Source organism: Centroberyx affinis, unplaced genomic scaffold (genome assembly GCF_046629955.1).
Source record: "Centroberyx affinis isolate AG114_WGS23_722 - 3 ecotype Tasmania unplaced genomic scaffold, CSIRO-AGI_Caff_v1 ptg000718l_1, whole genome shotgun sequence".
NCBI classification, from domain to species: Eukaryota; Metazoa; Chordata; class Actinopteri; order Beryciformes; family Berycidae; genus Centroberyx; species Centroberyx affinis.
This window is the reverse complement of record NW_027279335.1, coordinates 120,810-409,167: the sequence shown is the minus strand read 5'-3', so window position 1 is coordinate 409,167 and position 288,358 is coordinate 120,810. Positions and strand designations below refer to the sequence as shown.

The 288,358-nt window shown below is 43.8% G+C and overlaps 6 protein-coding genes across 7 annotated transcripts in view; 3 read left to right on the top strand and 3 right to left on the bottom strand.

The window, feature by feature from the left end:
* Positions 1 to 7,471: 7,471 nt before the first annotated feature.
* Positions 7,472 to 47,465, bottom strand: plpp4 (phospholipid phosphatase 4). The gene is made up of 7 exons (XM_071519642.1): positions 47,377 to 47,465; positions 26,619 to 26,727; positions 21,651 to 21,741; positions 18,799 to 18,862; positions 18,424 to 18,548; positions 9,316 to 9,486; positions 7,472 to 7,680 (listed from the first exon to the last, which is right to left on the bottom strand). Exons 1-7 carry the CDS (start codon positions 47,463 to 47,465, stop codon positions 7,472 to 7,474), a joined length of 858 nt encoding a protein of 285 aa, XP_071375743.1.
* Positions 47,466 to 66,417: 18,952 nt separating this feature from the next.
* On the top strand, positions 66,418 to 231,413 carry cdh23 (cadherin-related 23). The gene is made up of 68 exons (XM_071519622.1): positions 66,418 to 66,504; positions 76,484 to 76,577; positions 79,575 to 79,649; positions 103,532 to 103,674; positions 103,994 to 104,041; positions 104,488 to 104,580; positions 129,767 to 129,961; positions 130,162 to 130,290; positions 134,076 to 134,154; positions 148,405 to 148,517; positions 150,260 to 150,448; positions 155,086 to 155,235; positions 156,381 to 156,539; positions 168,896 to 168,960; positions 169,572 to 169,809; positions 172,111 to 172,216; positions 172,789 to 172,916; positions 174,854 to 174,926; positions 175,982 to 176,098; positions 176,511 to 176,623; positions 176,811 to 176,918; positions 178,968 to 179,157; positions 179,444 to 179,589; positions 180,056 to 180,275; positions 181,023 to 181,175; positions 181,360 to 181,473; positions 182,391 to 182,539; positions 187,035 to 187,095; positions 187,639 to 187,787; positions 188,572 to 188,707; positions 189,662 to 190,050; positions 190,179 to 190,277; positions 190,790 to 190,939; positions 191,702 to 191,830; positions 192,046 to 192,174; positions 192,592 to 192,819; positions 208,592 to 208,813; positions 208,937 to 209,056; positions 209,239 to 209,419; positions 209,573 to 209,706; positions 210,421 to 210,630; positions 211,243 to 211,350; positions 212,093 to 212,195; positions 213,201 to 213,326; positions 213,427 to 213,630; positions 214,045 to 214,503; positions 214,686 to 214,802; positions 214,921 to 215,145; positions 215,677 to 215,846; positions 216,165 to 216,302; positions 217,445 to 217,564; positions 218,055 to 218,232; positions 218,557 to 218,771; positions 219,676 to 219,870; positions 219,981 to 220,094; positions 220,485 to 220,614; positions 221,037 to 221,300; positions 221,382 to 221,543; positions 222,043 to 222,299; positions 222,478 to 222,575; positions 223,102 to 223,222; positions 223,344 to 223,423; positions 223,614 to 223,654; positions 223,788 to 223,848; positions 227,826 to 227,955; positions 228,259 to 228,378; positions 228,761 to 228,871; positions 229,510 to 231,413. The coding sequence occupies exons 2-68, from the start codon at positions 76,493 to 76,495 to the stop codon at positions 229,849 to 229,851; spliced, it is 10,104 nt and encodes a 3,367-aa protein (XP_071375723.1). The 5' UTR covers positions 66,418 to 66,504; positions 76,484 to 76,492; the 3' UTR covers positions 229,852 to 231,413.
* Positions 194,615 to 207,085, bottom strand: vsir (V-set immunoregulatory receptor). Its single transcript, XM_071519618.1, has 7 exons — positions 206,812 to 207,085; positions 200,092 to 200,508; positions 199,707 to 199,757; positions 199,497 to 199,607; positions 199,220 to 199,247; positions 198,760 to 198,935; positions 194,615 to 196,832 (listed from the first exon to the last, which is right to left on the bottom strand). The coding sequence occupies exons 1-7, from the start codon at positions 206,897 to 206,899 to the stop codon at positions 196,795 to 196,797; spliced, it is 909 nt and encodes a 302-aa protein (XP_071375719.1). The 5' UTR covers positions 206,900 to 207,085; the 3' UTR covers positions 194,615 to 196,794.
* A 635-nt stretch (positions 231,414 to 232,048) lies between the features above and the next one.
* eif3s6ip (eukaryotic translation initiation factor 3, subunit 6 interacting protein) lies at positions 232,049 to 238,063 on the bottom strand. The gene is made up of 15 exons (XM_071519624.1): positions 237,926 to 238,063; positions 237,491 to 237,533; positions 237,170 to 237,380; positions 236,973 to 237,052; positions 236,584 to 236,645; positions 236,407 to 236,476; positions 236,189 to 236,262; positions 235,624 to 235,795; positions 234,985 to 235,139; positions 234,620 to 234,790; positions 234,034 to 234,167; positions 233,506 to 233,679; positions 233,206 to 233,395; positions 232,649 to 232,729; positions 232,049 to 232,259 (listed from the first exon to the last, which is right to left on the bottom strand). Exons 1-15 carry the CDS (start codon positions 237,965 to 237,967, stop codon positions 232,188 to 232,190), a joined length of 1,731 nt encoding a protein of 576 aa, XP_071375725.1. The 5' UTR covers positions 237,968 to 238,063; the 3' UTR covers positions 232,049 to 232,187.
* A 1,492-nt stretch (positions 238,064 to 239,555) lies between these two features.
* On the top strand, positions 239,556 to 262,496 carry smoc2 (SPARC related modular calcium binding 2). Of its 2 annotated transcripts, none has more exons than XM_071519626.1 (13): positions 239,556 to 240,143; positions 245,905 to 246,067; positions 248,396 to 248,502; positions 248,798 to 248,897; positions 250,307 to 250,351; positions 252,741 to 252,791; positions 253,550 to 253,624; positions 255,308 to 255,494; positions 256,660 to 256,742; positions 260,668 to 260,767; positions 261,054 to 261,301; positions 261,602 to 261,639; positions 261,875 to 262,496. In XM_071519626.1, the coding sequence occupies exons 1-13, from the start codon at positions 240,069 to 240,071 to the stop codon at positions 261,896 to 261,898; spliced, it is 1,296 nt and encodes a 431-aa protein (XP_071375727.1). In that variant the 5' UTR covers positions 239,556 to 240,068; the 3' UTR covers positions 261,899 to 262,496. The 2 variants fall into 2 exon arrangements, with proteins under 2 accessions (XP_071375727.1, XP_071375726.1); XM_071519625.1 differs by having other exon boundaries at positions 252,708 to 252,791.
* Positions 262,497 to 287,725: 25,229 nt separating this feature from the next.
* The window catches only part of dact2 (dishevelled-binding antagonist of beta-catenin 2), a 5,025-nt gene continuing 4,392 nt past the window's right edge, over positions 287,726 to 288,358 (top strand). The window contains exon 1 of the mRNA XM_071519637.1: positions 287,726 to 288,067. Coding sequence (XP_071375738.1) covers positions 287,795 to 288,067 — 273 coding nt within the window. The 5' untranslated portion in view covers positions 287,726 to 287,794. The remainder of the gene's footprint in view (positions 288,068 to 288,358) is intronic.

Sequence of the window (288,358 nt, the reverse complement as noted above, 5' to 3'; positions counted from 1 at the left end):
TTTGTGCCTTAAAGCAATTCCATTTGTGCCATAAAGCAATCCAGCAGATTCCCTGCAAAATGATCTCACACAATGTAAAATGCAGTGTAGAGGCTTCCAATCTATTTGTCTTGTTTGTTTCTGGAAATGAATGTCCTAAAATGAATGTGTTAATGATTTATTGATCTTAATGCTACATGCAGCAGCTTTAAGAAAAAGCCCTCTACTTCTGCACACAAAAATTGCATGCGTAGGAGGGCCTCCACCCCCAAAAAGGTCTGCACTGTCCTGGGTGGCCTTCAGGTGGATAAGGCATATTTCTTCTGCTTTATTTTGTACTTAATTTCTCCAAATAATATCCACAGTTTGAAATCATCTTTACAGATTATTAGCACTGAATCAGTGAATTAAGCACATACAAGTCAAAGCACCCAGGAAGAATAGGAAGACTCATAGCTGAATATATGAAGTAGAGGGAGAAAGATCCAATTCAGTGCTTCATAAAGTGAGTTAAAGTTGATCTGGTACCAGAAAAGTAAAGTTGATAAAGTTTCTCAATTCCCTTCTGATGATTAATTGAAAAGGCTCCCTTGTGAGAAAGCCTCCATTCTTCCAATCAAATAGTTTTGTCCTTTGCTAACTTTTGACTATGCCATGCCTCGGATTGATGTGGATCAATTTTCCCCTCTGAGCAAGCTGAACGAGAGCGCAATCAGTATTCAGCATTTAAAAAAAACGAGAGAGCGAGCCCGCCGTTCACGTTGCCAACAAATCCCTAGACCCGTCCTCAAGGGCTGACGCTCCAGCACCGACTGAACTCTGACAGAACTGCGGTTTGTGTATTGATGAAGCAGACATGACAGAAATCACTGAGTTCTGCTATATAGCACAGAACCCTGGAGGAATTTCCTGGAGCATGAAAGGTACATCTACACAAGTCTGCTCCGTGTTATTGATCTATTATGAATGTCAGTTTCCGCTTTAGCTGTAAGTCATGCTGAGCTGGAGGTTTATTGTGCATGGCTATCTCACACATACAGTATTTATAATGTATAATATTTGTCAGGCAATACATAGAGATTTTAGTTATTCAACTCACAACCCAGTCACACAGCAAATGATTGAATTAATGTACAGTGTCTATGATACATGATATTGTATTCCATGCATACACATTGGGCCCATAATGCCACCTGTATATATGAACAGATTAGCTCACACACCTTTACAGACGCTCCTGCAGGAATGAGGTTTCCACAACAGGTTCAGGGAGAATTTGAATAGGATTTTCATATTATCACACAGTGAGTCCTGTAGTTATCTATAATGAAGTCTGACCAACTCATCAACCCGTGCCCGACATTTACACAGGAGGAAAATGAATTAGACTTGCAAAGTTGCAATTACACTCCTTTGCCCGGAAGCCACAATTAAGAAAGAGGCATTAAGGCGCCCCGAGTGATGGAAATGTAAATATGTAAATAATATACCCATTTCACAAAAGCTTTTCATTTTGATTATGTCTTCTGGCTTCTGGGGAACCCAGGTGAACTGAGCAGAAAACTTGTTTTTCCTGTCTTCCCTTTTGTCTTTCCAATGTCTCTTCCAACTCCACAAAAGAGAGCTCTAATAAAAGAGTCTCATATTCCTAGGCTGATCCATTAATTATAAGCCAATCTGATGACTCCTTTATTTGCCACTTGCTTCAGACTTCAGACTCATCAATTATTCAGAAATGTCGCAGTTAGTCAAAAAAGATACCAAATAAGAAGAGTAGGAGAGGAAAACCTATTTATTATTCAAAGCTTATGTTGTAATGAATTAAAAACAAGTCCTGAACAACGGCTTTGTGCATTATCGCTTCTGGTTGAGTTAGCGATGAGGGGTCAAGGTTGGGATATCTTTACTGAAAGAAACATAAATTAGATAGACGACGTGAGCTACAACAGGCTGCATGCTTTTAGGGAAGACCTGTCAAATGCTCCAGCAGAGAAAAACTGATCCCATGTCCATAATTGTTTTTGTGCACCACTTTGGCAGCATCTATCCAACTGGCACGTTAATGAGCCCCGTGCCCTAATGGTGGACACTAATGTTACTGCAGGCTTATGAGATCTCCATTTAAATTCCATTGGAAACAGAAAACGGTTCGAAAACACTGAGGGTGATGGACTGTTATGCTCGGCGTCTTCAAGGGTGTCGCAATGTTAAGCGATATTAGATGCCTGCTGACTGTTGATGCATTAGATCTAGGTTGATTTGACTGCCATAATGACACTGCTCATCCATACTTGGGGAGCTGCCCTTGAAGGGGAAAACAATATGGATGTTCTGAGGTATGACACACATGCCGATGATAGAGCGCTGTAGTCATTCACATGCTGAAAGGAAAGCCTGCCTTTCATTTCCAAGGTAAACAAACACGTAGCTGACAGGGCTCTTAGCTCTTAGCTCCAATTGTTGGTCTTCAGCAGCGCTACTAGGTAAATAACAGTGCGTTGTGTGCATAATTTACCTCTATGGTATTAACATACACACGCACACAGCACCATTCCTTTTTAGGATTAAGTGTAAGAGGAGCTGCGGAGCAAGTTTTAATGCGTAAACAGCAGAATGCCTCGCTGCATAATCAATGATGTGTGGGTGTATTACTGCTATGTACAAAAAGTACCGACTGTATTGTGATTGCTCAGTGTCTCTTTTGACACTACAGTGTTTAGCAGTAACAGTGTCTCTCAGGAAATAATGGGCCTTTTTACGGATTCTCCATCAGCTCCAAACAGAGTAGAGAGCCATGTTTCCCTGGCTCTGGAAGACTTTTGGCAATTTATTTGAAGCATAGACTTCATTACGGGCTGGGTTCTAGTCCAAGGTACAAGACTGAATCAAGACTCATGAATTCTAAAACAAAATTCAGAATGCAATTATCTGCTATTTGATTATTTATATCGCATAATCGATCAAATGTGTGGAACCACGCAGTACCCAGCCTAAGGTGAAGCCTGTATCTTTCAAATAACTGAAAATTCTCTTTACACCGGGGCAATCGTGACGCGTCTCCACTCCACACACACACTCCAGGGGCTGTTAGCAGACAAAGCTCACAAATCACTCATGAGTTGTGTGTAAGGACTTTTCTTTCTTTTACCCTCACCCCTCCACTTAACGGGTTTGTGCTCTTTACCAATGTCATTGGTCTCTAATAAGCTTTGAAAAAGACACATAATGTCAGTGGCTTATCGCTGCACCAAAGAGGGCAGATGTCTGGGAGCTAGAACCATATTGATTTGTGGTGTCTTTGTCTTGTTATTCAGTACGACTCATTTTCATTACTAGCTAGGCCATGAGCCTTAATAGCCTGCATGAAAATGTTCAGGGATTCAATTTTCAGCCCTTCAGAATAACTAACTGAATTAATTAATTATAATCAAACCATATTAGTTGCAGTGTCTTGGGGGTAACGTGTTGAGAGTACTGGGATACTTTTGGCAACTGCAGTAAATTATCGCGTAATTAGTAACCATTATAAGTTACTTTTAAAAAAAATGTCAACATTTTAAAATGTTGTTACTTTTATATTTCTTTCATATTATTTCATATTTTATTAGCACAATTTTTTTGAAGTATAAAAAAAGTTAAATTCCTGTGGCATCTCATGCAGACATGCTGATAATTGGGGAAAAAACAAACAAAATAAAAACATATTCTAAGTGCGTTTGATATTAATAGGACTATTTTACTGTTAAAACCAGAGCAATAGTCTTGCATTGCATTTTAAAAGTAGAAGGCACTTGGAGAGCACCAACCCTGAACAATTGTCTAACTAAAGTAAAGTAATGCAAATAAAAAATAACTAATTTTAAAAGTAACTTCACAACACTGATTAATTGCCCTTTGATAACAGTCCTATGCAATGCTATTAATATGAAAAGCAACAGGCAGTCTTCAGCATATACACGTTTATTGAAAACACCCTAAACAAGAGTGCAGCACAACTGATGCAGAACAGCACAACACACACCTCCACTTAGAACAGAGAGTAACACACACACACACACACATACCCAACTGCTTCGGTAGCACTGTCCAAACTGACAGCAAGTCCGTTGAAGCATAAATTCATTGAACTGAACTCGGGATATATTTTGTCGTTCAAACGCCTGCTGCTGCATAATGTAGGATTGTTCATTTGCATATAATAAGGAATAATGTAATAATATCTATCTTCTGATCACAAGGTATATCTATTTAATATGAATATCCTCAAACCTTGATGTGCTGAGAATGGCGGATGGCTTGCACTTGTGGTCTGGAGTTTCCTTCACAGCCACAAACACAGGCTCCAATGATCAAACTTTCATAAGATACATTGGGCTCCTTTGTTGTCTTCATTGACAAATTTCACACAGCTGCAGTCCTTTATTGTACATAAAGTATATAAACAGCAAAACACGATTCAAAGAGTTCTCAAGGCCAGACATGCTTATCCATAGAAAATAGTCTTTTCTCACAAATGGAACTGGCATGCCATAGACAATGATAAGTAAGCTTCTCTTTTTTTTTTCTCCAAAGACAACTACTCATTACATATTTATTTGTTTTTGTTTGCCTTCAATCCTTGGAATGGTAAAATGACTGAAAAAACATACTTCAAAGAGTAAAAAGCACTGGGTTGCCCTTGAGCATTTGATTTGAAAAACAAAAAAAAAATATGCATCAGTAACAATTTTATACAGTTGAATCATTTTTTTAAACTTCTGATACCCTTTTTTTTCTGTAGAAAATGATCGAAGAGTTTCATTTCAAAATGAGACATCCACCATTTGAAAAAAAGTGTCACCTACTCCTACAAATTTATAGCACCAAATGACAAAAAAATGGAACAATTTCAAGAAACAGTGGGTAACTTAAGTTGGTTGATAACATGGCAATACTTTTACAGACAGGATACTCCATAATTTTTTTTTCCTCTAGAAATGGATCAATAGTGTTCTGGAAATGAACTCTTCAAATGTTTGCCATCTAACATGAGAAAAACAAATGGCAAAGTAGAAACATCTGGTGGCTCAGTGAGGCAACCGTAGGTCTATAGAACATAATGTGTGTGACAATCATTTCATGCCAAATCTGCCTCTAGATCACAAAATGGTAGAGTTACAGATTTCCAGTCCCATGTCGAAAGACTAGTCTCCTCTGGAACCAGGTAACAGGTTACAAGTTACTCTCCAGTCAGAGTCCCGTCGAGTCCCGTCAGTCTGATGCCCAGAGTCCAGCACCTATTCAAGGGCCTTCCATTGAAGATGACAGGAAGTTCACTCCTCATGCAGTTTTGTGTTGTATTGCACCAGTGTGGAATAGACCTTACCATACTGGAGGCTCAAATACACTGAACACACATATACATGCACACACACACACATCTCACACACACACACAGACACACTTTTAAGAAGCTGCCAATGAGTTGCGCTAGTGATAGAGGCTTGATTGGGACTGATTTGAATAAATGATGTTGAAAAGAGTTTTAAACAAAGAGACACTTTCCTGTCCTTCGTAACAGCCATGAGCCTAATTGTGCTCAGAATTACAGGAAGGCCAGCTGAGCGCTTGCAGGGTACGGCTGACTTCTCTCTCCTGATGCTTGTTAGCATTACAAAGTCATTACTTCTTACCATTCTGAAGTCTGTTGACAGTGGAGACAGACAAATGTAAAAGTTGGCATGACTAACGTCATGACAAGATAATGAAACTACAAAACAGAATTTTAGATTTGGCTTACTGGTGATTTCAAAACATGCCGTTTAGATGTGCATCTTAATTTATCTCCCCCGCTTTTCAGTGTGTATTATCTATAGTCTTTGTCTCCCTATGCTGTAGCTTGGTTGGGTCAGAGGTGAGCTGAGGTTGCACTTCATCCCATTAATGTCACAGCAATGATACAAAAAAAAACAGTAACCAAGGATACAAAATTATATATCAGTTCCAACAGAACTGAAAAGAGGCTACAAATTGCTTGCTTGATAGAGAAGCTGTTATTTGGATATGTGTCTTGTCTCCCATAATAGAATATAATAGTGTGCATACAATCTGAGCAGAAGAAAGCTACAAATCTTTGGTGTCTGCTACATTTCAATATGGTCTCCCTATATTAAGGCTTGGAATACGAAGAAATAATGAAACATAAATGGATTAATATTTCAAAAACACCCTCCCGGTTCAGGCCCTCTCCTGAATACTAGATTGTCTATTTGTGAGGCTACAGTGCGCTGAAAGCCATTTGCAATGCTTGAGCTGGCTGTGGGTCACCTCATATGGTCCTAATGTCCTCACAAGCAGCACTGGCTAACCTCCCATAATGAGGATTAATGCAGGATCAGATTGGAGTTTATGCCTGCTCAGACACACTTCCACCATGCCAATTCCACCTGCCTGTTATTGATTGCACTCATTGAGCTACAATTTGGGCCCAAATCCCTGGTACAACCTCTGGGCACATATGTTAAATACAGAGATTATGAAAAATAAAGTTTAATAGTGATAGAGAGGGGGAGAGATAGAGCCGGTAGAGGGGCGAGACAATATGCAGCGAGGCAGGACTACACTGGAAAACTACACAGGCCCCAGAGAAGGGAATAATAAAAAATGGTGGAATGGAGAAGAGTAAGAACCAGGTTGGGGAACACTGAACATTGTCCTTGTCATGGACCAGCGCTTCTCTCCAAGAATGTATTGGTTCTATATTCATCATTATGTAGCCATGGACAACCAGGAATTCTGAAAAGCAAGAGGAGGGGACAATAATGTGCCATATGTCCTTGAGTCTTACACCAAGTGTCAGACCTCCACTGGAAATGCAGCTTACAACTAAACATCTAAAAGAAAAACTTGCAGAATGGCATTGGATTTCTGCCGCCACTTTCTATTGAATCCCATTAATTATTTAGAACTGTGACATCTGACACACTGTAATGTATTTAATAGTTCAATTGCTGTGACATTTCATGGGATTTTATTGGGTCTGCCCACCTCCCTTTCCGAACCCCCTTGAGAGCCCAACATCAAACGCACTGCAGCATCAAAATACTGGCTAACCCCATTTCCCACTAAGCAGAGGAGAAAACTCACCAAATCTTCCTTCACTTCATTTCACAGCCATTAAGACTTTCCTTAAACAAAGACCTTTTTTCCTCAAGTTTTCAACATGTTTTCGCCTCTTCCCTCTCAGCAGTGGTGTCCCATATTCTTAGACTCCTCTCATACATCAAATCTAAATATAGACTAGCACGGCTGCTGATTCAAATAAACGGAAGAGGATGTAGGTGGTAGAGAGAGAGAGGGAGAGAGAGAGAGAGAGAGACAGTAGAGAGATGGGTGAGGTGCATTACTGTCCACTGGAATGTATACAAGTGCTAGTCAGTCAGTCATTGGGAATGGGTAGGGGGGCTTGGCGGCTGGGCGAGGGTGGCGGGGAGGGGGTCTGGGTGGGCACTAGTCATACGGGCCCCTCGGTCAGACCCTCCAGGGGGAGGGTGGTGGCGTTGTCGGTGGGCTGGGGATCATCCTGGGGATGCGAGGGGATGTGGGTGGCGGCGGCCAGACTGGCATAAGGCAGGTGGCAGTCCATGTGCAGGAACGGCGGGTAGTGCTGCCGGTAGCAGACGTAGGCAAACAGCAACCCAATTACTCCCCCGGCAAAGGCGTCTGTAAAGTACAAATGCATATGCGTATTTTAGGGTATGCATCCGTGGGTAATTTTAGCTCATGTGGAGGAAGTGGAACCAACACCTGCTCTTACAAATGGATTTGGCATTATTTACTGTAGTGTATTCCTGGTAAGCATTCTTTGTGCTTGGCTAGTTGAGAGGGTGATGAAAGCAAACTGAAAGCCAGTGCTATAATCTGTTCTGCTGAGCATCGGGCTAACATCTCTGCTCTGACAGTTTGGACAGACCGTCTCTGTCACTTTGTCAACAGTCCCACAGTATACCTGCCCCCTTTCAGCTATAATACGTCACATAGTATCACACTGCCTTGGTGAATATTAAGGCTATATTGCTGGGTGTAGATCAAAATGACATGAACAAGAGGTTTCCATTATACCAAAATCATATTTTTCCATATGTCATACCGTACTATCCATACTGTCTCCTTCTGGGAGCATTGGAATACAATATAACATCGATTTCTACCAGTCTGAAACTCCACAATGCATGGGCTTGCTTTGTGAATTTTTCATTGACTTCTGTCAACTGAATTTAACAGTGTGTGACTTGATGCAATATATTTGTAGGGTGGCCTCAGCAAGACAGAGATTGGAAGCCCAGCCTCTCCTCCCTGAGGACAGAGCGCTCCTCCAAAGTGCATAGGGAGCGTGAGTATATTAGTATCCATCAAGCATGCCTCAGCAGCCAGGCTAATGGGGGCTCCCAGCTTGTGTTTACTCTGAGTGCAGATTGGGGCCCCTCAAGTTTAATGGGCTGCACTGCTGCTGCTTACTTACAGTCTGTCTGCTGCTGGAGAGGAGGAGGAGGAGGGGACTATGTGTAGACTAAGAGGGACCCAGAAGGTGGTCATTTTTGTGTTTGAAATTGTGTGTTGTGCTTTTGATGTAAATGAATCCTGATGGTTAGGGAGGTGTCTGTTGTGTACTCGCCCTGCTCCCCAGGAACATATGGTTCTCCAGAAGTAATTAACAGTATGACAGAATTGTCATCATATTACCACATCTTCTCTCCCCCACCCACATATCTGCCACCCTCCATCCCTCCAAGCCTCCCTCCAAGCCTCCCTCCAGTTCCTTCTGATTCAATATGAGAAACAGAAGGTTGTAATTATTCTTTTCTTCCCAGGCTGCTATCTCTTATGCTACCTCACTGTCATCTGAGGCAGCTTTCAGGAAATCAAATCCACTCATCACCCTTTCGCTCACAGAAACAGCCTTATTAGCAAGACCTTCCACACTGCCACCATGAAACTTGGATAGACAAGCTAGACCTACTGTACTTTCTTGTACTTTTTGGGCCATTCCTTAGTTTGTTGTTGATTACATTGCAAATTTGTGTGATTAAAACAACATGGCTTGTAATGATGTGTGCATCACCCAGAGTTCACATTATAAACTATAATAGCATAGTAACGACAAAAGTGTGTATCGAACCTGGTGTGATTCAAACAGACTTCTGTACAGCAATCCTTCAAAGGCTGACATAAGCAGATTTAACACTCTATGTATGTTGAGTAGGCTTATGATTCATTTCAAAGTAGCTTTGCCTAAGCTTGCAAAATAAAATCCAGTCTAGACTCCATCTCCTGTTGTGTTTGAGTTGTGAGACTGACCTTGCCAGTGGTGTTTGTAGTCACAGGTCCGGGACAGTGCAATCATCATTGCACTGTAGAGGGGCAAAACCATGGCACAGAGGCGCCAGCTACGCCCCCGGCCCTGCTCCGTAAAACACTGCAGCTTCCCCGCCAGGTAGAAGGAGGTGAAGCCAAGGCCAGAGAATGCAACTGACAGGGAGGGAAAGTGGCAGAGAAAGACAAAGAAAGGAAGAGTAAGAGAGGGAGAATAATAGATCACAGACTTGAATGCTTCATGCAGCATTCCCATTAAAAACGCTCGTCCTTTTAAGTCACTGCAAAATGTCCTCTTGCATATCAGCAGGGATCAAAACCGGGACTTGTACGGTATACACTCCAACATAAGAGATGTATAGAGTCTAAGGCAATGATATGTATTTGATGCACAGTCTTCAGTCTGCCATGCAGCTCCTCTCTGCACAGTTCTTCCAATGGCTGCTGCCTACATACAAGAGCAAGTGGAAGCAGCCACCGTAACACAAAGCAGCAAGCACAGGTTGCTACCGGAAAGCCTGAGGCCACACTGAAAACTAAAGTCCTGTGTGAAAAAACAATGGCAATTCAGCCGCTGGCCCAGCTGCGCTCAAGGGGGTCTGTCTCTTAGTTGATGGTGGTGAGTATAAAAGCAGCAGCGGCGGTCTAATTGTATGAATTAAAGGCGCTGTGATGGAGCTGTAGAGGGTGGTGCTGAGACAGGGTCATTAGTTTACTGCCGCAGCAGGCCAAACAGCACCCATCAGCACCCATCAGCTGCCCATTTGTCACTCGACCCCGAAACTGGCCACGAATACTAAGGAAGCCGAGACACGTGTGCAGCCTGTAGAGAGAGGAAGAAAGGAAGGATGGTGGGAAGACAGGGCAGAGAGAGAAAGTAAAGCCGTCCTGATGGCTGTCCTGCTGATAGACAACAGGAGTTGGCTCCATTAACAATTTAACATTTCCATTAGGAAATATAGACCATGTAGTGGTGGTAGGTACTGATGGTGTCTGATATCAATATAATTTAGAATTAGCTTCAGTGAGAATTAAGAACGGGCACCAGGTAACAGACAGCATCAACAGGTCTCATCTGAAGGAGTGAGTTCTCAGCATGTTTGAATTTAAACCCACACAATGAGCACAGGAGGTGACTTTATGCAAAATAATATATTTATTACTAAACTAAAGCACACTCAATAATCAGGTAAATACAAGTGAATATAGTACAGTATGTACAAGAGGTATACCTATGAATTGTGATGAATCAATGGCAATAGGAGTAGATGATCATGTGAATATGCAATACTGATAATTAAACCAACATTTCAGCAGACACAATCATGGAAGATGAGCAGTGGAAGACATGATTCAGCAACAATGGCAATAAAGGGGCAACAGTATAACTATCTGGAAAACCTAAATGAATCCCTGAATAACTGAATGGTTACAATAACTATAGGGAGCCGTAATAAAGTGTTGGATATGTGTGTGAAAGTGGAATAGCTATGTGTGATGTATGATATGATGCCCAGCGGACAATGATCAGTACATACGACACCAGCGGAGGTCCGGAGGGAGATGAAGCACGCTGAGGCCGGGAGGCTGTGAGGAGTCTCGGCTCGACGAGGTGCTGAAGGTTGAAGATCCGACGTCTGTTCAGTTGATCTCAGCAGGCCGCAACAGAGTGAAGCACGCAGGCTGGAGCACGCAGGCTGCTGGACAGGGCTGTGGGTCTCTCAAGGCTAACGCCGACCCACTCTGGAGGTTCCGATGATTCTTCAGAGTTAAACTCAGCAGGATAGCTGATAGCGAGGGTGTAGCAGGCAGGACACACAGACACACGTGCTGGTGTGTGTGTGTATTTGTCAGGCAGATAGGCAGGCAGCAAGGCTCTCTTCACTGTTTCGGATGAAACAGGCTTTCTATTTGGCTTGTGGTGATGATGCAGTTGAGTCTGTCTTTGGAGACAAACTTTGGAACAAAGTTGTTGTCAGACTCGTGTCGCGACCACGTAAAGTGCATGAAATACGCATTGGAAATGTGTGTGTTTGGTTTTTTTGTAATCAGTTGAGGGGTGTGTGTGTGGGCTGGCATGTCTAGTGTTACGACTCATTACATATGCATGAAACCCTAATTTTGGTTCCCAGATCTATCCAATATAATTGACCGTCATAACATTAACATTATTAAACTCTGCACAAATTCCTGAACACTTTAATATCAAACATGGCTATCTAAGCCCCATGTAAAGATAAAGAAATTGAATAATGCAAATAACTATTACATAAAACATCCCAATTACACATAAAATTAGACATATACATTAGAGTCCACCACAATGTGATACCCAAGGTTTCATGAGTCTGTATCAAAGATTTCTCCTGATTTTGGATACATTCCAATGTGTCTCCTTTAGACTCTCTGTCTCTTTGGGGATTAACAAAGACAGGGCTGAGTGTTGGAGTTGTATGGTTATTTACCAGGACTGTTCCTTGATGCCAGCTTTTAGGGGTAGAAATGAGGTAATTTACGTTGAGGTCAGTGCCCTTTCCTTTCGATCTCACAGTCTTCCCCCACCATACTGATCTGTTATCAGGGAGGAGGCTCACACAAAATGCACAGGGCCTTTCCAGATGTGAGATGACAATGATGGTGTGGGTGCAGTTACTACAACCAATATACTGGACAGCTGGTATATCAGGCAGATATTGGCATTTTATTAAAAATTGGACAGTCAGTGTCATTTACCTCTGATATGATGGATATGATGTAGTTTGTTTGATGGCATTTTCATTATGAAATTCATCAGTGCTACACTGGTTGTCTATGTGAAGCCCTTAACCTGAACTGATTCCAATGCAACAAAACCATGCTTGAATGTGTTTCCTTGTTGCTGTTGTTACTAACCATTCTTCTTCGTCTTCTTCTTAATATTGTCCTGGGTTTTGATAGAGAGTTTTAATGTCCCATGATGGAATAAATGTTGTTTCAGAGGCATTTATATCCTGCCAAGAATTACATTTTGGGGGTACCACTGAATATTATTATTAATATTCATATTTGTTGGCATGAAAATAGGTAAATTTAAAGATACTGAATATCAGCACAAAATATTGACTATCCACTGCTTCAGTCCAGAAGTATCAGTGTTGGTTTCAGCCTCTAAAAAGCCATATTGGTCGAACCCTGTTTTCCATTACTTGTTTTGATTCCATAGCACTTTCACAGTAGCACCTTGGGAGGAGTAGAGAAAGCTTTGCTTATAAAAAATGAATAATACTGCAGGTACTCTGTTTGTTTTGCTTTTAAGAATATAGTCCTTAAGCGACACCTTACATGCTACTCAAGCAGTGTGCATCGCCTCTTGCTGATTTAATCCAATGGATAATGGATAATATGATATGACACCATGCCATATGACATTACACAATATCATAAAATAGCATATGATACCACACAGTAGCATAGCATATCAAGCCATACCGTATCATGCCCTACCCTATCCTTTGGGGCAATTCATTTTAGGGAAATTCAATTTTGCACACACCATAGTTATACACAATGAACATAATCAAAAGATAGCAGGACAAAATTAGCAGTGTACAGTGCAAAGCCAGAGAGAATGAAAAATTGAAGAATGGTATGTTAAAAAATGGAGCATAATTCTACACTCCAAAATGTCTTCATTAAATATCACAATATCATCTTAGTAAAATTAGCACTTTTACAGGACTGATTTTACAGTTCAATGACTTGGGACAAAAAGCTGTTCCTGCTCCTTCTGTTTGTGGAACTTGTCGGACGATGCAGGCGGTGACCAAGACAGAGAATTGTGAATGATCTGTGACTAGAGAGTGTGTATAGTCATCTTTGATGCTGTAGACTTTGGCTTATGGCCTGTTGGTTACAGAATGGCATCACAGATGTGAAGGAATGTGCCAATTAAACTTACATCAAAACAAAGTAGCACATAAACCTCTGCATGTTTCATAGGGGAAAAGGGTTCAATGTAGAGGAGCAATAAACTTCCATGAGTTATTCCCTTAATGTTCTACATACACATCCAATATGTTATGTTTGCATTGACAAAGTGAGTCAACAGCTTGAGAACTGCACTAAAGGCGATGGTGATATGCATAATACATGAGCCGGGACATATGTGTCTCTGTCACTACCCACACACACTTTTATGTGTAACATTAACATAATGAATTAACCCACTATATTTGCATCAGTAGGGTTATGCAAAGGATGACAATACTAGGTTTACATAGTAACCACTGAAGGATGCTCCTCAGGAGGCAGCAGACGTCCCACACAGGTCACAGGACAGAGAGGAGGCCAAGGAAGGGAGAAACATCACGGTAATGATTCCACTTTATGCATTTTAAAAGCTTTGAAAAGTAATTCCTTCGAGACAAACAGAGATGCCTAATGATAGTGGGGGGCAACGAGTACAGTGCGGTTGCTTATTTAATCTTCAAACAAGCACAAGGTTTGTTCAAAAGTTTCTAGAGAATAAAAACAGACTAAAGTGCTCAAAAATGTCACAAACTTAGTAAAGTACTACAATTAAATGAGGAAACTGATTTCAGACCGTTTTTGTGAATTTAACTTTTTGTGAAGTTGATATAATGTAATTGAATGTGTACATGTAATACTAATACCCCCATATTTATGCTGTATGTTTAACTGATGGGAGTGTAATTGAGCATGATTTGTGTGTCTAAAGTAGATGCACTCAGGCTCACATCCTCTCTCCAGCCACGCCCTGAAGAAGACCCTGTGCGGTCGAAACCAGTCTGTTTTTATGTCCTAATTTGAAATAAATGCTTTTTAACTTTATCCTCCTTCTCTGCACAAGAGTGCTTGAAGAAAGCCTTGTATACCTCTTTTGTTAAAAAAAAAATCCCTGGAGCCAAGTGCAGTAATTCTGACTGTACTAAAAAGAAGCAAATGGGTAATCTGATTTCTGTAAAGATGGCAGAATGCAGACAAAAAGCAGAAAACGAAGGAAGATGGATTTCATGATTTCATCACAACGATATCTGATAAATACTAAAACAGTCATTCCACTGAAGGCATATTATAAAGGCGTACCAAAGCCAAGAGTGAAGAAAATAACAATCATCCATCTGTCAGATGCAACTCTATGAATTCATATGAAATGTGCTGCCATGTTGAGTATCTTAAAACCCCCATGTAACTGAAATAGCGATCTGTACATTTAGATTGAGGTGCAGAGGTTAATGTGACATTTATCATTGCTCCTGCAGGGCAATCTTGTTTCGTGATTAGACGACTTACTGGCCGTAACACTAATGTGGCTGCCGCAGAACCGGAGTGGATTACTGCACGGCTCATCACCGGCCGCAAAGACATGAATATAGAAACGAGTTTGACTAATCACATGTAGTTATACACACAAGAGAAAAGATAAGACAAAAAACAGAGAGAGTTAAATTTGTATGATTTTATTTTCGCACATGTGCATGTGTGTGTGAGAGAGAGGGGCTGATTCCCTGACATGGGGAGGGAAGAGGAGTCCTTGCATTTTAGTAAAGACAACTGTCAAGCGTGCTGATATGTAAATGTTTTTATACTGAATTTCAGTTTAATGAAGATTTTATAGTGTTTCATAAACAACCTATTGCATGTTTATTACCTGTGAAAAGCTATATTGGTAGCTGTTCAGTTGAAACTGCAATGGCTTTAACAAATGAATCAGTGAAGGAGACATTTTAAACTGGAGATTTATTATTTCAAAGTACAGGTGTTATAACTGTGCACTTCACAGGATGGGCTTGGGATAAATACATGGCCTCTGCAGACACTAGGCTAATCATTTTGATAACAGCAGACCCTTCAACTTAATTTCTGTTAGAAAAAGTCTGCCTACCTTTGAATTATCTGACTACACATTGACACCAATTACCTAAGCACACACTGACAGTAGAGGTTGTGTGTTCTGTCTCCCAGAATTATCCTCCATCCGAACATTATCTCCTCTCTCTCTTACTCTTGTTGTGACCTCTGACCCCTGTAGGCACCAGTGGGAGACCCCCTTGACTCCTGGCAGGAGCGTTGCATATTAACCAGCCACTTGGGTACTGAGGCTTTTCCTCTATTAACATGCAACTGCCTCTCAGGAACTCATTATTCGCAAGGTGCTCCCCAACCTCTTTGAGTACTCAACTGACTGAAGCATGGCCAGCTGAGATCTCTGTAATAGAAAGCAACTGAGAGCACGCTTTGTCGAGGTGCAAATCTCTCTAGGTACTGAACTAATATGATGAACATGCCAAACTACGCTAAATGCAATATGAATATGTATTGTATAAATGAAAAATAGTGTGCCGACAGACACAGAGCTGCGATTAGTGCTGTCTCACAGGATTCAAATTGGGTATTGAAAAAGAGAACGAAAATGGCAAGTTGGCAGATCGTTTTAAAAGTGCATATTAATTGATCATTTCTAATGGCTTAATATGCACAGGGAATGTGCAACGTGAGGTGAATATAAATAAGAAGGAGACGATTTCATATATTCCAGCTAATGCTTGGGACCTGCTTGCTTTATTCTTGTCTTTATTGGTGCACTGGGTCTAGGTGGGTTTCTATTCATCTGTTTGTTTTTCTCTTTCTGGGGCCTGTCTCTTCCAATTTCCGTTACTCACACTTACCTACGAGGAGAAAAAAAATAAATCTAATCTCAGAAAATCTGAGCAGCTTTGAAATGCAATAATATTTCATGTGGTTTAAAAAGGCTGTCATCAAACACAGTAGCTTAGATTCACAATTTTGCCCTGGATGATTCTGGAGGCTTGGTTTGGGTGATATTTTCAGCATGCAGATCATGCGATCTCGTCCTTTTGGGAGAGTTAAGTGGTCTGTAAATGCGTAGCAGTTTCTTTTAACTATTGTCAGTGTCACAGGCTTCATACAAGCCAGAAGCAATGCAAAAGGGACAGTCGCATTATGTCCAGATGTCATTCTGAACGAGACTAAGTCCACTCTAACCATGCTGTATTCATCTGGGTAGACGCTCTGCGACATGCGGGGTCCAACAGGAGTTGTACTGGTGAAAGGGGACGCAGACAGGAAATTGGATTTCTTTTCCTCTCTAGACGTGGTGGCATATGGGTGCTCCCCGTGTCCCCGTCATACGGCTCTCTCAATCACAGTCTGACTCACAGCGCAACACCATAAGGCCATTAGAGCTGGCTCACAGATGAATGCAATGCATAGACAGCGGTGCAGTGAATTACAGAGCAATCTCCCTCTCTTCCATTTCTAATGGGATACGGCTAGCACTTCAAAGAGCCACTTTCTTAAAGCAGGTGTCTGAGAAGCTGTAAGTATGCAACTTTAATGTTATGCTCAAACATCAATTTTAAATGAGACTGGGCCATGAAATTGTGTCCTTCTTGAACGTCAATAAACATTTCCACTACACCGTCTCCTACCCAAAATTGCATATGGACCACACGTTCACCCATCCAATGTCCATAATAATCCATCCAATATACCCAATATCCAATATGCTATAATATTTTCAGAAAGTCCAAGTAATCCCATGTCTGATTTGATGCCTTGTCAGTGAGTTCAAGCTGATCACACTCTGGGTGGGATTACAAGTAAACACACCCATGCATACACCATGGACAAGCTGAAAAAAAAAGACAGAAAAAGTTTCTTCACTTGTTCTCTCTCTCTCCCTCTCTCTGTCTCCCTCCCTCTCTCTCTCTCTCACACACACACAAAGAAGGAAGAAGGAGATCATTCTTCCTGATACTGCAGGCTCAATGTGAGGTGCAATGCTTTGATCCTACTCAAATGCACCTTCTACATGGATTACAAAACATATTATCAGTTTAATTAGAATATAAAAAATGAATGGAATTTCAAAATGAGTTTAGGGTGTTTATAGCACCAAGGATTGTCACTTTTTGGGAAATCTTTCCAATTAAATGTTTCACTTGGATGCAATCATTTCCTTATTTACTCATTTCTCCAGCGCTTTCTGTTCTCATGAATTCTGCATAATTATCTTGTTTACTGTCAGTGCGTCTGGTGTGGAAACGTAATGGGAATATTGAACAAAAGGAAACAATAGTGCAACATAAATCCTGAAGCAGCAGAAACAATACGGAATATCAAATAGCATGCACACAGTTGAAGCACTATTTAGTCAGTGCAGAGCTTATTGCAGAATATATAGACTTATATTTTCTAATTTTCCTTAAAATAGAGCAGGAAGCCCACCTTTACTCCACTGTAAGCATTTTAGTGTTATTAGATTGTGTAATAGTATACAGTGATTAGAGACAGGAAAGTAGGGAGAAAAGCAACTTCAAAGCATAAGCCAGCATATGAGCCCATGCAGTTAAGGGCATGTATTATGTACAATGACAGAAAGCCCATTAACTCTTACGTTTTCTCAAAAATATCTCTTCTTAAATGCAGTCTTTGCATTCCTGTTTGACTCCCCATATTTAATTCACCACCACTAACATCTTTGTGGCCCACAATACACCCCACGCACACTACCCAACACTAATCTGTTGGACAACAGAAAAACGTGTGAATTATTTAAGACAGCGCTGGGCTCAAAACAGCTTGGAAAGCAATATGGTCTAAAAGAAGTCCTGCATTGGTTCACACAGCTGAACACTCAGGATGAAGTTAGATGAGGCTGAAACAGTGGGAGTGCATCCAACACTGCTAAACCAAGTGAACAGGATCGAATATACTTGACTCAATAAACCCAACTCATAAGCTACTCTAAACACTGCCTCAGGATGTGTAAATTGAATGATAACTCCTCGCGACATACTGTAATTAGTGGATACCTTTGAAGAGAGGCAGCAACAAGATTATCACTTCGAATTGTGAAATTGTCCAATTAACACCTTGTACATGCTCCAAGGCGCGCAGAGTGGATTATTTCCTAGTTGGTGGAATGTTCTGCAAAACTTCCAGATCAAGCTCAGTAAATAGCTACAGTTGTATGCAGTTTTAATGAGTTAGCGTGCAAGTTCTGATATCTGTTGGCATTGTGTTGTCAGTGCTGGCAGCAGTCTACTTGGACTGGTGACTGTTACTCACAGGAGGAATGGCTGCTGGGGAAGCTCTTGCGTCCCTCGGAGACCAGATCTGGCTCTCCAGTGCACAACATCTTAGCATTCATCTGGCCGTCTGGGAAACAGCGCTGGAAATAATCCGGCCTGGGCCTGGAAAACAAATAAAACACAAAAGATGGTTCCTTTGTCCTCGGTGAGAAGACTTCCATATACTTGACAAAAAATGCTTTTCCTCCTGGGTATATTCATGAATACAACATGAGATGGTGTTTTCGACTGCTTGGCCATAAATTTCGTGCGTCTAAGCTGGAAAATGTGAAATGGAGTCTGCGGAGCCAGCAACGGAACATTTAGCATCAGTGATAGAGCCAGTTTAACTGCTTGAGTTTGTTTATCGTACCTGCCAACAATCAACTTGATAGTATTTGTGAAGACTCCATTCAGGGCCAGAGCCAGCGACACCGCTGCAGGAGAAGGATTGACAAACAGACAAATTTGCATCTTACAAAGATGTCAGTGGCATCAGCATTATTGTTGAGGTGGAACAGACAAGGTTGACACAGCATTTACAACCCATTCAATTCACAAATAAAGTAAGATTTATGGGAGAAATGCTGCCTGCCAAGTGTTCAACTCTATTATACCATCCATGCAATAAAAGTTCTGGTATGTTGCCCACTCTTCTGACATAATGTACAACTAAAACAGCCAATTACAGGATCCGTGGACTTTGGGAATCTCTGAGGCAACAGGATGGATAGGAGTCTTGTCAGGATTCATGTATGAAACTGCCTCTCATCATTTCTCAATAGCTACAGTAGCAAGATAGCAGATACCCCAGGGTTCGCAGAGTCGCACACACAGAGACAAACACACACGCTCATACACACAGGAAGTTCCCCAGTAGACCCTTTCATCTATAGCTGGATTGCATCCCTGCTGCAGCCAAACACACTGGAGCTCTGATTTGCTCTACTGCTCCTGTGGTGCCTCACATTCCGTATTCGTAACTCTGTTCCGTCCCTACAGTAGATCCAGCTGAGTGTGAGCGGTAATTCAAAAAGGAGTAACCAGAATGAGGCAAAAGTTGTCCTCATTAGCCTGCAAACATCTATCAAATGTGTTTAATAGGGAGGGAAAAGTCTGTGAAATGTCCTTTCAGTGGAGATGGCAAAGAGACAGCAACTAGTTAGAGCCTATCCTCACTGTGCCTAAATGTTGCTTCATTAAAGCATAAATCCTCAGTTAAACTTCGTTAATAGTGAGAATCTGGTCTACAGTTGGTTGACAGGTAGGTGTAACTATACATCCATTTAATTAGTTATATAGCAAACCGCTGGGGCTCATCATTAGTCGGAGTGCCTGCCCCCATGGGCTAATCCCAGTAGTCTGTGGGCCAATTGAATTCACCCCACGCTCCCAGCACTCTGCTGTATTATCTTGCTGGCCTGCTGAGAGGAGCACAGCGTCAACGTTATTTAACAGCTTGTTAATTTGGGCAAACTCCACACAGATCAGATGAAAGCCCAGAATGAGACATGTTCCGTTTCACCAGTTCAATTAGCTTGTAAACTGAAGCAAAAATTGGACGCCAATTTGCAATGTGTTCCCTTTCTCAGACCCCTCTCTCTAAGAGGAGGCTGAGCACTATAGGCTCCATCATGACGGATTGAAAAGTAAATTGCATTATTATTATGGTCTGAGAAGGTAAATTGCACCCTCAGTGCTCTATAGAGTATAAAAAAAAAATATAGAAGTCCACTCTCAGGCACCGGTCACATTCCCTGTCTGCTACAGATGGGGCAGCAGCCCAAGTGCTCTACCTGCATGTGGAGGGAGGATGCTGTAGACTCAGTCTCTGCCCACAGCAAACAATGGCGCAGTTGTGTGCCATGAAATCTTGTGCTCAGTAGATGAATAATATTCTTTATGCTATGTAGCCACAATAAAAAATAATCACTGTAGAATAATCTACATGTCATTCTTTCAGAGCAGTCTGCTAGCAAAGATAATAAAACTTTCAAAATAGCTTCATTGTATCCCTGCTGATAGGAATCATGCAATTAAACTGCAGGAGTTGGGGACTGATAAAGGGTTATTAGACAACTGTACTAATGGAACGCTATGTTCCCTTAACTCCAAAGGAAACGAAGAGGTGGGGAGATGGAAGAATGTACTGTATCAAAAGTTAAATGCACTATATTAGCAAAACTAAGTCCCTTTGATATTACACAGGCATACATCTAACTCAGTAGCCTTAATTTATGCCAGCTCAGTTATATCTGTATGAAAGTTTGTTTCATGTATTTAAAATTATAGGACCCTGGGGACAACTTTGAACTTACTCAATCAGTGGGAGATGGGGACAGCCACTTATCACTGATGTGATTTGTAGCTTGAGAAAATTGAGAATTTGATGAAAACAGTCTATAGGTAGCTTGGGAGCCATGCAATGTTCAAATTTATGATCATGCAGAAACTTGTTGGAATAATAAGCTCCTTTCTCTGGTGTTTTTGTTGTTGTTGTTGTTCTTCTTCTTCTGACTGATGATGTTTTCCTGTACAGCAATAAAGCCTTGTAGCACTGCTGCTCTGCGGGCTGTAATGGGCTTGTTAAGTGCTATGCAGGACTGTAATCTCTACACTGATGCACTGAGCCACCCTCTCTCCACCCTCTTCATCTCTCTGTGTCTCTTTAATTGGATTTGTGTTAAACTTTCTTAATGCTCTCTGATGTGCCTCAGCCTCTGCAGGCCTCCCAACCCAAGGGAGATGGCAAATGGGAAAAATCAACATGAAAGCAACGCTCAGATTGCTGGTTGAGACTTAAACAAATAGCATGAAATTTTAACTGGATGTAAATACTCATAGCTGCTGCAATTAAGATTAGTTTGTGCCGTGCCGTATTGACTATAACAACAGAAACAGATAATTGAATGATCTGCACCATTAAACACAAATTCACCAATAAAGTGGAACTGGATGAACAATTATACCTGGCTTCCAGGCATAATGGGGGAAAGATGGGAGATATTTAAGAGCTGTTGGTAGTTATACCAATTGGTAGTTATTTAAAAAATAATTATTATACACCAGCAGCATCTAGGCGCATTAATCACCATAATAATCATAGTAATCATGTAGATGTCATCATCTACTGACCCCTTATTTACTTTTCAAAAGCAGGTTCAAAGATTGTGACCAACAGCAAAAAGGCATCACTAAACATTTCAAGTAACTGGCTACACATACCTAAACATGCCTCCTTGATCTCCGTCTTGTCCGTCCTCCGAATTATCTTCACCACAAATATCACTGCCAAAGGGGTAAGGAAGGAAATTGCCTGAGAGGAAATAAAGACAAGACAAATTTACAGTTATTACACTGATATTAGCTAGAGCATTCCATGGGGTCTGTTTTCCAGGTTTGTCGTAAAATGACTTCTCCTGCCTCGGGGAATGACATGGAGCTATCCATTATGTTAATTTTAACAAGGCAAACTAAGATGCCAAACAAGGCTCTTTATTGTTCTCTGGGGGTTCCTGTGCAGGAAAGACTTTTGCCCCTCACTTGATAGGAGATTTGGGCCTCCTCACCACCTAGGTAATTATTCATGGCCCAGAAAGTATTAATTACTTTCTGGCCAAATTCAATATTTTTTCTTTGCCTTAAGCAACAGTGATAGTGAAAATAAAGGGGGGCTTTCCATTCTATCATTATGCCACACATATTGAATTTCCCAGGACTGCCATGCATCAGTTCAGCTGTCTGCACATCAGTATATCTCTGCCAATTATAAACTCATTCTGCACCTCACTATCCCAATCTATCCTCACTATCCACTTTGAAGTAGCTGGACTCATATTTGTAATCACACTCTGATTCACACTCATGCTTACACTCTTAGTTGCTGCCTGAATCAGAATCAACCACAATTTATTCAGTAAGGACAGGAGTTTGTCTAGGTGGCATTAGATGGATTAATGGATACATGGGTTAAGTAGCAGTTGACAGTTGATTACAGTCAAATGGTCAGCTTACAACTAGACTTCCATAGCACACACTGTAGCTACTGGCACACATAGTGCAAGAACAGGACCTCACAAACAGGGCAAAGGGACAGTGCAAGACATGACAGACAGTAAACTTCTGGGCAGTGCAGGGTTGTGTGTTCAATACGGTTGTATTGGTATGGTTGCAATTGGACTGATACTTGGATCCACACAAGTTCCTCACACTTACAGTATATGTGACAATATGTGACATTTGGACTATTTGCACTCACTGTCAGACTCCAACCAAGAGTGGTGGATACTCTGAGCAACGCAGAAACAGGCAACTTAGAGAGACAGGGTCAAATTAAAAATGTTTCCTGGCAACAATGTGATTAAAGCAACAATGCAGAGGCAACTCAACAGTTGCCAAAAAGTTAGCCTGTGTATCACTGCCCTTAAGACACCTCAGTCACAGAAGTTCAGATCAGTTCATCACTGAAGTTGGGAGGGAGTGTGCAATGGGTCCATTCCTCCACACAGGCTCAGAATTCATGCAGGTGGCAACAACTAGCCTGAGTAGGAAGTAGGAAGACATCGTTGGCTCAACGTTGGTGGGGTTGTCGGTATTTGGCCACTGTTGGCTTACCTGGGAGCTTTCTTTTATCATCTCCTGACAGCATTTTCACTTCGCCCTTCAAACAGCTAAAATTACACATTGACATCCTCAGAGTATAATACAGTTGTCAAGAGATGTGAAGAGTCACATTTAGATGAGGAAACCGGTAGTTATTGGATTTGAGTTGCCATGGAAACACATTTCAGTCTCCAAAAAGATCTTTAAGGATTGATGTAAATGGTCACACGTATAGTATTATGGCACAACTTTACCCACTATAGCGTATATGTACATGGAATGGGCAAAAGATACTTGCAGTACTGACAACAATAATATATTAGTAAAACCAACACATTTTGTCACATGGCCTTCATCAGGGTTCGTAAAACAACTCAAAAGAATATATGAATTAAAAAAAACAACAACCAATAGAGGATTTTCATGCAAATATACCATACAGGGTACAGGACATAAGAGTGATACCTATCAACTGGAACTGAACCATTCTTATCTAATCTATTAATTCCATTCTTATTCTATTAGCTAATCTTAGTATGTTTTTTGCATATGCTTTTGTATGATTGTTTTACAAACTTTTTTACGACTATCTAATTGTTCTCAGTACTGCAAGTGTTACTGGTATCTCTTCTTTTCCAAAGGTCACGTCTCTAAGGGTGTTAAAATGTTTAACGGAGGTGAGTACACATCTCTACCTGCCTAAATCTCATTAAACAATTGATGCCTCTCACAAAGCGCCAGTCTGGAAGATGGACTAAGCTCACATGTGCGGCTCTTAGGGAGATTCTCACTGCCGATGCTGTGTCAACCAGTTAAGTAAATTCTCAACAATCATATTCAATACAACCAGTTTCAGTTATTTTCTGAATGATTAGTTACATTCTGAATCCAGCTTCCTGAGTTGCTCATTTTCCTTTTCATTTACTAATTACATGACATTTGAACTTGCTGATGTATGCGAACAGCCAGGGTTTCCTCTGAGGATGCAGCTTTCATTTTCAGGCACCGAGGTCTCTGATTTGACTTGCTAATTTGTGGGCTGTATGCTGTTAGCCTGTGTTTACACACACCCAAGTGAGTAATGTAACCTTTCACTGCTGTTATTGATCACGAAGTTTAGGATTGTAAGATTATTGGTCCAGACAACAATGGATTCAGGATAGCAGACCCAAGACAGCCTTACCAGTCCCGTGCATCACAACATTCACAGATAATGAGCGAATTCAAGTCAAAATGAACAGGAGTGACTCTTGAGGCTGGATCCAAGCTAATATATCTTAATGAAGGTCACAGTGAGTCATCATGTAGCTTCATGGAAATGCTCTCCATGGCCTATTTTTAATGCCCAGATAAATTTCCCACACCTCAGGGCCATTGCTAGACAGATGACATTGAAGGAGAGTGACTGCTGGATGTCAGCACCGCCAGCACTTTCCCCAAGAGGCATATGGGCAGGAGGCCTTTATCTTCCACTGATATTTTAGTGGCCTGTCATCATCGAAGATCCATGGGCAATGAAGTTAATGACATCTGTCAACATTTTTTATGAAGCACATAGTAAAAAGGAAATGGAAATAATGGACTGCAGTTGATAGCCCATGAGCTTATCTATTGCTGTTGGCTGGCACCTCAGCACTTCAGGTGATTGGCACAGGAACTTTAATTGTATAGGCGTTGTATAGGCGTGTGTGTGTGTGTGTGTGTGGGTGGGTGGGTGTGTGTGTGTGTGTGCGTTTACTGGCTGGCAAGTGGCGTTTGAAGTCCACTGGAAGGATGTTTAGCCGACTGATGCACTTTCAAATTCTTAAACCTCACAAATTGTTTGTTGTTGAGCAATTCAAAGCTCACATTTCATTTGTGAGCAAATCCGGTTCTTTTCATGTTTTAAACCTGTTATGTTTATCCATGTATAAAGGATGAAGGATTTTCAAACTGGGCCTTATTTTCTTAGTTTTTGCCATCATGACAATTGACTGTGTTCAAAATTTCATCACTTATTTCACTGTAGAGCTTTCCACTTGTAGAGCTGCTGAATACACACTGAAAGGGCCAAAGCTTTTTGAACCCAAAAATCGATTAAAACACGTTCTTTCAACACAATAACTCTCACACTGCAGTTAAACATGTATTTAAATAGCTGCGATTGAACAATTCTCACAACATTTCAGTTATAATAGTCCATTTGATACTTTTTTAGCATTTCTCACACACTTGCTTGTTTACTCTGCTGGCCGCTGGTCTTCTGCCACGCTTTTCATATCAGAAGAAGTGCTGGAACGGCATTTTGTTGCTTCAGCTTGAAAGCGTTATTTACATGTTTTACCCACGCACACATCTAAAATCATCACAAATAGTAAAATCTTATATCTAATAACTAAATATCTAAAACTGCAGTATATGCAAGTTTCAGGTAATGAATAATCAGAAATTGGATGTTATTGTGATGAAAGGACATATTTTAAGTGCTTCTTTCTATTCAGCCCATGGTGAGTAATGGCTTAATGACAGCTTGATGTGGTGGACAAAGACTTTATTAGATATCCATAGTATAGTGTTCTACCAATCGCCAATGCCATCATCAGCATCATCATCCCATTTCTTCCCTGGACAAGCATAATGGTAAACACATTAAGAAGGCATCCACATTATAGCTGTTTAAAAAAGTCATTGTGCTTGATAGGGCAGCACATTCTGCTGAGCCTGCCAGCCTCTACAGTTTTAGTTGGTTCATATCACATTTTATACATTCAGCAACAGGGCAGTTGCAACTGTCAAACATATTGGGAACTCACAAAATTATCATATTAAAATTGTTTCCCAAATAGATGATGTCATAAGAAGTTCTAATTTTGTTGTTCTTGTTAAAAGAACAGCTGACTTTTGAACACGTGGAAATCTGTGGTGGCAGACAGCACAATTTGAAATATATATCTATATCTATATCTAGATATAGATATATATCTTTACAACAGCTGTTTTTGCTGTTGGTGTTGTCATAGTATATCATCATCTCTCCTTGAAAATGAGACCATCTACTGTCTGCCATCTAAGTCTGAAAGCAGCATATGACTCAAAACAATATTACATTTAAAATGAACACTGGGAAGCCTAGTATATTGTAACTGTATTTCTGCCAATGACTGTTGCTCATTTTTGCAGAGAATTGCATTGAGAATGAAATCAGTACAGATGCTCCAATATGTGGTGGATCCAAGTGTCTGCAGAGAGATTTTTTGGGGTTATTTGCTTGTTGTTTACAGCATGTGTCGTTGGCAGAAATATCATCAGCCCATGTTGTATTGGTGAGAACTGAATCACAACCCTGCGCTGCCCAGCTCTGTCCATGAGGAGAGGATATTTACATCCAAAACTACTAATCATCCCAGTCCCATAATGCACTTCACCTCAGCAGTGGAAACAAGAGGCTTTACAGTATTGATCATCCTAAATTTCTGCATTACACAGATTACTAAGAATTAAGTAGAGGATGTGTGCCCCTTTTGACCAATAAGCTACACCTCAATAGTGATCAAGTCTTTAGTGGTGATCAAGGGTGTGATATGAGGAATGGGTAATTAGACAGGTACTTACGAACATGACCCTTTTGGGGATGTGGTCTGACTCCACCAGAGGATTCTTGTAGAGCCAAAGCTCCTCTGGTTGAATCACTCTCTCAAAGGGCTCCAGGAACTCTGTAAATCTGCGGCAGAACAGAACAAACATACAATGTCTAGTAACTCATTTTGCATTTACATTTAGGCATTTGGCAGATGCATTTATCCAGTGCAATTTACACTGTGTGACCAGGTGTTTGATTGGATTTTCTGTCGTGGGCACTGAACTTCTGCCATAACTCTCCATTTACCTTGTTTTTGTATCCAAACTTTCATTTCACCATAATGTCAGCATTCAAATATTTAAATCAAAACTCATCAACAGCAGTGTGTGCAATGTGTATTTGATTATGCTTGCATGGAGTTTTGGAAAGACTAAATGTGTTTTTTCACAGTCACAAAGGACCAATGTTCTTCAACAAGGATAAACAATGCCGAGGCAGGCAGCCATGTGGGCCGGGCGGCTTCACCCTACATCACCTACCCTAAAGAGCCCTGCTGCCTCACACTCAAATTGAATAGGAACAAATTAGCATGCCCCTGCTTCCTCCAGTCTCTCCCTGGCCACCCAGAGATCTGTCAGGCACGACCTTGTTCTCTGTCGTCCGAACAAAGACTTTTTGTCACCCCACTCTCAAACAATTCAATAGCCTCCTCTATTCTACAGCAGGGTTACAAGCTACTTCATAAAACCATAGCGAGCTCCAAATATTTAAAAAGCTAGACTCACAGCATAAGTGGATCATTTGAAACTACAGTACAGTATAGCTGGCAAATTGTCTGCTGGCAACAGAATGCAAAAGCAATCACACAAATTTTGTTTTGGGGGAAATTTAGAATTGGAATTACAGAATAAGTGACTGAATGAGGAAATTCCCCATGCAGGATCCAAAAAAACAAGTACAGATTCTGGCACATTTTTTGCCAGGCCATATAGACCTACTTAATTATCAGTTTATTTGACTATGATTTCAGCTCTCTGGCTCGCTAGTTAATCAGATACCTTCATCTCTTTTATGGAGAATAAAGTAACTTTAGGCTACCTGGCTTGCTAGTTAATGTTAGTGACTGAACCTAAGGTTATAGTATGTTACGTACATGCACAGAAGCACTGCTTAAACCGCAATGTGCTTTATTATAAAATGCTGGTGTGTTGTTTTACAATCATAAAAAGATGGCTCTTGAAAATAAATAAATAATAATACTTCTAAGAGGTGAAGCAGTTGCCTAAAGGTTCGAGAAGCATTCTTGGGACCAGAACGACTCCAGTTCAAGTCCCCAGACTAGCTGGCTAGATCTCAGCAGAGAAAGTGACTGAGTAGCCCAATGCTCTCCCCACATTGAACAACTATGTGCCCTTCAGAAAGGCATTTATCCCCCATCTGCTCCAGTGGAGCTGCTCATTGGCCAACAGCAGAAGAGTGAGGATGAGCTGGGCAGCTACCAGGTGTGAATGTGTTTAACTGTTGAAGTGTGAAGTTGGCCATTGCCTAAAAGGCATGTGCATGTTCAGAAAACTTTTCCTGGATTAACATGGATTGCTTTTAATTTTAACTATGTTTCATGAAAAATCTCTTCAAGCTTCCATTTTTTTTAAGACATGCAGCCCAGTACACACTGTGGAGAGTCTATTTGTTGGTCTGCTGATTACTATATGTCATGATTTTTTTTTGCAGAGAGCAGACTAATCAGTGCTAGCTCATTTTACACCTTGCTGAGCCTCTGTGCATGATTCCTCTACTGCATTGCATTTACGGTATGCGGTGCACAACAAATTACACTGTGCTAATGACACACAATATGCTTCATGAATTACTCAATTTTCCCAGCTGCTCATCTCTTAAGCTCCCTTGTTCAGACTTCTCTGACAGAGAATCTAGTCCCGAGGGATTAAAAGCACACTGATGCATGTAGAGACAGAGTCTGTCAAGCCACATCCACGCCCCCCACCCTCACCCAACACACACACACAGGCCGCCCCACCTCCCAGATCACCGACTACTGCAGCAGTCTACCTGTCACTCTGCAAGGCTCATCGTGCATCCAGCCCCCTAACATCTTCATGGGTTTCAGGCACACACTCACCGAAGATAACCCCGCAGATAAAGAATGATCTGCAGAATAGTTGCTGTGGTGGGTTCATGTTAGGATAGACATGCACACAATTACAAAAACATAAGGAAATACGTCCTGTCAAAGGGCATGCATTTCAGTAAAGGCTGTGGGGAAACAAAACGTGTTGACATGCATTAAATGGGCAATTGTATCATTGGATGTAATGGCCTTACATTCAAATTGAAGTTGACCCAGCAAGCATTTGACAGCCAAGTTCAACATCCATACAAAAAAGCACAAGATTTTGACAATATTCTATTATGGCACAGTAAGAATTCTTAATAAAACAGGTTTGGAAATTGTTTTGAATTGATATCAGAAAGATATTTAAGTCCTTTTTCATGAAACGATGCAGGTAGCAGCTATGGACGAGAATAGACATTTCAGCTTTCATTTTGGCACTGTATTTATATGGGTTTTCAATGTTGGTGCAAGCAGTCGTATCAGCATCTATTCAACATCAAAATGTTTGCTGGGGATGATCTTTTTCATAAGCTCAAAGTAAAAATGCCTTTTGGACATGCAATAATATTCCTGTTTCTTTTGGAGAATTAGTATCAAATCTCCTCTAACAAATCAATACAACCCACAAAGATTTCCCTCAGCTCGAGATTCAGATTGAGTTTTTGCCTCACCTTCTTCTTTCAAACTATAAACTTTATTAAAAAAGACTCCAATAGGCTTTTGACATACTTTAAGGGCTCCAAGGCTCCCAGCGTCAAACAGAGTTAGAATTAATGAGGCCTTTATCTTTTACTCCAACCACATGGATAGAGGCGGCTGTCCTTTTGTGGAAATGAATGTTACTTCTATTGTAATTTACAGGCAGAGATCAAAGCAATAAGATGAGCATCCTTTACAGGTTGAGACAGTGGGCGCATTTGTCAGTGTGAAGAAGGAAGGACCGCGTTGATCACAGCCACATTAGCAGAGCTAATGTCAGAGCTCGAGAGGTAATGACATACACAGCATGAACCCCAATCTATCCTGCTGGGGAATAATTGTAATCACATTGGTCCCAAGCCCTCCTGTCTGTGTGTGTGTGTGTGTGTGTGTACATCAAAGAGAGAGAAAGAGAGAAAAACAGAGAGCGAGAGAGAAAGAGAAAGACATGAGATCCAATCAGCACTGGGCCAGGTTAAACTCAAAATGGGAGAGAAGGAGGTGAAGTTGCAAAGGAGCAGAGGAAGAGTGTTTGATCTTGTTTGATCATGCCCGCTCACAGTGCCGGGGCAGACCATTGTTTGTCCGCAGAGGCACACTCTCATCGGTGCTACAATGAGACCCCAGGCCCTCTGACAAACTCTGGCCAGAATAGATGAGCTTACTAAGTGCCCATAAATACAAGGCACACAAAAGGCCCTGAACTCAGCACCGCCTGCTGGCCGCCTGGGGAGCACCTCATTCTGTTTTATTTGTCTGTATTAGCTCTAGTGACGTTATTGAGCACAGGCACAATGCCTTCTATAGGGGCCAAAACCTTATTGAGTGACCGCTCGCCTCAAGACAGCCTAGTCAGTCTTATGGAGAATGTGTGAAGTTCTTAATGATAATCGATGTTGCCATCAGACTTGGTGAAAACTTTAGGGAGGTATAGTGCTGAGAAGCCTCATTTCCTGCTAATGGTTTCCTAATTGTAGGAGCCGTTAATGTTCTATGGACAAAGGGTATGCCACATACATTCACATTAATTTCCATACAGAACAGATTATAATTACCCTTTGGTCTTGGCTTTAAAACTTTAAGTCTGACCTTTTCCATCAGAACAACTTTTTAGCACTTTGCATCTTCCTCTGTTGCTCTCCATAAAAGATCCTCAATTGGGCCAATTTATCATCACCAATCCCTATCCATCTGCTAGATGCATATTCTGAAATTGGCAAGCATAACCGCAGGCAAGGAGATAAAGCTGAGTTATTTTTCAAGATCTCTTCTCTCCCCAGCTGGAACACTTAAAGAGAGATATAGCACATGGCAGCAAGAACAATAGGAGCAGCTAATTCGAAAGGTCTTGATTTACAATGCATTGTGAGGAGAATATACAGATATGGCCTTGGGAATATACTGTATGTCTTAAGCTGTGCCGCCATGAAAGAATGTAAAAAAGTTGAGAAATTCCTCCTTGATTAGCTAGATATGCTGCAAAGCAATCAGGCATACAGTAGTTTAGAATAGCTCAGTTCGGATTAAACTATTTACTTTAGGCAAGCTTCCATTTTCGCAAACCCAAGTCTGAAAGTAATCTTTTGGCTCGATCCCCGTGTGTGTGTGTCTGTGTGAGCATTCGTGCATCAACCTAACACAGATATATATCCAAACAGAAGCAGAGCCATTTCATCAATATTGATCGTATTATACCTGCTTGCAGGGGTTGGCCAAGCGAGAGCCAAAAGCCTGAAGCTCTTATTAAACTACAGTCAGACAGCATTTATCTACAGGTGCAGGACGCCACCGAGCAGCTGTTACACCGCATAGCTCACTTAGCAGTCGGGGTGTGTGACCTTCACCTCTCAAGGGGAGTGGGAGATACCAGGCACTATAGCTTTACAATGCACCACACATAGCAGGAGATCTGTGTTAGAGTTAACTCTGAGCTTGTCTTGCCCTCCTCTGGGGTAAGTTCAGCTGTAGTCTTACATCGCACAGCCTTTCTTCTCACTTCGTTTCACTGTGTGTTAGCGCTGTGCCGGTGAAGGGCAAAAGTATGACTGCTGCCATTATCGAGTTTGTATTTCTTAAACCAATCATGATCCAAGGCGGTATTCAAAATTAAAAAGTTTAGATCTGTTGATGGGCTAGGACCAAGTTCTCCTGTGTAGTGAAGGGACAGGGGAAAAACCAACTGGTGCTGACCATCTGCCAAGTCTGGGACATAAGTTGAAATCGCTTCAACACACCAGTTCAGAGGTATGTTGCCGCCTTTCTCTCTGAGCCTGATGGCTCCCTACTGTCACCCCCACTCATTACTTCAGCTATTCAGTCATACAGCGGGGAGCAAGTGAAAAGTGGCTGTGTGAGACTTACAGGCTATGAGGATCGGAGGTTGTGTTGAGCCCCGAGGGAAATTCCACTTCCTTTTTCTCTTCAGTGCATCTCTTGGTTCATTTGCCACTAGTAACTTCCCATTCGGCCTCTTAAAGGCCATCAAATCCAATTGGTGAACTTTGCCGCTCAATAGAGCTAAATGGTCAGCAGTGGATGATGAGAGCCTATGGGCCTTAATACATTTCATGTCTGAAAACATGTATTAGTGTGTAGAAAATTAGAGCGTGGAGGAGAGACTCAGGGATGGAAATGAGAGATAAGAAGAGATGGGAAGAGAGAGAATGGTAGAGAGTGTAAAATAGAGGAAACTATTCCATGACATACAGGCAGGCAGTCATACAGAACATACAGGCAGGCAGTCATGGATTGGCCGAATCACCAACGTACTGACAAAACACACTGAGCATGCCTGCGCCCTCTGACCAGGGGCTCTTGGCTGTGCCACAGTCCAGGCTCATATTAAAGGCTGACCATGCTTGGACTGTAGAACAAGCTTCCCAAAAATGTTAGGTCAGCAGAACCCTCTGGCATTTTAAAAAACATTTAAAGACCCACTTTTTCTCTGTGGCCTTTCGCTGACTGATGTGTTTTATCTACTTTTTTGGAATATAATAAGTACTTTTTTGTCTGTTCACATTGCTTTCTGTTATATTATCTTTTTATTATCTTTTAAACTTGTGAAGCGCTCTGTAACAAAAGTTGACATACACACCACATACTGTATGTGTCAAGTAAGTGAGTAAACTTTCTGGCACGCACTGTGTTGTGCAATGTGGCAAACCCACCCACATGTAGACTAAAACAAATCATAAAAAGTATTTGTGAACACTCTTTGACTCAGGTTTGATAGATATACAGTAAACTAATGTATTTTCACAATGGGAGGTTGTCAGGAGCTTGTACGTCCGTAAAATGTGCTGTCATGATGTTTCAACCTGTGTACAATTTAAAAAGCAACATTTCCATGATTGACGGATGTGAGTCACAGCAGGGGAGCCTCAGTTTACTCCAAATCCACAGCTAACACACTAAACATTACTGTCATGAAATAGAACAGAATAGGTATTTTCTATCACTTAAAATACCATTTCTCACTCTGTGCAGTAAAAACCTGAGTTTGCTATTCCGGAAAAGCCAAATCTAGCTCGTCTGGTATGGCTGGATTAAAATAAAGACAGCTGGGTGTCCCTGATTTAATAAAGCACCTCTGCTGCAATTCGATTAGGGGTGGGTCACAGTGGAGAAAGAGGAGAGCGGATTGAGGATACATCTCTGATTTAATTATGCTGCTTTATTTCTTTCTTTATTGGACCGGTAGCCCAGAGCTCGGTGCTGCCGTCTTGACAATCAATGTGTGTTTATAGTTGGTGTTGATTGTAAGGGGCCGGTTTCTGTGCTTTTTGTGACAGGGAGATTCAAGAAGACTTTAGTATCAATCCACCCAGCTGTTTCCCATGGGCCTCCTCGGCTCCAGAAACATAAAGTAATAGAGATGTGAGGCTGCACGTTTTGGCTGTAAAGGGGCCAGACGGCACAGAGATGCTTGGAAACAGTGGGTACTGAAGCTGGATGTGAGGTTGTGGAGGAGTGCGTGGCTGGCAGTGGAGATGGGCTTAAAGACTGGGCGTCGGAGACAGGACTGAGGCTGGGGGACTGGAGCTTTAGGCTAAGGAAATAGTACGCCTGGGAGGATAAATGGAGAAGCACATCAATTCTCACACCGACATCACAGCCACAGCCAGAGGAGAAAAAAGCGGAAACAAGTGGGATATATTATATTTTTAGCCAAGGATCACAGTCAAACAACCTGCTCAGGGGAATGCCCCTTACACCAAACGCCCAAGCCGTTTCCAAGCCATAATTAATCGATGCAGTTGCTTTTAGATGAGTTGAAAACAGACAGCCTAGACATTATGTATTTTCCCAGTGGCTTCCACATATTGTAGTCTGCAACTCAAGAGTTTTGCAGGTGTGATTTTCCCTCTCTGTCTCTCCGTTTGTGTTAGTGGTTACAGTCAGGGCCTTGGCCAAACGTGTCAAGAATACTCAGCAGCAGCTCCGTGACAAGCAGGGGAGCGAGGAGGGGAAAGGGATAGATGCTGAGTGACACTCGGCTAGCTCTGGCTTCCCCAGAGATTTCCTTTCACAAGTTGGCTAAAGGGAATAGGAAAAGTGAAAACACCATCCTCTCCCTGTCACTCAAAACCCCGGTGGAGGATGCGGGGGAAAATGCAGGATCAATTTCTATCACATTGCGTAATTACCCTTTCGCACTGGCCAATTCAAGAAGGCGTATTAAAGAAGAAACAATATAATGAAGAGAGAAATGAGGGCCGACTCGGGCCGACTACAGGTGTCTCGTCGTGATGAAAGCTCCAGGGACACTTTCAGAAAGGTCAGGGGCCCGGCTTTGTGGCAGGCATTAGGAAATGCAATGGCCTGAAGATGGCAAGACATGGCCAAGGGACGCCGAGGGATTGGGGGATCAAGGAAGCATGGCGGGGGGGTTCCCGACTCGCAGCAGGAAAGAGAGGAGCAAGGCCGCTGTGCTCAGATGATTTCCCAGCAGGCTTTGCAAATGCTCAATAGGTCCAAGCCACATATTCATGGGGCATGCTGGGTAAATACATCGACTTTACCAGTCCATTAGCATCGGTTCGTCAGATTTGTTGAGTTTTTCACTTTCAGTTCTACACTTTGCATTTTTATGCTTCGAAAAACAGTTTTTCGGCTATTGCGCCATATAGAGTTAAAGGAAACGGTCACGCTGGGACACTCTTAGACTGTTACATATAAACAATTTGTGATGTTCAATGCATTCCAGGAGTTATTTTGTGATTTACTATTTTGGTATACCAACTTTCCCTCAGATACCCAGAGACCAGGCATGTACTTATTGCAATCAACTGTGGGTTATAGATATAGGGGAGAAAAAGTGAGTCTTGACCCACACTCAGAACATACAGTGTGTCTGGTGTCTTGTGTCATTCTGGTCTATTGAGCTGTCAGTGGATAAATTGGTCTCTCTGCCTCTTCTACGATGCATTTCTCTCTGTAGGATTGTTGAACGTCGGTGCAAAATGGTGAGTGTAGAAAGAAGCCCTCACTCTTTATTCTGAGGGGCTGACACCAAAATCGCTTACTGTTAATGTTTTAGATCGCTGAAAAATTCTCTGCTATCAAACGGCTAATGGTTGTAGCTGCGTTGGAAATATCTTGATGTGACGTGATGTGACATCGTCTGCGTTTGGCAGGTTATCCACGAGAATAAGAAACATACGCCACCAAACAACAATGGACCCAGAAATGCGAGGTACATTGCCAGTGTGTAAGATGGATTTTTCCTTTAATAACTGGTATGAAACAGAACCGTTTGCACTACATGCAGGTGAAGAATTTATTCCACTCATGCTCACTTAATAGTCACACTTACCCCAGCGCTATGTAATCATCCCGTGAACTCTGATTAAACCACACTCTTTGAAGGGTGACGACTCGCGGGAATTATATGACAGTATACCTCTAAGTTCTTTACTCATCCAAGGTTAAATCTGGGTGACGCTACATGTCCCCGCTTTGAAACAGATTCTTATCATAAAAAAACAGCCCCGCTGAGGCACAGAAAATTAAATCGGCAGGCAAAGCAACTGACATCTACGGTCAGCTCGGAGGTTAGGGAATATGTGTGTTTGAGCTAACCGCACACACAATGTTGCAGCTCTCAGCAGTATGTATGTAGAGGCTTGTGTGTATATACAGTGTGTGCATTTGTATGTGTGCTTTTGCTTGTGTGCATTGGCTGGGTGTTCGGCATGAGGGTAAACATGCGGGGAGAGAACGAGAGAGGGAGGGAGGGAAGGACGGAGGTGGAAAGAATTAGACCAAGACACCACGATCACTCGCACTGGCTGTGATCTTCGGCACAGATATGGGACTGGGCCACCAAACTGACATTTATCAGTGTTGACATGCTCATTATTCATCCCAGCAAATGTCAAAGACGACAGCATCAGAAGAGAAAGTCCAGCTCGGCAGTCTTGGCTCATTCATGGCACGCAGCGGAGAGGGGAAAACATACACACACCCCTCCCCACACCCACAGAGCATCAAACCAGGTCATTAGCAGCATCAGAAGCCAAGACGCACTAAGGAAGAGCACACACACACACACACACACACAGAGAGTAGATGCACACAGACAGATACTGTACATATTCTCATGCATGCACGCAGACACTCTTTCTCTCTCACACACACACCCAGACCCACACACACACACAAAGTGATGCTATACTTTATGGATCTATAACCACTTAGATGTGTACTGATCTGTAAACTGTATATGTTCTCGCATTTCTACATTCTTTCCCTGCCTTCGGGGTGATTTAAGTTTCAGGGCTATTTGAATTTATTTCATTTCTTTTACTGGTTATTTATGTGTTTTCTTGTCTGTGTACCACTCTTCTCCATGGTGAATTTTGATAACATTTGGATTCCGTCTTCCAATTCACCCGTGTCTCTCTTTGTCATCTTGATTTTTTTTCTTTTTCTTGAAGGAGGAGGTGTTTTTTTTTTATAAGCCCTGAAGGATTTCTTCTGTCTCACCTGCAAAGACAGAAGATTACATTTCTTCTCTCATTCAGCTTCCGTGATTTGCATGTGCAAATAAGCAAACCTGAAAACTAAACCTTTTAGCTTTGACAAGAGCTGAATTTCCATTTGGGGATAATGAGGATAATAAAGATTTGTTCTACTGTACATGCAAACCTGCACACATGCAGAGACACACAGGGATGTAGAGGAGGGTAAACCCACCTAAACTCAGTTTCACCTCCTTTTTATTTGCAGAAGAGTTTATCCAACTTTTTAGGCTGATATAAATCTTTGTAGATTTAGATTTATTTATATGTATATTTAATATAGATCACAGTATAAAGCTCATCTAGGTTATATGAGGACAGGGTCTTTTAAGGGGGAAATAAAGCATAAATTTATGTTTATCTGAAAATAATAGAGATTTTTGATAATAATTGTTTAATTGTTTGCGCCTTATGGTGATCACTGAGTGGCGGTTTATTAATTTAAAGTTTATTAATTACTAAACCACAGAATATACCCGTGTAATCATTCCTGTTATAGAAAATTAGAAAAATCAGAAAGTTGTAAAACTGTCAGAGATGTTCCTCTAACTCTTAACTTCCTCAGACTGTGAGGTAGTATATTGTATACATATATATCCACTGATTCACCTAGCAGTGGCAGAAAGTTTTGGGAGAGTGAGCTATCAGTCTGCACTGCATTGTCTGAAGAAGGGAGCCACAAAGGGGCCATCAAGGAAAGTGTTCGGTCTGACAGCAAAACCCAGGGGTCTGATGGATGACATCCATACACACACACCCACACACACACACACACGTGCACGCATGCACACAGATGACGAAGAGTGCTCCAGGCGGGGAGGGGCATGCTTGTTGTATATTTTGAGATTTGAGCCAGGAGACTGCAGTCTTTCATCTCTTTGCCCCCTCATCTGCCTTCCTACAGATAAGAGTGCGGGCTGGAAATGACAGGAAATGGAATGGATCCAAGAAAACACCTGAGAGAGGGGCGAGGGAGGGAAAAAAGGAGTGACAGAAAGAGAGAGAGAGAGAGAGAGAAAGAGAGAGAGAGAGAGAGTGGGGAATGAAGGGAGAGAGGACGGAGAGTACAGGAATAGAATGAGCATGATGGGAGGAAGGGTGAAACAGTGCAGGGATCTTCTTCTGTGCTCCGTGCCGACAGGAACTGTCACTTCACACTCCGTCCACACCGCTGTCTACCCAGCATCCCCCACTGCTCTTCCTGCCTGCTACTGGTTCAAAATTTCATCATCTACTTCTAGACTCGCGGGCATAACATCAGTCTTACAGAAAAATACTCAACATACAGTATGGAGTAGCTACAGTACATACAGTACTTGTAAAATCATTACCTTAAATTCATCATTCAGTACCTCCTGAGCTTGGAATTATAAGGTTCCAACTGTTTTTTTTAAATCTAAATTGTGTGGTGTTACTTGTATTTTTAAAAAGAGCATTTGGTAAGTTCTATCTCAGAAACTGCATTTCAGCTTGGCACTATAAGCTTCTATTTCTCAACCAATCCCAAACTTAAATGTTTCAGTAAAACAGTTTGACATCGAAACATAGAAAAGATCACTCTACTTCTTCATGATAATAACGATGGAAAAGTGAGGATTTTAGGTTTAATCAAGGCTCATTGCTGGTTCACCAACTAAATTGCTAGCTTTCTGATATGCTAGCAATAGCTAGCCATAAGTCTAGCTACCAAGCCTAACATCAGATGGCCTAGAAATAATCATTATTGTTTGCCAACAGGTTATTTATCTTCTCCTGATGAATCTATAGTATGTGGACGTAATATCAAATAACTCCTCTTACCATCCCAATTAATGTTCCAAAACTCCTGTGACACACTGAGTCAATTTGATGTTGAATGAATTTTCCTATCAGAAACAGTGCAGCTCCAAAGATGTTTTTTTCTGTGACATGTAGCTTATATATTGAATTAGTATTTTAGGCTCAGAGCAGCAGAAACACAGACAGCAGAGAAGAGTGACACAGTTGAACAGAGAACAGAGACACTGAGTGAGACAGATGAACAGGGGAGAGTAGCAGCCACATCAATAGAAAATAAAGAAAAAGACAATGAGCGTTGGGGATTGAGGGGGAAAAAAGGCCAGGAAGAAGTCCAATCCATCCTCATTGAATTCTGTGAGATACAAACAACAGTGTGCTAAGAGTACTACAAAAATATGTGCAGAAAATGAGATTATTTTACTTTGGGGCAAGCATGAGCCAAACATACACTGACATGCTGGTCAGTATATCACTGGATTGATACAGATGTTGTTTAATATTGTTTTAATATTTTACTCAGAAAGTTGTTACGATGAAATTAGTTTTTAAAGTGGAATCCGGGGTGAGGGTTTTAAGGAGTGTAAATAAATATAATACTATACCAACATTCATGTAATTTGATGCATTCCAGTTTCCCACTGAAACTGAGGTTACCTCATAATAAACAGTCTGACAGAACCTTAGAGAACTCAGATTGACTTTATAGAATTATAAGGTTCTATCTCTGTTTGGGTTCTCTTATTATCCATTTGAAAATGTCCTTTATTGATTTAAATCCTCACCAGCATAAGCACAAAATTTAATGGTACACCTAATCTCCAGTGACTGGAATTTGATTAAATGCACCCCCCGTAAACACAGTGGCATCTGATTAATTTTCTTAATTTCATTTTATAATGAGTGCCATGGGGGTGGGCTGGGAGGGCAGATTTTGGAGGAAGACTTGCAACTGTTCAAAATGTGACAAATGATCTTTTTTAATTAAACTTTAGTCATGATATCCAAAAGGAGCAACATCAGGGGGTAAGGCATTTCTCGCACCATGAAGTTAAGGAAAAGTGGTTATGACTTTGCCCAAAAATACTTACATCAACTGCAGGCTGTGAGCAACATAAACATATTTTTCACCTAATACCTAAGACATGGTGTAATGAATCCCAGGCGACACTATGCAAATACATCTGCCTCGATGAATATGAATTTCATGTTGAGGAGGAGGACCAGAATACTTAGCACTTGATGTGTGTGAGTGAGACTGTGGGTCTGGTCTGAATAAGCTGTTAAGGAATACATCACGTTTTTAGGAGATCGCTTTCTTTACGTTTATTAAACCTTTCAGTTTGAACAAGTGTAACAGCAAAATTCTTCTGACCTGATTTCAGCAGAATGACTAGTTTTTTTTATATATTGTCAGAATCTCCTTTGTTCGCATTGTTTGCATTTGTTTATGTGCTCGAAGTGTGATTTTCAGACCGGTTTCGCGATACAATGGCAGTGAATGGAGAGAAAAAAACGCAATTCTCCAGTCGCCTCTACCAGAGCACCAGATAACAGGGAATCACTGATTTTGGGGTTGTATCATGGCCAAGAAGCTACACAACCCAATGTACCATGCACCCAATGTGTAAGTTCAACATCACTTTAATGGTAAGGTGACCAACAGGCCAGTCTCCCAAAAAACGTGGTGTACTGCTTTAAGAGGAAACAGTGAGAAGGACACACAGAGAGGATGTGAGTGATCTGAGGCCCATGGAGGGATAAAGAGGATGGGGTTGGATAGATGACAGCAGGGACAGAGAGATGTAATGAGCTGATCAATGATTGTGGAGAATGAAACGCCAGAGTGGCTTAGAGCGGTGACAGAGCGGGCTGTCAGGGAATCCCTGGTCTTTATGTGGTAGCCGGCCTCCTGTACTGTCACTGGAATCACACTCGTCTCTGCCGCAGCACCTGTGGAGTTTGCTGATCCATGCTTTTCTCCCTCTTTCTCTCGCTCTCCCTCCCTCACACACATGCTACTCCGTCCATTTCATTCTCCGCCCATTCAATCTTTTCCCATCTCTCTGTCTCGCTCTCTTTTCTCCTCTCTTTATACAAATGTCCCCCTCTCTCTCTGCTTCCATTTCTATCTCAACTTCCATCTCCATGAGGGATGTAACGATATATTTTCATTGTTCGATTATTGTCACGGTTTGACAATATACCACGATATTACCTTTTTTTTACCTCCGTCAACAGAGTTGGAGGGGCGTTTGGTCCGTCTGTTTGTAGCAGGATATCTCAAAATGGATTTCTGAATGGATTTGGTGAATGGATTTGGTGTGAACGTCTCTCCCTCTCCTCCTCCATGCTATTCACTACATTCTTTCCACTGATCAAGTGAGTGCCATCTAAACTCCTCACACATATGACCACTCACATACCTGGGCTACTGGGCACGAAACGTGGGATTTGTCTGTGGATAAACTGAAACCATTCATTGCACTACTGTATTTCTGTGCAATATATGTGGTAAAAACATGGATATCGACAGCTACGGGTCAGAAACGTTTGAACAGACTTTTTTCAGACAAACCGTGCCAAGGAAGAGCTTCAGAGAGAGTGTGTGCTGACTGAGTGTCGGAGGAATAAGAGGAGAAGAGACGAGAGATGAGTGTGTGTGTGTGTAAAAGCCTTTTCCAAGAAGTATTTCATGGACAGAGCTCATTTTATATTTGAGATTTAGCAAATCTCATCTGTACTGGATAGTTCCTATTATTTTATACTATATAATACTACAAGAGGAAATGTGTGATGAGTGCCTTCCACGAATTCTTGGAATGTGCTTTTTCAAATTCCTGTCATGTTTTCTTTTTAATTCCTTATACTTGCTGTTTATCATTTAACTGCTTATTGCTTTTTGGCATCTGGCTGAAGTGCTTTTGGTGAAGTGCTTGTAATATGTTATATAATCAAGTAATGGCTATGCCTCCATTTCCCCCCTGTGTACTGTACATAGTTACAGTTTAGATAGAAAAATGCACGCATTGATTTGGTTGTGTTGTTTTTGTTTGATAAATAAAGTTTGACAGCATGACGTTTTATTTTCTTTGTGCATTAGGTTATTAGATTGCTGTGGATGCAGACATCAGCTCTAATGCTGCGCGGTCTATTGGCGTCTTTACTCGTCCAGCGGAGGGGGTTCAAAGGTCTGGTCTTTTTAGTGGTTAACTGACAACAGCATGTGGAAGATAGCTGTACGAGACATATAATCTTCATGCACAAGTTATGTGAGTGATTTTATTAGGCAAAACATGCAAAAAACAGTATTTAAACCATGGACACAGTGGACACAGTTTGTAATCATCTCAGCGCTGTTATATTGTTATATCTCTAATCTCCACACATATACCCCCCCCCCCCCAACTCCTTTGGCCTTTTCTGTCTGTCTGTCTATCTATGTAATATATTACTCATGAATAATAGAGAGGAAGACTCTGCTTGGTCGTGGCTTTGTTTAAAGGGAAAATTTGTTTCCATTTTTATCCAGTGCTTGTGGTTTTGTTATCAATGAATTTGATACATAGCTATAGAAATATATATATATATACATATATATATATAAAATAATATACTGTATATATTTCTCTCTCCCATGTAATGCAATCACAGGCCAAGTTTGATAAATCCAAATTTTAACATAACGTGTTGGTAAACATGCCATTACATCCCTGTTGTTCATCAGAGTCTTCAAGCTGAGAAGCTATAAAGGCTTCATCAACTCTATCTGGTGTAATGAGAACACTTCCGGCAAGACGTCTTGACTGGAAATTATTTTCATTCATTTTTACCTTGCTCAATTAATTTACCCAAACGGTTTGTATATTAACTTGAATTCACTTATCGAAGTAGCGTTGCAGCTAAGATAACGATGCAAACAAACAAGACGTGATTTGGGATTGGATGACCTGTGATTCACTGCCTCAGTCGTTGGCTGTCAAACTGAGTAAAAGACAGCAGATTACACCAACTATAGATGTCTCACATTCTCTTACAGTCTGGGACCTAGCTAGGAAATATGGACCATATGCAGAGGAAGTAACTCTGGGCCCACCGCCCCTTTCCTCTTGTTCCCACACCACTATTACTGCATCTATGACAAACATCTACCCATACACAACCCAAACACTCATTTACTGATCAATTATGGGACACATCTCTAATTGAAATTATGGGTTTTGGGCACTATACTGATAGTGCTAACTGGCTGTCATAAACATACCAAAATCTGTCTGGGGAGGACAATTTTGTTTTAATCTGCCAAATTTTATTCTTGCTTGTTCCAATTGTCTCGGATCACGCAAATGTTGCTGTATAATATATGAGTTCGCAGTTTTGTTGATTTCAACCAAACCCCATTTCAAAACCACAGCAGTGCGAAATAAAAGTATAAATTATTTATGCATATATACTTGAGGACCACAAAAAGCATTTTTGATCAGACACCTTAGGGGCATTCCATCAGCTCGGGGCCCTGGGGAGTCAGTACCCCAATTCCCCCTATTATGGCGCCCAAGCTTACAGTAGCAGTTACCGCAGCAGCCTGCGGCAAGAAAAAAAATGTCAGCAACTCTTGTTTAACTTTTTAGTGCATCCAATGATAAAATGGTTGGACCTTTTTCAAAACATGGAGTTTGAGATAATGAAGACTTTTTTAGTAGTGACACGTGTTGCCACAAAATGTGCTTTTAGAAGCAGAGAGAAGAGATTTTTTCCCCCACATATCAACTACTGTATAAAGAAACAGGCGATGTGTCTTGATGACGCTGTAACCAACCCTCTACAAAGAGATTTTCTCCTCAAAACCACAGCGCAAGAGACCTCATCCTCGACGTGCAAGCTAAACAATCCGCTTATTCTTAAACACTCTAAGGCCTGACATTCTATTCTTCCTCAACATCTCACAAGGCTTTCTGAGACTTGCCAGGGCTCTGGGCTGTATCCTGGGGCTGTTCCTAAGCCCTCCTCTGAGAGGAGAGGATGTTATGCAGTGAGCCGCGCTCTGTTTTGAGGGATGAAGGCTGCCTGTTCTTTCTTACCAGCGTAGCCTCCTCTGTTCACCTCATTTGACAACTGTCTCTATCAAAATGTCATTTCATCCTTAAGCTCAGCTCCGATCAAAACATTACATGGGGGTATTTAGATAAACTCTTGGGCACATCATCTCGTGTACCGGTGTTGGACATGCTGCCATGCCAGTCTATGGGATAGACGATGTCCCTGCTCTATCGTCACAGTATCCAAGGGTCGATTCTGCCTTGCCCAAATTGGTACCCTCGGCACAAACAAAGCCATTCTGTTTTGCAGCGTACATCAGTCCTTAAAGCAACTGCCTTCTTTTCTGGACAAATACTCCATCAAGAAGCTTTTAGATTGCTCTGATAACTTAAGGAGTTCCTCGAGTGGTTTAGGTGCTATGTTATTTGATGAAAATGCCTCTCCATCTGCTGTTGCTCTGCCTCTGGTCTCAATCGGTCAAATCTTAAAACAATCTGGACCTCCCTCACTCCATGTCCTCTCTCTTTCTCTGTCTCTCGCTCTCTCTCTGTCTCTTTCTTTCTTCCTTGCTCTGTCTCCCTTCTCTCTTTTTCTCATTTTCTCCTTTGAGCAAATATTTTGCTAGATTGGGATTTATCTGCTTATCCAAGTATTGGGCCATCTATCATAAGCTGAGGAACAAAAAGGTAGCAACTTCAACTCAGAGTGTGTTGATTGATTGAGAACATGAGCTCTGCCTCACAACCATTCAAGGAAGAAATGACTTCTTGGTATTTGTCTAAGCTCTTGCTTGTTTTGCTCTGGATTACATGGAAAGGAAAATAGCACCAACCTCATTATCCTCCCTTTCTATGTTGAGTAGCTGAAACAGAAAAAGGAAAAAACAGCAGAAAAAAAATCTTTATATTTTTTCTCTGTTTCTGTTTTCAGCTTTTGTTTTTCCACTTTGTTAAATGTCAAAGATCCATTTCCATTTAGATTGAACTTTTGTTTGACTCCAGGGAGCCGTGAGACTCCTGGGATGCTTACCATGCTATGACGACTGCATGGCATTAGCACTGTGATAGCACAGGGTCAAGCTAACGTCACATACTTAGCCCATCGCTAAGGTCAGTGCATCTCCTGGGGCCTGGAGCAGACAGGCAGCTTGGTAAGCAAGGGCAGACAAAAAAGTAATATTCCCTCAAAGGTAGGTCATCTTTGACAGAATTTGGATGTGAATAATGCATGGAATTCAGCACTGTTACTTTTGATTTTCTCCCCCCCATACAAACAGAGGCAGTCCTCAGAGGGTAGAGAGATGTGGTTTTCTGTGAGAAAAAAAACCATTTGGTGTGGATGACCAGTCAAGCACTGTAGGTGCAAATTACTGGCAATACATCAAAAATATCAGAAAACAACATAGACCACCACATTACCAAACCACATTTAAAACAACAGAGAATAAGTTCCTTGTGTTGTGGTGTTGCAATCGATATTGTTTAAATAGATAAGAGAATGAAAGAGCTTGCATCCCCTTTAGAATAATGTGTGATCTCTGATTAAAGATACCTCTGTGATGCATCCACTCGGGTTATAAGCCCAAAAGACTCATTAATTCATTTTCACCATCCCTTGGTGCATGTTCACAATTACAAAGGCATATGAACAGCAAAATGAGCATACCAGCTATTTCTTTCTCATAGTTGGTAAAATTTAATACTGTACAGCAGAGTAAAGAGAGTGAAGTAATAAAATGGAATCCTAATGGGAAAAGCAATGTTTTAACTAAGCAAGGAAGCAAGGAAATACATGACTGCAAAATCTTATTGGTAAACACATACAAGCACAGATAAGGCTGCAATCTTATTTCCAAGATAAAACTACAGTATCACAACTGGCACTGAGCAGGAACAGCAGTTTTTCCAAGAGCTGAACAATACCTGTCCCTTATAACTTCGGTAAACACCAAAACAAAGATTACATCAGCCCAATTATGCTGACTTCGCCTCAGGTTTCAAGGTGAGACAGGAACAAAGAACTGTTGCCCTTCAGGGCCAGAGGGCCACTGTGTCTTATCTGCTGAGCAAAAGGCTTGTTCTATATAACAATTACTGCTAGACTCAAGGAAATGCATTAGACCACAGCTTAAGATAGATTAAAATTATATTACACAACATGCTGGCTCTGTCAAAACACATGCTGTGTCTCATTCTTTCCTGGGGATTGAAGCTGTAAACTCTTTTGCTTTCAGACTGTGATGCTGTCTCTAAATCAGTGTTGTCATAACGTACTGTATGTAACATAATGCCAGTAATGTTTATGTCTGCTATCCTTGTCTTGAACAAAATAAAAAAATAACTGAATAATAGAATTTTCCGGCTTGCATGACTCATCTTTACATTGGAATCCAATCTCCATTGCCCTGATAGTCTATCTGTGACAGACTCTCCACATGCTGACATCCTGCCCATAATGATCTATAATAGGCAGGGCAATATGCAGAAATTGAGGTGTGTGTGTGCATGTGCGCACTGTATGGAGGCACTTGTGTTGCATGTCTGTGTGTGTGTATGCTCATGTATGAGAGTCAAACTAGAATCTATAATCTTATGCAAGTTGTTTATTTCATTTTATGAGCATCCAGGAGATGCTTTCATCATTCATTTAATGTGATGTACTTCAAACAGTGAAGGGACACTGCTGTAAGCACAGAGCAGATGAAGATTACTGATGGGGCTCCATAACAAACAGAGTTTATTAGGCTTAGCCTGCTGTGTACTGAGGGGGGAATATGGGCAGTAAAATTCAATTCATTACTGTGATCAAGGCCCCTGTGCCTGGAGAGGCTACTGTGGTAGAATGCAGCAGTCAGCTGATGTGAAATTGTATGAAATTGTTTTTAGCATGTTGCCTCAAGCACATACACACAGACACAGAAACACATACATGGCACACACAAACTGACACCTGCATGCACATGTCCATGCACACACACACACACGCATACATGCCCATGCACATATGTGCACCCCTCAGACCCACACACACACAAAGGACTGCATTATCAGGGTGCTTCAGTGTCATGATAGATGGGTCAAAACCTTCTCTCTGACACATTTCATTCTTTTCTTTGATCAAATCCCTCCAGTTGACTCTGTCTATGTGAATCACTGCAAATGTGCTGTATCAGGCTCTTCTACATGGCTGTATAATCTGTTAAGGGTGACAGCACACATGCAGCCAGGCCACTTAGCCCAAGGACAGATATTAACGATAATGTACACAGGCTAGGCAGGCAGGGCAGCTATACACTCCAAGTCAGGGGAGCTGATTTTGTTGGAGATGGAATGAAAGCTGCAGCAAGGTGAGTCATTTCAGATAACAGAACCCGGGGCTTGACAGATCACATCAAGCAGAAAATCAATAAATGAGAGTCATGATGCAAACGAGTTGTGATAGCTGCAGGTCAGACAAACAATTAATAATTCAGATTCATGTTAGTTTTTGAGTTAATTTCATGCTTCACAAGCACAACCTTCCCGAAAGTGTCACGTTCCAAAAAAGGGATTGAGCATGTCCGTCACTGTGCCGCTTGGGCAATAAGTCCCTTATCTGATAGTCTGATTCATATGGAGAAAACTGGTCCTAGCTGCTGTCAGATCTTTCTCTTTCATTTCTCATCGTACCCCGACCCCCCTACACACGCACACGCACGCGCGTGCGCGCGCACACACACGCACAATATCAGTAACCATCACTCTTCTCCAAACAGGCAAACGGCTGCTAGGACATTTCCCCAGTGTCACCATAAAATATCGAAGTAGTTTCAATGAATAATAAGTGAAAGTTGCCCATTAATAAACTTGTTAATGCAACCTGTTACCGCGGCGTCTGCGGCTCTACTGTACCAGTCGTTTGGCTGGGATCTGTCCGTGGTGCTGGACTGCGGGCTGACAGTAGGAGCTGTTCGTTCAGCACCACACCGCGGCAAATGAACCTGGATACAGCAGTTCACTATCATGTAAAGGGCGCACGGATAGCTTCGGTCATGAAACTGAATGAGCTCGTTTTCCCACACCGGGGGAGATAATGCCAGAATAGGTCTGTCAAATAATATAAAACTGGGCATATACTCACACAAAAACTCCGAAGAGCAGAACTCGGATGCCAATCTCCAAAGCCAGCGCTCGCATGTTTTTCCTGCGGTCTGGGGGCGACATATTCATGATTCTGAAGAAAATCCGTCAAGTGAAATAAACAAAAGGGGGGGCCGGTCAGCTCGGAGGCTTGTTCACTTTGTAATCCACCTTAGCAAAGTGAGCGCTTTCTCGGTGCCGGGCGCTTTCAGAAGCGGTGCTCCCTAATCACACATGCCGTGCGCCTCCACCGCGGCTCGGTCACCTGAAGAAGTCTTCCTTCCTCGCCCTCGCCTGTCTCCGCTTGTCTCCGTCTGTCTCAATCCCCTCCGGCGATTTTCTTTATTGCAACTCTGCTGCTGACAGCTGCTCCTCTATCGTACGAAAGTCTCCTTCCTCCGCTCCATCAATTACTTAAACTGGGTTGGAGTTTGGGGGGAGCGGTATGAAGACATCTCAGACGACATCCCACGAAATGGAAAAAAAACATTAGAGAAAGAAGGTGTGGGTTAGAGCTGAGGGGGAAAGTTAAAAAAAAAAAAAGAGAAAGCAAAGTGGAGAGACTGACTGAGCGTCACCGAGTGAGTGTATAGAGTCATACAGTGGGCCTAAATGTGCGAAATCTCTCTCTCTCTCCCTCTCTCCTACTTTCTCTCTCTCTTTCCTGCCACAGCTCCACCTTGAAGAATCAGACTAGAAATTTCTGGGAAACCATTTCTGGAAAACCACAGTCGGCATACTGCACAGGAGAGTGAACGCAAGAGGTTATTTATCTAGATCTACCAACATTTTTATGCCCATGTCCAGTACTGCAATAAGAACTGAATTTCTTCTCTCAACTCCCCATGTCCCTTGAGCCTATGAGAAATTACTCTTCAACAGACTTTCCTTCATTTAATTGTTGAATGATGAAGTAAATGTGACAGGAAAAAAGAGAGCCATGCCAAAGGAACAGTCTGGGTAGGTGTTCATTACCCAGAACATGTTCACCATATTCGAATGGCTTGTGAGACTAATGCATCAGTACAGGCATTAGGCTCAACGCTCAGCCTGACACGTGATATTAAATTACTGTGCCACAGCAGGCCAGGTTGGGGGAGTCCTGCTCTCTGTTGGCTCTTCCCCACTGTCCAATCACACCAGTATGAAGGAACCAGCACCTGAGGGCCTACGGGTGCAGCCAGACAGTGATAAAGGAGCGCGGGCAGGAGCGTACCTGCAGGCTCAGGAACCTGGCCAGCACTTCACAGACACACATGAATATTTCATGCCCTCTAAAACTGGCCTCTCTGCATTACCTGTCTGTCCAAGGTGTGTGTGAGTGTGTGCATGTATATGTACTGTATATGTGTGTGTAGGCTGTGTGTGTGAGTGTGAGAGAGAGAGAGAGAGAGAGAGAGAGAGAGAGAGAGAGAGAGAGAGAGAGAGAGAGAGAGAGAGAGAGAGACCACCATGAAAAAGCCTCTGACCCAAAAACTTTTCTGGGGCCTTTCTAGGTCACAAGCTTGACAGGCTGAAAATGGGCTCTGTACATTCAATTTAAAAATTGTGCTCACTGACTGGTTTACAAGATGTCCTGTTAGATACGTGTGACTGAGAGACATGAAGACACACACACGGACAGAGGCACAGACAGACACAGACACACACAGTTAGTATAGGTTTTGATCTGTCCCCGTGTTTTGTAGATTTCTCCATGATATGCCGCTACTCTTTGCCAGCTCACTAATGAGAACAAAACAAAACAACAGTGGAGAGAAACATCAAATGGTGGTAGAGGAGGAGGGGAGAACTAACTTCAAAGCTTCCTGGCAGCCATCACATTTTTCAGCTTTTAGAGAGTGTTGCATGTTTATTACAAGCCATCAGTGTGGTTTTACCTCAGTCCGGGTTCAGATGACTCACTCTGGTCAGAGAGACGACCTTTCCCAACATCAGCACAGGATTGCATGAACACTGAATCATAGAGCAGAAGAGGTAGAATTCAAAACATTACTTTGCTCTCTCCAAATAATGCTGACCCATGTTCTGGAGTCACTCTTTGTTGTAGAGAAGCTTATGCAAAAGTCTGTGTGTTAGAGGCATCTTTCTCTTTTATTTCATTCCTACTGCAATCCACTATTTTGATTCTTGATTCTTCTCTAAAATCTTCTATCTCGCAGACCCATCTCCTCAGCTCCTTTTCTTCTTCTGCAGTGTAGCCTGTGACTCACATTCCCAGAGGATGTGTTTACAATGCTAGGTTAGACATATAACATGCTCTAAAATAGGTCGTACTTCAATATATCAAAGTTGAATATAGCTTTACAAAGTGCTCCTAATTACCTCCATGGGTCTGGGTACATACACTTTCCAGTGTCAGTGTCATCCTCTGCGACAGAGTGACTCATCATGTTATAGAGGGGTGGTCCATTACTCTCCGAGTTCTAGGCTTTATTGGACAACTCTCCTCATTACACTCTAGGCTAGGTTTTATTGGAAAACATCCCTCATTCATGGTGTACACTAGTTGGGCAGCATTTTTTATATGGTGACCTATCTAGGGAGGTGTATGGTTTACTACTGGGATATCATCCTACATAGCTGAGCAGCAATTTCTACATTTGAAGACTTCCATCCCAAAATGAGATACCTGTTTGAAAAAAAAGTGACATGTTACCAAATGGTTTATATAGCAAAATTAAAACCAATTATAGTACTGTTTTAAAAATGATAATGGGTAACTTAAATCCTTGGTTGAGACTTGAAGACACTTTTACAGACTGGGTACTATTTATTTTAAAGATGTTGTACAATTAGGATATTGGAATTGAACTCTTTATTTGTTCTTAGACACACAGGTAGTATGTGGTTTGAAATAGGGTATGATGTTCCTCACAAATTCACACATTACTGTCTGTGTGGAAAGTAATGTATCCAGGCCTGGACTAGCCAAATGCAAATTCTGACAAATGAAAGAAGGACCAGTTTATTTTTTGGCCCGTCTAGGCATCAATTGCAGGAATTCCATTCTTGACAAACATCTCTAAATGAAAAGGAATGCAGCTGCGGCTGCTGCTGCTGCATCATTCTCATCTCTTCTGTCTGACCAAAACAGTGATGGCCTGTAAAGAGGCAATGTAGACTGATACAAGACGAGAAGCAGCTTCAGCAGACCAGATCACGTTGAGTTTAAAATGCCAGCTGCCAAAACTCAAACAGAACTCTCATAAATTGTGAAGTGTGCTGCAGGGCCCAGATTTTTCTCCACGTCTACCACTGAAGGTTATTGATTGACAACAGTAAACATAAACTTGTTGAAGGTGTGGTTATATAAGTCATGGGAAAACATTCTTCCCTGAACATTAACTATACAGTGTACATCAAAGTAAAAGTATGATAGTACTGTTTAAGGGCAAATATAAAATTCATCAAAGCAAAAGATCACACACAAGGAAATCCTTGAACACACAGTACAATTATCTATTCATGGTTGTATATAATGTAATGTAACACTTTCTACAGTTTTTCTCTGCACTGCATTAGCAGTTGAGAAACCACATTAACATTAGATATAAGGGCATTTATCTTTTTGATTAACTCCGTTTTTTCTTTAGCATAAAGAAATGCCCAGCAATGATCACTGAAGGTGAAGAAACCATATAATTGGTATGCAATGAGAAAAATAAATGAAATAAAACAAACAGCACACACAAACACAATCTGTTCTCCTTTCACCACCCACACTCCTTTCTCTAAAACTATTCAAGTTCAGCCTTTATGGTGCTAATGTTCTCTAAAAAGTATGAGTCACAGAGCATCTAAGATTTTTACTCAAAGTTGAGAGAATTGACCGATTTTGGACATTTAATTAAACAATTAAACAAGAAAAGTCATTAAATAAAAGTGTATTATTTTAATTAATTATCTAATAATTATATCAATTAATTAATAATTTACAAAAATCTCTTAATAGAATTACATACTTGAGGTGTGCCTGTTTCCAACATTTGCCAAAGCATGTGATTTGTACTCTACTGTAAAGAGCATCTTACTTTAGTTCATAGAACATCCTTTGCACCGGGACGAGTCTATATAGACCAATAAAAGAGCCACTGTGAAATTAGGAACCATTATTGACTTAAGTTAATTTTATTGGGTTAAATATATTTTGGGGTCTCAAATTCAGTGGCACGGCTCTTGAGAAAAGGACTGACAGTATGTGACAGTCTGCAAAATGTGAGTTTTAAAGAGTTTAAAAAGTGAGTTTTACATTTGTACTGAATTAAAAAATTTAGCTGTATAGTAATAATGGGATATTGTGAAATGTTTTTACATCAAAAAGTCCTATCCTTCAAGAGTCCATACACATGTACTCCAATTTGATATAGTCAGGATCTTGGTTTGTGTCTTTAAGCATAATACAGCTTGACTAATCCGATAACCATCATTCTTATCAGTGCTAATGCTATCAGTGAAATTAGTAATTATTGTCAGCAATTAGTTCTGCCTTTGAAAATGACACACAGTGATGAAATGTTAAACCGCTACAAGAATAGGAATACAGACTCAGTGGTTCTCTCTGTGATGGGCCTACTGTGGTTCTGTTTTTCCTTTCAACTCTATCACAATGGTCCCTTTGCCTTACTGTGGGGCCGGATCCCGGACTGCCATGGCAGAGAGTTCTCTACTTCTGGGTGGATGAATAGCTGCTATTACGAGGGAAAGAGAGAAAATGAATTAGAGCTGAAATTATTGTGCCTTTCAGAGAGTCAGTGTGTATGTGAGCGAGAGAGAGAGAGAGAGAGTGAGTGAGTGACAGAGTGAAATTGCTCTCACACACAGGTACGAGATGTGTGTGAAAGATGCGTATAATGTGATATAATGTCACAGCGTTGTTTGCAGTTATTCACGACCTACATTTATATATTCAAAGCATGACTCTGAACTACTGCATTTTATCTGCTTATAATTGGATCTGATACCGCAGCCTCACAGATAAGCCTAGAATTGTCTGGTGTGAGAATCTTGTCATTGATCAGCCTCCTAAAAATCACCTAAAGCGAAAAATCATTAGGATTTTAAACTGGATCCAAACTTCTTTCTTAAAACAAGGGCAAAGGAAAATACATTGATTTCCTCAGGGATGTACTTTGTTGTTGAGTACACAGCCTCTCATTTGCTGGCGATTCCACACCTGTCCTCCACAACTCCACGGCTATTTCACACAGCTGCTGCTCTCTACGGGGCTGGTCACATGAGACCAGAATGCAGAAAAACAGACACGGTGCATGCGTCTGGTATACAGTATGCACAAACTTTCATTTCAAAATCAGTGCCACACAAGAGGATAACAAGGATGTGCCTTATTGTCACATAAAATTCCCTTACTTGTTGCTTTTTTTTTTTCACTTGAAATGCAACAATTGACAACATTTGCTCGAAACAAACCCAAAGATGCATTGTTCAAAGAAATACAATAAATCGATTGAAGTCAAGTATTTACTAGTTATCCAGTAGTGTGTTCTCTCTTTAGGGCATGTTCCCAAGTGCTACGTCATGGACTTCACTACTGCGCATCAATTCATTCTATGTCTGTAGACCAAAATTTAAATTTTAAAATTTAAATATATGCAAAATACACACATTATATACCTCAGGTCCAGAACCGCAGTTGTACCCAAACTGAGCAAAATGCTACCATGTACAGTAGTCAAGGCAAATGATTTTATGAGTTGATTTGAATTTTTCACTCATCAATACACATCAATACAGTTCTTGACTGGAGGTCCCTCAGAGCAGCCCTCTGGCTACAAACAGTAATGGAAACTGAGCTTGTCTTGGCTAATGGTGAGCAAATTGCGGCATGAGTATTCAGGACCTCTCATCCTTTTGATCAACTGTCATTCACTTTCTCCTCTATTGGTGCAGCCTTTTGCCTCATCTATCATGGGAAAAAGGGAGATAAATTCCCAAGCCCAATAAGAAAAGATTTGTGAGGAGAAAAAAACTTTGAAAAAAAGCTTTGGGGGATAGGAAAGAGAGAAGCATAGAATAAGGACACTCAGTGACGTGGTTTGAGAAATGAATGATTACAATCAACACAGCTGGTACATTGTCTCCTGTGCTCACATTGGGCTCAGCTTATTCACAGCAAAATTCATTAGGGAGGAGCTGTTTTGCAGAGCAGGCAGAGAGAGATATGATTCCCTAATTAACTGAACAACATGAGTCCTAAATCCTATCTCAGTTCAGTGATACAGTACAGCTCTTTGGTAAAGGTCAGCATTGACACTATTATTACCTTCAGCCTGTCACCAGAGCCTAATTGCTCCTTTTTAAGCCCTGAGAATTCATCTACACGCAGGAATGTCTGATACTTTCTGTATTAGGTGTTAAAATGCTATGGTTAACGACATGGATCTATGTACTTTATCACATTATACATCTGCTATAGGCTAACTGACATAAACAAGTTAATGAAGACAGAGTGAGGAAAATGTGAAACATCAACACATCACATACTGTTAGGATCAAACAGAAAGTGCTCTTATGACTTGAGGAGAATAACAGTGCGCTATGTTTGTAGAGATGGCCAATTAAACTTATTACAGAAAACTGTCTGTGTTTCTAATTTTAACTCCCTGGTGACAGTGAGACTCCATTAAGGAGGAAACGCCTGGGCATGTGTAATTAAGTAAGAGAGAGAGAGAGAGAAAGAGAGGGTGGGAGAATCAAAGAGAGAGAGAGACATTCTGCCTTTGCTTCCTCTCTCCTCTGAGCAAATTACACTCCTTCCTTTCATGCCAAACGGCTCCTAGTAATTTCATTTTAATATGATTCTAAGAGAAACAAGCCAAGGTCTACTGTGCTCCTTGTTATTCAGGAGAACTCAAACTGCCATCTGTTATCAAAACACAGTCTGTCAAAAACCAGCCTCAATGTATTACTCTCCCCACTGCTTGGCATGACGCACTTGTTTCACAACATTTCGGGACACAATAGATGTAAACAGTATCGTGTTTGTCACTGCCACTTTTGTGCTTTTCATAAGAATGATCTGTTCCATGCCCAAACATGCCTTATCAGTCACACACAGATTCAAAATATAGACACTTAAAAACCCACTGAAATGGTTTACAGGATGCATAACATAAGACAAAGTACAGTGAAATCTGGAGGGAAGGTATTTCCATCGTTTCCATCTCTATTATATGCCCTTTAATGTCAGAGAGAGATATGACAAAGGATAAGCAGAGTTGTTTGTCCACACTGATATAGATATGGCATTCCTCCAATATCCTTGTACCATAAAAGTTGAGGGAGGATACCAAAGTGCATCCATGCTTTATGCTCCAGCAACAATTTTTAAAATTGCTTGCCAAAAAGTTGTTCATTGGAGTCAAGGGTAAAGTCTGTTTGAAAGATGTTTCATCATTAAGGCAGCTTTGGCAAAAACATGCAAGGTAGTCATAGCAATAAAGGGGTTTTGAATTTTGCTCATAAAAGAGTGCTTTGGTTTTCTTTGCCTTTGGTTAAATTCCTGTGCAATATCTAAAATGCCATTCACATATTTTAGCACTTTAACAAGAGGTTCTAATTTTAGGGTAGTAACATACTGTACAACAGAAGAAAATATAATTGGGATGGTTAAATATCAGATATTAATGATACCCATCACAATTAAAATAAAAATACAAACAAATAGCAAGAACTAAAATCACATGGACTAAGTTACAGCAGAAAGATGAAGGCAGATTTTTTTGAATAAAAACAGAGGTAGGGGAATTGGGAATGGCAATTCACAGTGAGAGTTGGTGGTTTGGTGGTGATGTGATCATGAGACTATAAACATTTGGCCAAGGCTATATGTTTCTGAATCTCAATTTCCCCAGCCTCAGTGACACTATATGATACACTGCGGTCTGTATGCTGTGCATGTTTGCAAGGGTCATTCTCATGTTTCACTGCTGAAGCCAGCTCTGAGCTCATGTCCCCCAGCTTTATCCCACTGTGATACCCAGAGGCACCATCTCTCATCCTCTTCTCTCCTCTTCTGACAGTCACTCCATCAGACAGTCAACCTCCCCCACCACCACCCCACCACCCTCTTCCCTCTCTCCACTGAACTTTAGACCATTTTTATCACAAGAGTGTTATTATTGATTTCAGCATTTGCGTAAGAACATGGAAAAATCTACTACCCACAAAGTAGAACAATTGTATCATTACAATATGGGTAGTATATGCAAATGAACAATGTTGAACTTCCCTCCATGTTGCCTGCACCCAGAGCTCCCCGCTCATTTGCCGGCAAAAGTCCGCCAGGTGACGCAAAACGCGTCATCCGGCGGACTTTGGAGATCGGCCTTAGACTACAAACTATGTTTCCGCATTTTCTGTAGTGGTGCCTTCAAGGACGGTAAAATGTGGGTCTCCCAAAACACTCCCGTCCCATGCTACACTAGCGATAGGGAAAAACAGACACTAAAATATCATACTACTAAATACTTTAAAATATCAGTATATTTGGAAGAAAACTAGTTTCATGATACAAAGCAGAATATCGCGCTGTTGAATCAGACACAACAGAGTCTGGAAGAGGAAGCGACCACCGGACCGGAGCAACGTTTCAGCTGCAGCTAAGCTAAGCTAAGCTTAGCTAAGCTGCTAAGTTTCTCCGTGATTCATCCAGAAGAGCTGAATCTAACACAAAAAAACAACTAGCTTTACAATATAATGTCGGAGCAGAGATGTGGCGCCACTATTACAACTTATGAAGCTGAATATAGTGCTGTGGAATCAGACAAAACAGAGTGTGGAGGAGAGGGCGACCATGGGAGCTGTAACAGCGTCAGAGAGACACCGAGAGAGACGCGCCTGCAGCAGAGAGAGACACGCCTGCAGCCGGGGGAGGCTGTACACCTGTGAACGCCCGGTGATGATCGTCAGGGGGACAGACAGAAAACTCCGCTGCAACAAACTTCACGGTGCTTTGGTGAACCTGACTTTGTTTTCTGACAGAATATTATATCAGACTTTGCCAACTCTGAATACAGAACAACAGCGAACAGCGACTGTGTTAACTTTACCTGTAACTTGCAGCTACTGTAGCCACAAGTTACAGGCAAGTTACAGAGTGCTGAACGGTGCCGCTGGATGTAGCCGGGCTACATCCAGCGGCACCGTTCAGCACTTGGTGAGGTGATCCACATAACGTAACTGACTCCAGCGCACTGGTTTGTTTTATGATCCTTTTAAAACGGGTGCGATTTATCCAGACTCGATGAGGAAAAATATTTTGTAAATGAAAATAAGCCTCAGTAAAGAGATATAATGCTGCTTTGTCTCTGCTAACTTTGTCTTTGGTGCTACACTGACCGTGAACACAACGTAAGAGTCAGTGACGCGCGCAATGCATTCTGGTTGTTGTAGGATTCCCCTTTAAGAGCGATATGGGGAATCTACAGCCGTTTTCTCAGTTTTCTCTGGTCATAGGGCTCCAATTTAAAAAAATAATTGCACATTTCTACTACATGGGTGACCTAGTTTTAATAAATCATCATATTCACAGCAGTGAAATAGGCCTTTAATGTGGTGACGTAAATAATCTTATCAACCATGCAAACAACAACTATATAATGTTATTATAAATTGAACCTCACTATGGCTCATATGTAATAAAAATATCAAACTTTTCAACCAATTACTGATTTTTGAAGGCTGATATTTTGGAAAGAAAAACAATGTAATAATTTAGCAGCTGATTCCAGTTTATTGTTGTTATATTGTTGTTATTTTATAATGATAGGTTTACATTATATACAGTGCGGTTTATCCTACCAACCAAAAGCAGTACAGGATCATTTTGTCCTCAAAGGTGAAATAGGGACATCATTCATGTGTTATACTAACTGTGAAAAATGTGAAAATTACTAACACTCTACACATTAGCAACATTTTTTTCCTGTCAAAAATAAGAGGATGCAAAGTCCTTTGTTTGTATGGAAACTGAACTATTTCCTCTATGTGCTCTATGTACCTTCTTGTGCATCTTGGCAAACAATTGTTCGTAATCCACAATTATTAACTAAAAGCTCTAATCGTCCCCAATTCCCCAAACCAACTAATCGGCCTACCTCCAGAATGCAGTTTTGTTAGCACGCAGTCTGAAATCAGCATGCTAACCATGCAGATATAGTTCTGGGACACAGCCACTCTCTCTCCCCCTCTCTCTCTTCCCATCATGGAGTTGATCCCAGTCCCCCACTAGGTGTCTGATTAAACCATGACACAGGCAGCACCTCTCTCTATCAGTACGGCAAGTCATCCCGCGGTTCGTTCCTGCTGTTTTTTCCTTCCCTCTCATCCTCTATATCATCTCTTCCCATAACAAATCATTTTCATGGTCTCTCACCACCAACCTACTTTCTCCCCTGTCTACAGCAGTGGGCTAGAAGAAGCACAGCAGAGCCTAACGTGTGCATGAGCAGCTTTGTCAACCAGAGAGAAGACACACCTTCAGTGCAGGAGAATGATGGGACACTGGGATGGATACTGGAAGCCCAATGCCACTTGGCACCGTGCTACGGTGCATCCTTCCAAAGGTGTTAGGTGTCCGTCACTAATAGGGGTTCACATTAACCTGGGCCAGTAATTGTCTATGCTTTCATGACTGCCAAAGGAAGCTAGTGTGGCAGTGCCAGTTTAATAGGCCGAGCTTTCTTCACCCTCCTGCCCATTTTGGCACCGGCTTCTTCCAGATGACAGCTGGGAAGTCATTAGCAAAACGCCACATCGCTCAAAAAGGAGAAGCGCCTCTCTCACGCACTGTGCAAAGAGGCTTACTGCTAGATGTGGGAACGGGGTTTGGGGGACAGCTACTTGCCTCTCAGCAATATGAAAAATGATGAGTAATTTCTGCATGTCTACTCTAAGTCCTCTAATCTTAAAGGGGAATACTTATCAGTTTAAAGGGGAATGGCCCTCAATTCAAGTTACTCCTGTGATTTGGCACAGTGCAACAAATATTTGCAAACATGCGCAACTCTCTCCCAAAGCCAGAAAGCAGAAAACTAAGTTCAAAAACTTGTCATGACATCAGGTACAAAGTCTGAAGCTGCTTAATAGAGAATGAAAGGGAAAAGATGGTAAAGATGGTATAGGGGACTAGGGAACCTGAGTAATGGTGCTCAACCTTGCCGCCAGGTGGTGTAGTCGTTAACGCCACAACACATGAACAACTGTCTCCCAAAGCCAGAGAGTAGAAAATAGAGCTTAACAAGCACAAGCACATCATTTGTGATAAGCTGTAATCACATTGGTACAGGATACCTCATTGAGGCCTACACTTGTTTAGATTGTGCAGTCACTAATAAGGATGCTCCTGAACAGGCTAATCAGAGATCTGTTATTTAGGCATATTTTTGACTGTGTGCAACATCAATCAATGCTATGAAACTAAATAATTCATTTTGGTGTGGGACTTAACTTTTTTCTTAGTATACTGGTGGAAATATACTATCTTTTAAATTGACCATGTCAAATAGCATAATTTAAACATTCTGTGCTTACTGGGTTCAAGAGTCAAACTCTGTTTGAATCATTTGCCAACCCCTGGGATTAAAACCCATCTGTGCATGAAAGTCTGCTGCTCGACCAAGTGAGCTAAAGCACCAGAGTGCCTGTCCCAGAAACTCATAGATATACCTCTCTATCCTCCATATTTGTAGCAGGTTGTTTTTTTCTTTTAGGGACTGACAGACCAAACCTACCAACAGAGTGATTTATACTGACTGCTGTTTGTATCTAAAAAAACTCTGCAGGATCAGGCATTAAGTGGAGTTGAATCCATATAAAATGAAAGTGAAAAGATGGCAAAGATGGTACTGTAAAAGGGGGTTGGGAGAGCCCTCTGGGAAATTTTCTGGGGATAAGAGTATTATTTTCGGATCCACAAATGGCAATACTACCATAAAATAAATCACATTTGGGTAGGGGTGGGTACCGAATGGTACCGAAAACTGACTGTTTTAATTAAACCAAACTGTGATTTTATTGTAAAATTGCACTTTGAACAAATGAATACTATGTTCAAAAGGGCTTGTTTTATACTGTTAAAGTCAAGAAGAAATGGAGCTGGCATTTTGGAGATACAAGGACATAAGAACATAATTTATTCTCATGGTCAGAGGCAGTCAAAGAAGCATCAGTGTAAATCAATATCACATAAAGGGGTGGATCAAATTGCTCGTTTGATTCTAGAAATGGGAGACAGCAGCAAATGTTCACAAATATAGACCACATTGTGCTGGGGCACAGGAATAAGAAAATTCAAATTTCATAGCTTAAGTCCAGTGATGTTCCCCTAAAATTGTTGTTTGTTCAACCTGCTTTTATTTCACATTATTTGGAGATAGTTGTTGTGATCAAAAACAGGATAACTGATCCATGCCCTCTATCAGTGTGTGTGTGTGTGTGTGTGTGTGTGTATGCAACTCGTGCACTGTAATAACGTGAACAGATTCTCACTACCTGTGCAGGAGAATGGAGGAAGGAGTGTTTATTTGATTGAACTCATCTCATGTGGCTGCAGCAGACTGTCCAGAATAATGATGTTTTTATTAACACACCACCTTCAATGGCCACATGTCTACTTCATGCCAGACTTTTTGGTTAATTGGGTGAATGGCTATTGAGATGTTAATGAAAGCATCTTTTCATCCCCCGCTATATTTAGTTTAGCAATGGAGTTATTCACATAACTGTCCCTAATGTAGGAAACTTGTGCTAATTGGGGCTGCATGAGTATATCCTTCCTGTCATCAAAACACAGGAACCACAGGATTTCCCTGAGGCAGTTTCATGGTGTGGTGTCTGTGAAAGAATTCAATCCAAACTGTTCCATCAGAGGATATCCCCATCCAGTCCCCCCACCTCCTCCCTAAACTCCGGATATACAGAAGTTATGATGGCAAGGACAAAGCCTCTTGGTTTTTGTTTGCACCATGCCCTTGTGTTGCCCTGCCAGCGGCACCCCACGCCAAGTCCCACACACAGACAGAGTTGTCCAGGTGACTGCCGATTTTAGTTTTTGTATTAAGTGGTAGTCCTGCTGTGTCTGTGAGCAGGGGAATGTGGTCCCAACCATCGTGCTCATTTGCATAATATCAAACTTCAACTTTTCTCATCGTCACAGGCCTGGTTCGTGGTGCCAAATATTCTGTCATGCCATGCACACACTGTTATTTGCTTCTCATAGACATGGAGGAAAACTATTCCCCTTGTATGGTGTGCAATGCCTTAATGCACTTCCTGTTGGTTCAGTCTGACCTTTGCCATGCCATGCCGTCCACAGTCTCCAGATGGTCACCGAAGGAGCTGGATCAGACTAGGAATTAGATGAAGACCCCTCGCCACCAGCATCATCTGCTTCCATTTCAAGTTCAGTGTCCGACCCTCCATCACAGTCCATCTCTTCCAACATCTGTTGCATAGAAAAAGCTATCTGCTCATCCATTTGCATGCTTGGCTTCGTTAAACTGTGTGCTGTACTAGTGTACTTGCAAAGTGTGTATGAGGCTATATCTGGAGTGAAGTTTAAGGCCTGTCATTCCAACTGAAATAATTACACCTACAATTATTCATCATCCCCAGTCCGCCCTTCAATCTATAGTCTTCTCCATCTACATCACATTATTGATGAGAAATCAATAGTGTGATTCTAGATTACAATTGAGGGATTATATGTGTGAAATTGGTTTCAGTATAGTTTTATTGGCGTATTGTCACCTGTGGTAATGGCGCCATTCAAAAGCCATTACTTTAATACTGACATAGCACTAGGGGAGGGCGACGGGACAAGCACTTTTTATGTCTAGAGGGTAGTACTGAGCTGGAAGCAGAGCTGGCCCTTGGAGGTATGCACATTTTTTTCCAAATTTAGTTTTTAGTGGTCTAGTATTGCAGACATACACAGCCCAAGCAAGTATTTCTGATGATAAATGGGAAGAGGATTATGCATTTAACATATTGGGGAGTAAATTATTATTTATTTTTAATGTCAACTGCATGTCTAGAGAGGAGTATGGAGCTGGTTTGCTTGTTATTCCGGCTACCTTCTTCCACCAAAAATACAACGTGGTGGGCGGCGGTGAGCAATGTGAACACTTATTAAAGCTGAAATTGCAATCCAATGCAATTTATTGCAATAAGTGTTGCTTGGTGCATTATATGTATGTCGAATTGAAGAGGGGCTTCTAGCGACTCAGTATAGGTTTTGAATCATATTATATGCACCTTTGCCGACAAGGAAGGAAGGAAGGAAGGAAGGGGGGAAGGAAGGAAGGAAACATTAAACTGCCAGATATTTGAATGGTTTAACGTTACGTTTTCTCCATGCCAGGGTAAAAAGTCACGTGTGGGGGCTTCTCGCAGGGCAACCGCACTGGGACAGCAACACATCGACTGATAAAAGATATGCCAACATTACAACAAATTGTACAAAACTTGAAATAAAACATGTACCTGGTGATAACAGGATATATGAGCACCCTCGAAGCCACACAGGAAAGCCAAACACCTCACTGGAGACTGGAGTAGGAAAAAGAGCAAACCATAAGCTAGTTTAACACAAGGAGGTTCTATATTAGCTAACGTGAAGTGATGAGTAGCGCAATGTTAACAATGTTAGCTTACAATGATGTCAAGCTAGCCAAAATGCTCAAGGTGGTTGGATCCAACTAACATTTATCCCACCAGTTTTAACAGGGTAAGTAATGTATAACAAATAGGCTTAAGATATACGTTACATAAAACAATTACATCGAAGTTTTGGTAAAACTTTAACCTACCACTGGGACAGCAACACACTTATGGATTGTAGGTGGTGGGTCATTGTAAGGTAGACATTTTCTTTGAAAAAACAGGTAAACGACGTTTAGGTGCAGTTGCTAGTTACTTCACTAGTCTGGTAGAGCAAAACGTAGGTAATGTGTTTTTGAATATAGTTGAGTAAAAGTAGAAAGTTCCCTAAATTGGAAAACATACTGTTGAACACCTCTGTTTTATAGTGTTTGTCAACCCAGTCCTCAGAGCCCACTTGTCTTGCTCCAGCTCCAGCTCCACTCTTGCACACCTGATCCAATTAAGGGTATGCAAGAACAGGGTTAGGGAAAGCACTTGCAGGACAGGTGGGCCTTGAGGACTACACTGTATCAGCATCAGTTTAGTTAGTTTAGTAGGATGTAATGTGGACAATATGTTGGGTCTCTTAAAATGGCAAGAAGTAAGATACTGCCCCATAGCACAATATGACCATTATATACTGTATCTGTGGGGGGTTTGGTGAGGTTGTTGATCAGTAATGACTCAGTGATTACTATGTGCTGATATTTCTGGCTTTCAAAACTCATTTTCAGACCCTACTCTGTTTTGGAACAATCCCCAGAGACTTGTGTAGGAGGAAATAAATCAATGATGTTGTTGCAATTCCTACCTGAGCTTGACAAAGGTCGTAATGCCCCTTTAAGAATGGCATTGAAGTCTACTTCATGTGGTTTCAAAGAAAAAATATTAATATCACTCTCCCATCTACACTATAAAATACATAAGGTAGGCTTCCACAAATGATTCAAACGTGTGCGAAGTTTCAGGGGAAAAGTGATCAAGTCAGATAGTGTAGGCCTATATTTTACTTCATATCAAGTTGTTCTTGAAATAATAATTGAGATTCAGGCATTTGTGCCACTCCTCTTAGGGGCAAAAACAAAACAGCTTGGAAATCTAATGGTGAGGGGCACCTCAATAGGAAACATTTCTAAACTGTAGCTGTGTTAAATATCCAGCAGAGAGCAGCATCATACATTGAGTAATGAAATGCAAGAAGAAGAGGGTGTTAAGTGAGCCAAGGAGGTCTTGACATGCAGCTCAAAGTAGGAGCTTTATTTTTTTTTTTTTTTAAATCCCAAACAACTTAAGATGAGTGAAAGTTAGTGAATGATCAAATAATGTAAGAATTGGATACATATAATAAAACAGAATAGCACCTATAGAGTACATAGATTTATTGCAGTGAATTATTCTCTTAGTTAGCTTAGTTATTCTCTTACTCTTACTTCTTATCAGAACTTCAGTTCATGTGCTACAGTGGTGCAAAACTACATACATTTGTGATCACATGTCAGTATGTAATGTAGCCTATCCTGTAAGCATGACATGCTGTATCCTTTTGTGTGTGCTTTTAGGTGGGATCCAGCTGTAACACTTCACCCTGGTAGGAAAAGTCCTGAGCCTATACTGAAAAAATAGAACAGCAGCAGTCATTGTGAGTAAAATACTTTTAGGTTTTACCTGTAAACAGTAAAGGAAGGCGGGGCCCTGGGATAGACCATCAAAGCGGTGGTTCAGATTTGGTTTTTGCTTGACAAAATATGGATGTAAGTGATGCTGTAAAGTCAAAGTGCATTCATGCTGATATGAAAAATGAACTGGTTTTGGGTGCAGAGACATTTTCAGACCAGACATCAGGTAGCATTGAAACAGCATGTCTGCTACCACATTCCACTCTTGGACAACAGCAAACCCCTATAGTGATAAAGGAAGATAACAGCAAGCCTACTGAGGAATGTGAGGACTTTTTGAAAGACTTCCTCAAGCAGAGAACCAATCGGGACACATTAATTCAAGACAGAGTAGATGCATTGGTGAGGTCTTAGTGTTAACTGAATTTAAGAAGAATACATTTCTGTCACAGTTTGAATAACAGATGGGCCAAGATGGCAGCTGGCCTATATCATTTCTCAAGGTTGGGCCAGAGAAATGACACTGCGCTGCTGAATTAAGTACTTGCTATGCTGAAAAATAATATCAGAAGCATGTGTCATGATGACCCAGTCACCCTGGGCCGAATAGTTTACAGCCCTAGACAAATATCTGTTATAGTCAACGGGATGGGACTGAGAGGAATGGGACTGATAATTTAGTGTCACGCTCAACACTAACTCCACATATTTTAAAAGCTGAGTTGACATTTTGAAATGCTGGCATGAAACCACTTTTCATGCATATATTAAATGAGAAGAAAAGACTGGGGGAATTCAGATTGTACTCAAACTGTGCACTGCTGTCACAACATCCTCACCACACTGTGTGAGGGTAGACAGAGTTAATAAGACTCTGAAAAGGTGTGTCACATAATATCGTGGAGAAACCTCTGAGAGACTTTGGAGTTTACTTCTCTTATGCATGAGAGTGCAATAAAACTGATGAACCTGTCGCCATTTGTCCAGACTACAAAGCTCATAAATTCCATTGCCTCAATCCTCAATCCACTTTTTTATTTGTGGCCTCCTTAACTCTACACAGTCGCCCACTGAGTAACCATTACAAAGCAATACGGACAGGACAGTGACTTGCATAATTAGCATAATTCCAAATAAAAATGGTGAGAAGTGAACATGCATAGATGGTAGACAGAGGGATGCATTCTGTGACAAACTGAAAATAGAGTTGCAATTCATGACAGGAATAGACACAAGAAGTGGTTTTGTCCAATTTACCCAAAGGAAAACTCTTGAGTCAGTGAGTTATGTGTTCAGATTACAAGGACAAGGACAAGGACAAAATAAACTCGAAGAACCATGACCAAAGAGGCAAAAAATTTGTTATCACCCGACTGACATAGATCACATCAGCATACTGTCAGCATACCGTCAGATTTTGCATTCAGGAGAACGGTCACATAGCTGCACCACATGTGAGAAGGCCATATCTTACCCAAAGGCCCTCAAATTACAAAACACATTTAAACATCATGAGAAAAAACTAGTCAAGAATGTAGTAAGGGCCTGGGCCAGAAGGGGGCTCTCAAAGACCACCAAATGAGTCACACAGGTGAACAGCCCATGTTTTAGCCTTCTCAAGGGGTTTTATCTATGTTTTCATCTACTATACATTACACTGCAGTATGACAACCATAGACCGTAAAAAATAACTGACAACTGACCAGAGAGCCCGGTCTCAAGTAATGTCCTGAACAATGACAGAGAATTTGAGAACTCTGAAAATTTGTGTTAAATCTTCTCTTGGATAATTTCTTAAGTCTGATGCAAGTAATCACAAAGAGTTAAACTGAAATAATATGATGCTCTCTCATTTGTTTGTTTTTTTGTCTAATGTGTTATGCTGCTTAAAGGTGCTGCCTTGTATTTGCAATCTGAGCTATTGGTGCATAATTGGTAGCCACTATACTGCAGTTATAATTCTGTAAATTATAATGCATAAAGTGTGTTAATTTACCATTTGATACTACAAAGTGGTCTAATTTGGACAACATTGTGTTCTGCTGATTTTGTAGTCTTTATTTAATACACTAGATGGGGCTATCACACTGGCAAATCATTTTCAGAGCCATGACCTCTGTGGTTAATAATGGACTTGAAAATTAATCCATGTAAAATATTAGCTCATAAGATTATTCAGGAGGCTCATAAATAGATCTCTTTAATCTCTCCACAAACATATGTGAGATCAACCCTCTTACATGAAGCTGGGAAATGATTTGTCAACAGATCTAAGCTTAATTATGTTACATTTTTCACTGACATAAACTCACCAGGACCACACCATGTTTACTTTCTGATAAAAAAAAAAGGCCACAATAAATTAAACCTTCATCAAATACAAGATATGGAAACCAATTTAAAATTGCATGCGTGGACAGAAGTGTTCTTTAAAAACAGTGGAGCAAAACAGAAGCATGTTGCTTCATAGCCTGCCTATGGAACAACATACTGTATATCTAGGCTGGGGCTGCACCTGTCAGTGTAGGAATTGCAGGAATGCAACCCAGGTTGAGGAGGAGTGGGGAAATAATACTATACATTATGCAGGAGCTCCAAACAGGTGTAGGTTTTCGATGGGCTTGCTGCATTTTGCAGTAGTAAGTTCTGAACACTGGGAAGTGAAAATTGTAATGGCCAGGGCGTTGGTGGTGATAGAGTAAAAGCAACTAGAGAGAGAGGGAGAAAGAGAGCGAGGGGGGAGAGAGAGAGGGAGAGGGAGAGAGAGTAGCAGACACTTGGTAACATCACAGCAGGACAGTCAATCGAATCTAAAGGCGCTGAGCCACCGGCGGACACGGACGAGGCAGGTAGGACAATATGATAATGACATGATTATCCTGAAATGAGTTGATGGAAACGAAGCAGCGCTAGAGCAATAACTGCGTCAGAGAAGATGTTTTCACGTAAAGGCTACTGTTTATCCATTATTTTGGAGTTGACTATTACCCACTGGAATTGTGCGTAATTCAGTAATTCATCACTTTTACGCGCAATAACACGCAATAACAGACCAATTTGTTTGGTTTAGCGCATGGTTATGCAGTAGCAATTTGTTTTGAACTCATTAAAATGTTTTAGAGTTTTAGAACTTGTTTTTAATAGCCTGGAGAATATCTTCATGAGCGAACATTTCAGTGGGAAGACAGTGAGGTTATTAAGGCAAAATAAAATAGTATCCGAGACTATTTCACTCCACTTATGTTTTATTTTTTAATGGTCCAGTCGCTACTATGCTACTGGTGCAGTTGTGTCATCATAGGTTACATTGGTTAAGCAGTCAGTAAAGGTGGTGTAGTGTGCATGCTTGCATAGAGGTGTCAGGTGTTCTGTATTATCTCAGGTAGCCCTGGCGACTCCGGTGCCAGCGCCTGCTGTGAAGCGCCGCGGTGCGCACTTATTTATTCATGTGTCACCTGAACGCAGCGGCGACGCTGCGCCAGGTTAAAGGGGAATACCACTCAATTTAAGAATTCAACTGTCATTCCAATGGCCTGGGACAGCCTAGTCGTAGTTTCCCGACATGGACACCCTCCAGAAGCTATAGATACAAGAGCACCAAAACTCTTAAATTTGTGATGCCAAGCCGGTGTAGTCTGCAGCCAGGAATTGCTCCACAGACACCTGATAGGAGCTTGACTTTGTGGACTCATATAATGCAGATTTTTTTTATTTTGTTGAAGTTAATTTAACTTAGTAGGATGATCTCAGCTCCAGTCAATATCCACCCAGGTGGGTGCTACACTTCGGTGGTGGATGAGTTGAGTCCCCCCCCCCCCCATATGTGAAGCGCTTTGAGTACCTAGAAAAGCGCTATATAAATGTAATCAATTATTATTATTATTATTATTAATTTTATAGAGACAGTTGCAGTTCCAAAATTATCTTAATTAAATGCTCATATTATGATTAAAGGACTGATTAATTGTAATCATTGTCCCAATTTGTATACTTTTTAATGTCCATCAATAAGTCTGGATGATGCTTTTTTATTGTATTTTTCATATTTTTCATATAGCATGTGCAGGCACATTTTTTTTGATTGATTGTAGGTGAAAAACTGCAATGTTTAGCTAAACTTTTACATTGAAGCAAACTTTAAATCTTTGTAGTTCTGCCATCCCTAAATCAGAAAATGCTGTGGGACACTGTCACAGTAACAATCCCCTTTTTCTATGTTAACATATATGACATCACAGATTAGTGGATGGTGGGGTAAGCTCTTATTTCTGAGGGAACATGCATTCCCTTGAAGCTGGACCTCCACGTGCGACATGGCAGTTGAGTTGACTTGAACGGTACAAGCGAAGGCTATCAACTATCTCCGTGTTATCATGGTGTCCAACCTATCAGATCATACAATGACGTGCTTTAAACCTCTAAACCCAGCTGAATATGAATTTCCTTTGAATACATTCTTGGGTTCCTGGTTTGATACAGATAAGTTCTTTGTCACCAAGGTCTTTGTTATGCCTATTTTTGGATACATGTTGAATGAATGATTTTGCATTGAACTTTTGGCCTCAATACTCCCATGTTGCAGGTTCACTGCCGTCCCCACTGTGGTCAACCAGTGTATGAGTAGAACTCTGTGGCGGTGGATGGAGAGATGGAGCAGATGCTGCAGAACTACTTTGAAATGATTGTTTATACGCCATTTCGAAGTTGAAGGAATCAGATTTTTTATATTATATATGTGATAAGCTTAAGAGAAATATTGCATTGCTACTCTTCATTTCTCTTTTTTTTTCCTGTTTTTCATGCATTATGTGTGGAAAGCACGCCTCTGACAGTTGCCCTTTCTGAGTGTCTGTCACTCTCACTGAATCCATTCAGAATACGAGAGGGAAGAAAAAAAGATGGTGAAATGGAGGCTCCATATCTGACAGGCACCTTGACTGACAGGCTCAAATGAAACCCAATATGAGGGATAGAGGAATGAATTGCAGATACAGTGACTCTACTGGACTATCCTATGAGGTCTCAGAGACGGAGCAGAGCGGTGTATGAGAACAAGAAGGGATGGAAGTATTGTAAAATTGGAAGAATGGTAAAGTAGTGCAAGAGGGAGGGAGGGAGGGTAATCGAGGGTATGGAAAAGTGGTAGATATTGAAATGAAGCTTCCCTTTTTGTCCCGCGGTGTTGTAAATAATTCTCGCAGCCTAGCCCATCTGTCAAAACTGTAATATAAGTTGATCCATTGGGAAAGGCTTGGCATTGAGGTGTGAAAGCGTCTGAATTGTCTATAAGCCTGCTTTGAAGAAACCATAACTCAGGGATGTGATTTTTCAAGTTTGTACTTTTGATTTTTTTTCAAATGATATCAGTTTCTTTGGACACAGAATCCCCATTCTCTTTCTGATGTCAGCTTGCTGTTTTCCTGCCCGTTTCCAGCTGTTTCTTGGTCTCCATGATCACATTCCTGATACCTATGATTATGAGTATTGTACGTTTCCTACCTTTCCTTTTTCTCCCTCCTTCTCTCTCCTGGTCTTGCTGTGTGTGGTCATTAAATCAACCAAGGCAGCCAGGCAGAACTGAAGAAAACAGGGTGGAGAGGAGAGGAGGGCTGAGAAGATGATTCTGCCCAGCCAGTTGTATTACAGGTGGACCATCAATTCTCGCATGCCTCCGTTGCTTATGGATGGAATTTGGTGGAGTAGGCTCACATTAGATCAGATCAGATCATTGACAGTGGTAGTTGTAACCTCAATAGCCCGGTCTTGTCCAATTGCTAGCTATGTGTTCACTTCTGTCCAATTGTAACAAAAAATACGAAGTGAAGGAATTTGAAATTTGCTGAAGGAAAGGAAAGGGGGTTTTTAATTCTCGCTATTTAAATATTGGGGATTCATATCTAAGCCTGTAGTATTTATCATGCTGAATCCTGGTCTCCCCTGGAAATACCCGTGCCATGTACGACAAACAAAACAGCAATTTAATGGCAGCTTTGTTGTGTGACAAATCCTTGTTGTTGGTATTTACGCATGGAACGCTGCCCTGGAGTGGGGCTGAAGCGGCGGGGGGAGAGGAAGGAGGGGCGGGGAGACGTGAGATAGGAGGCGGGATTGTACGAGGAGAGAGGTGAAGTGTTGAGAGGCAAAGGTCCTCCGTGCTGGAGAGGAGCTACTAAATGGTGTGTTTTGATCTGTCAACTGGGATAGAAACAGACTACAGCGGCTGTTGCTGGGGTGGAATGACTGGGCCCTAACAAAGAGAGAGACAAAGGAGATGAATGAGTCTCCGCAGGCTATCGGGTGCCCTCTGACACAGCTGTCTGTGTTTATGTTGTCTGATATACACACGGGCCTCCGCCGGGACAGCTTCGCCAAGCTCATTGCAGCGGATAATGGCCAAGTGAAAAGAAAGCTCGGCCAAGAAACAGGCATTTTAAGACCGACACCAGAATTTGAGGAGAAGACCTCAGATCAGTTCACATTATAGAGGCTGTAAATGTGTTCATTGGCATAACATTTGAGTGAAGAGGAAAGACAAATCACTGACCATTGTAGAGATGAGGCAAAAAGGCATTGAGAGGAATAGCCTGCTGGTGCCATACTTATAAAATATCCCTTGGGGGAATTGATTAACATTACGTCTCTTTGTTTCCTAATGGTTGTTATAGGCTTTCTAGATTGTGAAAGAGGAATGTAGCCCAAAATATTGTGATTTAGTAGCATGAAAGTAGAGGGTTGGACACAAAGGGGTTGTGAGGCATGACAGCATATTGATCTGTGCTTTTTTATCAGTAGAAGGACAAGGGGGAAAAGTCATGGAGTGTATCATTATGTTTTCACCACAGTTTCTCCACAGAAACACTAAAAGCCTAAAATCAGAGAGCTAAGATTGTTTTGTCAGTCTGCACTCAGGCACAATGGAGGTGGCAGCAGCAGGCAAGGTTGGTTGCTCACTAGACCCCTTTATATTCCTCGATTTCTTTTGTGTTTTGAATGTTAAATCTCATTTATTGTGAGACAAGTTGGCTCTCCACTGTGCTTACATGGAAATCCATTTGTGAGGCAATCGTCTTTTCAGTCCAAGTAGTATTATAGTTTTATATAGTAAATATAGTAAATAGCCTATGGTAAATCGATTATATCTGGTCTTTTAGCACATGATTATAAAACGCATTATGGCCTTTTCACATCATCACTGTCTTAATCTGTTTGAATAGGAATTAACCAGCTTAATTTATGGCATCTGCCGTTTACCAACATGTATGTGAAAAATGAGCTTGTTACCTGAGCAGTATGCGCAGAGTATTGAAGCCCTGAGAGTACAGTAGCTGACTTTTCTGCAGGAACACCCCAGTTGAGGATCAGCCGTTTGTCTCCACCACTGCACCATCAGTCTCTTTCTATTGTTCTTATTATTACAGAAGCTCACCAGCATTCACTTGACAAATTCTGTTGACTGTTTCACCCAGCTGTGTCTCAGTGTGTGGCACAGGGGGGGTTAGCAGAGGGCTTCTCTCCCACTATTTGTTCCAGTTGAAGCTACACTGATCACCCCCCCCCCCCCCCCCCCCCCCCAATCCCTCACACACACACACACACACACACACACACATTACGGTGGACGGAGTGTGTATGTGTGTATTTGGGGGAGGGAGGTGGGGGGGGTGTGCTTGCTCAAGCGTTTGTGACAGGGTGCTGGGAATACGGCGCCTCGCAGCACTCCCATCCTGTTCCTGATAATTACCGTCTCCCCAGGTCCTGTGTAAGCTGCCCTCTCTCTTCCAAAGTGTTTTGTGGAGCTTTTTCAGTCTGTCCATATAGGATCAAAGAAGTTGCAGGCAGCGGCTCCAGTGGAAGAACCGAGTTTGTCTTGGCATGTGTCCTATAGCCGCCTATCTTCTGTTTGCCTGGCGGGGAGTCAGTTAGTGATCTTTTATTGAGAGGAGGCTTCAGTCCAACTACGCTCCGAAGAAGCAAAGCAAGCGGGAGCCTGCTTCAGTTCCGTCGAAATGGATGCCGCTCGTGTCATGTTTGTCAATTCATTAACGTTTGACTGATTTAGTGGTTTTGGGTAGGTTCGCCCAAGCTTTGTGTTAAAGATGAGGAAGCACTTCTGATTGGCCGTGAATGTGGAATACTATGCGGCACCACCGATTTCATACATCACCTGACCAAATTGAGCAAGTTACTCAGAGCTTCAACGTGCCATGCCAGTTTGATTACCACTTCTTCTTGTGAAGGGCTACCTGCAGTGCAGTCCAGATGCCATCCCGTTTACATTGCGCTCTCGTCATGTGCGTGAGGATTGCTGAGTAAGGCTTTCTCGGAGAGCAGCGTGTGTCATGTTGGAGATGAAGAGATCGGGAGGGCAGGAAGGAAGACATTACTCAGCTCATCAGAGCAGCGCTCTCCCTCCCTCCTCCCTGACAAAGCCAAATGTCTCCTAATCTGTCTCTGATCTCTCTGCTAATGAGTGATGGCTTTTTCATGAGGACAGAGGGCGGGCAGAAATCTGCCATTGATTTGCTGTGATAATCCAGATTTGGCTGCCAGCTGAGGCCCGCCGCTCCCTCTGAGAAGGGTGTCTTTGAGGTTAAGGCAAGTCAGACACAATTGCCATGTAATCAATAATATCGAGTGCTGTAGGCCGGGAGATACAGCCGTGTGGGCAGGCTGGCCTCTCCGGAGAGAGCCCAGCGGGTCCAGATATTACTCTTCACTTTACACTGCCTTAATCACATATTACTGTCAGATAAGCTATAGGACGGCAGCTCTCAATAAACAGACCTGGATCTCAGCCGGGCTAAGCTTTGCCCGGTGGGAGCTGTGTGCGTTCCTAATAGGCATTCTGGGAGGCTTGAAATAGCCTGCCTTTAAATCTGGGTCCAGGGCAGGATCTCGGGCCTGTTGGCAAAGGGTGTAAAAAAATAGACTTGATTTAATGGACTTGAAATAGATTCGATTTTCTAATGCGTGATACATAAATGTGAGAAACGAAACTAAAATTGTTTGCAAGGACTGCAGCATACATACACAAGTGGACAAGCCGAGGATGTTTCGTTGTAAATCCAAAAAGGAAGAGACAAGAGCCGACATGAATAGGACCTCGAACAGACAGGGCGGAGAGAGAGAGGGAGCGAGAGAGAGAGAGAAAGAGAGAGAGAGAGAGAGAAAAACAAATACTTGCAAAAAAAGAGTAAAAAAAACAGAAAGGAATGCAGAGAGAAAGAGACAAGCCTGGAGAGAGCGAGAGATGGGTACGAGATGTTGTCGTGGCGGGTGGGGGGTAAGCGGGAGACAAGCAATGACTTTGACAGAGGGAAGGAGGGAGTGAAGGAAGTGAGGGAGAGATGGATAGTGACAATGTAGATGAGGGAGAGGGACGGTGCTGCAGTGGGGGGGGGGGTGGGTGGGGGGGGCACCATCGAGGGCCACCTCACCGCTCAGCCCTGTCCTCTGCGGGTAATTGCCCCGGGCATGACTGATTGCTTCGCCAACCTCTCAGTCTGTCTCATAGGCGCTCAGCTAAATCTAAAGCTAGATCCTGCCTATAGACTAATTACTAACTCACCTCCACCACTAGGTGCCCCTGCTTTTTTTATTATCTTACCTCGGCTGCTCTGTGCACGATGTTATCCCTTCGCCGTTGCTTAACCTGAATATTCTGAGAAAATAGCTGCAGCCAAAGTGCAGTGCATAGTAAGTCAAAAGTCAGGAATCAGTCAAGAATTGGTGCAATTTCTGGGAAGTTTTCCAGAATCCAGGTTACATATACAACAGATAACTAGGTCAGTGTGAGCCCTCAGTGCAGTCATACTAGTACAGTGTAACTGTAGCCTTGTGGGGGTGCAATGTGAGAATGTTTAATATTGTATCCCCCTGCATCCTGGACAGGGCAGAGAGCAGGATGCTGCTGCAGGACGGCTGGTTGTATCCTCGGCCGTAGCCTCAGCGCTCTGAAACTCAACGCGTCTGTCTCAGCCAGTATCCATCACTCACACTCATCCAGCCGTCATCTCAGAAATGTCCTTTAGCATTTGGTGGAAGGATTAGTGAAGACGCTGGATAAGGTTTGCGCGAGTATATGTAGAGTAAGTTGGTGTGGGTTTGCATCTGTGTGATGTGTGTGTGTGTGTGAGAGAGAGAGAGTGAAAGAGAGAGAGAGAGAGAGATAGAGATCAGCTGGCTCTATGGCAGGGGAGAGCATACAGCCAAAGTAAAGACCATGGGTAAATCACAAACCACCACCCAGCATATACTACTGAATAATAGAACAGGGAAATGAAAAATGATACATATCAGTATTGTACAGATTTTTGGTGCCACTATCAATTTTGAGGCATCAGATTGTATCAAAATGCTTCAAAATGATGGATTCTTTCAATGGCATCTCAAATATCCAATTAGTCTGTGGGCATTTCTATTTCTATTTCTGAGAAAATCAATAGCGCATGGTCTGATTCTATTTAGAAAAGCAGATAGTATAAATGATACATAGAAAAAGGAAAAAGGCTTAATGAAATATATTTTCATTGAACAACAGAAGGGATAAAAAAAAAAAAAAAAAACATTTTGGGAATGGCATCAAATTTGACATCTCAAAACCAGTGTATTGAATATTTGAACCAGTGTTGAATAATAACCAGTATGACAGCCATAACCAGATACTCTGAACAATCTGAAAGTCTGAAAACACATCGACTAATAGCTCAATAAGTATTCAAACCCAAGCAGACCTTACCACGCTCCCGATGTTTTTATTTGTTATCAGACTGGAGAGCCAAGAATGTGTTTATATTGATTGTCCTTGTCCTAGCTGGTCAGCCCTACCCTAGCATTACTGGAGAACACAGGGAGCACTTTGAGACTTTGCCCTGAGGTCTTTTAGCGCGCTGTGTTTTAGTTACGGGGCCTGATAAAAAGTGTGTATCCAAAGAATATATTTGGCGGCTTTGAAAGTGCTCCAGGCTATCCCAGTAATACCAACTTTATGATACTGACGGTAGGAGACGAGATTAGAGGGAGTGAGTGTTCCTCCAGGTGAGGACGAGCTGTGGTCGTCTGTAGTCTGTCGCCGCCGCCGTTGTCGCGTGGACAGTTTCAAGTTCTGCCATTATCGGTGGATTTACTCTGAAGTTTCTGTCAGAGTTACCGACTGAGCGGTTATGATGGTCCTCATTATGAGGACCACAGCTATATGGGGAAGAGCAGGGAGGGAGGGAGGGGAGCGAGGGGGGAGAGGCAAAGAGAAAAGGGAGACAAGGTCTTCAGGGCCCAGCAGGAGAGATGAATGGGTAGATACAAGGAAGGAAGGAAGGAAGGAAGGAAGGGAGTAAAAAGAAGAAGCAGAAAAGAGCCGTGCAGGCAGCATTGTTAGAGGAAGTGAATAATGCTGAGGAAACAAGAATCCAAATGAAAACAAATGTGCCTATTTAAACTGACACACATGCACAGCTTATACAAGCACACACGCGCGCACACACACACACACACACACACACACTGTATATATATATATATATATACAGTAAGAAATGACAGAGGCCATTCTTTACCATGCTTCTCTTTCTCTTCACCTGTAAATTTTAGCTGCTTTGTCTGCATTGAATTCACTACACACCGTATATCTCTAGCAGCACCGCAGTGACGGGACAGCAAGCAGCAACACAAAGCGCCATGTTTATTGTATTTTACTGCTTCTCGCACAGGGTTTCTGTAGTTTATTTTCTCTTTTTTTTCTGCTGTTTGGCTGTCGGATGCCTGACGGACAAGCAGCACTATGTCTCCGCACGTGCCAGGGGGAGTGTTACTGTGAGCCAAAAACATAGTGGCTTTTGGAGAGAGGGAGAATTTAGACAGATAACGCCTCAAAATGAAATTGTCAACGAATGAGTTTAGCCGGTGAGGCCTCGCCGGGGCAGGTGATGATAGTGGAAAGGGAGGGAACGGATAGAGAAATAGACTAAGAGGGAGAGGGAGACATGAGAGATGTAATGAATTATGAAAGGGCTGATCTCAGGGAAGACAGCGAGGGTTTTCTACAATTGGCTGAGCTACCCGTTGACAGGAGCCCTCATGCGGCAGCAGACCAATACACACCCGCCAACATGTCACCTAGGTACAGGCTTACCAAAGCAAACATCACTGTAAGCCTGCCTTCCTTGCTGCATGTTTGTCTGTATACAGTATATGTGTAGAGTCAGTGACAAAGCATGGCAGCCATTTACAGTCGATTGGAGGTGTGCGCAGAAGCTTCGTCCCCCTCCACCCAGTGACATTGACAGTAAATACCAGTAAACAAACATCCACAGCCATCAAAACGCTATAATTAGCTTAATTATGTCCTCCCCGTATTAAGTGTGATTATGCGTCATTAATTTCGACCTTACAGTTGGCTCAGTGAAGCTGCGCCAGACGAGCGCCTCGCAAATACCACTTACACTTTGCTTTTCCTTTTTGCATTGCACCAGACACTGAATTTTCATCAGACAATTAACACTCGACGTCTTGATTATGGCTATTAAACAGTGTGTAAATGAGCTGTTGCTGCGAATTCGCCTTCATCAAACCCCCCACACCTGCTTTAAGCATACAGAGTATCCTTTTTCCCTGCCGTGTAATTATACTGATCACATCTCCCACTCGCTTAAATGGTAATCACCTAACATAAACGAGCTGAATTCTCTTAGGACATTACATGACAGACAGCGACTGGAGATTAAAACTGTAACGTGGGTAATCAACTAACCAAACACTTGTGACTGTATCCTCTCTCTCTCTCTGGGTGTGTGTGTGTGTGTGTGTGTGTGTGTGTGTGTGTTCTTTGTGCAGGTGCAGGTGATGTCGTGGAGCGTGGGTTTAGGCGGCAGGATGACATTGGCCAAGCTCCTCCTTCCCTTCCTCATTCTCCACCCTTTCTGTGAAGGTGAGTACCTACTATCAAGAATAAATATGGGAAAACCTAGACCAACAAACAAAGACCAGGCGTTTTTGTTTGTGACAGGCCATTATAAGAGAAAGGCCTTTATGCTGAATAATGTATACAGTGAACATAAACGGTACAGTGCTTATATTTCAGTTTATATTCCAATTATTCCTGTGTAGCTGCTCAGTGGACGGCTATGGTTGTACTGGGCATTGTGTGCAACTGTGTGAATGTGAAGCAGGGTGTTGCTGAAACAGAGCATGCATCAGTCTGTCAACTTTCCCTGAATAAATAAAGGCTTCAAAAATATCAGTGTGGCATCAGCATTCATCATTAAAAACTACCTTTGTCAACCAAATGCATGGGTGAGTTGGGTGAAATATTGATATAATATTAATATCGTGATATACAGTAAGACTAGAGATTCTCTGGGATTTTGGTTATCGTAATATCGTGATATAGCGTAAATTTAGTCTTTTCCTGGTCTTAAAAGCTGCGTTATAGTTATCTTTTACAGTTATACAATTTTCTGAACTTATTTGACTGTTCTAGCATTCTAGAGTGAAATGAACAATGAATGCCTCTACCTGCTTCGCCATAATATCCACATTAGTCTACTAATGGTTGTTTCTCAAATTTTTCTCATGTGTAAATATCTTCTGAAAGCACGAATAGTCGTTCTCAAAATATCGTCACATTATCGATATCGAGGTATTGAGTCAAAAATATTGTGATATTTGATTTTGTCAGTATCCCCCAGACCTACAACTACAGCAGTAAGGAAAAAAAAGAAAACCTTCCAAAATGTGAAGACCTCCCAGGCTACTGTAAGAGATTTGATAGCAGGTTTTTAATAGGAGTTTTACAATACCTGTACAACCTCCTCTTCATCCTTGATAATCAAAACCCTAAAAGACTTTTTCATCTTTCTGTCTCTTACCTTCTACACCTCGCGCTTTCCCTCACTATTTCTTGACTTCCACGCCTTTTCCTTTCAGCCCCTATTCATGTGCTATTTCTTTTTTTTTTCTTTCCCTACAGTTTTATCCTGTCATTCCTTCATCCTTGCACTCCCTTTTTTGTCTTCCCCCTTTTGTCTGTCTGGCATTATTCTCCAGCCAAAGAACCACTTTAAAAGATTTGTCTGCTTGCTGAGTGTGTCTTTGTGAGTGTTGGAAAGACACAGAGAGACGGACAGACAGACAGACAGAGAGTGAGAGTGCTTCGATGCTGTGGAAAGTCACGGTAACAGTCTCGCTGTGACAGGCAGGAGACACCTCCAATCACACACAGTGCCGAAGCGGCGGGGAAAGTTATTAAGTGAATGCCACAACCTCTTTCCATCACCCACAATGAGTTTATCAAGGGCTTTTCTCTCCGGAGGCCTCCACCCTCTTGCCCCTCGCCCCTCGTTCTCCCCTCGCACCTTGTTTGCCTTCTCTGTCTATTACCACATCTTTCTGGCCTGAACCTCTGTCCCTCCCTCCCTCCCTCCCTCTCTCTCTCTCTCTCTGTCTCCCTCCCCCTTGCTTTCTCTAACTAACCCATTAGCACACTGACCCTGCGCTCCTCTTGAGCATTACCTCCCTGCTCCAGCAAATGGGAGGGATGATCACTACTGTGATTATTTTCAGGGTGTAATCTATCCTCATTCCGCCGGCCGGGCTTCAACGCGATGCCTCACGGTAATTAAGCTGCAGGTATGGATGGGAGCTTGTTAACTACACCCCCTCCCTCCCTCCCTCCCTCCCTCCCTCCCCCCACCACCCCTCCTCTGCGAAGCACGCTCCGTGTTCCTGGCACCCGCTAAGAGCCACGTTGGCAAGACGGCGACGAGCATCTTCTGCCGAGGACCGTGCGAACGAGAGGCTCCCGCGTTCAAAGGACCGATTCACTCTATCAAACGCTCGCACTTCAAACAGGCCGGCCTCCCCCTTTCTCTCTCTCCGGTGTCTCCGTGTCCCTCCTCCCCGCTCGGCTGATCAAAGAGCATCAGCTTTGTTCCTGATCTGCCCCAACAAAACAGCTTGTATCCCGCTGCCCTCTGACACGGCAGACACAGGCCCAGACACAGCGGAGGCGTGCGCACGTGCCACTAATTTCCAGCTATTAACCCTTAATGGGGATTCAATTGTGTGGTATTCTGTTAATCAGCAGGAACATCTTCCCTATACCGCACGAAGAAATCAATATGGCCGTGCTCGTAATTTCTTCCCTGGAAATACAGAAGTACATATACTCTGTACATGCTGAATATGACTGGACATGCAACAGCTGCAGGGAATGCATCTCTTTTTAAAACTGGCTTTATTACTGCTGTCAGATGTCAAAATCTTGTATCTTCAAAAAGTCAGCTTTACAAGAATTTATTATTTTCAGATCTACATCCATGCACTTTTGAAAATTGATCATGGATGTTGAATGGGTTTTGTTGACAGCAGAGGCATACAACTCGCTCTACCTAAAACAGGACATGTGAACCGAATAATTCATGTTAAAGAAACCTGGAGTTAGAAGCTTTTTCTCATGACAGCAGCATTATCTTCCTTGTTTAATTGATGCTTTCTATTAACAGTGTTTTTATCCTGACTGCAAAGTGCTTCTTAATGTGGTAATCTGTGAAACACTTGCATTTTTAATTTTAAAAGGGCAATTATAAGATTTTTACTGTTCCATTGCACAAAATGACCATAATGTATATGCGGGGGGGGTTAATTGTTGTTGATTTGATCAATACCAACAATGACTCAACAATTACTTGGGCAGGTGCTGAGATTTCTCTCTGTCAAAACTCACTTTCCTGCAGTGTTGCCAACTCTCCTCCAAAGGAAAGTGGCTATCGGCTGCTCAAAAAGTCGCTAGAAGACGTCAGATGATGACATTTAGAAATGTCAGCGATTATTACCTTAACAATATTTTTTTAAAATCACAGAGACCGTAATAGATAGTATGGGGACCTAATGTGATCCACCTCTCTTCCTCTTCTCTCCATCACAGCCACCAACCAGCCTCCGCGCTTCGAGAACTACTTCTTCCAGTCCTACCTTCTCATCTATGAGAATGCGGCTGTCGGTGAGTCTCCGCAGAGTGTGTCGGCATGCTCTGTTTGATGTATTTAGATGGTTTGAAGAAAGTTAAGCTGTCTTTGTTGATGGCTGTGTCAACTTGTTTACTGCTCAGCAATAGTCTGTCCTCTGTATTACTCAAATATAAACAGAGAGAGAGAAAAGAGCAAGTAAAGAAAAACGTCATAAAAGGAGATAGCAATGGATGCCCTCTATCAGGGCGTGTGTGTGTGTGTTTGTATATATATCCGTTTGTGTGTGCGTGTGCGTGTGCGCGTGTGTGTGTGTGTGTGTGTGTGTGTGATGAGAAGGAATCCCTGAAGCCTGGTCGTCTGAGCGATTCTGGGAGTCTGTCTGATGTATAGCTGACGCAAAAGCCACAGAAACCCTGGATGCTTTGGATATCTCACGTCCTGGTGCTGATGTCTGGATGAAAGAGTTCCTCTAGATGTGATATCTCAATGTTATTTCAGGCTTGCCTGGACGTCATGCCCCACAGCTGTTGGGGGACTTTGGGGTTTACGGTATGAAAGCCAGATATGGTTGAATCCGTTTCCTCCTGGGTCTATTATTCCCCCTCTTATTTATTTTTTGTCATTTTTGTTGGTTGCAGTGATTGACAGGGCAATTTGGAGATGTCTGGCTTTTCATCATCTTCTGAGGTTGTCTGTGGCTCGGAATTAAAATCCTTTATATTGGATTGATTTCCTAGGAGTTTGTTTTTTTATCACGTGACCTTTACCCTCTGCCAGTCTGTCTGCACTCGTAGTCTGAGTCTTGGAGCGCTCACTTATCCATGTCTACACCCTCAGAATGAAAGCTGTGTGTTGTGTGTCTGTGTCTGTTGGTGTGTGTGTGGGTGTGGGTCAGGGGTTACATTGCGCTGGTACACACAACCTATAATGTGTTGTTTTCTTGTTTTTTTACACTTTCTATTGGAGTCAGGAAAAGCAAAGGTCATAATACGCCACCAAGCTTCCATCACTAATCACCGTCATCCTCCTCCACATCATCATCGTCTTTGTTGTCTGTTTTGCTTTACTACACTTTGTATTGGAGTCAGGAAAAGTAAAGGTCACAGTAACCCGCTGAGCCTACAGTACATCATCATCCCATCACAACACCATCCTCCTCCTCCTTAACCTCATTGATCTCATCGTTGTCTGCTTTGGCCTCTCCGTCCGACAGTACCAAGCTGTTTCTGGCCGTAAGCCATCCTTCAGTCAGTCAGCTGGTCTTCTAACCAGCCAAGGGCATGGATGTGTTTGTGGGTGGTGCTGCTCATTTCCCTAACCAATCTCTCCAGGTTGCCCTCTGGCCATGAATCACTGTGTCCTCTCCTCAGGCAGCTGGGCTTCAGTCCAGCAACCCCCCTCCATTGGTCCAGAGAGCCGTCAGTCATGTCCCCGACCCGGCCTGTGATGGCTTATTCAGTGGTGTGATGATGAGGGCGGGCTGAGTGATTGGACAGTGACAATTTGTCAAGATTATTGTTTATTAGCTCAGCAGATGTCCTCGTCCGGGAGGCCCTCCAGTACATACACACAGGCACACTGAATCAAGCTATGGAGACAGGGTTTGTTAAGTATGTGTATGTGTGTGTGTGTATGTGTGTCATGTGAGTAGAGGATTTCAGGTGCCATAGGGTAGCACAATGTCCTTTTCACCCCCAAAAGTCACATCTACTTGATATCCAACGCACCGGCTCAGGAGACTAGCCCAACAGTGGTTTCAATGCCGACAACGCTCTTACTGTTGATTTGAATAAAGGGCATATTAAAAATACATATTTTCTCATCTCAAGGTTCAGCGAAAAGATTGTGCAGTGAATAAAGAGTTGTTAAATTGGGCTTTTAGGGAACAAAAGAGGCAACTTAATCATATTCAAAACGCCATACCTCGCCCCATACTTCATTTGGCCATTATTTCACCATAGCTTTGATGAACAGCCTAAATGAGCCGCTGTCTGATTCTCTGAAAGCCAAACTGCATGACTTCAACCCGGTGATCAGGTTTCCACAGTAACTGAGTGATTGGTCATATTCAGTTACCATGGCGGTTGCAGGGCTAAATCCCGGTGATGATGTAACAGCATGGGGTACATGTGAGCTGGACGTGTGAAGTGAAACCCAGGAACCAGTTTGTTATATAGCCGCATGTGTGACGCATGCACAGGAGGACATTTATGGGAAGCATGGGCGGAGCAGGTATCCTAGTTTGAAATGGTCTGCACAAACGCACACACACACACACACCCATACCCACATCGACGCCCACACCCACCTTGTCTGGGCAGCAGATCAGTGACTGCAGTTGGAAGGCTGATGTAGGCCTCAGAGCCCGTAGCCATGGCCCTGTGTGGCTGGCAGAGCACATGATTATTTATCAGAGAGATGAGGGAACACATCCAACCACAGCATGGATATTTGATCTGAGGCTTCATCCCCTCCTCTCCCCTTCTCACCAGCAAGGGGTCCGGCTCAGGAGTCGGGACATGGTGTAGGAGAGATGCTGCACACATACAGTGTATGTGTATTGCAGAGTCATGTGTAACACAGTAGGAGAAGTCCCCCATTCACTCAGAATTCACACCTCTGGTGTAAATACTATCCTTCACCCCTGAGTCAAGTGCAGTTTTGATTTGGCTCAATTGACAGTGAAGCTGTCTATCATGCTGGCAAGCACAAGAGATGCGGATGAGGCTGAACCCAAGAGGAAGCTATAGTCCTTGTTGGCATGTATGACACTTGCAATGTGTAATTAAGCTATTTTAGTGTGCTATGCACCACAAAGGTATGATAAAGCCTCAGATCATCTCATTTTAGATTTACAAAAAGAATATTTCATATGGTGTTAAGAATAAATTCCTCTCTCTGTTCATCTCAGTTCACAGAGTGTTTGTGTGTCTGTGTGTGTACGTGTGCGCCCCTGCATGTGTTTGTGTGGGTGTGTGCGCACATACGTGTGGGTGTGTGTGTACGCCTTGGTGTATACTGTGCCAGTGCACATGTGTGTTTGGTGTGGGCACGCCTGCGTGTGTTTATATTTCATGCATTTTTGTCACTCCCGAGCACTGGGATCATGCCCTCATTGGGGTTTGGCTAAACGGAGGAGCTGATGTCTAAATGCAGTGGCAGATAACAGTGTGTTGTGTCAGGAAATGGGATGTGTAATTAGAGTGAGAGAACACTTTGATTAAACGCTCTCATCTCCTAATCCACTTTGCCCTGATTCGGCAGATTAAGCTCTCTACTGACTAATTAACTTGTGGAGAGAACACAACATTTGTTCAAAATAAGAAACTTCCGCACTCTGCTGGGATGATTTGTGCATGTCTTGTAGTTTATGCCAATTGAGCATAAGGCTTCGGTGTCTGATTAAATTTAAAAGTTTGGCCTAGGCTAACATCATAAAAAAAAATCGCAAGGTATGAATTATTGTATACAGCCAGATTCACTCCCCTTAGTGTTGTTTTCTTTGTTGAGACAGTGAGAAGGCTGAAGGGGCTTAGAGCAGCACAGGAGAAAAGGCTCTGGCAGGATCCAGTCTAAGACCAGCAGGGTCACATGTGCTTCCAGAGGCTGGGCTCTTCAAACACCGTTCTCCCTTTTGTTTTATTAATAACCACAACAAGTTTCTTCATCTTTACAAACTTTTTAAACCATTCTGAGCAAAAACCTGTAGAAGTGCCTATCTACAAATACCAAGACGCTCAGTTTATGTCGATATATATATACAGTATATATGTCAATAAAAAATATCCACTAGACATCTCGCTCTTTCCCTCTCTTCCTGTCTCTCTTTCGCTCTCTCACTCTCCTCCTCTTAACTTCCTCGCTCGCTCTCTCTCTCTCCCTTTCTCTTCCACCCCTCTCTTCTGCTCCCTCACATTCTTCTACTGCCACAGTAAATACCTTGCACTTTTAATTAGCTCCATGGCTTTCCTAATTCAATAATAATTAAGGAGCAGGAAGTAGCCGAAGGGAACGACTTATTAAAGCCTTCCCCCTAAACGTGTTGATAATGTCTGTGTACACTCTCACCAGCCAATTCCCTTCTGTCGGCTGCCTAGCCCACTCTGCATTAACTATGGCTGTTACATTGTGGCTCTCAGTCCCCCCCCCCCTCTCCACACGCGCACACACACACACACACACACACACAAATACGATAGTCTGTCTCTCTTACTCTGCCTCTGCGTTTCTATTTCACTATTGTATTGACAGTATTGGCTTGCCTACGCTCAAATAAATAAATGTATTCATAGCTATTGGCAGTGATAGTAGAACGATGGTGCGCTAATGTGAGTGCCTCTTTATCTCCTTGTGTACTGGAGGTTGATTAGGGCAATGGCTTCCTAATGTGGAAGCCTATATGCAAAAGGAGACAGACCTTTTAAACCGTACCGACATTCACATCCAGTATGTTATTGCTTTGATCATGGACAGCGCTGTATTGATTTTTAAACGTCTTTTACAAAGAGCCCACAGAGCTAAGATCCTCTCAGTGATGTTATTCACCGACAAATCCCGAAGTTGCTCCATTCACTGTGAACAGAGACTGAATTGTGGATACAGTGGCAATATTCAGGTTTGATTTGCTAACATAATTGTTGGCAAGACAATGCAGTAACAATCATTTGGATATAAAACATCCTATGAGTCCAAAGTCAGTCTCTTTTCCACCCTCTTTCCTCTTGCTGACATCACAGGTTCATGCCTTGGTTCACTGGTTTCAGAATCTGAGGAGAGTTGCACTCTTAATTAGCTCATGGGCTTCCCATGGCAATCAGTGAAGGAACATACAGTATATGTGTAATGGTGAAGACTACAGGTTTTCCTCCTAGTCTAGTGGTTTGTGTGTTTGGTGTTGGGAAATCCAGATTTGACTCCCCGTCAGTGACACTTGGCTGGAGATAAAGGCACTCCAGCGCTGCTTCTGCTGCTGCTGCTCAAATGATTGGTCAGGCCATTACTGGACCGGAGAGTGATGCCTCCCTTCCTGGCCCGCTCTCCCGGTGCAAATCACTGACCGACCAGCTGATTTACACAGCACTCTGGAGGAGTATACCCAAGCATGTGCATGGTCTCCTTCTTCCTTTGGCTCTGGGCTGCTGTGTCAGTGGAGTCTCCACAGTACATGCTGAGATGTGACTCATTCACACAAACCCCTTTCCCCTTTCTCTGTCTCAACTGCACTCTGCTGCATCGGATCTCTTGTTGATTCTCTTTTAACTCTGACACATTTTCACCACCGTGCTGATCCCCTTCCAAACTGCCCTGTGTTTTTGTCTGCCAGACATACGCAGCGGCTAATGGTCAACGCTGTAGTTTTTAGTATTGATTTATTTATGTACAGCCGCAGACAGCTCTTATAGTTTTTTGACAGCATGTCCGCTGGCGAGTCCAACTTCTCAAAGCACACAATTTACACTTTACATGCTTTTTTTCCTTGTCTTGGTGAGAGAAGTGCAGGCTGGCAATGGACACTCACCTCAGTGGGCTTTACTCGACTTGACTTTGCAAGCAAACATGTCTACTCCACACACACACACACACACACACACACATGCACAGAGACTGCACTTACACACATGTGCACACACTGCAAATATACATAGGCACACATACACTGATCTACTAGTATCAAAATAATGTCACTTTATGGAGAAAATTCTTGAAACAAGTCGATTTGCATGCGAAACATCTGAAATGGTCTCACCCCACTGGCAGATTGTTTAAGACTTATAAGACTTCCAAGACTCGATACTAGACTAAATGAGTTGTTACGATGGATATTTTTCCCAGTGTACACTTGTCCTGCCCTCTGCCTCTACAGACCAGATAATCCAGAGCAGGAACAGAGGCAGAAAAAGAGGAATGAAGAAAGATGAGCAGTGATAAAATGAAAGGGTAATCAGGGTATTGTCAGGAGAAGAAGAAGGGGGCAGAGCGGGGCAGCTCCTCGGAGAGTTGAATCAGTGTTTTTGGGATGCTGGCCGGTATCCAGGCCTGCCTGTTCTGCGGGGCACACTCTGCAGATATTTGCCACTGTCTGACTGTCAGCAGGGCAGCGCAGAGGTCTGTTTACGCTCCCACATTCAGTCCTCATTTAGCCAAATTGGAATGCAATGTGTGTGTCCTTTCTGCCTCTCTGGCAAGCGCCGTGGTATCTGTCACTGTTTGTGAGTTTGAGTTGGCGGATATGCACGGCGTGCGTGAGCGAGAGCGACTGCGTTCGCGAGTGTGTGTGTGTCTCGGTTCTATAAATCCTATCTCCCAGACGCAGAAGTGAAGCATTCCCCTCTGTTGAGGTTAGAACCACCTGATCTCAGCGGGAGATCATTCCCGACGCTTCCGGAGAGATATTCTTAATGACTGGAAGTTTTTTGGAAGAGTCCTCGCCTACCTCACTCTGGGAAGGGGATACACTTGATCTCCTTACTTTTCCCGACAGCTCTCTGCTGTCACTGAGCTGCAGCATTGACTGCCACCATGGCTTCCCAATAATGCCAGCAGACTGCCATCCATGAGGGACCTCTGTTTTGGTTTAGTCAATCATCCCTTATCTCTCCCCTGTGGTGTCTTGCTCTCCCCTTCCTCCTCCTCTCCTCTCCCATCTCCCCCCCCTAACACCCCCCGCCCCCCCACCTCCCCCCTCTCTCTCCCAGGAAATAATGGGTTCCACGGTTCAGCGGCGTCTGCAAACACACCATCCATCATGACGCTGTGCTGCGCTATATTGTCTGCACTTACCCTGCACGTGACGTGTTAGTGTTAGTATGGCCCATGCAAACGCTCGCAACAGCCCGGCCCCTCGCTGCAACATTGCCTCAGACTCTTTAACAAATGCTAAGCGTTCCTCGCGTCCGTCTTCCGCTTTCCACGGCTCTATTTTTCTTCCCGGCTCTCTGACTTTCACTCTTGCTTTTCTGCCTGCACTGCAAAAAAATGTTCATCTTAACAAGTAATTTAGTCCCCTGTTCAGTCTTAAAATATATATATATATATTTTTTCTTAAAACAAGTGAAAAATTCTGGCAGCGGTGTGAGACAATTCCACTTATTTTCCAACGCAGTTTCACTTGTTTCAGGAAATTTCTAGGAAACAAGGCAGAATAAGGCTAGTATCAGGAAAATCCGATTCAAAACAATTCATGATGTTGATTTGCATTGGAAACAAGTGGAATTATCTCATCCCAGTGGCAGATTATTTCACTTGTTTCAAGAAAAATACAATTTTAAGACTCAATACTAAGTTAAATGAATTGTTAAGATGGATATTTTTACATGAGACTCTTAACAAGAATTGTTTTAGGTTGCCTCAGAACTTAGGGCTGTTACACTCCGCATTTTAGGATGCCAGTGTAGTCCAGCTCTAAAACAAGCACTCAAACACGTGAGAGATAGATGGATAGACACGCTCTCCTGTTGAGCCCGGTCTTCAGTTTCAGCTGCACAGTCCAACATGTTATGCAAGAGCCGTATAGGTTTTCTGTAGAGATGCTATCTCATGCCTCAGCCTTGTCCTCACACCCTGCTGATGTCTCTCACTGTTCCTGGAAAAGACAGAAACTTTCTCCATTGTCCTGTGTCCCGTGCTTTTCAAATTTCCCTGTGTGCGACAGAGATGTGGCCTGATAGAGAGCGAGAAAGAGAGACAGAGACAGTGAGGGGGGAAGCGTGTTGTCTAGCTGCTGGCTGTGTGTGATATTTCTCTGGGTTGTAAAAGTTAATTGAAAGTGTCTGTGGGAGTGTGGCGCGACACCAGGTGAGCAGCGCTGCCAAGGCGCCCAGCGCTGAGCTGACAGGCGTCACTGTGATGGAGGCAGCGGTTAGATTACCTGACCGCTAGAGGCTGGCTTCTCACACACTGATACACATATAGGCAGCACACTGTCGGGTCACAAGTGAAGCTGGGGTTCAAATAAAAACAGGAATGCCCAGTCAGTGTACATATATATATATATATATATATATATATATATATATATATATATGCATGTGACACTGACTGGGCATTCCGTCTGTGTCCGTGTATGTGTATGTGAGGCAGTGTAGGTTGGTGGTTAAAGAGACCGCCCCGTTATCAGAAGGTGAAGTGTCACTGAGCAAGACACTGAACCCATTACCTGCTCACTCATTCATAATTGCTCTGGATAATAGTGTCAGCTAAATAACTAAAATGTGTGTCAGGGATGTAATTTTCTAGCACTTACCAGGAGAAAGTCAGGATTTTCAAAAACAACACCAGCAATTTCAAATGCCGATTCTTGTTTTCCTGTTTATTTTTTTTCCACCATTTCCATTATTTTTTAGCATCATTCCTGTTTGTTTATTTATATGTGTGTGTGTGTGTGTGTTGTGTGCATGTGTGCATGCATGTGTATATCAGGCATGTCATATTCTAGCACTTATCAGGAGAAATTCAGGATTTTCAAACACAACACCATGCATTTAATATCAGTTAATAACAATAAATATATGATTGCTGTATTCCTTTTTCCCCATTTCCCCCTTTTTATGCATTGTCCCAGGGTTCACTGTTTGTTTGTTTGTGTGTGTGAGTGTGTGTATGTATGTGTGTGCCCGCGCTACCCCATTCTCCAGTAGTGAGGGGTGCATTGCTGGGTGGCAGATCAGCCTCCTCCAGCTGCTTATCTGGCCCAGGTGGGTCACGGCTGATACCTACCTGAGCCACGCAGAGCAGCTAACCTGGAAATTGATGTTTCACATCAGCGACCACCTCTCTCTGCTCCACTGCAGGGAAGCTGTAGGAGCGGGGTGGGGTGGGGTGGCGGAATGTGTGTGTGTGCGTGTGTGTGTGTGTGTGTGTGTGTGTGTTGCTTGCATGCCTGTGTGCGCGTGTCAGTTGGATTTTGTTTGTGTGTCCGTTTGAAGATATGCACACGTGCGCCCGATGGTCTTGTGACTCAAGTGCGAATGTGTCGCCGCTGTTTGTTTGCTACACAGCACCTGTGAATTTCTTGGAATGTGTAAAGGTATTTATGCACATGAAAGGATTTCCACACAATCTGCAAAACCTAGAAATTTAAGAACTATTTTTCCAATCCCATAGAATATGTGTAAAATGAGAAAATGAAAAATGAAATGTCATGGAAAACTCTAAATGGTCCTGGAACATCAGAAGGTTACAGGTCTCAAAGGCCCCTAGAAATGAGCATTTAGAAGCTATATTTCAAAAAATCTCATACTGGGGAGCGTGTAATGTCGTGAAAACGACTTGGAAAATGATTTCCTACTGAGAGTGGGAACCCATATTTGGAGCACTTCAATCACCATATTCCTCACAGTGCTAGTGTTGTGATGAATTTATTTCTTTGCATGTGACTCATTGACTCCTGGACATTGACCTTTGACATGCAACTTGTTTTCTGACTGGTGCAAGTCCACAAAGACTTTCTGCCAGAATGCGTGGGGTTTTGTGTACAGCATCCATTGTTGTCCAAGACTACAGTAGCTGAATTTGTTCTCCCTCTTGCTTCATTTATGCACCTTGGTTGTAAGGTGAGGTAGTGACAGTTTTGTTGTTCTTGTGCATATTCCTCTGAAATGCACATACGTGTACACATTTGATGAGAGGGCATCCTGAGCATTTGCTCAGGATTCAGCCAATGTATTAAAGTCCAAATGGCATCCTGGATCAGTTTAGTTATATTAGGAGCATGCAGTGTAATATCAGCTTTAGTCGTCTGAGGCTGCTGTGCATTCTATGAAGAAAGGTTATCTCGTCCTTGTCTTGAAAGCTGACATTTGTTCTCATAAAGGCCAGCATGCTGGTGCCAGATAGGATTAATTGACAAGTGGGGTGCCTGCACTCACTGTCCCCTACTTACAGACCGGTCTGTGGCTCAAATCTGCTTGCTTTTGTTTACCGGTGCCTCCCTCGCACTTGCACTCCCTCTCTCTGTTGGTCTAGAACAATCTCACTCACTTACACAGGTGAGTAGGAGAGCTGGAAGAGGCAATGACAGCTGGTCTGGTTGATCAGCTCTGAAATCTCTCTCTCTCTCTCCCTCTCTCTCTCTCTCTCTCTCTCTCTCTCTCTCCCTGGATACTTTCTTACTGTGCTCTCGGTATGTCACCTTTCATTGCCAGCTAATTTAAGTGTGGCCTATTCAGCACAGATAATGATTTTGTCAAGTCGGTATCTGCAATTACTATCTCTTTATACATTCAGTTTACTGAGTAGGCTATGTATCAGTCTTCTGTATCTGTGCATGTTTTCTGTAGGCACAGTGATATGTTGCTGGGAAGGCATGTGTGTCTCTGTATCTTGTGTGTGTGTGTGTGTGTGTGGTTTTGCATACCAGCAGAATGGTGAGCTGGAGAGAGCAAAGCATAATTGAACTCCTCTCTCTTATCTCACAGCCGAGAAGGTGTTTGACATTTAACAGGCCTCCTTAGAAGCACGGCTCATTTTTTTCAGCAGTAAGCCAGGCTGTCTGTCCTCTCTCCTCTCCCTCACACATATTCTTGTTCTTTATCTCTTTCTCTCTTCTATTTGTTTCCCCGTGCAGTAGTTTGTCTCCAGTGAGAAGCTCCAATTGCTGACAAATCCCAGGCTTTTCTCCTGTCAGCCATTGTGTGTGTGAGATACTGTGGTTTCTCTAACTGTTCTTCGTCTGCCGATTCCTGCGCGCTGTTTATCCGCGCCGATACACACGGCACACACGCACGCACACACACACACACACACACTCTTACACACAGAATACGGAGTTGCCAGTATATACCCTGTTCGTCTCTGACCCAACCGCGTCATGGTTCTTCGATGATGGGTGATGGGAATGCAGTCGGTCTGCTCGAGGAGCTGGTCTTTGGGGGAGAGAGAGAGAGAGAGTGTGTGTGTGTGTGTGTGCGAGACAGAAAAAGAGAGAGGGGTAGAGAGAGAGAGAGAGAGAGGGAGAGAGAGAGAGATATGAGTCCAGAGCTGATCAACCAGACCAGCTGTCATTGCCTCTTCCAGCTCTCCTACTCACCTCCCTTCCCCCCCCCCCCCCTTTCCCTCCCCGCCCCCCCTTCGCTCCGTCCCTCTCTCCAGATTGGCCAAGAAGGTCAATTGCCAATTTGCCACTGCCAATGTCTTTATCAGGAAACAATATTCATTTTGGCTAATTAGGACCTGAAGCTAATGAGCGCTGCAGATAATGAGTTCATTTATAATCCATAAAACAAGTGTGGCGTGTTAGGGGATCAAAAACACCGCAGTGGAGGCGGCCGGACATCAGAGTTAGGCGGCAGAGGAGCAAACAATCTGGACACACATATTTACTACCCTTCACCCCCCCACTCCACTCTTTCCCTCCCTCCCTCTCTCTCTCTCTCTCTTTCTCTCTTCTCTCTCTTTCTCTCTCTGTCTATCTCTCACACACACACTATACACTCTAGCATGTCTGCATTGCAGTCTTCCACTGGTCAGCTAGAGCACATTTTCGGGCTACATCAGCCTCACTCTTCGGAGACTGACCATCCCACCCTTGCTGCCCTTCTTCATCTATCTCTGTCTGTCCTCTCTCTCTCTCTCTCTCTCTCTCTTTCTCTCCCTTTCCCTCTCCCTCCCATCTATCCTTCTGTCTCTCGGGAAACAGAGGGTCACTTCTGATAACAGCAGAAGAAAGAGACAGCGCTCCGAAGGGAAACAAAACAGAGAACAGAGGGCGGGAGGAAAGGAGGGATGGAGGAGATAGAGGGACGGAGGGAGGGAGGGAAGGGGGAGAAGAGAAGTTGGAATGAAGGGAGGGAGGGAAGGAGGAGAGAGGGGGAGGGAGGGAAGAGTGAGGAGGAGGAGGAGGGATGAAAGGAGGGGGCAGAAGGAAAGATGAACAAAAGGAGGGATGAATGGGGGAAGAGGGGAGGTAGGGGAAAGGAGAGAGAGGGAAGGAGGAGAGATAGAAAGGGAAAGCAAGAGAAGGAGGAAGGGGGGGAAGGAGGGAGGGAGAGAGGGTTGAAGGGAAGGTGGAAGGGAGAGAGTGAGGGAGGATGGGAGATATAAAGGTAGGGGAGGAGGGAGGATAGAGAGGGTAGCTGGAAGGAAGGAGGAGATGAGAGAAGGAGAGAGGAAAGAAAAGAGTGAGGGAAGGAAGGATGAAGGGAAGAAGTGAGGGAAGGAAAAAGTGGGATGGAAAGGGAGGGTTGAAGGGAATGAAGAAGGACTGAAGTGAAGGAGGAGAGAGAGAGAGAGAGAGAGAGAGAGAGGAGGGACAAAGGAAGGAGGGAAAGGAAGCCGGCAGAAAAAGTGTCTGTCGAGACAGAGGGAAGGCGGGGGAATAAATAGAGGGAAACTGAAAGTGGAACTGATAGACTATAAAGATATGGAAACAGATATTGGCAGAGGAGGGAGAGAAGGCCTTCACAGCAGATGGACGGCAGCAGAAAGAGAGGGAGAGAGAGTTGGGGAGGATAGAGATGCGTTTGAGTCTGTCCACATAGATAAACTCCAGCTGGCCTGTGTGTAGTGTGTCCGTTGGCTGGCCTGGTCACTCAGTCAGCTATACTGAGCTGATCTGGACCAGACCAGGATGAACCACACTACTGTAGCACTGGGAGTACAGTGTGCCATATGGACTGGTGAGAAAACCCCATTACAGACATATTACAATGGCCATCACTAAGTTTGAACACCACAACTAAGGAGACTTTCGAAATACATATTAACAATTAGGGATGGGACGATTCACTTACCTCACGATGCAAGTCGATACGCGATATGGGGTTCACGATTCATGTTTATTTCTGAGCCACAAATCTTGCAATGGCATTGGCTTATTGCAATGTAAACAATAATTTAAAAATGTCATTACAGATTCTAAGTAATATAATTTCGATGGAGAGCTTGTGAAATTGTGATGGGCAGGCCATCTCGTTTGTATTACTTATTACAGAATAAAAAGGAGCTAATATCACAATTCATTTCAATTCGCATTTGTATTATGATATATTGAATTTCTATATATCGTCCCATCCCTATAGCAGTATTACACAAACTGCCTTTTTTCATCTGTCGAATTTAGCTAAAATGCAACCTATTCTTCCCATGCAAAATGCTGAGACACTCATCCATTCCTTTGTCTCTTCTAGACTTGATTGCTGCAATGCCCTCTTCTCTGGCCTATCCAAATGTAGTATTGGTAAATTGCAGTGTGTTCAAAACTACTAACCCAGACCAGAAAATATGATCACATAACCCTCATCCTGGCCTCCTTGCACCGGCTGCCAGTCCAAGCAAGAGCTGATTTCAAAGTACTTCTATTAACATATAAAATGCTTCATGGGCTTGCGCCACCCTACTTGTCAGCTCTTGTTACCCCATGTCTACCACTGAAGTCTCTGTGATCCCGGGATGCAGATCCCTTGTCTGTTCCAAGGATAAAAGAAGCAGCAAGCAGGAGGGCTTTCTCTTACCAATCACTGTCTCTCTGGAGCAGTCTCCTAGTATCGATCAGAGATGCTGACTCTGTGGAATCTTTTAAAAAGCAGGCTTAAAACATATCTGTTCCCTCTAACTTATGACCGAGTCTAGCTGGTCATGTGAAAATGACCCACTGATATGATGCTACTGCCTTTTGTATTCCCTTATTTTATTGGACTGTAAATATATTTTATTGTTTCATTTTTTTACATTTAATTTATTGTGCATTTTACGATATTTGTAGTTACTGGTCTACATGACCATTGTTTTTATTTTGTGAAGCCCTTTGAGGCATGCTTTGCGATATTGGGCTGTAAACGAATAAAACTTGAAAGGTAGGTCACTGTTGGAAGCATGACGGTACATGGGAGCCAAACTGAAAAGCTTTTGGCGCAGTTAGCATCAGTGTTGGGCTCACTACTCAACAAGTGAAAACTAGCTAAGGGCAAGTTATGTGCTTGCCAGCTGTGAGTGGCATCTTGCAAATGAAAATACAATAATGAAAAATCAAATCACAAATCCTCACTACTACAAGTTAACTAATGTTACTGTTAACATACACTTCAAGGTCTGTTATATGGATGAGACTTGTGACACAACTGAATTTGAATTATACACTGTATTATTGTATGTGATCAGTGAAACTGAGTGAATTTGCATTTACAGTTCCTCAATATTCAGTTTCAATTTAGTTGAAAAACAGAATGACTTTTATGTATTTTTAATTATGTTTATGTAATTGAAATTTGCAAACTCTACTCAACTCAAATTCAGGGCTTTGGAAGCCCTGAGAGACAAAAGAGAAAAAAAAGTTTTTTGTGTTTATCTAAATATTACTACTTTTTTCGACAAGAGGTTATGGTCTCAGTAGCAAATTTCACTTCTTCTAATGTGTGCCTTATGGTGACTTTCAAAATAATTGTGTCAGTAACGGATGTAATGGAAATAAAATGGGGTTGTTTTCCTAGTAATTGACAGGTCGCCTGCCCAGTGATTGACAGGTCGCCAATTCTGGACCAATAGTAGGTGGTGGACAACCCCTGGCTTCGCTCTGGCTGCTCTGGCTCCAAAAAATGTCAACATGGCGTAAACCCAATATTCTGGCTTCAAAACAGCCTTTCAGAAACCTATGGATAATGTCACACACACTACGTCTTTTTTTACAGTCTATGATTAAACTGTATCTGGAATGGCCCACTGGCTGTCCCCCATGGTCGATAAAGTCAAAGTGGAGGGACTATCTGTCTATGGATAGTTCAAATTCCATCTGGTATTTAGAGAGGGAGATAACATTTATAACATGCAGTATTATGACTGAAAATGAGATTGTAAATTCTTTACACTACTCATTGATGGAAAAAGTAATACTATCACTGTAATGCATTTTTATCTAACTACAGTCAGCTTGGGCAGACCTCTTCTTCATCCTTTCAGTTTTACAGACAATTTGAGTCAATTTGTGGCTAATGTTTTGTATATTTTCTGTAAGCACATGTCATTTGATGGCTTTGCCAGTTTTCAAATTTATTTTGATGTAACCTCATTGCTAGCTGACAAAAGATGTGTCTGCCGCCTTTGCAGTAACATTAAAAATGCATATAGCCCCTAGGCCTAAAAGAAATATGGAAAAATAAATGAACTCTATTTAGCCAATGAACTGTACCAAAACTGGGTACAGTGATAGCAATTTGATGAACAGTGGAACAGAATATAAATCGGAAGGCACGGTCGCCGTTAAATTGCCCTGTGCCTTTTAGTTACATCCCTGCCCCTTTCCTCTTTATAGACTCCTCCAAAACAAGGAAACCACTTCCATGTTACTTACACCTTTCACATATTCATTATAGATGCACTTGTCAAGAAAAGGAGCCGTCCCTCTCTGAGGCAATACTCCTTACAAGGCCAGCCAATGACAGCCGGGGTCAGAGGTGAAGTCTGACTTGCCACAGCCTCATTCCTGACCCCTGCGCCTGCCATTCCCCAACATCCCCATCCACAACCCCAGGGCTGACAGAAACAACATCAGCCCTGTATTTCAATAACACACGGGCCAAATGATAAGCATGTAAACGGGAGAGAAAAGGGAAAAGGCCAAGAGGGAGAAGGTTTTGTTTCAGGGTGTGAGTGTGTGAGGGTGTGTGTGTGTGTGTGTGTGTCTCCACAGTGAAGGTGGCATGTTCCATTACCCGGCCATGATTTAGCTCACTCTGAGGTAATAGTCGGCCCTGGAGAGGTCAGCAGAGGGCCAGTGCAGGAGAGAGGGAGAGAAAGAGAAAAAAGAGAGACAGGGAGAGAGAGAGAGAGAGAGAGAGAGAGCGAGAGAGAGAGAGAGGAGCAAATAAGAGAATAAGAGAGGGGAAAGGCAAGAGAGGCAAGCACCGGAATTGGGTGAAAAGAGCAAGACAAAAAAGAAAGAAAGAAGGAGAGAAAAAGTTGGGCAGGCATTATGCGTTGGCAGTGTTGATGGACATGTTGGCACGTTGGCAGGAACAGAGCGGTGCGTGTGTGTGTGTGTGTGTGTGTGTGTATGTGTATGTGTTTGGGGAGGGAGGTTTGCTTTTGTGACAGCGACAGGCCAGGCTGGCTCAGCCGTCACTCCAGGACCCTGAGTAGCGCACAGCCACCTGTCCACTCCTATCAGCACTGCCTCTGTCCCTCTGTCTGGCCTCCACAAACAGGAGGGAGCGTGACGAGAGGATGAGGGGAAAAAAGAGAGAGAGAAAGAGAGATACAGAGAGAAGGGGAGCGGCGAGAATGTGACGGGACGGAATAGAAAATAGCGAGAGCAAAGAGCTTTCCTCAGTGATCGGAAAAAGGGAACGGAGCGGCGTGTGAATTTGCAGTGACAGGTCTGCGTCTCTGTCACCAACGCGTGGGACGACTGTCCACTAACGTCCTTCACCGTCCTCCGACTGCCGCGATGTGATTGGTTAGTCACAGCCTTGTCGCCGAGTGTTTTCATCATTGGCCCATTTGGGTGGATTAGAAACCCGACCCCGGGTCCTAACATCCAATCGTACACCGCGTCCTCCTCGGTTCGCTTTACACTGGACTGTATCGCTCTCGTTCTGATTGATGATTCATATCTGGACAGCAGCCAACTTCAAATATACTCTGATAACATAAATGCCTCAAAACTAAACATGGCTATTGGTCTGTTATACTTGCATACTGCCTAATAGCCTCCTTATTTTGAATTCTTATACTTTGAAGAAAGCCTCTACTTAAGGCATTAGTAGTTAGTCACTACTTCTATTGAGATACATCAATCTACAGCTTCTTAGAAATCCCTTGATGCCTCCTTCCTGCAAACGTAAGAGAACAAAACAAAACGGGCTCCGGTCTTTGCTTTGTTCTTTCACAACCTTAAACCTCAGTCAGGTTTTGTGATTTTAAGCCACAGATAGAAAAAACCCTTTTTTTCCCACATTTTGATCCTCCCATTTTGGACCTTTTAAATCACACGATGAGCCACTACATAGTTTGTATTACAGATACAGTGCCATACACACACACACATATATATATATATATATATATATAAAGCACACGTGCCCACATACTGTACACACACACAGACAACAACAAAGGAGGTTATGGAGTGAAAGATTTGCTTGCCCTTTCACTTTTCTCCAAGACATTTTCACTTATCACTTACACCAGATGACCTTCAGGCCATGTTTATGTATACACTCATGTGAGTGTATCCAAGTGTTTGTCTTGCCTCTATGCATCAGTGTGTTTTTCACCTCATGAATGTGTATATGTTACGATTCTGTGGGTATACACTGTAACTTATGAGCACTGTGCCTGCCCCTGTAGGGTGCATGCACAGGCGAGTGTGTATTTCCCCCAGCGATGGCTAAGAGAAAGGCAGAGGGTGTTCTCCTCCCATCCGTGACAGATTTAGTCATAAATCTGCTGGATTAATACACATCCTCCCAAGGACTATCGTGGTGTGTGTTGTTGAAACACAGGAGTCACTTAAAGCCAGACTCCCGGCACTATTTGTCTTCGTCTCTCTTCCCCATCACTGTTATTAATGTCACAAACACACGTACACGTATGCACACACACACAGAGGAGAGGGGCTGTGGAGAAGAGAGAGAGGGTAAAAGAGAGGAAAATGAGAAAGAATAAGGTAAATGCCTTGTTTAAAAGGAACTGTTAATTTAAGGATTTGTGTGTTATGGATTAACAAATCTAATCTCCTTTGAAGAACGCAAATTGTCCATCATCTAAAGTCGTATCGATTTGAGAATGTGTGACATTTGTTTGTTCATAGCACAAAGGCTTTTTTTAAGATGCCTACTTTATCGCCGGCTGTCTAATTGACCTCCCTGGGGAAGTGGCTTTACTGCCTGTCTCTATGGCTGTCTTCATCCCACAGGGAAATAAATTGTCTGCATGCTTCCTCTTTTCTATTAAAGATGCCCCCTGAACACATGCACCTCTCTTTGTATGGAAATACAAGTCCAAGCATTTAGTTTCTGGCCACCACACTATTGTCATTCCAGGTGGATCTGCTTGGTTTATTCCCACGTTCCTGGCCTACCTGAGGGAATGTGAGTCTCTAGACATTAACGCAGCACACAGCCCCGCGGGCAGGGGGAGAGCTGATGAGTTGATCTCAACTCATTTCCATCGCATTTCTAATGAAAGGGAAGACAGTTTAATTTATTGGGTGTTTGGGCTTGGAGGGAGGGGGGTTACAAGTTAATGTGTGTTCCCCCAAGGGATTCTCTTAAAAAGATAAGCCTGAAATAGTGACTTAAATCCCCTGATGGAATCTGACTTGTAAATTGCCCCAATAGTGATTCTCAGGAGACGGTCTAAATGAAACAGCTGGGGCCGTTCACTAGTATGACCATTTGGCTGAGAAGTTTAGGTGCACTCTGCCTGATCAATACATACTGTACATACAGTGATAAAACAGATAGTTCCAGTCCTCAGTTGTTATTGGCTCAGGAACGTTCACAGCTGTTGTAAAATACCTGACAAATGCACACTTGTGGCCGCATAAGTTATTTTAAATATAAATGTGCTAACCAAAAATCACTACTCATACACAAGTGTTGCATAGCAACCACATTTAATTATTATACTTATGCAATTAAAAATAAAAGATTATTGAACATTTGTGTTATTTGTTTTTTCATAAAATGGTGTTTTGTAAAAGCTATAAGCCATTAGACAATGCTTTGTATCTTGCCTGAAACCTCATCACTATAAAGTACAGCCTCTTGTGGCATATACTTGAATAAAGTTAAATACAACAGTCAAATTCAGGAAAGCTCAATACAGCATCGAAATTCAACAAGGTGGTGGTGTTTGCACTCTAATCTCTGTCGTTAACAAAGGACGTACATTTTTTTTAATATTCTCATTCAAACAAAAGGGATTCACTTCCTACTAACCCACCTTCTACAGTGTAGTGGTGCTTTGGCATAGATGTGTGTTTCAGCCCATGAGTGTTTATCATTCCCTTCCATTGTATAACTGTATGGGCACTATCAGCGTAGTGATTCAAACACACGCACATACACACATAATAGTGGTGTGCGCGAAACAGCCTCATTTTGTTATTATGGCACACAGCCAATTAGAGGGACGCGGTTTTGCGTGCTTCCTCTTTAGCAGCACTCTGCCTGTTATCCCAGGCCTGATGGATCTGAGGCTGGAACACATACAGCGTTGTAGCTTACAGTCACACTCTCATAATCACAACTTATCTATGTGACAGATGTGAAGCCTCTCTACTACTGCTCCTCTCCGCAGAGTACACTATTCAATTACTATTCACATGGTAATTCATAAAGTGATGAATGCTGTACTGTGAAATAGGGCGCAAAATACAGACGGCGTGCCGAATGAGCTCATACTGCCAGGAAGGTAAGCGTGATTCCTCCAAGACAGTTTCTCGCCGAGTGAATTTTTGATGCGAGTGATTGATGTGGGACAACGTGGCTTCAGTTTGGCGTCGCTGATGTGTTTGAAGGCTCCCTTTGTCAGTGGATAGATAGTGCGGTAACATGAGTGGCACGGTACTGACTCATCAAGTCACTGATTGTATGACTTCACTGGCCCTGCCTCAAGACAATTCATTAAGTATTTACAAGGACCGGGTCAAGATCAACGTTCTCTCTGCCCTGTCCTCCGCAGCTGTCAGTCGTCCACTTTATCCTCGGCCGGCTTCGCCTCTTCCTTTGTTTGCAGCTACTTTGGTAAACAGCGTACTGGACATTGCCCATCTAGCCTTTTAGCCTCTGAGCGTCGTAAAAACTCATAGCTATAATTCACAACATGCCCCAAATTGCGGTCCTGACAGAGCCTGTCCCACTGAATCAGCGCTTAGATGGACGAGAGGTTCTAGAGATGTCACTGACATAATAAACAGAGGCTGTGGCCTATAGCCCCTTCTTTTTCTCCTGCCTGGGGCCCGGGGCAGGGCCGACCCCGGTCCCAGTCTAACACACACGGCTCCTATTGATCCGGCAGGGATTGATGTTCTCCAGCGGTTGATTTAGCGCCCCCACTGGCCCCCTTGCCACCCTCGGACAAGGCTGGGCTGAATAAAACATATGGCTGCCGTGTATCGGCTAGCCAGTCCTCCTCCTCTCCTCCTCTTCTTCACCTCCATTCCTCTGCCTCTCCAGCCCTTGTCATTTTGCCTGTTTTATGGCGGTGCATTTTTCAGCCCTGCCACGGTGAAACAACTGCGCTTCGTCTTAATGCTGAGCTCCTTCGCCAACTTGTCCCCTCATTTTTGAGAAGAGCTTATGGTAATGAAGTGTATTTGTCACTATCTTCAACAAATCTCACTCCTGTGCACTTTTCTCTTCCCCTGTTTTTTTTTTTTTTATTTACTCTCATTCTGCTCTGACTTCTTTATTGTGCCCAGCTTCCTCTCATACTTCTGGCTCGCTCATTCTCCTTTCTTCCACTCTTAAAATAAACTGTGCACGTATCCCGGCGTCCTTATTTATCACAGTGTGAGTCCTCTAGACTTTCTCTTCCCTTTGTACTTACCCACAGGGATGCCCACTTTGCTCCAAATCGACTACAGGTCAGATATATTGGGTGTGCATTCTGGTTGGGACCCCCGTGTGTCTTTGTGTGCGCTGACCTTAGTTTGGCCCAGTTTGCTCTCCTTTGGTCACTCTGGTTTGACCTCACTGCCTGAACACAGTGGCAGAAGTGGGGATCCAGTGGGACTGTTTGAGTTGCTGAAGAGAGTAAGAGGTTTGGGGAGGGTGAGAGAGAGAGAAAGGTGAGGGAGAGAGATGATTCCTCCAGCCCATCGCTCTTGTCAGAGCAGCGGTGTTCGAGAGTGGAGGAGAAGGGGAGGGGCGCTGTTAATGTGCACTGTATCATTCATAACAGTAATACTGGCATCACTTGCTGCTAAATAGCATCATTTGTCAGGGGAAAGGGCTGGGTGCCACGGTGTTACAGATAAGCACCAGGAGGCTGCCCACACTGCACCACTTACACACACACACACACAAATATGCACACCTTTGTCTTGCTATACTTGTGAGGGCCTTCATTGACTACTGTAATTTCCAAGGTCTAACCCAAAACTAACATTAAACATAACCCTTACTCTAACATAAACCTAACCCTAATTTTAATCTTAACCCTAAACCTAAACCCTAACCCAAAAATAGCCCTTTAAAGAAGTATGGATCAACAAAATGTTGGATTTCCCTCATATTCCTATCCTTGTGAGGACATTTGATCCTTGTAAGTATAGTAATGCAACACACACACACACATACACACACTTGTATATATATATATACGGTATGTTTACTTACTTCTTCATACATACAGTGCCGTAGCCAAAGCTCCATATCTACTAATCTTTAATACAACTGCACATGTATTCAGTAGGCATGGGCACATTCTGTGATGAATACGCCTCCAGTCCTGCATGTGAGCCTTCCTTACTGCCTCCTTACTCCTAATCTGAGTAGAGAACCCAACCTGTATAGTTAATGTGCTGTTCTCAGTTCGCCTCTCTCTTCCAGAGTAGGAGTTAATCTTCCACAAGACTGTGGCTCGCAGACAGGGTTAGTCTCAAATGACCATTTGTTATTCTTCACTTGAGTACATGTCTACCCACATGGAGCAGGCGATTCTTCCTTAGTTGAGAAGGCTGGAAGGAAGAGGAGAGAAAAAAAAGTCAGTTATTATTGATGACTATGTGGTAAAATGCTTAATTTGAACCGTCTTCAACCAAATTATAACTCATATTGAAAGCAGCCGAATTTGCATAAATCTCATTAGACGCAATGAGAGGGGTTCATAAATCGTTATATTAATTAGTCATTTTTGCCACCCTTTCATGGGAAAATGGGGTGTATTAATAAAACGAGAGGGGTGTGTGATTGTGGAGCCTAATTGGTCGTTGTGTTAAGCAGTTTGGGCCACGAGTGACAGGCTTGATTTAGTTTGGCTTCACCTCTATTGTCTGATGAAGTACCTGCAGGGAGGGAGAGGGAGCGTGCGTGTGTGTGTATATGTATGTGTGCTCATTGTGTGTGTGTGATCTATGTATTTACTCATGTGGGATCCCTTGTCAATTGTGAGGTACGTTTTCTGGATCTCAGTGGGAAGGGTTGTTTTTGAGATTAGGGGTTATAGGGTGAGAATGAATGAATTAAAGGAATAGTTCACCCAAAAATGAAAATTCTGTCATCATCTCCTCACCCTCATGCCAGTTGAAACACAGGTGAAGTTTGTCCCTATAACACACAGGGAGGTTGCCAGCACAACTCCATAGCAGCCTTCTCCACAACAACTGAAGTCAGTGGGGACCAGTTCTTCAGAGTTCCAAAAAGACCTACAGTATATTTACAACATCATTTAGTGCAAATCTTAACTACAGCTGATTGATTTGCAACAAATCATGGTGTATAGGTCTTTCTATTCACAGTGTGAGTGTTTGGCTTTTTTTTTTTGGAACTCTAAAAAACAGGTCCCCATTGACTTCAGTTGTTTTGGAGAAGGCTGCCACGAAGTTGTGCTGGCAACCTCCCTGTGTGTTATATGGACTAACAAATTTCACCTGTGTTTCATTTGGCATGAGGGTGAGTAGATGATTTCATTTTTGGGTGAACTATTCCTTTACGCCTTCATACCATCTGTGTCCAGCCATTGTTTGTGACTTATCACAGCGAAGCCTCCCCTGAAGCCTATTACGGGACATAGCCTGCCCATGCGGTTTTACTCTGACCGGTAATGAGCCTTGTCCCCCTGGGTCGCTGGGTCTCGATGCCGTCCTTGATGCCGCTCCTTGCCTCAGCCCTGCCCTCCTTGACACATCTGTCCAGCATGGTGGATTAGCCGGCCTGGCTGCGCTCCACCTCTGGGTTTGATTAGCCAGGCTGTCTGGGCTCCATGTCTGTGATGAATGAAGCCTGTGAACCGCTGTAGCTCCAATTAAAATCACTCTGCTACTCTAACCTCACATGTGCTTGTGTAAATGTGAGTGTGTGTGTGTGTTGTCTGTATCCTTAACATGAAAATACAGCTTACTATATGCATGTCAGTTTTGTTCTTTTTAGACTATTATGGAAAAAGTCTTCTAAAGCGTCAATCAAGGTTTCATGGCTGAGAAGATATGTCACTCACAAAATGATTTTTTTTTTTTTTTTTTTTTTTTACCCTCAGGTGGTTGTATTTGACAGTGGTATCATTATCTTCTTGCGTGTTGCTTGTAGCTCTTTTTCTCCCAGTGGTCTCTCTTTCTCATTAGTTTCCCTGCATTATCTGCATTGACAAGAATCCCCTGCAACAAGGTTTATGAAAAGTAACCGACTATGGAAATCTTCAAATGAATAATAGCTAGTCCTCTTGGGCTGTGTTGGAAAAATGTAGCAATGGAACTGTGTATTGAAAGTTGCCTAAAAACAGTTAAAAATTAAAACTTCAACGACAATATGAGCACTATGCTATGTAAATATATGAGCACATTTTTTCTCTACCATGAGGTACAGGGCAAGTCATTTTCACTGTTCTTTGGGTCTATTTAATGGGTACACTTTGCTGAGGAGAGATTCTTTTTATGGTGGTTAAATAACTACTGGCAACTACAGTAGGCTACCAACCATTGGGAAAAGCAATCTTTCAGTGACATTCAGATGGATAACAATATTTTTTCTATCCGATACAAACACCTCAAGGTAAGAAACACAATGAAATGTTTTTATATGAGTGACATATACCTTTAAGTGGCCCAGTAGAGCGAATGCGAAAGCTCGGGAAATTATTGCATTTGAGTGTATGTGCAATGATTCCTTAATACTGCTGGCGATAAAAATATATTAGGTCTCACAATCTCTTTCTCTCTTTATAATAGCAACTACGAGGTCACAAAACCAATCAGGAAAGCTCTTATTCCCTGTCCTTTGACCCCTTTGTGACCTCTGACCTTTGACCCCCTCTCTGGCAGGTTCATCGGTGGCCCAGCTGAGGGCATCCGACCCCGAGAGGCAACCTCTTTTATACGGGGTGGCGGGAGAAGAGGCCTCAAAGTATTTTTCTGTGAATAAAGAAACCGGCGTGATCTGGCTTCGACAGCCCCTCGACCGCGAGGTAAGGAACGCCACACCTTTTTTCGAAAAAAAACACACACGCATCGACTCACAGGCACACACACACGCTCACAATTTCCAAAGCAAATGTGCTTTATACAACAAAAAAACATACAGGGCAATTTTGAAAATAGGAAATGGAAGGGAAATTATGGAATGATGAAAGAGCAGGGAAAAGTGAAAATGCTCTCCGGTGGGCAGAGATGAAGAAGAAAGGGTTTCAGGCTCAGAGTGCAGTTTCTATGCTCTGCTTTTCTGCGTGTTCCTGCGCCGTATGTCCATGCGAAGTTTGTGCTGATGGGTGTCTCTGTCTCCGCCAGACCAAGTCAGAGATGCAGGTCGAGTTCTTCGTGAGTGACATGTACGAGGTAAGAGACAGATTTGCAGTGCGATTACAGTTGTGACACCTCCCATCACACACTGACACCTGGATACAGCCCGACCACATAGCACATACAGGGCTTCTCTTCCTCTCTCTCTCTATCTGTCTCTCTTTCACTCCGTCTCTTTCATTCTCACCCTCATTTTTCTCTCTCTCACAGGTAATCATTCTGACACCTGTCTCACTCACGCACTTTAGCTGCTGAAACATACTGACATTCAACCTACACTGCCCCAAGGGTAATCTACCATACACTTATCCTCTTTTCTTTCACATTGAATGGTTAATCTTGGCTCGCTATGGCTAATACAGATTCCCAGCGACTACAATAGATGTTTTTACCAGTCCTCTGTCACATTGAGTAGCTGTGTAGACGTGTGGAGGTGGCTCTGGCTCTGTGGCAGGGTTTTACTGAGGTGCCTCCTCCCTCAGGTGGTCAAAGACACGGTGAACATCCAGATCGGAGACGTGAACGATAATGCTCCAATCTTCCACGGCCAGCCTTACACCGTCCATATCCCAGAGGTAAGGCTGACACAAAGTAACACCTAACTGCATCCAAGACAGCAGGAGTCTTGGATCATGGTGTGCTTTACCCAATCTTTCCTGTAAATTTATTAAACAGCCCCAACACTGAGGGAGAAAATATAAATCCAATGAAAATTCATCATCTGTCTTTATTGCTGATCCCAAAAGTATAGGAGAAATACAGTGTACTTTATACTTCATATCAAAATAAAAATGCAAGCAGAAAAAACTTTTACAGTCCAGGTCTGTAAACAGAATTTCAGTCACCCCTAACTACTACAAAACGCCCTGGGGAAAAAAGGCTTGCCATTACTGGAATTTGAGAAAAAGGCAAGAAAACATGTTTGAAATTCATCTTCATGATGTGACTATTGTAATGGTAAAAGTGCGGTAGGCACCACTGATGGTGATCAGCTTCTATTCATAGCACTTTCTGTCTCAGCTGCCCTGCAAATGGCTGCATTTTTCCCTACCTGTATGATCTGCCCACGATTTAGGGAATTCTATTCTAGCTCATGTTTAGAGAGAGTGTGCTTGCCTTTTGATATAGGGAAGAAAAACACTCCCCGCAGTGCAGACCTCAATCTCTTTTCTCCTCTCTGCTTCTCTCACTTCTCTGTCCTCTCTCTGAATCTGCTACCTCCCTTCTCAGCTTCCCCTTTTTTCCATCTTCCTCTCTCCTCTTTGCCCTCTCCCCCAACTAATCCTTGATATGAAGTAATTGCCAGAGTGGAGTGGAGGACTTCAAACAGGGGCTGAAATCTATCTCAGACGCGCACACACACACATATATTGTTGTGTTTATATTGAGCACATACCCCTCTCCCAGTCTTCACCAAATCTTCAAAGCCACTGGCTTTTTCTCTCCCCAATCCATAAAGTCAGGCAAATAAATGGGAGAAAGAAGGACTGTTTAGACTAGGCTGTTTAGACCGCCCACCAGAGAAGGTTCTCTCAGGCCAATGCAACCACTGCTAAGTTGTGTGGGACTCACTTAAAGTCTACATACAGAGACTTTCCACGCTCTGCAAACAATGGACTTTGGTTCAGCCTCCAGAAAGCCATTAAATGGAGCTGTGTTTGACCCTCATTCGCTCACATTTTGTTAGTTCCCTTGCATCACTCACTGAATTACTGCTTATGTCAGTCCTGCCCCCATAGTGCCTACAAAATTTAAGCTTTCTTTTATTTGAGGCAACGTGGTAATAACTAAGTACACTTGAAACACTGAGACATACCAGTGGGTCTTATTCACCGATATTCCTTTATATTTGAAATGGTGGACGCCTGGAACAATGACACAGAACTTAAACTTTATACTTTTTTTAAACTTAAAATATGCATTCCTTGTGTGTGTGGGCACAATGTGAGTCTAATTTGCAGGTGGTATGATTTGATTGAATATCTCAACATTGCCTTCTGAACATATTTGTTTGTGCCTTGCTTGATAACTTAGGCTCAACTGATCTTTATTCATTCATATTTTTATGTTGCAAAATAGCAGAGCAACACACAGTGAGCTGTTCAATGAAGCCTTCCGCCGAAGCCTCAAGGAGTTCTGGGAAAGGCAGGAGTGATCATTTGGGAGTCAGTTTCTTCCTCGTTGTATCCTGTTTCCTCTTCCCCTAGCCTTTCCTCTCTCGCTCCTCCTTTCTCCACAACTTTCTGTACCTGCATTTTCATGGCCTCATTACCTCCGCGACCCCAGTTGACCTCTCGCGGGCAAAGCAAACACGCTGCGACATCACTCCATCAAGCTGTCACTCACTGGACATGCCGCAATAACTGGCCAATCAGGGGTTACAGCGCCATCAGCGCTATGAGGCACTTCTGCTGAACTTTGCTACAGTAAAAAAACACAGTGGAAAACACTGCCAGAAAGAGAGAGAGAGAGAGAGAGAGAAGGGAGAGAAAGATAGGAGAGGGTGATTGATGTGACGGGTGACAGAGTAGTAGAAGTGAACAAGCAGTGATGAAAGAAAGGCAAGGTTTCCCATGATGAGATTTAACACTGGCCCACTGACACAGAACAAGAAACACAACGACCGCAAGTCAAAAGAAAACGACGCAAACTAGTTAAGGTTCGTTGAAACAGAAGAATAGTTGGGCGAGGAGGGATATTGGTACAACTCAGTAGTGAGCAGATGAAGCGGCAGTGTGAGTGGCAAGGTGAGGTGTGCAGCGGGGAGAGTGTGTGTAATTGTGGTTTTAATTTGTGGGATCATAAAGAGGGTGAAGGGGAGCAGGTGGGCTGCTAGCATTCCCTCTGTCAGTGCTAATGAGCTGGCCAGATTTACAGCATCCACGCACTCAGGCAGCCAGCAGCAGAGGTCGGATACAAAGAGCTACGACTATCACCAAAAATAATGTTTCGCTAAAACAGCAGATGGGCCACAACCCAAATCCATTATTGGATGGGACGACGGAGGGGGACTGCAATATATTGAGAGGTGTTTTTCACATTTCCTAAGCACGGCAGGTAGTCCTCTATACAGCAAGCCCTCTATATTGACAAACTGATTGTTTGTCACTAGCTTCTACTTGGGCAATATCTTCCGTAGCTATAAATGTGTCCTGAGGGAGACGTCCAAACAAAATGCATCAGACACAGTCCCAGATTGTGACATTAGAAAAAAACTGTTATGCCAAGTGTGCATCTGCAATATGCCGTACGGTGCAGGTGTTTGAGCAACTGCAAGACTGTCCGTGGCTAAAAGACACAGACACACACACACACACGGCTGCCTGACCCTCACGCTCTCCCACTGGGAGTCAGTCTCCCTGTCAGTGACCCTCTGCCAATATCAAATGCCAACGCTAATGACTTCTCTGACTGCGCTCAGTGTGTGCCACCTCCCGCTGTTTGATACACCGCCTCTGACCATAAAAAACACACTTTTCTCTTTTTCTTACTCTGACTCTCACTCTCTTTTTCATTCTTCTGCTTCTGTTTCTCTGCAGTCCTCGCCGCCTTCCACAGAAACAGAATACCTGGGAACCAAATGACTCTCTCTCTCTATCACTCTCTCTTTCATGCATACACACACAGGGAACACACACATTTTCTCTCCCTCATTACCTCATCATACACTAATAATTTGCATTCATCTCTCATGTATTTATTTATAACCGCTGCCCATACTGAACTCCCCCGTGACCTTTGTTGCAGTGTGTGTTTTTTTGGTGGAACTGCTCCAGTAATTCAAATTTCATCTCTTTTTCACCCTCTTGCCAATACTGGTATTCATCCCCACCTTGATATGCAATGCAGTGGAATCCTTACTTCGATAAGGAGTAGATTGTATACCCGACTTCAGACCGGCCCTGTAATGCAACATATAGATGGATTAAATATATTGGCAAACAGGCAGACAGACAAGCAGACTCCAGGTGATAGATAGCCAAACTTTCTGCTTATCTGTTGACTGTCTCCCCATTCTGTCAGGCAGACGGGCAAATCCCTCCTCAGCCTCTATTTTCTATCAGCCATATCTCAATGTCTTTCTCTAACCTAAGCTCTGATGAACTACTGCTGATGTTATAGAACAGGTCTGCCCAAGGAGGGACCCGCAGGTGATTTTTGGCTCTCCAAAGGGAAAAACAAGGCTCTTCAGTCTTTTCTGATGTGTAAAACTTTCTGCATTTGATTCATTTTGATGATTCTTTTTCAAGAGAAGTTATTCCTCCGGGGAGGCATATTAATAGGAATCTTCATCAGATACCCAAGAGGTTATGTTGTGCTCATAACATTTCTAAATAATCAATGTTCAATAGAAATATAGCCGCGAGCGGCATTTGCAAGACAGACAAAACAGAAGGTTGTGAAGATCGGACACACACACTCTGCTAGTTAAGGCTTAGCACCAGCTTTTTTTTAAGTTATTCACAATAGCCAGACTTTCATACCGCTTGTTCTTGACAACTAATGACTTCAGAAAGACAAGCCTGGATTTGAACCCACAATTTTCCACACGAGAGGCAGACACTTTATAGAGCTAAACTGAGCTAAACTCGTGTTACAGCAGTACAGAGGGGAAAATAACTAAAGGGAGAAGTATTGTGATACTGCAGCCTATGATTGACAGTGCTAATCACTTTATAAAACATTGTAGTACTCTCCATTAACGAATAAAACAATACTAAATCACATGGGCCAGAAAGCTGCTGCTGCACTGCTCTCTATGGGTTGAAAGGTCTGGCCACACCCCAATCAGTGATTTTGCCATTGACAGATGATGTCAAACACCTGCTTTGAGTTTTCTACACTCTGTGATTTAGTGTTGATTTACTTTTCATGAAACTTCAAAAAGGTCTTGTGGTCCAAAGACCTGAGCTTTACCAGTCTGCCAACTTCCACTTTGGTGTGCGTCACAGTGGGGAAACAAAACAAAGGGACAAGTGATAGGTCACAGGTGCTAGTCCAACCCATATTGAAAGCCTCAGAAAGAATATTATAACTGTACTAGCGCGCCACATTAATCAATTTACACATGGCTTTACAGACATCATCTTGACAGTCCAGACATCATTTGTATTTAGTTTGATGAAGATTGATCAAATCATCTTGAACATATCACACTGTCAATTTATCAAACTATTTGCAGCTGCACATTTCCATCTACTGTGCGCTCAGTTTTAAAGATATCATTATCATTTTTGGGCTGTTTACTAATTAAGGTACGACGATTTTAAAAATCATGTTGTTTTTTTCCCGTAACGTACGGTTTAGGAGGACAACACTGTGGGATCGCAGTCAGTTTTTGCTATAAACAGAGAGGGACGACGTCAGAATCGGGGGTAGGTATCAGTGTACGAAAGATTTATCTCACTTTAGCCGACATGTTCTGCAAATTTCAGCTCTCTAGGACATATGGCTGATTCTTAATGAATTTTTGAAGTTGTGACTAATGCCAATGAAGATTTGGTTATTATACAATAAGCCACGCCCACTTTAATCAATAATGACCAAATTTCATGGATCGACTTGGACATCATCCTAGAACATGTAAACATTTTCAGAAAAATCTGTGCAGTCAATTATGAGATACGCACTTTTTGCATTTGTAGCACCCACTAGTGGTAGAGCTGAAAATGCTTTTGTGGGTGTGTTCATGCAACACTTGTCAACATGTGTTTCAAATTTTGGCTTAATTAGATGAACGGTTAATGAGGGGTCCAGCACTAGGTGCTTGGACTCCTAATTATATTTTGCCAGTGGCTTACTGCCCATGTTAAATTTTGGCCTTTGGCCTTCTATGTTTTGCTCCTTTCATTTTTGAATAATCAGTGTTCAATAGGATATTTTTGTGCCTACGGCCCACTAACCATGTTACATTTTGGCCTGTGGCACTACACTGTTATGGACAAACTGGGTTCCAGTTTTTAGACCGTAGGCAGGTGGTGCCTTACTCAATGCGTTATCCACGCGTCATATGATGGTGATGTGATGTTGAAATTAGTTGAAATAATATTAGTAGTCAATACAACCACAATCTTGTGACCACTGAGCAGATCCATTTGAGCAGATCCATTTGAGCATCTTGGGTGTTCAAGGGCGTCTTGATGGTAGTTTGTAGGAGGGAGGGGGGGGCTCAAACCAGCAACCTTCCAGTCACCAGCCTCCTTCTGTACACTACTACTGCCTCCCAACAACTTTCAGATGAATAGTATGAGTAAATTTGACAGCATTTCACACACATACACACACACACAGACATGTACACACATGTACGCACGCGCACAAACACGCACACACAAATGCACTCATATTTCAGATGATATTGGCAGACGGTGTTTGAGAGCTCCTATTATGCCTGTGAATGAGCTGTTTAGTGCTTGATGTGGGCTCTGGCAGCAAAACAGAGGCACCTGCTATTTGATGTGCCCTCTGCCGCTGTCAGGTACAACACAGATGAATCTGTTATATTCCTTTCTTCTTTCCCTTTGTTCACTTCTGAAAGCCGAAATTCAATCCCTAATCTTTTACAGCCCCCTGGCCCGTATCCCAGCAGGTTATGGCATCCAAAAGTAATTTGTTTACTGGGTTAGAGACAAATATTTCAACTCTAAAAGCAGCACCTATATGGATAACTAATGTCTTGGCAGTTGCAAGGTTCTCTGGGAACTTCAAAGAAACAAGTTTCATTTGTATTGGAAAACATTTATATTGAAATAACTGTCACAAAATAATTGTGACTGAACTATAATAGCCACACAGCCATCCTGCACACTTGTGGCACACAAGCCTACAGACACACACACTTCTTTAGAAGACACAACACACTCACTGTCACACGTACATGCACACACACACACACACACGTGCACACACTGCGTCTCCTAGAAGTTGGATTTAGCCCATAATGATTTCAGTATCATCTCTCCTGGTCTCTCCTGTAGTGTAATTGAATCTAGTGGTTACTGAGCTGAGTGGTGGCTGCTTGACAGGCGCAGGCCTCAAAGAGAATTCTGCCTGACACTAAGACCCTGAGCCATATAGGGAGGGATGGACGGATTTAGGCAGAAAGAGAGAGAAAAATGGATAGAAGGTTAAATGGGAAAGAGTCAATATTTTACTCACCTCAGGCCCTTTTTATAACTTTCTTCGACACGTATTTTGTGCTCATGACCAAATCCAAGCCAAAAAAAAGTATCTTTATGTCAAAATTAGCCATGTACATTTATTTTCTCCAATCGTCTGTGGCATATCAAAAGCTAAAGCTAATATCTGAGGTATGAATACTAAAGGCATCATTTTTATTTGGTCTTTTGTATCATATTATTCACAATGTACAATGAATCAATATAGGATATAGTCAAGAACATTTTTAGACAATGTGGAGACTGTAAACTGTAGCTAGTTCTGGCAAAGTTCTACTGAATGTATTAGTAGCTGTAAAATATTGTTTTTTTTATGTCTTTCTCCATCTGTCCCTATGTATATCTCTGACAGCATTGATTAGAACTTAGCACATGATCTCCCTCTCTACTAACTAGTCTAACTCCTACACTAACTCTAATTTTTTATACAACGAATGTACATATGGCCAGTTTATCTACAAGCCCAGGATGTTTTACCAGCTGTTTGCTCTCATATTTAATGCAGAAACACAGGAGAGCGTCCCCTAATTTCCATTTCTGCATGTAAATGTAAGGGTTTGTTTTGTGTGTGTGTGTGTGTGTGTGTCTGCATCTGCAGGTATGTGATGGATGTCTGCACACATATACATTGTTGAAGGAGTGCATGCAGTCCTTCATGTCCATGAATGAAGATGCAGTTGCGGTCCCTCAGTAAGCCTTTCAAGCCAAATGGCCGTTTAAGTGAGTTGTCAGAGAGGATGTCGGGGCCTGTAGAGCAGTTTTACCGCGCATCCTTTCCAGTCCAGGGGTTAGCGCAACAAACAGCGCCTGGGCATCACGTACGCTGCCAGTCGTGAAGGTAAATCATCTCCTCTTCCTCTCTTTATCTTTCTGTCGTTTACTTTATCCCGCTGAGCATGAAGAGCACCTTGATTTGCGTGCCACGCAGAGATGGGTGGAGATTCGTCTGTCAAAAGGAAGGCAGGCTCGCGTTCGTGAGTGACCATCCAAAAGTGCATTTGCAAGAGAGAGCGGGAGAGGGAAGGGAAGGTGGGGAGGGGAGAGGGGGAGGGGGGGGGGGGGGCTGCAGAGGGAAAGATTGAGTGAGAGGGGGGAAGATTGAAGGGGGAGCGAGAACGGCTTGCACTCCCAAAAGCCATTAAAGTTTGATTCACCCACTCCTCACTCTTTGAATAAATCAACCTGTCGTTCCCTCTCTCCCTTTCTTTCAAGTCCGTGGGTCCCACCCCTCCATCCCCACCCGCCCCCCACCCCCCTGCCTTTGGCGCTCTCCCTCCCTCTAACAGTCACTCACAGAATTGGGAATTCTGGCAAGGTTTTGCTAACATGGCAGGCCATTGTGCATCTTGTCAATCCCTGTGAGTTTTGCAGCTGCTTATGTGTTTGCGTATAATATGTATATATGGGTGTCTAAGAGAGAGAGCGAGACCTCTTGCTCTCATGGCATTTAACAGTATCTATGATACCATGGTGATAGGAACAATGGTGTGTGCTCAAAGAGGGAGGAGGTTAATGTGTGGAAAAATTTGTTCAGCCGTCACAGCCAGCGCCATCAGCCTCACCAGGGTTCCATTTGGCATTATGCAAATTCGTACCTCGCCAATTCTCTCTCTCTCTCTTTCTCTCTACTTCTGTGTCTCGCTACTCGCCTCCCTCCCCATTCTTCTGTTTCCCCCCATCACTGTTCCTCCGACCGTGGCTAGATTTGCCTTAATAGAGCTTTATAGCCTTTCCAATTTGCTCAAATCTGTTTTGGCTGTCACTTCCACCGTGGAGATGGGAGGTAGGAGGCGTATTAAGAAAAATGATGTGTTGTGGAAGAGAATAGGAGAGAGGTGAATAGGAGCAGAAATACTGTTGCATGTAGACCCACTAGCAAGACCGTGTTCTTGCATTGTGAGTTTTCCTCCCTTCTTGTCGGCAGGTTTCTTGCCAACAAGTTTGCTGGAGAAAGGATAATTAATACATCAGCCCGTTGTAGAGCAAGCTCTGTAACTACAACTCACTCACTAGATCTGGTGGACGTAGTCAGTGCTTTGTTAGAATCTCCTTTTCTGCCTCAACTTCTACTCTCCAATTTACGCCTCAGATCGCAAGTATTACTGAGCTACGTTGCAGCGCGCGTACATGACAACGAAAGCACACCTAACAGCTCTCAACCTAATTAAAGTGATGAACAGATGTTTAAGCTCCAAGTTACCGACCATCTCTGTCAAATCATTGCTGCAGAAAGCACATTCATACATTGTCATCCAATCAGCCTGACGTTCGGTGGTAGCGCCTCGTCTTTACTCTTCCTCTGATGGAAGGAAACGGCAGTTTTTTTTCTCTCTCTCTTGAGAAAGGTCTTCTGACTTGAAATGTCGATCGCACACTGAAAGATGCAGAGGTGATGTGTGTGTGCAGGAATCTTCTTTCATTACATGGACAAGTGAACTTTGACTCTCTGCACCGTTGGAAGAATGATGTGTTGTCGTCCCTAGCAGTGTACAAAGGGCTGGTAGATATGGCCAAAATATCTAGTCTGGATTTTCCTATTTTTGTCAATATAATGACATTTGATGATTTGTTTTTTTCTGATACAAATCACGCTGTAATGTGATGTGTTTTGATGTCTTTTCTGTGTTGTAACAAAATTGCTGTTTCACAGCTTTCATTCAAAATAGTCTGCATTTTCCTTTTGCTTCCATTACAAATTCTCTATCATACTGCGACAAAGTGCAATTTTTATATCAGGGTATATACTAGTTTCAGACAGACAAATTTAAGACTTTTGAAGACCTTTTAATGCTACCTGGAATTGAATTTAATACCAATTTAAAAAAAATACAAAATGAAGAAACAAAGCTGGCAAAACAAGGCTATTTCCAATTAAACATAGCTAATGAAAGTTCTGAAACTAGATGGGCAGAAGAAGAAAAAGGACACCAGGAAATTAATTGTTAAAGGACCTGAGATCCAATTGTGTTTAGTAAAACAGATATGATGAAAAGAAAACTAAGAAAAAAAACATGTTTTACATATTGCATTATTAACCCTGTTCTGTATTAATCTATGAGTGCACATGCAGTCTAAAGAAACTTCTCTTTGCATGGTGAAAAAATTAGACTTCTCATAACTGTAAGATATTTTTATACCTTTTAAGGCCTTAAATTTAGATTATTTTAAGATTTTTTCAGATGTTTTAAGGACCTATGGATAACCTGTATATGTATTGGATGAATACAAACAAATGAATACGAAACAAACAAATTAAAATACCATTGACACAGTAAACAGAAATTCAAGGTAGAGAATGCTACATTTATGTATATCCAGTGAAAAACTGAAGTAGTGGGTGGTGTTTGGTCTGGGGTTAATGCATCAGAAAATAAAATAAATTCAAGGCACTGTTCATGACATAAAGCTAAAATGCCTTTAATCCATTGGCTTGTTCGGTGACCAGGAGTTAAAAACTTAAAAAGTGCAGCAGAACATACAGAATAATGAACAAATTCCATGTTCCCATACAACACATGCATCAGTGGCATGGTTTTGTAAAAGCATACCCTTTAGTGGATGTATATTAGTATTGTAAAACTTAAAATGACAGTATATTGCCCAGGACTAGATGCCCTGTGGCCACTAGCACTGTTACCAGTTGCCTTCACCAAGGTCTCTCCTCATCCAACCGAAGCCTCTTCCCTCCTCCCGCCTCCTCCTCCTCCCCACCTCCTCTTTGTGCCCCCCATCCCTGGTGTCCGTAACATAAGTGCTTTGATGTATAATTGAGTCGTGCGCTCGACCGCTCCTCTCCCCCTTTCTTCCTCTCTTTCCTCTATGCACCCCCAACGCCCCCACCCCCCCGGGACCCGGCTTATAGAAAAGGTGGGTTAAAAGGGGAGAGGGGAAAAAAGAGAGAGAAGCAAGAGAGGGCAGGGAAATTGAGACATCGCTTATTAGAGAGGTTTTCGCAGGAGAGAAGACTATCGGATTGTGATACAGCTACTCCAGGAGAAAAGCGCGGGACGAGTCAACAGCCGCGCGGATGCAAACCTCGGGCCAAATTTCGACAGTCGCTACGAATGAATCAATAAAACGCTATTACAGAATGCTGTTGCGTGAGAGAAGGGGGGACTGAGGCAGTGGAAGAGACAGGCGAACCCCCCCGACGCTCCTCTTGTTGAGCGCTCCCTTAACTTGTGTCATGTCTCATCAGCGAGATGTGATTTCATTTGACAATGTCACATTCTACTAATTGAGATAAAGAGAGTGACGAGGAGGGGAATGAAGTGACAGAGATAACAGGGTGGGATATGCGCTTTGTTGGGGGAAATACCAAAAGGCATGGTGTGCTGGACAGGAGATGATTATTCTATGCTGCCATTCTGTGTTAGTGCCGGTTGTGTTGTTTGTGATGCATTATCATACGGTATACACACAGCCTAAACTTCCAATATTCTTCTGGTAGATTTTGCTGCGTTTAAACTGGAAGTACAAGTCTTCCTACATGCAGTACTTTACTTTGCCTACTCCTCTCTGTCTCCTCACTCTTCTCTGCTGCAGAGCTACATGAAGTGGTTGCAAACGGACCTCTGTAGTGCAGCGGCTTCTCTATACAGGCTAACACCTCTCTGTCTATCTGTTTATCAGCATGTGTCTCGCATTCACTTCAGTTCAGTCCAATTCAATTCAAATATGCTTTATTGGCATGGTAAGATGTTTCCTATGTTGCCAAAGCAACAGTATATCAGCTGAGGTAATATTGTAGATATTATAGACAACAACAGATGGTTAGTAAAGTCTTCAGTGCCATAATGTAAAACTTGTTGAATAGAAGATTCAGACATTTTTAGCCAAATTGTTATGTGGAGATAGAATTTGGAGATTTTCTGCCTGTCTCTGTCTCTCTCTCTCTCTCCCTCTCTCTCTCTCTCTCTCTCTCTCCCTCTCTCTCTCTCTCTCTCTCTCTCTCTCTTTCTCTCTCTCTCTCTCTCTCTCTCTCTGTCTGCCTCTGTCTCTCTTTCTCTCTCTGTCTCTCTCTGTCTGTCTCTCTCTCTGTTTCTCTCTGTCTGTCTGTCTGTCTGTGTCTCTCTCTCCAGTAGTCTTTAGGGAGCTTCTGTGACAGTGCTCTAATGGTATCTAATTTGTGTGGCATCTAAAGTGTGTGTGTGTGTGTGTGTGTGTGTGTGTGTGTGTTGTGTGTGTGTGTGTGTGTGTGTGTGTGTGTGTGTGGATGTGGATGTTCAAATCCACATACTTGTGTTTGGGCTGGAGTGATTGAAAATGAAAATTATGTACATATCCCCACAGTCCATGTCCTTTGCTGATCAAACACTTACGAGTCCTATTAGAGTCCGCAGACATATTATGGAGGCATTTTTATGCTCCAGTTGTGTGGTCCCTCCCTGAAGACAAGGATAGGAGTGATGAGTACACACACAAACACACACACACACACACTGAAAGCACTGGAATAATACATGGGAAATTACAGGCAGCAGGGTCATGGTGCAGGAGAAAGGCGGTCTGCATGTATGTACTCAGATGTGTCTGCAATTGCTTGAAGTCTATGTGTTATGCATTGGATGGAGAGCAGGTATGTTTTTTTTCTGTGTGTTTTGTTTGTGTTTGTGTGTGTGTGTGTGTGTGTGTGCGTGGAGAGACTCCTGAGACATTAAGACTCATGCAAGTAGAGCCCCATCTGCCCTCACAATACACCATGCCCAGAGGCTACTGATAGAGAGAGATGTGCAGTGTACCTATAGGACCGGACCGCAGAACGGAGAGATTCGGGAGTACAGAGTTCAAAATGAAGTGAGGACACACAGAGGCCTCCAACATAAACACACACACACACAGAGATAGAGATGGAGGGGGGGCAGATAAAGATACAGAGAGAGAGAGAGGAGAGAAAAGCAGTGGGGGGAAAGGGGAGAGAGCAGGCTGTCTATTGAAAAACAGCAGTGAGTGCATTGAATCCCATGTGATGTTGCTGAGATGAGATGGCCTCAGCGGCCTTTTGCAGCACGGTTCTTTTGAGAATGTGCAGTGTGAAGTGCAGCCTCTTTTGGTCATTGGCGGCCTCAGACACTTTTTTTTACTTTTGTGAGGAGAGGTGCCTTAGTCAGCATAGTCAAGTCATGTCAACTTCATTTAAATAGCGCTTCAAAACATAATACCAGTTTGTACCAAGCTGCTTTACAAAATAGGGGAGTTACAGAAAGCATGGAGGAGCAACAGCAAAATTAAGATGGAAGGGAAATAAGAGCATGGTTAAAAGCAGGAAATCAAAGCAATAGAGCATAAAAGTACATGTCAAATACAGTGAAAGGCCAATATATTTATGATGAGTTTATGATGAGTTTTAAAACTTTTGACAGATTTAGTTGATATGATGCTTTGGGGAAAGCTGTTCCACAGTCTCTGCACCGCCACAGCAAAATCCCTGTCACCCATCAGTCGTAATCGGGACCATGGGATTGCCAGAAGCCCCTGATTAGTGGACCTGAGGGACCAAGCAGTAATATGTGGAGAGAGGAATTCAGAAAAGCAAAGCTTTGAAAATAAACACAAGGATTTTGTTGTCGATTCTGTAACGGAGAGGGAGCCAGTGTGAAGACACTAGAACAGGAGTTCTTTTTTTGGATATAGATAAGTGGCTGAAGTGTTCTGGACAGGCTTGAGATAAGAGATAGATGGCTTAGTAATACAAGATTACACTGAGTTACAGTCAAGACAGGAAGAAAAGAAGATATGAATGACTCTCTCCAGGTTGGAAAAGACCAGAAAGGCCCTTATTTTTAAATATTTCTCAGTTGATAAAAGTTGAATTTCACAACTGAACAAACCTGTTTGTCAAACTTCAAATGCTTCACCAGGCTGTGTTGTTTAGCAAAGGTTAGATGCTCTGGCTACAGTGACTTGTTTCAAGTCAAATTCTGCTCTCTAACAGGTTAGTTTTAAAAAATAATCACCTATTCATCCAAGTCTTGGCATCAAACACATGAACGGTTCATTTAATAATCAATTTCTAATTCTGACTCTGATTTGCTTGTGTGGTGCCAAAGCCGTCGGACCCACTATTTAGCAGGTCTTCTAAATCTCTTCCAGCCACTCCACTCCATCTCTCCCCTCCATGTTAGTTCTGGGTAATTGCCCCAACAATGTTGGCCTCACTCTCTGTGCATTCATATCAGGACGCTCATACTGGTGAGTGACTGTGAACATAATCCAGCTGCCATAATGAGCCTCTCCATCGCTATGTAAAGATACCGCTCGAGTATGGGATTATGGGGCTTTATAATGATGTTCCAGATGTGCACCTTTACAGGTGATTGCCCTCACAGTGTGAATAGTAAAGGATTGTGAACATGGAACAACAAGAGCACGCAGCACCAAGCTAATTGAACAATGTACAGCACCAGTTTACATGACGCTAATGAAGGGATATAGGTGGATGGATACTGTGGATCTCTCTGCTGCTGCCTCTGCTTTTTGTCTTATATCTCATTTTTACGCACACACGCAAACACACACACACAAACTCGCACACACCTCTCTTCTACCGGTCCCCGATTCCCCAATGTCTTTATAAGACCAAAGTGCTGCACTGATTAAAGTCAGAGTTTTATGGAGAGCTGTGAAAAATATGACAAAATAAATAAATAAATAAAGCCAGAGTGCCTTGCCCCCTAGGCAACGGCCGTTTATATGATAATCAGCTCCCCTCTAATTTGCATTTAATTCTATTAAAAAAAATGACTTCTTAAGAAAAAAAGGGACGTAGTAGAAAAGAATAGAGAAAGTAGAGAGATATACGAGAATGAGAGATATTCTGTAGGAGGAAAGCGAAACTGACTTTGCTATCATTTACGTATTAACGTCTATCATCAGGTAGTTAATTACCTTTTACCTGCAGGGCCACCCAGCTCATAATAAGGGTGATGCCATACATGTAGATACAATTTTGAATGCATGTTCACACATCACCCTATAAACCACTAATTTGCAGTCTTATTAACCCTTTGAGTCAGGTTTGATGTAGGAGGATAGAGGCTACCAATCGTCTTGACCACAGTTTCTTTTGTTTACGATAATTATACCGAGGTATTACAATGAATTTGACCATGATATATTGATGCTTAAAAATGTCCCATGTAGCACCTTTAAATGAGGGTTGTAAAACACTTCTCATCTCCTCCTCTTGTCTTCTCCTCCATTGAGACGGATAGGGAGCCGGTCGTCGGTCTGGCCCGTCCTTGTCCCCCTCCTCCTGGGATCAAGCCGTCTGCTCCTCTCCCTCTCTCTCTGGCTCTCTGGATCCCTCCGGCTGGACCTGATTACCTTTACACTTAAACAAACAGCCCTGGTTCTTAGGAGGCAGTCAGCCATAAGCTCCGGCAGCGAGGTGGGGGGATGGGGGGGTGGGAGGATGGGGGCAGACTGATCAGAAGATAAAGATAAAGACGTTATTTGTTATTTGTTATCAAGTCACATACTGTATGTTCAGACAGAGGTATTTCTGAACCAACAGTACACACGCATCGCTATGCACGCATGGATATTGAACACACGTACACTCACGCACACAACGCACGGACGCGCCCAAACACACATACACATTCATAGGCTGTCCTTGCCTTTCAAACGTGGCTCTCCTCGCTGTCAGTCGGTGTGGAATCATTTTGTTCGGCTGAGTGCTTCTCCAGAAAATCGCCCATCGCTCAGCCAGGCCATCGAGTGGACAGAGAGGAAAGCAGTGCCAGAGCAAGACAGAGTGGAAGGAGGTTATAATGCGAGCAATTTTTCGCCAACGGTTTCTGTACGGTATGCAAAAAGCGCCGCTACGTATTATGTGTTGTTGTATTATGTCTTGCTGCCAGTTTAGCAGAAATTCATTGGGTACAGGAGGTCAAATGAATTGTCGGGTACAGGCAAACTGCTGTTTGAAAATGGAAGAGGGAAATCAATGGCAGCTATGCTGGAGAAAGAAGTGCATACAAACAATATTGTCAATCCAGTCAGTCAAGCAATTGATTTTCTGACAAGACCAATCATAATCCAATTTCAAAATGCTGCGATTCTGAAGGTAAAATACACACACACACACACACAGACACACACCCCCCAATTTAGAACCATAGATGGTGCTAACCTCCTCTTTCTAACTGTCACTTGTAGGGGCATTTCTATTAGTCTCTTTAAAGACAGAGCGGAACCTTCTTTCACTTCATTTAAGATCAGCTTTTTTCTCATTCCTCCTCTGCTTTGTCGCCATCAACACAGGAATCCTCAGAGAGGCTGGGAGGAGGGGGGTGTTAAAGGGAAAAGGGAAAATGAAATATAAAAAAGGTAGATAATTGAAAATCGGATCCCAGGCAGTTTAGCTGCTTTGTGAATGTGAGTGCCCTTTTCCTCATCCGAACCTTCCCGTCTTGCTTCCACTTTTTCCCTTCTGATTTATCTCCTGTTTCTGATTGGCCAGCGTCTCTTGGGAGTTTGCAGAGCTGGGTGGCCGTTAGAGATACAGGTTCAGGTATGAGGCGGCCACAAACACGGATCTGTCGGAACAAACACTCACTCAGGACTGAATCAACAGACATACACCGCAAGCATGCTGATAACATGCATATAGAAGTACACATACACACAAACACACATTCATGCACATGTGCGTGTTGATTTGGTGAATTCAAGCCAATTCTAAGTCAGCAAAACCAAACTTCAGCTTCTCAGCAGAGGATAAATCATTTCTGTCTAATTTTCTCCATTTACTGTTGCAGCCCTGCACATGAAGGACATTTAGTCTTGATTCAATAACACAGTGAATTATTGATAAGCTAATTTCAGAGGTGAAATATGGCTTTTTGTGTCACCTCTGTGATTAATTGAAGTGCTCCCGTGATTCACCTGGTTCAGCATCTCTGGCAAAGCCACACACAGTCTGTGAATCCTTACCAGAACTCTAACCTCAACTACACACATGCCTGTGTCTCCACTGAATGAGTGGAACAATATATAAATTAATAGACTCAGAGTACCCTGGGGTATATTTTTGATACTTATTAGTAGTTTTTATTCGTCATTTGTCAGCATTGTTTTTCTTTCCTAAGGTTTTATGAAAGTCCTTACTTTGACCTGTATATGTTGGAATCATGTGACTTATTGATATTACATTGACCTATAACCTTAACATGACTTATGTATGAGGTTCCTTGTTTAGGTTCTTTCATGGTATGTTGTTTGTTTTTTTGTTTTTTGTTACGCACAAATTGCAGAAGGATGCACTCAAGCTGGTCTCTTGACCAAAACTATTTTGTACTTTTTGTACCTCTCATACTTAACTTTGCAAGTGATGCACAGCTTTATTTCAGTTCCACTTGCAGTGGAACTGAAGTAGTTTCAGCTTCATGTTAGTAGCATATTGGCTGTTATCAATAGCTGTTATCAGCTCTTATCCTTCTTCTTGCCCTTCAAAACAAACGTACGCAGAGCGACGCTAGGGAGGGAGAGGGGGACAGGCAGCAACATTCTCTTTGTGTCTTAATTTTGAGAAACACAAAATAATACATGTAGTACCTATACATTGCCTGGGTCAGAGAAGCCCTGTAAAAGCAACCAGACTGACCACAGCAGTGATCCACCCATTGCTACTGTAACACAGCCTATTTATTTAACTTCTCTCTTCTCTCTAACTTCTCTCTCCTTTTCATTATTTTGCTCAGTGTCTTCTCATTTGCAATACATTGCCTCACACAGGCAAGAACAATGCCAGCAGCAGTGTGACAGGGCGTCGGATGTGGGAGGCAGTGATGGAGGGACAGAGGTTGTGAGAGGCAAGAGCTGGAGGGGTGAGAGGGGCTGGTACAATCACAGGCCTGCTGGGCTGGAAGCAGAGAGCAGACATAGAGCCGGGGAGAAAGTAGAAAGCCTTCCGAGCAGCGTAGGTGTAATCATGGATCTATTGTAGTGAACAGCTGGGCTTCTGTGGTTGGGACCAGCGGGGTGCCAAAGCCTAGGCATTGCCCCTGCAAATTACCCTGCTTTTAATGTTTCCCACAAAATATGAACGGCGCATTGTGCTCAAAGGTCTGTGAGTCTGCCATGGCCATAACCAGGTAGGACGAAGAAGTCAACTTGACTTCAAATTGGCAGAAATAATATGCCAGAGATTGGCTTTTGACTGCATTGTCTCACTGAATCAGCAGTAAGTGAGTGCAGAGCAGACTGTACATGTAATATTGCATTAGTGTTAGTGATCATGTACATAAGGGCAGGCTGGCTGGAGTGACTTTACAGGCCGCAGGTTAGCTGCATGCCCACACTGAGTTCTGAAAATAAGGGCTATTATTATATTATATTAAATCCGTATTCTTGTTAATTTATCTCATAAATACTGTAAGTTTGTATGCTTGTTGGTGAGCATTAGTGTTTTAACATTTTGTTAAAAAGTACAGACTGACCAGAAGAAAGCTTTGCTTTTTTGGACTCATGTTATGCTCTCTTCATTTAGCTGAAACAGAACTTTTAATAAGGAGTGGGTCCTGTTCAGGAGAGTGAAATAAATGTACTGAGGGGTTGGACCAAAACTTATCAAAATATAAAATATGAATTCATGCACACACTAAAATGCTATGTACAGCTTAATTTGTAGTTTCATTTTCTTGAAGGAACATTCCATAATTGGTTATTCATCCTCCGGGGACCCACAGTTATGCCCCCTGAGTAATGAAACAACCCTTTTTGTTTTGCCAAAGATCTATATTTCCTTTTATATTGTATTTCCATTTATGAGTGAAGGGCATGCCCGTAGAGTTGGGAAGTGATGCTGCATTGTACCTGGCTGTAGTAGTCACATTCCACCCAAATCGGACAGAGTAATTCTTCACTGTTCACAGCCCCATGCTGGGGCTAGTCTATGCATCTGCATATCCTGGCTCCCAGGCTGGGCTCAACAGCTAAAGAGTTAAGACATGACAGATATTTTATGGATTGCATAGGCCATACAATAACGTACTCCTCTGACAATGTTCGCTCGGGATTTGCTGTTCTCACCCGTCGACTCACAGCTCTGTCTGCTTATTCCGAGTCATGTTGTCCATGACTGACAAAAAAGGCTGTGCATGGTCCCACTCATGACAGCAGACACATTCTTCCTCTGTAGGCGTAGGAAGTCAACGTCCACACAGTCACCAGCAGGCGCTGTTCACTCGTCCTTGGGCTGGATCATTGATTACAGTGGGTAGAGGTTGTTTTGTGAGGTTGGGTGTCCTTTTCTCTTTGCCTCAATTCTTCCTCGCTGTATTCAGGCTAAAACATGTACGACTGTACATCTGCCTCCAACAGTACCCGACCAAAGTTGTGCTCAGGCATATAATCATCTGAAGGGATATGGACAGCTCCAGCTTCTTGCTTGGCAGACAAAACACTTCCTAGAAATCTCAGAGAAGAGGAGAAGGACAAAGTTGGTGAAAGCCCTCCCCCTCGTTTTTGTCAATCAAGTATTTTTCAGCTAAATTATTTAGTGGCATTCGCAGACTGAGATTATGGTTAATCAAAGGTGGAATGTTCCTTCAACCTTTATTCATCCAAGAAGGTTGACTGAACATGTATGCTCTTTAGTAGCAATGCCCGGCTTAACACTCCCACACACACATTCAAACCTCGGCATTGGGGCAATTGAGGGTTAAGTGCCTTAGTGAAGGGCACCTTGATGGTAGCTGTTGAGGCAGGGAGGAGCATGTTTCACTCACTTTTGAACCAGCAAATCTCTGGCCACAAGCCTGCTTCTCTAACTGTTCGTCTACCGCTACCCAAAACTATTTAATTTGCATTTAATGCCAAAGAAGTTCCAACTGTCACACACAATCAATAGAGCGTTATTTAGCAGAGATGCATCTTTTCTTATCAAGCCCAATCTGTAGACCATTTGGTTTAAAAATCTCAGGTTGAATGCATAACATTCTCTAAGCACAAAATCGATGCTGTGCCTGTGTTGTTATAGACGTCATAGATAAGCAAATCCTGAGCAAATGGAATCTGTAGAATACTTAATCATGGAGACGCATGCTGGCAAAAAAAAAGGGTCCTAAATACTACTTATGGCAGTATCAGGTGATGAATTAACACAGTTGAATCTTAATTGTCAAAAATGGTAATGAATGCATCTAATATGTACTCTGCAGATGAATAGAAGAATGCTAACCAGCTATGATGGGATAGTGTTTATCTTGTCCTTTCAAATAAAACCAAAAACATATGGCATGAATTCCATTGCTGATGGAGACCAATCTGCATGTCCTTGGAGAGTTGAGAGTGCAGAGCGCAGGTAGTACTTCCACAACCTATGTTTTAATGAATACCAATGGAATGCTACCGATGCAAAATGAATAATTTCCAAATATACTTGATATTTCACGTTCAAGTTGATCATTTCTATACAACATGGAAAATATGGTGTGTAGAATGCTTAGAATATTTTAATTCATTCTTTAATGTTCTCCCCCGTTAGTGCTGTCTACCACTTTTTGCTTTCAGCCGCACTATACTTACTCCTCTGTAGTGAGAGGCGTGTTTGAGTGATTTGCATAACTTTCAGAACAAATCATACACTAATTTGGGGCTTTTAGCTTGTGCACCTGAAGAGTGTAATTTGCCCTCACACTCCAATTTAAGTGAATTTGGGCTTCGGTTCTGTCACCGCTGGACTGACATATAAATGAATCAAGCCGAGCTGTGGCGTGCCAGAGCATCATCAGGTACAGCGATGAGAATGTTATTTCATCATGGACCCCTTAGAGGAGAGAGCAGTAGAATCCATTACACTTCCAGCTCCAGCTCCCAGCGGACTCTTACCCCCATAATTCCCCAAGGGTCAATCCTCTTCTCAGGATCCCAGAGAGCGTCTGGGCTGCGCAGTCCTGAGACCTGACCAGTGCTGACTCTCTGGGTCCCAGAAGGCCCCCTGTCATGCTGAACCTGAAATTTGCACCACAGGAGACAGGCACTCCTGCTGCTGCCTGCAGCCTAGGCAGAAGACACAGGAGGGCAAACACCACCATTAGATATTATACAGCAGAGGCAGAGTTAAAAGAGAATGGGGACTCCCTTCTGTATTAGTGATGTCTCTTGCCTATTAGAGACAGGCTTCCTCCTTCATATGCTCATATCTGTGCTCTCTCTTTCTCTCTATCTTTCTCTCTCTCTCTCTGTCTTTCTTGCTCTCAATCTGTTTTATTCAATCTGCTTACAACTCGCAGTCTGTCGTTTTCTCTCTCATTCCTGACATTCTTGTTCTTGCTTTTGTGCTTACAGTATGTTCTTCCTTTCGATCTCTGTCTCTCTCTGTCTCTGTCTGTCTCTATCTCTCTCTCTGTCTCTCCCTCTATAAGCGGTTGCTCTCAGAGGGAGATGAGGGGGATTCCCGCAGTGCACTTCAGATAAATCGAGGCAGGGAACTCTCTTCATCCCTCTCCATCCGTCTCTCTGTACTTAACATGCGGCTCCCAAAAGGAAAAAAGCTCCATTTATTCAAAACCTCCAAGTCACCCTCAAGTCAAATATGCAGGAATATGAACCATGGCTAACAAGTTGGCTTTTGCACTTGTGAGTGAATAGGCGGTGACACGTACGCCCACGGTGCATTTCAACTAGCGCGGGCCGCTGTCCAGTTTAGCAGCCACTCGTCTTGCCATTCCTCAGTGGGCGTTGTTTATTGTGCGGCTTGTTTATGGAGAAGTGATTGGACAGTCTTATGGGCTAATAAAAACAGAAGGATTCACCGCCTCGCTCTTTGCGCCTGGTCACCCCCATTGACTCCTAATCGGCATCGCACTGGTTCAATCAATGGCCTGATGAAGGGGCGATTGACTCCCAGTGGAAGACACAAAAGGCCAAGCAGAAGACTAACAATATGTCTGATGGCTCTCCGCTCTCTGATGGCCGCCATGACGAGAGCTGGGAAGAGCAGATTACCAGACGGCTGCTAGCGCCGTTCGGTGGAACGCAGAAAAATTCAGCTTGGAGGGCCGATTGTTCATGGGAACCATTAAGTAAACCATCAATGCACGTCTTTGTTCTGTTTCTCTTTCTGTTACAAGGGACCACTGATGTTAACAGACCATTTATGACCTTCACAGCCTTCTAGGAGAAAGAGAGGGAAAAGGAGAATCTAAGAGAGTTGGTGAATGGGTATGATTACGTGAGCAGGCGTCGAGGCCTTCAGAGTTTCATGGCATTACACCTATGATTGTTTCCCCTATAATTCTGTTTTACAGTAGCAGCATGATCTCGTCACTATTTGTCACTTCCATCATGAAGGTGCGTCTCAGAGGAAATACATTTGATTACAAAATGATTTGAATCTTGCATATTTTCAGTAGTGGCACTGCTACTGAATTATTATAGAAACACTACAGAAAACACTACAGAAAATGTTTTATTTTTAGTATGACAGGTCATGATTCTGGTAAGTAAGAGTATATATAAAGGAAACACTAGGCGTAACAAAGATGAAGTTCCCCTTCACACAGCCTGGTCTGCTAACCAAAGCACTACCACACTGAAACATCAGCTGGTCATCTGTGCCCAGCAACACTTTGAACTCTTCACCGTGGCGCTGCCAGTTCTAGGAGATCAAAATGAAGTCTGCGTGTGTTGGTGTGTCTACCTGTCTGCGTTTTAGCGTGTCTGCATGTATGTGTGTGTGTGTTTGCGTATATGACAGAGAGAGAGTGTGAGATTATTTACTGAGCCCTCGTGGCGGTCGACGCTGGGCGCGCGTCGCGTGGTGTTAATGAGTCATTGTTTAGCGGGCTGCTGTGTGGAGAGAGATAGAGACTGTCAGGCTTTAGGGAAGGAAAAGGATACCACATATCACACACATACTCCACACAGATCCAGATATCACTCACACGCCCCCTCTCCCTCCTCCCATAAAGTGCTATACACACACAGACACACACCTAATGCTCAACCATCAAACTGCCTCCCTGACATCAAAGCAAAGCAGATAAAGCATTTTGCCAGACACACATGCAGGTACACGAATGCAAATGCACACACACATACACACACGCACGCACAAACAAACAAACACAAGTAGGCACATTTAATTAATTCACCTAGAGTATGATTTTGTGTAATTTTTATCCATTTAATTTGTGCCTGTGAGCTGGTGTAAAGCTGCGGGCTGTTGGGTACCTTTACAGGTGTTTCCAGTTCTCTCCTAAGCAGACAACTTGACAGGCATAATAAATATATCAGTGAAACCCAGGTTAGATGTTTATTCATATGTGGTTATTGTGGAGGGGGAGTGGATTAGCGACTCTGTTCCCTCACTCAACAACTATCGTCAAGGTTTTCTTGAGTTAGACGCTTAACCCCCAGATGCCTCAGTGGAGCTGCTCAGTGACCAAAGCAGAGGCTTGCAGTGCCGGGCGTGTTGCTGAAAAAGGGCATGCATGCTGGGATAAATAAAGGTTCAAAATGATCCGAGCCTTTTTCATAAATGTGAGCAAGACTGGTTGTCTTATATATATGATTTTTGGGCCATGTTGCAGAATGGCTCCTGACAGACTGATTTTGTCCCCTGTGTGAAGTCACATGATTGATTGATCCCTCTCAGCTGATGCCCTGTGACATCTGTTGCTCTCCTTGCTAGCAGGAAAACAGTTTTGCCCCCCACTGCTAGGCTACCTCGATCCCCCCCTCTCTCTTTCTGTCTCTCCATTCCAGTGTGGCAGGGTTTTTTAATATGGCGAGACAGACCGGTCTCCAGCACTGCTGGTGCATGTCTGCGGGCCCCGTGGGAGAAAGAGAGAGAAGGAAATCAGGGGGGAAAGAGTGATGAAAGGAGGGAGAGAGAAGAAGTGCGTAGCTGTGGATGGGCAGTAGGAGTAAGGTAAAGCGGTGTAGACAGAAGCAGTTAGCCTCTCTTACCTTTCTGTTGTGTTGTTGTGTTTCCTCGGTGACGGCCTCCTGCCCTAGAGCGAGACAGAGGGTCAACAGGTCTGTTAGCTATCTGACACACACACACACACACACACACACACACAAACACAAGCACACACAACGTAGACAATTTTACACATATGCAGTTGCTCACACACAAACACCTGCTTTCATACAAACACAGAGACAGTGTCACAAGGTGGTGCACACACACACGCACATACACACCTACACCTACACACACCCCTCACACTGGTGCAGACAGGCTGTGGGGTCAACAGCCCTCTTCCTGTGTCACTTTAGCTTTGGCTCAGAGCCCAGCTGACTTCAACACCATGACCTCCCCATGTGGTCACACTCTCCCCCTGCAACACACAAGGCCGCACACCTGGGCAATATGTGTGTGTGTGTGTGTGTGTGTGTGTGTGTGTTAGACAGAGAGTGAATGCGTGCTTGTGAGTGTGTGTGTTTTCAGTAATGTTACCGGACTGCCTCCCTTCCTTCTGCACCACCATTGCTTTTGTAAAGTTATCTATAGGCATTCTTATTTCTTATTTTGTGTGTGTGTGGTTATTTTAAGATAAAATTCCAATGAATGAGCATGTTCCTCAAAATTACAGACAAGCCGCCAGGGGAGTCTGTGTATCTCTCTATTTGGCCTCCTCTTTCTCTCCTCTGGCCAGGTTTCTATACTGACCATAGCCAATGCAAACGGCGCTCTGATATGGCATTCTGAGGCCCTTCTTCCGGGTTGATGTGAAAGTAAAACCTTATCTTATCAGCCTAGGTCATGAAGTCCTATTTGTTGTCCTATTTGCCCAAATTAAATTCTGGTGTCTGGTTTGATCACTGGCATGAAATCCCAGTGCACATGAAGTGACAAATCGAAACCTGAAGGAATAGATCACCCCAAAATGAAAGTTCAACTCATTATCTTCTCACCCCGATGTCAGTTGAAACTCAACTGAAGTTCATAGGACCACCAAAAAGCCCCTGCAGTTTCATCTCAGCCTTCTCCCAGACTATTGAAGTTAATGGAGCCATCTTTTTACGATTACGCTGTGGGTCCAAAAGTCCAATATTTACTTAAATACCCAGGATTTCTGGGTATTGAAGTTAAAACAGTTTTCAGATAGTTACCTAATTGCCAATGTGTGAAAACTGCATAGTGCAGCTTTAAAGAAACAATGCTGAGGCAACGCCTGAGTCACTTCAAACCTATCAAAGGTGATCAAAAAGCAGCCGTGTTTATCATTGCCTTCTTTAGCCTAGTCAGCCTAGCCAAGAATGCATTCTTATTTGCAGGTTTAGGGGAGTAGTAGCAGGGCGATACACACATTGGCACTCAAAACTAAGAGCTCATTATACACCAAAATTGTGATTAAATTTAATCGTGTGGCTCGGTTGTTAGATGATGCTTCACTGTGAGCCATATAAAGGTCAGAAGTTCAATCTCCTTAACCACACATATTAGAATTCATCCTGAACATTTCTCTAATTGGATTAATGGAAAAACTCTCCTACAGTATAAATGTCATGTATTTTGATCACGTCTACCTTTCTGTTGGCCTGCACTCCTTGTTAACACCTGTCTGTGTGTGTGTGTGTGTGTGTGTGTGTGTGTGTGTGTCTGCATGTATGTGTGTTTCAGAACACACCGGTGGGCACATCAGTGTTTATGGTGAACGCCACAGACCCAGACCAAGGCACAGGAGGCAGCGTTCTCTTCTCCTTCCAGCCGCTGTCGCCTTTCTTCTCGATCGATGGGGCCCGAGGCACAGTCACCGTCATCAAAACACTGGACTATGAGACCACCTCCACCTACCAGCTTACTGTCAATGCCACGGTCAGCACACACACACACACACACACACACACACACACACACACATACATACACATACATACACATACATACAGATATTTTCTTTTTGCACTAGTAAAGCCAGGCACAAACTTAATCAAATTAATGCTCATGCATATACTGTACACACTTGTGCACATTCTTTCGCAGCAATGCTAACATGTCTTTTTGTCATCTCTCAGGATCAGGACAAGCACCGGCCTCTGTCCCGGCTGGCCAACTTGGCCGTCACCATCACTGACATCCAGGACATGGACCCCATCTTCACCAACCTGCCCTACAGCACCAACATAGAGGAGGACGCACCGCCGGTCAGTAACGCAGCACCACCTCACCCGTTTGTCCACTTCATACAACTTTTATATGCGACCCTCCGCTATCCGTCCACTTCTGTCTCTCCCTCCTTGCTCTGCTCCAAACTGGTTCTGCCGCTCTGCGCCTCATCGCTCCTCCGGTTCCCCTGCCTTTCCCATGTTACATTTTCCTCTTCGATTATTCAGGAGGGTGTTTGGAGAAGGAGCGAGAGAAATGCAGTTAAAAAGGGAGGTCTGAGTTATTATCAGGAGAGGATGCCTCATCTCCCAGCCTCCTTCCTGGACCCCCACCCTACCCACCCCCACCCCTTCCCTTCCCTTCCCTTCCCCACCCAAACTCCGCCTCAGGCCCCTACATACAGTTCTGTAGGTGTTACGGCAATGTAATTACTGTGTGAGATTTACAGTCCTGCTTCAGGGATGTGAGGCCTCCAGCAAAGGTCACCGGGGCCAGGATTTATCTTGCCATGCTACCCCATCTGCCCATACTGCGTCTATGTGTGTGTGTGTGTGTGTGTGTGTGTGTGTGTGTGTGTGTGTGTGTGTGTGTGCTTTCATATGTTCGTGCCTCTATGTGCATTTGTGAGTGCATGTGTGTGTGTAATTGTGTGTATGAAGTGGGGTCTCACCCGTTGCCTTACCTTTGTCTTTATTGCATGCAGGGTTGTAATGGCTATCTAATCCACTGAGTCTATGTTTCCCTATTGGGTCTACATGTACAGCATTATGTTCACTCCCCTGACTCAGCCCTCTAAACCCTGTTCCCCAGGTGGCTAATGGTCCAGCTATTGATGTCTCCACACATAGAGACGGAATTACACACAGGGGCATAATACTGGACGTCCTTGCTTCCAGTCTCTCTCTCTCTCTCTCTCTCTCTCGGTTTTCATTCTCCCTCTCCCCCCCCTCTTTTTCTCTCACGCTTCCCATCCTCCCACCTCTCTACCCCCCTCTTCCCTGCCCTCCTACCCCTCTCTGCCCCCACCCCCGTGCGTCCGAACCCCTTCCCGACACACACACGCACACACACACACACACACACATGCCCGGGCCCGCGTGCGCCGTAGTAGAAATGTCAAGTGCTACATTTGCATGCATATTAACGGGGCGTGACGGAGTCGACGCCTGGTGTCTCCCCGACTCCCCGATTCATCAGCTGTCACCGGGAAGGTCACAGCAGGAGGGAGAGGAAGAAAAAGAGGAAGGGGGGGCGGGGGGAGAGGGGGGAGGTAGAGAGAGAACGAGGGATACAGTGGAGAGAGAGAGAGAGAGAGAGATGTTAGTGTATGAGTAAGGGCGAAAGAACAGGGAGAGAGGACAAAGGTGTCGTGTGCAAAGAGAGATGAAGGAATAAAGAGACAGGAGGGAGGGAGTTGAGGAGAGTTAGAGTGAGTTGGGTCACAAAGTTGACGCCGGCGAGTGAGTTTCCTAGTTTCTCGCAGCAGCTGAGCTCCAGTGAGCCTAGGTGTAATGCTGTGTCTCGGAGCGCTGTAGCTCTTGCCTCTGACAGTAGGGGGCAGTGTGTAATCCTATTACTGGGACGAGGTCAGTGCAGGTGAGCGGCCGAGAGATCGCCTCCCGAGCCCCCTTCGACCCGTCAGTAGATACAAGAGACAATAACAAGAGTTCTCACAGTGACATGGAGAGACGCAGGCCAAAAGTGCCGTCGTGCTTGTGCAGTGCACACACACGCAATCGCACGCACACACACACACACACACACACACACCCCCGATGCCCTCATGCAGTATTCTAACAGGCATGTGTCATTTCCATTAGCTAGTGTTCGGCGGTGATAAGCCGCGGGTGTAACGTGACGGAACGGAGTGTCAACTGTCCTCAAGGCCCGTGACATTCACACGTAAAGGGATATCAAACACGAACCCCTGTCATAGGTCATTTCTCAAAGGTGTGGGTGCACACACACACACACACACACGTGCACACGTGCACACGTGCACACTGCCCCTCTTATTTCTGCCTCCATCTCTCTTCTGTTTCTGTCTCTTTCTCTGTGTCTGTCTCTCTTTTTCTCCGAATGATCAACCCGTCATCCATTGAAAACTTTGACAAAGGAGTAGAAGATATTTTCTTCTTTTTTTTTTTTTTTAGATGAAATCACAGGGCAGAGTTTTTAGCTGTTGCCGTGAATCCACGCTGCTCGGACTGACGTTTAAGCCCTTTCTAGGACAAACACAATTTGGCTGTCAAAACAATGAGCTCAAATGGGAAAGAGGGAGAAAGGGAGAAAAAGAGAATGGAGGGAGAAGGGTTTGTTGTGTGTGTCTTTCTGTGTGTGTGTGGGGGGGGGGGGGGGGGGGGTGATGAAGGAGAAATGCACTGTATACCCGGAGGTGAAAAAATGAAAAGGAGAGAGGGATAGGTTTGGGTTTGGAGAGATGCGCTTATGTGTGTGTGTGTGTGTGTGTGTGTGTGCGCGTTTGCAGGGGGCTTGTATCTTTGTCGGTTGATTGAACATATTCCACTTGTGTGGACAGCTGGAGAATATTGCTCATATTACTTCAGCATCAGCTCTTCTCCTCTTTCTCTCTCTATCTCTGTCCTTCTCTCTCACTCTATCACTAACTATCCCAGGCTCCCTCTTTCTCTCTCTCTCTCTCTCTCTCTCTCTCTCTCTCTCTCTCTCTCTCTCTCTCTCTCTCTCTCTCTCGCTGTGTGTGTGTGTGTCTCCCTCTCAGCTAGTGATCAGTGTGAATCACTCTCTCTAAAAGGCCTGTAATTGATTCTGCTGTAATTGGTCAATGACAGGAGATGCTTTGGCAGAAATGGAGCATAAACATGCCTCAGACACAATTTGCAGGATCAATGGGAGGCAGATAGGTTGGGAGGGAGGGAGAGAGCGAGGGAGGGATGGAGGGAGGGAGAGAGGGGGAGGGAAATGGGAAGTAGGGAGTGTCTCTCCATCTTTCTCTGCAGCACAGGGGTTTTTAAGTATCACCACCGTGTCTGATTGAGGCACGGAGGCCGAGGAAGCTCAGCGGATCAAAGACTTTTCAAATAGCTTTCTCGTCTCTCTCTCTTTCTTTTTTTTTTTTTTTCATCTGTCATACTATGGTTTTTGTTGAGTTGCGGACTCACCGGCGCAGCTGGAGAGTTTTGAAACAATGAGGGGAGAAATAAACCCCAATGAAAGGCTAATGACCCACTCCAGAGCAAAAACAAGACCATTTGCGACGTGCCTGCCGTGATGCTGTTTGTCCTTTGTGACCGCGACCGTTTTCTGCCTTTTTAACGTGGAAATGCGGTGAGGTATTGGAAATACAATAGTAATTAGGTGCTCTTAAGGTGCCAGATCTGGTTGGAGTGTGTCTGTGTGGGGGAGGAGGGCTCGCTCATGTGTTATCACCGTCACCGGATAAATGGGTTTCTGACTTGGAAATTGCATGTGAGCGACTCTAGTTGGCTAAAACATTTTGATGCCCCAGTTGAAGAGTCTGCTGGTTCACAGCCATCTGGGCTAGGCTGCAAGGCCAAAAGTGGGCAGAAATCTCATGTATTTTTTACAGTTTCGTGAAAAACATTTGTTAACGCAGCGGTGTACCAAAAAAACATAAATTATGAATTTGGAATTAGTTGTTTATGGCTATTTAATTGGTACAAGTATTACCCAGATACAAATGGGAACTACTGTAGGAACAGGATGCCAAGAGTCTCAAAGTAGAGAAGTCATGTAATTAGGTGTGCATATTGACTGTGAAGATTGCATACAGCTAATACAGTATGTTTTGTGTGTGTGTGTGTGTGTGTGTGTGTCTCTGCAGGGCTACGAAGTGCGGAAGATAACAGCCATTGACCAGGATCTGGGCCGACCGAGAGGCATCGGCTACACCATCGTCTCAGGTCTGAGTCACATAATCAATCTGACATCCACAGCACAGAGAGGGAAATCAATCACTACTTATCATAATCCCACAGCAATAATGGACAAGTCCCATCAAGCACAACAATCAATGACTGCAGAGAGCAGTGCCTCAGAATTGGAGAATAGGCTTGTCCATAAACGGCTATTAATCACTGTTGGGTGCAGTTGTGTGGAAGTCAGCCGTCATTCAGTGTTGTCATTCACAAGTTGGCTTGTGCCATCAAAACAGGATTATGGTTTATCAGAGTGGCAACTTGCACCGTCAGCAAAAGAGGGTGTTCTCATAATTTTCTGCTATTGCATGTTGGTGCTGTTTTCAGTGCTTTAATGTATGTGTCACACAAGCAATGTGAGCAAAATGTGATAGTGTGTTACTGCTAACTGCTAAAACCTGTGGAGAAGCGAAGAAGAATTTGAATGTTGCTGATAAGACTGTAGTGCAGAATATGTTTTAATGCTGAAACGCTAGTTAGTTTGTCTGCCTGTCAGCTGAATATCTGAAAATCTTGTGAACAGATCTCCATTAAGTTTGGTGAACAAATAGACTTGGGCCAAGGAACAGTTGATTAGATTTTGGTGATGATCCGGATCTGGGATTTCCACCATTACATGATTGCCATTTTGAACTATAAAACTAATGGAGAAAGGTACTTGATTCCAAATCCGAATGATGTCTTTGGATGTAACAGCAACTTGGGGAATTGTTCAGCATTGGTGGACGTTTGGACTCTGAGAACCTTCTAGTTCTAGTTTTTGTATTTTATTTGCATCTATGCTATTTGTATGCAACTCCTAGTGTCGCATTAATGTTTACACATGTTAACTCCTGGGAGCTTCCCAGTACAACCACACTTTTCTGCTGCTGGCCGTGGAGCAGCTCTACTGGACTAGCTGAAAGTCGAGTATCTTGCTCAAGGGCATCTCAAAGGTAGATATCGATGAAGGGGAGAGCGTTCCTCATTAACTTTTCCCACCCAGATTTTCTCAGCTTCTGGGGATTTGAATCAACATCTTTCAAGTCGCTATAGTCACTAGAGCTTAGCTAGACTGCACTTAAAGTATTCACTGTAGTTAATTTTGCTCCAAAGGAAGTAAAATGAGCTACAGTCACTGCTCAGGAGTCACGTGAAACTCAGCTTTGTGGAGCTGTGTTGAGCATCAGTACATGGATAGGGTAGTGTGAGCAGACTGAAGTGAGTAAAGTAGACATTAACAGACAGAGAGATGGACTAACTATGACAAGTGGGATACAATGTGTCCTTATCATAGATATGTAGCAGGAAGAGCGTACTCAAAGCTAGGCAGAGCACTTCATGTTTACCTGACGATCCATTTTGGATAAAAATGTTTTCTGTTGCTTTTTGTCACGAGAAATGATCAGAAGACAGCTAATAACCTTCAGGTTTTAACAAGCTTCTCCAAGAATCAACCATCCTTCCTCTTGCCCCCTCATGGCTAAACTCTACATTGCTATGAAGATAAAACACACACACTGTATGGGCTCTCTCCCGCTGACTGCGGGAGAGAGCCCATACACTGCTGTAATTCCCCTGAAGGGTGTTTATTTTCACCGCAATCAACATTTCGATCCCCAAGGACGAACAATCCCTCGAAGATCCTTCGGGATTGAAACATTGATCTGTGTGGTGAGAATAAATACCCTTTGGCAGGATTACAGCCGTGTCTGGACTCTCTCCTTTAAACTCTACATGCCCCCTGTAGAGGCCAAGATGGCAGGGATGGTAGGACATTGGTGCCTCCAGCATTGCCAGCTGGCTGATAAGGGCTGGCGCTGGTTGATAAGACCGGCACGCCAGGGGAACCTTGGTGATGAAGATGTTCATTGTTCTGCCATCTGCTGCGTCACTGGCTGACCTCACTGCTGAGCGAAGGAATTTGACCCCATCAGGACCCCTCTGTGTGTGTGTGTGTATGTGTGAATGTGTGTGTGGTTGTGGATTTGAATCTGAGTGCATGAGCGTGCCTGGTTGTGTGTGTGTGTGTGTGAGAGAGAGTGTGCTTTCATGCATGTGTGCACTTGATTACTGTACACTCAGGACACCGCCCAGCCCACTTCTTCTTAGGGCTCGCCATAAACTCTCAGCTCCCATTCAGCACACACACACCCACTCAGTCTTACTTACTGCCGCCTGCCATGTGTTGCATTGTGTTGTGTTTGTTGCAAAGTTGAAGGGCTGATTTAAGCTCTAGAGGAGAAGAGCATTAAAAAGACATTAATTAGGTGGTGCGTTGTACTCCCAGTCGTCGCAAAATCAAGAGTTATAGCACCGCACTAAGCCCTTATGGAGATGGAGCCTGTAGGCTCGATAAAATCATTATAAGTTTGATAGATAATGGAATGTGAAGGATGATGCAGTGCCAGGAGAAAAAGGTGGGAGGGTGAGATTGTCGGATGATGCCTTTGTTCGTGCGTGTGTGTGTGTGTGTGTGCCTGCACGTGGAAACCAGCACATATGCCTGTGTGTATGCAGGCTCATGTGCACAGCTGCATTCAGATTTGTTAGAGGGCATGCTTGTTTGCAGAGAGTGTGACTGTGTACAGCACCTCCCTTGCTTGCCTCCCTTCTCCTCCCAGAATGTCCTCAGAGGGCACGACTCAGTCCTGCGGGACTCGTCTCATTAGTTCAGTAATTAAGATAAACGAGGTTTTAATTGCAGCGGTGATTTATGCTAATGATCGTGGGACCCGAGATGAGGATTTCCTCTCTCTCCTCCAATCAGAGGGCTGATCTGGGATTTGATGTGTACAGGAGATAGCATCACTGCAGCCTTCTGCCTCTGATGTTGCAGTTGTTATTGTTTGTTATGATAGTGGAGATGCAGGGGGCGGCGCTCATAGTAAATCCTCTGCCCCCAGGGTTTGTTGTGTCCCCTGTTGGACCCCTGACCTATTGGTCTCATTATACATCTTACTCGCTTACTCCTGATAGGCCTATTCCTCAGAGGAAGGCCTGTTGTCTCCTATCTGGCCCTACAGGTTACTGGCCTGCCTTTAGACACAGACCAAAGCTTTTCTGAACAGCATCAGTTTCACATGGGATTGTCAGAGAAGTGATATTGATCTAATTGCCCACTATCCATCATTGTAGAGGTTGCTACGATTGCTTTTGATATTACCAGAGATGATTTTCATGTGCAACAGTGACATGCAGCTGCGCTTAATGCTTAATGATGCAGACACCTGCACCTCTTAATTCTAACAGTTGATTATAAAAGCTGAAGTCCAAATGATGCCAGCAACAACCTTATAATGAGTGTCTGCAAAACCATTTAAACAAACAAGATAAAAAATAATGGTTTCTTTAGTTGTAATCCACCAGTAATCACATTAATATGCCTGAAATTGCTGGGAGGCACAATTAAATCACAGAGGTCTCACAGAGATTTCTCTGATAAAAGAATAGCACATTTCCAAAGGCCTTTTTACCTGGGAAAGCTGGGCAAAGTCACTGACAAATCTTTATGGATGGGATAAAATTTATGGAGGTGCTCAGGCAATAATTACTGTTACCAAGATCTCCCCCAGTAATACTAATGTCATTCAGAGAGGGCCAAAAATGTGTCTTTTGTAGTGAAATCCAAATGCACTCCACTTACAAGTACTCCTCATTCCGCATGTATCAAAGAGGAGATGTTTCCATTACATTTTCTGAGTCAATCGTATTTGACTTCTGGCAATGTTATGTCAAATGATGCTTTTTACAGTGGCTGTAAATGTGCGTAAAACTCCTGTTTAAGACAGGAATTTGCTCTAGACTCTTGCTGGTAATTGCCCCATTAGGAAGTATAGGAGAGATGACAGAAGACGTGGCCAGGTGTTCAGGTATCTGGTTTGTGTAGTGACAGTATGTTCAGGGAATCAAATATCTGCTGGCTCACTCCTGTTTTACTGGTTGCTATGGCTCCAGTCACAGTCAGGAATATTAAATGACCTTGACAGGGCTTTTCCCATAACAGTTCTTGCGTCATACCAACATGATCCCCATTGAGACCACATGTGTTACATGTGTTAGAACAATGAACACTGTCCGTAATTAACATACTGCCTCACCTGCCAAGGGCTGGTAAACAAAAACATGAAAAACCCTCCCAAGAATAGTTTTTACCGGCCAAAATAATTAATATTCATTTTTCAGAGAAATATGACAAATTCAATTTATTAAATGCCAATTTGTGTTTTGACAACATGTCAGATGTCACAACATGACAATAATGTTAAATTTCTACTAATATCAGCATAGTTAGCTATCCTGGCAGTGGAGAAACAGGAAGAAAAGTTTGCCAATTTTAGACTCCCACCACTTTGTGTAGAGCAGCATAACAGGCAGAGAACCAGGCGCCTTTGCTTTGATTTGATTTGCTCATTGCCTGAGAGAGTGTACGGTGGTCAGCAGGGACAAAAAGACTGTATATAACTGAGGCATTCAAATGTTGTCATTTGAAAAAGTTACCAGCCAGTGTGGCGGGTGACCTTAATTGATTTATCCGCTAAAGACCGATTTTACTGGCATTTGACCCTGACAATAAGGATTACAGCAATGTTCTTTGTTTCTATTCCCATGCACAGTGTATTGTACCTTAGCTTTTGACCCTTAGCTCCAGAAACACACAGTAACTGCCCAAGAAATCAGGCTCTCATCCCATCGAGCCCCTGAGGACGGTTGAGGCAGGAGCACAGACAGGCCCGGTCAGACTCACTGACACCAGTGACCAAAGGGACTGACACTCTGACGCCCAGATGGACTCTCTCTGGCACAGTGTCCACACAATACACACTCATGTTAGGGCACCTGCACACACTCATAGACTCACATGCATGGATGAACACACAAACACACAGAGAGAGAGAGAGTATGATCCTCAGGGAATCTGAGAAGGCCCCATATTCAGCCCGTTGGAAGTAATCTTCAGCTCTGAAAAGAGCTTGTCCATCTGTGATTGCAAGTATAGAGAGCTAGAGGCCAAAAAGTCTTGTCCAAGAGTGTTGTACACATTGTTGCCCCCTAGGAGGAGAGTTAAGCCCTTATGTAGAGTTTGTGGAGCCTCTCTACTGTACGGTAATGATAGTGTAAGAACACGCAGAGGAAAAGTCAGCCTAGCGTCAAACTGAATGAAAGGAGAGGACATCCCCCAAGCCTTTCATATCATCCTCTTGTTTATCTATGTGTGCTTGTTGCTATCTCTTTTTGTCGCACACAAGCACAACTAATCCCATCTTAAGCCCTTTTCCATCTCTACCCTTTCTCCTTGTATCTTTTCCGTTCGGGAAATTGCTCCACCGAAATTGACCGCATTGGATTTTAATTTGCAGCAACCCAAGCAGAATAATTGTGTAAAGTGATAAAAGATGATAACTTCATTTTTCCACTTACCAAAGGAAACGATACACAATTTTGAAGTTTCTCAGAAGCTGCAATGCGAGACCACATATGGCATTGTCTTGGTTACAGCATGTGTAGCCACAGGCGTCCGCTGGCCTCCGTGGCCTGAGGCTGGGGCAGAAGGGGAACTTGTCTCCCCCCTCCTCCCCTACCTGGCCTGCAGCCCAAACAGCCCGTCTGCCCCTTCACAGGAGTGAGACAGACAGCTCGGTCCTGTGTAGTGGGACTGGCCTTGTCTTACAGCTTCCCCAGCATATAGGTCAGGCAGGTACGGCCACGCCATTTCCCGCCTGGACAGAGACTGATAAGTAGAAAAGGCGATTATTTCCCCCTCCCACCCCCCTCTCTGCCTCTCCACGCATATCTCTATCCTTCAGTGCTGCTACACCCTGATGCTCTGATTCCTCTTTCTCCAGGCTGCCACTACCTGGCTTGTATCAGCGGGAAAGCTGTAATATGGACAAGGCTAATACCTGTTATTCTTTAGGGAGCGCTCATTGTGACTGTCGTGTCGCTGGGATTTTCTCTGGGTTTTCAATTAGTCGCTCCGAGGCTCTGCTCAGCCCACCTCTATGTAATCTCTGGGAGAAGACAGATAGTCTGCAGGACACTGCTCACAGCACAATGCAAAGTCCCGAGTCTAGCTGTTTCTGTTCACTATCAAGTCTGCACCTTGCTCAGCTGTGATATGCTGTAGGTCTCTTCCCTTATTTTGATCCCCACTCTTATCTCCCTTCAGTCAATCAACTAATCAAAGTTTCTTGATTTAGCCCATTTCAAATGCAGTAAGCACTTCATACTAGAAGTCCAGTTAAAATATAAAAAAAAATATACTAATGAAATCAGAAATCATCGCATATGTAAAATAGAATAAGACCAACAATAAAGAAAATAAGAAAATAAAAAAGATTAAACCTGTCTCAGTTGTTGTCCTCTTACAGTAAAACAATAATTATTTTGCAGTGTAACATCCCAAACATGCATTCATCAGCTTTTTTGTGTTGCTGTTGCAGGTTCTGTTTTATTTGTATTTATCTTAGGGATAAAGGGGATGCTGCTGGCTTTGAGAAATAGAACGTTATCCTGTGCTATCCGCTTCTGAACAAGCACATTTCCAGATGTCAAACCCAATTTCCTTTGCTGCTGTTTTGTAGCCAGATGTTGTTTTGTACAGAGCTTGCAGACACACTGCAAAGAATAGCAGATGGAAGACTAAATCCCAACTACTGTACTCTACTCCTATAGCCAAAGAGACAAACGAACATGTGCACACACATGTGCTCACACAAAGTGAAGAGATAAGACTACGCTGCCAGCTCAACGCTCTGCTGAAAATAGACAACTTGACACCTTGAGCCGACAGATCAAAGCCGCCAATCAATAGCTTTGAGTTTGATTATTTTCCATGAGACCTAGAGATTGCGGATTGATAGCTTTGTCTGTGACCTGGGTGAGAATCACTGTGGGGTCTGGGACCTGAGCCAACAGAGGAAGCGCTTAGGAATCTCTAGTACGCATCGTTCAAAGTAACTAAGATAATAAGTGGATCATGGCTGATGGAGAAGAGGTTAGATACTACCCTACATCATCGTGGCTAGTTCACTGCCTGACAAGTGTGCTTCCATCATTCCATCATTTGAAGATACATAAATTTTAAAAATCACTTTATTAATACAGGGAAGGAATGAAACACACACACAAAAAAAGTGCACAAAACCCCCCGATTCCCCAAAAAGCAGAGAGTTCCCTGTTTGCCTATAGTAGCAGCCCCATCATTGTCTTTACAGGATCTGAATCTGTTTTTCCTTGTTCTCTAAATAGCCAATTTGGCTACTGAGAGGAAATCTATCTAGTCTTGGATATGCTTTCTTCTAGAAAACCTCCCCAGACCCTGAAACCATTCTCCCAACCACCTCAACAACCTTCTTAGCCTGAGACAGTGAACAAACAAAGTGTGCCAGGGACCCAGACTCAGTACTTGGATCCAGGTGCACCAGACTTCTGTTATTCATTATTGTCTCCTGTACAGTCCTCCACTGGAGCTCAGCCATATGCTTGTCAGCAGATGGCAGGGACCGACCAGCAGCCTTTCAGTAAAACGTCTGGACCGAAAGCCTCCGTTCACCTCGACATCTTCATCCCTTCCAAAGACCATGAGAGTGACACTTTCATGCATGTAGTATGTTGCCTCCTTTCCCATCTTCTTACAGGAAAACTCCACCCTCAGTTACTCTTATATATCCCCAATCTGTGATGTTCAGTGCATTCCAGGAGTTATTTTGTGACGAAGTGTTATAATTTGCTGTTCTAGTGGACCCACTTTCCGTCAACCTGCCTCAGCTACTTTTACTTCAGTTAGTGATTTCCTGCATGTCCCTCAATGCCTTTTGACAACCCCAAGAGAAGGAGTGTGAACATGTTGCATTCAGCTGTAAGTTATACATGTACAGTAGGAGGAGAGAGCAACAAGTCGTGCATCGAAAATTGGTATCTCTACCTCTTCTATGATGTATTTCTCGGTGAGAAATCGAGAATCTGGAAAGAAGCCCTTGCTGCACCACCAATTACAAAATGGGCCCAGAAATGCAAGGTACATCGGCAGTAGCTGTTTTTCTTATCAGTGTTTTAGAGTGGATTTTTCAGCTCTGGGGTCGTAAAAGAGAGGAAAAGCCCCAGCCCCTCTTACCACTCCACAGCAGCAGGAGGGCGGGGGAGCCTGTACTCACATAAATCATCCCATTGGTCAGAGAGAGTATGTTTCCCCTGTCAGGGACACACGGACCTCCTCCACAGCCCTGTGCAGTGACCCTGTGGGCCTTTTCCAGGCTGGTCCTCCAAGAAGCTCGACGGACATGTGGGGGGTCTTCATCAAGCGGTCGCACCCTACTGAATGCGTCCAGTCAAATTGCATCCAGCCAGCTATGCCCACAACTACTGTATGTGCATGGTTTAGGATACATGGGCAAAGAATGGAGGTGCTGTGTCAAGTTCAGTCTCCTCCTCCCTGTTTTGATATCTTTATCATCTTTCTCATATACATCTTTATCACTGTGTTATTGTAATTAGCGCTTTGTCTCGGGATATTTGTCCTAAAACTTTCTGAGGAGAAACTTTTGATAAAACTAGTTCATTGAGTATTCATGAAATGCAGCCTGTCTGCCAATGGCAAGACACCCACGGGGCCATTATCACTCGGCGTCACACACACAAATACACACACACACCTCAACTGAGAGCTGTCAGGCACCGAGGGGTGCGTGTTAATACATACATACGCGTACGCAGAGGCAAGCCTGTGCATGTGAGAACCTGTTCATTTAGAGTAGAGATGTGAGTATAGTTTGAAGACAATAACTAAAACCTCATCATCAACATGATTTGCCTGTAGGCGTAATCCTTAAAAGTGACACTAATTTGTGTACATTTAGCAAAGTACACAAAATCTTAGCCCCGAGACTCTGAGCCTTGGCTGCATGCCATATCACATTACTAGAATGTTCCAGCGCCCCCATGGTGTTGTCACAAACTAGAGAAAACAGTTGTCACTGGCTTAGTCATGGCGATTACACTTGGAGAACTCTTGCTTCGGCTGTCCTCAAAAGCTCATTGCTGTGAGAAAGTCATTGTCATCCACTTGTCGCACGGCTGATTGAACTCATCAGATCAGATGCCTTCTTTCTTCTGTTCTCTCGCGCAATAATAACTACACATGTATGTTTTCCACTTTCGCGACTCAATGCACTCAGTCTGTCCTATCTCTAGCTTCTCTGGTTCTCCCTCTTCATCTTTGTCTCCAGACTCACTCTTACTCTTTTGCTCTTTGCAAGTTGAGCGGAGAATTTCAATGAGGAAACTGTTCTCAGCAAATGAGCCCACTCTTTACTGTTCATGACACAAGAATTTAAATGTGTTTATCAATGTGTAATATGAAATCCACACTCCTGTTATTCCACTTCTTTTGCTATTGCTGAGATTATTCAAACTAGCAATCTATTTGGATTATTGATGTCTTGTAATTCCAATTCTAGCAATTGCACACAAACTAAATTTGCCACCACAAGCAAATAAAGTATTTGCGTGTGCGCGTGTGCGTGTGCGCGTGTGCGTGTGCGCGTGTGCGTGTGCGTGTGCGTGTGCGTGTGCGTGTGTGTGTGTGTGTGTGCACTCACGCGCATGTAGACAAGCGCGTGTCCCACACTTGTCAAAATCATGGCATGTTTTCTCATTTTCCAGTCCACTACTGTCGGTAATGTGAAAGCATGGCCAATCCTCCAGAGTCTCACATCATAGAATCAAACCCTGCCAGTTAGCACCGCATGCACTCACACACACAGACACACACACACACAGACACACATATATGCACACACATTGCATCATCACACATCGTCACATACACTATGAACTCTGAATTGAAAGGAATGGAACACGCACACATCCACACACATACACAACTACTGAATACGAATTTCAAATGCAAATAGAAATGAAAGTGTGCATTTGTTAGTGCTGAATTTGAGTGTGTGTGACTGTGTGTGCGTGTGTGCTACGACTTTCACCCCCCTGGGGGTCTAATCACAGTGTCCTGGCAGATCAGTGGAGAGCGCTTTCTATCAGCAATTAGAATATAAATATTTTTTTTTTCTCAATGGGACCCGGGAGTCATTCTGTATAATTTCAATCTGTCTCCCTGGCCAAGCTTGGCACACTGCAGCTGAGGTGGAAGGCCGTTCTGTGGAACCTGAAGCAGCGAGTCGAAGCCTCTTTATGCATACGCGCCCATAAGCCTGATGCATACGTAGTGTAGACCCAGCAAGCCGCTGTTACCGTGCACACGTACATTATAGCACACCGCTTGTGTGCGTTTGCGGACGTGTGTGTGTGTTGTGTGTGTGTGTATGCGCCACTGGTTGCTCAGCCAGGTGAGTGCCCAGTCGTGCAGGCAAGGAGCGGCTGTTGGAGGAGATTGGCATTCTAGACAGGCCATTGGAGCCGACAAACCAATTTAGAGGCATGATGCCCACACTGAGTGGGCCTAAGTGCCTGATGCACACTACTTCCACCCCCCCACACACACAAACCCCCACCCCTTCCCCATCACTGCTACCAACATCGCCCCCATGCCCCAAAGTTTAAAAAAAAAAAAAGTAATTTAAGTATTTTAAATTTGCAAAAGACACTAGTCACAAACTTAATGCGTTGGCTTATTTTCGCTGGCGCTCGACGCTGACACTTTTTCCACTTTCAGTCTTACAATGACACAGTGATACCTAGGGCAGTTTCTTAGGCAACGCTAATAAGCAACATTGCCCAAGCAGTTACCTCAGGATTGTTACAAACGTATTATTGATCCTGGGTCTCATTTTGTTTCCTGTTCCCGGGAGTGTTCATCTTCTGTGTTGCCCAAAAAAATCTGCCTTGTGTATCACCGCCCTGCGTTTGAAGTATGGTGTTAATAAGAACTCTTGTCAATATGTGTGTATTTTTTGTTGCTTTTATAATGTATGATGTTTAGAGGTTCAGTAATACAGAAACTACACTATATTCCCACACATATGCTTTTCTCCATTCCGACGATTAAGTAGACTATGCAAGCTGAATATAAGCAGCAGCAGCTTTCGTCCCGTCTACCTCCCTCTCTCTATCCACCTTTTGGCCTCAATCCAGGCTAATTACCCGAGGGCAGCGCTCTCTCTCCTAGCCTGCCTCCTCTCCTCTGCAACCCCTCTCCGCTCTCTCTCCTGCGGCTTCCCTGTCTTTCCCCCCTCTCCAGTCTCGGCCCGGTACAGAGCAATAATAGAGAGCGGCGAGCAGGGAGTGGGGAACACAGGCATGGGTTAATCTGTTGACCCTGGCCATTGTGCAGTGTAGACTTACCACCCTAACCTATTTCTCCAGAGTTCAGACCTCAGCTATTACTACAGACTATCTGAAGAAGAGTGATTCTTAATCCCACAGTCTGCTGGAGTCAAAGTGCAGCTCGAGGCTCTCGGTGCACGGCTGTATAAATACGGCAAAGCTCAGTGGAGTCGCCATGAATGTCATTGGCTCCGCCGGCTGTCAGTCATTCATGCAACTTATTAGCATTCTTCCCTAGCGTCACTGTCATTTTCACTTGTAGTTTCAAGTAGAACATAGTAATAGAGATATGCAGAATAATGTAAAACATCCAATAATGGCCGGGCCTTTATTTACCTTAAGAATAGAGAGCACCTTATTAGAGACAGGCCTAATTGTGCAAAAATATATATATATTTGTTAATGGTGACATACTGCTAAGCTACCAGAACATACTGGTCATCAAAGCATCAATACATCAAAACAGAGTAAAACAAAAACTGCCAAATCCACAAAAGTGAATAAAGAAAGCTCTCTGTCATATATTGACTAACAAACAAAAGCAATGTTTGTATATTCAGACAGTTGTTATTTTTGCATAATGAATTTCAAGGCTTTCACACCAGTACCTGTAGCCTTGGCAACAAGATAAACATGTCAGCGGTTTCCAGTATATGCAACACTCTCTTTTGGTTAGGTATTTTGTAATACTTTTGTCATTTTAATGTTATTTTAGGCTATACATATTGTAGAGATTTACAGGATTAGGGTTACATTTTTGATAACTCTGTTTATGCATCACACACAATATCTTGGATGCCACTGATCAGATTTTTACAAAACTTAATGGAATGATGTGTCCCAATGCTTTGTTCAGGCATTTTCAAAATTGCACTGATTGGCCAAAGGGGGGCACCACAACGTTTAACTGTTTGTGCGTCATGCACAATATCTTGGACGCCAACGACTGGTATCTCCTCTTCCGCTTTCCCTGCCACATACAATCAAGAAATATGATGTAACATATCCTCTACCTATTGCTCCACCCCAACTCTGCATAATTCATCAGGGACGACGTGTTCTGGTTACTTGTTACAGGTAGAAGAATTAACAGGCTGCTGTCAGCTGGCAAGAGCTGTCCATATCAGTAAGGCATAATTGAATTAGTTCTAGGTAAACTTTACTATTTCAGAGCTCTCTCATTTAGCCCCTGTCCACTCCAGTGTTTGCCTTCCACTGAGTAGATTGCTCCGATAACTTCCACATGTATGAACAGCCGCTATCTGCAGATTGCAGGAGGGACTCTCCAAGCCTCATACAACACGTGTACCAGGCAGGAATCTCAATCGAATCACAAAGGCATTCAGTGTGTTCGCAGGATAAATGATTTGTCATGTCTGATTTAGAATAATGGAGGAGCACTTTGATGACATTATAGCTGTGAGGCAGGGAGAAGAGTGAGAGGAAGCAAGGAAAGAAGTGACTGAGGGAATGTGTGTGTGGTGTGGGTGGGTGGGTGGGGGGGGGGGGGGGCTGGGAAAGGAAGGATGGTGCAGGGAGGAGGAAGAGAAAGGTGGATGGACATTGAAGGTGGAGAAGTGAGGGCGTTTAGGTGTGTTTTCATTTGCTGTCTCCATCTGCTGGGTGTAATTAGCAGGCAAGTGCTGCAGCCAGAAGCTGCAGAGACAGAGACAGAAAGAGAGAGAAAGTGAAAGAAGAGAGTGAGAGAGAGGTGAGAAAGTTAAAGAGACTGGAGGGGAGGGGGGAAGTAATTTGAAAATGAAGAGAGGGAATAAGGAAATATGATAAGAGGGCTCAAGAGGGTCTCAGTCTAATATTTTAACCTGTGTAATTGAAGCAAAGTAAGTCTAGAGAACACTGGGCGCACTTGAACTTGAGCCACTTCATTTACAGAGTTGTTAATGAGAATGGTGCAGTTCATAATTTGAAATGCTCCTCTTTAAAGGAGCGCATATACTGTGACAAAGTTAATGTAATCGATTATTGCATGTGAAGTGGTGTAACTGATGGGGAAGGATGTGAAACAGAATGAAACCGTCACAAACAAGGAAATATTAGAAGAGAAGGTAGTAGGAAAACTGCAAACAATTTCCTAACAGGTCATTCAGTCTTGCATTCAGACTTAATATTTTAACCTTTAAACACGTGTTAAGAAATTTCTGTAATTTCATAATACAGCTCAACTTGTTTCTACATGTTTCTTGAATCAAGTGATCTTGAGTGATCTGCCTTATTATTTTCAGTATTGAAAGCGAAAAGTGAAATTTACTTAGAATCAAGTGAAATCTTCTCATCCACTTGGCAGATTTCTGTAAATACCTACTTGTATCAGTACCAATTAACCAGGTCAAAGTTCTTGTGCACCAATTGCATTTTACAAATTAAATTCATTGATTCTGATTCACTTGTTTTAATAATAAGACATTCGCCTGATTGACTAAAAGATTAAATAACTTAAGCTGAATATTTTGACTTTATCATCATGTTGAAATTGCAGTTCCAGTCTTCAATTCAGACCAATACAATACAAATATACGTTTTCAATCCGACCATAATTGCGATCCATTTTTAATCCGGTAAAGTGAAAGTGTACATCAAGTAAAGAAGGGAAGAGGAGGGGGAGGCTGACGGAGAAATATGGGCGGTGGAAGCGGGGCAGACAGTGACAGATGAAACGGAGGGATGCAAGGGAGGCAGTGGGTGGACGGGTTGGAGGTGCTGGGTCAGCCCAAGGCAGGTGGAGAGCCAAAAAAGCCGGCGTAGCGAAAGCCGGTATCCATATTGCATGATATAGAGACATGCACATAGCTCATCCACCACCTCTTCTCCCCCCCCAGCCTCCCCCCCTGCATCCCAGAGGTTATGTTGAATTATTCACCGGGACCAGGTTTCGTTTGTCCCTCTGACTTCCTTATCTCTGTCCCCCCCCCCCCTCCCTCCCCCTCCCCCCCTTATTCGTCCATCCAGGGAACACCAACAGCGTCTTTGCCCTGGACTACATCAGCGGCTCCCTGACGGTGCACAGCCAGCTGGACAGAGAAAACCCGCTCTACTCGGTGGGATTCACACTCACGGTCAAGGTGAGATGCTGAATGGGAGATCAACAGAGAGCTTTGAAATGATACTGTATTAAATCAGGAGGGTGTCTGCTTTTGATATAGCCTCAAAAGACTCGCTAAATACTGTAGTTCGGCCTCGCTCATACATATTCTGCTCCGAGGGTTTTTGATATAGATATAGACAATGATATGATGTAATAGGAGAGATTTTCTGGGTGAATACTTCACTTGACTCTGGCTAAATGTGAGATGTGTGTACTCTGAAAATCTAAAACTCTTAAGACGAATTCAAATACATTTATTGTACTTGGCGATTAAGGCGATTCTGATTCTATCATAGCGTCTTCTTCAGAGCCTCGTGTTTAGAGAACAGGAGGGCAGGAGGAGCGGAGGAGGAGAAGATGAAGGAATAGGATTTAGATGCTACAGGCTCCTGTGTTCCCCTCTCTCTGGCTTTCTTCTCCTTCTGTTTTGAGCCAGGTGCAGCCGCTCTATCCCTCTGTCCCTCCGCCGAGCCTAAGCCTAGCTCGCTTGGCTTTTTAGCATGACAGTCTTGCCCTCTCCCCCGCCCCCGTCCCCGACACCTGCCCACTTCGTCCCCTCCTCCGCTTTCTTTTTTTCTCTCCATTTCTTCTCCTCTCTACTTTTGCACACCGAACGGTTCCCACAGGGCGTGAGAGAGCGCATGAAATGGATTTCCAAGTGGCAGCGAAGGTAGAAGGATTTGTGATCAAAGGCCCCTTTTTTTCCTGTGTAACTGCAATGTTACATAGTGGATTTTGATGGTCCCTCAAGCCAAAGCCTTCGCACCTGTACCGCACAATAAATGGCCTTCAAGAACCTCATTTATTCATTCATTCAACTGTCATTTATCGCCCATAAAAAGCAGGCCGTCTGTACACTTCTATGTGAAAATCTGTAGACCACAGAGATATGACTGCACCATCGGCTTAATACAAAAGGGATCCTGGCTAAAATATTCCAGCCTCAGTCTATCTTCTTAATTGAAATCAATGATTACAAAGAAGAAAAGTAGAATAAGCGAAAGTGCTGAAAACGAAAAAATGTCCCCCCAAAAATGTATTTATAAGATATGGATTTTTTTCCCCCCACATTTTCTCTCCCTCTCTCTGCTTGTGCTTTCTTAGGTGGTGCTGCTATTGATTGCGGAGTGCCATAGTAATACAACTAATTTCTCAACTTCAGGCAGCTTAGATAGTGCTGAGTGTATGGAGGTGGAGGTCAAATGATTCAGTGGCGTTCGGACGAGAGAGGCTTAACTACCCCGATTACCCAGGGAGCGGCACGCTGTTCCTGCCTCTCCCCCCTATCGCCTGTGACGTCCCTCTATCAATAGAAGACCGCAGCTGCCCATTCCTATCTGTCTGTTTCTCCCTCTTTTTTTTTCTTTTCAGAGGCCTCACATCTCGGACGCTCAGACAGACAGAAAGAGAAGGAGTGTGTAATTGTGTCTTCTCAATGGGACACCTTTCTCCTAAATCTCATTGTGTGTGTACGTGTGTGTGTGTGCTGGCCCTCTCTTGGCCTCACTTTGAGCCTATTTCTATGATTGCTTTGAGTCTGTCTGTCCACCTTTTGATCCAATAAATGAACAGCTGTAAATACCTGGCTGAGATTGTGTGCTGACCGCCTCCATCCAAAATGACATTTTCAGTGCAATGAAATGCATCTCTCTCTCTCTCTCTCTCTCTCTCTCTCTCTCTCTCTCTGTCTCTCTCCCTCTCTCTCTCTCTCTCCATCAGGGGACAGAGTTGAATGATGACCGTACTCCGTCAGACGCCACGGTGTTGACCACCTTCACCATCCTGCTGATCGACAAGAACGACAACGCCCCAAAGTTCAACAGCTCTGAGTACCGGGTCCGCATCACCGAACTGGCCCAGATGGGCTTCGCTCTGCCCCTCTTCATCCAGGCTGAAGACAAGGATGAGGTGGGTCACACACACACACACACACATACACAGTCATCCTGAAATGGCAGACATGTTTACATTTGCATTCATGCTCTTGGCATTAAACTGATGCTCTTATCCAGGCTTACAATGATTGAGCGGGTAGGAGTTTAATGTCTTGCTCATGGCCGTGGTCTTGAACCACCTTTCAGTCATGTGATTGTCTCTCTCCAGGCCGCCCGGCTGCCGCGGGACCTCAGCTTTTTTCCCAGACAATATCAATAAAGACAAGTTAGGGAACAATATGTAGTTTGTAGGCACTGAGGTGGTGCCTCAAATACTGGGGTGTGATTTTGACAAGAGACATCAATAAAGGAATAAAGGTCAGCAACACACTCGTACTGTTGCCACACTACCATTAGAAAAATCCCTATTTGTACTTGTGGAACATTTTGTACACAATTGAATTTTAAAGACCTATTCTAGACTATTATTTCAGAATCAGAGTAAAGGATCATCTCAGTGCTGCCCTGGTAATTCATTTTGCTCATTTGTAAGACATTTTTTTACTCGCCATTTAACTGAATGAGGTCTTAATACAAAAGCTCACAGTCTGTGACAGCGAAGTGTGAGTTTTAAATGTACTGTGTGTTTTGTATTTTAAATTCTAGGTTTAGATTTATCTTGTTTGTAAATGCAGCAGCCAAAAAGAACATCAGCAACTCTATGAACCTGTTTGTATATTGGTGGCAGTGCTGTAGAAATAAGTTAATTGACTGTGTGTGTGTGTGTGTGTGTGTGTGTGTGTGTGTGGACTGTCAGCCCTGCTCAACAGCATGCTTTAGTTTTACACTGTGTGTCCGCCACTTCCCATTAGCTGTATCTAGCAACCTACTGTGGTGACACACAATCACACGCACACACTCAGACACACACACACACACAGCTCATACACACACTTTTTCACTTGCTTTGTCACTTGCTCACACACATACTCTCTCTCTCTCTCTCTCTTCCTCTCTCTCTCACACACATGCTCACTCACGCAGCCCAAGACCAGCACATTCGACTCGACTACAATTTAATTTGCTCTGGAAGAGATGGGATAGAGCATCAAATTATACCTAACGAGGAAAATCAATCACCTAGGGTGCAGATAAGCCGAAAGCTAGTCAACTCTGATTGATTCAGGCACAGCAGCCGCCAGGGTGGAATTTGACAGATAACTGCGAGTCAAGTGGATAGAGAAAAAGATGGAGAGGGGGGGAGAAAGGGACGGGAGGGGCAAGAGATGGAGGGAGGAAGTTAGGGGAGGGGAGAGGAGAGGTGGGGGCAGAGGGAACTCCGAGAAGAAAGAAGGGAGAGGGAGCAGAAAGTAGCCTAACTAATGGCGTAAAAGCAGAAGTCAGAATGAGTGGTGGCAGAGAGAGAGAGAGGTGGAGGAGAGAGGAAGAGCTTGAAGGAGAGATAGCGGGAGTATTTAGCAGCAGGTCTGTTTATTCATGCCGAGTAGGGTGTGTCTGCTCCAGTCGGCATCGCCATGGCGAGGAGCGTTGCTTCACGGAGGCGGGGTGACGACCCAGACGCCTGGCATGTGATAAGAGGCGCCTCTGTACGCTACAGCACCCAACTTTAGTTTTTCTACTACCAGGGGAAGTAGGGAGGGACCTCGCCGTTTAACTTTCTGGTACCTGGTCGCCTCGCCATCTCATTTCACTGCTTTCTATAAGTAAGTAAGGGCTCACAGTGAAGGGAGGCGTGGCTACAGATGGTCTGAGAGATGGATTTAGCCAGATCTACTGTAGACGCTGAATTAGAAAGCGGCCTCACTGGGCCATTCCATTAGCATTCCCTTCTCTCTAGTGTCAGCTCACTGCCTGTCCATCATTATAGAATAACGCAAAATGCAGCAGGATTCAGGAAGGCATCAAAGAAGCAGGATTTCACACAAAAATTTGAATGCAAAGTTGTGCATTTTCTATGATGCATAGAAAATGTAACACACACACTGCCAGTCTCGCATTGCAACTAACAGTACTGCCACAACGTCATGTAAACTTCTAACCCAAGGAGTAAAATTTATAAGAATTTGTTTTTGTTTGGCAGTTTTGTATTGTTGTGTTGATCCTTTAAATCCAAATGTCAATGCCGATACAAATACTCATTCACACCCCACTACACCTGTGGTGTAATCTCACTTTTTCCATGTGTAAGGGATTATAGGGAGAGATGCTACTTTTCTTAGAGTATGACACAAGTGGTAGTTACCAGTCTGTGTGTCTCTCTCTCTTCATATCCTCTTCTGCTTGGCTAGCGTCTATAAAACTTTTGCTGCTGGAACTCGTCACTAAACTTTGTGGCAGTCGGATCTGACAGGGAGCTTTTATTGGGGACTTCTAAAGGCAGAAGCAAATGGACGGGCAATTACGTTTATGGGCAGTTTGAGGTGACATCCCTGCATATTGGATGGTCTTTTAAATAGGAGTCATCAGCCACAATGGTTCTCCCAGAGATGAAAACAAAAACAAGGGGGCTATTTCAACCGCCAGCATAATGCCAATCGAACACCCCACTCGTCTTCCTCTGTCTTCCACAATGGCAACGTGATTGGCCGCCTCGGAGCCAATATATCAAGACGGGAGGGATCTCGGGATGTTTTCTCTGCCGAAGAAGGCCACAGGCTTCCCAGGGATGCGATGTCATTCTGAACTTGACTTGGTTTAGATCTGTCCATCGTGCCTTTGGACTCAGGGGTTTAGCGGAGAGACACGAGCAGGGGAACGAGGAGATTTGGACTTTCATCATTAGAGGTTTTTCAGAATTTACTGTAATGACGTTTGACATCAGACAGTACCTTAAAATGTGAGAACTATTATTAATTCTAGTAGGGTATGAATTTTGTTTGATTTAAGGTTTTATGCATTACAACTACAAAGTACTATAATATAATATTATTATATTTTTCTACATCAAACTTCACACTAATGTCATCTAGCAATGTCTTGGCTACATATGGTGAACTAGAAACCGACCTAGACACGTGTATCTGTATCGAGGTAGATAGTCACGGTTGTCATCAGGGATCTCATCATCTCCTCTTCAGCACACTATTATTTCTCCATTGTGTCATTTTCATCTCATAAAACACACACTATGATGATTAAAGCACACAGTTTCAGCCTTCTTCATTGGCTGGGTAATCATCCAATTTGAACCAATACTGCTCTGTGGGCAGTGCATGGGGATTTACTCCATGTTGCACTCCAATGGCCATTTACAATTTGCATAATGCTAAGCAATACGGTGCAGGTTTTATGTGGTGGAGATAAAAGAGAATTCAGATGAGACAACAAGATGAACCTGTGGTTACGGACTATAATCTGATTCTGGGCTCTGTTTTGTAGTCTAATCTTGTCATATTCATTATACCACAGTTTATTTTTTTCCCTCTCACCTGCTTTTATTTTCCTCTGTTCCCGGCAAAACAGCACTCCAGGTCAAATGTGTACTGAACCCTGAAACAATTTTCTCTTTGTGGATCAATCGTCCCCGCTGTCGTTACAAGCTGTTTCACCAGCAAATGGATTTGGAATAAATAGGAATAAATGAATAGGAATAAGTGGGAAGGAATAAATAGGAATAGGGGTTTTATAATTGGATGTGGGTGGCCAAACACAGTTCATAATGTGGTGAGCTTTGGTCAATGGTGGTGATATGGTTTGTGTTGCCAAAAAGTAGAGTGGCATCTCTGATACGGTCTAACGTCTGGCCCCCACATCTGAATGACAGAAAGAAAGAAGAACAGAAAAGATAGATTACTGGTAGAGGGCTAGGTGACTGTACAGAAAGATAGTGAAGGATGAGGGGGAATAAGTGTTGAGAAAGATGTGGAGATAATAGGAAAAGAAACACTCTTGCAAGGGACTGATAAGGGTTGAATACACGTGTGACTGGCATCGATTGTGGCTTCCCAGCTCCTGCTCCCTGTGTAGCTTCATGATCAGCAGCAGGATGGAGGACACTCACTATCAGCCACAATGTGGAAAGAACACACTTACTGTACTTGTTGACTGCAAAGACTGTCAAGTGTAATGTTTTGGTTCAAACTAAATATAAAGGTATATGTAAAATCATATTAAAGTCCTATCTATCTTTCACTGTAGCTCTCATTTTTTTTCTTTTCCTATCTCTTCTCTCTCACATTATCAGTCTGTATTCACTGGAAAATTGTTAGGACACAATGGCTCTGACCTCTGACCTTTGACCTCCTTAGTATCAACCTGTTATGTTTGTGGAATTTAAGCTTATTCTACTGTTGTGCTCATTGTAATTTGCTTGGTATAAGAACATCAGCTAAATGCCCACAGTAAAAATGTATATGTTTTGGGTGGAAATCTAGTAATTGAGGACGAGTTTCCACTCTGTCTCTCTGTGTATTTATTCAGTATCTGTACCTCTGTGTTATGAATTGTGAGTTGTATCCAATAGTGTATGATAAAAACTCCATAGATATACAGTGGAATAGATTTTATCATCTTTATTCTTCACTGGTGAGCTAGGCAGAGTCATACATCACCACCTGCCCTCGCACTCTCCACTCACCTTCTTCCTTTCCCCCCCCTCTTCTCTCTCCGTCTATCCCTTCATCCTCCTCTCCCTGACTCCTCCTCTGGCAGGGGGTGAACAGCATGTTCCAGGTGTTTCTGACCGGGAACAATTCGGACCACTTCACCATCTCCCCCACGGCGGTGCAGGGCCGGGCCGACATCAGGATGAGGGTGGCCAGGCCGCTGGACTACGAGAACATTCGCAGTTACAGCTTCTCTGTGAGTCTTACGCTTGTTACGAGCATTCTCACCCTTAATGTACGCCTGTATGTTTTTAAATCATTTAATCAAATCCTGTAAATTCTGTTAGTATTTATAGTAATCACAGGCAACACAGTTCTTTCCATATTCAGCTGGGTTTGCCTTGGTTTCCTCCCACTTTCCAATGATACGTCAGATGGATTGGAGTCGCTAAATTGCCCATAAGTGTGAATGTGATTGTCTGTCTATCTGCGTTGGCCCTGCGATGGACTGGCAGCCTATCCCCGGTGTTTTCCTACCATCCACCCAATGCATGCTGGGATAGGCTCCAGCTCTCCCGTGACCCTGAAAAGGAATAAGAGGGTAGAGAGCATGAATGAATGAATGAATGAAGAAGTAATCAAATATTACAGAGGTTCACCAGAGATCTTTAGGGATACAAAAGGCATAGTCCCTGCCACAAGGCACCGCTATCTCACATATACCGTTACCTCACATTTATAAAGAAAAATGCATAATGTTTACATGCAAACTCATCTAGCCGGAGATCCATCCAATTATTGTAAATGTCTAAAGGATCAGCACTGTGAACAAACACAAAGTAGAATATGTGAATCTCGTGCTGATGCCCAAACATTGACTGGCTGGAGACAAAGCAGCTACTTTCTCCTCCTGTTCTTAGCTGTGAATCAGTGAGGCTGTCCTTGAATAAACTCCCTGCCAAGACTGATTTCTGACCACCATGATCGAATGTAACTTCATTATGTTTCTGCAAGTTGTTTTTATTTGTTTGGACAAGAGGCTCAGTCGGGCTGGGGCTATATCACTTTTTCAACACTGCGGAGTTGTTTGAACAGTGAAATTGATATTTTGTCACCTCAATTTACGCTGAGTCGTTTACAGAACCAGAGGGCGGCTCGCTCTGTGTGTAGCCCGCGATCTCCAAATCTAGAACAAGTCAGCTGCAAGTTCTCTTTGATTGTAACTATTCTGGGACAATGGCAAATCGTGATTACATTTAAAAAAAGAAAAAAAATAGGATGTGATGGATTTATATGTAACTGAATGTGAAATATGTGTGCTTTCTGCTGTAAATACATTGTAATAACAAAAGCTACATTTGAATGCGTAGTGTGAATGTACCCCTCCCTGCCTCTCCCCAGCTCTATGCCAACGAGTCCATGTCAGACCATGTGGGTTTCGCCCGTGTCTTTATCGACCTGATCAATGAGAATGATAACCGACCCATCTTCAGCAAACCGCTGTACAACATCAGCCTTCCTGAAAACACGCCCAGGGGCACGTCGCTGCTGCGCATCCTGGTGAGTGTCATACAGAAGCATCGTGCAGTATGTGATGAATGTGATGTGATTTTCCTGTTTATTGAAATATAACTGGAATCCAAATAACTTAGTGTGATACCTGACTTGTGACTTGACTTGATGTGACTGGGCTTGTTTATTGGGACTTGAAAACTTGACCCGTTTGACCAGAGACTCTCTTGAGGCCTGACCATATGACTTGTGATTTATGGTGACTCAAGCAAGAGTGATTTGGTCCTACCTCTGAAACACAAATGGAAAACCCACTTACCTGGTGAGTTACTGTAACATAATGCTTAAACGCTGCATATATATTATACTGCACCATTGTGGTGACAATGTTGCTGACTGAGGCATATCTCTGATCTCTCCCACACTGTACCTGGTCAAAACAATTTGTGACTCCACTTGGTTAGTTCTTAACCCTCTTTTCAACATCGACATGCTAATTAATTCTAAAGCTAGATGAAATATTATTTGCCAATACTGTAAGTTTGTTTCGGCCTACCAAATGGGACAATACTATGAGAACCAGAAAGCTGGGACAATCACAGGAAAGAATTTAAAGTCAATTTAGTCTATGTTTTGTTACTATCTGAATTGTCCTGATCTTGTAAATCCCACCCATCTGCCCCTGCATGCAGGCCAGAATGAACACTAAAGCACTAAACTTAAACTGGATAAGTTTTATTTAGTTGTAGGTGCTCCTGCAATGTAATTTTATGTGCTATCTGTATAATTCCAGGATCTCTGTGATTACCCTAAAATTGCTGCTCGTAGCCCAGATTTAAAATGTTAAACATTCTACACTTCCGCTTATCTGCCAGTCGCCAAAAATGTAACACATTACAACATTAAAGAGATGTCAATTCGAACTGGATTGCTATTATCAGATGAGTTTGCCAAAACACAGTAGGTAATTTTGCTCCTCTTACTTTCCAGGCTTGTAAAAATGATGGATTTAGTTGTAATCCAGTTAAAATAGGGCTTAAGAATTATTTGCAAAAAGCTCTGATGTCTGATTCATTCCCTCCAGGTCTGTTAACCTTTGTTCTGCTTCTCACGATTCACGTGTCCTTGAGGCTGCTCCACCCCATCTTCTCCGAGTCCTACCCTGGATCAGAGGTCACCCTCTCGGTCCTGACTAGCAGCCAGTAGATTAACCAGAGCGGAACAATCTCCGGCCGGCTCCCCATAACTCAGCATTATTATTCTTTACCATTCATTCCTGTGACAGCATGACCACTATCCACTAGATACAAGTGCAAAAGCACACTGTGGAAAATCAATAGTGTTTATAGACTGGGTGCTCATGAAATGGAGATTGCAGGGCAATCTAATACCCGATAAGTCTGGCTGATGTTGGCCTCGCGCTGGAGCGTACGGCCAGCCGTGGAATCCTGATTGCTGGCTGTAGAGAGTGAATGGGGTGTAAATAGAATGAGATGTGAAGGCTCTCAGCGAGGACTGAACTGGCATGGATGGTAGCACTCGTATATACACTGTTAGATGAGGGCCTTGGATATTCTGACCTGCTCTCTCTCTCTCTCTCTCTCACACACACACACACACACACACACACCTTCTCAGCTGTCACCGGAGACACACACACACTCTGATTAAACAGATGTTTCCCCCACTCAGCTTGCCTGTGCCCATAAATACCTGTTAGAGCTAGCTTGGTTCTAAGGCTGAGAAATGGGAATATACACACACACACACACACACACACACACGCACACACACACACATACACAACTACCTTCCTGAATTCCCTCAAGGTCAACACATGGCTAAAGCTGGGAGAAGTCATGGTAGGTGTTTTCTGTTTGTTATCCTGTAAGATTATCATGTATGTGTATGTGTGTGTGTGTGCGTGTGTGTGCGTGTTTCAATGAATGTGTATGTGCATGATTGTTTACCTTTGTGGGCCTGTCGTAATTTAGTTCATTAGTATTGTAGACAGTAGTTTACAACTGTTGTGATCCAATTAATAGTTGAGACTTATTTGTTTATACGCTGCAGTCTGATCAAACAAGTGAATGACGCCTCGCTCTTGTCTGTGTGAACAATGAGGTATTTATTTTGGATTGGGCATTGTATCATTGTATTGTATAAATTATCGTGTAAAGCCTCAGGCAAGGCACACTGCATAAAAACCGCATGTAAATCCGTCCACTGGGCCCCTGCTTCATATTCTGTAGGAAGCAGTGGGAGTGGAGGGATGATAATGGGGACGATATCCCGCTTGTATGCATAATAGGGTGTATTTTATATTAATATCAAATGAATCCCCCTTTCTGACTGTACATTTCAAGGGGAAGGTGAGGTAAAACTAGCCTGGGTTACATAAAGCCCTGTACTAGAGCATTTGTCAATTGCTGTGAGTCACCATAAGGTAAAATAACAACTTACCCTGCCTATCATTCCCAGTGTTAAGTGTGGATTATATTGCTCACTGACTGCAGGAATCGTATTTTTCATAGTTAAGTGGAAGTGTTACTTGTGACATAATGTCTATTCCTCAATCTGCGTTCTAGTGTCCTCCATTATGCATTTGATGTAGTATCTAACTGCCAAAGCACGATTCTAAAACAAGAGAACAGAGGACAGATAAAGATCCTGGAAGTTTACTTGCCAGTAGCGTTAATTGTGACTTAATGAATGTGATGCCTCTCCCTTCCCCCTTTCTTTTTACTCATTTTGTCCATCAGATATGTACCAGCCTCACGCATTAGCGCTCATCTTTGCTGCAGTGAAGAACCCGAGGTGATCATAATACAACCAGACGTTTAGGCAGGGACTAGCAGCACAGTGAACTCTGTAAGCAGGCTGTGAGGTGCAACAGATGGCAGACAAATGATGTTTCAGCACCCGGAGCCAGGACAGCTCCTCTCCCTCTCTTCGTCCATAGTCCCCTCATCATCTCGTTCTGGTATTCCACTTCCAGAGCTGCCTGCCTGTCTGTCGCCTCAGCTTTGAGCCTTGGCGCAGTAGCAACAGTGCAGAGGTCTGATAGGAAGGCTGAGGCAGGGACGAGCCCTTGGATCTTAAGGTGGAACTGAAGAAATAGAACACAGGCAACTGACTGAATTTCTATGACACCTTAACTAAATGTTGGTGAGGATTCATGCATACTAGTAGGATTGGGAATCTGCTGCCCAGTCTCACATGCCAATTGGGCTGGGCCTTTTCTGGACTCACCTGCTTCCAAAATCATTCACCTCAGGCGAGTGGGCAAGCTTAAATTAATGCCCAGATCACCAAAATGACCAAATCAGAATGCCATGCAGGTCTTTGGACCTGTCATGGTCATACCTATGTAAATTGCAGTATTATTTTGCCCACATAATAGTTATTTGTAGGTGAGGCCATTGAAATCGAGATTTTGGCCAATTCACTAACATTCCTCAACCAACTCCCCTAAATTACTGTAGCACATATAAGATTCTTTGAAAGGTGACATAAAGACTTTGAGTAAGTAGTTTGGCCTTTCAGAATTGCTGATGTCATTCCTGCAAGACTCTGGCATCATGGCCAGTAAGTCAGGCAAGCAAGAGGGTTTTCCATCCTAGAATCTCAAATCTGATCAGAAAACACTATATAAACATCATCCAGGAAACACACTATAAAGAACGCTTCGGCCGCAAAGCTGCCAGCCTTGGTGGATTAGTCTTCCAGCTGAAGCACACAATTCGTGTTTCCGGTTGGTGATGAAGGGGTTTTTGTTTGCATAGAGTTCTTTTCGAGTTCTGCTTTGCATCACAATTTGATTTGAATAAATTTCTAGTGACTTAAGACGAAAACTCTGTTCTCTTAGCTCAGGCGACTGATGAGCAAAAAATGCGCAAATTGCCCTTGCAGTGCAATCTTAGTGAATCTGGACCTCAGTGTTTGTAGTACCAACTATAGCAGGCAGGATCACTGAATTACCGTTGGTTCATTGTCGGTTCTCTGGCCATGAAGGTGTTTTTCCAGTCATGTATATTAATAACGTTGAAGAAGGGAAAGAGGGTGGGGCCTGGATGATGTTTATTTAATTCTTTCTACTTATGCTAATTGAAATTATGCATGTTTGTTACAGTGCTACTCCCAGTGGTTTTAAAAAGTGCTAAACAAGCAATCTGATAATGCAATTGAAATGCTTTGTTTGGGTTAATATTCATAGTTCATCTGATCAAAGCTTATGTACAACCTTAGTCAATGCATTACTCAGCGCCCGCTCCCGCAGTCCCTATGGACACTTTTGCTCAACATGTAAACACACAAATACACACACACATAGACACACATGCACACAGGCAGTGGCTGTTTAATATTTATGGTCTGCAGCATTACTTATCATTATAAATATTTATTGTGATTTACTCTGTGTCCGGGTCCCTTTCTTTCTCGCTCTCTCTTTCTCTGTCTCTTCCTTACCCTGGAGACTTTAGACACCAGCAGCTGCTCATATCGGTAGAATCACTCTGTTTTTCTCTCCTTGGGTTTCAGAGCATTTGCCTTCTTTCATTTCTTATTTATTGCATGCCCTCAGTTGTTTTTCTTTTTTTTCACTTTCTCTCTTCTTTTACCATTAGATTGCTAATGGTTTTCAGGTGTTGCATTGATTCCCCCTCTCTCTTTCTCATTCTCTTTCTGTCTCTGTTTTGCTTTCTTTTGCTCTTTCTATCCATCTGGCTCTACCTCTGTGTGTATATATGTATGTGTTGGGGGTTAGTGGAGATGTCTGCATGTCTAATATGCATATCGAAGAACTTTTTCCTGCACCTTCCTTTCTTCTTATCCTCAGCCTTGATGTTATGACATTTATGGGAGGCAACATTCTTCCTGAGGCACAGATCTATCTATTACGTCTGCTATGGTTAGACCAGAATCATACATATATAGTATCTCCTGTGGTTGTGTACACAGCTTGTCAGTCAGGGAGTCGAGGTGACATAAACCAAGCTTGTTTTACCACTATCTTGTTCTCCCCAATGCCTTTTATGGGCTCCATGCAGATGCTGCGTGTTTGAGGGCTATGGCACAATGATAAATGCCTCCGGCGGAAAGTTATAAATTACCAAGTGGAGGATGTTGCGCCAGCACCGCCATTTGGATGGCTCTTTATGGGGGTAATATTCACAACAATAATTATAATTCATTATTGCAATAAAAAGGGTGAGGCCCGGCTCTCTCCTGCCAGTGGTAGCTGCGCAGAGTCACTGTTAATAATGAAGCACTTATTATGGGTGTCCTGACATTGGGAGGCGGGGTGTGTATGGGTGGACAGTGTAGGTGGGTGGTGGGTGGGTGGGGGGGTCTGGAGATTAGAGGAAAGTCTGAACATTCCCAGAGTGCAGTGGGGTTGGTTGATGATATCAATTCTCTACAGAAGTATAATTTGTTCGTTCATTCATTTCATCCATCCACCACACATAATATCTCAGACACCACGGATCAGATTTTGATGAAACTTGGCGAAATGATGCATCTCACCACTGTGTTGCAACATGTTCAAAATTGCAATGATTGGCCGAAGCGGGCGCTACAATTACAGTCAAAAGCATAGTTGACTTAGACATAGTTGTTCCTGATTGGCCCAGACAGGGAGTGCATCATTCGTGCGGGATGACATGTTTCCCGTTGTCCTCTTTGACATTGAAAAGGTCAGTGTGTTTGTGTCGTCCCCTGAGCTCAACCCCGCTCCCTCAACAGATAGCTGCAGATACCAAGCACATCCACTCATCCACTGCTGTGTCTTTTCCCTGATATTCAGTGTGTTAGCTTTCTCTCCATTTCACTCTTCATCTTTCTCCGCATCCTCTTGTGTTAATCTCACTCCTTAATCGTTGAGGACAGAGATATAGAAAGAGAGAGAAAGAGAGGGGGAGGACGAAGGCCTGCCGACGAAGTGAAGCTGCCAGCCACACAGTACTCATCGTTAAGCCATTTCACTGGCAACTCTAACTGTATCTCCAAGCTTATGCCTACAATACAACCCTCCCTCTCTCTCTCTCTCTCTCTCTCTCTCTCTCTCTCTCTCTCTCTCTCTCTCTCTCTCTTTCCCCCTCTCTCCTTTGTGCCAGAGTAAACAGCTGTTTTTTTCCCCTTGTGGTTCACATGCGGTTCACATCATTATATAGTAGCTTTGTATTCATGTAAACAGTACTACTATAGAATATCTCTTGCAAGCTGTCTTGGTATACTATGAAGACATCAGTCCTTTATTGTACTCCTCTTTTACAAAGGTATAAACTGTGAGAAAGTGGTTTCATTGTTAAAGTTCTCTCGCTCTCTCCCTTCCTCTCTCTCCGTCTCTATCTCTCTGTCAGCCTGTCTTCTGGGTGGTCAGGAGATAATAGAAACAGCCTGTTCAATTCTGTCGGCAGGCTGCGGTCGCCGTGAGCGCTCCCACCTGTTCGTTAATGGTTTAGGGAAATAAAGCAGTCGTAAAAGTGCGCTCGCCATCGCCATTACGCTAAAGTGTCCGCAGTAAAAGCGCACACAGCTCCCATCAACACCCGCCGGTGCTCTAGGTCACAGCTGGGGGACTGCCGTGGGATGTGGCCGGTCCTCCTCGGATCCAAAGTAGGTGAAGGATTTTCCACCAGAGACCCGTGGCTGAATAGGTTTGAGTTTTGCCTCCTGTCTGTACTGTCCTTTCTCCCATGTCGAATATAAAGACTGAGATCTTGCAGCAGATAGGTAATGATGGATGGGTCAGTGCTCTTGTTAGTTCTTTGATAGAAACAGGCGTGTTGAGTCAGTAGCCCCTTAGGATATCCCCAAGCAACCAGTAAGATCTGTAGCTGGACACATCTCAGCTTGGCTCCAACATTAGTGTCAGAGTTTTTGTGCTTTCCCCAAGCTGCTGGCATCTCTCTGAGTCTTGTTCTATAGTACTGATCAGAAACAAGTACAGGTTCTGCACAGTCCCATGGTGTATAGATAGAAACAGAGGGGAAGGATGTGACCAGGAACACAGGGAAGACAAACACTATTAATGTCACTGTTAAAATGAATGTTTTCACTCACGGTCATTACCCTGACGATACGTACAACATCTTTGTCTGGTCCTCTGTCCTCCTATGTTATTTTTGAGAAATAAATGTTTGACAATTAAAATCCATTTGTCTTAAACCACTAGAATGCTCCTTCCCTTCCCTTAGCTTCTGGGTTTTAAAACCTCTTGAACCCTGCCTGTCCCACTTGTGGGTCCATCATTGCAAACGCATGTTGCGCGAGCAAGCTTTGTTCAAACCCACAGAAATGTATTTAAAATTCTAGTCAAGATCCCAAGGTTTCCAAAGACACCAAATATGTCATCATAAATTAAATGTGATTGTGTATAAAATGATGAACAAGACATCTAGATTTTTTTTCATTTGATGTAATGGCGCATCCATTAAAAAAAATGGTGTCTTTGAAGTTTGAATATTTTACTCAATATACAGTAAGTGTATATAGCTTCAGTGAAACATTGGAACAAGCAGATACAGAATGATGCATAGTTTGATAGCGCACAGGTATAAAGGAGTGAAGTGTCTCAACTTGACTTTTGTCTCTCTTTGAATTTACCTCTTCATGCCCACAGTGGTCAAAAGCTGTGAGTGGACTGGGAGCTGCAAGCTTCCTCACTATTGATCCACAGCCCATATATTAGAGCAACCCATGGGATGCACTAGAATCATATGACCCTGACCCATCGTGATAACATGAACGTGATAACATGAACGTGATAACATGACGATGCTCACATTTCAAAACAGCTGTTCTGTGAGGCAGTGATATCCCAGTTGTAAAACATCTTTGTGGAGATTGATGTATGATCTTGTAATGGATGGAGAGAATGTTAGAGTGTGAGAGACGCAGCCTCAGAGGAAGGCCGCAAGAGAAGAGCTAACCAGAGCTGAGGAAGATAACTCGACAACCGTGTCTTCATCGTTGTTTCTCACACAAAGACTGTCAGAAACTGGACATCTTCACTTTGGGGTGTGTGTGTATGTTTTTTGTCTTTTCTATGTGGTTGTGTTTAGGTGTGTAACATGGAAACAGAGGGGGTTGTCTGTGTTTGAACTGGGGGTCATGTCTATTTTGACAGCAGGCTTTGACAGCCAGTAATTGGTTTCCTTTTCCAATGCTCTCCTTTCTCAAAGCTGCAGCAGGAAAAAGCAATTTTGAGAGCCCATCAATTCAAATTCCAGCTCACTCAAGATAGAAAAGCTTGTGCAGCGTCAACCCCCCCCCATGGTCCCCAAGATAGCAGGGCTGATAATCTGCTCCTGCCCCACCCCACCACCACACACACAGTCCCCAACAACACACACACACACACACACACACACACACACCCATACACCATACCCCCACTTTCTGTCACCCATGAGGGGAAGCTCTCATTTCCACCTTCCTCTAGAAAGCAATTGAGTGTGATAATAGGAGTTTATACTGTAAACGGTTGGGGAGCATATTTACCCAAAGACTGAATAAACTTCTGGAAACACCTTGCACCTTTGTCCACCTATATCCTTTGCACATATGTCCGCACGCAAACATGCACATATGCACACACACATGCACACACACAAACACACAGTACACAAACACACAGTACACACACAAACATGCATGCACATCCTCTCATACTTGCATTAACATGCATGAGACACACACACACCAGCACACCGGTACACAGGTGCACCCACATGCACACACTCACAAAACACACTCCCACACAGAGTTGTGTATGCCTGCTGGCTTGCCTCTCTGATGGGAAGAAACACATCATTTAACCAAACTGGTCAACTGAGAACTAATTTCTCTTTTGTAGTTACTGCCTGAGGACCCTAGGGCTTGCAGAGTGTATATTGGCAATCAGCACTGCGCTGACGCTTTGTGCAGCCACTCCTTAACAGCTTACTTTGGATTTGATCAGGATGCTGACTTGATACCCCAGTGCTCTGCTCTTTAATGTTGAAGAGACTTTCACCGCTGAACTCAGTCTAGGCCCACTGTTCATCTAAGACACTTAGACTTAGGTTACTCTGTTGATAGTATGCCATTACATACACTCATGGCCTCTCTTGGTAGTAAAAGTGCAGGCAATCAAATGACAGGGTTTTGTACCAGCCAACAATAAGCATCTACGGCAATATGCCAATTTGACAGAAAATTCATGCCACACCATGAGAATACACTAAGTATGCACACTGTCTATAGGTTTCACATGGGAAAAAAATCACAAGCCTCCTCCACTGACCTTGAAAAGGGGTCTATGTCCAAACACGATGTGGGATGAATTGCTTTTCTCAGTTGGTATGAAATAACTATTTGTTCCATTTTGCCCTATGAACCAATGCTGTACTTGCACTGCTTGTTTGAAAACATTGTAATTGTTTGTGAGGTCACTGGGGTGTGGGGGGTGAGCAGAGTCAGTAATTAGTGAGGCACATTTATTGCGCCCAGCACTTGGCTTTATTTCCGTGTCATTTCTTTCCTCGTTAAAAATCTGACATTCAGTCTGTCCCCGTCCCACCTCGCTGCCGCCCCTCTCCACCACCCCCAGCTCCCCCCATCAAAAAAGTTTAAGCCACCATGATGAAGCGGGTCGGAGCGCTGTAACACACTGGCGTCAAAGACCCCGGCCCACAGACTGAAGCTGTAGCAAATCCCTGCACAAACCAATCTCCCCCATCCATCTGCTGCGGGCCTTCTGCGTCTAAAGTTGAAAGTCTTTGGTGAGCAGTTGGCAAAGTGACTGGGCTGCACTGTCATGGTGATTGTTTGGTGTGGAGAAAGGGAGTGAGTCGCTGAATGATGAGAAGGGAGAGAAGGGGGGGGGGAGATGGCTATCGTCTCTTTCTCTCTCTTTCTTTCTCTCTCCGTCTCTCTCTCCCTCTCTCTCTCTCTCTCTGTCTGCCGTCATGGCGCGAGGGGCTCGGCCGCGGAGGCAGAGGCAGTATTAGCTCTCCGGCTGAGCCCAGCTCCTGTCACCACCTCGATAGCTGTCACGCTAACACCCCCACTGCTATCATTGGAGCACTTATGGGCCTGTCACTCACCTGGGAGAGAGGGAGCGCAGGCAGGGGGGAGGCATCGAGGGGAAAGAGTGTGCCGAGGGAGATATGTAGAGGAGAGGGGGAGAGAGAGCGGAGAGGGAGGCGGCGCTCGGGACGGAGGGAGGAGAGCGAGGTAAAGACAGAAGGGAAAAAGGGAAAGATAAAGGATGGAGGAAGGAGGGAGGAATGAGAGAGAGAGCAGTTGAGTGGCATTAAGTGATGGGGTCATAGAGACACGACAGATGAAAGCTCACAGGTTAATATGAGAACCTGACTGGAGTCCTAAACACCTCACATGCATTTAGCGTCTACTCTCTACTCAGGGGGATGTGCTGCATTACGCTGTGTGTGTAGCGACAACAAAGCCAGGGCCATTTGGACATTAAAGAGGAACATTGATTCACCATGCAGGATGATGTGGAAGCGCTCTGTGAAATTACAGGCTTGAGCTAAACAGCATGGTGTGATTTTTAGAAGGAGAGAAAAAAATCCTTGATAGCTGCAGCCGTTGTTCCATCTGTGAGACACACACACACACACACACATGCAGTCACAAACACATGCAATTAAAAACACAAAGATAGATATCCCCTAACACATGTACTGGCTCACTCATGTGCGCGTGTACACACACACACAAACAACTAAAAACATACAGACACGTACAATATCCCCCAACACACATATCGGCAACACACATATGCGCATGTGCATATGCCAACATACAAACGCAAAGACTTGTATGCCCCCACACACATATGCACAAACACTGGTAAAGGTATAAGTGCCACACAACAACACACATGCAAACTACATGTGCAACCCTACACACACACACACACACGTGAGCACACCTGTGCACCCAGAGGCCCATATGATGAAGTCGGGATCAGGGCGTCATTGCATCACAGTGACCAGCAGTATGGGTTGACAAAGCATCTGGAGACATGTATGAGTCTGGCCCTCCAACTGACTGCAGAGCCGCTCAAGTGAAACTCCATTACAACAGCCTCTCCAGCCACGATCCATCAGCACAGACACAACACTGTGTGTGTATGCGTGAGTGTATATACAGTATGTACAAAGACAGATCGTGTTAATGCAGCGTTTCATAAAGTACAAGATTCCTGAAAGTGTTGCTTTTTATAGGGCAATTTTTCCAGCCCCCTTTTTCATCTGCAAAGCATATGACAGCAGCCGTTGCTGCCTTTAGGGCAACGGTGTGGCACGTGGATGAAGAAATGTATCAGGTCTCCTGTTTGATCTAATCCAATCAACACCTCCGGAGAGTGAAGTGTGACTCACATGTCCTCTCAGGCAGTCATATGGTCATAGACAACTGTCGAAAATATGTGAAAATATGGAAACTAAGCATAAACCCAGCTGCCGATGGATGATTTTATGCAGCTGTTTGGATGCGGCATGTCAGAACGCTGTGGTTGCTTTATGACAGAATCCCCTCACAAAAACGCACACAAAGAATCTGTACAATGTCTATTATAATAAGGTGATGCAGAAAAGACTTTATATTTAGTCAGAATGTCACAGTCAAGAATTTCTGGTAGTCAGGAAATCACAATTGGACGTAAAATTGAAGCTGACAATCAGTGGCATTTCCATATAAATAAATGTCCATTTTGCTACTTTCTATCACAGATTGATATAACAATAGTGATTCAATCTATAGCAAGTTCATGAAAGCTTTTACATTTGTTAATCTACACACCTGGTGTCTAGTAGATCTTTCCTGGGTTTATTGGGAACAAATAGAAGAACTGGGTGGTTAGCATGAGCAGTGATAGCCACCATGGCTGAATAGACAAAGAAAAGAGCGCCACCTACAGAAACTCAAACTGCATCAACATAAAATCCAAGGAAAAAGACGCCACAGTACTGGACACACTGATTGATTGATGGTGATCTCTGGGAAGTGCAGTGCAGAAACACCACAGCAGGGAGCGCCACTTTAAAGCCTGGCAGTAATACACTGTGCATGTGGTAACTAACAGTACACCATGAATTTTGTTTTCATAACAGTATTTGGAATAGGCAGCAGCACCAGACCAGTTCCAGAGACACATATATACAATCTGTAGACACTTAGCGTAAAACAAATTGAAGAGTTTGCTCATTTGCACATGCAAATAAATGAATGCTAAAGAAGTAGAGAAAATGTAACAATTGCAGGTCAAAAAAAATTAGGTTGAGAAACAAAGTTATAACTGATGGGCAACAGAACATACATGACAAGAAAACAAGGGTGGAAAATAAGGTTTCTTTTTTTTTTTTTTCTCTCTCTCTTTTTTTCTCCAGGCCACAGACGGAGACATAGGCACGTTTGGAACAGTGCGTTACTACTTCAGTGATGAGCCAGACCAGTAAGACACAGCTACACACACACACACACACACACACTCATACAACCCCCCCCCCCCCCACACACACACACACACACATACACACACAATCACATTAATGTTTAATTTATTTAGTCACTTCTGGGTACTCGTAGCACTGTTTCTACCCCACACACAAGCCAATGACAGCTGAGCTGGAACAGTGTCTGGCTCTTCTTCTTTAGGCCTGCTATCCTCAGGCCACACACACACACACACACACACACACACAGTCATATTATGCATTCATTCAGTATCTCCAATGTATCATAAGAACAGGATGGAGTTGTAACTTCCCCATCCACTCAGTGCCGCTTCCTGGTATTTATTGTCTGTTTCTGTGTGTTAAACTTACTGAAAAGTAATTTCTCACTGTGGGATCAAACGAGGTAACACCATCACTTACAGGGGATTCTGATCCATAGAGGATAGGGATAATGATCCTCCCAAATGTTTTAGACTTTTTCCTTGGGTACAGCAGACTTAATAGATGTACATTTTTCGGCATTACCCTTTTACCGCCCCATTTATCCCGTCGTCCTTCGCCTGCCCCTCCGCTGTCATTACTACTCTCTCCCCCCCCCCTCTCGCAGGTTTTCGCTGGACGCCGAGACGGGCTGGGTCCGTCTGCGGGCCGGCCTGGACTACGAGCTGATGCGGCGCTTCACGCTGACCGTGCTGGCGAGGGACGGCGGCGGGGAGGAGACGACCGGGAGGCTGCGGGTCAACGTGCTGGACGTCAACGACAACCCGCCGCTCTTCCAGAAGGAGGCGTACGTGGGCTCCCTGAGAGAGAACGAGCAGGCCGCGCAGCAGGTGGCCCGAGTGAGGGTGAGGCAGAGTTACACCTGCACACCTACACACCTACACACCTACACACACACGGTTTAAGCCGGCACACACACCTACATGCTGTCGGAACAAAAAACGGGCACAGCGTTTTATTCGGCCAACCTTTTTTTTAGGACAACCTAGATCAGGACAGATAGTTTTTGTCCTCAGTCCTTTTAGTAGCCATTGTAAAATACCCCATAAACATACACCTGTGACCAACAATAATAAGTGAATAAGTATTAAATATGAATTATAAATATTAATGCACTAACCAAAAATAACCTCTCATACTTGTACTCAGCAAAGTTTTTTAGCTGCTGTTCAAGAACTACATTGCTTGGAGGAAAAATAACTTTTTCTCATGCCTGATTAAAAAGTAGATGATTTCTTTACCATTTGTATTCTTTTTTCTTACAATGGGGTGCTATTGCTGTTTCTTTTTTTTTTAATAAAGGCAGTAAGCCTTGCTAAGCCTCTTATTGCTTAATCATCAGTAAATGTAAAATGACATTCTCAACAATATGCGATAGAAGATTGGGTCGGGGTTTGTCAAAAAGACGCACGCACACGTAAGTACACATACTTTACAAACTCACACAAACATATCTGCAACAATATGTCCACACGCACATGTACATGCACATATAAAACCCACACCTACACACACAGGGATATACGGAGGATTTCATCCTGACTCTGTAAGATACCAACAATCCCCAGACCCACAGCGTTTTGCTTTTGCTGTCCTCCTCCTCTTTCTTTCAGTTTTTTCCCCCTCTTTGTTACTATAATGATGCACTCTGTTGTTTTTAATACTTAATCAGTGCTTTTCTTGTGTTTGCGTATGTTTGTGCGTGTACTGTATCCATGAAGGCGCGGCACAGCGTGTCACTGCCTCGCACGAGGCAAAGGTACGGGGGTATAATGGTAACTAATGGCTCAGCGTTTCCTTTGATTGCGCCCCGGAGAGAAAGACTATTACGTCCCCGTGGCGGTGGGCACAGCGGTGGCTCACCCTGGCAGGGTGCACTGCCTTCCCCCCCCCCGCCGCGTGTTTGCATTGTGGGAGCTTGGCTGATGGCTGGGCTCAACGCTTCACTCGCCGCGTTTGATTAGACCGTGCTAACCTTAAACGCTGTCGTTATTAATACGCTGCCTGAGAGGAATGCGGAAGCCAGTCGCACAATTCTACGTGTCAGCGGTTTTGCCCGGGAACCACATGCTTACACACACGCACTTGCGCGCACACACACACACACACACACACACACAAGTCCGGAAAACGGGGAGAGAGGGAGGAAAGAGGAGAAAGACAGAAATAGGGGGAGAGGATGGGTTGAGAGACAAAGTAAAGAGAGGCTTTTCTGCTATTTACTTCTTTCTTTTTTCCCCAAACAATGCCCAGGAGGTTTGCGCCTTCCCTCTACTGATGCTTTCTAACAGCCATACCTCTCACAAGCCTCCTTTTTTCATTTTCTCTGCAGTTCTTATTCCGTTACTTCCTTTGCCACTCATCTATTTGATTCGCTGCCCCCAACTCCTCTCACCTTGTTGGACGGTAAACGACTGTCTAATATGAAGCAATTTGTTGAAATTTGATCGAGAGGGACGGCTGGGAGGAGAAAGGCTAGGCTTAGTAAGTTGTGGGGGAAGAAAGGTATTGCTTACTCAACGGTTTGGAGCTAAATCAAAGAACAGATATGTGCGTGTTATGGAGAGATACAAGTGAGTGTTTTTGACAACCTGTCCAGCGTCTAATGATGCCAGTGAAGCCCAGTAGACTCCCCTCACAGCCGGAGGAATCATGTTTTTGGTTGCTGCCAGCTCTAGTATAACGAGGGGGTGTCATGATTCTTGTTGTTGTTGTGGATTAGCCCAGCAAAGTGCGGTTTCGTCTGTCCTCTGCTTGCTTGGCTTGTCTTGGCTCGGTTGGTGTTCATCCAATATTGACGCCTGCACCACTAATAACCAGAATCAGCTTTAATCTGTCCAATAACACGCCGTCACTGACTGACAGCTTCCTGGCCGCACACATACGCACACACACACACACACACACACACACAGACACATAGGCATATCCATGCTGTGCAAACGTACACACAAAGACACATAGCACTGTCTACCAGAGCAGCTGTCCCGCCACGCTGTCTGTCCACCTGTCTCTCTCCCTCAAAACTTTTCCTCTCTGTGGACTTTCTTTGACTGAGGCATATGCTAAAGGCAGTGTTTTTAAAAGTACCCCCCCCCCCCCCCCCCCCCCCCCCCCCCGTCTGCCCCCCACACACCTCTCCCCAGGCGACAGATGAGGATTCTCCACCCAATAACTTCCTCACCTACACCATCACTTCAGTGTCGGCCTTCCCGCAGTACTTCAGCATCATCATGGTGGAGGGCTACGCAGGTATGCTCGCCGTTCAAACAAACACACACGCACACATGCATGCACACACACACACACACATACACACACACAAGACAAATTCTTCACCAGCGTAACAGTAGTGCAGGGTTTACCCACCTAAACTCAGTTTACTCACCTTTTTATTTGCAGAACAGAGTTCATCCACATTTTTAGGCTGATATAAATCTTCACGACGTAAATTCATGCTATATATCATAGTAAGTAGTTCTGAACCGATGTGAGTTAAATGATGGTGGCAGCGTTTATGGGGAAAAAAGAGCATAAATTATTGATTTTCTGAAAAAGAACTAGAATTAAAGAGAGTTTTGATAATATTGGTGGTTGTTTATGATGATAACTAGCTGGAGGTCATAGTTTACACATTTTTATTTACCACTACATCACTGAGTATGGGTGTATATACAGGTGTGGGTACATACACGGCACACGCAAATGGTCTTGCAGATGCAGGTCACTAACATACACACGCAAGACACACAAGCTCTCTCCCTCTCTTTCTCCCTCACTCTCTCCCTCTCCTCTCTCTCTCTCTCCCTCCCTCCCTCCACCAGTGATCAGTGTGAACAGCCCTCTGGACTACGAGCAGATTTCTGAAGGGATGATCTACTTGACAGTGATGGCCAAAGACGGGGGGAATCCAGCCCTCAACAACACAGTCTCTGTCACTGTGGAGGTGATCGTAAGTATACCCCTGCAGCTGCACACACACACACACAGAGACACACAGACACGGACTCATGGATTTGGGTGGCTTTTGACATATACCAGAGTCTGCAGGTTTTCATTCCACCAAAACACCACACCAACTCATTTCACTAATTAGTTCCTCCTCCATGGATGAAGGTCTATTAATCAATGAAATTAGCTGGTTTTTGGTTGGGATGAAAACCTGCAATGAAAACCTGACTATGAACCACTAACTTATAATGATTTGAGGAAGTCATTTAAAATAAATTGTTCAATAAATTTGAATGTGTCTTTGATGGATAGAATGTTATTATGTAATAAATAATAAGCAGCAGCAATGATAAGCAACCAAAACTCATAAACGTTGTGTCTACTAGCCCCCTGATGGGCATCCATCTCTCTGACTTTTGGCTCATAAAAGAACAAGTGACAGAGAAGAATGGATAAGTCCAGTTAAGCATATCCTTAGACATCCTGCATGATGGTGCAGAGAGAAAGAGAGTGCAAGATGAGGAAATGTATGATGAGATGCAAAATCAACAGGGAGATATGTGCACAATTCTGCAGTCTCTCTCTCTCTCTCTCTCTCTCTCTCTCTCTCTCTCTCTCTCTCCTCTGTCCTCCAGTGTCGTGACTCACACCGCAGGGGTTTATCAGTAGCTGGCAGCATCACACACACACACACACACGCACAATGCTTTGCACCAGTGTACCACACAGCCCAGATAGATAGTGGTGCCAGTGACTGTTGTTAAAGTGTTAACATTTCTCAGCGGCTCACACAGCAGGGAGCCTCTCCACAAATAGCCACACAACTGGATGTGTTGGTGTGCTATAGAGTCTAATTCAATGAGGGGAGGTTGTGTAAAGTATGAATGCGCCAGGGAAGTCAGTGTGACAGCACATCCTCTTCCGCGTTGTAGTCATTCATTCCTGTCATATTGCGGGTCTTAGCTACCCTTTGTTTCGGTTCAACACGTAATAGTATTTGGCAAGGCAAGGCAAGGCAGCTTTATTTGTATAGCACATTTCATACACTGGGGCAATTCAAAGTGCTTTACAGAGTAATACAAATACAGTAAAGGTAAAAGATGTACAATTAAAAAGTGCAAAAGTACAGACAAGAGATACAAAAGATAAAAGACTTAAAAAGTAAATTAGTGCAGTTCAAAACAAGTGAAATAGAAAGATAAAAGAACACAACAAATACTCCCACTTTTAGATGCACATTGTGAGTGAACCCATATGTTTTTCTTGAATTTTCTTATCCCCTGTCCTTCCTGATTCTACTCTTGATCTGATATTTACGTCAGATCTCGCTGCCTAAGGCAGACGAGAATCATAGATTCTCCTCTTGGTGAAAAACCTCACCATCCACAGATGGATGAGAATCATACAGGGTAAAGCTCTGTCCCCCCCACATACAGTGTTCACTCGTGCGCAAGTAAGCATTACCCGGACAAGACAAATGAAAATTCATACTTGCCCGTGTCAGCTCTGTGGGGATCCTAAACAGAAATAGTTAAAAAAGTTAAAAGTTTTTAGCTTTGACTTAAAAGTTGTCAGAGTCGGGGCTTGTCTAATATCATCTGGGAGGTTATTCCAGGTCTGTGTTGCATGATAACAAAACGCTGCTTCACCGTGTTTTGTTCTAACTCTTTGGACAGCCAGTAGGCCAGCCCCAGATGTGGTAGATGTGTAGAAATCACGACCTTCATATAACCGATCTGCGTGATGTCACTCCTACACAATTTTCTTTTCATAATTTCTGCTAATTAATGTTTTATTGATTTCCACTGAAATATGCTAGACCCAATGCTAATGTGTGAATCTGTTTTATTTATTTATTCATTTTTTAAACCAAAAGTGGCATTTTGACTCCCTTAGCGAATTGATTTGAGCTGTTGTTGATGTTTACCCCTCCTCCAGGATGAAAATGACAACCCACCCAAGTTCAGCAAGCCATCCTACATTGTCAAAATCCCAGAGAACATTATTGCAGGTGAGTTACTTTGTAAATTCGGGGTCACAGAGATGTCAGCTGAATGCATTTCGTATTCCACACAGCCAATACAACACTCAGACAGCACTCCAAACAGCGCATACTTTTTTTTTCAATGACTTAAATGCATCACCTTCCCCTGTGCCATGCATAGCCCACAGTAACCTCCGTCTTGAATTGCCGTACTATTAGCATATTCAATTATAGCTCTGCCTTCTTGGTGGTAGTGTTTTTTTTATTTGCCTCCACTGGCCTCTACTTTCTTTTTTGTTTTGGTTTTGCATAGTATTTTTAAATGCTTAGTGAGAGTGCAGTAAATTGACTATTCAAGGCAAAAATCGCCGGCTGCTATATTCATTCTCATGCATGCATTCAGAAGACTCTTTTATCCCAGACAATAGATTAGTTTCCAGTCGCTGGGGGGGGAATGAGATATTTGACCGCCCCCCTCTCTGTCTGAGCTCTAGCAGGCACCGGCCAGTTTTTGTGTCTCCGAACCGATTCGAGGGAGCACATCGCTGAGCAGCTCGGGCCGGAGCTGAGATTTAGCGGACTATGGCTAAAGTGCTTGGGCCCGGAGCTGGGGGCCCAGGGCTCGGGCTGCGAGGCTGAGCTCAAGGCTAGCCCCGGGGCTCTGGCTAGCCTCTCATCCCCCTGCCTGCCTGAGTATTGATCAGGCCTCTGCCAAGTATGGGCTGTGCCAAACAAGCTGATAATCCACTAATCCATAAACCCACTCACTGCCATGCCGTCAGTAGAGCCGGGGATGGGGGCGGTGAGGAAATTAGCTCTCTCTGAATGCCATTACACTCTGTCTCGATTTCTCTGTCTCGGCCTCCGTCTCTCTCTCTCTCTCTCTCTCCCTCTCTCTCCCTCTCTCTCCCTCTCTCTCTCCCCTCTTTACTATACTGCACATATTTTTTCCCATGACTCACTCACTCTCTCTCTCTCTCTTTCTGCTCTGTTTTTTTTCTCTTATTCCTTCTTTCCCTCACTCTTTGATTTTTAACTTTCTTTCTGTCACCCCCCCCCCCCCCCCCCCCTCTCCCCCACAGGGGCGACAGTGCTGCTTGTGAATGCCACTGATTTGGACGCCTCGCGGGAGTTTGGCCAGGCCTCACTCATCTACTCCCTGGAGGGCTCCTCTCAGTTCCGTCTCAACTCGCGCTCAGGTGTGTGTGTGTGTGTGTGTATATATGTGTGAAAGTATGTCCATGGTTACACTTGTCATTGTGACAGGATATTTGAAAACTGATTCTATTATTTCTTTTTTTGTTTCACATCACATTTGGATTTTTTCAGACCGTATCACTGTATGTCCCCACTTGCCCTGAAGACGGCTGTTTTGCATCTCCTGCGGCAGTTTTTATTTAAATCTGGGTCTGCATTACTTTTTCCTTCTTTCCCTCTCCATCTCTTGACGTTGCTTGTATGCACATCTTGGCTGGATTGCGACCCAACCGCATTAGAATCCTGATCACTATTTGAACCTGACCACTTCCATAGCTGGTTTTGTAGAGCCGATAGCAAAATCTTTATAATATCTAATCTAATATAACATAAGTGATTGTGTGTGTGTTTCAGGGGAGATCACCACCACAGCCTTACTGGACCGAGAGCTGAAGTCGGAGTACATCCTGATCGTCAGAGCTGTGGACGGAGGGGTTGGCCCGCTACAGAAGACTGGCATCGCCACGGTAACCACTTTGCCACCATCACCCACCAGACCCCGCCTAACTAACTCTCATTTCCTCCCACTGTTTAATGAGTGTGTTTACAATACAACAGTTTTGGTTAAAACTATTTCAGGTATTTTATGGTACATAAATTGCGAGGTATCTGTAGTTGGTTATTAACAATTTCCCTCATTCCCTCTTCCTCCAGGTGAACATTACCATCCTGGACATCAATGACAACGCCCCCATGTGGAGAGACGAGCCATACCATGCCAATGTAGTGGAGAAGAGTCCCATAGACACTGATGTTATCTCTGTGAGTTCACCCTGCCATTAACCAGTTAGTGCTAAACACTAACTGGTTATTTAAATGGTTCTGTGAAAAACACTCAAATGAGCCCACTGGTATTCTTTCCAAACCCGGGTCACATAGCATTTGCCAATAATTCATTTTGCTTAGACTAAGACATGGGCGGGGTTTGCTGCATCGGGACAATTCACTGAAATGTTGGCTTCTAGTTTTCTACATAAATGTGAAGTAGAAAGAACGCCAGTGTCCTTCCTTTTGCTGTTCAAGTTTTGATTTATGATTTTACTGCATGATTTGATTTTACTCTGCGGACCTGGATCAAACAAAGGTGTTTTTGTTTTTTTTATGTAAATAGATGGGACTTTAGAGTAACCAGATGGTGCAATAGCTATGCATCGTACAGTGATCTTATATATCCTTGTATCTGTGATCATATAGATTGAGAATGGAAACATGTAACACAGATAAAGAACAGATCATTATACATGAAATCAATACATGTCGAAGGAAGCTCCAACACGCATAATCCTCATCAGGCAGATCGATGGACAGTTTACCATCACTGCGTAGGTCATCAGAAAGTAAACACTCTAATATTATCCCAAACTCTCTCATTGTCCTGCTGGTGTCTTTGGCAATGTGTTGTTGTTAATTAAGCCCTGATTGTCCATTAATTAAAGAGGCGTCAGTGAGTGTAATTAAGGGAGTCCGATTGCTAATTAAAATGTAGCCTGCAGTCATACGCATAGCAAATTACTCAGCTGCTAGGCTGAGGAGGAAGCGAGAACCCATCTTGCAGAACAAGAGAGAGGAATGGAGAGATGGCGAAGGAAGAAAAATGAAGGAAGCAAGTGTTTGCGCTGCTAAAATGTGGTCGCATTTTTCCCCTTTTTGCTGTTTTCTTGTAGCTATTCCTCAGTTGAGTTCATTCAAGGTGCATCCAGCGATGCGATGCATACTGTAGGTGACTCTCTATGCTCTGTGGACAGACACTCTTGCCCCTCTGACCATTTTTCAATAAATCGGACCACCCAGGCTTACAGTCCTGTAATTGGCCCCGATGTAGCCCCGGCCCGGCCAGTGTTTCCATGGTGACAAGGGGCCACCTGCTGAGTCCTCCTGGAGGTGTCCAGTGAGCCGATGAATTTGGTTGCTGTGCCCAAAGCAAGGATCAGACCCCCCCCCAACCCAAAATCCCAGAGCGCTCCCTCCCACTGCAGCCTCAGTTAGCCATTTACATTCAGCACCCACACACCTACTGCCACACACACAGTGAGCCTCCTCTAATATCTCATTCAAAAACAATATTCTCTTTTCTGCCGCTCTCCACTCAAACCAGGGCAGCAGTTCAATAGACAAGGCTAATGTGTTTGCCCGCCATCTTTTAATGTTCTCTCCTCAGACAAGGATTGATTAGTTCAACTGGCCCCGGCTAGCTATGAATACACTTCCCCACATCTTATATCTCCCATCTTTGCCTTTGCAGTTGCTAATCAATGGGCCTCTGAGATGCCTGTCTTCCATGTCCCCTTAATAATTAAACACCTGCAAAACCTTTGTTCCTCTAATGACCAATTAACTAGTTCCCAGCGTTTTTCGTCAGCGCCCTGAATAATTGAGCAGCTCTTTAAAAAATCAGCCAATGTTTTTTAGCCAGGCTCCCGGCCTCACGCATTAATCACCCATCACCACTTTGCATCGGAAGAGAGACATTATCATTTTTCTTTCACCTGACTGATGGGGGGGAGGTGGAGACGTGCTCATTACTATTAACTCCCACTCCTCTCTCCGGCCTTTCCCGTTTCCCCTCCTCGTTCCTTACTCCCCACCCCTCTCATGAGCGCCTTTTTTCTGTCTCAATCCCTTCCTCTCCTCACTCCGCTTCTCACACCCTTTGTCTCGCCTCCTTTTTTACTAGACCTTTATTTAACCACGCAGTCTCACTATTCATGTGGTCAGCCTGGCAACGAGGAACTCACCTCTCGAGGAGGTGATGAAAGAGTTCAGGCCGATGAAAACATTCAGCAAGGCTTCTCCCGTCGCCCCCATGTGCAGGTACTGGCAATGGACCCTGACGACGGGGACAACGGGACGGTGGTGTACACTATCAGCCCCGAAAACCCCTTCTACAACATCAACAGCAGCACCGGGAAGATCCGCACCAGTGGGGTCACTCTGGACAGGGAGAGCTCCAACTCCAAGGACTCGCTGCTCATGAGGACCATCGTCATCTCAGCCGTCGACCGTGAGTTGTGTGTGTGTGGTGTGCGCAAGGTGTGAGTTTGCATTTCCATCCATCTCGACAGCTTAAGCGCGTATTCGACTGCAACAGCGCGACACACCCAGACCATCTGTAAGTAGGGAGCCTTTAGCAGGGAGCCTTCAATTCTGAGCGATTAGCGCGTTTCTGCAAGCCTCATTCCTCAAGTTTTATGTTGACCATGAAACTTTTTATTGTGGCTAATAAACTCTCTTGACCGTGAGACGTGGGATGTGCCTGTCTGAATGTGTCCCTCTGGCGCCCTCTTCAGGCGGCAGGCCTCCACTGCGCGCCACGGTGAGCACCACGGTATTTGTCAACCTGCTGGACCTCAACGACAACGACCCAACCTTCCTCAACCTGCCCTTTGTGGCTGAGGTGCCAGAGGGCCTGCCGAGCGGATCCTCTGTCTTCAAGGTAAACACTAGACAAGGACCATATTCAGGCATGCAGAGCTTGCAATACAAATATACCAAGATCTTAAAACTTGCTTTGTATGCTTCAAGGGAGCCAATTCAGCAAACACCAAGTCCCTGCATAATTTGACACCAAAACGTCCAGACAGGCTAATAATGACTTTATGGGGACAAAGTGGAGCAATGACTGCTGACTGGCAAGATGTTATTATATGGTCAGTGTGATAAATTATTAGACGGAGGTCGCCAAGCAGATGGAGGGGATCATTGGTCTTGAATGCTTTTCTGATATGATTTTTTAGATATGGTTTCCAAATAGATTTCTGGAGATTTTTGCTTGATCTTTGCTCTCCATTATAATGGTCGAAACTTTTCCCACATCTACTCCCCGTTCTTCCATTACTCTCTCCTTCCCTTCCCTTCCCCTCATCTGTATCCTCTCCCCGCTCTCTCCTGGCCTCCCTTAGGTCCAGGTGGAGGACCTCGATGAGGACAAGAACGGCCTGGTAACAATGGCTCTACAGATGGGCATGCCCCGCCTGGACTTCTACCTCAACACCTCCACAGGGGTGCTCACCTCCACGGCAACCCTGGACCGCGAGCAGATTGGCCAGTACCACTTGAGGATCATAGCCTACGATGCAGGGAAGTTCCCTCGCACCTCGACTTCAACCCTCACTATCACAGGTGAGAGAGTCTGTGTCTGTGGTTGGCGGTGATGAGATGTTCAGAATGGGTTCGAACTCCCTTTGCCCCCTCTGAAGTTAGCCTAGGTATGAAACTGGTGAGCCTTGGTGTGACTGGATTTCTGATCCTGATGTGAAGAGTTGAATTGTGCAAGATACTGAACCACAGGCAGACTCAGAAATATGCTGAGTAAGATGCTACCACCTGCTGGTGGGATGCGGAAACCCTCAAAGGAGATTAATGGTCTCACTGCTGTGAACATGATGGAAAAGGATTGGAGGAAAATTGAATAAGGGGCACTGGCATTTCTCACATGGATCAGATGAGTCGGAAACGTCAAAATGTCTTCAAATTGAGGAAAATAAATCACATGTATGGATCGAGATGAAGCTTAAGCTCTCTTTAACCCCTCTGTTTTATGATAATAATGATAATACGATACTTTATTGATTCTCGTAGGGAAATTCTCTTCTTGCTTGGCGCTCTCCACATAGAGGTCAAAGGTCATCAACAGAGCAGCAGCCCTGAATCACATAGGAAGTCTGTGTCTTGCTCAAGGACACTTCAGCAGTGCGGATGCTTACCGACACCGGGTGCTTGAACCTGAATCCTTTTGTTGAAGGACTGTCTCTCTACTCACTACACCCTACTGCCTTATTTGTCCTCATGTCAGTCTGTCTCTATCTGTGCGTGTGCGTGTGCGTGTGTGTGTGTGTGTGTGTGTGTGTGTGTGTGTCTCTGGGTCAGTTCTGGACGTGAACGACGAGACGCCCACCTTCTTCCCCGTGGTGTACAACGTGTCCCTGCAGGAGAGCGTCCCTAGGGAGCACCCCGTGGCGCACCTCAACTGCTCCGACAACGACGCCGGCCTCAACGCCGAACTCAGCTACTTCATCACAGGTCAGAGGTCAAAGCGGGGAGGTGTTTGTGTGTGTGCCAGGGCTGTATGTATGTACTTATGGTGTGTGTTTGAGTACGAGAGGAGCTCCTTGTGCATGTTCCTGTCACTTTTTGCAATTGTATGTGTGTTTTATAGATATACCCTAAATGAATTTGGTTTTTGTCCGTGTGTTTTGTTGTTCAGGTGGAAATCAGGATGGTAAATTCAGCGTGGGCTTCAGAGACGGAGTGGTTCGGACTGTGGTTGGCCTAGACAGAGAGACCCAGGCAGCATACACTCTGGTTATAGAAGCTATAGGTGGGTCATGTCATCATACCATCTGATAATGATAAAACCCCCTGGCATCTTTTATCATCCTTGCTTTTACACAGTCTTTGTTTGAATTTGTTGTAATAGGGCTTGTTCTCTCGTTTTCTCTCTTGTTTTGTTTTTCGTCTTCAAAGCTGCTCTTCTCCACTTTTGTAAGACGGCAACGATCGAAAGAAAAAACAAAAAAAAAAGCAATGCCTGCACGTCTGCAGTGATTTCAGAGTGTTGCTCAACTGCCTTTGTTCCTGTTTGAAAAGAAAGAACAAAAACTCTGAGGTTTTCCTGTTTTGGAAACCATTGAGTCAGGGTGACTTATCTGCTGAGGGGGCCGTGGACACAAGAGACTGGAGGAGAGGCGGAGATAATGTAAAACGACACAAGAGAATAGAATTACCCATATTGCGCTAATTCACAAGCAACTGAAAATGACCCAACTTTTGAAGATCCAACAATGTTCTGGGCTTCCTTCTTCACAAAAAACTTTTGGTCTCTGCTTTATGAAGATTGATGGATTAGTAAATGTACCATATTCAACACTAAACCAATTCTATTTTTGTAATATCATATATATCCCATTTTGTATTTGGTCATTATTTCATATCTTATGTAAATTTTCTTCAGCAAAATCTAGGTACGGGTGATGGAAATCAGGCTTCTACCTTTTATGTTTATGACCTTAGCCTAGGGTTTGGCCATCATGTAAACTTGTTGTAAATGAAAGTACTGTAGTTTTATTAAATCAAGTTCGGCCCCTGCATGAAAACCAAATGCCCGTCCGTTTGATTTGCCCTGCCGCCAACCCTGAAATTAGCATAAACTAGCATCATTGCGACTGATGCAGTTATGAATGTGTTTGTTTCTGCGCCTATGCAAACAAACTAAACGCAAATGCAAATCTATTCCAGACAATGGTCCAGCGGGCAGCCGGAGGACAGGCACAGCCACTGTGTTTGTTGAAGTGCGGGACGTTAATGACAACAGGCCCATCTTCCTCCAGAACAGCTATGAGACCAGCATACTGGAGAGTGTGCCCCAAGGAACCAGCATCCTTCAGGTGGAAACACACACACTGCAAACACCTCAAAACATATTGCACTTTTAGAAGTCAAACTTGAAAAACACTTTATTTCCCAACACAACAATGACATAAACAGAATCAGTCAATTACAAAGAGTGGTTTCCTTTTGGCAATGGCTCAGGTAGCATGTGCCTGTCTTGTCAGTATTGATAACCCACCATCAGCATGCAGTTAGAGTACGATGACCCTGCCAGCTGGTTTTATCAGGTGTTATTGCGACCTGAGTGAAATAATATTGGCAAATAATTCTTAGTGTTTGTTTTAACTTATGTGGATTACCAGTTGGGTGGGGTTTACTGCATCGGAACAAATGGCTGCCCTTGAGCAAGGCACTTAACCCCTAACTGCACCAGTGGAGCTGCTCAATGTTCACCAGTAGAAGACTGTGGTTGTACTGGGCAGCTCCCAGTTCTGAATCTGTGGTACTGTGTGAATGTGATAAAGGGCTGTGCTGAAAAGGCACATACATGCTCAGTTGACTTTATCTAGTTAAAAAAGGCAAATTATCAATCACAGAAAAGTATAATAAACTCACTTTCCTGCAATTACCTAATTATTCTAGTACTTGTTTTGCAGCAAACCCCACTCAAAATATTATAAAATAAATGCTAAAAATTATTTGCAAATACTGTTTGACACAGTTCACAGGGCCAGCCACAAAGCATGCAGGCGACACTGGTCTCCAGGAGCAATCAGTCAGCTCTTGGCCTGTCCTCAGTTCAGATCTCGGTGACGTAGTCAAACAGACAAGGCATGGTGAGCTGTGGCTCCACGCTGGCCTCAGGCTGCAGTGCCTGTCTGGCCGGAGCCTGGGAGGTGTGTGTGTGCTCGCGCTCGTGCGGCCTGCGGTGCGGCGGTCGTCTGAAGGAGATGTTGTACGAACGCCGGTAGGAGCCCAGCCTCTTCCACACCTTGAGCTGGGGCTCGCTGGACCCGCTGCTCCCGCGGGCCGAGCTGTCCCCCGGGCCGCAGCCGCCCTCAGAGTCCCCCTCCTGTCCGGAGGGCCGGCAGACCGCCAGGAAGGCCGCTAACCCGGCCAGCAGCAGCGAGAGGCCCAGCACCACCATGATGGTGAATTCTGGGTTGTGGGTGTCTGAAGGATGGGATGAAGGCAGTGGGATGGAGGGAGAGAGGGTGCTAGTGAGGCCGGACAGAGTGAAGGATTCTGTGGGGGAGGATGAGGTGACGTTGGACCCGGGATCGGTGGAGTTCATGTTGTCTTGGCCCTGGATGGGGAAAACGCATAAAAAGGAGGTTAGATGGCAAGTCTGCGTATTTCAGGGAGGAGTGTTTGTGTGTGTGTGTGTGTGTGTGTGTGTGTGTGTGCGTGTGTGTGTGCGTGTGTGTGAGTCTGTCTGCCTGTCTGTGTAGCTATCTGTATCTGTGGGTGTGTGTGTGTGTGTGTGTGTGTGTGTGTGGTCAGCCTCTATCAGAGTGCCACAGCAGCTCTCTTGATATGCCGTGTTTTGCCTCACCAGCCAAGCCTAACCGAGCTGAGTTAGGCTTATTTGGGAGCTTATTTTCAGTTTATTGGGATCATACACTCAAGGGCTTGCAATTTACACACTCACGCACTCGCAAACACGCACGCAAGCACACAAACACACATACACAAACACACACACACACAAACACACAGAAACGCATGCACGCACATGCAGATGCAGGGAGTGGTTGGCATTTGCGGCAATTATGTAGCTATTAAATCAATGACTACAAAACAGTCAATGCTTGACAGGCTTTCTTCAATGTAATACAAATTGGGTTTATTAAAATGCCCCTCGTAAAGTACAAGGCACCCACCTCTTCTACCCCGGTCTCCAATTATCCCCCCTCTCATTCTCCGCTCCCCCCCTCCTCAGCACAGTAACATTTGTAAATGTCATCGTCCTTAATTCAGCGGAGACAAAGCATGGCTTATCGGTTTAAGGGAAACACATTGGGACGTGAAATTATTTTTAAGACCAAATGCCAGGAAAGCTGTGAAAAGGCCAGTGGAGCAGGATGGCTCGTTAGAGAGTCAGTTCATTAGTCAGCGCCACCCAACACACACACACACGCACACACACCAGCTATTCAAACACAAACTTTCTTTCTCTCACCCACGCACACTGTAGCCTATACCGCACACATCTGTGATTACGCCTGCTGCTCTGTAGCTTGGCAGCCTAGCTGTAAGGTACTCTCCCTCTCCCCATCGCCCCACTTTGTTGTTCCTCTAGATCTGACAGCTCAGCTACTTTTCAAACAGTCCAACTCATTTCTTAACTCCTTTACAAGTGCACTTTCTCTAAACGACTCATGTTTTTAAAGTTTGGCCAACTCTGCACTCACTGGCTCTTAAATAATTTCTCAGTGGCATACTTTTTTATGCATATCAGATTTTTATTGCCTTTTATTGCCTCTTGCTTGCCTCTCTGATTTACGGTGTTTCTCATCCTATCCATTCTATATTTCATCATCCAGACTTCATGTAAGCAAAGATCGAATGAGGAAATACAGTAACAGTTCATAGACGTCAGACCTGCAGCCTCCATTGGCCAATATCCACATTCACATTCTGCCATTCCAGATAAGTCTTAATCATACTAACCCAAATGCGTACATGATCCCTCACACACACACACACACACACCCACACACACACATTGCAATCTGCACATACTCCCATACACAATGTGCAGTTACTCAAGCACATGTCAGGAAACTCACATGTTGAAATTTAGATTTGAAGAGTTTAGTTGTAAAATGAGACATGAACCATTAAAAAAAGATTAAGAACCTCCTCTTAACCGTTGTGGACATAAAAATACATGGAGGCAGTATTGAGATCACTAACTATCATAGGACCTTCATTTTCAAAATTTCATTTTAGACAATGTAATCATGCTCACTTCTGAAATTCTGAACAATTAACCCTTTTCCCCCCAAATTGAACATATAGTAATTTGGACTGAAAAATATATACTCACACCCACACTAGAGACTCTTTAAAACAGCACCTTGTTTAGTTCCAGTAAGTGAGGGTCAGACTTGTTTCTTGGCTCCACACACTCTTTTTTCCCCCCTCACGCTGTTGCTTTCCCAGAGTGTGAGGGGAAAGCGTTGGGGAGAAAGGGGGGACGGGCAGGACAAGAGGGTAAAAGCATTGTGATTGAAACGCCTCACTATTGTTTTAATCCCAGAGAGCCCGAGACAATAGTGTGTTTTCCAAGCCATGCGGAGGCTTAGTGAATAATCTCTAGACGCGAACACTCCACATGCATACACTCGCAACATCTGGTTCAGCAATGTAGTCTTGCACTTTTTTACACCCCTTTTTATGGCCTAAGTGGTGCAGTCCACTGTGTAATACCCTATTCATCACTCACCGATCTGACCCCCCAGCCTCTTTTTTCTCCCGTCTCCCCCTCCCCTCTCCTCCTCTTTCTCCTCTCCTCTCCACATCTCTTTATAAAGCTAATGAGACTGAAGTTGGGCCCCTCTTCACAGAGGGAGCGAGAGAGAGCAAAGGAGGAGACACAGGACTAGAGAGAGAGAGAGAGAGTCTGTGTGTGTGGTGTGTCTATGTGTTGGTGCATACCTGGGAGCATGCACATGTGCTTGAGTGTCTTGAGTGTGTGCCTGGATGTCTGCGTGTGTGATTGAATATGTGCTTTGTAAGCACATCCACAGGTCTGACATAGCCACCACAGAAGAGCAGGGTGACTTGAATTCGGCCTCATCTAGCGCCAGCATCTCTGTGCCTCTCTGGATTCAGAAGTCAGTCTTATGACATGGCCCATTCACCAGCGGCCCAGCATGCTCCATTTTTTATCTGTGTACGCTGTGGAGCCATGCTGTCTGCGCTGGGTTTGTGTTTTCGTCTGCTTTTTGGCTATCTGCCTGTGACAGAAAAGAGGGAGGCAGAGAGAGAGAGAGAGGAATAGAGAGAGAGGTTCTGCCATTATGGAGTCGCTGCCAAGCTATGTTGGGGTTGTTGTGGCAACAAGACATTGTGGGCCAGTGGATGCGTGGTGAATGAGAAAGTATACCGATTTGTCCATCTGTTTGTATAAATTTTTGCATCGATAAAAATGTGCGTCTAATATGTTGCCTAGCATGTGATCGTCACAGCTTCTTCGCACACCTGTTGTGGCTGGGCTCTCCCCCCACGTGTAGATTCCCATCCAAATGATGTATTCTTTGATCACTGAACCAAATCCAAGTATCTATTTTGTGTTTCTGTTAGTGTCTCATGATGATATCCATCTTGGCTCTTGCACATTTGGCTGTCTCCATTGTCAGACTGCAAATTGGAATGAAGTCATAACTTTGTAATGTATTGGCATAAAGGGAGGTTGATGGCATCGCTGTACGCTGTAAGTAGCCCGATGGCCTGTGTGGTGTGTATGTATCGCTGCAGATTTGGTGGTGTCGGGGATTCCTGTGCTGTTATTTGTATGCAAGAACTGAGTTTCTGTTTGTGCAGGTGCAAGCTACAGATGCAGACCAGGGAGAGAATGGCAGGGTCTTGTACAGGATCCTCTCTGGTAAGTGTGACTGTACTTCCTTTTTCCTCCCTGATGGTTTTCACACGTTCCCTATGCTCAAAACAAACAAATGCACAGAGTGAGCAGAGTCCCATGTCACACTGGGTTGCACAACTTATCATCTGATGGTAGCGTTGTTTGTTTAATTGTGCAGTGTGGGTAAGAAACACTGCAAAAAAATGTCTCAAAAAAAATCTTAATTTGGTTAGTCTCATATTCAGACTTCAGTGTTATTTTTCTCACAAGACATTGAAAAATTCCACTAATGGGCAGGTGAGATAATTCCTCTTGTTTCCAGTGCAAATTCACACATAATCAGAGAAAATGACACAAATGACACATTATTGAAGCAAGTTAATTTGCATTGTAAGTGAAATTATCTCACCCTAGTGTTTTCAGAAAAAACGATTTAAGACCCAATACTAAATTACTTGCTAAAATGCATATTTTTATTACAGTATAAATCTCTCTCTCTTTCTCTCTCTCTCTCTCTCTCTCTCCTCCTGTGTGTGTCTGTGTGTACGTGCTTGTAAATGCATGCAGGGAACAGTAACAGACTGTTCAGCATCGATAAGCACACAGGGCTGGTGACACGAGGCCTCAGGGCTCTGGACAGAGAAACCAGCAGCTCCCACGTGTTGGAGGTGGAGGCCTACAACAGCGACCAGGGCAGCATGAGGAGCTCCGTACGGGTGAGGACACACAGGGAGGAGAGGGGGAGGGGGGGGGGGGGTGAAGGGGAGAAGAGGGGGGAGGTGAAGTGGAGACCCTGCAATGAGTGCAAGAAAGTTTCAGCAATCATAGAAAGATGAAAAGAATACAGTCAGAGAGTTGGTCAGAGATTGGTCAATTTACCCGTTAAGTGATGAGAACATAGACACCGAATCCATCCATGTGTCCCAAGAAAATTTTTTAGTAAGAAGACTGACCTTTTAGTAATCGAAGGTTGTTAATGTTTTCTATTATAGAACCTGTAGATTCATACATTTTAAAAATGAAATATCATTAACTCAGGAGAGCTGATGAAGCCACAGTTTCCTTTTGGAGCTATTTTAAGTGAGTAACCATGTATTTTTAGAGTTTTAGCTATACACACAGCTGTCACAAATCACCCACCTCCTTCACTTCCTACCTAGTCCTGTTATTTTTGTATAATATTTTGCATTAGGTTTACCAGACTCCTACGCAGACTTCCACACTTAGATGCATATCATTTACATGCCAATTAGAGCTGCTGCAAGTTCTCATTTTCTCACTTTTGAGATAATGCTAGTCGCCTACTATCACTCAACACAGTGTATGCTAAAGTGTTAGCATGGAGCACAGGAGTAAATTATCTACCAGAGACACATGCATGATTTTGGTGTCTATGTTTTCATCACTTAATAGATACATTTCCCAATCTCCCAAAAACTCTGTATTCCTTTAAGTAAATGTGCAGAGTTGATGTACAGCTTCAAATGTCTCCCCCTGCAGGTGATTGTCTATGTGGAGGATGCCAATGATGAGGCGCCAGTATTTACCCTGCAGCAGTACAACCGGCTGAGCCTTAGGGAGACAGCTGGCATCGGCACATCTGTAATCGTTGTGCGCGCTACCGACCCTGACACCGGTGGGTGCAACCTCAGATCAAACAAGATTATTTCTTGTAGAGATGTAGAGATGTAGAGTTTCAAATAACAGCAGTTCTTGTTTCTGTCAATCCCTTAGTATCAGGTTTTATCTTAATACCACGCAACACAATGTGGCATTTAGCTAATTGTGACTTTAAGCGCCCTGCTTCTGCTCTGCTGGCACTGGCACATCTGTCATTGTGTGCCGGCCACCGACCCTGACACTAGTGGGTGTCACTCCAAATGAAGTATAAAATCTCTCAACCAGTTGTTGTTGTGAAGGCTGTAGTCCCGACCTGCCTTGTTTCATCGCACTACCGCACAAAAAAAAGGCATTTATCTAAGTGTGACATATACACCGTACTTCTGCTCCAGTGTGGACTTCCTCTATTCACTTCCCGTTGTGTCAAGAATTGCTTAGACACGGTATTGCACATCTGTTGCTCTGACACACTTTCTCCAAAACACTAGAGCAGGCCTGAAGATGCTGTAAACAGAACATAGTAAATAGAAGGATGGAATGTCCCTTTTCTTAAATAAAACCACGGGTAGCTATAAATAATTTAAAGTATAGCATTGAAACTGGATATGGAGAAGTTTCATAATTTTTACTATGCTGGGAGAATAATTAATTATGATTGACTGGAAGGTTAACTTGTTATAACATGCATACAGAAATGACAGAAATGTTTGATCTAAATGAATGCACTTGTCACTTTTGATCACTCCATTTCCGCCATACACTGGTATATCAACAGCTTAAATAAATAGCTTTTCAAGTTGTCTTCAATATATCCAAGTTACTGGTCATTGTTCATTAATGCAGTGGTGTTGAAAATAACATTATTCAGCCCTGATGTTAAAACCTTTCCGTATCTCACTAAGATATCATTACAACACCTTGTTCCTTGACTCTTTCTCCCTCACTCCATGCACCCCCGCTCTCTCTCCAGGTGATGGTGGAGCCGTATCTTACGCCATAGTGTCCGGTGCGGACCGTAAGTTTGAGGTGGACGTCAGCACGGGCCTGGTAACCACTGTGGACTACCTGGACTTCGAGACCAAGACCAGCTATCTGATGAACATCTCAGCCACCGACCAGGCCCCGCCCTTCCACCAAGGCTTCTGCACCGTCTACGTCACCTTACTCAACGAGCTGGACGAGGCCGTGGCCTTCTTCTCCACTGGTTACGAGGCGTCGCTGCAGGAGAACACCGCCACGGGAACGGAGGTGGCGCAGGTGCAGGCCGAGTCGGCCGACAACCTGAACCAGCTGAGTTTCCGCTTCGACCCCGACACCTCGCCTGCCGCTCTGGCCCTCTTCAAGATAGACAGCGTCACGGTGAGTGGAGGAGGACAGACGAGGAAAGGCCAGGTCCATCATATTGGACAGATGTCTAGCTATGCGTACATGTATAGAATCGTTATGGACTCTTTATGGACATATATGTTGATGTTCTCCATCTTCAGGGTCGTATCACAGTGACAGGCCTGCTGGACAGAGAGAAGGGGGACCAGTACATCTTGACTGTGATAGCTGATGATGGAGGACCTAAAAAGGACTCTGTGGTACAACGCTTCACTCTGAGACTTTCTATTGTTTTGTCTCTCTTTTTCCATGTGCACTTTTCAACTCAATATGTGTCTTGTCCATTCTATTGTAGAAAAGCTAATGGCATTCCTCTTTTATTCATTGCATCCTTCCTCGGAACTGCAGAAGGTAAGACTTCTTTTTAGAACATTGAGCATATAACACGCAAAATGTGTGAAGTGATTATCCTGTATTTTTAGGTCTGGTGGTCTTATTTTATTTCAAAGGTAAGTGTCATGGAGCGCCCCGGTGGCTCATCGAGTAGGGCGCATACCATTTGGCTCAGGCCTTGCCGCAGCGACCCGGGTTGGAATCCGACCCGTGGTCCTTTGCTGCATGTCTTCCCCTCGCTCTCTCTCCCATACCTTCCTGTCTCTCTCTCACTACATCTCTCAAATAAAATGCCAAAAATAAATCTTTAAAGGTAAGTGTCATTTCAGTGATCTGGCCAGTGGCAGAACCTCATACATTTCATCTTACCTCCTGACAGGTGTCAATCACCATCCTGGATGAGAATGACAACAGTCCGGAGTTTGACATCACATCTGATTCTTCAGTGGCCATCCGAGAGGACACACCCATAGGTCAAAAAGTGGCAGTGGTGTTGGGAAGGGACAGAGACGCTGGGAACAACGGACTGGTGAGGACAAAAGAGAAAGAGGGATGAAAGATTCAGAAAGATGTGAAAAAATCTATCTTAAAGTTTAAAGGTGCTGCATGTAGCATTTTAACATCAATAAATCATTACCGAATTAATGTTGAGACCTTAGTACAATGACCAAAAATAAACCAGACCATCACAGAGAAGACTGGCAGCCTCTACACTGCATTTTAAATTGTGTGCCACCAAGAAATCTGCTGGATTGCTTTATGGCACAAAACAGGCGCACAGCGCTATATTGCTTCTCAGTCCCAGACATAATGATCTCATTACTACTTACTAAGTGGTTCCCTCAACATAAGGATCTTGTTCCCACAAATTAGTAAGTTGTGAAAGTAGTAGTAAAAAAAAGTAAAGTGAAAGAAAACACCAGGGTGGGGGAGAGGGGACAAGTAGCAACATCCTCTTTACAGGAAAGCAGCAGGATTTAAGGGAAACGTGATCTTAATTTTGAAAAACACTGGAACTAACAATATTACTGGTGTGAGACAGAGGCCACCAACATTGTATATCTTTTCATATGATGTGAGTGTTATTTGTCTAAATGTTTGCTATTCACAGAAGCAGAATACAGTACAATAAGTTAATTTGAGCTACTATTATAGTATATTATATGGTATGTAGTCATATTTTAGTATGACATTTTCATTCTTATACTGTCTGTCCGTCTGTCTGTCTCTTACTCTCTCTCTCTCTCTCGCTCTCCCTCCCTCCCTCCCTCACTCTCTCTTTCTCTCTCAGGTTAAGTTCACTCTGGTGGCCGGCAACATGCAGGATGTGTTTGAGATCAAGACTGTGAACAACACCTATGGGGAGGTCTACGTCAACTCTCCTCTGGACAGAGAGTCTGTAGACCGCTACCTACTCAGGGTCAGATAACAATTCACATGCATACTTTTGACACATTTATTTGCTATTTGAGCCGATAGGTATAGTTATGTCAATATTTGAAATTTTCACTTAAAGGAAAAGAGATCTTCTTTTTCTATTTGCCTTTGTTGGCTTCAGAAGACGTGCACACACTTGCTTTCTATGTCTCCACATGTGATTGTACGTCTTATGACTGTATGTGTCTGTTGTTTCAGGTGCGCGCCACAGACAGCGGCTCGCCTCCCAGATACGCAGACCACTCCCTCACCGTCAATATCCTGGACGTCAACGACAATGGTCCAGTCGTAGAGAGCCAGAGGGGCTACAACGTCAGTGTGAGCGAGGTGGGACACACACACACACACACACACTGTTCATTATAACCATGCATGACGTCAGTCTTTGTTTTGGTGGGTTTCCACTGCCTCTCGTGGCTTATTGCTTTTATGAAACAACAGTAGAAAGAACACAAATGTTCAATAAATATTTTATTGTTAATCTATAAGAATTAAATTAGAAGAATGAAATGCTTTTCTTCCACTAAACAATATAGTTCTTGAACAGTAGCTAAATGTAATTGTTAAGCGACACATACAGTAAGTACTGGTAAGAATGGTGATTTTTGGTTTGCGCATTAATATTTAAGGTCTGTTATGCAGTCACAGGTTTGTGTTTATTGGGTACTTTACAGCAGCTTCCCATCTGACTCAGCCAATCAGAACTGAGGACCAGCACTATCTGTTTTATAATGTACACTGCAGAACATTGGAGGAGGTACGTCAGTCCTGCGCGTGGTGGCTACCGACCGCGACATCGGCCCCAACGCCATGCTGTTTTACTACATCACTGCCGGGAACCAGGACCTGACCTTCCGCATGGACCGAGCGACGGGGGAGATGGTGACGCGGACGGCCCCGCCCGACCGGGAGCGCCAGTCGGAGTACCGGCTGACCGTCACCGTGGAAGACGACGGCACGCCACCGCTGTCGGTGAGGCACAGGGAACAGAAACTGGGAGTAGTAGTACACTGCAAAAAACATCTATCGTAACAGGCCTACACATTTTCCAAATTCACTACAACTACACTGCAAAAAAAACCCATCCTAACATATCGTTTAGTCTATTGAGTCCTAAAATCTGAACTTTTCTCCAAACAAGTGAAAAAATCTACCCATAGGGTTAGATAATTTCACTTAATTCCATTGTGAATGAAATTGTTTAAAGAATTTTCTTGAATGAAGTGACATTATCTTAGATCTTTTTCATTTGTCTTAAAGAAAACGAGATTTTAAGACTAAAAGGCATTTCCATGCACAAGAAAAATATTAGAAAGAGAGCCACTCAACGGTATTTTTATAACGACAAAGACACATTGGAACATCCAGTGTTGCTGTAGAGGTTTAGGACACATCCTTCCTGCTGAAAACTGTAACTGTAATTGGTGATCAAGGAAGCAAAGAGCTGAACCTTCAGTAGCTCAGCAGCCCACAGCACAAGACGCACTGTGCAGCTCCAAAGATGCAAATGTGTGTAACAATCCTTACTTTCCCTGCAACTTTTCTCACAGACCCTTGCTGTAAATAAGATTGTATCCCTCTTCAGTTACCATGGTTAACTGAGGGTTTTAACGAAAACCACCTTGGGAAACCAGACTTTCACTCTGTTTTTTTTCGAAATTAGGTTTCTTTATCTTTGGGCATACTTTTCTGTGCAGTTTGACGCAGTAACCTCTGTGGAGCGGTATAAATTTCATCTAAATTGTTGCTGACAGCTGTTCATGGTGACTTGAACTTGGCAGCAATGGATTGGTGTGCAGCCAGGAGGAGTCATCTGGGGTTATCCAGCATCACATCCCACTGTAGAGCCCTCTTTTGGTCAGACATTGTACTGCAAGCACTTCCAACTTCCACTGGAATGAGGGGCTCATTTGGTGGATTTTCTGCATTTACATGGGCAATGATCATTGATTTCTTTGTCAACCTGCCTTAAGCCAAGATACAAATCAGATCTCAAACAAATCAACAGTTACTAATTGCAATAGGCCCACGCAGTAAATTGAAGACAGTGGTTCCAATGTTTTTGTGTTTTGTTTGATCTTGTGAGTGAGCTGATCAGCTGTATAGGGGCAGGAAACACCCTCCTGTGTAAACAGGAAAGCCACAATTCTGGCCCATATTTGCAGAAAGAGGAAGATGAATGTTGATGCTTCCTGTTTAGACATGCCTGCAATATTGAAAGGCTCTGTTATGTGTTCCTCACTGAAGAGAAAGAGAGAGAGAGTGTGTGTGTGTATGTGTGTGTGTTTGTGTGCGTGTGCGTGTGTGTGTGTATCACTGGTGTAACTGTTAGGTGTTGCCATGTATGCCTACATTTTTTTTTTCGTTTAGTTACCCTGTCCATGCCATAAAGTAAGATATGGGTGATATAAGCCTGCAATAACAGAAGCTACCACTGATATAAGATCTGAGAGGCTGATGTAAGGCTGATATAAGATTCTAGAAATACACTGGAGAGAGGAACATTGGCAGCATCAGGCAGGCCCCATCTTCCATCTCGCTCTCCGTCTCTTCTTATAAAATGAGATACTGAGATTGTTGTATCATTTTCCTTCCTCATTGCCACCCTCCCTCTGGTGTGCACCATCTTAGACGCACACAAGTGGAACAACCTTGTTCCATCTGTAATGGCTCCCTAGGCAGCAAGTACAGCACGTCCTTGTGTAGTGATAGCTTTGGAGGCCTGCCAGTAGAAAAGAGCAATGATTTAGATGACTAGACACAGGGCTCTAAGGTGTAAGAGCTCCGCTTTATTAGAGAAACTACAATAAGGAATATTTTACATACAAATTCAAAGGCAATTTAAAGAACAAATGTGCTTTCACAGCATTGCTCTGCCAATGTGTCAACCTTTGTACACACACACTCTGTCTCTCTCTCTCTCTCTCACACACACACACACACACACACACACACACACACACACACTCAAACCAGACCACCAAATTGTTCTTGAAACTACAGTATGACACAATTGATTTATGACCCCAGATTTGAAAACACATGCAAACACAAATACTAAATAATAAAATTATATTTCCTTGGCTTGACTACAAACAAAAACATTCAAGATCCTCAAAAACACACGTAATACCCTGTCCTGTCTTCCTGCTACACATTATTCAGCAATGCTTTCCTCTGAGCACCTGCTACACAGTTTACACAATATAAAAAACCCACCAGTGGTTTCACACTATCAAACACACACCCTAAATAACAGCAACATTACACCCACTTTGCTCATCTTCTCTCGGGGTCTTCCTTGATGTAATTGTTCTTTGGTTAACATTTCAAAGACATCCCTCCATGTGTGGAGGAAACAGTATAGTAACAATTGCAATTCATTTACATACACAAAAATGTAAGATATGAATTTACATAAATACCAATATACATAATATAATTGCAACTCTTAAATCAATTAACATATGAACATTGAATGTCCATAAGAAAAATTGGGAAATGGATAAAAAAAACAAAAACAATATGGCATAAGCCAAATTTGTCATTGAGGCAGTAATGAAGCAGCTGGCTGTTTTTTGCAGTTTTTTTTTTTGTTTTTTTGTTTTTTTGGTAAATGAAGAATCTAATAGATTACACTTAATAACAATGGTCCACCTTCACTCCTAAGCACCATGTATGTGTGTATATGTAGACATGGACAGCAATTTTTAAAAAAGAAAACAAATGCACATCACAATATTTTTTTTTCTATTACCATTTTCAGCACTGTATGAATGTATTCAAGGCCACTGTGAAGTGCTGGAATTAGGAGGCGAGTGTACGGGAAGGAGGAGGGGGAGTATGTACAGCAACAGAGCTGACAGTAACTGAGGTAGCAAAGAGGGAAGAGAAAAAAAGTCAAGTGGAAGTGATACAGTGGAACAGTGTAATGCCATTAGAAGTTGCTTACTGTCAGCTTGTCCTAGAATATTGAGGGGGGAATCCACAAAGAATTTCATTTAATAAACTAAGGATTGATCAGTAAGGTTCGCAACATGTAACATCTAACAATCACAGCCTCGGACAAAGCAGTTCTCCTTCGGAATATTCGATCTCTTGTGCGTCTTTGATGTTGGCGATGCCTTCGCCACTGCCACTGCCGCCATTGTCATGGGGAAGTGTGAGCATCACATCCCTCATAAATGGGCCTATAGGTTTCATTACCGCCTTTCAGGAAGTCATAATTGCGTTGGCGTTAATTGTGTGGGGCTGTCTCCGAAATATATGTAGGCACTAAGTGTGCATTCCATCCACTGTGGGTGACTTGTGAATTGGTCGGTGTTTTCTCTCTGGTTTGCAAAGGTTTAACGGGTGCAACAGCATCGCGATCCTTTAGTGGATTCCCCCCTGAGACTTCTCTGACTATTGAGCCTGCTCTGGTATCAAACAGTCAGAGCTCTTTATTAAAACAGAAAACAAGAGTGGAAGAGAAAATGGCCGGACCTGACACTTAAAGTCCACAGGAGCTGCTTTATAGCCCTTGACATGCCCGCCCCTGCACACAGACAGACCCCCACCCTCCTCACTCAGGGACATCCCAAGCGGAGGGCCCCATCGGATCAAGACCAGAGCACCTGTTGGTCCGTGAGCCGTCGTCAGTAGTCAGACGGAGCGTCACACACATACCCAGCCCCCGCTAAAACACCAGCGCCGAGAAGCAAAAGTTCCCTTTTGGCCTCCAGCTGTTGTTGCAGGTGGAATGAGTTTTGGAATTAAAAACAAAAAACAAAAAACAGTCCTTTCCCTCCTGCAGTCCAGACAGTGCACAGACGGCTCCCCCAGTAGAGGTTATTGTGAGATAGGCCACAGGGGCAACATAGCTCTGGAGACAGAGAAGAAGAAGAAGAGGATTGCAGGACTGTTTCCGGGTCGGGGGTCACTGAGATGAAGGAGGCTGCACCCCCTTTAAACCTGCAGGAAGTCTGGAGACTCTGGGATGGGATCTGGAAAAGAGAAGAGAGAAGCGCTGGTTAACAAGAGCAGAGAAATAATTCATTAATATCCACATGCATCGACCTGCAAAACTGCATGTGTTGTGTCTCTGTGCTGATGTGGAAATTTAGTCTGCACATTCAAAATTGTACTTCCTGTTTCTGCCTAAAACACTGATCATGTCAAAAGATGGCAATTCTTTTTCACACCCTCCTCCCACAGTGGAAACTCACACACATGCACACACAGACACACACACACACACATACATGCACACGCACAGAGACTGATTCTCAGAATAAGATGTGATTCACTTGAAAACCGCTAGAAAGCAGAACAAGTAAAGCAGCCTTTAGCCAAAATTGTAACATGTTAAAGACAAGAGGGAACTGCTGCTGGTTAAATTCCGCTCAGCTGAAGGTCAGCGGGGTATCATGCTGAAGAAGGAAAGCTGAAGTGAGCCTTTATCCATGTAACAGAGAACCTCAGATCATGGAATCAGTCTGTATCATACCCTTTGGAGTTTCTCCTATGACTTTTGATGGTTTAATCAATATTTTTGACCATGAACAACTCCTTCCCAAAGCTAGAATCCAGAAGATAAACATGGCTCTAATCTGAGATGCCATCAAGCAACACTTTGTGTTTTGATAATGTAATTTAATGTTTGATTGAAAATGTACACCAAAATGAACTTATTTCATAATGATTTTAAAAGCTCCAGAAAGTGTCTCTCAGTGAGACTTGTTCATGTTCGCAAATCCTGACAAGACTATCAAAAGGTCATAGGAATAACATGAATAACAACATGTGAGTTATGGTTTAAGGTGGATTTTCACTAAGTTGGGCCCTGTCCTTTCCCCCTGTGCCCCCTGAGACTGAGCTACCAGGAAATGGGGCAATCCACCTCAGTATGCCTGGAATGTCTACGCAGGTGCCCCGGGAATCGGTAGAAAAACACTCAGGATTGAACCCCTCCACCGTAACTAATGTTCCAGCATCAGTTCAGGTTGAGTCTGGGAGAGCGGCTGAGTGGGCCATTAGTGTTAAATGAGAGTGCTGATGAGTGGAGAACGACTTGCGAGGGAGGCAGGGCGAGAACTGCGAGGGTGACAGCACAAGCAGGTGGTTTCAGTTCTGTAGGAGAGATTAGACTCCCCACACATACCACTTTCCTTAGTCACATCACACTTGATCCAGCTGTTTTATGTGCGAATGCTTACACGCATTTGCACATGCGTGTGAGCATGGTTGCTCCAACACATACACCAGATGCAAGATGTTGCATGATCTTCAGTAAAAGGCACGCAAAACCATGGTTGGTTTCCGATTGCATCAGAGTGTTCTATCATACTGAGTGTGCATTTTGAAATTGGTATTTCCAGAACTAGGTCCTTGTGCAACACCATTATGTGCCTTTCTGTACTTGTGCACGTCAGTATGTGGCTGCAAGCGGAAATGTGTAGGTAGCTGTGTGGTTGATGCCACATGACCTACGACATGACCTACCTACCTATCTGTGTAAACTCACTCCTAAATTGAAAAAAACTTGTCCACTTGTAATTTTCAAGTGTCAGGTTGAATAAGATGACACATTCAACTTTCATGGAGCCAGGCTGAGGGGCAAGGGCTGAAGGAAGTGGATAGAGGGTTAGAGCATTGTGTGTCCTGTCCTGTCAGTGTAATTTAGTGTCCTGTGTAATGAGCGACTTGTGCCATTAGGTGGCAAAATGGTTGTAAATGTAACCCAGACTGTAGTCTAGATAGCCTACAGCTAGTTATTACATAGGACAAGACACAAAATTATAGAGGACAGGACACAGAATCTAACTGACGAAGTGTCCAGCAGCGTGAGACTAGTAGAAATATCTGCCATTGACCAGTGACCCTTTGTTGCATGTATATGTTTGTGTGTGTGTGTGTGTGTGCGCGTCTTACCCTGTGATGGGAAGAAAACGTCCCCGTGTGCAGGAGGAGAGAGGGGAGTCCCTGGCTCCGACAGCAGGTGGCGTCCCGTCTCAGAGGACTGCCTGGTCATAATCTGAGACACGGTGCGGGTCTTGGTCTGTGGTGATCCCCCCAGGAACACGGGGTTCTCATGGCCCTGAGCCTCACTGAACACACGCACACACACATACACACGCATGTAAGAAAGAGAAGCATACTGATGATTTATCGATGTTAAAATGCTAAAGAGTTTATAGGTATAAACAGCATGGTTGGAGCATGTTTTTGACCAGTCAGATTGCTTGGCTGAAACTACCTATAGTATAATACATGTGAATTATCAATCCATAAAACAATATCTCTGTTTATGATACTGGTTTTCTAAAGAGCAGCTGTGTTATTGAAGTAGATTTACAAGGCCAGCTGCCAGACAGACTGTGGGAAAACTCACCTGTCCATCCTCACCAGCTCATGTGCACCTGGGAGGGAGGAAAAGGGAAATGGGCCATTGTGAATGAACTGAAACTGAGCGGAACACTACAGATACAGTGTGAATGTGTTTCCCACTGTGTGAAGTACATCCCGTATCAACCAGCTCGCTGAACGGAAGTGTGTGTCAGACAAAACACTATGGGCGACCCAGTGTGAGAGATTTACACTTAACGCATCACACGGATATGGAAGTGAGTGTGTGTTTGTGTTTGTGTGTGTGTGTTAGTAATACGTACGTCTGCTGGACTGGCTGTTCTGCCTCTGTTTGTACACAAGGACCAGAATAAGGGGCAGAGAGAGCAGAGCCATGATGCAGGCCGCTGTGGCCAAGGCAACTGACACAGAGCCTGGGGAGGCAGCAGACAGACTGTGAGTTAAATAAATGGAGTGACCGGTTTATCAGTCCATTGAATATGAGACACAAGGGCTTGGATAAAATGACATACTTTCAGTTGGCTTGGAATCCACGACAGTGCACTCTTTAGATCCATTTCTCCCTGGAAAGAGATAACATGTAGAGTAGAATGTTTAGCTTCGAATGCACTCGAATATATAAAATGAGTTTGGGTTTCTGCCTGTGAACTGTAATAGTCACCGTTCACATGCACATATGACTTTCATATTTCAGCAGTGTCATAGAGAACTCTGAGGTGAATTGTCGTAAACCACAGTGGGTAGAATGAGTAGAGCTGTCATCATGGGAAACATCGAACTGCCAAGCATCTGAGCACAGTCACCATGATCAACCTGAATGAATAATTTAGCCTCTTCCTCTAACAATTTACCGTAGCACAATGACTTCAGAGTTTGAGGAAATTTTTGTGTCCTTACATGGCATGACGTGCAGCAGAAAGTGGCTGTGGGGCCTCTGCAGGAGTTTGCCGTGTCTATGCTCCACCTGGTAGTCCAGCGCCATGCAGCAGTAGCGACCCTGGTCCAGGTCGGTCACATTCTGCAGCACCACCCAGAAGTTCTGTGCCCCAGCCCCATAATCCACTCCTGGTGGCAAGCTGTTGTTGCCGTGGGAGTGGCTGAAGATGGGACCGTGGCGCGGGCCCACCTTTTCGTGACAGTGCTGGTCACTGCGGGGGGTGAAAAGCCAGCTGTGTCTCAAGATGTCTTTGGAGTGCAGAATGGCGCCTTTCTGGGCACACACCAGTTTGACGGTCGCACCCACAGGGCAGTAGTAGTGCTGATGGGTGGCGGAAACACTCAGCGTGGAGTGGGCGTGGGACGTCTCGCCATGGGCTGGAGAGAGGAGACAAGTATGGGAGAATTGCAGAGTGAATACATGGGATAGAGCAGGAGCCACAGGTTAGGTGGATCCCTGGTAGAAGTGGCAGCTAATCTTCCCCAAGTCCAAAACACGCAAAAGCAACACAAAACACCACATCCATATAACCAGAACAAAACATAAAGAAGTGACAACAGCACATTTTTAATTGTGATACATATACTTTATACTTTATTCTGTATGAAATTCAAGATTCCTTGGATAAGGGAGACTTTGACTTTCATAAAGGTACAGTCCTGATATCAGAAGATAATGCACTCTAAGAAATTGCTCTGTAAATTACAATTCTGTCCAGATTATTCATAGCACAAATAAACACAGTGCAAGAACTAATTATAGTAACTAACAGTTTCAACTTTGTTTTAAAGCTACAAGTGCAGAATTTTCCTCGTCCTATTTCTGCACACTACTTGCTTCCTGGTTTTGTACATTCTGGGTCAGCACAGTTGGTTTCCTGTCCTATATATTTATACTGTGGTTAGAGATAGTGCATCGGCTGCTGGCTTAAACAAATAGTCAAACCTCCTTAGGGAGTCAAACTGCCTCCGCCTCATGGACAGTTACATTGCTGGAAGATGACAGAGAGGCATTTGCCAATATACAGGATGTGATGTAAATATCTCTTGTGCCATGAAACGAGAGTGAGCACCTATGTAGAAACGTGGCTTGGGTGTCAGAGGGGAGTGGGGGTGGGGGGTGGGGGGGGGGGGGGGTGGACTGGGGGACAACATGTCACCCAATACTTTCCAATCTACGATCAGTCATGGAGACAGAGAGAGAGAGAGAGAGAATGAGAGAGAGAGAGACTGGCTTTTGGGAAGAATGTGGGTGTAAATCTTTGCATGTTTCAGTGTGAGTTATAGTGCATGTGCACAAGACATGGCAGTCACGGGCGTATCGCTGCTAAAGGTCACTGCTCTTTACTGTTATACAGTAGCATTCCCTATGATTGCAGTGAAATAGCCCTTTATCATGAGACTCAAAGCAGACATGATTTCTCCTCACATAGCTTTTCAATACATTCAGGAAACTGCCAAGACAGTCGACAGACGCTTCTTTACATATTGTGTAGACATTCACCGTTCTCTCTCTCTCGCACTCACACACTGCCTCCGACCACATCCTGTTCTTTGAGACTCAAGTTATTTTTCTTTTGTACAGCAATGGAATGCATGAACAAATAAGCTCCTAATAAGCGTTGTGCATGATTGTTTTATTCTGTCTTATTCAAATATCATGCCAACATAAAGACATTAACAAAAATGTGGTACATTCCACAATATACAATACATGGGGTCACTTGAGAAACTGAGTCTGAGCATCAACAAAAGAAAATGCAATAACACAACAAAACCAACATATCCCCGGGCTGTGCAGTCTGAAGCTATTCCCTAAACCTCGCCATACAATAACAAGGCCAACAGAAACATGCACTATACATTGCAGGCATAGTGCAACATCAAGACTCTTAATGACTCCCATACATTCAGCATGTAAAACCACAAAACAACTCTGTCTGTCTGCCTCTCTCTCTCCCTGTTTAAACTAGATCTGGACCATACATTGTGTATAACCATTTGTGGTGTGGTTTTACATCCGAGGATGCTTTGCACTGCAAAGAAGCCGGGAAGGAAGGGGATGTGTGTGTGTGTGTGTGTGTGAATTACAAGTATGTGTGGGGGTGGATTTGCGGTCAAAAAGAAATGTGAACAAGCATGCATGCAAGTGTGTGTGTCAGTGCAGTGGTGGTGTGGATCCGAGGTTTTAAATGTGTGTGTGTGTGTGGGAGACGGGGGTTCAGGAGGTTTATTGGCCAGGATTTGAGGAGTGGGCTTCCTTCCTGAGTTGTCCCGGCACGCGAACACGGCTCCCGCTCCTCCACTCGCCAACTGACCTTCCTGCCCCGCTCCTTAACACTGCTTAACAACTGTTGGCCCGTTCCTGTGCAGTACCACTGTTGCCCTCAGGGGGCAGCAGAAGGCAGCCTGAGAGAGCCTTTTGCGTCAGGCAGCACATAAAAGAGGAAACACATCATTTGTTTTAGTCTAAATGCCAATTCCGGGCTTAAGTTGCTGGTTTACATACTGCTGGATAGGAAATACAGTAGCTGACCAGCCAACGACCCTCGCTCTTTGATTAGTTGTGGATGTGTGTATTTATATGTGTGCATCCTGTGTGTGTGTGTGTGTGTATGTATGCTTTCAGTGCCCACTGTGGTTGTGTCAGTCTGTTCCTGTGTGTGCGACTGAACCTTGCACTAGCCATTGTGTGTCAGGAAGAGCAATAGGAAAACCAGGGAGGGTGATTAAAGTGAAACTGTTGCCCCTGCGGCTGTTTCTGCCTGTGTGTGTGTGTGGGGGGGGGGACGACAATAGGAGGGGAAGCCCTTCTCTCCTGTTTCACGCCCGCCCTGCCTGCCTCCCTGCCCTTCTTTGACAACTATTCCCCAGTTTCTCTTGACCTATTTACACTAGTAACAATGGGTCTTTTTATCATGTGGTTTCGCAGAGACTCTTTAGCCAAGGAGAGATGTTTTTTTGTTGTGAAAACAGGTATAATATGTATTTCAATACAGCTTTGGCCCTTTAGCTCTGGAGATGGACAGCCAAAGCGAGATGAACTGTTACACAAGTAAAACATATCTCAGATAGCTGAGCAGCTTCCTGAAAACACCGGATCTTGGTGAAATAGTTTTTGCAAATTCTTTTTATCATTTGTTTTATCATACTTTTAGGTGCCAGATGGGTGGGGTTTGGCAGAGAGGAAAATACCAGAAAGTTCAGACAAGTCAGTTTAATATACTTTTCTGTAATTGTGTCAGCACGATGGGAATTGTCTTGATGTGGTTCCAAACAGGTAAAAACAAACAGCAAGTATTTATTTGGAAATACTTCTTGACCCAGGTCTGCTAAAGACACTTTTTTTCACTGATGTACATAAGACATCTGTGTCCCAGCTCTATTCTACATCTAAGTTTCTCCCCCTCTGATCTCCATTCTCAGGATCCTGATAGCCCCTCAGGGCCCAGACACAGGCCCTCTTTTGTCTTTACCCTCTGAATACCACCTGTTTAGGACATGTTGCCTCTGACAGCTTTCTTACAACTCTGGCGTGCAGCAAAGCCTGTTGGAATTAATTAAACATGTCTTTTATTTTCCACTAAAGTTCCCCCAGTTAAACCCGAGACTGTTTTCTTCTGCAAGAGTATACTTTAATTACTTTTTATACTCTTTTTTTTTTTTTTTGGAGTGGGGCTGATACATTACAGGATACTGAGCATACCCTACTGGTAAATCTAGTATCCATCCATATGCATGAGAGCCTGAGTCTTCTATCTGTGTTTGTACAAGTGCTGCCTCCATCCCCCCCCAGTTCTCACCTACTGCAATGGGAATGATTAGCTAACCCATTATAGGGTGTTAATGAAACCAGCGGGAGGATCCCAGATTATCCCCTCCACACACACACACACACACACACACACACACACCACACACAGAGAGTTTCAGTACAAGTTGCTAGCATAATAAACAGGATGCATTAAGCCCCTTTCAGCATGGGGAAGTGTTACAGCGTTGCACTTCAGTCACTTGTCAGTTAGTCATGACGGGAAGTGGTTATGGGTCAGTAACTGGGGTCATCGCGCTTAGCAGGAGACACAGATCCCACTCATCTCCTCATTAATTTTAATTTGCTGTGTCTTTTGGCACTTTTTAAAGCAGTTTGTCACAAACCTTGTTTTGTTAAAAGTGCTATTTGAATAAATTTGACTTGGCACATCTCCTATCTGCTCAGTAATCAAGCCTAGTCTTACCTGCAACACTTCTCAAATTACCGGTTAGTGTAATGACAGCTTTGTAAGCGTACTTACAACATAATTACAACATAACTTCTTCATTTTTTTTCTTTTTTTTTTTTTTACCTCTGAAGCAGAAGTAACAGTGTTTTTTGTTTTTTACAATGAAGGTGAAGATATACAGTTTTTATCATTGAGTTCAAGTGTTTGCCTGCTGTCTTTCTCAGTTCTGTAGTCCCTCCTGCTTTCCTCCTAGAAGCACTGTTAAAATTCTGATAATACTGTTATTATTACACTTAGAGATCCTGCATCCTCACTGCCCAAAGCACACTGGTCACTGCTGCTGGTATGACGAGGAACAGAGTCAAGGCCATAGACAGTGGTGGTCAATGCTGCATCCTTGGGCTGTGCAGGGAGTCACCAGTGTGGGAGAGACAGCAGTATGAAGGACACCACAGAGATCTCATTGGCTGACTACAGCAGACATCAGACCACGAGATGTCTGATAGACTTATTAAAAATATAACACCCAGAAAAAAAATCCCAAGCATGGGCACACTTCTGTTTTCTCTCCACTGTCTCCCTGCTCCAATCAGGCCTGTTCTTGTTGATGGGAGTGACCCGGGAAGCCATTTCTAATCACTGCTGCAGATGCCTCATAAAGATTTATCCATGTAGGACAGGGGATCAATGAGCAGCATGAGCTCGTCTGACAGGACAGGAGGAGAAAGTAGTCGAGAGAGAGAGAGAGAGGGAGAGAGAGAGAGAGAGAGAGAGAGAGAGCGGTCACATCCTGTGGAGTCCACATCCACAATCTCTAAATTATCGACCATTTGTGACTGTGCCATTGTCCCACACGGGGAGCTAAATGCCTGCCCAGAATGAGGGGAAAGGAGGCACCGATTATCACTCTGTTCATCTCAAAGGAACCCAAGCGACCCATTTTAGAGAACGCTTATTGGCAGTGGCACAAACAGCTGTTTTCATCATAGGCTGAGAGGAAGGAAACTTCCAAACAAAGAAGACATAACAGGGCCGAGGAGAGGGGAGTCCTGAGGTTGCAGCCTCAACCATTCAGGTCTTTGTCAAATCTAGACAATGTTGGGGCCTGATTGTGTTACAAGTGCTTGCCCATGTAAACTTCAAGTGTTCCACTACTGAAAAAAATACATTCCACATACTTAAGTATATGTTTAGAGATGTGTTTCAAAAATGTATTTAAAAAATGCCCCCAAAAAAAGCCTAGATTTGCATATATACATTCATGCAAAATATATATTGATTTGCCATTATCTCTATCTACAAATAGGCCTATATATTTTAGGCCAACTCGTGCATATTATTAAATATATCTCTTCTAGACTTATTCTGAAAAACAGGTGAAATGTATTTTTTGCAGCATGGCTTGGAGTAGCAGATTTTCAGTATACTGCACTTGTGCTGTTTGACGGGCTTATCGCTTGAGCTTATCCAAATAGACCAAATCCTCAAGCCGAAAACCGATAACCTCTGCAAGGTTTCGGTGGCGTTTGAAGTGAAGCACTCCGCGTCCCGGAGGCAACAGCTGCTTCCCTTCCCTCCACCCGTGTCAAGTGGCTGAACACCAAGCAATGCCGAAGTCCCTCCATCTGATGGCATTTGCCTCCAAAAACTCCCAAACCCGTGTAATACCCAGCCGACGCCATAAGAAATATAAACAAACACTTTTACACTTTTTTCGGACGCAATCTCCCGATAACACGCGTCAGTTTGACACGTACCACTATGCATTTCTGTCCTGGAGACTTATGTCAGCACTATAGTAAAGGTGAGTACACTCCACTCCGCAGTTAAAGCGGGTGGGTTTAGATGGGTTTTACCCTTCACTGCATCCCTGGGTGGGGCGTTAAAAGCAGCTTCAGAGCAGCTCCAGATGTTCCGGCTCAAAACAGCAACAATAACAAACGGCGTCGAAAAAGCTTTCAGTGTGTGTAGTTCATCCCAGTATTTACTGAGAAACAAGATGCTACAAGACATCAATAAACTGTGACTGCAAGACGCCAACGTTGATATGGAATAGACGGGAGATAAAGATAGCCAGTCATGTAAACACACATCGCTGTTTTGTCACATTGAACAATATTCCTATTGGAATTTGTTTTGTCAATAGAGTTATCATACTTTATAGTGTTTTTAACTTTTTGTAACTGTAACATTCCTTATAATATTCCTGTAGTGCCTTATAGTTTTGCTGTGATATTTCTATAATATGCTTCCAAAATGTGTCTTTCTTTTCGTCTAAGCCGATTGCGTTGTCGGTGCGAGTGAAAACACAGCCCCGTTACCCTTCAGTGGGCGCAGTGACTCGTCTTTCACACTAACAGAGACTTGTTGTCAACAAGTTGACACACGCCCGGACGGCCGGGCCAGGCGATAAAACAACAGCGCGGTGGAGAGGATGAGTGTGCGCGTGGATTCTTACCTCCAACAATGCAAAACAGAACAGAGCAAAACCAAACTATGCACTTCTGTCCCGAAGGTGGACTCCGGCAGGGTAATCCCCTCTTCATGGCTGTCTTGATCTTCTTCAAAGGATTTGCTGAATAATGTTTGACTCAGGCGACCATCAACTAATTTCTAAAGTTGATTAAACTTAGATTAAACTTCCCTCCTTCACCTTGAAAGTACCTCTCGCGACTTTAGAGTGAGACAGACTGAGAGTTTCCCTGCTTGACAGGCTCTTGTCACTGTCACCAACTTAAGATGAATTTCAGTTTGCAGCGCAGGGCAACCAGATACGGAGAGGGGGGAAAAACGCTCCTCCCCCGAGCCTCTCTCTCTCTCGCGCTCTCTCTCTCTCTGCGTGATTTATATCATCAGTATTGCCAAATCATCTAAATACATAAAAAACTAGTACATAACAATGTCAGTGTCATAACAATGAAAGTCTGTGTGTAGGCTATAATTAATTCAAGTAAGTAAAAATAAATAATTTGTTCAGGCTGGTTATAGAAAGAACAAATCAATCTGTTCAAGCTGTTTGCATTGGCTTGACTGTAACTGCCAAAGTAAAAATATTGGCAGACTAGACAATAACATTCCAATCATAACACATTCAACATTGGATAAAGTTGTGTTGTCTGGATAATCAATCTTCATATTTTAGTTTTTAGGTATGGTAAAAAAGGTATGGTATGGCACTCTTATACAACAAGCACAATATTGTGAAATGCCAACTGCCTTTTCCCAGAATGCAGAGTAACTGCCACAGCTAATTGGTTGGTCCATCTCTTTAGTAGTAGTGGGTCGGGCACTGGGAGGACAGACTGGTACAGCAGGAATTGACTCTGCACTCACCCTGAAACCTTCCACACCAATGCAACTTTTGCTTTTACTTTCAAATCTAGATCACAATTTGTCAGTGCCTTGGTACAGTTAATTCTTTTAGGATTGAACTGCTGTTTCTCCTCTTTCTCCCTCTACATTTACACTTCAAGCTTTCGGCTGTGCTGTCATCTGGAGTGAATGAATGAGCAGGCAGGGGCTCTCATGTAAAATAGATGTCAGTGGGACAAACTTGGATACAGAAATGTCACACGTCCATTACAAAGACGAAGACAGCAATATGTGTCCTGTCTTGGGCCAGAGGGGAAGGAGAATATAACGCAATACAAAAAAGCCATTTTAATCACGCTGGAAGTGAAGCATTTATTGAAAGTAGACTTTAAAGCTTTAGGTGTGGTGGTAGCCTGAAGCATAGAAAAGCAGGCCTTTGACTGAAAGGTTTGCCATGTTAAATCCTCAGACGCTCTCCCCTCCCTCATCAACCACTGAGGTGGCCATGAGCAAGACACTGAACCTCCAGCTGCTGCAGTGCAGCTGCTGAGTGGCCAACAGCACAAGATTGGGATCTCACTGGGCAGCTCCCACGTATGAAAGGACAGAAAAGCCTAGTGAGAGCAGAAGGCAAGGAAATAGTAGCAAAAATAGCATTAATTAATCATACTGGGAGCCAGGAATGTCAGTTCACTAAACGCTAAGGCATGTGAAACTACATCTAATATCATTTGCAACCAAAATTTCCAAACTTGATAGGGGACAAGTGGAGAAATTACTGATGACTGATAAGATATTGTTTAGTCATTGTGATCAAATATTACATGTAGGTCATCAAACAGAAAATCAGAGTTAAATGAGATAAGCCATAAATAGTGTGAACAGTTCTAAAGGTTTCCCCTTTTCTCTCTGTGTTTCACCCACAGACCTCAACCACCATCTATGTTCACATCGTGGATGAGAATGACAACGCCCCGGAGTTTCCCGAGGAGGAATATGTCACAGTGCTGAGCGAGGGGCCCGAAACAGTGGGTGCCACCATCGCCACGGTAACGGCCATCGACCCAGACGAGGGTCTGAACGGCACCCTGCGATACGCTATCGCCCACGGCAACCTGGCCCAGACCTTTCGTATCAACCACATCACTGTAAGACATGATAACAAACACAGTGTAGCTTTGTAAGCAAGTGCAAAAAACCAATACACTCACCTTTCGTATGTCTGTGTGTGTGTGTGTGTGTGTGTGTGTGTGTGTGTCTGTGTTGTCCAGGGAAGGATCACCGCCGTGAGGGACCTGGACTATGAGATCAGCAATGGACACTATGCGCTGGTTGTCACGGCAACAGACCAGTGTCCAATTCCTGCCCTTCGCTTGACATCTAGCACGACAGTAATGATCCAACTGAGACACGCTCTTATTTGTTTACTGATATAACGGATTGTATTATTATTTGTTCCTACCTTTAGGCCTCGATGATTTTTTTCCCCATCACATTTCAGCCAAACAGACACACATACAGATCACAATCAATCACCTCTCTCTTAGTACATGTATAAATCATTCCCTCATAGGTGCTGGTGAACGTCTTAGATGTGAACGATGTGACGCCCACCTTCCCCAAAGACTATGAGGGACCCTTCGAGGTGAGCGAGGGCCAGCCGGGACCCCGGGTCTGGACCGTCAGAGCCACCGATGAAGACTCTGGGCTCAATGGCAAAGTGGAGTACAGCATCACCGACGGAGATCCTCAGAGTTAGTACCGGATCAGTTTCTGTGAATAATCAGAGTGTTTGTGGGAGATAGAGATGTATTATCAAATTCAGCCAACATCGCCATCTTTCTCTCTCTCTCTCTCTCTCTCTCTCTCTCTCTCTCTCTCTCTCTCTCTCTCTCTCGCTGTATCAGATGAGTTCATGGTTTCTCCGGTGGACGGCGAGCTGCGGGTGAGGAGGGATGTGGAGCTGGACAGAGAGACCACGCCCTTCTACAACATCACCATCACAGCCATAGACCTGGGCTCCCCACCTCGCAGCAGCTCGGTGGGCCTACATCACACACACACACACACACACTTGAACCATCTGGATCTTACAGGCTTCTGTTCAGTCCTGTGGCACTTGCAAGGCAATCTAGCACACACAGTACACAATAAATATCCTTTGAATAGATGGCTTGTGAGACTAGTATACAGTATACAGTACTGAAAGTGTGTATACAAACAGTACTGAAAGTGTGTATACAAAGGTTTTACCTGCTACGGTTGATAAGTATGACCACTCTTACAAACTGTTCTATTCTATCAAATCCATTAACAAGCTTCACACGGCAGCTACACATACTTCTTAAAACACTCAGTTGTAGCCTTGGCAGAGAAATGCAATGACAATTTAAAACCCCACGTGAGTATATGGGACAGGCCATCATTTTATGTGCACACTAAACCAAGATGTCACAGCTCTGCACATAACAGTTCTACTTAATACGTACTTGCAGACTCCTTTTTCAACATTTAAACCAACAACGTCCTTGTAAACAGTTTAGAGCTTGATGAATATTTTGATGTTTGCATGAGGAGTTGCGGGGCACAGAAGCAGCTTTGTCATGACCCGACATCCATTGGCGACAGGCTTTTACGTACCAAAACATGAAGATTTCCCAGACTACATAAGAGACCAGGCATGAATGGGAAGTTTTACTGCAGTTTCTCCTCTATTTCCAAATTTAGATCAATGGATTACTTGTGTTTTATTCAGGTGGTGGTGGGGGTCCAGGTTCTAGACATCAATGACAACGACCCGGTCCTGCTCAACATGCCCTATAACACCAGTGTGAGCGAGGGCGCCTCCATACACACCTCTGTGGCCCGAGTCCGAGCTCGAGACGCAGACAGCGGACGCAACGCTCTGCTCACATTCAACATCAACGCCGGCAACCGGGACGGAGCTTTCTACATCAATGAGACTGTGAGAGAAAGGCGTGGGGCGATTGAAGGGTGGGAATATAGAAAAATGATGGTTGAATAAAGTATTGGAGATGGTACAGTATAATGTGGTGAAATGAAAAAGAGCAACATGGAAGTGCCAGGTTAGAAAGTGTTTTAACTAGACTGGTCCCAGGTTTGATAAGATTAGAAGAAACTTAAATTAATCCTGTGAGGAAATGGGGTCATTGCAGAAGCAGAAGATATAGACAAGAATAGAACACAAAGAACTTATTGAAGATGGTACATCAAATAGAAGATAATGAAGATAAAGATACAACTTTTAAGTTATGCTCAAGCATAACGCCTATTTTAAAAGAATTGTTATGTTGACTAGATTTACAGGTTAGCAGATGTTTGCAGTTTACAGATCTATGGATTTACAGCTTATATGTGAAAGGTACATATACTGTATATCCTTTAACAAGTAAAAGTCCTGCAGCAAGACACTGAATCCCTAAAGCTATAGGGTCGCTGTTTTGCAGCTGACAACAGTAGTGCAAGAGTGAGAGTATTACAGAAAAAGGGAGGTACAGTATGTAATAAAAAAATACTTCAAGAATGGACCTGTAAATGTATGTATTCCCTCTCTCAGACAGGTGTGGTGCAGGTGAATAGATCCCTCGACAGAGAGCGGGTGGCTGAGTACAAACTCACCATCACTGTCAAAGACAACCCCGAGAACCCTCGCATTGCTCGCAGGGTAATCACACTCTCCCATACACACACATGCTGCACACACTCACACAGGCTTGCACATAGACACTTTCACGGACACATAATCATATTGCTGCCATTGTTGCTGCCACTGACCACACTTGACACCAGAATTTAATTTCAGCAAATAGGTCAAATCTACAGTACATCATCTCAGTTAGGGGGGATGGGGCACTCACCCACTTTGTAATTTAGGTTGTTATGACGGGTGTGTTTTTAAAACCTTGCCTAACTTTAAATACTATTGTAGTTTATGAGTAGCTTTTATGGGCCCAAGAGTCATTAAACTTTCTAATAATAAGGATTACATAAATAGTGTTTATTTTAAGTAAGAGCATGAGAACTACCCAAGCTGGAGTTGCAAGGTTTTTCCATGGCAACAAGAATATGCAGTATACTACAATATACTTGCACCGCAGACTCTATGGGAAAGGTGAGAGCAGCTCTAACCACAAGCTGCAAACAACAGTCAACCACCACCGGTGTCTGTTGACCTCAGTTGGGTGCACAGCACACCTACTGCAAAACACAGCACATCCCTACATGCCCACAACAATTGCACTTCAGCAATTTGCCTCTTTAAAGGCTGATCGTCTTACAGTGTCTCTTTCTATCTCTCCTCCTCAATCTTCTCCTCTTCTTTGCTCTGTCCCACATCATCTTCTCTTAATGCCATTCCTTCTTCATCCCCGTGTTGTTCCCTCCTTCTGCCTATTCCTTCCCACCAGCACTCAGACCTTTTGGTGATCACCATTCTGGACGAGAACGACAACAGGCCAATATTCACCAGGACCAGCTACAGGGCTGAGATCACTGAGAACTCTGCAGCAGGTATCATCCAGCCTGGTGTGTCTCTCTCTCTCTTCTCCCTTAAAGTTGCTGTAGGCAACTTTGGAGAAATTAGCAAGAATTCGAAAGTATACAACAAAAAAATCCCCTCTCTCCCCATAACTCCTCCGCGCTGTTTTGATAGCATTGGGCAAACTTTATAAATTCCAAACCTTTTACACAACACACAGTCTCAGTCTAGTTGTTACTGAAATATTTGCTGGCAAAACATTTTTTTGGCACACATAGATCAGCTACCGGTTGACTGACTGACCTGAATGTGGCTCCTTCCTGATAAACACATCTTGTGCATTGGGGAAAATAACTCTGAAAAACTGATAGCTGAAAAGGTGTTATGAAATTTTTGCCAAATAATACAAAAAGGAAGTTGCCTACCCCAGCTTTAAACGGACCCATCTGTAATTGCAGCACAGGGCCCCCTGCTGAAACACTGTCTTCCCTACTACTGGCTTTATTTACATAATGATCGATTGTGTTGAAGTTTTTGTTTTTTTGTTTTTTTCACTTTGAGATTTGTCTGAGCTTTTGATACAAGGACTGACTGTGACAACTAAACACAAGTTTTACATTTATCTTGAAGCTGTTAAAAGAGTTTTGTGTATGACACAAAACAGACCTGTTACAAAGGAACCACAGCAGCAACCGTGATATAAAATAGTTTTTTCAAGTTTTTGTTAATTTTGTTGTCCTGATGACCCTTATTCATTTTGCATTGGTGGTGGCTACATTTTGCCGATTGCTCTATGGTCATTATAAGAGATACCAAGCCAAACCATGCATTCCCATAGACTTCTCTTAATGATTGATTGATTGACTGACCTGGTAAAGGGATGGATGGATGGATAGACAGATGGACAGATGGCTAGATAGTTAGTTGGTTGGAGCTGCTTACTGTAAATAATTCTAAACTGACTTTAATAATTTTACGTTTCACCTCTCATTCATCAATTTTCCACCTCTCCCTCTCTCTCTCTGTCCCTCTTTCAGGCAGTACTGTAACAGTGCTGAACGGGCCAGTTCTGGCTGAGGATAAGGACATCGGACCCAATGCTGTAGTCAAGTACCGCCTGCTTGGAACCAGGCTCGACCTCTTCACTGTGGACGCCAATACTGGTAACACACACACATACGCTCAGCAAATAGACATGGTGAAAAATTACAAACTGCAATTGCAAGTTTTTCGTCACCGCCATTGTCTGTATCTCCGGCCCAGGTGTGATACATGTGCGACAGGGGGCGCAGCTGGACCGCGAGGCATTTGTTGAGCCCCGGGTGGAGCTGTTCCTGGTCGGGGAGGACGTAGGGGGTTTAAACAGCAGCGTTCCCCTCACTGTCACCATCCTGGACCAGAATGACAACCCCCCTATCTTCAGCCCATCCAGCTTCACTGTACGCCTCCCTGAGAACAGTCCCACTGGTGCGTGTGTGTCTGTGTGTGTGTGTGAGTGGGTTGAGTGGAATATGTTTGGCAGATAATTCTTAGTGTTTCTTTTCACCTGGTTTGAGTACCAGAGGGGTGGGGTTTAGCACGTCAGGATGGTTCAGATTATGTCAGGTAAATTGTCCATGACAGAAAAGTATAGGATATTCACTTTCCTGAGATTGTTTACACTTACTTCCATTGCATTACCTTGTGTGAGAAACCCCGCCCATCCGGGAGACCAACACACTGAATCCCAACCAGCTCCAGGTGGTGATCCTGCACTTTGTCTTGGATTTAGGTTTAGGTTAGAGTAAGGGTGAAGGTTGGGCATGTAGTGGTGAGAGTTAAGGTAAGGCAGGTAAGGGTTAAGGGGTTGTGCGTCTCATTACCCTCCTGTGTGTCTCCTAGGTGTGGTGGTGACCCAGCTGTCAGCCACAGATGCAGACTCCGGCTCCAACGGCTGGCTGGTGTACCGGCTGGAAAGTGGCGCTCAGGACCGCTTCGTGGTCGACTCCCTCTCTGGCGCCGTCCTGGTGGGCAACGCCACCCTTGACCGAGAAGAGCGGGGGTCCTACCGCCTGGTCGTCGTGGCGACCGACCGCGGCACGCCCCCTCTGTCTGGCACGGCCACCCTGACGGTCATCCTGGACGATGTCAACGACTCGCGGCCCCGTTTTATCGACCCGGTAACCACGATAAACGTCAACGAGTCCACGCTGCCGAATGTGGTGGTGGTCACGCTGACTGCCGAGGACCCTGACCTCCGACCCCGGCTGGAGTATTATATCATCTCCGTGGAGGCAAAGGATGATGGGAACAACCCTGTAGATGGCCTGCAGGAGTCCTTTGGCATTGACTTCCACACTGGTGAGACATGGATCTCTTTCACAGTTGTTACAGTATCTTAAAGCTGAATCACCTCCTAGCTTCAAAATCTCCGGTGGTCTAGAGAAGTTGCCTTTGACTGACAACATGGGATACCTGATATGCTAAATAAATAGTGTTTTACATTTGGGAAAATTATTGGATGTGATTCTGTGCATTTTCAGGCGCTGTGTTTGTGCGCAAGCAACTCAGGAGAGAGCAGGTGGCCACCTTTGAGATCATCGTGTCTGTCCATGATAATGCCAGTGATGTTATTGACCAGTCGGTCAGTGTTCCTAACGGTAAGACCGTTTTCCAAGATGAAACCACATCTTCTTCCTTATATTCTTATGCTCAGAGTTCTAATTTACTCTCCTTTGCTATCTATCTCTCTTCTCAATGCCACCTTCTCCTCTATAGCGAGACTAACCATTAACGTGTTGGATGTGAATGACAACGCCCCTCGTTTCCGGCCCTTCGGAGTGACCAACTTCACAGAGAAGATTCTGGAAGGTGCTCAGCCAGGCACAACGCTGCTGTCAGTATCAGCCGTAGACCCGGATAAAGGCCCCAACGGCCAGATTATCTACCAGCTGCTCCACCTGCCCCGTGGGGGATACGTCAGACTGGAGGACCCTTCCACTGGTACGACCCACCAGTACAACTAGACAGGCTCTAGGTTGCAGGTTAAAGACTTAACAGCAGTGAGCAAATTGTCAAAATTCAACAGCTGTGATGGTGAAGACGTCAATTCCTTTTTTGGTTCAGATTTACTCTTAAATCTCTAGATTACAAGGATGCATTTCACAACTTGTGTGCTGCTCCTCATGTCACCCCCTGCTTTATACAAACATACATACAAATTAAATATATTTATTGAGACATAGATATCAAGTGCTCAGCAAAAACATTTTGTGCCACTGTAAGTAGAGTTAGACCAATATATCATTTTGCCTAGATATCGATATTCAATTCAAATTCAATAAAAATCAGTTATTGGCCAGTCATTGCTTCCCATTGTCGATATGATGGAGGTGAGGATATGGTTTTGCTCAACAGCTTCAGGGGTGACAGTCTGGAATGAAATCTGCCTCACCCTGCCGTAAGAAGCTGCTAACCAATCTAACAATTTCATTAGTCTGGGTTGTACTGTAACTACTGATGTGTTTTTTCCAGGTAAAATCATAGCCAACCGGACGGTGGATTTTGAGCAGGTACAGTGGCTGAATTTCACAATTCGGGCACAGGACCATGGCAGCCCTCCCAATTTAGCTGAGCTGCCTGTCTACCTGCGCATAGTGGACGTCAACGACAACAACCCTGTCTTCACACAAACCTCCTATCAGGTATTGAACAGAACTGTAAAGAAACAAATTACAGCTACTGGACTTACTGTGCTTGTGTTGAGTCAGAGTGGTGAGTACACTGAGATCTGTTATATTAAAACAGTCATTCTGGACTTTACTGGCAATAAGTATTATAGTGAAATAAAAAGGAGCAAAATGAGTGCTTGAGTATTTTTTTGAGCTACTCAAGCTGTTACTAGAGTCATTTCTAGCTAACGGCTCCGTCTCAACTAAAATAAAACTCAAAAGTACCAGTACTAAAAGTCCCACCATTTACCCTTGCAGTGTCCTTGAGTGTGTGTTCATCTCTGATTGTAGAAGCCGGTGTTTGAGGACGTGGACCTGGGTACCGTCATAGTTCAAGTCAGCGCCACAGACGCAGACTCCGGCCTCTTCTCTGTCATCGAGTACAGCCTGGTAGATGGGGAGGGCAAGTTTGGCATCACTCCATCCACTGTGAGTTCCCCCACATGTCAGCACATCAACTGAATCTCCAACCACAACTACGCACCCCTTCCTTTGTTTCTCTGTACTGTGCAGGCAAATGAAATGACTAATGTTACAGATGGGCATGCCCCAACAGAATCTGCAGCCTCCCGAAACATTTGCTCTTGTATGCCTAGCTGATAGTACACTTAAAGTGATAATCTGTGACATTTTCATATGAATGTTTTGCTACTCTCTATTGCTGATTGTTATAACACAATAGTGATTCAACCTATAACCAGATCACGAAAGCTTTTACATTTGCTCTTCTAAACACCCGGTGTCTGGTAGCTCTTACTTGGAAAAATACTCTGGTACATATGAAGTGATGCTTTATGCTTTATGTTTCCAGTTTGTTTGGAATAAATAGAAGAACTGGGTAGTTAGCATGAGCAGCGACAGCCACCATGGCTGAACAGAAGAAAAGAGCGCCACCTACAGAAACTCAAACTTCATCAAGATGTCAGATTTTAAGCAAATAGATAGGATGTTTCAAAAATTGGCATCATTTTTTATATACATTAAATCAATGCAGACTGTGCAAAATGATGTGTGGAATTGTGGGAAACAATTTGAACATTTATGCAACTGAGGACAGAAGTCTTACTAACATGTTATATCCTGGTATTAACATTCTTAAAGTATAATTTGTAGTATTAATAAATGCTTCAATACATTATAAATGACTAAAATACTACTATTTTCATCATTATTATTAAAAATTGTATACCTGCTTTTGAAACACCCTGTGTATATACGTATATATCCTGCATAATTCAAAAATGTCCACCCAAAAATTCCGTTTTGGCGAGCTGACGAGAAAAGAGGAAAATGTATCGATGGTAACTAAGGAGCGGTATGCATTCAGAGACATGTGTTCTCTTCCAGCATTGTTGAACATCATCCTGCCTGGAAACTAAACTTAAAACAAAAGGCTTGAGTGTATTAAATACAATCTAAATACTTGACCTCAGTCTTCCCTTTCTGTCTCACACACACACACACACACACACACACACAAACACATACATCTTGACACAAACACCCCGTGGCATTGTACCACCACACCCTGTCGGTACTTCCTTCCTAATCATCCCCCTCCTCCGTGTCAGGGAGACATCTACATCCTCTCCCCTCTGGACAGAGAGACGAAGGACCACTACACCCTGACGGCGGTCGCCCGGGACAACCCAGGCGGCAGCCCCAACAACAGACGAGAAAACTCAATCCAGGTAGGGAGCACTGGCTGTGATGGTACTCAATAAAATGTACAGAGGCCATAGTGCTGGGGAATGATCTCATATAAATGTGTGTGTGTTTGAATAGATCCAAATAATGAGTGGGTTTACATGCACATTAATATTCTGGTATTATGTGGGATACACAAGTATCCCATTCATCCCATTTGTCTGAATATGATAGCTGGAATATGCCGATGTTATTATATGCCGTCAGAATACTGAGGTGTACAAAAACCTTTTCCCATATATGGTAATTTTTTGTAGTTTGTGTAAGTAGGATTAAGAATATTTTGCTGATTCATGCAAACAGGGAAATTCATAATCAGGATATGAAAATGCATATAACCACGTATCCCAAATACGACCTAAACTAGAATATGAGCTTGTATGTGGAATATTCTGTGCTTGTAAACACACTCCATGTCACACGATATACACTGTGTACTTTGAGTCAATTCATCTGCCTGTTGGCGCCTCTCAGGTCCTGGTGACAGTTCTGGACGTGAACGATTTCCGGCCACGCTTCTCGGAGCGAGCGTTCAGCACCAACGTGTTTGAGAATGAGCCCGGCGGGACGTCTGTGATCACGCTGACTGCTATTGACCGGGACGAGGGAGAGAACGGCGTGCTGACCTACAGCCTGCAGGGACCCGGGGCCGGTATGAACACACTCACAAAAGTCTCTGTAACATCGCCTAGTTATGAGCTCTGCAGATTATTCTGAATGAACTGGTCTTGTAAAGCAGTATTATTCACTTGATTATACGTAAATATAATCCACCCTGCAGCTCTTTTTTTTGTTGCCTAATTTGTTTGTGAGTTGATGCCATGTTGGTGTAGTTTCCCCATTTGCAGGCCCCAACAGTAGTAATCTGATTACAGATTTCACCTGCAGCCCACATGGGAACTATTTGGGCCTAGGCTGGGTATGGTCCAACATTCACATCTATTTTTTCATCCCTTGCCTGCCTCTGTCTCTTTAGATGCGTTCTCTCTGGATCCAGACACAGGGCTGGTGCGTTCTCTGCGCCTGCTTCAGTCTTCGGAGCGTTTCAACCTGACTGTGGTGGCTACAGACCACGGGCGCCCCCCACTGTGGGCCACCGCCTCCCTGCACATCACTGTTATAGATGTTAATGACAACAGACCCGTGTTTGTCAATCCCACCAATGAATCATACATCAAGCATATCACAGAGGTATCTGTGTTCGTGTGTGTGGAATGCATGTGTCTGTGGGTGCATGCGTGCATGTTGGGAACTGTGTAAAAGCACTAAATGTCTTCTGAAAACATTGTCACCTAGTGGGAAATGTATTTCATCATAAACTATAACTTTGCAAATCAGCCTGCCCATTGTTAGGAAAGGGATCCTACCAGTTGCCACAAACTACCACACAGAACCACAATGCACCACAAAGAACCGCAAACTACGACAAGCTTCAACAAATACATGAATGAATGAAGGAATGAATGAATGAACAAACTTTATTATATACCACCTTTCATGCACAGAATGCAGCTCAAAGTGCTTCACAATTCAGCAGCAAGTTAAAAACACACACATACACAAGAAAAAGGAAAAAGATCAAAACAAGGGGTGTTACTATTAATAATAGTGCATTTAAAACAATTTAATTGGAAAGAAAGCGAAGACAGTGCAAACAAAATAAATAGAAGCATAAATAAACAGGGCAATAAATAAAAGATTAGATAGAGAATATAATTAAAGATTTGAACAGACAAACTGCTAGTTATAGACTAGATTAAAATATTTTAAGTTGTTTAAAACTGTCCACTGAGCCAGCCAATCTAATATTAAAGGCAGGGTGTTCCACAGTTTCAGGGTGTAGCTGCTAAAAGCAGCATCTCCAAAACTCTTTGTGGCGACCTTGGGAACACTTAAAAGAGCAGCTGTAAAGGATCTTAGGGTTCGTGGAGGGACATAAAACGACATGGTCATGATAACCTGGTCTGACCAATGTTCTAGAAGTATTTTGATAAACAAGTTGAAGATTTACGCTCTGGATTTTATATGGCGGTATTTGCCCTCTGTACACTTACTTCACACAAGCACGTACTTCCTCTCTTGCCCCCGTGTGTAGGAGCAGCCTGCCGGCCTGCTGGTGTACAACGTGTCTGCAACAGACAGCGACGAGGGCGTGAATGGACAGGTGCGCTACGCCTTCCTGCAGACCGGAGCGGGTAACAGAGACTGGGAAAACTTCCACATCGATGCCTTGACTGGAGTCATCACCACTGCTGTCAAACTGGATCGGGAGAAACAGGCCCTGCACAGCGTGAGTCAACCGTGTGTGCGTGTGCGTGTGTGTGTGTGCGTTTATACACAACGTAAACACGCAGGTATGTACAGTATGTGGGTGTAACTGATTGTGATCTGCTCCCTCAGCTTATCATTGTGGCCTATGACTTGGGCCAGCCGGTGCCTTACGAGACCACGCAGCCTCTGCAGGTGGCACTGTTGGACATTGATGACAATGAGCCTGTCTTCCTCAAACCTCCAGTGAGTACAAAGCAGATCCATAGCCATTTAAAGAGTCAATCTCCTCTCAGTGCCTAGTCTGTTGTTTTGCCTTAGTGAAAGATTGCGTTGTCATAGTCTAATAGGCCTGTGTTTCAGCAGTGAGCCAGCACAGTAAGAAAACTGCCACGACTGAGATAATGACCAATCAGAATTGTTCTAAAATAGCCAAAATTTCCCCACAAGCACACATAGGTATAGTCCAAATGTTTATAATTGGTGCTTTTATCATGCAGAACTAAGTAAGAGATGTTTTGGGTCTTCAAAACCAACATTTTCCCAACTACCACTAACATAAGAATAGATGAACATCGCTGTGTATGTTTATTATGTGCCTTCTCTTGGTCTTGTGTGTGTGTGTGTGTGTCTCAGCATGGCAGCTTGCCGTACCAGGTGCTGTCAGTGCCTGAGCACTCCCCTTCAGGTACCGTGGTGGGGAACGTGACTGGAGCTGTGGACGCAGATGAAGGCTCTAATGCCATTGTCTACTACTTCATAGCAGGTCAGTACTGTGTCATACACACATCCAAAGTGCCAGCTACCATATTGTATGAATATGTATTGTATTGTATTAAGCCATTTTGCGGTGATGACATGGAATGAAGTTCACAGCTTTTGCCATTCAGTGAAAAGATTACTGCTCACCCACCCAGACTTTGCTAAGGTGCTGGAAGTGCAATCAAGTACAGACAGAAAGGAGAAAACCTCTGTTCCAGACCCAAACTTCAGTTTGGTCTGGAAACACTTGTATCCATTGTACGCTCTGATGAAAGTCTTCTACATCAAAAGATTAGCAATAACAATGATAATTGCTTGGATTTATCTGCTTTTCTTTTCTTTCTAAAGCTGATGCCAACACAATCGGTCCATGGTTCTTTGAAATTGAGATGACTGAGCAAAAATCCCTTCCATCTCTTCCTGTAGGGGGGAATAGCGACGGTAACTTTGGTCTGAGTCCAGCGGGAGTGCTGAGGGTGAGGAAGAATCTGGACCGAGAGGAGACCCCGGTATACTCCATCATCGTCAAGGCTTCCAGCAACAGGAACTGGACTGTTCCCAGGGGTCACAGGGCGTCACGGGCCAGAGCCCTGGACCCCACCCGAGACCCCACCCTGCAGGAGGTCCGCATCTACCTGGAAGACATCGATGACCAGTCACCTCGCTTCACTAAGCTGGAGTACACTGCAGGTACTGCAGGTGTTCATGCATGTGTGTGTTTGCTGCTCTACGTGAAACCAGTATAACCTTTCCTCTCTTTGTCTGTCTCAGGAGTTGCAGCGGATGCCAAAGTGGGCTCAGATGTGATCAAGGTGGAGGCTATAGATAATGACATAGGAAATAATAGCCTGCTCCACTACCATATCGTCACCATCCACTACATCAAGCTACAGTCCAATGAGACTAAGGACATGGGCAACATCTTCATCATAAGTGAGCCTCCTCACATGCCATATCATGACTATTTTGATCTATGAGTATATTACAATTTAGATCCCTTAACTGTTTGACTTGCATGTTTTCCAGATCTATTTGTTATATAGTATACGTAGTTAGTGTTTAATATGGGATTTGTTGAAAGAGACATATGGAATTGCAATGGGAGAGAATAGGAAGTACTATCATAACCCAAATTTTACAAAATTGAGTAGTTTGGCAAAGAGTGTGCACCACATGAAAGACAGTCAAAACCATGATATATTTACACTTTGGGTTTTTGCTAAAAAGTTACATATTTTTTCCATGATACAAGGCAACTATTCTATAATCCAGACAACCTCACTGACTAAAATATACAGCAGTACAATTAAACCAGACACATCAACTAGAGTGTAGACCCACAGTCAGTTATGATGCTTTTTAAGGTTGGACAGCTTCTTTTACAGTGTACTGTTACTGTTAACAGCAACACTTTGACCTGTGACATCCCTAGGTGAGAAAGACGGAATCATCAAGACCTATGACCTGTTCATGGCCTACGACCCGGGCTACTTTCAGCTGGAGGTGTTGGTGTGCGATGAGGCCGGCCACAGCGACGTTGCCATGGTGAGCATCTACATCCTGCGGGACGACCAGAGGGTCAAGATAGTCATCAATGATATCCCGGAGAATGTCCGCCTCTTCCAGGACGAGTTTATCAACCTGCTGTCCAACATCACCGGAGCTATCGTCAACGTAGACGATATACAGGTAGGTTTTTACTTATTGTGTATGGCCTTTCTTATGTTCATGTTGTTGGCTTTTTTTTAAATTTTATTTTATTGTTTTATTTATTATTGTAAGGCCCTTTGTAACTTTGTTTTGAAGAGTTATATTATTATTATTAGTAGTAGTAATGTATAAACCTCTGTCTTATCCTTTTACCCAGTTCCATGTGGATAAGAATGGCATGGTGAATTATGGTCAGACAGACATGCTGATCCACGTGGTCAGCAACCAGACCAACCGCATCCTGGATGTCGAAAGGTCTTGTATACCTTCCTTAGAGGAATACACTGAGTTTTTGGGGAGATTGTCCCATTGGTCAACTGGGACAATGGGAGACTGTGTGCAGCTAAAAATCACAGCAGCGGATGAATATGTGGTTGCTCACCTGAAATAGCTCCAAAAATAAACCTGGCTACACCAGCTATAATGACTTAACATTTTTTAAATGTATCAGTCTACAGGTCATATAATAAAAAACACTAACAACTTCTCATTACTAAAAGGTCAGTCATCTTACTTTAGATGATGCTAGTCACCTACTATCATTCACATATTGTATGCTAAAAAATGAACATGGAGCAACGGGGTGACTGATCTACCTGAGACACCTGGATGATTTTGGTCACTTAATGGGTAAGGTGACCAACGGGCCAGTCTCCCAAAAAATCGGTGTATTCCTTTCACACTTGGCTAGCAGAAATCTACCGTTGTCAAGCGATGCGGTCTTCTGAATGTGTTTCTCTGACTTCAGTATATCTGTGTGCCGGATATTTGTGGTTTTCAGGGTAATCCAGATGATTGATGAGAACAAGGAGCAGCTGAGGAACCTGTTCAGGAAGCACAACATCATAGACGTCCAGCCCGCTGTCAGCGGCAAAGTGCCTGACGACTTCTCCATTCTACAGGTCTGTGAGGCTAGGACATCCACAGACACAAAGACTGTCTCTTTTTTTATTATGTTTCAGTTCTGTTAACTCTCTCTTCCTCTCTTTCTGTCCCCTCTCTCTCTCTCTCTCCCTCTCTCAGCTGGTCATCATTATCCTGGCTGTGCTGCTGTGCTTGGCTGGCATTTCCTTTGCCACAATGAACTGGCATTATCGCAGAGTGTAAGAATCCTTCGAAATGCCATGTCATTCTATAAGATAGTCAGTTTTGTATTTGAACAGGTTTGCGGGCTTTTGTGTATCAACTCATACCAAAACTGCTCGGTCTCATATGATGTTTTGACGCTGTCGGTGTGAGCACAGGCGTCAACATGTTTATCTTCTTATGGCCTCTGTCTTTCCTGTGTGGCAGACACAAGAGGAAGCTGAAAGCCATCGTCGCAGGATCCACAGGTGAGAAGCAGCTGCCTTGAGGGGACCGTCCCGCCATCAGGATGTGGCTCTTGCCGTCTGCTCCTCCACAACATGTCATTTTATTGCAACAAGACTGTATTTCTCACCTGTTTATCTGTCTTCTACCAAACAGGGAACCAGGGTCTCATGGATATCCTGGATATGCCCAATACTAACAAGTACTCTTTTGAGGGGTGAGGACATATTTTTGCTTTTCATAATTGTACTATGCGGTATTTTGTGGTAGTAAGCGGTATTATGCAGTTCTATAGTAGTATGCAGTGCTATGTGGTATTATTCGGTATTATGCGGTATTATGCAGTATTATGCGGTATTATGCGGTATTACGTGGTATTACGCGGTATTACGTGGTATTACGCGGTATTATGTGGTATTATGCTGTATTATGTGGTATTATGCGGTATTATGCAGTATTATGCGGTTCTATAGTAGTATGCAGTGTTATGTGGTATTATTCGGTATTATGTGGTATTATGCGGTATTATGCGGTATTATGCGGTATTATGCGGTATTATGCGGTATTACGCGGTATTACGTGGTATTACGTGGTATTACGCGGTATTATGTGGTATTACGCTGTATTATGTGGTATTATGCTGTATTATGTGGTATTATACGGTATTATGCAGTATTATGCGGTTCTATAGTAGTATGCAGTGCTATGCGGTATTATATGGTATTATGTGGTATTATGCGGTATTATGCAGTATTATGCGGTTCTATAGTAGTATGCAGTGCTATGTGGTATTATGTGGTATTATGAAGTATTATGCGGTTCTATAGTAGTATGCAGTGCTATGCAGTATTATGCGGTTCTATAGTAGTATGCAGTGCTATGCAGTATTATGCAGTACTATGCAGTACTAATGCAATAGTATGCTATTATGCAGTTGTATAGTAGTATGTAGTGCTATGTAGTATTATGTAGTGCTATGTAGTATTATGCAGTTCTGTAGTAGTATGCTAATGAAGTTTTAAGATCTCCTAAGCTGGTGCAGAATTGACATTGCCTATTTAACAAATGTTTTATGTAAGTAAATTATCCTCCCTCTGGTATAAATATATTATTAGTCATATAGCAAAATCACAGAGGGTTCACCCAAGAGTTTCACTAAATTAAAGAGGAATCCGTTTTTGAGTACAGTATACAAATTATATTCTTCAATACTCAACTAGACATTAATGACCTTTCTTGAGAAAACAAATGTGTTGGTCGCAGAACAAAATGGGTTCAGGAAAGGAAGGGCCTGCATTGATCACAAATAGATTGAAAGAGAGATTGCGCACTTTTGTGTGTGTGTGTCAGGGCATGCCTGGGTTACCAACCAGGCATGCAGGGCACATGCTCCTGGGCCCCGGACCGCCAGGGGCCCGAAAGATTCCGAGCCCCGCGTCCGTGTTCAATGCATTTCGCTAATTTCCATTGAAATGTGCAGCCAGGCGGGACCCTGACACACACTTACCTGCCAATATACTTGTGGCCTCTAGCCGCAGGCCACAATTTAGGGCTGTGGCTTAGGCAGCCTCTATTGACATGGGGGCCCTAAAACAATTTCTATTGATACAGAGGCCCCAACAACAATTATTAAACTGCAACCTATTGGTTGTATGTTTATGGGCAATGCATTTAGTGAATATCATCCACCTACATCTACCTACCTACAGAGCAATAATTATATACTGGTGGGGCAGGGTGGTCTATGAACAGACATGATCAAACCTTTTCAATAAATTTCAACATTTAACGATTTTTTGGGTTCTTCATTCCAGCCATCTATCACCTTGCCTCTTTAAAACCACAATCTGCAATCCAAACTTAAACAAAGCTTGCCTTGGGATTGGACGAATGTTATCACTCTCAAATTGAATAAGCCAGCTGTAGATACAAGGAATGGCAGTTTTAATAGTTAAAAATGAGTTTCAGATGTACTCTGAAGCTGTAAAAGGTTTACGTTTGTTTTGTAAATGGGCTAGTATCTTGAGTTACGGTGTGTGGATGCGTACAGGGGTGAGGGGGGCCCAACAGGACATATGTGCCCATGGGCCCTGTGGTTGGTTAATCCGGCCCTGTGTCAGGGTCAACAATTTTATTACTAGCTGGTTTCCAACACCTTTGGGAGTTAAGCAGTCTACATCATGACCTTGTTAATTGTATTAAACAGCTAGAATGTGGTGTGAGGTGTGGTGAAGTGAATGTGAGTGCCCTTCTGTATGCTGATGATGATTTCTGTATGCTGATGATGATGTTTTACTGGCAGAGACTGAGGAAAATCTTCAAAAGATGCTTTCTGTTGCTAGTGAATGGTGTTAAAAGTGGTGGCTCTCAATAAATGATAAGGAGTTTCTACTTTGATGAACGCATGAACTTTGTTAAAGGTACTGTGGCGCTCTCTGAATGAGCTGGTAGGGCTCTAGGAGGAGTTATAGGCAAGACAAAAGCTTGAAAAGATATGAGTTATTCTACTTACACCAAGCTCTATCAAGCCTGTGTTTGCCCTGTGTTGGACTATGCTGCTGAGGTTTGGGGTTATAAAGTTTATAAGGGATGTGAACAGGTTCATAATGGAGCCATCAGATAACACATTTGCCCCAACCCTAGCCATTGCAGGAGACATTGTGTAGGAACCCTGTGAAGTACGTTGGGCAGTGTGTGTGAGTAGACTGTGGAATAGACTATTGAACATGAGCGATGATAGACTGTGTAAAAGGCTACTTCTGTGGGACATACAGATGGGCGGCCCTTGGGCAGAGCTTATTTCAGAGAGCAGGTTGTGAAGAAACGTAGATCCTGACGGAAAAAGTTAACACTATTATGATTAAAGATGCTGTTTTTCAGCAGTTTAAAGATAAATGGGCTATGGAGATATGGAGTAAACCAAAACTCAGAACATATTGTCTGATTAAAAATGAGTTCAGTACTGAAAACTATGTGAAATGTAATCTGCCCAAGAGGAAAAGATCCTTATGTGCCCAGATCAGGTTCGAAATATTGCCTTTACTTTTGGAAACAGGACTTTATGTTGGCACTGATGAACAGGATAGGCTTGGTCATTTATATGGGTTAAATGCATTTTGTTTTTTATATTGTTCCTTGTATCATGATCACAGAATTGATTTGTTTAATAAGATCAACAGAGAAAAGGAAAAGATGGAAAAGTGTTGCTTTTGTAGACTATTTAGATAAAGCATGTTGGATAAGTAGTTTCTTTGTGTTGTATTAGCTGTCTACTACATAATTGTGTCATGTGGGATGGGCCATTTAGATGGTATAACACGAAAATAAAATAAATTAAATAAATAAATAAAATGTATTAATTCATTAATTCATTCATTCGTTCATTCAGTATGCAGTATTATGCAGTATTATGCAGTATTGTACTAGCCTGGTATCCAGCCCCTATGAATCGCAGTTTTCAGCACTCTTCGAATTTGCATGGCGATTCATATGGATGAATTATATGATGCGGTATTATGCGGTATTATGCGGTACTATGCGGTACTATGCGGTACTATGCGGTACTATGCGGTACTATGCGGTACTATGCGGTTAGTAGGACCTGTGTTTTCAACTGGCATGAGGGTGAGTAAATAATATCAGAATCTTCAGTTTTGGGTGAACTATTCCTTGAAGTGTTGTTTCTCTGCAAAAGTAGACTTTTCTAAAATTCCCCCAAAGGAGTTTTCCATTTGTTATGATTTAGATTTAGATTTAGATGGCATGATAAAATAATAAAAATAAAATTAAACTAAATAAATAAATAAAATTAATTCATTCATGCATTCCTTTATTTAGTATATGGTATTATGCAGTACTTTGCAATACTGTGCAGTTCTATAGTAGTATGCAGTACTATGTGATACTATGCAGTATTATGTGGTATTATCAAGATCAAGTACAGTGCATTCCTATGACCTCAGGAATTATGAAAAATAGTAGACGTAAAGTAACATGACATCCCGTAACAAATAAAATTTCTTTCAACCAACCCAGGCAATGTCTTTTTTTTACTTTTTTGCTTTTAGAGCTCATAAAACACCTGAAAAATCCTTCTTAATACTGTGCATTCCCTTCTGTTTATTTTTTTCTATAGTTGATCATAGTTTCTTTGTGTTTTGGGGATGAAGTATTTAAGACTGTCTGCATCTGCAGGGCTAACCCGGTGTGGCTGGACCCGTTCTGTCGTAACCTGGAGCTGGCTGCCCAGGCCGACCATGAAGACGACCTGCCTGAGAACCTGAGTGAGATCACCGACCTGTGGAACAGCCCCGCACGCACTCATGTTAGTACCACCATTCATATGGCTTAACTTCTATTCCATAATATTATTCAGTGTATTCACGATGATAAATCCATACACCGCAGTGCAAACAGAACACAGACACAATATTGCCATGGGGGCCGAGGCTAAATGATATGGTGCTCCAGGCTTTAATGCTGGGGGGTAAACAGCACAGCCATCATTCTCAGGATTACATCAGTCCATTTGCTTCACCATGGCTTTGCCCTCTTGGTCACCCCCATTACACAGATGTACCCTGGCAGTATTTCTTAGTAATTGTGTTTGTGTGTCTTACCCTCACAGGGCACATTTGGCCGGGAGCCTCAAGCTAAGCCGGAGGATGACCGTTACTTGAGAGCAGCCATTCAGGAGTATGACAACATCGCCAAGCTGGGTCAGATCATGAGGGAGGGGCCCATCAAGGTGAGAGACCTACTGTGTTACAGTAGCCAGGGACACATACACACATGAGCACACCGGCATCCAAAATCCAAAGTCTTGTCTCTGTTGGTCATGTAGTCTCTCCTTCCGTCCTTCCCAAAACGCATTGGGGGAAAAGGTCAGAGGGCGGAACCTAAGAGCTTCTCCACTATGTCTTGAGAAGACAACAAAGAGAGAGGCCCCAAGGACCGGAAGATTAGACTATTGAGATCCAGCTACTGTGTTAGATTAGGCATTAGACATTACTGCTTTGGGTTCTCACTCATGACTATATTGAAACATCTGTTGGTCTCAAAGAGAGTGAGAGTGTGTAAGGTCGATGGTGTGATAGATTCTGTTTTGATCCTAACTGCCGTCCTGTCAGGGCTCCCTGCTCAAGGTGGTCCTGGACGACTACCTGAGGTTGAAAAAGCTCTTTGCAGCCAGACTGGTCACCCAGGCCACCAGCCAGGGAGATCTCTCATCAGTCACTGAGGTGGGCTTGGAGAAGCAGGTTCTGCACCTGCTGCTGTGCTGTTCCTCTTTGCCACTGGAGGGCAATCTTCTGTTCCTTCCTTTCCCCCCTTCTGACATCCTGTCTGCTGCTCTGATGTGCCCCTCTCACTGCTTCACTCTGCTACATGACCCAGACCTTGGGCCAAATAGCACTCGCAAATACTTTTCTGGGTTTGGTTGAGCTTACATGGGTACCAGATGGATGGCGTCTGCCATATAGGACAATTTATGAGTACCACAAAGTTAAGAAATCACATGAAAGATTTGAAAGTCCACCATTGACAACTTACCTACACTAATTGTCCTGATGTGGAAAACTGCACCCATCCGGTCCTCCCCATCAAGTTAAAACAAGCACTAAGAATTGTTTGCAGCTACTGTTTAAACCAGGTCTGGCATGAAATCTTTTAGTCACTGCTGACTCACTGTTGTCTCATTACACTTCGACTACTCTATAGGTTGTTGTCTTTCACTGCAATATACCGATTCTCTCCTCAGAACTTCTGTTTTACATCTTTTCTCTACTGCCTTTCAAGTTTTTTATTATGTTATTAATCAGCAGCTTTAATCATTCTTATCTGGTCACTCTCCTCTTCCTCTCCTCTCTTCCCCCAACAGCTGATCCAGAGTGACCTGGACGAGGACGAGGACGAGCGTCTGGGCATGGGCGGGGGTCGCGGAACTCTGCGCTTCAAACACAAGCTCCCCGTGGAGCTGAGGGGTCCCGAGGGCGTGCACGTGGTCCACGGCAGCACGGGCACCCTCCTGACCTCTGACCTCAACAGCCTGCCAGAGGACGACCAGCGGGCCCTGGCGCGTTCTCTGGAGGCGCTGAACGCCGACGGGGGGCTTTACTCTGAGCGCAACGCCCGCACAGAGTCGGCCAAGTCCACCCCGCTGCACCGCACCAAGGACGGGGACAGCCTGTCGCAGACCCCCCTGGAGATCACCGAGTTATGACTAGCCGAGGCCTCGCTGGTCTGAGAGGAACCACGACCTGTGTGTGTCCGTGTGCCCCCCCCCCCAACCCCCTGCCTCTACACTGACACCCTGACGAGGTTGGGGAGGCGTGGGGGGACTGGTGGAGGAGTGTGTGTAGTCTAGGAAACCTCAACTACCAACCTCAGCACATAAGACGGCCTGCAAGAGCACTGCCTCACAAGTGGGTGGGCTTGAGTGGATTTTACGCTGAAGTCAGGCATTTCAAGAGCAGGTTTATTCAAACGACCTCTAATAAATGGAACATCATAAGCAGGGCACCTGTCTGCAACATGCTGCTACACAAAACCAACTGGTCTCATAGACTTTCATCCAAAGAGCAGGGCGGACTAAGCCTCCCTATGGGAGATGCTGGTGAACCACGACCTTATAACCGTCTGGAGGTGCCTCATTCTCCCTCATCCTTCTGAAGTCCTACCTGGACTGCATACACTCACACAAACACAAATGCACACACTCAAAAAAAAATGAAGGTACACACACACAGACCAGCGAATGGCCATCGGTGGGACATTGAGAAAATGACACAATTCTTTATCATGTTTTGATATTTTTTCATGTAAGACAATGCAATCCGTTGAAGAGGTGAGGACGGGGGAGCAGGGGGAGCTAGAGAGGGACCTTCTCTTTCAGATACGAGGACTTTCAATACGAATGAGAGCACTGCTGATATGTCCCCGAGTAAAGTCCTCACCCGACACCATGAGAAAAGGGGGCCCTTGACTTCCCGAAATTGCTTTGTGATGTTAGCCTTGCTGAAGAGAGAGGGCTTCGTCACAACAGGAGAAAACACTTCCAGTCTGCAGGGCAACGATGAACATTCAGACACTGGCCCAGCTCACCAACATCAGCATGGAATGAGCCAATCATGTACAAGGTGACCACTCACTGTTACTTGAAAGACTTCTCTTCTAAAGTCTATGGACTAAGATGATGGACAAAGACTATGAATGAGCGTTGTCTCAAGCAGACTGAGGCCGCAGAAAAAAAAATACCTTCTTACATTTTATGAGAAATTTGATATCAAAGGCAGTAAAAAAAAGCCTTAGTATGGACTTGTAAGAATATGTGGAATAAAAAAAATAGATATTAAAAAGAAATGATCCCACTTCTGGGGACTATAAGATGGCATTGTGCCCACAAATAGACTTTACACTGCCACCTGAGGGAGTAAAAGAGTAAATGCTCAAAATGAGCAGTGTTTGCTTTATTTTTTTATTTTATAGGAAATATTAAAAAGAGAAAATGTGATGGAATTAAAAATATTTTTAAAGAAAAATGCTGGCTTACCAAAATGGGTAGAGAACAATTATGGATGTTTGGAGTATGTGTATATTGTGCTATGGTGACATTTGTTGTTGTCTGTTTTCCTTTGTATAGCAACTGACAGTTCCTGATGAGTGGTGTGTTTTTAACATTATTTTTATATTCCCATTTTGTAATTTTTTATTTTGTGTCATTTATTGTCACCAGCCCTGAGATCTGTGTTGGGAAATGTTGTTGGATGATCTGTGATAATAAAAGAAATATGCAACGGCCTCTGACCCGGGTCAGTGGGATGATGGGATGGCAGCCAGGCACAACATGGCCGCTGATGCTGCACAATTACTCCTGGCACTTGAGCAGGATATTAAAAGCTCCAGGCAGACACTGACTAAAGTCAGGCATGAGAAGCTGGGAAACATTAGTGACTCACGACACAAAACGCTTGTCCCTGATGACAATTACTGTGCCCGTCTCAAGGTTGACTTCTGAATGAGTCATGCTGTCCTCATGGATACAATCAAAACAGCAAAAGCAAAACAAATGGGACAATACAAGAGAACAATAAACTGACAACAAGACAACAATAAACTGACAATATTAATGGGGGGTGTTGTCCAAAAACATGAAATCCTGGTAAAAAAACCCAAAAAAAGTTAAATCTCACATGTATACTGCAATAATCCTTTCACTTGTTAAAATCATGACACACACCAGGAAAATGAGCATATACTGTGCATCAACCCCATACATTTCAAAACTCCCCATTTGAGTCAGTTTGATTGCATAGTGAATGCTGCCATCTAGTGGTTCTGAATCCTCTGAGACCAGCAATAAAAGGACATCAGGAGTAAAATAACACCAGTAAAAAAAACATAACATTTTTCTTTAGCACACCAGTCCGTTCTTTTATTGTTATCAGGTTACATAGAAAAACGTTTCATCAATAGCAGTTTTCAACAGACTTGAAGGACACCGAGGGAGCAGAGGAGCTCCCGGTTCCCTCAGGTCATCTTCATTGCCGTTGGTCAGCTTCATCGGGCCGTGGCGCTCCCTGTTGTTGCGGAGCTGGCACTCATTGGCATCTTCTTCAATGTCCTGTTCAGCTGCAGGGAGACGTGGGCAAATCAAAGCCAGGCTTTCACACAGAAGATGAGACAGACTGCTCTGTTTTTCAAACAAATCTCTTGAGGAGGAGGTTGGCAAAGGAATCAAAGTCGTAGGGAGGGTTGGGAGATTTTTCGATGCGGATACCACTCCCTAATACTTCAAATTCCAAACTGGCTGTAATAAAAAAAATTTTCCTATGCCTTCCCATGCATAATAAAATAATAAAAGTATGTCATTCAAAAATAAATAAATATCAGTAGAAAAATAAGCGACCTCATTGAAAGAATGCATACATTGATGCCTTAAAATCATTATCAGTTCCAAAAATTTGTTACTTTGTTTCCATACCAAGCCATAGTTAGAGGCATGGTTGATCATTACTCACCTCCTCAAACTTGTGGATTTGTCTGATGAAAAAGTCTCCGTAACGACGGGCCACCTTGGTGTCGGCGATGTGGATCATGTCCTGAGGATAACAGACAGAGAAAATGCTCATCACACATACGCCACTACTTCAAACTTGAGGTGGGATTGATGGGCAACAGGCAGCCTGCAGACCACATCTAAACCACCTACTAAAAGAATCAAATGAACAGTAATCAGTGGAGCTCTTGGGAGAAACCTTCCCCCTGTTGCCTCGCCTTATTTCCAGATATTCTCACCTGAACCATTTGTGCATTCTGGGTCTACTGTGACCTCTAGGAATGCTTAGTTACTCCCCCTTAGTAAGTGACTACAAAGCTTTCAGTCCATTACCACCATCAGACTTGCCCACCCCTGTAATACAATATTGATACTTGACCATGTACAAAAGTAAAAGACATCTCCATTTGTCATGCGTCTGATTCGTAATATTTAAGAGAGAACTTCAGAATTGAGAACATCTGTGTTATCTTTGCGAATATTAACTGAAAAGCCTCCATTAAACACACTTCAACACACCTTGTCGATGTAAAAGTCGACCTCGGAGGCGGACTGGAACTCTCCGTCCAGGGCTGAAATGCCACTGGTCCACACCAGGTTCTTCATCTTGTGTTTGAAGACCAGCAGCTGAATACGAAACTCTTGCTCGGTCATGTCCAGGAAGCCTGCCAGCTTGGCCACCGGCATGGTGGTGTACAGCTTCAGGAAACTGGAGGGACACATCATGACAATTTTACAGCTGTATTTAATCACACTGCAACCGCCACACTAAACCCACGTCCATCTGAATCCCACACACACAATGAATGTGCACTCTACCTGCGGATGGTGGAGAGCTGGGCCTGCTGCTGCACCTCCTCAGCGAAGACCTTCAGCTGCTGTTGGAAGGGTTCTTTGTGGTAGTTGGGGTGCACGTTGTCATAGTTTGGCACCACGGGCGACAAGAACTTGGGACAGGCGAAGCTGAACAGCTCCTCGAACACCTGCAGGTCTCTGAGATGGAAAGCGGAAAACACGCATCATTCGTGTCGTGATAGTACAGCAGCAGGGGAGTGTAGTGATGACTCCAATACGCCCTGCTGAAGTGTCCTTGATCAAGACACCGAATCAACTCCCAGCTCCATGGGCGCTGTTCTGTAGCTGACCCCGGGCATTAGAGTATCATGAAAATAAAGCCGGCACTACGTCCATTTTATTTTAATGCATTTTATTTTAACCCTTATTCAACCAGACAGGCTGATTGAGAACATTCTTCAATGATCAATGATGGCCTGGCAAATGGGAGAAGGTCTTGAGATGTAGGGGATAGAGAGAAATAAAATAAATACAACACAGTTCCTTCCTTACCCCTTCTGCATACGCAGCATCTTGTCTCCGTACTTCTCCCTCAGCTGTGTGTGGATGCTCTCGTCGATGCGCATCGGGTACATGGTGAGGGCGATGGCCAGCAGGCCGTGCATCTGCTCATTTTGCTTGTTGATCTGGGGAGGGAGATATAATATAAATATCCTAATAAGAGCTATTCTTAAACTTCAAACCTACTGGAACTGATCCTGGATTGGGCCCAGGTGTGAATCTAAGTCTCAAAACGAAAATTCTGATAGGAGGATTTGTTCCACTTGGTATTAACAAATCCGGGTATTTTGCTAAATTGGAACCGGTTCCAAAACCCATTAACAGAACCTACCCCTAGGGATGTCTCTTAGTTCATAGCCATCCAGGGGCCTCATTTATAAAAAGGTTTTTTGACTTAATCCTTAACTTGCATTATAATTACAAAGAATACAACTTTAAAAAAACAGATGAAAATGATGTAGGTATTCATGCATCACAGAAAATTGAAGAAAATCAATGCAACCTCAAAATTGTGGTATCGGGATCAATTTTTCATATAACATGACTTTGGTTAGGATTTGGTTGTGCACTGACTGACCATCTCATATTTGTATGTGGTCCTCTGGAACATGTTCCTGGTCCTCTGGATGTAGAGCAGGATGTTGGCGAAGACGCGAATGGCATCTTGGTACCGCCTCATCATCAGGTAAGCAAAACCCACGTAGTAGTAGGTGGTGATCTGGCACTCAGGCACACGAGAGTACATACTCTGGAAGAGAGGCAACAAAATAGGAACAGGGTGTCAGGGCCAGGACAGGACAGAAGACGTGGCCTTAGAAAAGATACTGGACTTCAGCATCCAAAAAGAGGAACAATGTGAAGATAAAAAAGGATTCAGGACTCATCCTTATCGTGGCCGAGAGCAGTAAATAATGATACTAAATAATGTTGTCTTGGCTTTACCTTCTTGTTGAGCTCAATGTTCTCTAGGACTTTGATGGCCTGGTAGTAATCGCCGAGCAGGGAGTGCAGCCTCAACAGCCCCACCAAGCTGAAGTAGCCCAACATCTTGTAGAGGGAGTGGCGCCCGTACTCTCCGGCCACGCTCTCTGGGTCTCCTGAAACACACCAACAAATTCTGTGAGCTGCCTAATATGAACCTTCAACTATAGAACAGATCTAACTTTACCTTTGTCGAGGTGTCAATAGGTTTCAAGTTAAATTTAAGCTGTTGTATGACCTCTTGGATGCCAGTTCTAATAACACTGAAGACAAATTTTGCCACAAAAGTAAACATGAAAAGTGAAAAACATATCTACCAGATCCATCAGAATATAAGTCTATTATATAGACCTGGGTTAGTTTCTCACCAGAAAAGTAGCAAATTAGGAAAATAACATTTAAGACTGAAACTATATAAAAAATTTAAAGTGGTACTTTTCACTATATCTAGGGCCTTTTAATACCTTGAAATTAGATCATTCAATTCAAAATGTTAAAATCCTGCAGGTACCCCCCACCCCCCACAAATATCCTCTAGACCTCTTTAAAACTATTTGCTCAGATTTTAATCAACAACAAGGCCTTCATGTAAGTTTTTACCTCCGCTGGTGTAGACCTCCAGCTGGCGGTTGATGTTGCTCTTGTCCACCAGGGAGTGGAGAACGTTGAGGACGCTGTGGACATTCCAGATCTTTGGGTTGTTCCTCAGGAACTCGATCTCCTCCTCCGACTTCTTGGCTGTCTTACAACGGTACTGGCTGAAGGACTGGAACTGGAGAGAGGAGGAGTGGAATCTTTAACGTCTTTACTTTGCAGGCCTGAGTCGATAGCATTTGCAAATACTTTTCATGGTTTGTTTTACATACAGCAGGGTTTGCCACATAGGACAATTCAATTATTATAAAGTTTAGATAATCATAGGAAAGAATTTGAAAGTCAGTTTATATACTTTTCAGTAATTGTCAACATACTTGGTACTATCTCACCCATTTGGTACCCTGTGTAGGTTAAAGCAATCCCTAAAAATTATTGGCAAATGCTATTTGACCCAGGTCTGTGTTTTATAGTTACTTCTTCCTCTCAATGGGTCTGTCAAATAGTTGCAATGAGAACTGGCCACACTTGTTGAGTGAGGATATATAAAAGAAGAATGAACCTAACCTACCTGATAAATGAACTCATCAATGATGTCCCAAAGCCACTGGTTGGGCAATTCCAAGGGGGCAGGGCCATCAGCATCTGTTTACAATTACAAATGTAGTCATGTGATTGGTCTCTCTCACAACCCAGACTCCAAAAAAGCCATCATGAATTACTGAAACTGACATTGATAGATGATTACGGCTGAGAAAAATAAAGATAAGGAATTTTCCTCTGACTTACTGAGAATGTAATTGAAAAGGTTGCAGTAGTTGTAGTAGGACTCAAACCTCTGGTCCAGAGTTGGCCCACCCTAATCATGAAGAAAACAATATTTACAACATAGTCAAAACACTGGACAGGTATTCAAACTCTGCAGGTCTTTGAGTCATACAGTGATTCTACTGAGCAGTTACTCACGCTGACTTTGGCGTAGATGTGTCTGTAGTACAGTTCCTTATAGAGGATGAGGAACACAGCATCTGGAGGAGATAAGAGGGGGCAAATGATGACATGATGCAGCGTTTCTACTGCTGGCATTACACATCGAGCGGCCAGACGATTAGCCGCCTTGTTTTTGGCTGACAGCGCTGAAACTCAAGGTGGTCGTCTGCGACTGGAGCCCAGCTGTGACAAAGACCGTGGGGTTGAATGTTCTCAGATGCCATTCTGCCCTTGGCTGTTTTAAAGACTCAGGAATCAGTAGGACTGACATCGACCATTCCACACTCAGTTAAGTAAAGTTAAGTCCATCAAATATCAAAGACAAGAGAGGTGACAGATGAAACCAATTATGCCGACAGACTCACCATTGCCAACGAGGGAAGCGATGGCCTCCGCCTCTGGCCAGGGAGAGGTCTTGAAGAAACGGTCGGTCAGCTTATTCCAACTAGAGACGGAGGAGAAGGGAGAGATAAGAAGACGCCCCCTAACATCACAGAGCCTCATCACGACAGTCACAGCTGTGACGCCTCCACATCATCACAGGCAGATGTTTTGAGTCTACCTGTTCTCATAGACGTCTTGGATCTCATAGATCTTCTGCTCGATGCTCTCGCTGGACACGCGGTTGGACTGCAGCTCGTAAACCTTCTGGTCGATCAGGTCGGAGATGGTTTTGTGGAAATACTGCAGGAAGTTCTTGATCACCTCCGGGATGACGTGGTAGGTCTGCTGCTCATACTGCCTCTCATAGGCCAGGTCTGCTTTGGGGTCACCTGCAAGGAAACACAACAGCGATGATGAGGTACGAACACACTATAACGCAGTTAAACATAGTAACTAATCATACACAGAGGTGATCTGTAATAAACACATGTTAACTAACCAGTGTGCAAGTCGTAGTCGTTCGGATAGGAATAAGGATCGTACTGTGAAGAAAGAGAGAAGAATTGTTAGTTGTTGCAGCGTTGGAGAACCTGTAATGTGAACTGTCATCATTAGCTGCCTTCTGCCAATAGCTTTAACGTCTGGCTAACTACATTAGCTACAGGGCACAAAACAGCGACTAGCAAATTGCTTTTATTTTTTGATTGTTTTGATTTTGGAACATGTAATATGGTGTCAAGATTGCCAGCTGTTCGTGAACATGGTTCCATCAACACCATCACCATGTTAGCTAACGGCTAGCTATTGTATTAAGTCGGTGGAGTGAGCTAATTAGCTAGCTAGCTAACCGGCTATCGCTATCTAGCCTGTCATCTTACACCGTTGTTATTATGAATGCGTTCAAATGTAAGTTATGGAAGAAGTTGGTGCTTACTGTCGTCGTCGTCGTCGTCTCCTCCTCGTCGTGGTATGACATGATGCTAGAATTATTCCAACCTCGTACGATGCCGGTGTGAAACAGGAGAATGTGTGCTCAGCTAAACCACGCAGCTCGCGCTGGACAGACGAGAGGAAACCGGAAGGAACAAATTGTGCGTCGTGCAGGTTTTACACAAGAGCATTATGGGATAGCGGCGGAATGGAGAGAGCTCTTCTCTTCTGACTGGATAAAACCATCAGATAAACTACTCTCTCGTGAGCAGTGATGGTGGAAAATAAAAAGGTGGGTAAATATGACCTCCAGTCGACGATCATCAGAAGGTCAAGAGCCACCAATACAAACAAAAATCAATAAGAATTTCAGAAACAGCATTCATGTTTTAGTACATGATCATATCACATTACTTAGGCCTACATTAGTTTGATATTATTTGCTTTATGATGCAGCTTATGAATTAACATCATCAAGATATGTCAGCCTAAACAGGTGAGGTGGGTAAACTATGATAGTAGGCTATAAACAGAAATAATTTATAATATCAAAAAAATCATTAACTTGTGTTTATTTTCCTTATAAAACATATATTCTATAACTTACATGAGTTTGACACGCGGCTACTTACTATGGTGTAGCTATAGTCTGAATCTATGCCATAAAGATTTATACCAGCCTAAACGGTGCAGATGGCACGTCTGCTGAGTAGCAGCCTGTGAGAGCTGGCGGCTTGTAACTACTTGAAAATACCATTTGGTGGCGTTATAGTCGCAAATAATATTTAACAAGGTCTCGCTTCCCCACTCCCCTATAAGGGAGGCTGCTGTGTTTATATCACAGGTTTAGATATAGTGAAGTGTCCAGAGCATCTTAAGGTACGATAATAAGCTCCAATTTGACGATTTACTTCTTCATCTGGCATCAATATTGATCACCACGTCAGATCACATTATTAGGCTACCACAACTGAAGTGATTATAATATATATATATATTTAATGAATTTACCGCCCCCACTTTCCCCCTCGTTTGCATGCAACGTATTTTTTGACCTTGGTTTATTAATTAACCAATTAGGTCAGATCATCTATGTTCCCTCTTCTGGTGAATTCATGCCCCTATAAGGCTAAGTACATCACATGCCTTCTGTGGGGCATTAGGATCTCAGAACTGTCTAACTTATTTTTCTATTCTCTTATATTCTAAGAGGTTATAGTGAGCAGAGAGAGAATGCAAATCCAAGAGCACAAACTGAACGAGTCTTAAACGAAATATAAGAAAATGATCTTTTTATTGACACCACATTTATGTGTATTGAATGTTCATGAGTAAATCGTTTTTAAATATGGTGTAGGTGTAACGTTCGTGTAAACTGTGTGTGTGTGTGCGTGTGCGTGCGCGCGTGTCGAGAAAGGGAGAGTTGAGCTTTATGCGAGTCTGTGCGCAGACTGGCCGGACTGCGTTTCATCCCTTGCTCTCTGTCTAACCCTCCCAGCACACAGTAGCCTGTCTGATCTCTCTCCCTCTCTCCCTCTCTCTCTTTGCCAATCGAATCTCATAACAAGGCACTCGGAAAAAAAGGATTACTTGTTGTGGTTTGAAGCAGAGGGGGGAGAAGAAAAAACGGGGGGGAAGAAAGAAAAGAATACCTGACGTGTTTGCCTCAGCTACCAGCAGCAGACGGAGTCCTTCAGAACGTATTCCTACCTTATACCTGCCTACCTACCTACACCGGCAAGGAACTGCCTGCATCCGATAAGGGATCTAGTCCACAAACTACACGGAGAGGGAGGGGGTGTGGAGAAAAGAAGTCGAATTGGAGAGAGAGGGAGAGAAAGGGAGAAGAGACACTGAGGGAGGGGAAAAGGTCAGGGACACAGGGGGGTTTATCGTACTGCCAGAAATAAGGAGAGTGTCTACACAAACGGTTTGGCAGACCAAACCAAGCAGACGGAGTGAAATAAACCAGCACCCCCTTCTCCACCACTGATAGTTTGTCGGAAGGAATACTTTGGATTTTTTTTAAACTTTTTTGTTTTACTTATATCAGAGGCAGCTTGTGTGTTTTGGTGAAGTCCAGACAACACGGTGTGAATTTTGGACCGTGCGTAATTTGGAGAGTTTATTGCCCAAGCCGCGTCAGGATGCGCGTCTGTCCGCTGCTGGTCCTCCTCTGTCTCTTGTGCGCCGGACGCGCTCAAAAGTTCTCCGCTCTCACGGTAGGAATGGCCACATTAACTCCCACAATACTCGTTATCCAGAACCATAGCTAAAGGATTTATCTAAACGGTGTAAAGTCAAGGATTTGCCTGTGCCTTCCATGCGTAATAGCTTATATATACAGTATGTAATGGATAAGCCAAGAGGAACCTTGAGAAATTCAGCTTTTCACCACATACATGTGTAATTCAATTCCTCTAAAAGATTTATTGAGGTTTTTTTTGGACTCCATATATCAGTTCGTCAAATTTACCTTCTTCATTTTTTTGTATTTCTTGTGAAGTTTTCCTCGGTTTACTGTGCATTTTAACAGCATTATGGCCCACCTGTTTACATTGTAGATGTGATTTTTTTTTTGTCTCTTAAAAAGTCCTCTAAAAAGAGAGGTTGTATCTGTTTGGTTATTTTTCACGTCTTGGGGAATCTCAGGCTCAATTTCAGATGGAATTTAAAACTCAATGGGTTGTATATTAAAGAAGTTTGTTTTGGAAACCCGGGTCTCTGTGTTCTCCCTGGGCTGTGTAAACGCTCCGTGCCGGTGTGCAGGATCCTTGAGTGTGTGTGTGAGATGGCAGGGCTGCTGGTTATCTTTGCTGGCTCGTCTGTGTGCGGCTGATGGGCCTGTTAGCAGCCTGATCTGCTTCCAGTGCCGACCTGCCTGCCAGCTCACCGGCTCGCCTGCCTCTCTCTCTCTCTCTCCTGCTCCCTCTCGCTGTGCCAGTGGCCCAGAGGTCCAAGTATGCAGCCGTGGGTTGCATCCAACAGCTTTGATGACAATGCAGTACTCTTTAGGGACCACACTGCCAGTGTCAGCAGGTCCGTTGTCCCAAAGCACATGGCATTGTTTACAGGAGCGGAGCACAAAGGCCGGTGCCAGCAGCAGGGAAGTGCATCATGTTCGCCCATGCATAGGAGAGAAGGAAGTGTATCTTTATTTTATGGCTGCGATCAAGTGCATGTATGGTGCTAAGGGAGGAGTGATAGACAGTACTAGAGAGCGGAATGCGCACTGTCAGAGGCTTGCCCCCTTGATTTAGAGCTTGATGTGACAGCCGCCGCCCCCAGCACCGTTATTTATGGGCCGTGTGAAGATGCCTTAATATCCAATTGGAAACAAATGGCCATGAGTTGTTAACCTGGGGGTGAGGGGTCACAGATCCTCTCTCCCTGTCGGCACTAAGGATTGTGGAATGTGGGAGGAAGCGTTGCATTGTGCAGGCGCACCTCTGCTTGCATTCTCACTGCGATGCACACACACACACACACACACACACTCTGATACAAGTAGAGATAAATGAGTGTTCCTTCGTTGAGGCGTCCTTGGGCATGACATGGGTGGGGATATCCACTCAGCAGTGTGGGCATGACGCAGCACCCACCATGCTCTGGATATTATGACTGTAGCCATGAGAGTTCTACTGTATTTCATTTGGTAACTGGGTCTGCGCCCCGCTTCCCCACTGCGGTTCATTAGGCCTTCTTTATTGAGATAGCACATGGAGCGCTGGATTTATACTTGTAAGAGACTTTTTGACTGATTAACGGTTTATTGTTTGAATGACACAGGAGAGCACGGGTTATGGTTGGTTTCAACAAACTGTCTCCATGTGATGTTTTGTGCATAGTTGAGGTTGAACAGGCAATTGAAAATGTGGGAAATCTGCCCAGGTTATTCATGAGGCAGAAGTTTTCCATGGTTTATGGAAGTCTGAAATAGTGTGTAAAAAGATGAAGACACATAGAACAACGGCTGCCTCTTGTTCAAACCTGTACAAAAAGCACTTTAGTATAACATATGGCCTCTATTGCCCCCTGTTTCATAAAATTGTGCACCTGCACAAAGAGACTTTTTTTTTTATCCTCACATGACTATCGGTGGCCTTTCACACCACCTCTCTTTCTTTTTAACATCTTTCACAGCAATTAAACGCCTTTGCCTTTGATTGAGTTAATAGCCTGGTTAAAGGCTGTCACTTTCTTCCCTTTCCACCATGCTGGAAACTAATGATCCCCTCTGCATCCCAGCGTCCACGCAGGAAACTCCCGCCAAGGCCATTTAACACGTTTGCCACGGCTCTCAGCTGGGGCCCCCATTGACCCTTCAAGGCCGTGGTGTGAGGGGCCTCTCGGGGCGCTGGAAGAGGGGGCCTCCCAGCCCAGAAGGCCCTTATCGGCCTACAATGTGCTCTCCGCTGGAGGCTCGCCTCCTCAGCACTCCATTCAGTCCCACAATGCTGCGGAGCCAGGGGGAGGTAATAGGATTTGATTTGTATGCTGGTTGGTCTTGAAAAAAAAAAAACCCTCCTCTCCCTTACACTCCGCCTGTCTCCCCCTCGCTCGCCTGTCTCTTGTTCTATTGCCAACCTCTTATTGTATTATTTCAGCAGATGCAAAAAGCTTCTTCCGAGAGAGATCACGCAAAGGGGAAAAAAAAGAAAGAATAAAAAGAAAGAGAGCGAAATAAAGAGAAGGCAAACCAGACAGACAGAGAGAGAAAGAGGGAGCTGGGCCATTGAAAGAGGGCATAAAAAGGATTTGAGCCATAAATGGATTTAAGCCACAATATGTGTTCTGTCTTGCATATGGGTCTTCTTGTATGAAAAAGCGGTAAATCAGGGTGGAAGCTCGCGCTGGATGTAGCCGAGGCGGAGGCCATCCATCACTCTCCTGCCTCTGCCGCAGTGCATGATGGCGGTGCCGGCCCGAAAGAGCTTGGAATGAGACATCAGGGGAGTGTCAGGCCTCTGCCTCAGCCTCGCCCATCCATCACCACAGCCCAAACACTCACACACAGATCTGCAGTAGGACAGCTAACTACCATTAGCAGCACGCAGGAGGAAGAGGTCCTCAACACGCCATTAGTCTCTGAAGCCTCCTTCCTCTCTCTGGCTTTCACATCTTATTCGTTCTCCCGCTTCACTGTGGCCAACTGTGAAATAAACACTTGGGCTCATAGAGAATCTGGGTGGCTGATTTCATGGGTGGCTGATTTCATGGCTATAGCTGTGTTTTCGACGCTGGGTTCTTGGCGCTGCACTGTGAACTAGCAGGCACTTGGCGGTCCGCTGTGTGGTGTACAGTGGACATCTAGCGGGATGCTGGGCCGCTGAATGACTCTGTTTGGGTTGTCAGTCTGTTGGCTGGCAGGGACCGATGGCGATAATGGCGGTGTGGTGTGAGCGCTCGGGTGGCTGGTGTGGGTTGCGGCGAGGCACGGCGGCCTACCACCAAGCACGGCTGGACACACTTCAGCATTATCTGGAGCTGTTATTTGGCCTCGCGGAAACCTTTTTTTTTTTTTTTCTGACCGGTCCGTCACGCCTGCTGGACTTTATGTGATGGGGTGAGCTGTGAGAGACAGGGTGGAGGGTGAGAGGAGGTCAGCGCTGCAGAGGGATGTCCTAACTGGTGTGTGTGTGTGTGTGTGTGTGTGGGGGGGGGTGTCAGAGGCTTCTCTAAGCTTTATCGACGGGAGGCTGTCAGTCAGAAGCAGCAGAAGCAGCGATGCAGACAATCCAAGAAACTCAGAGACACTAACAAGGAGGGGAGGGGAGGGGGGGGGGGGTTGTTAGAGCCCCAGTATACACAGACATGGGCAATGAAATAAGCATCTTTTATTCACATGTTGATATTCAGAAATTCTTCAATAGATGCTCATGTGTTAGTCAGAAAAATGAAGTAGAGGTCTTACTCTCCTGATTCACGTCTGGGAGGATGAGGGCCAGCCTGCCTGGACAGTGCTGTGACTCACAGGCCTGTGAAATCTTCAGGAGTGTGAAGATTAGTTTTTTCTATCATTCACCGTCACTTCCGTCCTTCCCAGCCCAGACACATATTTCCGACAAAAGAACGACACCACATCACTTTGTAAAAGGCAGCCGGGGGAAAAAGGGCTCGTAAAAAAAATTTAGTTTTTGAAAAAATTTCATTCAAACGGCTCGTCTTCCCCCCCCCTCCCTCGCGGCTCCTCTTCCGATGTGTTCCAACGGGCCTCTCCTCCTCTCTGGTTCCTCCTGGGGAAGATTTATGAGCGGGGCTTGACAGACCCCCCCCCCCCCCGGCCCAGGGCAATGCCGCCTCCCCAGCCAACCCCTGTTCCAGGTGCGGCCCTGCAGCTCGTCTGAACGCAGGGGGTCGCTACCAATCCTCATCCCTCACTTCATTTGTAAGATGTCAGACGCAGCTAATTTTTTTTATTGGTGATCATCCCACCCTCTTCATGGATGATGTGTCTTTTTTTTCTCTCTCTCTATGCTGCCTTGCCCTGTCATTTGATAACTTTTAAGCAAGGGCTTTGATTCTCTGCTTTGTGCTTTAGATTGATTAGTGTGTGTGAGAGAGAGAGAGAGAGAGAGAGAGAGAGAGAGAGAGAGAGAGAGAGAGAGAGAGAGAGAGAAAGAGAGAGAGAGAGAGAGAGAGAGTCTATCAGTTTGTCTGTCTGGCTGTACATAGTTGACAGAGAGGGCATTCACATGAAGTTTGGGTGTGCGTGCATCCACTGAAAACTGAACAAAAAAGTTCCAAAACAAAAGAGCAAACTGAATGAAAAAAATTACAGTGTTTCATGCATGCAAATATTTTCATTTGTAAAACACAAAAAAAGAGTTAAGGAGAAGACAGTTCAGTACAGACAGGTATTTACTCTCGGATATAAGTGAAAACACCACCTGCATCGAGGGCATGGGCATGGAGTTTGTTTTTTTCCATTCCACCCGAGTCATTATTCCAGAGAAACGAATGAATCACGCAAACATTATGAAAACTCGCCGCTCACACTGTAGCAACAACAAAGCTCCCTGACATCTAGTTTATTCAGCCACTCGCTCATTCACTGTCTTTTCATTCATTGTAGCAGTCACAGCTTGTTGGCCCCCCCGCTTTTGTGTGGCCCGGTGAGGGGGTTTCATACCGCGGTGGCAGATACAATGGTGGCATTGACACAGGTGATCCGATGCGTTCAGCCGGGAGTCAGCGTCCTTGTTTCTCTTTTCATGGCTGAGTAAAACATCCTCAGGAGCGATTCCAGGTGAATACCTGCGCAGGTGTTGGCACGGACAAAAGGAGAGAGGAAGCGTCACTCAAAGTCTTCTCCGAGCCCCTCGGGCCCCGCCCTCCGCCGGGACAAGACGCGGCACGGCGGCCGCCTGACGAGCTGACAGCGGCTCCCAAGGGGCCTGTAATGGCGCTGTCTCATCTGGGCGTCAGCGCTCTCTCTAATGTATTTAATGGGAGGATGTTCCACTTGTTCTTGAGGAAACTAGGTTCTTATAGCTATACCAGGAGACAGGTGCGTAGAAGAGGATACCAGGAAGCTGGCAGAACATACCAAGAGACTCCCGCACACTGTCTATACTTGCAATTAAAAATTTTTATTGAATAATACCAACGTTTCGGTTCTGAAACCTACATGCTGAAGTTCACAAAAAACTAAAGTTCTAAGGTTCATATACACTCTGCTTGTTTTTAAACCTTCGATAAAGGTTCTGGCAATTACTGCATGGCTTTGGCAATGGACAGCTGTCCTGTGCCTGACTTTTTGCCATAGCAGCCAGTGTTTAAAAAAAGGCAGTCGCCTCTACATGAGCTCCAATCCCACCCTGTATTTAGACTTCATAAATCCCTCCAGAATCACACCTGCTGTTGGGGAGATTAAACTGTTTTGGCGCAGAGCTCATTGATTCGTGGAAGTGGTTGGTTGAGCGTGCGCTAACTGTTTTCCCCCCTGCTCTCCCTATGGTTTGTCTTTTCTCACTTTTGCAGTTTCTGCGGGTGGATCAGGATAAGGAGTGCAACATGGAATGCAGCGGAGGAGCTCGGAAGCCCCTGTGCGCCTCCGACGGCAGGACCTTCACGTCGCGCTGCGAGTTCCTCCGAGCCAAGTGCCGCGACCCCCAGCTGGAGGTCATCCGAGGGCCATGCAAAGGTCAGGTCATGAGTCACGCTTCAGCGCCGCCCGGCACTCTCAAATGCGCCGAGGGGGTCACGGCAGAAACTTCTGGGTTAAATTCATTTCGGCATAATTGATTCTTTGAGCGGCGGGAGGACGACCGGGGTTGACACAGTCAGGCCCATGGAGCGGGGTGGGGGTGGAGGGCTGCTGCCTGGCTGGATTCATAATCCCACACCATACGTACTGATCAAAGAAGTGTACATTCATTTTGTAAACATTCAGTTATTTCATTTTATTTTCAGTTTAAATTGTTTTTGTCTGAGAAATATTATGACTTCCCAATTTAATGCTTTAGATCGACAGACATAGTTTACTTTTCCTCTTATTTCCATCCAAGCACAAAGCAGAGCCATGTGGGCCAGCAACTTCCTCATTGATTAGAAATGGGGGCTTAGGCCCTCTGATGAAATCAAATGAATTATGCAGAGGCAGGGGCATTTGAATGAAATATCTTGACAAGAATTAATGGGCTTGATTTCCACCATCTATCACATAAGCGCGCTGGCCGAGAAGCCCGCGCCTATGTGCCCAATGGAGGACTGGAGATGAAAAGCATTAAGAGGAAGGAGAGCCAGTAAGGTCAGGTGGCTCACAGACTCCCTCATTGTTGCTTGGCGCTGGAAGGAAGAGCCCATACACCCCAACACTGCACCCCCCCCTCCCCTATCCCCCCCTATCCCTCCCACCTCCGCCCCACTCACTAACTCTATACCGCTACTTCATCGCTCTACAGACTGGGGACAATGCCCCATTCTTACACATTACAATATTAGATCACCAATGGGAGGGAGGGTGAGCGAGAGGGTTCGCCGAAAAAGAAGTCTCATATGATGGAAAAACATTCCACGATTTTATGCCCGTACTGGGTCTCTATGGCAACGTCTTTAAGCGGGACATCTGGATGTGGCGGACAGAGCCGGGAGAGAGAATGGAGGATTCCAGCTAGGAAGCTGAAAGGGACGAGAGTCCATGAAAGTCGTATTGTATGCGTCAATAACGTCGGGTCTTTAAGAGTCTGCCCCCCCTCCCCTCCCCTTCTTCTGTTTCTGGACGGCCGGGGTGAAAGACACAGAGTGTGACTTCTGCAGCAGCAGCCGAGTCAGCAGCCGAAATAAACCAGAGGGAGCTGGGCTGGCCGAAAAGCACAGAGATGGGTTTGTGTTTAAGGATGGTGAGACTGGCACCACATTTGTTTTCTATCACTGGGCTCAGATGATTCAAGTGTCCTGTCATTTTTTCCAGTCGGCTTTTTGGTCGGAGCCCCCTGGAGAAGGACGCTGGTTTCGGGTTTTTCCACTGGAGCTAACTTTAGCGCTCCTCAGCTCCCTGTTTTCCTCCATCCGGAACATCCAGCATCTTGCCCCCTCTCCACGCCAGTGACAATGACACACACACACACACATACATCCACACCAGACTGAGAGAAACCAGTGCACATTCCCCTCCCTGAGTCTAATGGACAATCTACCGTGGGCCATGCCAGCGACATGGAGCCTCCTGACCAGACTGGCGACCGTTTTTAAACTTAGCATGAGTCATTGTTTTAATTTGATTTGGGCCTGCCAGCCAGACGGGCACTACGTGGCAGCTAATGTGTCACGCAAAGTTACCATCAACTGTCCCTTCGCCGCCCACCGCCTCCTGAGAGTTTGCACAGCTGCTCCGGTTGGCCAGGTGAGACGAAGCAGCTCCGGAAAAGGGAAGATGATCCACGGCTCTGACAGGGAGATGTGAAAGGGCCCGGGGTGCGCGGAGGTGAAAAGTGCCTGACCCACTTTTATGTCTACAAATACTTAGAGGACAGCTTGGACTGAACTGAAGAGACTGAGGTTTAGGAAGAGAGAGAGAGAGAGAGAGAGAGAGAGAGCGAGACAGACAGAGAGGTTTGGGGAGGGTCAGGTTTTTCCTGTGCATCAGCCCTTTTCTTGGGTGACTGGAATGTTCTCCAGGAGAAGCGCGCGCTGCCTAGCTCAGTAATGGCTTTACCACTTGGCCGTTGGGCCGCACGGTGCAGGCTTGCCTGATTTGCTCCTAATAAGACCGGGGGTGTTGGTTCTATTCCCAGCCACACAAGCATCTGCCACTTCCGAAACGTCCTGAACCGTTTCCCCTCTGTCTCCCTCGTTCCCTGCCTTTTTCACTCATTTTTCATCATCTCAGAGATTTGACGTCTCTCCCACTTACTTTGAACATTTTCTGTTTTGTTTTGAGTTGTGCAACATAAGAGAATAGTTGAGTTGTGGGTTGAATCGTGAGTTTCTGTGATGTGTAGTGATTCTGATGATTTGTGGTCCTCCTCAGATACATCCAGATGTGTAGCGGAGAAGAAGTACACAGAGCAGCAGGCCAAGAAGCTCTTCCCTCAGGTCTTTGTGCCTGTATGCAACCCTGATGGCACATATAGCGAGGTAACAAAGCAACTCAACATCACTGACACTCTTTCTGTTTTGAATTTGACTGGTATTTACATGCACGTCAAGGGCTAGGAAAAGACTAATGCTGGTACACTAGAAACTCCATTCAGAAAGCTTATTTGTATCAACAAATGGTGTATCCATGGATTTCCAATTGTGCATGATTCACATATTTCTTCTCTTTCTGTATATGACATTAATTTTTTTTTTACATTGTACCTCCACATTTCATTCATACGTGGGCTATACCTTGTTTGGTCTGTGCTGAACTTGGCTGTGTCCCTCACAGGTTCAGTGCCACAGCTACACTGGATACTGTTGGTGTGTCACACCCAATGGCCGACCTATCAGTGGTTCAGCAGTGGCCAATAAAAAGCCTCGATGCCAAGGTAGGCACAACCCCATCAACCTGGCTTATAATGGGTATTGGGCAGCATGGCTGTCAATAATCTATCCAGCTTATTACCTACATCTTCAATATTATATATGTATGTGAACTAATGTCAGTGGTGATAGTTGTCCCATTTTAGAAAAATGATTGGTAAGTTTAGAGCCCAGGGTGTCTATTATAACACATATATACAGGGATGTAATGGAGGGTTAACCCACCTAAACTCAGTTTGCCCTCCTGTCTGTCCACCTTTTTGGACTGATATAAATCTTGATGATGTAAATTCATAGCATCCATCATAGTAAGGTCTTAAGGAAAAAACTAAGCAGCAATGAATAATTTTAAGGAAATGTCATTTATTTTGGTTTATATTGGTGGTTGCTTGCTATATGATGACTGTGCACATTATATTCAGGCCAGTGCACTCATACATATTATAATGAGGCTGACATGTGATATGTAATATGTTGTAATATGTTGAAGTGTACTACAATGTGTCTACTGTAATTTTGTGGAGCAATGATGATCAAGCAAATTCAACAGTCAAACATCTGACATTCCATTGTTTGTGGGAGGTGCGGCGTAATCCGCTGTCCTGTGGGAAAGTGGTCAGCGAGTGGACCGAAGGCCTCAGAGTCTGAGGGCCACCCGAGGACTGTGCGTTGCTCAAGGCATGGGGCTGTGGTGTAAATAAGCCCAGTAGAAAATCCCTGCTGCGGAGTTGAGCAACAAAGTTAAACTGTAAGGAATGTGAGCGCTCTTGGAGGACAGCGTCTGCCAAACAATCAAATAACCAATGCCACATGTCCTCCCTGTGTATCTCTGTGGGACTGACTGGGAAGCTGTTGCTATCTCAATTGTGAGAAAGCAACAGAAGTAGCAGTATTAGCAGTAGTAGTAGTAGTGGTACTGTAACTACTGCAACTGTAGCAGTTTATATGGAAGCTAAAAATGACATAAACATGCAGCTCCATGCACGTGCAAGGTGTTAGTGAGTGGAGCCACTGTACATACATGAATAACAATTGATAATAAAAATACAGAAAAGTGGATGTATTTCCACCATGGTTCTCTTGTGTGCTGCGCTTGGTGGCTAATCATTCGTGTCACAAAATGAGGTCAAATGCTAAGAGTATTTCAGACGCCAAATTATGTAATCTTTTCTAATTAACAAGGATAATGTTAATCTGAGTGTGGGGCGGAGATTGAGTGATTGACTGAGTGTATTTGACAAATTTAAATTAATAACACATGTACAGTTCTTGGGACAGAGGATACACATGAATTAAATTAAAATGGATGTCAGGATAACACAATAAGATTTACGCTCAAGAGTTTATTTCCGTTGTGGTCCTTTGGGGAAATTTCCATTAATTCAAACTTCAATTCAAAAACATCTCTTTTCAGGATCAAAACAAGAGAGGGCTAGCACAAGAGAACCGGGAAAAGCAGGTGAGAACTCAACTCAAGAAAAATGAATTCTCTTTTATGTGCCTTTGTGCGTTTCTGTGTATGTGTGTGAATGCGTGCACGTGTGTGTGTGTGTGTGTGTGTGTGTGTGTGTGTGTGTGTAAATGTATCTCGGCATGCATGCACAAGTGTGTGTGCATTCGCATTTGTATGTCTGTGTTTGCTTGCACCTGTGGTGGTGAATGCGTATGATGTGCAGGGTGGGTCGCCTGTTAAGGCTTGCCTCTCCAATATTTTGTCAATTGAGAGAGTGTGAGGCGCCTGAGGGCCGATATAAAAAGCAGCCTGTTACTGAGTAACGAGTCCAAGGAGCGAGGCTGCGGTGAGCTTTAATACAGTGCCTATAACCGCCTTTTGTCTTTACCAGGCAGCACAACAGCCAGAGCGGAGAAACACCGATTTATCATCTTTCTCTAACATAATCTCTCATTTTCACCAAGCTCCTCTTTCAGCAAGTGTCATCAGATACAAGGAAATGTTCACAATTTCTCTCTCTCTCTCCCTCTCTCTCTCTCTCGTTCTCTCTTTCTCTCTCTCTCTCACACAGATACACACACAAACACTTTGTCTCTCTCTCATCAATGACTTCCCTCTTCCAGCTATAGAACCACTAAGTTCTGCTCAGGCTCCGGTCCAGATACTGTATATCTCACCCTCATCTTTCAGAGCCGATCTGTTTCACTGATGGGATTTGACTGCTTCGAAGGGGAAAGTGTAATTTGGGCGGTTTCCGATTGATTCCTTATGTGTGTGAGTGCGTGCGTATGAGTTCATGTGTGTGGGCGTGCGTGTGGGCGGGTATGTGTGTGTGTGTGTGTGTGTGTGTGTGAGAGCGGGAGAGAGAGAGAGAGTATGTGTATGCATCCACTTGTGTTTGTCATTTGGGTTATTCCTGTCAGTGTGACATTTATGTCTGCGCCTCCCTCTCTGTTAACAGTCTTGGGTATAGCGTCTGTCTGAGCCCGGCCAACTCATTACACATAGATCAACTGGGAATGCAAATTTTGTGTCCAAAGAGAGAGGGGAGGAGGGAGGGAGGGCGAGGGGAGGTGGAGGGTGGGGGGGAGGGTGTTGTGGTTCAATCTGAACTGCTTGGATAAACAGGGTGGTGAAAAGCAGAATAAACTGTAGATTTGCGGCGCACTGGAAATAGCAGTGATTGCATCAATATTTTGATTCAGCAGAAGCCCATCAGTACCCAGGCATTCCTTGGTGGCCGTCTCAACGCTTTTATCATCGGGACAATGGCGAGCTATCAAACACCAAACGGAGTACCATGCACCCATTTTTGGTGTCAGACCTGATGAATTCATTCATTGGAATCGTTCGCAACTGACGACTGACAAACAGCAGTAAAACTAATACTGTTTGACCACAAATGGCACAGGGGGTTTCCTGGCAGATGCTAAAAGAGGTGTTACAGTCATGTAAAAGGCCACAAAGTAAAGATAGGTCATTAGTGGTTTATCGTAAATCCAAATCATAAATGCACTCTCTAAATGGCATTTCCATCCATAAGTGAGCTGAGTAATAACATGCCTTCCTCGGTCGGTCATAGCGAGTGTATGTATTTTTATCCGCCGAGCAGGCTTGGGGAGATGAGTGCCTGGCATCGCAAACATGTATTAAATGTAAAGTCTTTGGTTTTTTGCGACGGAGAATTCATTGTAAAGAAAAAGAACGCGGCCCGGGACGAGGCTTAATCCTTGTTTGGGGAACCACCCATTAGGGGCTGCAGCGATGCCCTGACTCATTACCAGAGCTTTACTTTGAGCAGAATGTGTGACCCGCACTGAGGTTAACCACACCTACAGCCGTGGTTTTACACCAGGCAGCCCAAACCCTCCATCCCTCTCTCCCTCAGACCACAAATCAAACAAACAAACAGAGAGCAAACAAACATTAAGCTCCATCCACCCACTGTTAATTGGTTCAGCTCAGACTTGGATATCGCATTCTTCTCCCCTCTTGTATGCCTCCTGTCTCTCCTGTCCTCACACAGCGACCGTAACCCCATGTGCAGGCGACGGAAGGATGGAGGGGAACAGAGAAGAACAACAATCCTCTCTTCTTTCATTTTAACTGACTTCAATTTGTCCTCCATAGCATCTTAAGTGAACTCTTCCTTGTTGCCTGAAGTGAAGCTATGGGAATACATGACCACTATACTTCTGGTGTTCCTCCCCTCTTTTCTTACTCTGCCTCAACCTACCTCTCTTCCTCTGTCTTTCTCCCTCTCTTTCTCTGTCTGTCTCTCCCTCTATCCCTCTTGGCCGGGCAATGTGCAAATCTCACATAGTTAAGTATTCTCAAATCTAGCTTACTCTTGTAATTGTAGTCTCCTTGCAAATATTCTCCATTCTAAATGCAGATGAGTCCGCCGGCCTAGTGGTGGAACCACAGCCCGCTGCAGATGAAGAAGGTGAGCCTTTCTCCATCAGATTGTGAATAAAAATGTTTGATACTGCGTTGAAGACACCAGTGATTGGGTGCACTGGCTCAAAAATACCATCAAAAGGGAAAAGGAGCCTGCACACCAGCCAGTTGGGGCATCAAGCCTCAAACAAAGGACATTAAGAAGCTGAGATAGTAAAAAAATATATATTTTGATATGAAAAGTGAAAAATGAAAAATGAATACAAAGAAAAACCTAAACAAACGTCTGAGTCCATCAAGCCATCATCAGCTTTTTCTTTACTATCTCACTTATCCAAGAGGCTGTTATAGGTATCTACATTTTAACTGTGAGTGCTGTTTAACATATCATACACAGGAATGTTACCCAACTTTTTATTAGAGGTTAGGCACCTTTTATGGCTGATATAAATCTTTATGTTGTAAATTCCTAGTATACATCATAGTATAGTATCAAAGCAATGTAAGTTATATGAGGATAGGGTCTTTTAAAGTGGGGAGAGCATAAATTATTGAAAATAAATAGATTTTTTTATATATTGGTGATTGCTTTATGATGGTCACAGACTGGAAGTCATAGTTCACCCACCTCTTTATTTGCCACCGCATCACTAATCACAGATATCGCTCACAGTGCGCTTTCCACATCCTCCCAGGCAGTATGAGACACGGTAACAGTCAAGTTACAGTCTGTGTGTTTTGGAACCGCTGGTCGAATGTGTTTTCGATTGAAACTAATAAAACTGTCTCGGTGATTTCTTTCAGACATCATTTCCCAGTACCCCACTCTGTGGACGGAGCAGGTCCGCAGCCGGCAGAACAACAGAACCAGAGCACCATGTGAGTTTCAAAGAACACTTTTGCTTTAATGATGGCGATTGGGTATTTGCTAACCTCAACCGAAAGCACACTCTGTCTTTTTCCTACTTGTGTGAGCAATCATGGTTTGAGGCTGTTCCTGTCTTTTAAGGACAGATGGTGGGTTGTGAAACCAATACATCTTGGTGTTGGAGTGCGTCAGGCTTTGAGGATCTGCTTCTCTCTGTGGTTCTCCACTTTGCAGCATAGCTGTAATTATCAGCACATGGCACAAACACAGCATCTCCTATTCTTCTGGCTGGTCCTCCATGCGTTCCCCTTACACACACACACATTGATCTCATTGCACGGATCAATTGCCTCTTTACTCTTTGGGGAAAAATATCGCATACACCATAAAACAATGCTATTTTGAGGCCAGCGTACAAATGAGAACGCTGTGTGTTTTGTGTGTGTGAATCCCATTATCATAATTTACAACCAATAAAAAAGCCTGAAAAGACGCAGCGGTGATGGTTTTGATTACCCATGTGCTCATGTAGTGGGGTGAAAAAAAAAGCACCCTCCCCAACAAAGAGGGCGCATACGGAGGAACTGGAGCGAAGAGAGTCGGTCGGGGGAAAGCGGGGAGGCATTTCATTCGGGCTCTTTTGTGTGGCCAGAGATCTCTAATGAAAATAAACAAAGAAAAGGGATATCCATAATCCCGCAGTTGCTTCCGAGCCTGGAGGGTAGCAGGCGAAGTAGAGGGAGGGCTTGGGTGATGAAAGCCCTCGTGGCCAGAAGAGGCTCTGCTCCCGTCCTGGCCTGGCGGAGGAGGTTAATGCTCAAATCTCTGTGGCGGAGGAGGACGCTGCTGCACAAAGAGGTCTGATTAGATCCTGCTGAGGCTCTCCAAAAAACCCCCGTCGCTCTCCCGTATGCACAATGCTGTTCTCTGTACATATGGATAAAGGGAGGGATCATGCAGCATTGCATTTTTCCCTGGGAACTTTGAATATGTAAACACATAGATTCCTGGTGCTTTGCAGTGCCCCGAGGTAGTGTGTTTGGGTGAGTGTGTGTGTGTGTGTGTGTGTGTAGAGAGAAAGGTAAAGGCCCGACTGACCACTGTTCCCCCTTTGTCTTGTCTGTCTCTCTCTCTGTCACACACATCAACAGAGGGCAGTCGGGTGTCCAAATATTTACTTAACTTGTGGCATAGGGAGCTGCGCTTAGTCATTAGCCCGTTAATGTCCGTAAACAGTGCCACGGGGGGCTGATAAAGCAGTCTACACACACTGTCTCCAAGCACTCATCCTCACATCCCTTCGTCTTCTCTAAGCGCCGAGCCCCAACCTCCTCCTCCTCCTCATCCTCCTCATCCTCCTCCTCCTCCTCTTCCTCCTCCTCAGGGTTTTTGCTGTGACGGTTAGAGCGGGTATTATGGAATAGCAGTGGGAAGTATTTCACTTTCAAGAGAAACAAATTCAAGCATGTGTTTTCTAAATCCAAAATGTGGTAGCCAGATCTAGTCAGGGGTGAATCCAATTCTTCACTTTAAACAAACCCTCTTGTTCGCCGAGTGTGGGTGTGTGTGTATTCGTCGAGTCACGCAAGCCAGACCACCTAAGTGAATGCTATCTGTGCTGGGCTGGCCTTTGCGGGGTGTGTGCGTGTGTGTGTGTCCATCCTCGCCTCCTGACCTCTGACCCCTTCCCCCAGCCTCATCGTGCGACCAGGAGCAGCAGTCTGCCCAGGAGGAGGCGAGGCAGCACAAGAACGAGGCGGTGTTTGTGCCCGACTGCGCCCACGGAGGGCTGTACAAGCCGGTGCAGTGCCACCCCTCCACCGGATACTGCTGGTGCGTGCTGGTGGACACCGGCCGGCCCATACCCGGCACCTCCACCAGGTAGGAGAGACTCACACCGATCCAAAACTCACCAACACCATACATTACCTCTACAGTGCAAATTGGGGGTATTTGTTGTACTTTCCGGTGATTTTCTAAACTTTCCGGCCTAAAACAGCAGAGTGGCCTAAGGGTTAGAGAGGCCATCGTTCATTTAGTGACCCAGGTTCAAGCCCTGTGTTGGAAAACATTTGCCCTACTCAAGTGTCCTTGAGCAAGACACTGAATGACTGAACCAGCTCCAGGGCGGCTGTTCTATATTCCATCCTGACCTATGACCTCTTTGGAGCGGGGCAAGTGAAAAGACACTCAATAAAGTATTACCTTAGCTTATTATTATTTGCAAATACTTTCCCCCCCAGGTCTGGACACAGCGTACAGGCTATCATGTAAACTCTCCAGAAGATTAAGCAATTGATTGTATTTATTTTTTAAATCTGACACAAACAAGCAGTCAGGCATTTCCATGGCTGATGAGGCAGCATGACTCAGTGGGATGGTGAGTGGCGGGTCAAAGGTCAGTCCGGCTGGCAGAGTGGGGGCATTTGTGTGCGGGTATGCTTTTATTGAACAGCGAGGCCGGGTATCAGATTAACAAGGCTCCAGGCAGTGCGCCAGACAGCGCATTAGCACACATATGTGAGCGTGGATTTTCCCCCCTCTCTTCCCTTGTCCCGGGCCAGCTTTTGGCCCAGTCGCACAGCAGCAATCGGGGCTCCGCCGGCTCTCCAAGAGAGGCCATGAAAGCTTCCTTGTGTCCCACGCTCCCTGTCTGCCTGTCTGCCTACTTTCCCCTCTTTCTCTTCTCTCTCTTGTATCATTATGTGCTCTCTCTCTCTCTCTCTCTCTCTCTCTCTCTCTCTCTCTCTCTCTCTCTCGCTCTGTCTCTCTCTCTGTTTCTCTCTCTCTCTCTCCCTCTCCCCCTCTCTCTGTCCTCATACCAGCCCCAGCTCCCTCCCCTCTTTCTGGACCTGTTTTACAGCCTCTCATTTGCCACAGAAAATTATTTGAATCCATGAGATTTAGCTGTATGGGGGTAATTGGAAACATGGGATTCCTCTCTGATTCCACAATGAGAACAGTTTTTAGTTACAAACACTGCCTATCACCCATTTTTGTTGTGAGTGAACTGGTATTTACTCACACAGCGTGTTCTCTGACACAGATACGAACAGCCAAAGTGTGATGGCAATGCCAGAGCCCACCCCACAAAACCTAAGGACCATTATCGGAGCAGACATCTCCAAGGTAAGTCTCCCCAAAGACTTGGCTGCGTCTCTGTTTTCCCTCTCTATTCAGAACACATGGTGAAGTTCTTCAGCAGCCGGCCTCCAACTGCAGCCTCTGATTCCGCAGTTGTGATAACAGTGTGTGTGTGTGTGTTTGTTGGTATCATTAGCACCGTTGGTCCAGGAAATAATTGATAAAGGCTTGAGGCTTTCCAGATACTGCCCCTCACTGGCCAGTGAGTGAGGAGACAGAGACGGATCAGGCAGGGGGTATAATCTCTGGCTGACATGGGGAGATGGAAGATAGTGGGGTGATAGGGACGGAGGAGAAACAGCATGGGGGAGAGGTGGAGATAATGATGGATAATAGGATGCCAGGGACAGGTAGTGATAGATGGATTGACATGTGTAGATAGCTAAACAGAGGGGGGGAGGGGGGGGAGCTTAGTTACAGGTGGGATTGACTGTTTGTTGTAAGGGGGACACCGGTTTGTAAAGATTTGCTGCTTCAAATAGTTACAGAAATTGCAGAATCAAAATGTCAATGACAGCCTTGTAATGTTGAAATATCCGAGTGGGATTTGCAGCAACAGGGTGTGAGAGGGACACCGCTTGAGATGGATGAACGGGTCACAGGTCACGCAAGTCCAAAGCAGATTTAGAGAAACAATAATGCAAAACTGCCTAATCTCACGATCAGGTTTAACAGGCCGCTTTCAGTAAAGCCGGCTGGCACGGATCTCACAATTAGGAAGGCTGTTGTGTGAGTCCAGCTCTCTTAAAGCACACTCTTCCAGGAGATGGCCGATCAAAGCGAATCGAGTTAAACGCTCTCATCATAAAACAAACGATAGGCAAAGAGGGATAGCCTTATTGCTTTCAGGTGCTGTATACAACAGAATCAAGGTTTGAAGCTGAAAGGTGCTTGGCAAGTTTGCTGTCTTTAGCTGTGTTTTTTTTTTTTTTTTTGGCGGTTTGGTAAACATGTTAATAATCCAGCAGCATGTGAACAGAGCTCCCACTGTTCCCATCCCATCCACAACTGTTTATGTAACAGCGAGCCGGGCCAGGACTCTGCTTCTCTGCTCGCAGGTGCTGGATTTAGCAGAGCCGGTCCAGAGAGCAGCAGTGTGGCACTGTGTTGCCGCTGAGGCAGTGAGGACACTTGGACAGTGTATATCAAACAGCGGGACAGACAGTCACAGATGAATGCTCCTAACACCAACAAATCTTAGTCATCTTTGCCTTACCAGCGGCTTCGACATTGTATATTGAGCCTAAGATATTGAGCGCGAATGATTACAGTGTGTAGCTGCCGGCAGAGAGCGTGAGGAGGTGGTGATGGAGTGAAAAAACAGCCACAACGATCCCAGGAGAGCGACCTCAAGCCCAACCAAACACCTCCTAAACACACAGTGGTAGGATAGAAAAAAAAGTATACTTATTCAATCACGCAGGCCCTCCCCCCAATACACACACACACACACACAGACACACAGACTCCAATCTAAACCTGTCAGAGAGACCTGTACCCTATCAGCCCGCTCTCCCATTCTAAAATATGCTGGGACAGAGAGTCCGAAAAAACGCAGCATCTTGTTTTTCTTTATGAGCTATTGCGTCAATGGCTGTAAACCCCGTTAGTGTGTAAACCTGGGATAATTACAAATGTTGCCTTCACATCGCGGCAGCCCGCTTGCTGTTGAAGCGCTGGTGTTGAGAGGTTTATGGGGCGAGATGCGAGAAGGGAGCCACTTGCACTGAAAGGGGCGAGAGGGGAAAAGCGGCGCGTTTTGGCTGGCTTCCTCCCCGAGAACGGCACCATGGGATCGCAGCGGGGCAGGCATCGGGAGCTGCGGCTGTGAGTGCTGACAGCGCTCTGACCCATGTGGCTCCATAGAATAACACTGCCTTCTTATTGACACTAACACGTACACACGCACATGCAAACATGCACTCACTGGCCGACTATTTACAGTACACAGACGGCAGATATACGAGAGCGTAATGAATGGTGGTGGCAGATCTTAGCTTTTCAACAAGAAAAAATCAAATCATTTGTGGTTCTCATGGACAGCAGCTCAACTTTACCTTCTCTGATTTGACCACATCTGTCAAAGTCTGGCATTACATAATTATAATCATTAAGGAATAAGGCAGCAGCCATTTACTGCTTTTAGCCTGCGACTGAACGGAAAATGGCCAGACTCAATTTCCTTTGAATGACAGCAGGAACATTTGTGTCCTGCCCCTCAGCTAAATGTTGTCCAGACGGACAGACGTTAATCAGTCCCGCCCACACAAAAACCCTCCGCTGCCAGGAGGAAGGGACCAGAGCCTCACCTGATGGCTTCTCATTTGAATGGACTGGAGGCTCATTCAGATTCCTGCAGCACTACAGAGAGGACATTTACTCTGCATGAAAAACACTAAGTCTCAACTGCGTACCAAAAATCTCTCTTCAGCCAGTAGCCAGATAAAAACACTTTGCCTTCTGAAGGTGCAATTGTGTGAGCGTCTAGACTAATACAGCAAAAGAGGCCCCGCAAGGCACCAGCGTAGCCATTAACAGGTGGGTCAGATATTTTATTGGGCCCGGGCCAGGGAGGGCCTACTAAAACTTAAATGCAAGTCTCCTCAGCCAGAGCAGAGCATGTAAAGGAGCGTGTGTAACAGTTTGGACATGTGAGTCTCGCGACCCTTGGCTCGGCACAGGCTGATAAAGCCCTGCGCTACTTGGGAAAAGGTGGAACGGAGGCTGGGCGCTGGGTGTTTACCCCAATGCTGGTCGCCACCTGTTAGAGAGGGGCAAAGCATGCTATTATCTCCAGCTCTGGAGAATCTGGCCCCGCAGGCCTGGGCCATAAAAAGAGCAGCAAACCCTGGAGAATTTCTCCTCCACAGGCGGAGTTGCAGGGGGACGACTGACTGTGAGAAAGCAGAGGAGAGCTGGGAGAGGAATCCAGGAATCTCTCGGGCCTCTGTAGCCTTCAGCTCTTCCAGAACAACCTTGGCCCCCTCACTCTTAAAACTATATGGCCTAACACACAATTACTATCATTAGGGTCATTCCGCTTCAGTTGTCCCTCATGCTTGTTTTTTTTTGTTTTTTTTCCCCCCAACGTTCTGCATGTGACACTCGCTATTAGAGGTGCTTCTCTGTTGGTTTTGGTATTAAATGACAGATGTTACCATATACAGTTGTATCAGCATTTCATTGAAATGTGTCGAAATTTCAAATAATTGTGTCGAAATGTGTTGACATTTCAGAACCCACCACGCACTGAAGATCAGGTGAAGATGTGTCTGTCAGGCTCTAGGCGCCCACTGTCTACGTGTAACACTGTGGGATCGAATCTGACTCGTGTCACCGCTTCTCTTTCTCCAATCTCGCCTGTCTCGCTCCACTGCACACTATTAAATCACAAAAGCCTTGAAAATAATCCGAAAAAAAAAAAGGTGTGTCTGTCAGAACTGAGGCTTGGTCCACTCGATGTCTCAGGTGATGTCTTAGGCTTTAGGGCCCCTTGTCCATACAGTAACTCCTTCAGTGCCTGCAGCTGTCAAAACCTTGACACTCCGTCTGGGGGCCTCTGGGATGATTGGCAGGTATCCTCTTCCTTTTCCAGATGAGGGGAGGTCTGACACTTTATGAAAGGGAGTAAAAGACAACTGTGACAGTCTCGTTTGGTTTTATTTTCTCCTCCGCCGTCTTTATGTGCTACTCACGTTAAAACTACACTGCCTGTTATTTGACGTCCCTCCCCAGACATTTATTGGGCCACCTATGACGGCAGCATTCCACGTTGCTGTAATGCTGTTGACTGGAAAGGGGGGCGGGGTATCATTTTTTCCATGTTTGAGTTTGCTGACATATATATTTACTTCCATATCAACCCCCATAACGCACGCACTCTTTCAGCTATCTGTGTTTTACTTTCCAGGCTGTCCTGGGGCAAAGAAAACGGAGTTCTTGACGAGCGTGCTTGACGCGCTGTCGACAGACATGGTGCACGCTGTCACAGATCCAGCATCCGCCGGCAGGTATGGCGCTTGGTTCAGTTTTCGATCACTGACGCAGATCAGCGGCGTCTAATCATGTGCCGTGCAGGCCCAAAAGTATGCAGGTTTTCATCCCAACCAAACACTGCAGTAGCTGATTTCACTGATTAGATCCTGGTTGGAATGAAAACCTGCATAATCTTGGGCTTCCATGACACACGATTGGACACCGCTGACAGATTATGGATAGATGGACAAATGGATGGAGGGGTAGATGACCATCTGACAGACTGACTGATGGACCGACTGACTGATCCCTGTCATTCAGGATGGCTGAGCCGGACCCCAGCCACACCCTGGAGGAGCGGGTGGTCCACTGGTACTTCAGTCAGCTGGACAAGAACTCCAGCGGCGACATTGGCAAGAAGGAGATCAAGCCCTTCAAACGCTTCCTGCGCAAGAAGTCCAAGCCGAAGAAGTGCGTGAAGAAGTTTGTGGAGTACTGCGACATCAGCAACGACAAAGCGCTGTCCCTGCAGGAGCTGATGGGCTGCCTGGGGGTGACCAAGGAAGAAGGTGAGCTGGACAACACTCTTCCCTATGTCTGAAAGCATTGTCCCACGCCGAACGAGCCTTCAAACTTACACTGTAAACGTTTGCAGTGTCCACTTGTGGACAGAAAAGTGGATGGGTAAGATGTAATCAATATGGCAAAAGTTCCAGGCAGACAGTCAGAGGGTAAATTGGAACTAGTGCATTATGATTTTCACCAATCAAATTCTCTACTTTTTGAAGGCGGTCTTATAGTTTGAGCTTACCTGTAGAATGTCTACATAATATGCTTGTTGAGGTTCATGTCACTTCTCTGTTCCACAGGGGCCAAGACAGGAGAAGGCACAACTTCCAGTAAACAGGTAAGTAAACATCCCCCCATCTCACCCACCCACATTGGACATTAATAGTCATATGAGAGGTCAATGGCACAGCTATAGTTATCAGTCTGACTGTCATGTGAATTTATCTCTGTTATCATGAACTGCGGCATGCAATATACAGGCATTGAAAACCAGTGAAAATCAGTAACAAAAACAACTGCAATCAAACAGTAACACGCTTAAAATAGATGCCAATTTCATTCCCTCTTCTCAGAATCCGTCAAAGAAGCAAGGCTAAGCCAACAACTGAGATTTCCCCTCCCCCCTTTGGAGATTCTGCCCTCACCAATCGGCAATAATGGAAACCATAGTATTTGCACTTTGTACTTTAAGAAAAAAAAATGTAAATTCACTTTGTAGAGATAAGGTATTTAAACAGACTGCTGAATCTGTGAATGATGTAGTTAGCTTTTTATGTCCTGACAAACAAAATTATTTAACACATACAATGTATGTGTCCTTTGTGTGTCTAAAAAGTATACTTTTCAGTTGTACAAGTTTTCATGTGTGATGTTGCATTTTGTGCCCCTCCCCCCGATGTTCCTCTCATTGTTGTTGATGTTAATGCAGATGTATGGATAGTTCGCTACACAGCTACAATAACTTAGATCATACCATTTCTCATGTACTGACCTATAGCATCTCTTCCTGAGCTTTGTACAGCAGTTTGCAAGAATGTTTTAAACATACATCATAAAAAAGTCCTACTTGTTCACATGTATTCATGTTTATTAGAAATAAAGAACTCTTTTATACATCTTTGTGCTCTGTGGGTCTGCCGGTCTTAATGTGTCTAAGAAGGTTAAATAGGTCAGCGACAGCCCTTAGTTTCTCTCTAATCCAATTAGTCCTCTATGATGTTTGCCTTCTCGCTATATAAACCTTGTAATGTTTTTGCCGTTTTGTGTTTTCTTGCTGTGTCTTTAATAAAACACCTTGTTGACACAGTCTTTAGGAGCCAAGTATTAGTCATACATAGCAAAGGTTGTGTATCATCCCATTTTCAGACAGCTTGCCAATTCCCCCAAGGCAACGTTTTGGAATTGGAAAACGGTTGGTACTTATTTCTGTTCTCTTCACAGATTTCATAGCCCAAGTAGACTGAAGACAGATAAATGGACCAGTCTAGTATGTGTATAGCATGTTTGTGTGTTAAAGCAAGTCATATGAGCCTGTGTGTGTGAACATGTATATGTGTATGTGTACGTATACTTACATGTAGACAGTAAATGTGCATGTCTAAGTATCGATGAAGTTTGAATGGATTCTTTCTTAATGGAGAACATTCAGCTCTGGGCATTACAGTACTGTACATTGTTCCAGCATGATTACGTTGGGTCTGCTAAGGGGTAAGCCATGACTTTACACACAGAAAGTCCCCTATAGGGCTGAGGGAATGACCTGAGACTGACCTGCTCACTCAGGCTTAGCCTCTAATTTATGATTAACACATTGGTCTCCCTTCTGTGATATAATCCAGCCCCATGGTCTGGTTTTAACACCCCAGGGGAACACGGAGGGGAGATTATGAACTGTCAGCTCTAAAATGGTGGATTAGGGATGGAAAACTTATGCCCTCCTCACAGCACTTTCTCCATCCACAGCCAGGCAATGGGACAGTTAAATCTAAAGGATGCAGCAAGTCCTAAATCAATAGGGATATATGTGGTTTCTTTTATCTAAAAGAAAAATCATCATGCCAAAACCCCTCAAGGTCCCTATTTGTGAATGAATTCGCTCGTTGCGCATAATGATCATAATTCATAAATAATAAAGAATCCATTCATAATGAGGTTCTGTCTATGCATCTGCAATCATTTGGCATACCATATTTGTTGCAAAAGCACAGTCTCCTAATTATAAACCCACAATTCAACTCCATCTTTTTGCAACATTTCTAATTTCCATCCATGTTCCCCTGGCCTAAATCCCTCTGAAGGTGATGTTAGCACCATGCCCAGAACAACATTTGCTTTTCCCAAACAGCCGTGTAATCTGTTAATGTGGCTGTGTGCTGGTTAGAGTTGTAGCAGTGCAGAGGCTCGACCAGACTGCTACTTTCCTGATCCCACAAACCCACCAAACTTGCACCCAAAACCTCTAGCCAACCCCTCGACTGCTATCAACCTAAGTCACCCCTGCCGATACTCTAACCTCCTTAGCCTACTTTAACCAACGTTAAAGCCTTGCCATGTGTGATTTCTATTCCCCCGGGCCGAGATGCACGTAAACACCTTTTACGATTTGGCCGGTCGTCAAGGCAAGGTTTTCCTAATACGTTCCCCCGATGGGTTGGACTCGGGCCCGAAGTGATGGAGTAGCTCAAGAAACGCGTCCAAACCTTTTCGCCCCGTCGCCAAGACCGTCTCACCATGGCAGAGCCCCCCCCCCCCTCTCCTGTCCCCTGCCTCCCACTTCTCCCACTCACACATGCACAAACACACCCCCCGAGCACAGAGATACCATTGAGCGGGATTTGTGGGCACAGTTTGTGTGCTTTAATGGGCAAGAGGAGGCACCCGATCCCACCACTGGCAGGCCCCGCGGGCTGTGGACTCATGAAGAAATTACTGTCAGAAGCCATCAGGGCTTTAATAGCCTCTGGCCCAGCCGCGGCTTCCCCCTGGGCCCTCGGAGGGGCGCTGGTCTGTGGGTAAACAGTGTGAGGACGGCCTGCACCCTGGGACCCTCTCTTACTGCTTCCCCCTGGCGCGGCCCAAACACCCCAGCGGTCCGGCCAGCGCCACAGGACACCGCCAGTCATTACACTCGAGCACATTAATTGCTAGAGGAGGTGTGACTTTTAACGGAGGGGGTGAAAAAGAAAAACAAGCAGTGTTAAGTGTTGTACGAAACGAGGCCCGCTCTCACAAGGAGCCCTTTCACGAAGTTTGTCTCTCCCCTCAAATGATTTTATTTGTTGAGGGTGACTTCATGCAAACACGACCGGACCATTTTGCTAACCACAGAGTACGTGATCAATGGTTTTGTCTGGAACGGCCAAGAGGCACCGAGAAGGAATGCTGTACTTTCTCCTCAGTGTGAACTCGCTGTCCGTCGCCTCTTTATTCATCTATCGGTTACGGCCTTTACAGCTGAAGTTTCCCTTCTCAGTGCATCGAACACAGAGGAGCACTGCTGCTGTTTCTGTCTAGATCGCTGCACATTTATGTTAAGTTATATTGTCCTTGGTTGAGATGGACACAAACAGAATCCGAAGTCTCTGCCAAGCAGTTAACACAGCAAGATAAAATGCTATGCCGAGTGTCGAGAGTGTCGACAGAAAACTGGATGGGACGTCTTTCTGTGCTTGTAGGGTGAATTGTGCAGCTTTTTTCATTTATGTCTTCCAGCTGAATGGGGTGGCTGCCAAGTTCAGGATCTGGCCTGACATCAGAATTTCCCAGGGTGATAAAGAGACTCTTGTTTGAATCACTGTTAATAGACAGTGGGAGAAAAAAAACTGTGATACACAGGGAGTGATATGGGCAATTAGGGGAGAAATTTCCAGTAGACAAGAGACAATGTTCTGTATATATACAGTACATAGCCTTCGCGCCTACACTCACCAAACATCCACTAATCAGACACACACACACACACACACACACACACAATTCATGACATAATATGGTAAAGCCATTGTAGGTTTTCAAGATACTTGTACCCCATCTGCTAAATCACCCTCTGTCCCCCATGTGATTTCAATAGCTTGATTCATGACAAAGGTTTACAGCTACTGTTTTATGAAAATATGTTTTGAATGCATGCAAAGCATAAAAATCACTATTCACAATTTCTCACCGTTGAGAAATTTGATCATACTTTTCATTCTTTGCGATGCATCATGAATGTACTATAGTACTATAATAATATGAATACAGGAGTATAGTATATATGGGACGCTGAGTCTTTACAAAGTTACTGTAATGTATTCTGTGTCTACCAGACTTCCACAGCCTCATCCCCCCCAAAGCAGCCCGTCAGATTTGGGCATAACAATATTTGCTTTCATTCTTGAATATTTGGAGGGATTAAAACCTCTGGGCCTGGGAGCAACTTGTCCTTTAATCTCATTCACACAGTGTCCACCTATGGCATGGCGGTATCCCATTTGAGCCTGACCAGGGCGAGAGAGAGGGAGAGAGGGGAGAGCCCAGAGGAAGGGGCAATGATGGGAGAGAGAGAGAGAGAGAGAGAGAGAAAGAGAGAGAGAGAGAAAGAGAGAGGGGCTATGGGGGGTACTGGAGGTATGAAAGGGGGGTGCTGGTGGGCGGGTGGGCTGTCGGGGCGGCCCAGGCCTAAACTCAGGGGATTAACGGGGTGACTTCTCCTCTGGAATGTTCCACTGACAGCCAAGACCCGCCCACCCACAGCTGCCTGCCACAGACAGGTGCACGGCTGAGGCGGGGGGGGGGGCTGTTGGGGGGTGGGACGGGGTGCCTGAGCCGGTGAACGCAGCAGAGGAGGAAAACAAACCTCCATACGCAGGCACGGACCGGCGAGTATATCAATAAACAATTTGGCCCGAGATCCTCTGTGGAGCGTTTCAAAGCAAACAGTCCATCAACCTGTTGAAGGCAGGCGGGGCCGTCCCAGAGATTAGCCTGTAACACCTGAAGAGAGGCCTCTGTCTGCACATCAGTCCTAAAAAAGATCATTGTAGAGAAAGATTGTTAGTAGCGGCAATCCACAATCTGCATACAGCCTTGGGGTATACACACCTCAGAGACAGACCATAATTTAGACCACTGAGTAAAAACGCTCGCGGTTGCCTTCCAAAGGAGATTTATTCATAGTCAGTTGGTCTGGTAAATGTGGAAACCCAACATTGCCTCTCCGCTGTACATCAATCATACAGATCAACTTTACACACAAACGCCTCTGCTGATCCAAGCTTCATACAAGAACAATGCCTGTGTATCTTGGTCCAGCCATTTAATCAGCGTGCTGTATACAAAGCAGACATGGCAGCATTCAGTAACACACACCAGTAGGTGAATTCATTTGTCCTGCCATAATTTATGTTTGGGAATGTACAAGAGCTTGCCCATGCTTGCGGTGCAATGTTAAGTATTACTTTGCAGAAAAGGGAGACAAAGGATTAATTTTCTCCACTATTATTGCTGTGTTACATTAAGTCCCTATTGGTAAACCCGCCACGGTCTTAGGAACATCCTCAGGTTGTGTCAAGTAGCTACAAAGGACAATAAACACTGCTGCTGATCTACAACAATCCCATGTTCAGAGGCAAAGAAAAATCCCTCACACGTTTCCCTTTGAAGCCGGTGAGATTCCTGTAGGTAGTGTGAGTGTGATTGTGCTTCTAAGATGTTTGATTGATAGAGGGTCTGTGAAATCTGACTCTTTGTTTTGCTCTCCCTTTGGTGACCTGCCCTGTCATGTCTCCCCTGTTTTGAGAAGCAGGTAGTCTATCCAAACATCAGGTGAAGACCGGGGGACAACACAGCGCTCGGGTTCGGGGACTTCAGTCTCAGAGGGGTTAAAGGTGACGGGCCGAGGTCACTGTGGGATCCAGGTGGACGCTCTGCAGTTATGAGGCATCAGGGTTACTGACTTGTGGACTCTGAGTTAAAGGAGCGAACAAACTGGAGAGGGAAATTTAAAAGATTTCCACTCCTGTATAATTGATAGAAGCAAGTCCAATATGTGGAAAATATGCACATTTGCACATCACATATATTGCTGTAAATTCACATACCTGCTTCTTCAGTTTTCACATATCTCTCTCATTGTTATATTCTAACAGCTCCACTATTTCATACTGAAAATACTGATATGTTTATAACATTATGTTTATACATACTTATTTTTATATATAGCACATATTTCAAATGTAATAATTCATATTTAAGTAAGCAATCATGACTGCTAGTAACATCTGTAAGTAACAACTGTAAATCAATCCATGCATGTTAGTAATCCATACTCTTTCCCTTACTTCCCACACATACAGTCCACTTAAAGTGTTGAAATTGTCAGTAGCATATGATTATATAGTATCACAATGTTTATATTCTATGTTTTATTGCATATTTTATATTCTATTTTTTCAATTGCATTCTTTTTTCTTTTTCCTTGCTGAATCCTATAACTCACTGATCTTATTTCCCCATGTGAATCAAATAAAGTATCATCTTACATCACATTTTTAACACCTAAACTTGTCAGATAGGAAACAATAGGAAATGAAAAGATCTCGACTCCTGGATGTAACTCAACACTCCGAAACAGAGGCTACCTCAAACCTATGGTGCCTCGCAGTCTTCGCAATTATACAGGATGGATTTTCAGTTGGCCGCAGTAGTGAGGAAGATGGTGTTGACAAAGCAGGTGTGTCTCTGCCACCCCACCATCCAGGCTGTTTTGGGCAGATCATGCAGGCATGTGTGCAGACCACCAGGCAGGGCTTTGTACTTTCCCTGGATGAGTCTCTCTTCCACCCACTCGCTGTCTGTCTGATTGCTGAGCTATGGCTTTAAACAAGTCCAGGACAATGCAGCTCCTCATGGGATAACTCTCCTCCGGTTACTGACTGTACATAACCAGAGCAGCACAGAGATAGATGAATAGACCGCTGAAGGACTAGCTGTGGAAGTCCTCAAGATTTAGAGGTTGGGGAACAAACAAAGACCAACAACCAGGCTAAACGCTTCCTAAACAACGGGCAGACCAGCAGTAAACAGATCTCATGGTTCATTCCGTCACTAATTCTCCATAATCTGACAGTGGAAACATTGCAGGCCGTATTTGTAATTGCAGTATGGTGCCCTCTACTGAAATGCTATCACCCTACTTCTTTGTTAAATTAGCAATTTATTGGACTGAGGATTTTTTTTTTCCACTACAAATCAAACTCTTCAAAAGCATAATGTGAATTTAACCAAACTCTAGATGGTCAAATAAATTCTGAATTGAATATTTAAGGGTAAGACACTGAGATACATGAGGAACAGGTCCATTTCCCTGACCCAGCGAACATAACTCCTACTCTAAGCTGCAGCTCCGGCCTTCCTGTGTGCCCCCCAACTCCCCCCCCCCATCCCCCATCCCCCATCCCCCTCCCCTTCTGCCTCTGCATATGGTTCTCATGCTGCTCTAATCTTTTTCCCTCATTTTTTTCAATGGTGAATAAGGTGATTTAATGAATTATTAGATCTGCCGAATCCAGCAAAGCTACAAATCATGAAGGCCTCATGGTCACATTGTTCAAACTTGGTGAGCAGTCAGCCGCTGTAATCCGCGCTGAAAAGCCCCTGAAAGAGGCTCTTGTTGCCGCCCTCCCTCCCCTCCACAGGCTGGAAAACGTTAGAAGTCAGGTTATGTGAATGCCCACTGTCAGAGGGCTGCTTAAATGGCATTAGTTTTGAATGTCTGTATCAGAGCCCGCTGATCTGGCAAAGACCCGCCATTCTGCAGAACCTGCCTCAGACAGAGGGACTGGGGCTAGGTGGAGAGACACAGTGTTACTAGCATTCAAAATGCAATCCATTACAGATTACTGATTACCTGCATGTAATCAGTAATGCAATGCACTGGACTACTAAAACCCAGTAATGTTATTTAATTGGCTTCAGTTGCTTTTGGATTCCTTCGTCTCCAACATTCATGAAATATTTTAATATTTTATTCAAGTTTACAGGCTTAAAATGTATGTACAACTAGTATCAACCAATATGTCATGATGTGTAAAATATTTGTTTCATTATATTTATTTATATGCCATTTTTATGTGATTTTGATACATATAATCTCAATTGAAAAAAAACACATTTTCCCTTTAAAAAGTTTGTTGAGAAAATGAACCATCTACTTCCTCGAAAAGTATCTGTAATATGGGATTTTTGCAGCTTTTTTGCAGGATTTTTGCATTTTTGTAATCATATTACTGTAACCCTACAACATGTAATCCATTGCTCCCCAGCCCTGGTTGCTCGCCTCTACCACTCAGACTGAGACGTGCAGAGGTGTGGCGAGGTGATGACACGTCCCTTTAAAGGTGGACGGCGGATGTCAACAAATGGCAAAGCATGTTATGACAAATTAGACAAGGCGACTGTGACAATATCATGGCTTGATGATTGCACACAAAGCACTTCTTTGAGAGCATTTTTTTTTTCCTTCACTTGGCCGGGGATTCAGTCACATCCTTTCAGAGTGGGTCCTGGGGAGCCACTGACACCCCAACCCCACAACCACCCATCACCCTCCACCCCCATCTCTCCCATGCCCCACCGCCACCATCCCTATCAAAGGCTTAGCGTGATCTGCAGACAGACGAAGGGGAAAATGTGATTTTGAAAAAAAAAAAAAAAAAGGAAGAAAGGAAAAAAGAAATGCAAGAAGTCAGTGAAGTGTAAGGGAATGGAGAATAGCACTGAGCTCGTAAGGCCAAGAGAGTGTCAATGGAATCAGCCCATTATGAATGAAACAAAAAGGCTGTTTCACCCCATAATTTGATGCATTTCATGGAGTACAGCACACAAAGCTGAGAGAAAGAGAAATCCTTCTGTCAAAGAAAAGGGGGTTATGCAGTTTGCTTGGGGTTCGATGAATTTCTCACCCATTTCTTATAGCATTTCTAATTCAAAAGCAACGCAAAAAAGTAGACTATACGAAAAAGAATGAGGACTTTTAAAAATGCAGCGCTGATTCCTGAGGTAGCTGGGGAAAAACACAAGAAAGGGCGGGAGGCGGAGGAGGAGGGGTGATGAGGTCGATGGTGATGATGAAAGGTGTGCTGTTGAAGGAGACAGCATCCAAGATGTCAAAGCAAACAGGACGAAAGCAGGGGAGACACAGGTGTGCAGTCTGCTTGCCTGACTGCAGACAGGCTGCGGCACAGACCGCCCTTAAGCGCCAAACACGCATACCATACAGCCATGTGCCCTGCAGGACTCCCACCGACTGGCGCGCTCAGTCCACCTGGCTGGGAAAAATACCCACCGAATCCTTTTTGTGGAGTTCAACACCCTAAAAACATCATTACAGGAGTGAGAAAAAATGTGATGGGGCCTTAGTCCATCAATTCCGAAATGGTGAACTATGGTGGTGAATATGGTGAAGGGATTAAACTATGGTGATGGGATTAAAAATTAAACATACTTTGTAATGTTTTGTCTCTTGCAAAGGCTAAATCAGGAATAGGGCATAGCTATTTTTGCAATTCTCAGCACTGAACACATGCAGTTCTGATACGTCATAAATTATGGTATGAGCACTAACATTTTACTACTCTCTTGTGTCCGCAGAGTAAATCAACTGCTCATATTCATTCTGACATAGTGAAGAACAGACTGTATAAACTTATAACTGTTCAAATTCGCCATTATGACCTTAGGGAGTCAGCGGGAGTCTAAACCACTATACATATTGCAGCAGAAGCAATGTAAATTGTCTTTTCCTGTGAGACCCACACATGCGCCAGATTAATTAAACCTGCAATTGACCTGCCATCGGTCTCACAGTCTCATCCATGACTGAAGTCTTCTGTTCCTAAACCCGGGTTGACTTCTCCCCGAGGCCTTCGGAGTCTGATCCAGCTCCGTACTTTAGAGCCTGTTCTCTGCCTCTACAATGGCTACAAATGAAAAAGCCTGTGATTTCTGTCCTTCTCTCTCACACTCGCTCTCTTTCTCACAGCCACGCCGCGCGCCCCCCCCCTTCCCTCTGAGGATAAGCTGTGGTTGGGCCCTGACATCCCAGGTAATTTACTAAGTCAACACAGAGTGAAGAGGGCCCGTGTGCTGCAGAGAAAGCCCCTCTGTGCAGCAGCCTCGCTCCCTGAGGAGACATGGCACACCACAGCACACCGCTGCCACGCTGGGAATCACATCCAGAGAGAGAGAGAGAGGGAGGAGAGAAGGTAAAGAGAGTTAGGCGAGAGAATAACAGCAATTAAATTTCATGATACAAATAATAATACAAATATACTGTAAATACAAAATGAGTAAGCGAAATTAATGAATAAACAAATAAACCAAACAAACAAACAATGCATGCTGGGATAGGCTCCAGGTAGGTATGGAAGCAGGTATGGATGGATGGATAGATGGATGGATGGATGGATGGATAAATAATAGATTACAATGGAAAATTAGTAACAGTGCCAATAAATCCAGCAGAAACAAATACACAAAAAATATGTTACTTATACTTTATCAGTTTTGTTATTCTGGTTTACTCAATTTGTTCACCCTATTAACAATGTATATTGCAAAATGATGGTCAAAGGAAAATAATAAAATAGGTCACAAAAATAAGTAGAAGTAATAATAAAATAAGAAAATGAAGTTGGATGGTCTAGCATGAAGCTCCCTTCCTGTTTGTGCATCTTCTGTCATACAAAGATAATATAGGCAGTTGAAATATTCTGTGTGTAAATTTTGGAGATTAAGACAATTTTGTTGGAGAAATAAAAAAATAATTGGTACTATTGCAAGGTTGGCCTGATGGTGACATTATCTGTCACAGTTTGGGGTCCATCCCAAATATGCATCTGAAATTTGGTTGCTCTAGCATCAAGTGTTCAGGAATTACCCACATGCGCGTCTTCACCTTCAATTTCATTTGTACAACAGTTTGGATTTTCATAATTCTGTTTCCTTGTGACATTAATCCCATGAAAATACAGTCCTGACGTTTTTCAGAATGACAACGCTTCTATCAATAAGGCACCCAGTAGTCACTCAGTGGTTTGAACGTGACAGTGATGTTAGCCATTGGGCCTTCTCATGAACCAAATATGATCCCAGTTGAAACTGAAACAGTGTTGGAGACTGTATTTTCCACTGCCAGTATGAATAGGGGCAACCTAGATGTTAACTCAGAAACATTATGTTAACAGTGATCAGCAGTGACCTTGCTTCTAGGACAGTGAGCCCTTTAATCTTCAAGTATTATTTCATCTGCAGTTGGTTAGAATATGACATGAGAGAATGTTCAAGAATTGTTATTTTCATAAGGTTTCACTTTAGTTTCCCCAATGTTTACAATTGGAATTTTGGCATTTAACTGATGCTGATATCCAGAGCAACATATCAACAAATGAGCGCAACAACAGAATAAGCTTAAAGGCAGTGTAAGATGTTCACTTTAATCTAGACTGCAGACTTCTCAGTAGTCAAATAAGAGTGTTTTTCAATGCTACAGTAAGATAATAGGTTGGACGCTGTTATGCCACTTTTGCTTGAGGAACTATGCCAGAATGCCAGTATGGTGAAGGCTGTTCTAAATATGGAGTGTGGGATTATTAAATATTATGTAAAAATTGATAGTACAAACAAAAGTTTCAACCATTGGTACCAGTAAAATATCACTTATGAATAAATCCCAAAGGATTTTTAAGTGAAGGAAACACCCACAATCACATACAAGGAGAGGGAACTATGCACAAACTCGTAAAGATACAATCATCCCTAACTACATACACTCATACATACATACAAATGCTCTTCTTGCACAAAAAACCATGCATGCACACACACACACACACACACACACACACACACACACACACACACACACACACACACACACACACACTTAGTCGTTGAGGTGCAGTGCTCCACTCTCTCTGCAGGCTGCTCCTTGTAAAGGGGCCTTGGTAATCACTATGTTTGCTTTCCCATTAGGCCACTCTTTAGATGTGAGGGCGACCAGGGCCCGTTCCCTCCCCGAGGAGAGCTTTTCACTCCTCTCCAACAGGCATTATGAAGAATTAGCCACATAAACACCTGCAATGGAGAGTCACTGAAACATGCTGAACAGACACACACCTCTGAGAGAGGCAGATCGTCCTACCAACAGCACAGCGCTCCTTCTGGATGGGAAGCCATTGTTGGCGGATTCATGCTGGAGAGTTGAACGTCTCTGGATGATTTGCACTCTCCCCTCCTTCAGCTACTACTTAAGTGCCCTTGAGCAAGGCATTTAACCCCCAACTGCTCCAATACACAGCTGCACAGTTTCCAACAGTAGCAGACTGTGGCTGTGCTGGGAAGCTCCCAGGTGTGAATGTGTGTAACTGTGTGAATGTGAAGCAAAGTGGCGCTGAAAAAGAGCATGCATGCTCAGCAATACCCTTCCCAAGATAAATAAATGCTAAAAAAAAAAAATAGTTACTTGTCTGAGAGACTAATGGTGTGGGTTCATTTTGTCCCAGGATTCGTCTTCAGTTTCAACAAGGCATAAAGAGACTTGTTCTGAATCAATGGCAAAACTCATGCAGGTGTTTACTTTTGATTATTTTTGAAGATAATCCACTTGGGTTTGTCTACACGTTCGCTAAGGTGAGCTCAGGCGCTTCAGCCACAGTTGTGCACCGTTGCACAACTTGTTGGGCCGCCGCTGCAGATGTTCATGTGCAAGAGGTGGATTAGGGGAGATAGAGGCATCTAGGGAGGTGATGGAGCTTTCAACAACGAGGGCCCTGAGAATTTACTGCCCGGCTCACCGTGGACAGAAGAATGGGCTGCTTCACGGCGAAGAGCGCAGCTTTACACAATGACGGACGATGAGTCAAGAGAAACCCCGTCCTGAACCCAGCGCGGAATGTTTCATTTACAGTCACCCACATGGACACCCCAGCCTGCGCCTCGTCTGCCAAGACACAAGAGGGATGGGGATTTCTAACAATGCAGATAATTCAGAGCTCAAACTTCCCCCCGCCGCACAAAGGTCTACATGCACTCAGATAGACAGACAGCAAGGCACGACCCATACACCACACACACACTCCCTCTCTCTCTCTCTCTCTCTCTCCTTCCCACACTCTCTCTCTCTCTCTCTCTCTCTCTCCTTCCCACACTCTATCTCTCTCTGTCTCACTGTCTCTCTCTCTCTCTCCTCTGCTGCAAGCAATTTGTCATCTCTAAATGACTCGCCCCAAAGAATCCCAGGCAAAAAACATGGCATGACACCGCTCTTACTGTAATTATTAAAGCTAACATTTGCAGTGTAAGCAAACCAGATTTTCATTCACAATCCCTCCCTTGTGTGTGTATTTTGTTTAGCCCCTGCACCATACAGTTGCACAGGCTTTAAGACAATATTTTGACTGTAGCGCTTATATGAAATGTAATCATTACGGTTGTCAATTAAAGTAAGGTGTTTCAGGGTAGAGGCTGGCCCACGGTTGTCACCTTAAGTCAGAAGTTGTCATGTTGCTGGCTGGGATGGCATCAAACTGGATTGAACCAGAATTACAGGCAGGATGAATGCATATCTTTATGAAAAGGGTGATATTAAAGGATATTGATATTAAAACTCTGATGAATGCCTGGCAAAGACCAGTTGAGGCCAAAACACTGATGAATAAACCACAAAAGGAGCATCAATCTAGTGCTTAGGTACCGTTTTCTGTATTCATGTTCAAACTCGCCACTGAATGGATCCTGTTCAAGATGATACTAAAAACATCTATGAATCCATACAGGCAGTAAACTGGTTCAAGCCCACCAAATCAAGGTGTGTACTTGATTTTTTCCCCAAGGAAAAAAGCAACAGTCAAGAAACACAGGGCTAAATTATGGTCCTTCTTTCCCATGGATGCTGAGCTGAGTAAAACCCTGTAGTGTTTAGTGTTGGTCAGTGCTGGGAAGGCTCCTCACTGGGCTAGGTCATCTACAAGCCATGGTCATCAATCACAAACAGCGGGGACTGCGTAGCGACGAGCTGGCGAAAGGAGTTGACGGCTTGACACGACTTGGCCTTCGTTGCCTCCTCGAATTCCAAGCCATCGCTGACTGAAAGGATTACTTGCATAATCTAATATTTGGTGGCACAAGAAAGCATTCATGCCTCATTTCGCTAAGTTTTTATTGGCTTTTTGTATGTGATTTAGTTATGTGTGGCTCCCCCTGCTTCCAATCTTGATATTTGTCTTTGCATATCATTATTACCGTTTCATTAGAATTTAAATTTTATTTGCCGAGAGCACCAAAATTTAACCCTTCAGTAAACCAACTCAAAACTACCTCATAGAATCTCATGGACCGCCAGGCAACACAAGCCCCTATTCCCCTATGCCAACCCCTATTCCAAGCTCTCTGTTGTAGGCACGGATATGGCCTCCATGCACATAAACTGATAAAAAAAATCTCTCTCTGTATGTCTAGTAGAGCCAAGTCAGTGCAACTGAGTGATGTAACCACTCAGTGCCACAGGGCATGGGGTGTGTGGCAGGTTGGTGATTTGGACTGGGCTCAGTGATACACAATAAACAAGGCTTCTCTTAGCAACTTAGCAAAGCTTAAACACAAACAGGCTTTAAATTGAATTCATGTGGTGCAAATAATTTGTGCTGTCTGAAATTGCAAAGAGCTTTGGGGCTGGGCCTGTCTTAGTCATTTAGGGCTGAAACAATACAGTTTGTCATGGCAAAAGCAGAAATCTCTCACCTGGCCCTTTGCTGTACTCACTCTCATAGACAGAAAGCACATGGAGTAACTAATGTGCTTTTGACAAGGTGTAACAAGATAATGACTTTCCTGACTCGACAGTCTCTCCACATGCTGCAGCCAGTTTTGTCTCTAATGGCGTTACAGACAGATGTTCAGCTTGATTAAAGCCCGGCTCTTTGATTATATTGAGATACTGTATCACTAACACACTCCTGCATCTTTCAGCAGATGAGTGAGAAATGACCGGTCATGATAAACACATGGCACTTTCCTCTTTGTCTTGGCACGGTTGCCGACATTATCTGTGATTCATCCTGCAGAGCGGTTTCACACAGTTTGTGGGAGCGATCAGTCATTCTTCACCTATGCCATCTTCTCCTCGTGCGGCATGAGGGGAAGGAGTTCTTGCGCAATGACCCACAGCGGTGAGTTTACATAGCTCAGATGCCCAGAGAGATACCCAGGGCCGCTCGCTGTGTAGATCCCTGCCACACAAAGAGCAGAGGGGAACTCATCGGCAATAGTGGTTTTAACTGCCGGGGGGATCTCACATGGACTGGACCTCACAAGATCTCCAGCATGCTGTCTGAATGTGGGACAGATTCTATCAGAACATAACCCGTTGCTTTTAACAGTAACTCATTATGTTCTGATTTTCCTTCCATTAACATTTACTTTAGTTAAAAACATTACTCCTAACTTGCTGCAACACTTTTGCATTACCAAAGTCAAAAATGCTTCATAAATCCCTCCGCTGTTGCAGATGTTGGAATGCAAAGCAAAAATACTTTGTAGTTAAAGCAGCAACATTCATACGTTACTGCTGCCAGCAAATAACAGTCCATTTCAATAAAGCACAAAGTTGTGGCTAGAGCAAAAAGAGAGAATATGGAGAGGAAATAATGTTGAAAATGTGATGGCCAACCAAACAACAAAAGTAACTAAGTGACTGATTACATAATGTGAAAAAATAAATCACTCCCAAGTCACTCTCAAAACTATTGCCCCTCAATCGTTCCATTATCTGAAGATTTCACTCACATTTCAAAATCAGGACATAATAATACATGGCAGAGAAGTACAATTTTCATTCCGATCAATTGTGGGATGGATTAGCTCTCTATAAAAATATTAATCTGAGTTAGCCCCATTTTTCATCTTTGTCACAAATTGAGAAAGATGAAAAACTCATGCCAAGCTGCTCTCGCTTGTTTTCCCCCACATCTTTCTCAGAGTGCAGTGATGTTGACATCTTAAGATGGATGGCAACTTTGGTATGTATTATTAGTTCAGGAAATCTGTAAGAACTCTTCTGTTTTTAACACAAAACTTGTGTTGCTCAAACAGCTGGTCACCAGGCCAATCCTTACGCCTCAAAGAGAGACCAATATTTGAGTTTTCCATATAGTTTCTCTCAAGCAAGGAAAGTGCTTCCCGCTATAATGCAGGAAGCACTTTCTGTAGTGCAGTAAGTTCACAGGAGTTCTACAATGGTTGATTACATCATTAGATGTTGTATATTTTACATCCTGGAACATTATTAGCTCATTTCTGGCATCATAAGAATATTGACAAAAATGCACTAGTCTGTGATAATGATAAATTATCATTTTACATGAATGCATTCATTTTGCTGGACATTAAATATGGAGAAAGTCATTTTACAGATTTGTTGATTAAATCAATTCTTCATTAGATTAGTCATAACCATATGACTACTGGACTCGACTAACAATTCATTGGAAACAGCTATATTCTGTAAACATGTTTATGTGTGTCATTAACTAAATGAGGGTGATGCTTCACAAATTAACAGAGTCAACATGTGGCTGTGAGGGGAGGAGCGGGACGCCGCTCCACAGGGGCTGTTAGCGGCGGTGCACAGGGGTTTCCACGCGGCCCGGAGAGGTGACAGGGTTTCTGTGGTTGGCTCACCACACAGACCTGCTCTGTCCCGACCTGCGGGGCCATGGGCTCCCTGCGTCAGACCTGGCCTTGGAGAGAAGGGCTACATTATGGGGCCTTGGCCCCCGCCACTCCCCTGTAGTTCACAACTTTTTCACCACGAGAAAATGTGAGGGAGAGAGTATTTTTTTCTCCAAAAGTTCCCTTTCTAATCATGCGTCTCAGCTCTTGGCTCGAGCCGCTGGGAAACTCAGCACCCAGTCACGTCCAGTAGCACGCCCCTGATATCAGCCACTCCATCAAAATCTATTTGCCATCCAAACACGGCGATAAATTAATTCAGAGTTGGGACGCTGATTTAAATAGTCGTCTGGCTGTACCTTTTCAAATACCTGCCCTGATATGTGATACGGAGAGGATTTACATAAGTGCTTTGTAGCCCATGTAAGGAGAAATATATGACCAATAAAGGCATTAGAGACCTCTTACCACCCCTACACATGACATCAACCAGCATCTCTCATGTGTTCCTGCCACACTGGAATGGCCCTGATTTTTTTTTTCCAACTGCCATAAACATAATGCGAGCTGAACCTTCAGAGAAGATGGGACAAGCAGGGATAGAAGATTTAAGCCATCCTGTAGTAACAGATACAATTTTCCCACAGCCTCCTCAAACCACTCTCTCACTCTCTGACATTTTATAAATGGCTCTGTGTGCTCTGTAGCATGACCTTTGGCTCCCTCCATATTAGGTGTCATGTCCTGGTCAAAGGAGGGCATCATTCAGTATAAAACAAGACTTTAACAATCTAAAAGGCTCTCAAACGGTCATTCTTCAAATATGTGAGGGGTGACACCGAGGAATTTGCAAACATTCACCGCACATTATCTTGTTACAAACACTCCTAATCCTCACTCTTGCCCTGATACGAGGGAAAGACAATTGCTCCTCCTCAGACCTGTTTCTCTGATTGTGCTGAGCCCTGTTTTGCAGAATCACTGTACCTTAAATGACAGATAAACTTGATGATTTAATGGTTGTGAGTTGGCTTGTGAGATTAAAATAGAATAAAGTGAAAGTCTGGGTGGAAAGAAAAGGCTCCGAAGTGTTCTTATCTTCCCTGCACATGCCCCAAAAGTCTGCAAATCATTTGAAGGGACATGCAAGTTGCTAAAGTTGTGGGAAACACCTCAAAAATGAAAGGTACATTTTTACAATGGTCTTTATGATGCACACGGCTCTATGACGGCTCTGGGAAACGGGCCCTGAGTCTTTGTTTGTATAAAATCAAACTATAATCTGGTGCTTTTGATAGATGTTGCTTTTTATTTCAAATGTTTATGGAAATACCCAACAACAGTCTTGTGTGGTCCTGTGTTTAATGAAACACACTCACGTACGCCTCTCACAGCTGTCAGATCACTCGCCAGCACACAAGACTAACCATGGGCTTTCTGAAGGGGTGAGTGCAAGGCAGAAACGAGACAGGACGACTGGGTCTGCTTTGTCTTTAGGGATCGTCCCAGTGCTGATGGCGGGGGGGTTTGGGACCAGCAGGTAGGTCGGCTGGGGTCAAACCGGAGGATTTCTGGATGGCTTTCGGTGGGTGCGAGGGAGGCTTCGGCTCTCCGGGCCAGCTGTGTTGGTGCTGTCAGCCTCATCCGCCTTCGGTCCATCTCCTCCGGGCCACGTGGAGCTCCCTGAGAGGGCAGATCCAGGAGGATTAGCGCACCAGAGGGGGCAGTGGGGGGGTGTTCAGGGGTCAGGCTGGGGTTTTACATTTGATCTCCCCTCTAGTACAGATTAATGTGCATGTGTATTATTTTGATTGAACCAGCTTAGAGTGATATGGGCCTCGGTTCGTCAGCCTATCAAGTGCAATTTACTCACACCATGGCACGCACTGGGGATTCTGGCTGTCTGAGGAGCACAAGATCGCCTGAGCCTGGCGCTTTCCCGTCGAGTGCTGCAGGTTGTTTTGGTTTGGGTTGATGGGTGGGGGGTGTAGGGGGGGTGGGGGGTGTAGGGGAGGTGGGGGGTGGGGTGGGGGGGTTAGCGGTCACAAACCACACACACACACACATCGAGTTGTCATCAAGGTTCAGCAGCGGAGACCCTTGTGTCTTGGAAGCGGGGTGCTGGAGCGAGACCTTACCTTGTTCCACTTCTGAACAAGGGGAAGGGGGAGTATAGGGCAGAAGGCTCGGGCAGTTGTGTGAGTCCGCATTTGACGGATGGCGTTTCCATACGGACAGATGGATTCTAACGCCAGCCTCGGGGCACGAGCCGTTCTGTCACACTCCACGCAGGTGCGCGGGCCCAGAGGTGGAAAAACTGATTCTGCAAATAAAGAGGCCTCTTAAAATCCCACACCTGCAGAAATGCAGAGCCTGCAGCGTTTCAGAACTAAACCCATAGCCTGGGGCCATATTCCTATCAGCCAAACCTCCAGCAAAGATTCAAGCCAAAATATCAAAGCATAAGCTCATCTCAGGCCTTATAATGAGCCCAAGGGAAGACTTGATGTCAGATTCAGATGCTGATTAGAAGTGAGGGAAGTTTAGACAAGGCCAGGCTGGGTCGGCGGAGTATGACTTAGTGTTGCAAACTCATTGTGTTTGCTTAGTGGATGTCTCAAGCCACGTCTGCCTGTGTTCCTGTGTGCATGAAGAAACTTGCTCTATCAAAATAGCTGCCCTTCTAAAGGAGGAGAAGGGAAGAGATTTATTTTTTTTTCTTTCATTCAAATCCTGTCACAGCCGAAACCAGGCTTTTGTGTCTCTGCCACCATCTTGATAAACATACATAAACAGTACAAAGGACAAAGGACAAAGGACAAAAAACAACATACAATTTCTTGCAATTCACTAGGACAGCAGAACACATCTTGCCCTTCAAACTGCTCAACCCCCTTGGTCTATCCCTGCCCAGGCTGACAGAGCTTAGATGGTATTCACAGTAGCTGGGTTGGACCACACACTTCCTGTCTACATCCTCATACACTCCTGTCTTGAAAAAGTTCAGTTACAATCTGGAGATTTTTCTTGGGCAGAGTTAAACACTGTCTTTGTTGAATGGTGTCCTCCTGGTTATAGCAACAGTGCCAAAGGAATTGCCCAAACATTGCTGCCACATAAAGGAACATATTTTTGCCAGAATAAGAATACAAAAAAAAAGATTTTTGACCCTATGTCTTATGTATGACTTCGTTGCTGTTTGCTGGGGGTAGTTACAATAATTATCTCCAGACAACAGAAATTACTGAATAGTCTTTAATTAGTCTTTGAGAGTAGAGATGACTGCTAGCAAACCATAAGAGACTGTGATACTGTGTGGTCAGTATAAAACTATTCCATCATTTAAATCTGATTAGCATTGGACTAATAAAGTGCTCCTTTTACGATCAGCTGTGGAATTCAGTTTGGTCCCTGGCTTACAGAGCCCACAAAGCAGCGTGGGTCTCCCAGGGCTTCTGGACAGGGGGAGTTTAGTGCGATGTCCAAGCCTGACACAGCTCAGACGCCTGTCTCCCTGCCCATGAAAAGATACAGGTCATATGAGACTGCCCATGATAAGTCTCCCTTGTATGGACTTTGACATTTTTATATCCGTGCCTGAAATGTAACCTTTCCAAGGTAAATGATGTCTTTCAGACTTATGCCTAGCTACGTTCTGTTTTTCCCCATATGAAACCCAGACAGATATATACACACATAAGTTATCTCAAACTTCTATAAAACACTTGAGTGTGAAGCAGGTGTAAACATATAAACATGATAAATACTTCACATCACTTTCACGGGGATTGTGCATGGCACACTGCGCCCCTTGACGAATCTCCTTGGGGTTATATGGGAAAAAGACATTTTCCAAATGGCTCCTCCAGCTTGTCACACAAGAGGAATAGGCCATCTCCTGCTCGACATTCTCCATGGCAACTTGGCTGAAACCGACACGTTGCATTCATAGGTAAGGCAATGCTAAATCACTTAATTTGGACTGATTTCTTTATGATTTGCAGGAGTGCAGCATGGAAGCAAGACTCCCTCACTTGCTGAATAAACAGAAATTTGCTCAGCTCAAATAAAATTTGATGAGGAGATAATTTTGCGAGCATACAGTATGAAAGGTCTCTCTCATCTCCAGGGGCACTGCACTGTGAGAGTGCGGATCAACTGAAAGCCTAGAGAGGCAGTTAAGCACATGGTGGACCACATTATAAAGACAGATATGGCTGATCAGGTCCCCCATTGGTGACAAGCCTCCACATGCCCACAAAACACTGTCTGCTATCCCTTGTCAAAAATCCTTTAAGACACTTGTGCATTCCAAAACGATCCAATAGGACTTCTGAAACTGAACTCAAAAATCCCATTGACTGAATTATAAGCCTCTAACAATCCTATTGGCATGTTCAAAGGGGCTCTGGAAATCCTAAAGGATTGGTCCAAAATTCAATACATTTCCTACTACATTCTTTAAATGATTTTCTTGTTGGATTCCCTAAAGTAAAATATTACCCTTCAAGAGAATTCCTACAATATTATTAGACGTTTCATTCAATATTTGTGGACATGAACAACTCTCAATCAAAGCTAGAAACCACAGTAACATCACAGAAACAAGACTCTCATCTGTTATTTCATGAAGAGATAAAACCTTAGAGAACTGACATGGTGGATTCATAGGGCGTTTGTCTGAGCTTTTATATTCAAGCAAGTTTTACCAGTTATGAAGCAGAAAAAAATCCCCATATCCTTGTAGAACCCTGGGCACTGTCACATTGTTTCTTGGATGCAGCTTTGACAGCGGTTTGTTGATGTTCACAAACTTAGTCAGAGGCGTCCAAGAACATCGGCATACCAAGCATGATTTCTGCTTTCGAGTGGATTTTCCCTTTAAGGGCTTTAAGACTTGGGACCGCCTGACCAGCCCGTCATATTATTGCAGTCCCTGATACATCTCGTTCATGGGTGAAGATAGGTTTTTAGATTAGAAATCGCTGAGGGCATTAAATATAAGTCTGGGTTTTCAAAAGAACTAGAGTCCAAATCCATGGGGATGAATTCACTAGAGGCATTTGTTTTAAGAGGAATAGTTATTTAAGAAGCTGCTGATAAAAGACAGATGCATTTCATTGCCAGTACAACTGAGTTGGAAATAAAACCTAATTCCATAATCTCCCTAAATAAATCATGAGATAGACATGTGGTGAGCGGCCACATGTTAACATCAGAAAGTAGGTTTCTGTGGCTATAGACGAATGTTCTGTAAGGGATTCTCCATCATGAGTGTGGGTCATTCATTCAATCATTCATTCATTCATTCATTCATTCATTCATTCATTCAGTGCCATCAGTAGGACTGTAACAAATAACTGCTCTGTAGGTTGAAGGTTTCCCCAGTCAGCAGCGCTGCAGTGGTCAGAGGTGGCAGAGCGACGGAGGCTCCGTTGTCAGGCACAAGAGGCCACTTTGATCTCTGAAATTCCCTATCTTTGCCTTTGTTGATGACAGAATACCTGGAAAAGGGATTTTCAATCAGAGAACCTGCATGGGAATCCCCTGACAGGTAACAATAACACAGGCTATACACACACACACACACACACACAGAAATATGTGAAAATACACAAAGCCCGGAAATAGCCGACAATCAACAACACCCATCATAGGAATTATCCTCCTTTTTAGGCAGCAGAATGTCTTATGTATGATATCAGATTCCCCTGCTTTGAAGTTGTGAGCCCATAATGCCTACATGTGAAAAGGTTGTTTTTCCATGCGCACTAAGAGCTGACAACAGATTCACCTCTCTCTCTCTCTCTCTCTCTCTCTCTCTCCATCTCTGTTTCTATTCCTCTCTCTCTTCCACACACACACACACACATACAGACACGCACTCAGTCCCACATATGACAACAGCCCATGTTTACCTCTCTGCCTTCCATCCCACGCATCCTGTTTGCGGCAGCATCCTCCATTGTTCCTGTCTGTATCTACTTGAGCAGGTAGCAACCCTTTATCACACTCCATGCTTTCTTTCCATTGCTGCCGTAGTTAGGAAGTACCAAGGCTGCACTAAAAGATCGTTGTCCATGTGCTTCTGTTTTGTTTCGCTTTATTGTTCCTTTGTGTTTGAGAATGGTTAAGAGGGAGTGGATGGAAAGAGAAGAGGGGATGGAAAATCTACTTGTAAATACCAAAGATAATGAAGAAGCCACACAAAGAGAAGCTTCCAGTGAGACAAAACATTGCTGATTCACAAGTAGAAAGTAAAATGCTATATCCATTGCGAGAGGCTAGGCATGGGTTAACACTAAGGTAGATGAGGGAGTGGGTGTGGGGTGACAGAGTCTCACTGACTCTAGTACAAAGCCCACACTTGATTTGCGAAAAAAAGAGGGCACCTTGAGGACCAACACCCTCGCTGATGTCACCCTGAGGAAGTGCTTTGAAGGGGATGGGGGCAGAGGGACATCCAGGCATCACAATGCACTGTTGTACGGCAGCAGCATCCTCAGGACATGACGCTATCCCTGTGAGGAGTGGGCTCCACAATGCACTGCATATGTGCCATAATGTGAGCATCTTGATGAGGGAGGCTGAGCACTATCAAAGTGACAGGGGCGCGTGCTTCGAATGAGGGCGGGTAAACAAATGATTTGGCTGAGCTGCATATCTCCCAAAAATCTGCTTGCAATCTTGACTTTTCATGATCAGTAGGGTGGTTCATGGGTGAAATAGCATTATTCTGCATCTGTCTTAGGATCATTCAATTGCATAATACTAAGTGAAACACACTGCACCCAAGGGATTTAAAGGCAATCCACGAGCAATATGTCAAAATACAGTAAACTATCATGTATGATTTAAGAGTAGTGTGAGACCGCCCTCTAGTGGAAAGTTTAGGTTGAATTGGAAGCATCTTTCCAAACACAACAGCTAACCCACTGCCATTCATCATACTGTTGCATTTTGTCAATGGGAATTAGGTTTTACAAAGCCACATACAAACTACATGTAACCTAGAAGATCACTTTATTGAGTTCACAATCTGTGACAAAAACTTATCATGTTCTATCACCTTATCTTTGATCGGACTATGTGTCATAGTGTGATCCTCACACAGGTGTACACCGCTCCTGGCATTTTGGTATTTCCTTTGAACTCCTGCTTCCAGATAGCTGGAGATATCAGCATGAAAGAGTCTCCCCACCTGTGATGCAGTGGGAGCAGCAGCAGAGTAAGTGAATAGTCTGTAGCCTACCTCATGTTGCCACAGCCTGTGATGAGGGCTTAATCATTCCCTTATTTATTTGTTATCAGATTATTGAATGGGAACAAGTGCTTCATTTGAGTAGTGAAACATCATCTCAGGATGTAAAGGAGAAAATGAGAATAAATATTTGCCCTATGAGTCATACAGTTGGTAAGGTCCTAACACTTGGTGGATTTAGATTTAAATCAAGAAATAATTTAAAAAAAAGGCAATGGAGGTAAAATAATGGATAAAGCGATATGATTTTACAAGGTATGCAGTTAACATCTTATTTGAAAGAAAGCATAGAGCTACTACAAACTTATTGGCTAAAGAATGATTTATCAACTACCAATGAGGATTAGAAAGGTTAAGATTAGGCTACAGAAAATGACTTCATTGCTCATTTTTTATATTACAGTATACTTATTTAGGCTTCCCAGAGTAGGATAGCTTGGTCTTTTTCTGCAAGTTATTGGTCCTAAATCACTACACTGCAAAAAAAAAAAAAATATATATATATATATATATATATACACACACACATATATATATAGATCCCATTAAGTCATTTACTCTCAGATCTAGTCTTAGAATCTTATTTTTCTGAAAATAAGTGAAAAATTCCTCCAATGGAGTGAGATAAATCCACTTGCTTCTGCTGTAGTTCACTTGTCTTCTTGATTTTCTACAACCAGGTGTCAGTATTTTGAGGCATATTACTCCAGAGGCTAGGAAGGGACTTGTGATTCAGGAAAATTTATTGAAGTTGGCTTGCATTGCAAACAAGTGAAATTATCTCACCCCATTTGTTCTTAAAATAAGATTTTAAGACTCAATGCTATATTGCAGTATAGTAGACTCATTCAGATACACATAGATTTGCACTAAAGGATGATTTGTAGGCAGTTGACATAGATTAGCCTACGAGGAGGACACATGTATGGCTTAAACCAATGGTTCAAACTGGGGTTGGGGGACCCCCAGGGGTCCATGAGAAGGTTCCAGGGCTCCCCACTAAATTGAAGAATATTTTAACTTCACTGGTATTTCATTTTAAGATAGGGCAGTGAGAGAATCATATAGGAATTTCTTTTTTGATCAGAGGTTTCCCACTGTTTTCTCCCTCCCTACAGCATAGACAGTTGCCCAGTTCTCTACCAAATCATATCAAACAACAAATGTCTTTGGGTTCCTCAAAAAAACAAATTTGTATCAATCTATCTTTATTTGGGGGCCTTGACATTAAAACGTTTAGGATTATTCTTAACCAACCGCCATGAAACTGTAGTATTCTTTGCAGGCACAAGGGGTCGCCATCCATCTATCACTGCCACCTATGGACTGGTCCATCAGTTTCTCTCATTTTTCTTCTTTTGTTGTTCAAAAGTCTCTATTTCCAAGGTAAAAAAATAAGTTAAATAAATTCATTCCAACGACTAATAATTTTTTATATGCATGCAGATTACCCTATAAGAAGTGGTGTATATGCCACATGTCCATTTCAGTGTGAACGTGCTTTGGTTTGTCTTAAAAATTTACCAGTAAAGTCCATTCCCTGCAGAAAATGCATGGATTAGCCTACCTCATTTCTCTGGATGAAAGCAGCTGGAAGTGTGATTGCTTCAAATTGAAAGGTTACAAAATTCATCAATTCATCTTCTCAGTGTTTACAATCTGACCACCAGATGTCACTATTGACTCTCCAGGTTTCATTTCAATGGTTAAAATTAATAGTTAAATATGTTAAATAAGCACAGAGATTTAGGGATGTGGGCTAGTGGAGGGTTTACACACCTCAACTCAGTTTACACGCCTTTTTAGTTGCAGGATAGAGATTATCTACTTTATTAGGCTGGCATAAACCTTTATGACAATTTTTTTTAGTATACATCATGTCAAGTAGCATCAAATTGTTGTAGATTTTGTGAAGGTAGGGTCTTTTAAGGGAGACAAGCATGAACTAATGCTGTTCTGACAGCAAAATCGGTATCTGTTCAATTTTGGGGGGGTTGTTTGCCTCGTGAGGATCACCAGCTGGAGGTCATTTTCATTTCCCTCCACATCACTGATCGTATCAATACACCCATACATCTTCTAAAGTACTATTGTTAATGGAGAGAATAATAACAACAAACAGTGAGAATAGCATGATAATGTGCACATCAAGCCGTTAGGGATATTATGCAGATGAACACAGTACATGCCTGGGCAGCTCCAGTAGGGACTTGAATGGAGAGGATTAGTACCAGATGTTCATTGCTACCCAGCGGTCAGCCAATGGGAAGAGAGCCCATTTGGCCGGTGGGAGGAGCTCAGCCTCTGCTCTGCGCCTTACATTTATTCTAACAGGTAGTCTAAAAACCAAACAAGGGTCGGCTCTGCAGCTGCAAGTCATTTCTAACCACGCCGCCATCCTGCGAGGAACTCAGCCAATCTAGTCTCATAGCAGGGCGGTAAAGAAAACACTGCTCGGTTGCTTACAAGGACATTTCTTGCATTGTGTTTCGTGTCTGGATATGCCCGGACGCCGCGCTCCAGCATGCTGAGCAGGAAGGTGTCTGGCGCCGGGATGATGAGCGCTGCAGCCGGGGTAGACCGCAGCAGGGTCGGGGAGAGGCTGCAGGCTGCGCTGGCCGGGCTGCAGGAGCTGCATCTGCTGAGGGACAAACAGAGCGACATGGTGAGCTGGGCGCTGTGGATGGACCGGGAGGAGCCAGTGACTTCTGTCCGCACGAGCCCCGAGGGTCCCGTGATGATGGGGGCCGAGGAACAGCGGCTGGAGGCGACCCTGACCGCCCTAAAGCAGCAACTGGTAGGATCTAGTTTGATATATAACCCTAAGAATCACTATAGGGCTTATGTGCCTGTGGTACTCAATAGTAAGTTTATTGTGACCTTATTGCACATTATGGTATTTTTATCTAACATAGCATAATATTCCTATAGGGACTTACAGTTTTGCATCCTTCTAAAACATATTCGTAAAGAAATGGCTTCAATTGAGCTCATATCTCCTATGATATATCAATAATGAACTTTGTGTTTTATTGTATTTAGGATAAAGACGTCTGTTTGAATCAGCTGATGCTCATGTGCATTCAGT

Bases quoted from the DNA above. Each gene is read 5' to 3' on its own strand.
- vsir (XM_071519618.1), bottom strand. From the start codon at position 206,899: ATGAAGAGGGGATTACCCTGCCGGAGTCCACCTTCGGGACAGAAGTGC. The intron at 199,248-199,496 runs GTACGTATTACT...CCTCCCTCCCAG, and splicing joins GAACAGCCAGTCCAGCAGAC to GTGCACATGAGCTGGTGAGG. The intron at 196,833-198,759 runs GTAAGACGCGCA...TCTCTTTTCCAG, and splicing joins CGTTTTCTTCCCATCACAGG to ATCCCATCCCAGAGTCTCCA.
- eif3s6ip (XM_071519624.1), bottom strand. From the start codon at position 237,967: ATGTCATACCACGACGAGGAGGAGACGACGACGACGACGACA. The intron at 235,796-236,188 runs GTAGGTTAGGTT...TCCTCTCTCCAG, and splicing joins TTGATGAGTTCATTTATCAG to TTCCAGTCCTTCAGCCAGTA. The intron at 232,260-232,648 runs GTGAGTAATGAT...GTCTCCCTGCAG, and splicing joins AAATCCACAAGTTTGAGGAG to CTGAACAGGACATTGAAGAA.
- plpp4 (XM_071519642.1), bottom strand. From the start codon at position 47,465: ATGAATATGTCGCCCCCAGACCGCAGGAAAAACATGCGAGCGCTGGCT. The intron at 18,863-21,650 runs GTATGTGTAGCC...CTTCTCCTGCAG, and splicing joins GATCAAGGAGGCATGTTTAG to CGGTGTCGCTGGCTCTGGCC. The intron at 7,681-9,315 runs GTCAGTCTCACA...TGTACTTTACAG, and splicing joins CTACAAACACCACTGGCAAG to ACGCCTTTGCCGGGGGAGTA.
- cdh23 (XM_071519622.1), top strand. From the start codon at position 76,493: ATGTCGTGGAGCGTGGGTTTAGGCGGCAGGATGACATTGGCCAAGCTC. The intron at 129,962-130,161 runs GTCAGCACACAC...GTCATCTCTCAG, and splicing joins AGCTTACTGTCAATGCCACG to GATCAGGACAAGCACCGGCC. The intron at 209,707-210,420 runs GTGGGCCTACAT...TGTTTTATTCAG, and splicing joins CCCCACCTCGCAGCAGCTCG to GTGGTGGTGGGGGTCCAGGT.
- smoc2 (XM_071519625.1), top strand. From the start codon at position 240,069: ATGCGCGTCTGTCCGCTGCTGGTCCTCCTCTGTCTCTTGTGCGCCGGA. The intron at 260,768-261,053 runs GTATGGCGCTTG...CCTGTCATTCAG, and splicing joins GATCCAGCATCCGCCGGCAG to GATGGCTGAGCCGGACCCCA. The intron at 261,302-261,601 runs GTGAGCTGGACA...TCTGTTCCACAG, and splicing joins GGGGGTGACCAAGGAAGAAG to GGGCCAAGACAGGAGAAGGC.